Below are 288,358 nucleotides of genomic sequence, written 5' to 3'. Positions count from 1 at the left end.
CTGGCCAATGTCTTCTATCTATGTCAAGTCGCTTTTAGTTTTCCCTCTGGATGACTATATTCTCCCTCCTCAAATATTTCAAAGGGGCATCTAATCTTTTGCCTAAAACTCAGCCTCACTTTAGTGATTGACCTCCTCCAACTTGGTATTGAAGAACCCTGGGAAAGCATGGGATCCTTCATACAGGAACATTCTCATTTAAGTTATTCCTGCTGCTCCTCTGCAAGAAACATTTCAGAGATGCATGAACATGTATGAAAGTGGATGCCAAAATGAAATTAGGTATGGGTTAGTTCCTTTGTTTATACTAGGTGGGGCTTTGCTTTTGTTTAGAAATGCTTATGAGCCAAGTGAAGCTAACTTCTGCCCCCCTCTCTTTTTTTTCTCATCTTGGGGGTATAGCCTGGATGTGAGAGATGGGGCTGGAATGGGTACAGCTCCAGTGCTGAGACTGTTTCACTTTTAGAGCAGGGTAAAAGCACCCTGCATTCTCCTCAGAGCAGGCTTTGTGCATTGATTTTTAAGCAATGTGAGAGGATGCCTCAGTTGACCCTGTGAAGTGGCCTGGGAAAGAATGCAAGATGTGGACAGTGCCTGCTGGCACCAGCCCAGACACAGAGGGACAATATAGTTCAATATGTTTAGGGAATGTTCCTCAAATTATCTTGTTAAAAATCTGTCACTCTCCCTTCTGGGCTGACAGTTGATAAAGCATTTAATGAATATGCATTTTGATAGGCAGACAGCCTCGTCTTCACTCGCTGGATCTATCCTTCATCAGATCAAGTCTGGACAAAGGACCCTTGTCTTCATTCTGTGTCTGTTTGGCCAGAGAAGTGATCTGAATTAATGTTCCAGCTGACCCATCTGTAGAGGCCACGAGGCCCCAGCTCTGCAGAGGGGAAGGAAGGCCACTGTCTGTTTGCATTTAGAGCCGCCTGATATATATCACTGGGCTGCAGGGCTGGCTGTAGGCAACTCTCTTAAGTAGATAGCTTATTATCATCAACACATTACCAAATACCTACTTGACATTCTGAGGCAGAACTCCAGATATACCCCCAACCTGCCCCTCTCTCATGCCCCCTTGTCAGTATGGAACAGAGCCACTCTTCCCCTGGCTCAGGAGGAGCCATTGTCCTTTCCTCCATTGTTTCTCTCACACGCACATCCGGCCCACCTATTGGCTGTAGTCTGTTGACTGTACTCTCAGGATTTATCCAGAATTTAACTACTCTTCCTATCATCTGAGCTGGCATTTCTGCCTGGATTATTTTCAAGGCAACCTCAATCGTCTTCTTACTTCCACCCTTGCCCCCATTTCAAACTATTCTCAAAGCAGCAGACATATCTCTAAAAATACAGGTTAGGGCAGATATTCCTCCCTAGAATCCTCCAGCTAACTCATAAGCTCATCTCTTACCGTTCTCCCTAATATCCACTCTGCTTCACCTCTAGTCCTTCCTTCCTGCTCCTGGAATCTGCTGCACATGCCTAGGTGCTGTAATCTCAGAACATCTGCGTTGTTTAGCTTTTCCAGAAGACTGTTCTTCTCCCAGGTATCAGCACTTCCTTCCATTCTTCTTTCTGTTAACTTCTCATTGATTCCTTTCCTGACCCTTTAATCAAAACTTTACCTCTCTCTGTATTTCCTTGATTCCTGCTTATTTCTTCCTCATAGCACTCATCATTATCTGGCAAACTATCTTTCACTTGTTTCCTTTGTTTGTTGTGGGTTCTTCCAGTAGAGTGCATAGCTGATGAATGTAGGACATTTTATCTGTGTTATTCACTAAGATATCACTAGCATCTAGAACAGTGTGTAGCACATACATGTGTTCCAATGTCCATAAGTAAGGGTCAGCCATCTGTTCTTGTAAATAAAGTTTTGCTGGGCTATAGTCACATCCATCATTTTATATATTACCTCTGGCTCCTTTTGAGCTATGGTGTCAGAGATGCTTTGGTCAATAAGTCTAAAATGTTTAACTATTTGACCTTTTAAGAAAACATTTGCCAAACCTCATTTTCAAGGATTTTACAATGGAGTTGTAGAAATAAGACTAGCAACTTTTCGAAGTTCTCTATGGGCCACTTATGTTTCCACCCTTCTTTTGAGCAGAGGTACTGACTGGTTTTTTAGATGTATCTTTGAATGAAATTTGTATAGCAAACAGCTTTGGAAGATACAGAATCTTTCTTCAGTGGAAAGGGCTTCCTAACTATTATAAAAGATGTGCTTACTGACTATTATTAAAGTCTCTAGTTCCTTAAGTTCAGGGTTTCTTTTCCATAATGTAACCTAATGTATGTACAGGTGTCACGCAGTCTCCTGCATCATCCGATAGGAACTGGTGTTCAGGGAACCAGCACGAGAAAAGCTGATGTCCCAGCTGTTGCTTTTGCTGTGAGCAATAAAATACTTTGTCTTTGATCATGCATTTTACATCTTCTGCCAACATCCATGAACTCTTCAGGGCTAACTGGATAGTTTGTAAGGAGGATAAAATCTTTAACCTTTCCCAGTCCTTAGCAGTACCTAACAAAACATACCAAGGTTGCAAAGTCGTACATCCTCGAATCTCAGGCCTGACTAGAAGTCTTCAAAAAAAGGTTGCATAGGAGAGAAAGGAAAGTAGAAAACATAATGAGTTAAAAGAAAATGGGGAACTTGTTCCCAGAGGGTGTGGGAAGAAAGAGGCTAAAGAAAGAGGCTAAAGTGTATGCATAAGGGAACAGCCCAGATGAGAAAGATGGCAAGCTATTCTACTCTCTAAGGCAGGTTTGAAAGCAAAAGGATATGTAGACTGGGTGTTGATGGGAAAGTATGACTTAAGGAGAGAATGTTTCAGATAAGGGAGTAAAGAAGATGGTGATAAGGAGATTTCCAGATTCTTGGGAGGTTTGGATGATGTGAAAGGACTATGGAGTTTACCTTATAGACTGTAGAGACTAATTGGAGACTTGCAAATAGAAGATAAAGGAAAATGGCATTTTAGAAAGACTAATCAGGCTAATGTACAGAATGCTTTAAGATAGGGAGAGTCTAAAATGGAGAGATTAGGTAGGGGATATTGAAAAAATTAAAGGAAACTAACCAAACATGTGGACAGTTTATGGTTATGCCTGACAGGATGCCTTAGGAGGTCATGGAGGATACTGGAACCCTGGAGCACCTGTGTCCCTTCACAGTGTACCCCATAATCACCTAGCCTTGGGGATTTTAAAATATTTATTTCAAAAGCTTGGATAGCTTCAGTATCTAGGTTAGTATCTAGGTTGTGACAAAATCAGGACGCGTGCAAAGTACCTTACAATACCTTAGATTCCTGAAAGGTACCAAAAAGTACAGTAAAATTAACACTTCCATTGTAGGAAATGTATGACACAAATAATATAAAACTGAAAGGTGAAAGAAAGGTGAAAGCCTGGTGTGCTGCAGTCCACGGGGTTGCAGAGTTGGCCATGACTTAGTGACTGAACACCACCACCAATGGTATTCCATTAACTATTTCTAACCAGTTAGTCATAAAGTATAAAATATAAACAAAACACCCTGTGAATCCACAATCTACTTTAAGAAATACATTATGGATACAGTTGAAGCCCTTTGTGTACCCGCACCAGGCACATTCCTCTTCTCATCTGTGTTCTCCATGCCCTGCTCAGTAACCATGGTAATGGTTTTGGTATTTATGAATTCCATGCCTTTAAAACATACTTTGCTAAAGTATTTTACTAAACAATCATGGTGTTATTCTCATGATTTTAAATGTTTGTCAAAAGGATGCCCTGGTGTGATGTTGCTATTTTATCGAACATTTTGTTATGAAAACCATCCATGTTGATATGTGTAATTTTATTTATTTTCACTATTGTCTACTATTCTATCATGAGAAAACCACAATCAGTCAGTTCTCTGGTTAATGGCCATGTGCATGTTTTTCAAATGTTGTTAATCCCATCAATGCTATCTTGTAAATTTTTTTGTGTGTGTATGAGAATTTTTACACTTAAGAATGGAATTTCTGGGTCATTAGATATGCTATTAGGAAAGGTATTGAAATAGCCTGTGTTAGAAGCCTCTGGATCAGAGTAGAATCAGGTAATGGAAGGGAATAAAGCATTAGAAGGGGTTTTGAATTGCATTTAACTCATACAAGATGTCGGGGAGGCAAAGAAGTAGGCTTTAGGAATGACACTGGGGTTGTCTGGCAAGGATGGTCAGGATAATAACACCACCTCAGACAGATATGGGAATATATGGAAAAGTGCTTACTTGTGGGGTTATGTTTAAGGTGTGTCTAGTGAGGCAGTGATGGGAATTATAATTCATACAATGTAGAATTCTGGCAGATAAGTTAATATGTTAAATCTTGGGAGAGAAAAATAGTATCAAAGATGTAATTTATGCAATATTTTTAGAATTTTATAGTTAAAATCATGTAAGAAGAAGGTACCTACCTAGAGGAGGTGAATAGAACAGGAAAAGTACCAACAGAGTGGTGCCAGTCAAGGACTATACCGGGTTATATTACTGGTCATGGTGACTCACGTCTGCTTCTCTGTATGAGGATCCTCACCCGCTGCCCTGAGAACTTTTGTACTTCCTGTTGGGGGAGTGCACCTCCTAGGCTCGTTGACTTTGGGTCTAGCCGTGTGATGTGCTTTGGCTAAGGCGTGTGCACAATGTGAAGGGTGCCATGTCTGAGCAAAAGCATGGGAACCGCTCTTTCAGATTCAGTCCCCATACAGAAGACACAGGGGCTGAGCTCCAGGCTGCAGCAGATCTGTAGCCAACCTGTGGTCCCTAAGGGACATGAAAAAGAAATCATTGCTTATTGTTGTAAGCTCCTGGGAGTGGGAAGATCATTATTTCATCAAAGCTGACTGATTCAAGTTATTGGTGCAGAAGGAAACTTGCAAGGAGTTAGTGACTGAGTGTTTGTGGGAAAAAATTTACTTTGATTTTGGTCTGATTTCTTAAAAATTCTAGTGGTAAAACCAAGAGAGAGAGAGATGTATAAACATCTAATATTCATATCCAATATTCTCTCCCCCAAACAGAATCCTTAAAGTTAGCCATGACCTTAAGAGTTACACTGGCTAGTAAAATGTCTGCAAAGGTGACTTCTCTCACTGTTGGGCAGAAGATTTGAAGGAGCTTGTGTGCGATTCTCTATCCTTTTCTTGCCCTCTTATACTTGCCATGGAAGCTCCACCCACTACAATGCTGTACACTGTACAATTACAGAATGCTGGAATATCCTTTACTAGGGACGTTGAGTTGTCCACATAGAAGGTCTTTTTTAGAGAGTCACCCTGCCCTGTAGTGCACTTATTATGAGAAATAAACAGATCTTATTTGCTTCCTCTGAGATGCCTGATGCTGTTTGCTATTGCAGCAGAGCCTGGCACACCCTGGCTAAATGACATGGTATACTGAAGCAGCAACAGCATCAAATAAAGGTCTTTTTAGACTAGATGAAGCTAAAATTGTTTGAGGATAAGGGTGAAAACACCTAAAGAAAGGGAGGAGATGGCAGAAGAGGTAACCCAATGAAGGAAGGCGGCAGAAGAGGGACACGGGATCACAAAGGGGGTTAGTAGGAGATGATAAAGGCTGTCTCTTTCTAAGGATTATGTGTGGAACTGCACAGCATAGACCAGTCTGTTTATTTTGGTAGGAGTTCTTCTTTAAGAGCTGGGACAAGAGAGTGGAAATTTCAGAAAAAGCACTTTTAAACTTGCAAATAACAAGATTCTTGTTTAAGATGAAGAATTTATTACTTATGGAATGCATCACAGGAAAGGTGGCACTGGCCCCAAAAACAACTGGTTCCCTTCCTGGCTTGTGATGCTGGCAGGACTGTTTATTCATTTCTGTGTCACCTTTCAGCTTTATTGTATTAGCTTCATCTTTTCCTATTATAGACACATTTTCTCCATAAGGCAAGGAACATGGCCATTTGCGGCCCTGAATTCACTTCCCAGAAATTCTGCTACCAGAGAGGAGAGATATAATTTCTGCTCCTTCAAGCCAGAAACATCCTGGAGCAGAACTTTGCATGGGTCATCTGTCTATTGCAGGCCAATCCCAGTGGCCAGACAGTTGGGTGATATTTCTTGACTCAGGTTAGTTCACATGCACACTCCTGTAGTCAAGGACACAGAACCTATTGCCCCAAGAGGTGGAACAGGTTCTGGACAGAGAAATATAAGGACTGCTGCAGGAATATAAGAGTAATCAGTGTTCAGAATCCTGTACCTTTGGGGATACAACTCAATTGTGCAATGAGTTCATGTTATCAGTTGCACAGTGCCAAGTTTTAAATTTTGAAATATTTGTTTCACCTGTCATATAATCATAAGCATAGACTTAAGGAAACTGCAAAAGCTTATTTGAAAATAACAAGATAAATAATAGGAATGATAGGAAAAAAAATGGCCAATGAAGTTCTTGATAGCAGAGCTAGAGTAAGGTGTTATTATATGCATAATGTCAAAAACTTTGGGAAGGGCTTGTTCCAGAGTTTTTTCCCAGAGAGAATCCTTCTGAAGCCTTTCTAGAGTCATCCCATTGAGGAAGATACTGTAGCCACTTGCAATAACACACATTCCCTGGGGAGGAGAGACTGAATGTGGCATTTGTTGACTATCTACTATCCATATTGTTGATGTTATTGCTATCACTGATGAGAGATGAGGGAGGAGTATGCTCATTTAATAGGATGAATCTGATAACATTAGGAACATTAAAGTTAGGAACATTTCCTAACTCATCCAAGTTGAAATAACTAGAGATAAGCTTTACCAATATTAAAAATCAGACCTATATGAATATAAAGTTCTGACTAGCATGTTTCCAGTTATTAAAACTTTATCATGAATTAGTTTGTTAGATATTTAAAACAGATTATGTAGACTTCTTTTGGAATGACTCAGTAAAGTAAATAAATACCAATCTTTCCCAAAGTCATTTGGCTTCCTCTGGACTTTGGAGCAGCTGAGACAAAACATAAAAGGGGAGCTTTAAGTGGTAAATGGTGCCAGGGAAAGGCAATACTGGGGAAGTGTGTATAGATATAATTGGGCTTTGCTATGCTAATGATTGTGGCAACTCTGAGCTAAGAGGTGTCCAGGTGGGCTACTGATGTCTGCTGGGTTATTGTGGAGGAACAGTGGGGCTTTGAGAGACCCTGGGGTTACATAAAAAAAGTGAACCTCTGTGAGGCCAATTAAGAAAGGAGGACCTTGCTAACTGGTCTCATGGAAGGCACTTTTAGAGAAAGGACCAGTAGGAGAGAGATCTTGATGGAGAGGGGTAGGGAAACTCAAAAACTGGAGGCTGAGCTTAGTAGTGCTATGTGGATGTTGCATCGCAGAACAAAGGAACAGCTATTCAAAAGTTTCTCTAGGTAGATTCTGAGAGGCATTGCTGAGAGAAGGAATTTAGGAACCTGTAAATAATTTTGATCATTGGAAGAAAGCAGAGGTCTGGGAGCTGAGAGAGGAAGATCATTGCTCTCCCTGATTCTAAAGGTAGCTAAAGGAAACAGCTGGACTTTGAGTACAAAAGGCCTTAGAAAAGTGTAGTGTCTTGGAGTGGAGACCTTTCCTGGAAGAAAATTTTATGGAATAGAGAGGCCAGTTCATGTCCAAGTAAAGACCAAGGTGAATTGGAAACACAGAACTCTGCCCGGGGTACATATTCTTGATACAGTTAATACAGAGATTCTAACTCAGGGCCATATACACAGTTTATGCACCTGAACTGATTATACTGGAAAGGAAAGAAGTGTTGTCATCAGAGGAGAATCTGCACACCATGATTTAATGTTTTCCTTAACCAAAATGCTGGTAGAACCAGGCTGAGGGAGACTTCTGGGGACTTGGTTATACAGCAATGAAAAATTGGGTTGGGGAAAGGTGGAGAGATTTGTCTAGATCTAAGGCATTTGCTTGGAGTGGAGGCTTACACTGAAGGCTTACAGTGCAGGACACTGGTCAGTCCAGTGCAATAGGTGGTCAGTGTGTTGCATGGACAGAAGGGGAGATGGAACAAGAGAAGGAAATGTAACAGGAAGCTCAAAGAGCATCGTTTTCTTTGTAGTTGGACTTGGTAAGACGTTCCATAGCATTAGCACAAATCAGGCAGCTGTTAACAGCTTGTTGGCCATGGCAATAATTCTTCAGGTATTATGGTTTTCTGCTGTGCTCAGTCACTTCAGCTGTGTCCAACTCTTTGTAGCTCCATGGACCATAGACCACCAACCAGGTTCCTCTGTTCATGGGATTTTCCTGGCAAGAATACTGGAGTAGGCTGCCATGCCCTCCTCCAAGGGATCTTCCTGACCCAGAGATCAACCTTGCATCTCATGTGTCTCCTGCTTTGCAGGCAGATTCTTTACTGCTGAGCCACTGGGGAAGCCCTTGATATGCCTTATGTGAGACTGATTAAAGTAAAGGAAGGAATATTAAAATGAGGAGAGAGAAAGGCATGAGGGAGGAATATAAAAGGAGAGACCAGAGATAGCACTGCCTAGGGTCAGACTATCTTCTCTGAGCAAAGAAGCTTATACAAAATTTATGATGGGCTAAGGTCTAGGACAATGAATGCTTTGAAACTCTAATCTATTTAAATGATGATAAATGTCACAGCTGTTCTCCTGTATAGAGTGATTTGGCCAATAGAAGAGAAAGATTTCAAACTGTCTTTTACAAAGAAAGAATAAAAATCACTTAAAACTGGTCAAACTGTCCCATAAGTCTCTTGAGCTGCAGAAAGCTATATACCTTTAAAAAGAATCTACAAGTAAATGATCATATAAGAATAAACTAATGTTTGATCTCATCCTGGGTTTGGTTATGACCATGGCAGATTATTCTCACGATGTCAACCACAAAAGTTGTTTTCTTGTTTTTTCAAAAACCTATCATTGAACTGGTCATTTGTTAGTTTAGTAAAATGGCTTGGAACTGAGCAGTCACAGCTTTTTCTGTTCCATAGTGTGCTGAAATTCACAACTCCCCTTTATAAAGGAATCCGTTGCTTCAAAATTCAGACCTTTCAGAGTCAAGGTTTGTGCCTGGGATCTGGCTACATATTTATCTTATCTCCAATTTCAGTATTGTATTTCTGCCTCTTCGAACTTCTTTAAATGAACTTGTTGTTGGTACTGTTGTATTAATTAGGCAAGAAGACCATTATATTGAGGTGACTCTAATTCCTTAGTTCAGTTCAGTTCTGTTCAGCTGCTCAGTCATGTCTGACTCTTTGTGATTCCATGAATCACAGCATACCAGGCCTTCCTGTCCATCACCAACTGCCAGAGTCTACCCAAACTCATGTCCATTGAATTGGTGATGCCATCCAAATATCTCATTCTCTGTCGTCCCCTTCTCCTCCTGCCCTCAATCTTTCCCAGCATCAGGGTCTTTTCCAATGAGTCAGCTCTTCACATCAGGTGGCCAAAGTACTGGAGTTTCAGCTTCAACATCAGTCCTACCAATGAACACCCAGGACTGATCTCCTTTAGGATGGACTGGTTGGATCTCCTTGCAGTCCAGGGGACTCTGAAGAGTCTTCTCCAACACCACAGTTCAAAAGCATCAATTCTTCTGCACTCAGCTTTCTTTGCAGTCCAACTCTCACATCCATACATGACTACTGGAAAAACCATAACCTTGACTAGATGGACCTTTGTTGACAAAGTAATGTCTCTGCTTTTTAATATGCTATCTAGGTTGTTCATAACTTTCCTTCCAAGGAGTAAGCATCTTTTAATTTCATGGCTGCAATCAACATCTGCAGTGACTTTGGAACCCAAAAAAATAAAGTCAGTCACTGTTCACACTGTTTCCCCATCTATTTCCCATGCCTTGGTAGCCTGTATAAACAAATGAAAATATAAGCCCGAGATGCCTTAAGGTTTAAGAAATCAAAACCTAAGAACAGCCAGTCACAAACATCCAACTAGGCTTTCCCAAACCAGGCACCCACTGTAGCCAGTCAAATCATTTCTTTTTTGCTTCTGTGTCTATCTATAGAAGATATTCCTGAAACTCCTGCTGGTAGAGTGCTCTTAATCTCTTCAGGTTTGTTGTTGCCCAATTCGAGTCAATGTTTGCTCAAAATAACTCTCAAAATTGTTAATATGCTTCAGTTTATTTTATAACAGTATTGAGGGAAAACAAAGGAGGATATGTAACAGAGATCTCAGGAAATATCTGTAATTATCTAAGTATTGTTCCCAAGCAGATGAGGCTAGAAGATTCAGTTCTTCAGATAACACATGCCTCATTCCAAGTGGTGACAATAGATGTATTGTTACATTAAAAAAAAAGCAAGGAACAAAATGGCATGTATTTTAGTACTGGCATGTCTGTGAAAAAAAAATATATATGCACATATATTTATAAATAAACAGAGTATCTCTGGAAACATATTCAAGAACTGATAAGAGCTGTTGCTATTAGCGATGACAATTGGCGTGTGGGGGATGAAGATGTGGTAAGGGGAGATCTACTAACCACCATAAACACTTTTGTAATCTTTCAAGATTATGCCATGTACATGTGCAGCTTATTAAAATGGCAACCAACTAACCAATGACAGCTGAACAAAATGGTGCAATTGACCTTGCTAAGTTGGAATTTCTACAGTTGGATAACTTTATAGAACTTACTATCGAAACTTTTGAAGTTTGAATGCTTTTTCCCTGCTGTTTGGTGAAATGGGTGACCTGTCATCTGATTAGTTGCTGTTTTGCTATCTCCCATATCTAAGGGCCATTGGGGATGGGTGCAGACTGAATTTCTTGTGGTAATACCCAAAGTCAGTAGATTCTGTCCACACCACAGAATCCCTATTAGCACATATATGTGAATATGGTCTAGGATTGATGCTTAATGTACAGTGGAAGAAAATTTAACTTTTCCTCTATCACCAGGATTTGGGAAAATACTAGGGAAAGGAAGGGTACAGCATATTAAAAATGTGATATAGGAGTACAGATCTGGAGGAAAAAAATATAGTTACAGGACTGTATTTTTCAGATATTTTTTGGTTACAAGTAGCAAAAATTCCACTTGAAGTAGTCTGGGCAGAAGAGAGAATTTTTTAGAAGGCTAGTGAGGATATCTACATGATTCGTGAGGGATGGAGTACAGCAGAACCTGAAGCACCGCTGGAAATGCTGATAAGAATGTCCCCCAACTCCTCTCTTGGCATCTTGCTGCACATTGGCTTTGTTCTCTCACACCTGCTTTGTGTATGTGGTAGGGCACATGATGGGTGACAGAAAGCTGTTTTATAGTTTCCCTACCAGAGAAAGTGCCTACTCTTCTTCCCCAAGTTCTGGTGTGAAATATCCCAGGAAAGAACTCTGATTGGCCAGGGTCAGATGTCCATCCTTGAGTTGATCAACTATGATTTGTGGTATAGATTTCCTTAGATTAGTAACTTCTACTGGAACATATGCTTTGATGTGGGGGTAAGACCTCAAAATTGTTCTTGTTCAGTTGCTCAGTCGTGTTTGACTCTTTGCGACCTCAAGGACTGCAGCATGCCATGCTCCCCTCTCCTTCATTATCTCCTGGAGCTTGCTCAACTCATTTCCATTGAGTCAGTGATGCCATCCACCCCTCTTGTCCTCTGTTGTCCTTCAATCCTACCTTCAATCTTTCCAACGTCAGCGTCTTTTCCAAGGAGTCAGTTCTTTGCATCAGGTGACCAAAGTTTTGGAGCTTCAGCCTCACTATCAGTCCTTCCAACGAGTATTCAGGACTGATTTCCTTTAAGATTGATGGGTCTGATCTCCTTGCAGTCCAAGGGACTCTCAAGAGTCTTTTCCTACACCACAGTTCAAAAGCATCAACTCTTTTGAAATAAATAAGTGCTATTTCTGGAAGAAGGTATCTAAACAACAGATAAACAATATAAAGGGATTGCAGGCAGCAGGCAGCCACTGGGGTATACTTTCAGGAGCACTCCCCTACTGCCTCACTGTTCCTTGGACTCCCTCCAATAGTTCATCTTTAAATCAAAACACTTCTAGAGAAAGGTCACTTGTTTAAATTCACTTCAAGTTAAAAATGACTGATATGCCCTCACTTTCCTGAGGTAACAGCCTTTTGTTTGGGGAGTGAGGAAGAATTATCATGGAGAATTCCTGAGGGGAGTAGGAGTTAGGGATTCTATTCTTTTGAATCTTTTTCAGATTCTTTCTTTTCTTCTTCAACATTCAGTTTTTCCCTTTTAGGCTGTTAACGTTACTCAGTTATCAGTTCCACCAGCAGGGTCACAGAGGTACATCTCTTATGTTCACATTGTACTGTATAGATTTCTAGTGTTTTATAAAGTCATTGTGAATGATGGCACCTGGAGTTGTGCAATATGACAGTCTATATTTTTTCTCAACTGGGAAAACTTGTTTCTTTTCTAAAGCTTTTCCTGCATTCTTACCATGTATAATACATACAGAAGCCTAAAAATTACATTAAATGACATATAATCCATTTTTCATGCTTTGGTTAGGAAACTAGAAACTAGGGGCCAAATCCACCCTGCCTCCTGTTTTATAAATAAAGTTTTATTGGAACACAGCCACATTCAAATTTTCACATATTGTGTCTGGCAGCTTTCATGCTATAGTGGCAGAGTTGAGTGATTATGACAGAGGCCATATGGTCCATAATGCATAAAATATTTGCTACCTGGCATCTTACAGGAAAAGTTGCTGTCCAGTTGCTCTGGACTGGAATATAGACTAGAAATTATGATTTTTCACTAATCTGGTAAACACAACCCTCCATATTTGTTAGTCACTTTATTACAAATAAAATTCTTTACAAGTAAGCAAAGGATCCCCTGGAAAATGGAATGGTAACCCACTTCAGTATTCTTGCCTGGAGAATTTCATGGTCTGAGGAGCCTGGTCAGCTATAGTCCATGGGATCACAGAGTCAGACACCACTGAGTGACTAACACTTTCACTTTCAAACAAAAGATGGTAATTGTTCAATTAGGATCACAAAAAATTAGAACTAGAAAAAGTGTTTGCAGATCATGGAGTCTAATTCTTATGTTTAAAGGGGGGAAACTGAGGCTCAGAGAAACAAAATAACTTGCTCAAAGTCACTTATTAAGATTGAAGGCTTCTATTCCGCCATTTGAAGCAGCCCCACATTCCCCTCTGTCTGGACTACTCTGTTTCTTTTTACAACTGTGCTTTCTCCATTTTCAAGTTTTTAACCTGCATGAGTCCTTCAGTTAGTAGTATTTTTGTGTTCACCTTGATTTTAAGCACTTCATCATTGTTACTGCACCACAGTATCCATAATATGTTCACATTAATTATTCTCAACTTACCTACTCTTTCTGTCCTTTTCTTAATCACTCCATATGCACTTTCCCTATGTGATAGGTTCTTTATGAATGGCAGTTTCAGACTGGCTGCTGGGTATTTCCTATACTTTTTCATTATCGAGCCATCCCCTACCAGATGTTCTCACATTCCTCTTTTATCTTGGAAAGTCACCTTGGTTGATGTTGATACCAGAAAGCCTGGGGTTTTGATGTACAGAGTTCAGAATGTAGTGATTAAGAAACATCACCTAGGATTATGTCTCTTCTGTACCATTAGCCTTGATGAAGGCATTGTCTGTCTCCTCCCTCAACTTGCCCTGCAGACATTCAGCCCCAAAATATAGGCTGGGTTTGTCTCAGGCACCGTGCCATATAGGATATCAGAGACTCCATAAAATTCGGAGATGGAAGGATTACTGGTGGATTGTGGCAGGGCAGTGCTTCCTATTCCAGGAAAAGGTTTAATAGGAGGAATGGGATATTTATTCAACAGCAAGCAAAAGACTTTGTGGATCTATGTTAGGTCATAGAATAAAGTAATACAAAATAACAATAGATTAGAAGTCAGAAGACCTGGTTTTAAGCCCTGGTTTAGACTTAATTTCATGTGTGATGTTAGATGACCTGGTTAGCCTCTGTGGATCTCAGTTTCCTCACCTTTAAAATGAGAAGGCTGAACAAACATAAATCAAATGTACCTTCTAGCTAGTAACTATATTTTCTGAGCCCCAAATTAGGACATACACTCTGACAAGTTCAATTATACTTATGAGGGCAATGAGACAGGAGATTTGAAATATAGTTTATCCTAGAAAATCTGGAACATATGGCTGCCATACTTCTAATTATAAAATTCTTTGAGATTTAAGGCCCTCATTGGTTTTGTATACTTAAGAGCTTTATAAAATTTATGGATTGTTAATGATCATGGTCAAAAATTCTATTAATTTTTAAGCCTCATAGTTTCTCAGCGTTTACATTATCACTATATTCCTCATGCTCCAAAGCATTCTTTTGTGCTCTATCCACTTATTCAAAAATATTTGAAGGGTTCCTCTGTTGGTCTAGAATTGCTGAACATGGCTGTCCAAGTTGTGCCTCCATCAGGTGTCCAGAGAGTGGACGAGGGGGGCCTGAAACAGCCCATGATCTGCTCACCAAGCACCAGCTACATCCAGCTGGAGGAAGTAGCATCAAGGGACCGTATGCTAGTGGGTTCCCTGTGTTACGCAGTGGACACAAAGGACTATGTGATAGTTTTAAAAGTGGTAGTCAAGTGAGAAAGATGATACTAAGAATAATGATAGAAACTACAAGTACTATCAGAGAGGGACAAATTACTTCAAGAACACAGATGAAGGAAGGAGAGAAAGAACACAGAAGGAAAGGGCAATGGGGAATGTGAAGAGTCAGAGAAGAAATCTCAAGTGAAGTCGCTGTTGTCATCTTCTTGGCCTCTGGCTTCATCTGAGGAGGAGAGCCACAATAGATGTGTCATGTTCAGGGATATTTTTTGGATCAGATTTTCTGGGTCACCAAGGAGATGGGGTCTTAATAAGCTCCATTTCTGTTTTCCCACAAGGTTATGAGGTAAGTCAGGGCCCATGGCATTCCTGCTTGAGAAAAGAGAGCTCTCACTCTTCCCTTTCTCTCAGACTCTTAGAAAGGCATTTAGAAACTAGAGTAGAGTGATCTCCCACCAAAAATGTCAGTTTCTCAGTTTAAGTAAAATAATTAAATTCAAGGCACTGTTGCTCAGGTTAGCCCACCTAGGTCTTCTCCTTGATGCTGGAGACCAAAGCCAAGTTAAAAGTTGTTCTGTCTCTTGCCTTAGCTTACATGGTAGCAACCTCTTAGGAACCTCTCAAGGTTATAGGTGACTAGTCATGGACAGAGCTCTATAATTCAAAAAGCTATCCTCAATCTCTATTACTAACTGAGATTGGATTTTAAAGGATCTTCCTTTAAAGAGTTTTCCTGTCAAACAAATCATGGGAAGGTATTACACACAAAGGGAACAGTACCTGCAATGGCTTGAATTAGTGAATGATATTTACATATTTGGGAAACTGGAGCAAAAGATGGACTGAATAGCTAGGCTGGGAATATAAAGGGCCATGGTGCCCAAATAAAATATATAGATTTTATCCTGTGGGCAATGTTCAGAGTCAATAGAAGTTAGCAAGTCACAGAATGATATAATTAGGTCTCTTTTGTAGTGTGAAGGGCAGATTGGAATAAAGAAGAGATTGTAGCCTAGAAATCAGTTAGAGGTAACAGGGCTCTTGCACTGGACAGCAGAGTGGGAATAGAGAGAAAGAACCTGATTTAAGAGACAGAACCCTTTAGATGTGGCCATGGGGAAGAGGGAGAGTTATGAGTGCTAGGATGCTGCAGACTGATACTGAGAATATGCAGCAGATGGAGTGAATTTGGTTGGTGAGTGTAGGGGTTGGGAATTATAGATGGTGCTTAATATAAGGACTTAGAAATACTTCTGTTTGAGGTTGATTTGATTATCTGACATGGAGAAGGGTAAGGTTTGATGGACAATTGCTATTTGAAGTGAAAACAAGAAGCAATACCACTCTGCCATTGGCTTGACCATCCCCATCTACTCTAATGAAAACTGCGGAAGTATGTGTTTGTGGTACAGAATTATCTTAAGTGGACAGGGGCAGGGACTAGCACTGCAGAGGATGTGTTATGATAAGACTGACTAAACTTTGTTCCTAGACACCATTGGGCTTTCCAGGTGACACTAGTGGTAAAGAACCCACTCGCCAATATAGGAGACATAAGAGATCAGGTTCGATCCCTGGGTTGGGAAGATCCCCTGGAGGAGGGCATGGCAACCCACTCCAGTATTCTTGCCTAGAAAATTCCTTGGATAGAGGAGCCTGGCAATCTACAGTCCAAAGGATCGCAGAGTCAGACATGACTGAAGTGACTTAGCACACACAGACTTCGTTCCTAGAGACCGATAGGACGTGCAAACAGTTTACTCATATACAAACTTGGTGACAGAACTTGACTCAAAGCAGGGAAATAAGTGTTAGACTAACATATTTTAAAAATATGATAATCATACCTGCCATTTATTGTTCCAGGCATTGACTCACATTAATTTTGTTGAAACCTCACAATAACATAGTGAAGGAAATATTTTCATTCTTGCAGAGCAGCAACTGAGACTCAGAGATATTAAGTAACTGACCCCAGGAATATTGCTAAGTGGCAGAGTAATTACAAACCAGGTCCCTCTTGCTCTCTCCAGGATTAGAAACCTTCTGTTTAGCCTACTTAGGAGTGAAGACAATTAGCGGCACTATTTGCCTGTAAATAATACATTTGCTAAGCACAACTGATTCTTATCTATTTGTTAATGAATTGCTGGATTCTGTAAAACCTTTGTGGCTTCTACATTTTTACTCCTTACTTTGTCCCACTTAGTTTTGCTTTTTACAGCCTCTGGAATGTATTGAGGAGGTTTCAATTCTGCTGGAATCAATTTACCCTCTGTGAATCATTGGCAACTTTTCCTGCTCACTTCAAATCCTATTGTTGTTCAGTTGCTCAGTTGTATCGAATTCTTTGCAACAGCATGGACTGCAACACGCCAGGCTCCCCTTGCTTCACCATCTCCTAGAGCTTGCTCAAACTCATGTCCATTGAGTCAGTGGTGCCATCCAACCATCTCATCCTCTGTTATCTTTTTTAGCCATTAAAATATGTAAACAGTACCCTACTTTCTAGGGTATGCTTTCTATGCATTGCTTCATCTCATAGGTTTATAGTAGGTGTTCAATAAATATTTACTGAATGAATGTACATTTTTTCACCTCCTGACCTTATATAATTTTGCTCCAAAGATGTATTCAAATGGCCTCTCATGTTCTATGCTTTCTTCTCACTATTGCTTCTGTATTCACCAATATCACAAAATCAATGTGAATAAAACCAAATCTGTTACCTTCTCTCCTGTCTTCTCTTTCTAGCTATAGAACATCATCATTATTTTAAGTAAGTTTCATTTCTAACTCCTCTTTCCTTCTTTGGCAGATTCTACCATAGATTCATTGCTTGAATCAAATCCCTCTTTTCATTGCCATCATACTCATTAAAATAAATATTATTGATTTATTGCAACAGCCTCCTAAGTGGTTTCCCTTCATCTAATATTTCCCCTCTTCCATAGACCTGGCATAAATGTGATTCTATCTTCCTCTGCTCAAAAATCTTGCATGTTCCACTTCCACATGTGGTGTTCACAGCCCTCCACACCATGGTCCTTGCCGTCTCAGCCCCACTTCTTCAATCTCTCTCACAACCTACCCAACAGCAACTTTGAGCCCCTCATTTCCCCCTTTACGTCCCAGTTACTTTTCTATCTGAGCACTGAGTTCAGTGCTGATCCTGAGTGCAGGGAGTCATGTGTGGGCATCCATAACTCTGCTTCCTTTGCTTGGGTTCACAGGAGAGTCTGCTAATTAGTTAGCACATCACTTCTCAGCAGAGATAGAATCCTTAACCAGGGAATCCTGTGGTGTCTTACAGTGAGCTGAAGGGACACAAAGACAAACCCTTCTGTAATTTTGACCTCTCCGCCAGGTCATCTTTCAAGACCCAGATTCAATGGCCTCTCTGCCCTGACACCTTCCCCATCTTTAGGCTTAAGTTGATCACTTTGCTCTAGCAACTGGTCATTGTCCACTACCTTAAGGGCCTTGTTTGTTGGTTTTTGACTTCTCATGGTAATCATTTAAGTATAGACTGATCTTCTGCTAGAGTCTAAGTGCCTTGAGGGTGAAGACCATGTGGGCTTCACTTCTGAGTTTTCTGAAGCTCTAACCACTGTGTAGGGGTTAATGTCTGTCAGATGAATCAGCTTCTCACACACTTTGACTTTATTAAGGTCATGTACAAGCACCCTGTATTTTCTGTACTATATTTAAAATACTCGAGGGCAGGGATCAAGCCTTGTTCATCTCTGAATCACTCATAGCCCTGAGAACTCAGTAAATTGTTATTGGTAGTTCTGTGAATAGCTTTCTTCACTCTTTGTCAACAATCATATTGTGTCCACTTAATATCCTTCAACTGGAAGATTTTTTGTAAAACATTCTGTTTTTCAGGCTTATTATTTCTGATTGACCTTCTCTCTAAATTAGGGCAAACTATCAAGGATTTACTGAATTTCAAAACCTTGAAAGTAGCAACTCAGCAGAAGGTCGGCAGAGAGGAAGGCGGCAGATTTTGGAGAGAATGCAGAAAGGGTGACTGTCTCTCAGAAGGCAGGGGAGGATACAGTAGATGGACACATCCTGAATGGAAGAGGCAGACAAGGAGAGAGAGGGGAGAGGCAAGGAAGTTGGAAGGAAAGGGGAAGTCTGGCAAGAAGGAAACAGAGCTGGAATCCGATAACATTGTTATTGTTCAGTCGCTCAGTTTTTGTTCAGTCGCTCAGTCCTGTATGACTCTTTGCAACCCCCTGGACTACAACACACCAGGTTACCTTGTCCTTTACCATAGATAATGTTTGCCACCATTAAAAACAAATTAGGCTGCTGAAAATAAGAGAATGTCTCATGTTTTAAAAAACAGAACAAAACTATGATTTCTTTTTTCTTTAAGTATGAGAACTGTGAGATGGGGGTACAAGGCAATTTTATTATTTTAACCTCTGACAATGTGAACTGGAAAAGGAAGAGATTTTTAAAGACAAATGAGAATCCAAAGGTCATACAAATAGAGGGGAAAGAAAGTGTGAATTGCGGGAGAGGGCATGAGGAGTGAAAGAATATACTGAGAAATGGCAGGAGGGGGCAAAGCAAGGTAACTGCAGGCAAGGAGCCGGATAAATTAGCATGTTTGTTTGAATATAGGGACTTCTTTGTGAAGATGAGAGCTCACATCTGCCTTTGATCAGCCTCATGGCAGCCAAGGATCAGATCAGAAAGCAAATGAGATGATAAAGTAGCTGAAAGCCCAGTAAGTTTAATATCTAGGAGGGAGCAAGGGAGGGAGAGAACAAGGGGAGGAGGGAAACTCTCCCCTTCTCCCTCCAGTTTGGGCAAAAAAGCCTGCCTGGACTTTCTTGTCAAGGTGAGCAGGGCCTGGCAGTGGTCCCAACGCCCTCTGTGGCCTTCAGAAGGACAACAGGGCGATGACACCAGAGGGAGAGAGCCTCGGGGAGACTCCTGGGCCCCACGTCCTGCTGGCAGGCCTGGCTTTGCTGACACAGCCCAGGAGCTGATGGGAGAGAATTTGCTTAGCTCCAGGGACTTTCTGAATTGGCATTTCTTTTACCCTGAAACAGGCCAGAACAAAAGATGAAATCGTTATTTCCAAGGGATTTTTTTTTCTTTTCATACCCCTTCTCCCCCTTTAGGAGCACTTTAATTGCTGAATTGTCAGAAAGGCTGCTTAATATGTAAAACTGACCATATTCTGCTGCTGAGTTTATTTGTGAATTTCTAGATTGTTTGTAACGAGAGCCCTGTAATCATAAAGCAACTGTTTGGAAGACTTCTTAACTGTCTTTCAGGCATTGGAGAGTGGCAAAAAGACCCATAAACTCTAGGATACACATGTTATAAAAATTGCTGACACTTTTAGAACCCCTCATACAGGCCATACACTGGCTTACATTATTTTATTTAACTCTGAGGTAGCATCCTTATCATTCTCATTTTACAGATGAGGAAACTGAGGCTCTGAGATGTTTGTTACATAACCTGCTTAAGGGATTAGGGCTAGGAAGGGGCAGAGGTAGGTGGGAGCGTAGACTTCTGAGTCTTCTGTATCTCTTGAGTGTGATTCTACAGATGGATTGTTACTTATATAATCCTGAGTTGGCCAAAAATTACATTTGGATTTTTTGTAAGATGGCATGACCCGCATGAACTTTTTGGCCAATCCAATATATTTACTATATGTGTGTGTGTATGCATGTGTTTTAATTACTAGAAGAAAGATATTTCTAATGTAGGTGGCAGTGTAAATAACATAAATCTGACAGAATGCATAGCTCGAATCATTCCTCCTTCCAAAGAAGATGCTTGTTATTCGAGTAGTCCCTTTCCATTTAGTTATGTGCCTAACCTGGAAGCCGGGCTCCCATTTCATCTCATTTTTAAGCTGGCTGGGCAAAGAAAGTCAGGAGAACTCAGAGTGCAAAGAACTTCTCAATGCTGTCCAGTCCTGTTTCAAAGAGTTTTGCTGTGGGGAGGGCGAAGGCTGGGAGGGGTATCTTTCCACACCTTTGGCAGGTTGCAGGAGGAAGGCTTGTGCACCTGTAACCCCCTGAGGGAGAGGAGGGTGAGGAAGGAATCTACAAACAATGACTCTAGTTAAGAGACCAAAGATAAGAAAATAGGGGAAAAAGAAAAGTGGTTTAGTGCTCACAGTCTCAGTGTAAGGGTCATAGAATGTTCATCTGTAGCTAAGTGCTGCACTTTTAAGATCTGAAAGAAAGTCACAATAGGCAAGAGGACTTCCCTATTGGCTCAGGTGGTAAAGAATCTGCCTGCAGTGCAGGAGACCAGGGTTCGATCCCTGAGTCAGGAAGATCCCTTGGAGGAGGGCATGGCAACCCACTCCAATATTCTTGCCTGGAGAATTCCACGGAAGGACGAGTCTGACAGGCTACAGTCCATGGGGTCACAAAGAGTTGGACAAGACAGAGCAACTAACACACACAATAGGCAAGAGGATGAGAGCCAGGTCTGCAGGGTGAGGCAGCACTTGAGCAAGCCATGCCTGAGGGCTCCAGGACTGCTCAGGACATTTTTTTTTTCCCCTTCATTTATTTTTATTAGTTGGAGGCTAATTACTTTACAATATTATTGTAGTGGTTTTTGTCATACATTGACATGAATCAGCCATGGATTTACATGTATTCCCCATCCCGATCCCCCCTCCCACCTCCCTCTCCACCCGACTCCTCTGGGTCTTCCCAGTGCACCAGGCCTGAACACTTGTCTCATGCATCCAGCATGGGCTGGTGATCTGTTTCACCCTAGGTAATATACATGTTTCGATGCTGTTCTCTAGAAACATCCCACCCTCGCCTTCTCTCACAGAGTCCAAAATTCTGTTCTGTACATCTGTGTCTCTTTTTATGTTTTGCATATAGGGTTATTGTTACCATCTTTCTAAATTCCATATATACGCATGGAAGAAACCTAGATGTCCATCAGCAGACGAATGGATAAGGAAGCTGTGGTCCATATACACCATGGAATATTGCTCAGCCATTAAAAAGAATTCATTTGAATCAGTGCTCAGGACATTTTGATGTGAGAGCCTGTCTCTAGAAGAGAAGCAGTGAACTGACAGTAGGTAAGTCCCCCTATAACCATGGAGCTTTATCATGGCAGAAAAGAGTCTGGTTGATCTCACTTGTAGTCACTATGCCATTCAAGAACCAGAAATAAAAAGGAAAAAACCCAATCAGAGCAGTATAGCATCCTCCGTGATACATGACATATGCTATAAGAATTGTGAGAGGTAAGCAAAATAAAATGAGGCATTGAAACTGGGAGGAGTGTTGGGCATAGAGAGCTCTCTGGAATTGAAGTCAGAAAGGGCATTTAATGGGACTAGGGGAAAGAAGTCTTGTTAAAAGGGAAATCTAAAGAGGCAGTGCCTATAGAAGGAGGAAGGACCAGGTTGCTATCTTAGGGACAGCATCACTCCAAGTAGAAGTCATAATAAATGAGACTGTCAAGGAAAGAGACTCTAGCCCACCTTTCTTGTAAGCTCTAGGATGGTCAAAAACTCAGCAGTGCAGTTACATACATAGTCATGAAGTAGCAACTGAGTCCTGGATTTTGGAGGAAAATAAAAAATATAGGATGGTAGAGTTAAGGAGTTGGGGGGAGGGTAAGATTTGAGTGTCCAAATGGCCATGTAGGCTCAGTGACTAAGTTACTAGGCTTGAAAATTCTTTTGTAAGATGGATTTACACTTGGGGATTTCTACATTTCCCGTTGCCTTTTTGTGATAAAGGGAAGATTTTGCGCTTAAAGAAAAAAAGTAGCAAGACATGATAAAATTGAACTTAATACATCAGGCCTTTAAAATTCTATCACTAAAGAAAAATATTTTTAAAATTAAAATAATAAGCATAAGGCAAATATATTCTCCTGGTGTCAGTGATGATATTTCATTAGATATAGTCTAGGATACAATCTAGGATAGTCTAGTGGTTAGAAGTGTGAATTATGAAATTACAAAACCTGGGCCCACTTCAGATCTGCCATCTAGTTAGCCAATGATTGGCAAGTTATTTTAAACCTACATATCTCATCTGTAACATGAGGATAATAGTTGTGTACTTCCTTGTGTTACTGTGATGATTTTATAATTCATTTAAAAGAGTCTACCAGCACCACTTTGGTCCATAATAAGAGCTTTAAAAGTAGAGATAAAAAAGACTTTTGTCATTAAGATTCTGATTTGGTACTGGCTTACTATACAGCTCTCATAAATTATTCCCTTGACTCCACATTTAGAAATTTAGTGGAAGTACCTGGGGGAACATTTTATAAAATTTGTCATATAATAATACATGTAAATTTGTGTCCAGATTCACAACTTCTCAAACAGAAATTTTTCCCAAAACACATTTCTAAATAAAAGAAAATATGTAAACACATGTAAATTTTGTAATTCAAAGAGCAACCATAGGGAAATGCACAAAACATGTATATTTTGTAATTCAGAGATCAACCATAGGGAAATCTGAACCCACTAGAAATTGAATACTAATGAAGACCAAACCCTCTACCCAACTTTTAAAGCCATGTTACCTAGTTAAAAAACTATATGCCTGAAATAACCTTATATACTTTTCAGAATAACCTTGAAAACATGAAATCTTGAACTGAATCTTTTTTTTAAATAACTGGACTCAAAGTTAGCTGTTGGCATTTTTTCCACTCTGCTTTCTAGATCAACATGCCAGCTGATCGACTGATCCCTGACTTTCTCTTGTTTCTGATCCTTCTGCCATTATTTAAATCTGGCTCGAGCTCCTCTCCGGCTCTGAATCCTTACTCTCAGCGGCAAACTGCCCTGTCAGTACTTGGTCAGTTGTATTATTTGTGACTGCTTTGGGAATTTTAGGGATAAAGTTTTTAATCCTAGTAGCATCACATGTTTGTTCTTTCAGAGAGATTTATTTTCTGCTAGAGTTTGTGGGTTTCCTGCTGATGTCAGGTTGAGCTTTCATGCATATTCAGCATTTTTGCTCTATTCAAGTTGGTGGTGAGAGTCCTCCTCCATATTTGTACTTTTCATCATGATGGCCATTGTGATTGGGATCACTGGCATCAGCATAGCATCCACTGGGTTTCATGGTCATTGGTCATTCATTCAGAGTCAGGCTTGTGAGGGAGATCCAAACACAGAGGCAGTGGTTCTTGCCTTAAAAGACTCGATAGTATTTATGAGATAACTCAAGACAGTTCACGTTTATTCTGGGGCTGAGTAGGGAAGGCCTGTGTTATGAGGTAAGACTTAGGCTCCAGGCTTCTTCTTAGTGTGACTGACATGAGAAGGATAATAGTCTTCGCTATGTAAAAGCCAGATGACTGAGGCCAAGCTAAGGGATTATGCTTTCTTGCCCTCTGGCTGAGAAACATGCACCCAGTCCTTTAGTTTTAAGCATAATGTATTTCTGAGAATATGTTTGAAGGTCTAATGAGCTGGAGTTGAACAAAAAACTTGTGTATTTCATGGTTGAGTTTGGTTCTCAGAATTACAAGATATAAAATTGGTAATTCCACCTTGTCTTCCAGGCATGGTTTTCATGGAAATATTTTCAGTGTTTTATACATTAAAAAGAAAAAAGAAGCATATCTCATAATTTCTGTATTTGTGTCAGTATTATTAATTTTATGAGAATAAAGTCTTGTCACCAATATTTACATTTTTATATTTCCACTCATTTTTCTAAACTGCCTGTCAAATGTTTGAAATTGCTTTTTAAGTTACCTCTTATTAGGAAGCATGCTATATAGGACAGATCCAAAGTGGAGCTTCTGTGGCAGATGGGAGAGTGATGGAGCCGGGTTGGAACTCTGAAACTAGGATGCTTTTTCTGTTCTTCACCTCATCGTCCTCTGTGGTAGTTCAAAGGAGTTCCTTGGCCTATGTGAAATGCAGTATGATTAACTGCAGTTTTTTTCAAACTCTGATGTGTAGATATAGGTGTGACATTGCCAAAACAGGATTTTGGGTGGAAATCATTTTCATTTGATTCTTTAAAATGCTCATTCCTTATCTGATTAAAGGAAATCCAAATAAACATGTGAAGAACTGACTCCTTAGAAAAGACCCTCATTCTGGGAAAGATTGAAGCCAGGAGGAAAAGGGGACGACAGAGGATGAGATGGTTGTATGAATCACCTACTAGATAGATATGAGTTTGAGCAAGCTCCGGGAATTGGGGAAGGACAGGCAGCCTGGCATCCTACAGTCAATGGGGTCACAAAGAGTCAAACATGACTGAGCAACTGAACTGAACTGAACTAAACTTAAATAAATATATAAAAGTGGATTAAAGGTGTCAACATAAATAAAAAGAAGTATCTCTAGCCAACATAATTTCATTTTCCCCCATTAAAAAGTGGCATGAAAACAGAAATACACATGTCAATAGGCACAGATCACCTCTATCTACGTATCAGTTTTGGATAAAATAGGCTATGAGAATAACAGAAATGCCACTCTTAGGCACAGTTAGTTGTCTTTTCTCTGATTTCAGTTGTTCTTTATTTCTATTTTTGTTCTTTTCTTGAGTCTATTTTTTAAAACACAGCTGTGGTTCTCTTCTTCTTGTGAGTTCTTGGACTTTGCTCATACTGCATCATATTAAAACAGGAAGTGTAAAAAGTTACTGTTTAGATCTATTGCAGTATAGGCTCAAATGACTCAAAGAATTTCTCTCACCATTCATCTTGGAGAAGGATGAAATGAGTGAACACTTCATCTTCGTGTTCCTTTCATCTACATGACTCTGTTTTTTTTCAGGCTTGATTAGATACAGAAGCACCAGAAAACAAGCAGAAAACAAGAATTGTTAGGAACTTCTTCACTAATATGTTTTCTGCCTCGATGGATATTTCTTTTTTTGGGTTTTATCTTTATTTTTAATTTGTTTTTAAATTTAGAGGGAATTCAGACAACATAAAATTAACCATTAAATGGGCTTCCCTGGTGGCTCAGTGGTAAAGAATCCACCTTCAATGCATAAGATGTTGGAGATGGAGTTTCAATCTCTCAGTCAGGAAGATCTCCTGGAGAAGGAAATGGCAACCCAATCCAGTATTCTTGCCTGGAAAATCCCATGGCCAGAGAAGCCTCTTGTAGCTCAGTTGGTAAAGAATCTGCCTGTAATGCAGGAGACCTGGATTCGATTCCTGGGTTGGGAAGATCCCCTGGAGAAGGAAATGGCAACCTACTCTAGTGTTCTTGCCTGGAGAATCCCATGGACAAAGGAGCCTGGCGGACTACAGTCCCCTGGGTTGCAAGAGTTGGACACAACTCAGCAACTAAACCACCACCAAGACATCTATTAGTGATATATCCTTTCTCAAATTAAGAGAACTTCTGTTACATTTTGGGCTTCCCTGATAGTTCAGTTGGTAAAGAATCCGCCTGCAATGCAGAAGACCCTGGTTTGATTCCTGGATCAGAAAGATTCACTGGAGAAGGGATAGGCTACCCACTCCAGTATTCTTTTTTTTTTTTTTTTTTTAATGTCAGGTAGAGACTTTATTTTGTTTTATTTTATTTTATTTTTTTATTAGTTGGAGGCTAATTACATCACAACATTTCAGTGGGTTTTGTCATACATTGACATGAATCAGCCATCCACTCCAGTATTCTTGGGCTTCTCTTGTGGCTTAGCTGGTAAAGAATCCACTCGTAAGGTGGGAGACCTGGGTTTGATCCCTGGGTTGGGAAGATCCCCTGGAGAAGGGAAAGGCTACCCACTCCAGTATTATGGTCTGGAGAATTCCGTGGACTGTATAGTTCATGAGGTTGCAAAGAGTTGGACACAACTGAGCAACTTTCACTTTCACACTTCAGAGGAGCCTGGCAGTCTACAGTCCATGGAATCTCAATGAATCAGACATGACTGAGCCTGCACACAGAGATAACCATTTTAAAACGGATGATTCAGTGGTGTTTAGTACATTCACAATGTTGTGGAACCACTGCTTCCATCTAGAATTCCTGTGTCCATTAAGCAGTTGCTCCCTAGCCCCTGGCAACCAACAATGTGCTTTCTGTTTGTATGGGTTTTCCATTTTTGGATGTTTCATATAGATGAAATAATATAATACAATATTTGGTCTTTGGTGACTGGCTTCTTTCTTTAGCATGTTTTTGAAGTTCATCCACGTTGTAGCGTTTATCAGTTCTTTGTTCTTTGTTATGGCTGAATGGTATCCTGTCTCAGGTGATACCACTGTTTGTTATCCATTCATCTGTTGATGGACATTTGAGGTGTTTCTTTTTGCTTGTGTGAATAGCACTGCTGTATATGGGTATACATGTATTTGCCTAAGTATCAACTTTCCATTCTTTTGAGTATATACCTATGGATAGAATGCTGAGTCATGGTAAATCTATATTCAACTTTTTAGGGAACTCGACTCCCAAGCTGTTTTCCACAGTGGCTAAACAACTTTACCTTCCCACTAGCAATGTCCAAGGGTTCTAATTTCTCCACATTCTCATCAACATTATTATTATTTTCTTTCTTTTAAAATTATAGCCATCCTTGTGAGTGTGGAGTGGTATTCATTTTTTGTATATCATCTCATTTTCTTTTGTCTTTCCTCAAAATGTTTTATATTGTTTTTAAATACAAATTTGTTTCCTCAAAATATGTGTCAATTAATGTTACACTCATACCTGTGAGTGGCCAGGCTACAGAACAGAGCTGATTAGAAAAAGATCACACAGAGTCCAGCTAAACATGAGTGATGTGAATGACCTGGTAAGTATAGGCAGGTAAGGACCCAAAGCAAAAAATGTGCTTGGTTGAGACCATGGTTGGCAGAATTCTGAGATGTCCTCTAAGATTCCCCCTCAGTCTTGCATGTGCCCTATATGTTCCTCTCTCCTTTAGCATAGGTCTCTAATGTGATAGAATAGTCAGTCCTGTGATTATATTACCTTATATAAGACTGTATAGAAATTTTCTATATAGTTTTTCTAGTAGAGGTAGAGCTAGAAATATATTTCTACTAGAGATCCTCCTGCTCTGTTTAAGGAAGTAAGCTGTTGTGTTATGAGGGGGTCATGTGGCTGGGATCTGGAGGTGACCTCTGGGAGCTGGGAGCATCCCCTGTCAGCCAGCCAGTAAGAACATGCAAACAACAATCCTGTACCCCAAGAAGCTGAATTTTGCCAATAACCCGAATGAGGTTGAAAGAGAATCCAGAGCTTCAGGCGAGAGCTGAGCCTGACTGAAACTTTTGATTTAAAACTTGTGAGATAACGCTATATGCAAAACAGAAAAAGAGACACAGAAGTACAGAACAGACTTTTGAACTCTGGGGGAGAACGTGAGGGTGGGATGTTTTGAAAGAACAGCATGTATATTATCTATGGTGAAACAGACCACCAGCCCAGGTGGGATGCATGAGTCAAGTGCTCGGGCCTGGTGCACTGAGAGGACCCTGAAGAGTCGGGTGGAGAGGGAGGTGGGAGGGGGGATCGGGATGGGGAATACGTGTAACTATATGGCTGATTCATGTCAATGTATGACAAAACCCACTGAAATGTTGTGAAGTGATTGGCCTCCAACTAATAAAATAATATTAAAAACAAAAAACAAAAAACAAAAAACTTGTGAGACTCTGAGCAGAGAATTCATTTGAGCCCACCTTCTTATCTATAGAACCAGGACAGTTAACAAATAGATATTGTTTTAAGATGTTAAGTTTGTGGTAATTTGTTACATGGCAATAGAAAAATTAATACAAGGGAATATTTAAAATGTGTAATAATTGCTTAAAAATCAGGGTATCTCAGACACTAGCCAGTCATAGCAAATTCTGGCCATAGCACTGATGAAGCTTCCTGGACTGCATGTCACCAGAGTGGAGGGCTTTGGCCAGGCTTTCAATTCACACGCTGTGTTCACTTTGTTTCTGACGTCTGGCCTGGCTGTAGCCCTCTATGCATGAGAAAGTGCTATCTCTTTTCTAGCAAAGTGAGGCAGGACACCTGGAGGTTTGAGAGGGGATCATGAAGTCCCTCAGGGCTGGTGACTGAAGTGAAAACAGCTCTCATCTCTGTCTATGGAAGGCCAGGAAGGCGAAGGGACAGCTGTATTTTCACCAAATTTTGCAACATCTACAAACAGAGTGGAAAAATGATTAGACTATTTTGCATTTTTAAACCATGTCCTAGTTTTAGGGTAATGCAACACAAATGTAGGAGAACTGCCTCATGGTAAAGAATAACAGAAACATATTTTGTAGATGTAGCTAACTTCTCCACTTTTTCTTTGAGTCATGCTGTTTTCCACGTTGGGTTCTTTATCTTTTTTTTCTATCCATTTCTTTCACTTTTATTATTATGATGTATTTGGATAGTTTCCTTGTAAAAATATTTTCATCTTGCTCATATTTAACGTGGGAAGCTCTGTTTATAATTTGCATTTGTTCTAACATAATGTCCATCAATTCTAATAGATCATCTTTGGTGATAAAGAAATTGTCTTTAGGCCTCAAGATGTGAAAATAATGCAAGTTGTCTATGAGGAAAAACATCAAGGAAGGAATAAAGGGGGGAAATAAAGAAGAATATCAGTTTGTGGGGGTGGGGAGCGTGGTTTGTACATTTTAAACCATTCAAGGTTTTGTTCGGAGAAGACAGTGGCGACCCACTCCGGTACTCTTGCCTGGAAACTCCCATGGACAGAGGAACCTGGTAGGCTGCAGTCCATGGGGTTGCTGAGAGTCGGACATGACTGAGTGACTTCACTTTCACTTTTCACTTTCACGCATTGGAGAAGGAAATGGCAACCCACTCCAGTGTTCTTGCCTGGAGAATCCCAGGGACCGGGGAGCCTGGTGGGCTGCTGTCTATGCGGTTGCAGAGTCAGACACGACGCGACTTAGCAGCAGCAGCATCGGCGGTAAGGTTTTGTTTGAGTATAAAAGGATTAGGTAGACAGATTAAATATGCAAGAACTCAGGGACTGTTTCATTTTTTAAAAAGTACTTGATGAAATGTAGCCAACTAAAATATAAATTTTTTAAAAAGCTCAGAATAGAAATGTTGTGGTAAAGATGTTGGTGTAAATACTGAGTTTGCATTAACAGAACAAAGAGGAAGCTGGTAATATATTTCAGAACAGAAGGCAAATGATATGTAACTTGATATATTAAAATAACATAATAAAAATCTGGAGAAGGGGCAGTGGTGGTGGGTGGGAATGCTAATTTTCTCATTTTTCAGAACAAGCAATCAATCAATATTGACTAAATTTGACACATCTAGTTCAGACAAACCATAATGACTCCAACTTCTTAATGTTTCTCCTGTTATTTCTTTCTGAAATTTGGTTTATCTTTTTGGAAAAATATATCTTATCTTAAATATTAGATATTTATGCAAACTTCTCATTCCTTCAGTTTTATCTTTTTATTTATTTTCATTTTTAAAATAAAAACTAAAAATAGCATATTTTAGTGTGATACCATTTTTATGGAATTATTTCTGCCTTTATTGACCTAATTCTCCATCTCTCACTCATCTTTCCATCTACTCATCTATCTGTATCTGGAATGATGCTTACCTAGTATTAAAGATGATTAGGCTGCTCTAGATATGAGGAAATGCAAGAATTTGGGCTCATAAAATCTTCTCCTGAAAATAACCATTTGAAGCCCAATTCTGCCAGTTCTTTCCAGAGCACTGAGTGCCTCCACCCTGAAATCCTTGCAGGGGATGTTGAAGGCCAATGGCTGCAGTGGCTAATGACTAAAAACTTTATCCTCTTACAGGCAGATGGCAAGCACCAATTTTTAGTTGGCAAAACCAAACTGAGTCCCTCATTCTTTTACCCAAATTCAAAAAATTCTACTAATTTCCCTACCCCATATCACAGTTCAGTTCAGTTCAGTTGCTCAGTCATATCCAATTCTTTGTAACTCAATGAACTGCAGCATGCCAGGTCTCCCTGTCCGTCATCAACTCCCGGAGTTCACCCAAACTCACCTACACTGAGTCGGTGATGCCATCCAACCTTCTCATCCTCTGTCATCCCCTTCTCCTCATGCCCTCAATCTTTCCCAGCATCAGGGTCTTTTCAAATGAGTCAGCACTTCCCATCAGATGGCCGAAGTACTGGAGTTTCAGCTTCAACATCAGTCCTTCCAATGAATATTCACGGCTGATTTCCTTTAGGATTGACTGGTTTAATCTGCTTGCAGTCCAAGGAACTCTCAAGAGTCTTCTCCAACACCATAGTTCAAAAGCATCAATTCTTTGGTGCTCAGCTTTCTCTATAGGCTAACTCTCACATCCATGCACGACTACTGGAAGAAACATAGCCTTGACTAGATGGAACTTTGTAGGCAAATTAATGTCTCTGTTTTTTAATATGCTATCTACATTGTTCATAACTTTCCTTCCAAGGAGTAACCGTCTTTTAATTTCATGGCTGCAGTCACCATTCAGTGATTTTGGAGCTCCCCCAAAATAAAATCAACAACTGTTTCCACTGCTTCCCCATCTATTTGCCATGAAGTGATGGGACCAGATACCATGATCTTAGTTTTCTGAATGTTGAGCTTTAAGCCAACTTTTTCACTCTCCTCTTTCACTATCATCAAGAGGCTTTTTAGTTCCTGTTCACTCTCTGCCATAAGGGTGGTGTCATCTGCATATCTGAGGATACTGATATTTCTCCCGGCAATCTTGATTCCAGCTTGTACTTCTTCCAGCCCAGCGTTTCTCATGATGTACTCTGCATATAAGTTTAATAAGCAGGGTGACAATATACAGCGTTGACATACTCCTTTTCCTATTTGAAACCAGTCTGTTGTTCCATGGCCAGTTCAAACTGTTGCTTCCTGACCTGCATACAGGTTTCTCAAGAGGCAGGTCAGGTGATCTCGTATTCCCATCTCCTTCAGAATTTTCCAGTTTATTGTGATCCACACAGTTAAAGGCTTTGGCATTGTATCTTCAATGCCTAGAACAGTGTCTAGCATATGGCAAATATTCAATAAATATCTGTTGGATTAATTAATTAATTAATGTTACAGTCATAGTAAAAGCTGCTTTTCAGTTGGTGAGGGTAGTACCACCAAACTTCTTCCCATCTATTTGCACTAGGGCTTTTATGGGACAGAGTGGGAAAGGCATAGCTGGGGAAGGGGATGGCTCCCACTTCCAGGCAGGAGTTACACCTCCTCACATACATGTGTTGGATAAACAGTAGGAGAGAGTAATGAAAAGATGAAAAAGGAGAGTAAGAGTAGCAGAAAATCAGTAAGAGAAACCACAGCTGGGTGCTTTCAAGAAAGAGTATATAGAATAAGGAGGGTGTGCAAGGTGATTTCTATTTCTATTCAGGCAGCACTCTCTTCTTGCCCGTTGACAGATGCTGAACCGTACAGATCACCTCAATTAAACTGGAGGTTCCATGATCTCCCTTGGAAGTGGCTACCCATAAATTACATTAAACCCCAATTCTCTAGAGCATGATGGAGCCTGAGCCTTGATGAAAATGCATTGCCTGACTATATCTTGCCCAAGACAAGGGAGAAGTGAGCCAACACTGGCAGGGCTTGATTTCCTCATAAGAGAAGGGAAAAAATGGTGGAGGAAAGACCCTAAATCTCTCCTGTTTGCTGCGTAGTTATGAGAGTGATAAGCAGGCTTTCAGAAGTTTTACTCTGTGGATGACTCATGGGAATACAGGCTCTGATTGAGGCCAGGGAGAAGAATATCCAGGGAAGAAATAAATACATAGGCATGATTTTAAGGGAAATAGGTATTGAAAACTATCTGCTGGAAGTGTTAGAATCTATTTTCATTTCATTTTTTCCTTCCATGTGTCACAAAACCTCTATATTTCGATAATAAGAGATAGTTTCAAGTTAAGACTTTAGGAAAGTAAGAAATCATCCAAAGTCTGAATTCTTATATATTTATTAAAAGCTATGTAAAAGTTTCCAAAATTATCATTGGAGTTGACTACAAGTTAACATGAGTAGGAAACGAACTATTGTGTTTTCTTCAAAATATCTGTCTGTTCACATATTTCTGGTCTGTCAATGTCAGTCTGCTTCCTTGTAGTCAAATCTATCCCACGCTCATCTCCTACATGATGCATGGTCCCTCCTCAACACCCTTATCACAGGTCAGAGTTGGACCAGTCTGCTGGAATTTAATCATATGCAGGTATAGAGGAAAATCATGTTTTCTGGAGAGAGACAGATCTCTACAGTGCACAGCTGTGTGACTTTTGAGCAAGTCTTCCCCTTTCAATATTAGTTCCTTATCTACAAAATGTGGATAATAATATTGCTTACCTTACAGTAATTTTGGGGAGGTAGTGGCAGTATGGGTGATGCGGTTTAAATGGTAAAATGTGCTTAGAATCATAATTTATGGAATCAGTACTGTTCTGAATATCTAAGATAAAACAGCATCAACAGAATAACTGAGTAGGGTCCTTAGTCCAGAGTAAGTATTTAATGTTCTTTATCGTGAGGAAAGGTATCATCACCAGTCTAGTTTTACAGACCATAATCTGGTCTTTGATGTTTCCTTTTCTTTCTCCCTCACCCTTTTAGCTTGACCAAAGTCAAGCTCTGCTGCCTTTCCCTCCTCAGTGTCTGCAGTCTGTTGTTTCCCTCCGTCCCACCAGCACGTCCATCCTTCTGGTCCCATGGCTGCCATCTTACTGGTACTCCATAGCACATGTTCCCAGGATTCTGACATCCAATCCGGCTCTCCTTCTGTCCTGTCTCCATGCTGAAGCAGCACACATCCTTTAATGCTCAATCTGAACACACTGTTTTGGTGAAAACTGTCCAGTCACCTCACCCCCAGTCATCTCACCTCTCCCATTGCTCTTAGAATAACAGGCACGTTGCTTCACACAGTCTAGTAGGCCCCATGTGAATTTCTGACTAGCCCCATCTACTTCCTGCTGCGTGCTGGGTACCTGTTTCTTTCTCTTTATAAGCCTGTCTTGCTTCCCCTGCCTTAGGGTGTCTGCATGGTGGTCCACTGCTTAGAACATCCATTCTTTCCATTTCCCCAAGTAATTCCTATTCTTGGCACAAATGACTCTTCTCCTGGAAAGACTTCTCTGCCCTGCCAGACTAAGTCCTGGCCCCCTTTTTACAGGATCACACTGTTCTTTCATTACATCTTAGACAGTTTGTAGTCATACATTTAAATGTGTGGTTATTGATTGATGTCTTATTCTTCCACTCATCTGTAAGCTCCATGAAGGTAATATATCTCCTTGTCAGTTCAGTTCAGTTGCTCACACGATGTTGTAGCTCAATCCAATGTGAATTCACTTGTTTAAAAAATAAATGTGTTCTTGTTCTGCCATTTTTAAGATAAGGTTTCTGTTAATGAGGCATTCTATTTTCCATTAATAAAAGTTTATGGTTCTCAAAAAAAAAAAAGTTCAGTTGCTCAGTCATGTCCGACTTTTTGCACCTCATGAACCACAGCACACCAAGCTTCCCTGTCCATCACCAACTGCCGGAGTCCACTCAAACTCATGTGCATTGAGTCAGTGATGCCATCCAACCATCTTATCCTCTGTCGTCCCCTTCTCCTCCTGCCCTCAATCTTTCCCTGCATCAGGGTCTTTTCAAATGAGTCAGCTCTTCGCATCAGGTGGCCAAAGGATTGGAGTTTCAGCTTCAACATCAGTCCTTCCAATGAACACGCAGGCCTGATCTTTAGGATGGACTGGTTCAATCTCCTTGCAATTCAAGTGACACTCAAGAGTCTTCTCCAACACTACAGTTCAAAAGCATCAATTCTTCAGTGCTCAGTTTTCTTTGTAATCCAACTCCCACATCCATCCATGACTACTAAAAAACCATAGCCCTGACTAGATGGACCATTTTTGGCAAACTAATGTCTCTGCTTTTTAATAATCCAAGGAGTAAGCATATTTTAATTTCATGGCTGCAATCACCATCTGCAGTGATTTTGGAGCTCCCCAAAATAAAGTCAGCCACTGTTTCCACTGTTTCCCCATCTATTTGCCATGAAGTGATGGGACTAGATGCCATGATCTTAGTTTTCTTTTTTCTTTTTTTTTTTAAATTTTATTTTATTAGTTGGAGGCCAATTACTTCACAACATTTCAGTGGGTTTTGTCATACATTGACACGAATCAGCCATAGAGTTACACGTATTCCCCATCCCGATCCCCCCTCCCACCTCCCTCTCCACCCGACTCCTCTGGGTCCTCCCAGTGCACCAGGCCTGAGCACTCGTCTCATGCATCTCACCTGGGCTAGTGATCTGTTTCACCATAGATAATATACATGCTGTTCTTTTGAAACATCCCACCCTCACCTTCTCCCACAGAGTTCAAAAGTCTGTTCTGTACTTCTGTGTCTTTTTTTCTGTTTTGCATATAGGGTTATCATTACCATCTTTCTAAATTCCATATATATGTGTTAGTATGCTGTAATGTTCTTTATCTTTCTGGCCTACTTCACTCTGTATAATGGGCTCCAGTTTCATCCATCTCATTAGAACTGATTCAAATGCATTCTTTTTAACGGCTGAGTAATATTCCATGGTGTATATGTACCACAGCTTCCTTATCCATTCATCTGCTGATGGGCATCTAGGCTGCTTCCATGTCCTGGCTATTATAAACAGTGCTGCGATGAACATTGGGGTGCACGTGTCTCTTTCAGATCTGGTTTCCTCAGTGTCTATGCCCAGAAGTGGGATTGCTGGGTCATATGGCAGTTCTATTTCCAGTTTTTTAAGAAATCTCTACACTGTTTTCCATAGTGGTTGTACTAGTTTGCATTCCCACCAACAGTGTAAGAGGGTTCCCTTTTCTCCACACCCTCTCCAGCATTTATTGCTTGTAGACTTTTGGATAGCAGCCATCCTGACTGGCGTGTAATGGTACCTCATTGTGGTTTTGATTTGCATTTCTCTAATAATGAGTGATGTTGAGCATCTTTTCATGTGTTTGTTAGCCATCTGTGTGTCTTCTTTGGAAAAATGTCTGTTTAGTTCTTTGGCCCATTTTTTGATTGGGTCATTTATTTTTCTGGAATTGAGCTTCAGGAGTTGCTTGTATATTTTTGAGATTAATCCTTTGTCTGTTTCTTCATTTGCTATTATTTTCTCCCAATCTGAGGGCTGTCTTTTCACCTTACTTATAGTTTCCTTTGTAGTGCAGAAGCTTTTAAGTTTCATTAGGTCCCATTTGTTTAGTTTTGCTTTTATTTCCAATATTCTGGGGGGTGGGTCATGGAGGACCCTGCTGAGATTTATGTTGTAGAGTGTTTTTCCTATGTTCTCCTCTAGGAGTTTTATAGTTTCTGGTCTTACATTTAGATCTTTAATCCATTTTGAGTTTATTTTTGTGTATGGTGTTAGAAAGTGTTCTAGTTTCATTCTTTTACAAGTGGTTGACCAGTTTTCCCAGCACCACTTGTTAAAGAGGTTGTCTTTTTTCCATTGTATATCCTTGCCTCCTTTGTCAAAGATAAGCTGTCCATAGGTTCGTGGATTTATCTCTGGGCTTTCTATTCTGTTCCATTGATCTATATTTCTGTCTTTGTGCCAGTACCATACTGTCTTGATGACTGTGGCTTTGTAGTAGAGTCTGAAGTCAGGCAGGTTGATTCCTCCAGTTCCATTCTTCTTTCTCAAGATTACTTTGGTTATTCGAGGTTTTTTGAATTTCCATACAAATTGTGAAATTATTTGTTCTAGTTCTGTGAAAAATACCTTTGGTAGCTTGATAGGGATTGCATTGAATCTATAGATTGCTTTGGGTAGAATAGCCATTTTGACAATATTGATTCTTCCAATCCATGAACACGGTTTATGTTTCTCCATCTGTTTGTGTCCTCTTTGATTTCTTTCATCAGTGTTTTATAGTTTTCTATGTACAGGTCTTTTGTTTCTTTAGGTAGATATACTCCTAAGTATTTTATTCTTTTTGTTGCAATGGTGAATGGTATTGTTTCCTTAATTTCTCTTTCTGTTTTTTCATTGTTAGTATATAGGAATGCAAGGGATTTCTGTGTGTTAATTTTATATCCTGCAACTTTACTATATTCATTGATTAGCTCTAGTAATTTTCTGGAAGAGTCTTTAGGGTTTTCTATGTAGAGGATCATGTCATCTGCAAATAGCGAGAGTTTCACTTCTTCTTTTCCTATCTGGATTCCTTTCACCTCTTTTTCTGCTCTGATTGCAGTGGCCAAAACTTCCAAGACTATGTTGAATAGTAGTGGTGAGAGTGGGCATCCTGTCTTGTTCCTGATTTCAGGGGAAATGCTTTCAATTTTTCACCATTGAGGGTGATGCTTGCTGTGGGTTTGTCATATATAGCTTTTATTATGTTGAGGTATGTTCCCTCTATTCCTGCTTTCTGGAGAGTTTAAATCATAAATGAGTGCTGAATTTTGTCAAAGGCTTTCTCTGCATCTATTGAGATAATCATATGGTTTTTATCTTTCAATTTGTTAATGTGGTGTATTACATTGATTGACTTGCAGATATTAAAGAATCCTTGCATTCCTGGGATAAAGCCCACTTGGTCATGGTGTATGATTTTTTTTAATATGTTGTTGGATTCTGTTTGCTAGAATTTTGTTAAGGATTTTTGCATCTATGTTCATCAGTGATATTGGCCTGTAGTTTTCTTTTTTTGTGGCATCTTTGTCTGGTTTTGGAATTAGGGTGATGGTGGCCTCATAGAATGAGCTTGGAAGTTTACCTTCTTCTGCAATTTTCTGGAAGAGTTTGAGTAAGATAGGTGTTAGCTCTTCTCTAAATTTTTGGTAGAATTCAGCTGTGAAGCCATCTGGTCCTGGGCTTTTGTTTGCTGGAAGATTTTTGATTACAGTTTTGATTTCCTTGCTTGTGATGGTTCTGTTAAGATCTTCTATTTCTTCCTGGTTCAGTTTTGGAAAGTTATACTTTTCTAAGAATTTGTCCATTTCATCCAAGTTGTCCATTTTATTGGCATAGAGCTGCTGGTAGTCGTCTCTTTTGATCCTTTGTATTTCAGTGTTGTCTGTTGTGATCGCACCCTTTTCATTTCTTATTTTGTTAATTTGGTTCTTCTCTCTTTGTTTCTTAATGAGTCTTGCTAATGGTTTGTCAATTTTGTTTATTTTTTCAAAAAAACAGCTTTTAGCTTTGTTGATTTTTGCTATGGTCTCTTTAGTTTCTTTTGCATTTATTTCTGTCCCAATTTTTAAGATTTCTTTCCTTCTGCTAACCCTGGGGTTCTTCATTTCTTCCTTCTCTAACTGCTTTAGGTGTAGAGTTAGGTTATTTATTTGGCTTTTTTCTTGTTTCTTGATGTAAGCCGGTAATGCTATGAACCTTCCCCTTAGCACTGCTTTTACAGTGTCCCATAGGTTTTGGGTTGTTGTGTTTTCATTTTCATTCATTTCTATACATATTTTGATTTCTTTTTTTATTTCTTCTATGATTTGTTGGTTATTCAGAAGCGTGTTATTTAGTCTCCATATGTTTGAATTTTTAACAATTTTTTTTCCTGTACTTGAGATCTAATCTTATAGCACTGTGGTCAGAAAAGATGACTTGAATAATTTCAATTTTTCTGAATTTTCCCAGACCAGATTTATGGCCCAGGATGTGATCTATTCTGGAGAAGGTTCCGTGTGCGCTTGAGAAAAAGGTGAAATTGATTGTTTTGGGGTGAAATGTCCTATAGATATCAATTAGGTCTAGCTGGTCCATTGTATCATTTAAGGTTTGTGTTTCCTTGTTGATTTTCTGTTTAGTTGATCTATCCATAGTTGTGAGTGGGGTATTAAAGTCTCCCACTATTATTGTGTTACTATTAATTTCCTCTTTCATACTCGTTAGCGTTTGCCGTACATATTGCGGTGCTCCTATTTTGGGTGCATATATATTTATAATTGTTATATCTTCTTCTTGGATTGATCCTTTGATCATTATGTAGTGTCCTTCTTTGTCTCTTTTCACATCCTTTATTTGAAAGTCTATTTTATCTGATATGAGTATTGTGACTCCTGCTTTCTTTTGGTCTCCATTTGCGTGAAATACTTTTTTCCAGCCCTTCACTTTTAGTCTGTATGTGTCTCTGGTTTTGAGGTGGGTCTCTTGTAGACAGCATATTATAGGGGTCTTGTTTTTGTATCCATTCAGCCAATCTTTGTCTTTTGGTTGGGGCATTCAACCCATTTACATTTAAGGTAATTATTGATAGGTGTGGTCCCGTTGCCATTTACTTTGTTGTTTTGGGTTCACGTTTATACAACCTTTCTGCATTTCCTGTCTAGAGAAGATCCTTTAGCATTTGTTGAAGAGCTGGTTTGGTGGTGCTGAATACTCACAGCTTTTGCTTGTCTGTAAAGCTTTTGAATTCTCCTTCATATCTGAATGAGATCCTTGCTGGGTACAGTAATCTAGGTTGTAGGTTATTCTCTTTCATTACTTTCAGTATGTCCTGCCATTCCCTTCTGGCCTGGAGGGTTTCTATTGATAGATCAGCTGTTATCCTTATGGGAATCCCTTTGTGTGTTATTTGTTGTTTCTCCCTTGCTACTTTTAGTATTTGTTCTTTGTGTTTGATCTTTGTTAATTTGATTAATATGTGTCTTGGAGTGTTTCGCCTTGGGTTTATCCTGTTTGGGACTCTCTGGGTTTCTTGGACTTGGGTGGCTATTTCCTTCCCCATTTTAGGGAAGTTTTCAGCTATTATCTCCTCGAGTATTTTCTCATGGCCTTTCTTTTTGTCTTCTTCTTCTGGAACTCCTATGATTCGAATGTTGGTGCGTTTCACATTGTCCCAGAGGTCCCTGAGGTTGTCCTCATTTCTTTTGATCCTTTTTTCTTTTTTCCTCTCTGCTTCATTTATTTCCACCATTCTATCTTCTACCTCACTTATCCTATCTTCTGTCTCCATTATTTTACTCTTGTTTCCCTCCAGAGTGTTTTTTATCTCATTTATTGCATTATTCATTTTTAATTAACTCTCTTTTATTTCTTCTAGGTCTTTATTAAACATTTCTTGCATCTTTTCAATCTTTGTCTCCAGGCTATTTATCTGTAACTCCATTTTGTTTTCAAGATTTTGGATCATTTTTATTATCATTATTCTAAATTCTTTTTCAGATAGATTCCCTATCTCCTCCTCTTTTGTTTGACTTGGTGGGCACTTGTCATGTTCCTTTACCTGTTGGGTATTTCTCTGCCTTTTCATCTTGTTTAGATTGCTGTGTCTGGAATGGGCTTTCTGTATTCTGGAGGTCTGTGGTTCCTTTTTATTGTGGAGTTTTTACCCGGTGGGTGGGGTTGGACGGTTGGCTTGTCAAGGTTTCCTGGTTAGGGAAGCTTGTGTCAGTGTTCTGGAGTGTGGAACTTGATTTCTTCTCTTTGAAGAGCAATGGAGTGCCCAGTAATGAGTCTTGAGATGGGTCTATGTGTTAGGTGTGACTTTGGGCAGTCTGTATGTTGACTTTCAGGGCTATGTTCCTGCGTTGCTGGGGAATTTGCATGGTATGTCTTGCTCTAAAACTTGTTGGCTCTTGGGTGGTGGTTGGTTTCAGTGTAGGTATGGAGGCTTTTGGGCGGTCTCTTATTACTTAAAGTTCCATGTAGTCAGGAGTTTTCTGGTGTTCTCAGGTTTTGGGCTTAAATCTCCTGCCTCTGGATTTCAGTTTTATTCTTCCTGTAGTCTCAGGACTTCTCCAACTATACAGCACTGATAATAAAACTTCTAGGTTAATGGCGAAAAGATTCTCCCCCGTTAGGGGCTCCCAGAGATGTTCACAGAGTTACATGAAGAAGAGGACAGGGAGGAGGGACATAGAGATGAGCAGGAGGAGAAAAAGGGGGACTCAAGAGGAGAGAGACTGATCTACGCAGTTGTCTGTTCCTAGAGTGTTCTCCGTAGCCCAGCCACCCACAGAGATTCACAGAATTGGATTGGGAAGAGAAGGGGAAAGGAGGAAATAGAGGTGTTCTGAGGTAGAAAACAGAGAGTCAAGATTGGGGGAGAATAATCAACACACTCCTGAATAAAAATGGAAACTGAATATTGGATTCTTAAATGTTCACAGTTTATATCATATACTGAAGAACAAAAATTAAAAATCTAGAGTAGAGGTTAGACTCTTAAAAATACTATATTAAAAACAAAAACAAAAACACCCCCCCAAAAATTTTAGAAATATATATGAGGTTCGGTTTAAAAATAGGGCTTCTCTTCTTTTTTTTCCTTTCCTCTTTGTAAGGTTATAGTGTATTGAAAATGAATAATTAAGGAGTAGTAGAGGAGTACTAGAGGACTTTAAAAGAAATAACAAGAGAAAAAGAAAAATAGAAAATAGAAGAGAAGAAGGGAAAATAAAAAAGAAAAAAAGACAAAAAAAAAAAAAAAGAAGAGAAAAAAAAGAGGGAAAAAAAATTTCCCTAACTAAAAAAATCGTCAGAATTTATGAAAATGAAAGTTAAGGAGTAATGGGGGAGTAATAGGGAATTTTAAAGGAAAATAAAAGAGAAAAAAATATAAAAAAGAAAAAATAAAATAAAATAATTTTTTTTTTTCTTACTTAAAAAAAAAAAAGTAAAAATATATCTAGGAATTTCTCTGGAGCTATTGCGGTCAGTATGGGTTCGGCTCCGTTTCAGATAGCTCCTCGTTCCAGGTTACACTTCTCGATATCTACAGGCCCCTTGCGGTGTGGGCAGTGTTTCCTACAGGGATTTTAATCTGTTGCACCAGTTCCTTCTGAAGCGGTTCCCTTTGTTTAATTGGCTTCTGTTTGCCGGTCTCTTCAGGGCCTCATTTCTGCCCTGACATAGACGGGCGGAGGTGGACTCTTATTCAGGTAGCTAGTTCCGTCGCGCTGCCGGGAGGGGCTGGCGCTGCAGGGCGTGGCCGGCTCTGCTCAGGTTCCGGCTGCTGTTTATGGCGTGCACCCGGCACTGCGCGCGGTTCCAGCTCTCGGGTGTTCCGCCAAAGGTCGGAACAGAAAGCTGCGCCTGCTCTTTGTGCCCTCCCCGTCAGAGCGGTCCAGGCAGCCAGGGGCTTGACGCTTGATGGGCGCCCTCTCCCCAGGTGCGGCGCGCCCACTCCCTTCCGCGGTCCCAGTCTCAGTTTCCGCCGGCGCCGGTTGGTGCGTGCGCCTTCTGCCCTCCAGAATCTCGGTCCCTTTGTTCTGCGAACGGCAGGCAGCGTATTCTGGCCGGTTAATTTTCTCTCTCTTTTGCTCTCCCACAGTTCAAGCTGGGAACTCACAAAAGCTCCCTCCGATTGTCCTCAGGGCACTCAGGTCCAGACCCTACCCCAAGTAATGCCGCCCGCTCCTCTCCGTTCCGCCCCCACTTGCTGGTGGCGGATGTGGGTGTCTGGGGTACTTCTCTGCTGGGAGTTGCTTTTAGGCTCGTAATCTGTGGGTTTTATTTATTGTTTCTCTCCCAGTCAGGTTGCCCTCTGAGATTCAAACACTTCCCCCAGGCCCGCCAGTGCGAGGGTTCCCCGGTGTCTGGGAACGTCCTCTATTAAGACCCTTCCCGGAACGGATCTCCGTCCTTAGCTCTTTTGTCTCACTTTTTATCTTTTATATTTTGTCCTACCTCCTTTCGAAGACAATGGGCTGCTTTTATGGGCGCCTGGTGACCTCAGCTAGCGATCAGAAGTTGTTTTGTGAAGTTTGCTCTGCGTTCAGTTACTCTTTTGATGAATTTGTAGGAGAGAAAGTGGTCTCCCCGTCCTACTCCTCCGCCATCTTGGCTCCTCCTCCGATCTTAGTTTTCTGAATGTTGAGCTTTAAGCCAACTTTTTCACTCTCCTCTTTTTCACTTTCATCAAGAGACTCTTTAATTCTTCTTCACTTTCTGCCATAAGGGTGGTGTCATCTGCATATCTGAGATTATTGATATTTTTCCCAACAATTTTGATTCCAGCTTGTGCTTTCACCAGCCCAGCGTTTCTCATGATGTTCTCTGCATATAAGTTAAATAAGCAGGGTGACAATATACAGCCTTGACATACTTCTTTTCCTATTTGGAACCAGTCTGTTGTTCCATGGCCAGTTCTAACTGTTGCTTCCTGACCTGCAAGCAGGTTTCTCAGGAGGCAGGTCAGGTAGTCTGGTATTTCAATCTTCTTCAGAATTTTCCACAGTTTATTGTGATCCACACAGTCGAAGGCTTTGGCATAGTCAATAAAGCAGAAATATACATTTTTCTGGAACTCTCTTGCTTTTTCAATGATCCAACGGATGTTGGCAATTTGATCTCTGGTTCCTCTGACTTTTCTAAAACCAGCTTGAACATCTGGAAGTTCACAATTAACATATTGTTGAAGCCTGGCTTGGAAAATTTTGAGCATTACTTTGCTAGCGTGTGAGATGAGTGCAATTGTGTGGTAGTTTGAGCATTCCTTGGCATTGCCTTTCTTAGGGATGGGAATGAAAACTGACCTTTGCCAGTCCTGTGGCCACTGCTGAGTTTTCCAAGTTTGCTGTCATATTGAGTGTAGCACTTTCACAGCATCATCTTTTAGGATTTGAAATAGCTCAACTGAAATTCCATCACCTCCACTAGCTTTGTTTGTATTGATGCTTCCTAAGGCCCACTTGACTTCATATTCCGGATGTCTGGCTCTAGATGCGTGTGAGTGATCATACCATCATGATTATCTGGATCATGAAGATTTTTTTGTACAGTTCTTCTGTGTATTCTTGCCACGTCTTTTTTAATATCTTCTGCTTCTGTTAGGTCCATACCATTTCTGTCCTTTATCGAACCCATCTTGGCATGAAATGTTCCCTTGGTATCTCTAATTTTCTTGAAGTGATCTCTAGTCTTTCTCATTCTATTGTTTTCCTCTTTTTTTTTTTTTTTTGCATTGATCACTGAGGAAGGCTTTCTTATCTCTCCTTGTTATTCTTTGAAACTCTGCAGTCAAATGGGTATATCATTCCTTTTCTCCTTTCTTTTCACTTCTCTTCTTTTCACAGCTTTTTGTAGGCCTCCTCCGACAGTCATTTTGCTTTTTTGCATTTCTTTTTCTTGGGGATGGTCTTGATCCCTGTTTCCTGTACAGTGTCACGAACCTCCATCCATAGTTCATCAGGCACTCTGTCTATCAGATTCAGTCCCTGTTTCTTACTTCCACTGTATAGTCATAAGGGATTTGATTTAGGTAATACCTGAATGGTCTAGTGGTTTTCCCCACTTTCTTCAATTTAAGTCTGAATTTGGCAATAAGGGGTTCATGATCTGAGTCACAGTCAGCTCCCAGTCTTGTTTTTGCTGACTGTATAGAGATTCTCCATCTTTGACTGAAAAGAATATAATCAATCTGATTTCGATGTTGACCATCTGGTGATGTCCATGTGTAGAGTCTTCTCTTGTGTTCTTGGAAGAGGGTGTTTGCTATTACCAATGCGTTCTCTTGGGACTGGTCATATATCTCCTTATAGTTGCTGTTAAAATCTCAACTCTTGAAGTGGGTCTGGTCAATGATAAATGCTTAATAAATAGTTGCTCAATAAAAGAATGTATGCATGAGCTGGTATCTGCAGAGTCTATTTTGTTATTATTTTTGTATGTCATATGTAATCATATAAGTGTATATAAACATAATCATATTCATTTTAATTTTTACTATGATAGGGTGAATTACCGAGTGTCACTGTTAGTATCAGTGCAATTGAAAAGACTTGATTTTTAAACCTTCTCTGTGTTTCATTTATTTGGAGCTGTTTAGGGATTATTTCAGAGAAGGCAATGGCACCCCACTCCAATACTCTTGCCTGGAAAATCTCATGGACGGAGGAGCCTGGCAGGCTGCAGTCCATGGAGTCACTAAGAGTCGGACTCAACTGAGTGACTTCACTTTCATTTTTCACTTTCATGCATTGGAGAAGGAAATGGCAACCCACTTCAGTGTTCTTGCCTGGAGAATCCCAGGGACAGAGGAACCTGGTGGTCTGCCATCTGTGGGGTCGCACAGAGTCGGACATGACTGAAGCGACTTAGCAGCAGCAGCAGCAGGGATTATTTGGCAGCTCTTCTTTCTCTTCTGCTCATAAATGCTGCTTGAGATCTCAATGCTACTCTTTTATCTTCCTAAGATACTTTGTCTATTTCCTTTCTTCTGGTCTAAATGATTACATGACATGAATGACATTATATAACATGGTGATTAAAAACTCAGGATGTGGAACTAAGAAACTTGGGTTTGGATACTGCTTTTTTCAGTCATTATCTGTATAGACTATTACAAATTATTTTAACTCATCAAGCCTCAGTGTCCTTTTCTAAAGTGTAGGTAGTAAAAGCTACCTTCTAGTATCATTGGGAAGATGTCACTAGTTACAACATGTAAAATAACTCTTAATCTGTAACATAATAATATCACTCAAAATGATAGCCACAGGATAATACTAGGGGGTATTTTTATTACTATAACTATTATTTTATTTTCTAGTTCTTAATTTCATGCCTCCGTCCACTTCTACCAGTGCTTGCTAACCTCCTTCAGGCAACTCAGTGTGGAATTACATGCAAATTCTCTCAGCCTAATTAATCGGAAAAGTTCTTCATGGAGCCTTCTCTGATAGTCCAGTGGTTAAGACTCTGCACTGTAATTGTAGGGGACATTGGTTTGATCTCTGGTCAGGGAACTGAGATCCTGCATGCCATGTTGTGTGGTTAAAAAAAAAAGCATTATTCATTTTGTCCCCATTAAACTTTCACCTTTTCCCAGTTTTCTTCTTCACTGTTATTTGAAACTTGGGAGCAAATTTTAATTTTTATCTCTTCCATGTTCCACGTGTTTAGGAAACTGGCTGTATTGGACAGAATTTCTTGAATTTGTGTTTGAGAAGTTGTTTTGCACTGACATTTCATACTCCAGAAACCCAAAGAAGAATGTCCTGTGTCTAAGGGTTAGGGTGACAGGAATACTTCCAGATATGCTGTCCACCAGACATCTTCATAAATACTTTCATAATGGTCAGATGAATATCTCATTTATGGATAAGCAGTATATTTTATAGAACTGTTTCTAAATGGAAGTATTTCAAAAAAGCAGGAATCTTTTACCTGTTTCTTTTTACTTATTTCTTTGGCCAGGACTTGACTAGCCTCCTGGAAAGTCCTCCTGCCTGGATCTCTAAGCCTTTTCATGAATTCCTCCGAGAGTAATTTAAAACTGCATAATGTTAGTCCTTACACATCTTGCTCAAAATTTTAAAGTGGCACACCATTTATCACCATTCATAGATGCCACTCCTGACCATGTTCATAACCATGCATACAATACTTCATCTCTGTGCCTCTAGAGAAGCAGGTGTGCTAGATTCTTGGCTCAGAGTGCCATTTCCATCCTCTTAACTGGACCATGTCAAATCCTGGACTTTTATCTTCCCACTCATGCCTACTCCTTTGTTAAAGAATGTCCTCAAACCATCCTCAAAAAATTATCAAGACCCTTCTCCCAAAATAAATGTGGCCATTTTAAAAACAAGCAAATAAAAAAATAGACATGCTATGGCAACCCTAATTAATAATAATAACAAAAATAAAACATAAACTAGACATGAAAAAGGATATTTAAGAAAGACCAAAAAATATTAACTTTATATTAACTTTAATATAATACTGTATGTAATACAGTGTGTTTTGGTTCACTCAGGCTACGGTGACAGAATGTCATAGACTGGGTGGCTTATAAAAACAAAAATTTTTTTCTTACAGTTTTGGAGGCTGGAAGTCCAAGATTAGGGTGCCAACATGGGTGGGTTCTGCTGAAAACCACTTTCTAGGCTGCAGACTGCCAGCTTCTCATTGTGGCTTCACATGGTGGAAGGGTTAGGGATCCCTCTGGAGTCAATTTTATACAGACATTAGTTCAATGTATGAGTGCCCTACTCTCATGATCAAATCATATACCAAAGGCCCCATCTCCTAATACTATCACCTTGGGCATTACATTTTCAACATGTGAATTTGGGAGGTACATATTCAGCCCATAGCAAAATGCTAATAAATATAAAAATATAAATGAAATAAAAAGTTTTCCCCCAAAATATTACCACAATTGCCTAGGAGAGAGCCTGGACCCATTAAAATTTAGGAAATTTGAGAAATTTTCATGAAAATGCATTTTTTAAATTATAGCTTTCAATGTTTATATAAATAGTATTTTTTAAGACTTAGATAATATAATTTTCAAATAAGATATAAAATTACTCATTTCATGTAATAAAATGATCAGATTTGAATAGCAAACCCTGGCAGTAATAGCAGAAAGCAAAGAAAAAAAAACCACCTACGCCACATAGTTACCTATATTTTTACTGTAAAATAAAACCTAATTTATACAGAGAAAGAAAGTGTTAGTTGCTCAGTTGTGTCTGACTCTTTTTGATCCAAAGAACTGTAGTCCACTGGGCTCCCTGTCTATGGAAATAACCTATGAATAAATTGAATCTAACTATGTCTTAAATACAATCCATAAATACAATGTAAGGCTTATATTTAGAATGTAGTGGTGACTTAATAGGAAGAGATCAGTTAATTAGATCAAGATCGGAACAAAGAGGAAAAATGATTATCTCAGGAGCTATTGAGTAGGCTTCTGATTACATTCAACACCCATTCCATCACAACTCAACATTTAAACAAGATCCAACTTTATACTTGAGTGCAAAACAGTAGAAATAGTCCGATTTTAATCAAGAACAGGATAAAGTTGCCTGCTCTAAAAGTTCCTTCCAGTAAAGCAAGGTGGAAAACCAGGAACAAGAGGCCAAACTATTGACACAGAAATGATAATTTGTATTTTTTCATAGTATTTTATTTTGAGGAAAAATGTCAACTTAAAATTATGATGGTTAAAAAGAGTTTTATAAAGTGACCAGACACAAGATAACTTTATGAAATCCAGTAGCTCCCTTATAAACCAGGAACAATTCATTAGAAAGTATTAGAGAAAAATAATTCTGTTTACTATATAAATTAAGAAAAATACAATGCCTGGGGATGAGCATAATAAAATGAGTAGAGGCTTAAGAAAGAAATTATGAGGTATATCACTTTTTAAAGAAGTGAATCATTCTCAATACATTGATTTAGAGCAAGCTGGAAAGATATAGTTGACTGTCATTATTCATGGTAGTTAGGTTCTCCAGAGTTTCTCTGAACATTGAATTAGAGAATTCTGAATTTGCTCCTCCCTTCATGTCTGCAAATAATCATAAATTTTCCTGAAAATTGATTTGGGGTTACAAATAAGTTTTAGTGAGTAGTTGAATTTGCAAATATGGAATCTGTGGGTAATGAAGATTAACTCTACATATTAATGTTTCTTTTTCATAGCTAGTCTTTAGAAGTAATTTTAAAATTCATCTGGAACACCAACTGGTAGGAATACAGCTGAGAAAAATTGAAAAGTGAAAAGGGGATTTGTCTTACTGGACCTTAAAATTGATTATACAGCTAAAGGAATTTTAAATTATTTGATGTAAATATCTACAGACTGATCAAGAATTTGTAATCCTGGAATTAACTCTAGTATATTCAAATACTTGATATGTGACAAATAATACATCATAAAATAAGGAAGAAGAAAGCGAAAGAGGAGAGTGAAAAAGTTGGCTTAAAGCTCAGCATTCAGAAAACTAAGATCATGTCATCCGGTCCCATCACTTCATGGCAAATAGATGGGGAAACAGTGGCTGACTTTATTTTTCTGGACTCCAAAATCACTGCAGATGGTGATTGCAGCCATGAAATTAAAAGACACTGACTCCTTAGAAGGAAAGTTATGACCAACCTAGACAGCATATTAAAAAGCAGAGACATTACTTTGTCAACAAAGGTCCATCTAGTCAAGGCTATGGTTTTTCCAGTTGTTGTGTATGGATATGAGAGTTGGACTATAAAGAAAGGTGAGCACCAAAGAATTGATGCTTTTGAACTGTGGTGTTGGAGAAGATTCTTGAGAGTCCCTTGGACTGCAAGGAGATCCAACCAGTCCATCCTAAAGGAGATCAGTCCTGGGTATTCATTGGTAGGACTGATGTTGAAGCTGAAACTCCAGTACTTTGGCCACCTGATGTGAAGAGCTGACTCATTTGAAAAGACCCTGATGCTGGGAAAGATTGAGGGCAGGAGGAGAAGTGGACGACAGAGGATAAGATGGTTGGATGGTATCACCGACTCAATGGACATGAGTTTGGGTGGACTCCGGGAGTTGGTGATGGACAGGGAAGCCTGGTGTGCTGCAGTTCATGGGGTCTCAAAGAGTCAGACATGACTGAGCGACTGAACTGAACTGATATATGATTCAGGAATTGTTACTTAAGTTTAATTTATGTTTATGTGGAAAACAAATATAATTTTTGTTCTCTCATTTACATCAAATACATTTCAGAAGAGATAAAACATTAAATATAGCACATCTAGTAACTATAAAAACATTAGAAAACATAGGTGACTGCTTAATAGATATTCAGGCAAAAACCTTTTTCTCAACATAAAACCATGGAAGAAAAACACAAGATCAGTAGATAAATTAAGGTTTGTTTAAAAGATAGACTATCCAGTCATTCAAAAGACTTTCAAAGAATATTTGGTGACAAAAGAGCATTCCCTCTTTACTGATAGTTAAGTGGATGAGGCTGATTGCAAAATCACAAGTATAATATCATCCTGAATTCTCTGAAGACTCTCTCAAGTTTTTTCTCTGTTGTGTTCTGACACCTGTTGCTTCCTCCAAGACACCATAAACTGAAGGCAATTGATTTGTTTATTGTCTGTTTCTGCCAGTAAAAGATAAACTGAGGCATATAAAAGATGTGAAGGGTTTATTTGAGCAGAAATCAATTTGAATTGAGGAGCATCCAATCTAGTAGATAGAAAGGGGCTCTTAAGGCACAGGGAGGGAGAACAGGCAAAAAAGTGAGTTGGTGATTGCAAAGAGAATTTTCTTTAGGAGAAGGCAAGGATCTTTCTGATAGAAAGCCTAACTAGTACTGATCAGGTTATTCTTGACTGGTTTTAAGTATCTGTTTCTGGGAGAGCTGAAACTGTAATTAAGTCTCAGTTTGGTGATAAGGGTTTAAGTGACTCCATATTGGGCCTGTTGTCTTGTGTCTTACACTGCCAATAGGATGTAAATTCCAGGAGGGTATTCACCAGATTTATTTTGTTCCCTATATGTCTTCATATTGAGCAAACTGGTCCTCATTGCATAAAAGATGCTCATAATAATTATTTAGTGAATGAATGAATGAATGATTTTGTCAAAACAGAATCATAAAAAAGGTTGAAGTAATTGAAATAATGACTAAAGTGCTTTCTTAGATTTATATAAAATTGTGCAATTTTCTCTAGCAAGTTCGAATTACATCTGTTAATACAAGGAGAAAAAGATCATTAAACACACATGCATAATTATCTCTTTTTAACATGTCTCTTCCCCAGCCCCAGGTGGTTTAAAATTCTCTGTATTTCTGTGCATGTTGCTGTCTTTCTTATTGCCCTTCCTATTTTAGGCTACACTAGAGAAAAGTTAGACCAACCATATATACTATTTATTTTAGTTGCTGAACCTACCTTCTTTGGTTAAATAAGGGGCACTTCTGACTGATTACATTTGTTTTAACTGAACAAAGTTAAACAACTGTTGGAAGCACCAGCCCACCAATGCCATCTACATCCTCATCTTTGTGTTTCATCGTTCTCCACACCTGCAAACTACCAATCGGCAAAAGCATAGATCATCAGCAGGCTGTGACTGCTCATGTCTGCCACTTCCTCTTTTTAAAGGAACTAATCAGACCAAGAAAACATATCTATGGATGCTTTTCCCTCTATTTGAGAAAAGAGAAAGGGGAAATTAGCATTAGCTATATTCCATTGTAAGTGATGAACAGAGTCCTGGTTTGGAAGGGTCTGTGTGTGTGGCAGGGGGAGCCACTTTTTCACTCACAAATGAAAACATCCATAATGAGGCCATTTAGTCAATACATATTTTCCTCTTTAGTACATAAGGGTAACCTGAATAAAAGGTTTGAATTACAAAGCAGCCTAATCCTGCACATTCTCTGAGCAGTGACTGCTATTTGTGTCAAGAAAATAAAGAGGCTGAGAAAATGAGCGTGAAAGACTGGGAGGGAGAGAGAATACAGACAAGAGTTATCCTCCTCACATGAAATGGGGAAACTCATTAGAAATTAGATTTTTTTCTTTATTATTGAAATGTTAGTGTTTTATATCTCTGGTGTGACCATTATTCACAGGAAAAAAAAAAAAACCCACACATTTCTAAGGTTTTAATATGACTTATTGCCTCTTCCTAAATGCAGAGAACAGGCTCCAGTCACCATCACACCTGTAACCCCTTCCTCCCTCCGGCCTCCTCCTCACTCTAGCCACTTGGTGTTGCTAATGGGTAGTAATGGTGCAGCTGGAAATGCATTTATGTTCCATTTTCCCCCAGTATTATTAAAACTGCTCCATCACCGCCTGTAATGGGGGTGTCCGTATTTTCTCTCGCCTGTATCTCTGACATGACATAACGCTTGCCCTCACCAGCATGCTATAAAACAGTGGTAATTGAAACATAACTCACCCTAAATTACAGTCACTGTGCACGCAGGGCCCCACCGAGCTTCCCAAGGCTCATTACAAGTATAAGCTAAATATTTCTTTAAAGGGAGCTGGGGGAGACCCAGAAAGGAGGGAAGGGTGTTGTGGGGGTTGGGGTGGGGGGAATGGAGGAGCCTCTTAAAAGCAAATGAGGCTGAGGCAGGTTTCTAAAAGGGGAGATTTACCCCCCACAATTTTAGGTGAACCCCCTGTTTGGCAGGATCAGTAGCAACCTGTCATCCTTATTAGATGAATGGTTATTTCCTGGACTACTTGAAATTGTATGTTTCCATTCATTTCCTCGGAGACATTAGTCCACCTAATTATATTTCCTGGCACAGAGACTCCTGGGCTAGCAGTATTTACTCTTGGAAGAAGCCATGAAAAAATGGTGTAATGGCTGACTTCCTAAGACTGAAAGGCCCCTTGTGAAAGACAGTGTATTCTCTGTAATTCCTTAGTTATCAAAGCCTGACCCCCCAGCCATTGTCCTGAGATTGTCTGGAGCGGGGAAGTCAAAGTTGAAACGCTCCTCACTTGAGTGGGCCACCTTATTATAAGCACAGACTTCCCTAATATCATTAGAAAACCAGGAATAATTGTGTTAAATGCAAAATTCATGGCTTTAGGGTTGGATGGCTGCCGTGTGACTGAGTTCATTTTCTCTTTCTCATTTGGGATAGCCTCTGTAAATCATACCTTCTCCTCTGTTCTCCTTGAATTTGCCTCTCCATCACTACTTTTAGGAGACTGTTTGAGTCCACTCATTTGCGTTGTTGTCCTACCAATGAAGGCCTAAATGCTCACATGGAGTACCACACTCTTTTCCAACCCCTGGGAAATGGCTTCTCCCTGTGGGTCCTAGCCCCAGTGCCCCGCCTTGAGGGAATGAGCAAAGCAGGCAGGTGAGGGGCAGAGAACAGGGAGAGTTGCCCATCAAGACCTGTGCTTCTGGAGGTTGGTCAACAGATTCTACTTTCTGCACTTTCATACTGGTTTATAAACACATCCTGGGTGAATTGTCTTAAGGAACAAAGCCAGGGTATTCCTCTTCCCTCCTCCCACTACTACCCAGACACAAAACACTGTGGGCAGATCAGTTGAAAGTTGTGTCTGACTCTTTGAGACCCCATGGGCCTGCAGCACACCTGGCTCCCTGTCTACCATCTCCTGGAGTTTGCTCAAACTCATGTCCATTGAGTCAGTGATGCCATCCAACCATCACATCCTCCCCTTTCTTCTCCTGCCCTCAATCTTTCCCAACATCAGAGTCTTTACCATTGAGTTGACTCTTCATATCAGGTGGCCAAAGTATTGGAGCTTCAGCTTCAGCATCAGTCCTTCCAATGAATATTCAGGGTTGATTTCCTTTAGGATTGACTGGTTTGATTTTACAGTCCAAGGGACTCTCAAGAGTCTTCTCTAGCACCACAGTTCAAAAGCATCAGTTCTTGGGCACTCAGTGTTCTTTATGGTCCAGCTCTCACATCCGTACACGATTACTGGAAAAACCATGGCAGAGCAGACATAGAAATAATGTAATAACCCCTCTTACCTAAGGGTTCAAAGTGAAAGTGTTAGTCACTCAGTCGTGTCCCACTCTTTGTGACCCCATGGACTGCCTGTCAGGCTCCTCTCTTCATGGAATTCTCCAGGCCAGAATACTGGGGTGGGTTGCCATGCCCTTTTCCAGGAGATCTTCCCAACCCAGGGATGGAACCCAGGTCTCCTGCACTGTAGGCAGGTTCTTTACCTTTTGAGCTATCCAGGAAGATGTCTTCCAGGGTTAAGGAGTCAAACTGGCCCTTAAAAAACCTGGTCTCAGTGTTTACATCGGCCTCCTGTTACCATCCTTAGTTTTCATGTCTCTCTCTTGCTTAAAGTGACAGGAAAGTATAGCCTTCATTCAAAACTCAGGATTACCTTTCAGCTTCCCAATTTTAGGAACTAAGAAGAGTCATAGAATCCTCATGACACTTCAGTTCAGTTCAGTTAGGGACTGTCTATTTCCATTCCTCACATTTTACTGATGGACAGTCTTTGGTCTAAAGAACCTATTGGAAGATACAGTTAATTAATGTTATAGGTGTGAGTAGAAAGCAGATTCCTGTTTCTCAGTTCTGTGTCCTTTCCATGATATAGCAAAATGCCTTTAATTCTACACCCTGTTCTTACAAAGTCAATTTTTAGGTAACTATCAAATTGAAAATGATCTATCATCACATCCATAGTGAAATGATAATGACTGATAATAACTTAATTGGCTGCCATATTTTAAGAATTTACCACTCTACCAGTACCTAAACATAATATAGAAGATTGAATTTCCTAAGATTGTATGTAAAATATACTTGAAGTGAAAGAACTTTGGAGCAGCCATAATTGAAATTATATCACGTTATTCAATCACCTACTTCCCTTAGATTTCAGTACTGGTTTTATTTGTGTACGTTGGCCAATAGGTATGCATCTGTGTCATAGGATTTACGGAATTTTTGTGGGAAGGGACCTGAGGGCTCATCTGGTCCAGATCCTTTTTTTTTTCTTTTCATGGTTGCATTATCCAAGGATACTTAGTTCATTATTGCAGAGCCAGAACTTGTACACATGAGGGCTGACTCTTCACACAATGCTTGAGTTATCTGAGTCTAGGAATAAAGTGATTTGTAAACAAGGACATGTATCAAAATCACCTGAATAACGTGGAAACTTTTGAAAAGTATATATACTTACATACTTTCTCTCCCTCAGTCCTACTTTTGATACTATAGGCTTTAGAGGAGAGATCTAGCAAATATAATTATTTTCTGAAGATGGTGATATAGTTTACATATGGTTAAGTGTCTAAACCTTGTGTTAAAGCAGTAGTTCTTTATGCACACACGTGTGTGTGTGTGCTCAGTCGTGCCCCACTCTTTGTGACCCCATGAACTATAGCCTACCAGGCCCTCTGTCCGTGGAACTTTCTAGGCAAGAATATTGGAGTGGGTTGCCATTTTCCACTTCAGGGGATCCTCCTGAACTAGGGATCAAACCCATGTCTCCTACATGGCAGGTGGATTCTTTACTGCTGCACCACTTGGGAAGCCTCATATACACATGCAAGTATATATAAATATACACTTACACACCCCTATAGAACCACTGCTAAAATTAAGATAAAATCTAGATTTCCAGATCCCTGAGAACTCATTTTTGATTCTTCTCAGTAAACCACCCAACTTCAACCTTTTCCATCATAGTTTATTTTACATGTGTTTGGACTTCATATAAATGTACTCATAATGAGTACTCTTTTGTGTCTGGATGCCTTTACTCAACAACATATATGTAACATTCATTCACATATAATATATCAGTAGTCTGTTCTTTTACATTTCTGTGTAGTATTCCATTAAATGAATATATCATATCCACTCTACTATTTATGTACACTTGGGTTATTCATGGTTTTTAGTTATTATGAGTAAAGGTTCTGTGAGCATTATTGTATGTGTTTTTGGTGAACAAAGAACTTATATCTGATGGATATATCTCCAAAGGTGTCATTGTAAGTGCTACATCATGTTTAACTTTCAAAAATAATGAAAAAGAGTCTTTCAAAGTTATTCCAGCACTTAATACTCCCACAAGCAATATAAGAGAGTCCTTGCTTTTTATAGTATCACCAACCCCCTTGGTATTTGTTAGATTTTTCAATTTAGATATTCAAATAGGTGTGTGGTGGCTTTATTTTTCTTTTCTGTGATGATTAAAGATAAGAACCTTTCAAATGCTTATTATCTATATCTAGCTTTTTTTCCCCCTGGATATATGTATTAGAGATGTCTTTTTCCAATTTGTAGCATACCTTTTCATTCTCTTCATAGTGCCTTTGATAAGCAGAAGATCTTAATTTTAATGAAGTCTAACTTGTTACTCTTTTCCTCTTGGTCAGTAAATTTTGAATTTTATTTGTGAAATCTGCCTATCCAATGGTCATGATTATTTCTTCTGTATTTTCTTTTAGAAACTCAATTATTTTTAACTTTCATGATCCATCTCAAAATATTTTTTTTGTGTTATGATAGCATCTGTAACTGTTAAAATTTTCTATTTCATTTTCATGACCAGTACTGATTGAGAATCATTGGAAGTAAAATGATTTAGAATTAGGTTTGGGTTCAGATCCCATTTGTATGACTTATATTTGAGGAATATTTTCTGACTCCCTTTCTCATATTAAAAACATGAACAGTAATATCCATATTTCAGGGTTTTTAGAGATATTAAATATTATAATTATTTAGAGAGCAATATGGAGGAAAATCTCATCAATTTATTTAAATTCTTTGCAAGCATGGAACATGTTAGTTTCATTTACCATGAAATGTAACTATTTCAATTATTTAGATTTTGGTTTGTTTGCTTTGTCTCCATTAACCAACATGCACCGACAGGTCATTCATAGTAAGATTTAGGTAAGGTTTCCAGAAGTAAGGTGGCTATTAGTTTATAGAATTCAAATCAAGAAAATAGAAATTCATGACAACACAAAGGGTGATGAAAAAAATCCATAGCATTTTGCTTGAAAACATATCTATCATTTTAAAATTCAAATCAGAAGAACTCAAAGTAAAGAGAAATATATTCTGGCCCCAACAGGTTATAAGTCCTACTTATTCTCTTTTGGGAAACGTCACATAAATTGCCCATATTGGATTTGTGCTCAGTAATTGTAGGCACTTTACTCTGCCTCCAGAGGAGCATCACAGCCTTGTGTTGTGAGATAACACACACACTCTTCTCCTGCTAAGGCATTTACATGTCTCCATATTCTGCATCAAACTTAATTTTGCTCACAGGGTTGAGGCAGAACAGTGGATTTGTGTGAGTACTTTTGCCTTATCTAGTTATCTGTATTTCTCATCTTTAGGTCAAATTTGATTTGAAAGAATACACTCCACTGATGATATACTGTGTGTAGAGGAGGTCTATGTATTTTTCAAACAAGAGCTGTCTATATCCTACCTTTCCCAAGTCCCCCCCAGTAACTGCTAATTCTGGTTGGTTAGAGTTTAAGGCCGTTGATTGGGTTCCTCTGACCTTGAGACAAAGATGAGCTTTCTTAGTTTATTTGGGAGGTGATCCATGGAAGAAATATGGGAGGGGAAAAGAGACAGGGAAAAGGGAAATGCTGAGAAAGCATATACTTTGTTACTGGGGTGTTATGGCTGCGTCGTGCCCCCCACCCTCAAATTGCTATGTTGAAGCCCTAACTGTCAGTACCTCAGGAGTGTTACTGTAATTGAAGACAGCATGTTTGAAAGGTAGTTAAGATAAAATGAGATCCTATGCATGGACTCTAATCTGTTGTTTACTGTCTTAATAAGCAGAGGACACTGGGAGGCTGATGGGTACATGTGTTGTGCACGTGTGACCCACAGAGGAAAGACCCAAGAGGACACAGTGAGAAGGTGGTCATCTCCAAGCCAAGGAGAGAGACCTCAGAGGAAACCAGGCCTGCAGACACCTTGATCTTGGACTTCTCAGCCTCTAGAATGGTGAGCAAGAAAATTTCTGTTGTTTAAGCCGCCCAGGCTTTGGTATTCCATCATGGCAGTCCTGGCACTCTAAATATATGGGGACAACAGCTCAGTCCTGATCAATTCCTGGGAGAGTGTAGAACTTGCCTCGGAATTGTCCCACCAAAGGTTGGAAAGGCTAGACCACTTACCCACAAACTCTCTTCCTTGACCCAGGCGGGTTGCTACTGGTAACGTTAAGCTCCCCTATGCTTCTGAGTGGCAACTGCTTGTGGCTGATGGCTTGTACCTGATATGAGTCACTGGCTCTGTACCTGGGCCTCACTAGGGCTGGCCTGAAGTCAGGAAGGCCCAGGAGGTGTGGTGTATCCTGAGCATCTGGACCACTCCTAGTACTTCTCTGTGGTGGTGTAGCCCATTAGTTAACGTGGAGAGCTAAGCTACTGTGTGCAAAGCTTGGCCTCTCAGAGAAGCCTGGGAAGCTTACCTTTTTCCTTCCATTTATTTTTGTCATTTGCATTCCTGTTTTCCTTACTTCAGGGTGGGTTATCTGGGAAGTGGACACCAAAATGTCATTTAGAATGCCAGAATTTTATTTAAAAAGTGCTCTTGAGATTAACACTTACAGGAAAAGAAAGGAACCTCTCCCGAGCAGAGGAAATATTGAGTTGTAATCTGTCACAACAAAAGCCCTTGTCAATCTCGTAGGAAACTCTGAGACTGAGAGGCCTTCAGAGTTGCCTTGAGTTGAGATGAGAGGGTATAACTTTGTATTCTCATGTTGTTGTTTAGTCACTAAGTCATGTCTGACTCTTTGTGACCCCATGCACTGCAGCATGCCAGGCTTCCCTGTCCTTCATCATCTCCCTGTTTGCTCAAACTCGTGTCCATTAGGTCATGATGGTCATGATGCCATCCAACCATCTCATCCTCTGTTGCCCACTTCTCCTGCCCTCAATCTTTCCCAGCATCAGGGTCTTCCCCAATGACTCCACTTTTTGCCCAATACTTTTGTGGCCAAACTATTGGTGTTCTCCTAAGAACCAGGCATTCGTGGCAGGCTTCACCGGCATGATCATTTACAAACAGCACTCATCAGCTGCAGAGGACTGGGCCTCTGCAGTGGGCATTGCCCTAAGCGATGCCCTCTGGTAGCACCCTCTGGTTGTGGGAAGAATGGGTGCTTCAGTCTCTAAAGGGCTTCTGGGCAGCACAGCACGTGTCATCTACACACACTGACTACATAGGTAGAGAGAACTGGAGTCTATTCTGTTGATCAGTCCTGTAGAGTCTATTCCCTCTACTCCTGTCTGTCTTTCTTCATGCAATAAATCAAAGTCTGCTTTGATAAAAAAAAATCCAGATTAATATTGAGAATGATGTTAGACATTGAGGCCTTATGCTCCTTATGCAGCTGGTAAGACAGCAACACTATGATTTCTTCTTGGCTGCTCCCTTATTAAATTTATGAGGGTGTTAGTATGGGTATTCAGATCAACAGAATAGAATTAGATCATTTCAGGGTCTTGGATATAATAATCAAAATACTTCCAAAGCTCACTACTAAATTGATATTTATTTATTCCATAATTTCTGACTCATCCTTATCCAGCCTAAAGCAGAGGCAGTAGATGGACTCTAATCATCCAGGTTGATATGTGAAATAAGCATATTAAAATCAACCTCAGGTGTCTACCCTGTCTCTCTATTTTATTCAGACCAACTTGCCATCCTGATATCCAGCCTCTCTCTTAATTGAGAAGCCATCTTTTGGGGTAACTTGGCTTTAATGACTCATTCTGGACATGCTTCTCTTGCTTATTTAACCTCAGCAGTCTGCCTTAGCCACAGTCTGGCATTTGCCTTCCAGGCTTGTAAATAAAGGCCTTAAATAAATGAATGTCTAATTCCAGCTTTCAACCAGAAGGATGTTTGTGAACTAGCTCACTTCTTGCCTTGCTGATGTTCTGATTGAATGCAGGAGGATATTTACATTGTCAAGCCAAGTTTTCCTAGTTTGGGCCCAGAAGATCTAATCTCTACATTAAGGAACACTGCAGGATCCTCCATCCAAGATTCATGGCATTATTCATTTTTTTAACTGATTAAGATATTTGCCTGGTCTTACTTGAGTGGGGCCACAAAGAGAGATCTCTAGGTCCAAATGCAGAGAAAACTGTCTCAAAACCCAAATTTACTCACTTTACAATTTGGGGACAATTCTTTTTTTTTTTTTTTTGTAGTAGAAATGCCCTGCTTTTAGAATGCTGCTCTCCCATGAGTCTTCTGAGGCTGCCTGTCCCCACCACGCTGTCCTCCACATTGCTTATACCCCAGTCCACTAGGTCCTCTGCAAAGAACTGGCTTTGAGGCAAGTCAATTCCCAGAAATATATGTAGGTCCCACCAAAGGAGGCAAGATTGCTGAGCAATGAATCAGAGAGATAGTAAGGGGACGAGGGGCTTGATAATGAGAAAGCAGAGAACATGCTTTGGTACAAAGACAATAAACTTTGATTACATCGTGTGAAACTATCCCAGGCAATAGCAAGAAGAAGCTGCTGCCTCAGTAGTTTCTGAAATAGATAGATCAAATTTAGCAGACAACAGGGAGAGAGAAGCATATTGAAGGAAGCAAAGATGAAGACCATCTAATGAGGATGTCATCGAAACTCCACAGTGTGGATATTTGGAATGCACATGATGTTTTGTTTTCCCTCCGGTGTAAGACTTAGCTCAATGGCATGACAGGCTACATTGTCTAAAGCCGAACCATCTGTGTCACAGAAGTAGGAAAAGCTAGTTTAACCCTGGGGTCAAGGTAGGCCAACCTTTCCTGGATATTTGAGAGCTGATGAGACAGAAGCAACAGGATTGGATGACTTGGAAACAGATCATTCTCTCATGGGCTTTATAATATCACAGACACCATGCTGTTTATTTTGGAAGAAAAATTAAAAGTGTAACATTTGAGGCACACAACAAGGGACAGAGAAGCATAAATAATTACTAATACTATACTGTCGTCATGACAGAGGGTCACTGAATACTTCCTTCAAGCTGAGAACCTTCAAGAGTACCTCTCATGATAATCTGAGAAAACAGATTACTCAGTCTTGGCTCCTGAACTGCTCCAGTCTATAGAGAGGATTCAACAAGCAAAATGTGTACGTACTCAGTCATGTCCAACTCTTGGCAATCCTATGGACCGAAGCCTGCCAGGTTCCTTTGTTCATGGGATTTTCCAGGCAAGAATACTGGAGTGGGTTGTCATTTCCTTCTCCAGGAGATCTTCCTGACCCAGTAATCAAACCAGCGTCTCCTGCGTCTCCTATATGGGTGGATGGATTCTTTACCACTAAGCCTTCTGGGAAGCCCAAACAAGCAAAGTAGACAGACTTATGAGTGAAAAAATGTAGAGATGAGATAAGCAGAGGAACGGGGTCTATCATATACACTAATGCTCAGCCACAGAATAAAATCTCTCATCAAGAAGGGCATTTTAGCATGATCTAGTCAAACTCTCTCATTTTACTGATGAGGAGAAAGGTGAATTTCTAAGGATCAAATAGCCAGTTACCTGCAGAGATAAAATTAGAGTAAAAAGGGGCTAAACATAGGTCTGTGCATTGTTATACCAGATCCAGTAGACAGTAAAGAATTTGGATGAGTGAATGCAAGGCAAAAAAATAGAGCAATAATAAAAAGATAACTAATAGGAAAGTGCTCCCATTTCTCATAGAAGTACAGTTTAGCTAGAGGAAAAGTAAATCCACATTAAAAGATATCTGTTTATAAATGAAGTAGGAAATACAATTTAATGTCAATTAAAATACTTTGTTAGGGTGAACTCATTTTAAAATCTTTACTCTTGAAAGGAAAACTAAAGCCTTTAAGTCTAAACTGTAAGAAGTAATAAAGCAGCTATTGACCTAAAGAATGCAAATGAGTGTGGAAAAAATTGTGAACATTTGCACATCACCAAGTCAAAGCATTATTTATCTGCAACTACTGTAATTAGCAAATATGTATTAGCAAAGCAGCTATTTTTGAAAAACAATCGAATACATTGAGTAAATACTTCAAGGTTGAAAAGGACAACATTAAATTCTGCTCAGACATAAAATCTCTGAATTAAACATTATGTACCAACCTCCATGTGTCTTATACAGCATAAAGAAGAAGAAAACTTTGAGACATAGAAAAATGAAAGAAAAAAACTAGTACTTTCTGGATAAAAATATATGTGTGTAGTATAGTATATATGCCTCTATAATGTGGCATCTGCCTAGGTGTCTGGTCCCATCTTCTTCCATGTCTTCCCTTTGCCCTGAAGTACAGCCATACCAAATAACTTATAGTTCCCTGGAAGTGTCTGGTTCCATGTTTTCTCCCATTCCCAGTTTTTGCTCAAGTTCCTGAAATACCTTCCCCTTTTTATCTCCTTTCCTTCCATTGGTCATCCCATTGCCCAGCATTGACTACCCTGAATGATTCAGTTCCTACTTCCTCTGTTTTGTCCCCCTGCTCTGTTCCATGGTTTCAACTAATTGCTGTTTCTTTTTGCTCCACGGTACTCAGAGCTCATAAACTACTCCTGTTCCATGTTTAATGCTGATTTATAAATTGCCTGGTAACTTCTTGGTCTCATCTACTGTTGTCAACACTCAAACACAGGGGCTGCTTCCTCTTCTTGGTATCATTAGGTTTGGAGCACTCAATTTCATTTGATACATGTTTGTTGATTAAGCAGACATTCTCATCTTTGTGCTCAAACGGGGGAGTTGTGATGGTTCTGATCTTATGCTGGGAGTGAATGAAAATAGTCCACAGTCCTAGGTAACCTGACGTCAGAGTAGAGACTCTTAGTATACAGGTCTATTTATTTCTCTGATCAAAGCAGTCTCTGTCACAGTTAGATTTAATAGCAAAGTGATGCAAATAGAGATAATAGAGACACCAGCATTCTCATCAGGTGGTGGAAGTGGAATGTATCCTTAAAACATAAACATAAACAAAACATAAAGCTGAGAGAAAAGCAGAAGTGCACTTACTTATTCAGAAGCAGCAGATACATGTTTGCTTGACTGGGGCCACAAGTCACATCTAAAGGTGAGCAGCAAAAATCTGGGGGCAAAGCCCATCCGAATCTATCAAAGGAGGATCTGGAACCCCTACCTAAAGCAATAAAACCAGAAAAGGAGGAAAGTACAGTACCATAACTGTCCAACCAGAAGCTTACACAATAGTGCTCCATAGAGAAGGAGCAAGGCTCAGTCTTTCCATGTAAAACCTGAATCATTTGTCATAAACTCAAAATCATCATAGGATTTGAAATGTCCTTAATGACTTTATTGTATATGGACACTAATAAGCAAAAATGTGTCCTACTGACAAACTTCAGCATTTGGATTATTACCCCAGGTATTTGTTAACTAGCTGGGTATCTTGCTTTGTATATTTGACATTTTCCAATGTTTAGTGTTTTTATCAGTGATTTGAATAAATTATTTAGACTACATCATTGCTTAAAATTTTCCATTTGAGAAAATTAAATATGTATCAAAATAACTAATTTTAAAAATAATTTATTTATCTAGGAATCATTAATTGAGCACCAGTCATGTGCTGGGAACTATTCTAGGCCAGTTGGGAATGTATTAGAAAATGAAACAGACCAAATCCTTGTAAAACTTACATTCCAGTTTATTGTGTTTGTATGTGTATTGGCATGAGTATGTGTGTGTCTGTGTGTGTCTGTGTGTGTATCAGGAAGTGGGTATCAAATAACAAACAGAATAACACGTATATGATATGTGTGCTGTAATATAAAAGAAAAATAGGGTAGAGTTCCAGGTTAGGGGTTCAGATTGCATCATTAAATAGAGTGGTTGGGGTAACTTTTATTTATGGATGACATTTGAACAAAAGCCTGAAGAAAATAGGAGTGATAGTCAAGAGAGGGTTTGGAGACAAGATAGCCTAGGTAGAGGATATGGCAGGCATATCCCTTGTGACCTTGAGGAATACCAAGGAGATCAGTACAACTGGAACAGAGTCAGGGAAGACTTTTTAAGAGATGAGGTTGAAGAGAAAATAGATCAATCACTCTGTAGATAATTGTTAGGACTTTGGTTTTTCTTCTGAGTGAGATGGAAAGGCAGTGGAATGACATGACTTAGGTTTTAGCAAGGTCACTCTGGCTGTTATATTGAGAACAGACTGCAGAGAAACATGGATGAGAACAAGGAAATCTATTAGGGCGCTAATATTAGTTTTCTGTTCCTGCCATAACAAGTTACCACAAACATGGTGACTTAAAACAGCATAAATACATGATCTTACAGTCCGATAGGTCGGAAATCTGAAATGGGTCTCACTGGACTGGGGTTAAGGAGTCAGTAGGACCCAGTATCCAGAGGCTCCAGGGGAGAATTTGTTCCCTTAGCGTTTACAGCTTGTAGGAGCTGCCTGCACGTTTTGACTGTGGCCTCCTTCCAGAAACTGTGTCACTCTGACCTCTGCTTTCTTGGTTGTATGTCCTGTGACACTGTTGCTATGACTTGCTAAGTACCTCTGTTCTTACCTCAGGCCCCAGACAGCACAGGGTAATCTCTCCCTCTCAAGGTCTTATCATCTCTGCAAAGGCCCTTTAGCCTTAGATGGTAAGTCGTCAGTTTCTGGGAATCAGGATGTGATGTCTTCTTGGGGACGGGGGAGGGCAGCATTATTTTCTTCATCACAAGGCTGTTACAACCACCCAGGCAGAAGACAATGGTGACTTGGATGAGGATGTTACAGTGAGGATAGTGGGGAATGACTGCCTTTTGGATATCATTTTAAAATTAAAGTCAAACAGTATTTCCTAATGGATTAGCTTTGGGGTGTGAGGAAAGAGATAGAGGTGAGTCCAGAATGACTCCAGGTATCTAAAGCTTGATACTCCTGTACCACATATGTCTTCTTTACCTTTTTGATTCCAAGGTTTAACTCGCACAGTGCCCTGCACATAGTAAATGCTTGATGGATATTCACTATCTTTAAAGTTTCCTATTTTAGGAAATGATCATGATGGAGGAAAACTAGAAAATAAGGGGGAAAATTCAACAACAACAAAAAACAAACAAAAGCACCCACACAATACCCATCCCCAAACCTGCAAAATTACTTTAATATGTTTTACTATTTGCTTCAAAATATTATATAAGCAGATTTTTTTCTTTTTACAATTTTGTGGTAGCACTAAACCTGCCATTCCGTGTCCTTAGATAATATTTTAACAACATTTTGCCATGTTTATAGTCTTCATTGACAAGAATTTTGATAACTTTTATATTGTTTCTTCAGTGGCTGTTTTATAATTTAAATAATCATCACCTCATTGTTGGACATTCAGGTAGTTTTAGCATTTGACAAATTATAAAGAGGACAGAGGGCATCATAGATGCATTGGGACAAGATACTGCTTCAACTTTTTTTTTTTCAACTCTTCAATTAATATCTGCAAGGCATATTAATATATCTTGAAATGATGCTATATTAGGCAGTGCTGTAAACACGGATAATGACTTAGAAACTACTTATCTGGAACTTGAAAAGGTTACAAATATGGACTCAAATCAAAATGAGATTAAACTGGGAAAATGTAAACTAGTACATCTGGGAAGAAATTGAGTCAGATTCACAGCCCTCCTGAGAAATCTGGTGAGTGGAAGGTAATGCTAGAAGATACAGAGCATGTGGATAACTAAATAGAAATAAAGTTATAATAAAATATTGGGATTTAAAAAAGGTCAATGTGATTTGAACTGCCTAAAAATGTTTTTTGAAAAAGCAAAGAAGAAAATGAAATGGGAAGCAGTAATCAACTCTATTAAATTTTGGGGGATAGCTTTAGTCTATGAACATAAACAATCAAGCCAACTAGTTAGATAATGGGGACATTTATTTGGGAAGAAGAGGCTTTAATAAACAAGTAGGTTTAGGTAATGACCTGAAGTACTCCACAGACATTATTGCCAAGGAAGCTGTGGTTCTCTGCACCATGTCCTATTTTGCAGTTGTTTGTTTGAACCCTGAAGCTGTGCCTCTCCCCTCCTTTCCCATTCTCATTGCTAGTTGTCATTGTCCTTATCTTGGCTCTCCTGCTTTCTTGCCTGGATTATCACCACTTAGTTACTTTACCAGCCTTTGCTGATGTTATTGCTTTAGATTAGAAATATCTTGTTACCATCTCCTCCTTAAAAACCTTGCACATTCTTCAACCTTAGTTCAGATGCCCTCTCCTGGCTAGTCATTTTGGATTGCTCACCCCGCCCCCAACAAAATTAGATTTAATTGCTTCTCATTTGTAGCTTTACTGCTTGTATTTATTATGTCAGTTAATTAATTGCATCGCTATTTCTTGAATAAATTTGAAGTTTCTTCAGAATAGGAAGCAATTTCTGTTCATTTTTATTTCTCTCCTCTATTTTCTATAACTACTAGACATAGAAATTTGTATACAGAAGGAGCTTAATGTTTACTGAATTGAATTGAATGTCAAAAGCTACATCATTATTTCTAGAAATAAGGTTCAGCTTCACTAACATGTGACTTGAGAATGAGCTGGTCTGTAGGGCAGGTCATAAGACCAACAGGCTAGGGACTCCCACCTGGGACAGGGGAGAAGAAACTAATTTTTATGATGAGTGATTGTTATTTTCTAAGACCATAAAGTAGTTCTTTTACATGTAATAACCCACTATATCCTCACTGCTCCCTTGTGTTGTAGAGAATATCCATCCCATCTTGCAGATAACACTAGGTAAGAATAATAGCTAGAAAGAAAGGGGGGGGGGGGAAAGTAACTAGAAGGTGACGGGCAGGATTTGTATCTTAATCTGCCTGATTCCAATGCTCATGTTTTAATTTTAGCTTATATACTTACTTTTGTTTTCCTCGCTACTGTACATCACCTCTCTTATATCATTACTTTTAAACATAGATACTACAGAGTATGTAATGTAGCTAGTTCAGGTCATCTGGCATCACAGTATTTATGAACTATTGATATGAAGCTTTCCTCTGGTATCTTACATTTCTCCTAGTGCTGAATTTCCACCAGTTTGCTTTATAATGTGCCTTTGCCTGGGGGAGGATGGGAAAGGAGGGGAGGAACTGAAGTCTCATCAAATAGTAACAAAGTAAAAACTTGCATTGCTTTCATTAGCAGTATCTCTCCAAGTTTGCCTGCTAGATACAGCTCCCAGTGAAACTAAAAGATTGAACTGAGCTACATTGACTGGTAAATTTAAAAATATGTAAAAAACATCTATGTGAATAGGAATTCTTACCATTCTAGTCCTCTTAAGGGAAGTGTGCAGTTATAGATAACAGGGAATGTCTACAATGCCAAATGTGATGAAGTCTATAGAAATAAAAAGTCCAATTAAGGATAACAACAAGATTTATGACAAGAATTTCCCACTCTTCTAAGAAAATCATCATCCAGGTAAGATTTTTTAGATGCAGTAATATCACTGAGACTCAATTCTGCTGGGATAAGCCTCTAGAAAATCTTTATGTTTTAATGATTTTTGGCATTTTCCTGAAGAATCTCATCCAACAATGAGTAGGATGGATTCTTTCACAGCTTCACACATCGACACCAGAGAAGGACAATAGACTCTCTTTACTTAGTTAAATGCTAGTAAAACGAGAACTCAGTTATCCAGTTTATCCATTATCCAAGTATAAATGAGCACTTATTACAGGCCATGTTTTATTCCAAGAAGTCAGGGATACAGTGTTAAACAAGAGTAGATACAGTTTTCCAGTCTATATTATATTGTTAAATCTGTGTGTTGGGGCCTCATAGTGGATGTGAAATTCATTAGATGAACTTTAACCTTTTTTTAGAAAAAAATGAAATAGACTGGATGAGCAGCATTAGAGATCAATATAAATAAAATGATAACTATTGCCTTGCAAATCTCTTATTTCAATTTTTATAAGTATACATATTTATTTGTGTTTCTTTCTGTGAGTTGCATGAAAACCTACAAAAGTCATTCTTTTCCAGGTGAAATTGACAGCTTAAAATGTTAATTAATTAGTTGGCACTTATGTTGCACTTTCAATGAGATAAAAACACTCCTAGGTCTGTTTTATGGGAAAAAAAAGTGTAATTCTCAACACAATTCTATGAGGTAGGTTCTTTGATTATTCTAAATGTAAAGTTGAGGAAACTTACAAGAGAAGTTTAACTCCCAAGGTCCCATAGCTCAATAGTGGGAGAAACGGGATCTCAGTTCAGGCAATCTGACTTGAGAATCAAAATTTTAATTACTTAATTGCATCCACATGCTTATGATATGAAATATGTGGATGCAGTGTTAAGAGGCAAAGCCTATCTCAAAAGAAATATTTTTTGCATTGCAGGTAGAGTGGATGATTAGATGATCTGACCTATTCTGGATTCCTGTATGTGTAGACTGGGGTTGTTGGGTGATGAGGTTGGATGTGGACTGGTGTGCTGCATGGTAGTAGGGCAAGGTAGGAGTATCCCCGCTTGAAGCTAAGCCTTGGCACCTATGGGAAATAAAGAAGATAGAGTATGCATAGAACTTATGGGGAGCTCTTGGATTCAGTAGTAAAGACTCACATACAGGGATGAATTAATAGAGAGAAAATAGTCCAGTTATAATACAATGTCATTAGAGAGTAGTTGTGAGTGGAGCTTGGTATCTTTTGATTCAGGTTGACCCTCCTGCCCTGCACTTTGACCTAAAAGTGGTTCTAATCACTGTATTGCCAATTACTATGTAACTTCATGCAACATACCTAATCTCTGTGCCTTAGTATTGTATTGTTTCTGTCATTGTAGTCATCATCATCATGGTTAGATCTCTGTCTGAAAGCTCTCTTTCATACAGCTTTCAGTCCTAAATAAAGGACCTAATAAATCTCTTTCAGTCCAAATAAAGATGGTGAAATGACTTTATTAAAAATTCTGTGAGGCGTTGGGAGCATGTGTTCTCAAGCTTTAACATGCACAAGGATCATCTGGGAAGCACAAGAAAATGCCAAGTCGTTGATAGTGTTCTCATAGACTTCGGAGTCAGTTGGTGTAGCACGAGGCAGAAGTATAGTCCATTTGAGAAAGATAAACTAGCATAGTATAATGGAAAATAATTTTTTTCCAGTAGTAATGTGCAGATGTGAGAGTTGGACCATAAAGAAGGCTGAGTGCCAAAGAATTGATGCTTTCAAATTGTGGTGCTGGAGAAGACTCTTGAGAGGCCCTTTGACTGCAAGAAGATAAAACCAGTCAATCCTAAAGGAAATCAACCTTGAATACTCATTGGAAAGACTGATGCTGAAGCTGAAGCTCCAATTCCTTGGCCCCCTGTTGCAAAGAACTGACTCATTGGAAAAGACCCTGATGCTGGGAAAGACTGAGGTCAGGAGGAGAAGGGGATGACAGAGAGAATGAGATGGTTGGATAGCAGTCATATAATATGATTTGTAGGCAAGATATATTTATTATTACAGGAGAAAAAATTTTAAAAAATACCTAAGAACAGGTAAAAGAAGAGGAAAATGCATATGTAAGGGCAAATCTTATATAACACTGTCATCATTTTAGGTTCTCCACTTAAGTATCTCACACTGCGTTCAAGGTGATTTTCACTTCTTAAAACTTGGTCAATAATGCCCATATCAAACAGGCTATCTTCTGCCTTGTACTTTGAATGGTCACAGTTACCTCAGAATATCCTCAGATATCCACACTGCAAAGCATTCTGAATAATATCTCAGGTAGGTCCTTTGTGGTCTTATAGGTTAGTTGGGGGAGGGAGGTGAGGATAGGATGTGGGGAAAACATCAGAAAACATGAAGGATGAGTGCTTCAGAACAAAAAAAATACACCAGTCAATGGAAATCTAAAAATGTAAAATATTTACCATTCACTGGCTTCCATCCTTTGTAACCATAATATAATTGAAAGCATTCATCTTTTATCTAATGACGCCTTTGATTAGAGCAGATCATTGCTTGCTGGCATGACCTGAGATAGGCCAACACTATACTGTGTTGCTTTTCACTCCTGTGTAGCATTATAACAGGATATCTTGAATTCAGCACTGTTGAGATTTTGGGTCAAATACTGCTTTTTTATGGGGACTGCATTGTAGGATGTTTACCAGTATTCCTGGCCACTACTCATTACCTGTAATTAGCAACTTTCCCCCAATTGTGGCCATGAAAAATGTCTCCAGACATTGTCAAAGGGTCCTCTGGGGGAAGAATTGTCCCCAGTGAAGAACCGCTGTGTTACGGGGTCAATTGTGATCCAGCTCTACCCCTACCCCCTTTCACATTGTGCCAAGCCTATCACCACTGAGAAGCCTGCTCCCTTGCAAATATTTCCATAATGCCTTGCAGCTGAGGTTTAGGGCTCTCATTGCTATGCTATTTGGCATTACTAGTTTATCTTTGGTGACTGGCAAATTTCCTAAGCAATTCAAAAGTAACTATTTCAGTGTGACTGCAAACATTGCCTCCAGATCTGAGTCATTGACTGTCCTACCAAGGCCAGAGTTTTCCTGATAGTTTCTCATTTCTTATGTATGCACTTACCTGGTTTAGGAGCAGCTTGATGGTCCATGAAACCCTGAAGTCTAAAATCAGCCAGATGAAGAAGCTGCTTCTCCTGAGGAGACATCTCTTCTTACCAGCAACCAGTGTTGTTGTTCTCCAGGTCAAGGCCCCCTCATTTTTCCTAAAGTGTACCTTTGTTCTGACTGGCCCTCTGCTTTTCAGAAGTCTTAATGTTGCTAAATCTGAAATACATGAGTTCCTTCTTCATCTTACAGATTGTAATGGCTTGCATTAGCTGATTGTAATGGCCTGCTTCCCTGGTGGTTCAGGTGGTTAAGAGTCTGCCTGAAATGCAGGAGACCCGGTTTGATCCCTGAGTTGGGAATATCCTCTGGAGAAGGGAATGGGTACCCACTCCAGTATTCTTGCCTAAAGAATTCCATGGACAGAAGTCTGGTGGGCTACAGTCCATGCGGTTGCAAAGAATGGGACCCAACTGAGCGACTAACTTTTTCTTTCTTTTTCTTCTTTGTATTAACTGAAGAACTTTTGTGATTGCTTATAGGTGTTACTAGACTTTCTTGATTTGATTTCTGCTAAGTTAATGAAGCTTCAGAATGAAACAATAATTGACTTATCTGTGGGTTCTAGCAACAGTTTTTTTTTTTTTAATAGATGTAATCTGTAGCTTGCCTCAAAAGAAATATACGTGGCTAAGGCTGTGCTTAGGAGGAGATTAATTACTCATGAGGTGTGCATGTGTATGTATGTGTGTGTGTAGTGCACTCAGCTGTGTCTGACTTTAGAGTCCCTTGGACTGTAGCCTCCAGGCTCCTCAGTTCATGGTATTTTCCAGGCAAAAATACTGGAGTGGTTTGCCATTTTCTACTCCAGGGGATAGACCCAGGTATCAAATATGTCTCCTGCATCACCTGCATTGCAGACAGATTCTTTAACGCTGAGCTACCGGGAAAGCCCACTCATGAGGATTAATTATGACAAAGATTCTCTCCATGATCAAATTTTAAAAAGGACCCTTTGAGTCCTTTTTCAGTTAGGCTACATCCTTAGGCCTTGTCTTTTGGAGCTTAGTTATAAGAGTCCTGCTGAGTAATTTAAAGAGAATCCCTCACCTTCAATATCTGAGTAAATTCCCTCATTTTGTTCACCCTCCAGGTGATACCTGATCACCCTGGCCTACCTTCAACAAGAATCCTTTTAGATTATCTATATTTCCTCTTAGTAATTTTCCATCCTCTGATCTTTCTTGCCTTCTCCCAACCTCTTCTTGGCTATAAATCTCCACTTGTTCTTGCTGTACTTGGAATTGAGCCCAGTTCTACACAGAGGTCTCTTCCCTCCTTTTACAATAATTTCTGAGGAAAAAAACATCTGTTTTTACTGCTTTAAGTACTATCCCACTCTGGTTTTCTCTAATACCTGTTCAAGTCCCCAAAACATGCTACAGTTGTCAGTTAGAGTCCTATATTTGTGTCTAATAATGCCTTGAGGAGTTCTTTCACTCAAGCCTTCATAAAGAGTACAAAAGTGTTGATGGAGAAGAGTGAGTTTCCACAGTCTGAGCTAAAAGTGTGAAAATATGTCATGCTTACTGATGTTCATGGATGAAAGAGGGAAGGAAAGTCCACCAAAAGATTCTGTATGATTTAGACCCCAAGTAGCTTCAAGGGGAGAAGCTTCCTCTGGGGTGAGTCAAGAAATTTGAGGCTGGCCAACCCTGTGTGAAGCTAACGAGCCCTCACAGATGGGTGAGAAAGGGAAGTTGGAGGAGATTGTTTTCAGTCCCACCCAGTCTCCCTTGAGAACTGCATCAGGTGATATAAAAAACATATTACTCTGATCTCTGTGAGATGCTAAGATATCAAGGTAGAACTGCTTCATGCCTAATAAATAAGTTAGAACAAAAGGAATTGGTTGAAGCTGTGTGTGACACAGCTTATGGAGGGCAGTTATTAGAGAGAAGCAACCCAAATAGGTCCATGGCCTTGAAAGAGATGGTGGAAATGAGGGGACCTGCAACTCAAGCATCATCAGCTTCGTGGCACATTGTTGTTGTTTTACAGTTGCACAGTCATTTTGGACTCTTCAATCCCATGGACTGTAGTACACCAGGCTTCCCTGTCCTTCACCATCTCCTGGAGCTTGCTCAAATTCACATCCATTGAGTTGGTGATGACATTACCCATTTCATCCTTTGTCATCCCCTTCTCTTCCTGCCTTCAATCTTTACCAGCATCAGGGCCTTTTCTAATGAGTTGGCTGTCCTCATCAGATGGCCAAAGTATTGGAGCTTCAACTTCAGCATCAGTCCTTCCAGTGATTCAGGATTGATTTCCTTTAGGACCGACTAGTTTGATATCCTTGCAAGGGACTCTCAAGAGTCTTCTCCAACACCACAATTCAAAGGCATCAATTCTTTGGTGCTCAGCATTCTTGATGGTCTAACTCTCACATCCATACATGATAACTGGAAAAACCACAGCTTTGAAATTTGAGTATACAGATCTTTATTGGCAAAGTAATGTCTCTGCTTTTTAATACACTGTCTGGGTTTGTCATAGCTTTTCTTCCAAGAAGCAAACGTCTTTTATTTTCATGGCCGGAGTCACTATCTGCAGTGATTTTGGAGCCCAAGAAAGGAAAGTCTGTCACTGTTTCCCCATCTGTTTGCCTTGAAGTGATAGGACCAGATGCCATGATCTTCGTTTTTTGAATGTTGAATTTTAAGCCTACTTTTGCACTCTCCTCTTTCACCTTCATCAAGAGGCTATTTGGTTCCTCCCACTTTTGGCCATAAGTGTGGTGTCATATGCATAACTGAAGTTTTTTCTCTTTCTCCCTGCAATCTTGACTCCCTCTTGGGCCTCATCCAGGCTGGCATTTCACATGATGTACTCTGCATAGAAGTTAAATAAGCCGGGTGACATTATATAGCCTTGACATAATTTTGAACCAGTCTGTTGTTTTATGTTGTTTCTAACTGTTGCTTCTTGACCTGCATACAGGTTTCTAAGGAGGCAGGTAAGGTCTAGTATTTCCATCTTTTAAGATTTTCCATAGTTTGTTGAGATCTACACAAAAGCTGTGATATAGTCAATGAAGCAGAAGTAGATGTTTATCTGGAATTCTCTTGCTTTTCCGATGATCCTGCAGATGTTGGCAATTTGCTCTCTGGTTTCTCTGCCTTTTCTAAATCCAGCTTGAACATCTGGAAGTTCTTGGTTCATGTACTGTGAAGGCTTGCTTTTGAGCATTACTTTGCTAGCATGTGAGAGGAATGCAATTATGTGGTAGTGTAAGCATTCTTTGGCGTTGGTTTTCTTTGGGATTGGAATGAAAAGTGACCTTTTCCAGTCCTGTGGCCTCTGCTGAGTTTTCCAAATTTGCTGGCATATTGAGGGCAGCCTTTTCACAGAATCATCTTTTAGGATTTGAAATAGCTCAGCTGGAATTCCATCACCTCCACTAGGTTTATTCATAGTGATACTTCCTGAGACCCACTTGATTTCCCACTCCAGGATGTCTGGGAAGGCCTTATAGCTCAGTTGGTAAAGAATCTGCCTGCAATGCAGAAGACCCCAGTTCAATTCTTGGTTCAGAAAGATCTGCTGGAGAAGGGATAGGCTACCCACCCCAATATTCTTGGGTTTCCCTTGTGGCTCAGCTGGTAAAGAATCCACCTGTGATATGGGAGACCTGGGTTTGATCCCTGGGTTGGGAAGATCCCCTGGAGAAGGGAAAAGCTACCCACTCCAGAATTTTGGCCTGGAGAATTCCATGGACAGTATTGTCCATAGATTTTCAAAGAGTTGGACATGACTGAGCAACTTTCACTTTCAGCTGGGATTCCATTACCTCCACTAGCTTTATTCATAGTGATGCTTCCTAAGGCCCACTTGACTTCTCACTCCAGGATGTCTGGCTCTAGCTGAGTGATCACACCATTGTGTTTATCTGAAGGGTACTGACTTTTCCCTCCTTCCTCAAGTTGACTGATGAAGGATCTGAAATCAGGTATAATGCAGAGTGGAGAGTCTCACTAGCATGGTGATCAGTGCCAGGAATAGGAGCTGGCTCATCCTGAGTAGAATAGGCGGGTAGAGTGGCCTGGGTTCCACACTACCTTCTCCAGTGTTCCAGGTTCCTCCTGCCTTTCACTGGAAGCAACAGAATAGAAGGATCACATGTGGGATCCAGGAAGGCTGCAATTATGGGTGAGATACCCTAGTAACTGCCTGGGATTTCCAGAGTCAAGAGGAATAAAATGGGGCTCACCATCCAAAACTTCAGTTGATAAGCCTGAGCCAGTGTAACTCAATTCTGTTACTTGTTCTATGTTCCATTTGTAGGTAGTGTGGCCCAGGAGAACATGGGTTATGTGAATAGGGCTGAAACATCATCAGTATATACAGAAAGATTTAAACTCTTCACTATGAAGTTAGATGAAGAAAATTTTATGCCAAACATGATAGATACCAACCTGCATTCAATCAGCTCCAAGTTAACTGAAATTCTCCATTCATTTTGTGAAACACATGGAATAGTGCCTGTGGCAAGCTTGATACTGACAGCTGGTGCATCCTGTCTAGTACGTGCAGAGTCTTAAGCACACTTTTGCCACCCATCAATTTGTGTTCCAGTCAGAATCAATTGTGTTTATTCCTAAACTTGTTAGTTGTTTTGCTTTCATTAACTTGAAGTAATTAAATTAAATAACACTTAAACAGATGAAGTAAAAGTGTAAAAAGAAAGAGACTGTTGTTCATTCTATAAAAGCTAAGTTAAATGCTTAGCTAAGACTTGATAAAGGAGATGAAAGAAAAGATAGAAAAGAGGTGTAAATTCTGGGAGGATTTTGCATTCAGGTTGCTTTACAAGTAGTAAACTTAATTAAGTTCTTGTTTCACTTCAAAGCACTGAAATGGAAAAAATAGACAATGCCTATGGCTGTGGTTAATGAAAGAATTGTGACCCATAATGTCATCAGTTCTGGTCCAATGTAAAAATATTACATTTATATGTGACTTTATATGTTTAAAATGAAAAGAAAGTTATAAAATATATAGGCATCATTAGTTTAATGCTTGCTTAAAATTTTTTTTTTTCAAATATCTGACCAGTAATTATTCCAATCACAAAATAACATAAAGAAAAATTCTGGCATTAATTCCCAATTCCTTCTTGTTAGGACTTGATACAATCAGTTAGCTGTTGTGTTGCCAAGGGAATCCATCCTTTTTGGGATAGTTTGAATTTCTTCTCTTGGCCTCAAGCTTGGCTAAGCCTCTTCTGCTCCATTATTATTCTCCATGGAAATGACCACTTCTTTGTATCAATCACTTTCCTATAAACTGTCAGAATGTCTATTATGGCCTGAGTTTGCATATGAAATAGCAGTGTTCTTGCTAATGATTTCTAATGAACTTTTGCTTTCTGTTAATATGCTCTGCAAAATAACTGTCACACATTCATTCATTTCCAGCAGTAATTTTTGTCCCTGTTTGCTGGTCCCTCAAGCTGCCTCTCTCTGGGTACTTTTGCCTTCTGGCTCTGTGTGGTGCTCACCGCCTCTTTCGTCTGTCTCTACTTTAACAGGGAGAAGGAAGATTGAAGCTTTTGAGGGAAGAAAAGTTAAGCTAAAAATAAGCTTGCTTTTCAAAATGGATTCCTCCCTTGTTAGTATGATACATGATTAACAAAGTGAAACAGAAAAAAGGGTAATTTTGGAAAATCTGTTTTGTACCCTGAAAAACTGGAGATTCAGGAAATATTTGTCTTTTCTTTGGAAGTGATGTCCTGGGTATGATATGGTATCCATATAGCCATACTTGAGAACCATGGAGAAGAATCTTTCAGAAATATTCAAGGACTATTGGAAAGAAATTGTAGAAAAATACAAAAACAAAGAGGAATCTGCTTTAGAGAAAGTAGGCAGAGAAATACATGAAGCAATGAGAGAAGAAACAGGATGACTGACATAGAGATCTACTTTGGACCGCCAGGCAGAATATTCATTTATTGACCAGAGGGACATAACCATGACAGACTGATTAAAGGAGAATTCCACAGGTGCCACCTTGAGAGTTGTATGTAGAGAAAAAAAGAAAGGCTAATTAATTGGATCTCTACTATTAGGGTGGAATCTACAAATGTCATTGATTGTAGGTAGAAGATATTATGGTAAGATATTTTACTTGGAATTGAGCTCAGACAAAAACACATTTTATCCTTAGTCATCTCTACAGGAGGTAAGATATAAATGTGGACTTTTATTAGGATTTTGTGGACTTCTTTCACTCCTCTAACTTATGGAAGATTCTAATTACTGAGAAAAATTTCTTAGTATAGCTATTTTTTAAAGGATTTATTTTTAAAAGAAGCTTTAGGTTTGTAACAAAGTTGAAAAGAAGGTTCAGAGATTTTTCATAAGTCCCTCTCCCCACAGATGCACAAAATGCCCCATTATTACCATCACTTTCCAGAGTGGACATATTTTGTCAAGGATGAACGTACATTGACACACCAAAATCACCTGTTGTCTACTGTTTTACCTTAGGTTTTACTCTTGGTGTTGTACATCCCATGGGTTTGGACAAATGTATATGACATATGCTCAGTTGCTCAGTTGTGTTCTGTTGTGACCCTGTGGACTGTTGCCCGCCAGTCTCCTCTGTCCATGGGATTCTCCAGACAAGAATACTGGAGTGTGTTGCCGTTCCCTTCTCCAGGGGATCTTCCTGACCCAGGGAGTGAACCCAGGTCTCCTGCATTGCCGGTGGATTCTTTACTCTCTGAGTTATGAAGGAAGCCCCATGATAACATATATGCTTCACTGTATTATACAGAGTATTTTCTCTCTCCTTAAAATCCTCTGTGCGCTCCTGTTCATCTCCCACTCCTCACCCTGACAATCACTGATCTTTTCACTTTCTCCAGTTTTGCCTTTTCCAGGATCTCATACAAATGGCAACATAAATATGTAGCCTTTCTAGACTGACTTAGTTCACTTAGTAACATGCATTTAACTCTCCTCCACTTATTTTTATAAGCTCATTTCTTTTAATATTCCAATGTCTAGGTGTACCACAGTTTATCCGTTTATCCATTTTACTTACTAAGGGACATATCAACTGATTCCAAGTGTTGGCAGTTATCATAAAAGCTGCTATAAACATATGTGTGCTGGTTTTTGTGTGTCCATAAGGATTTAACTCCCTTGGGTAAACACCAAAGTGTGATTGCTTGATCATATGGTAAAAATATGTTCAGTTTTTAAAGAAATCTACACGTGTCCTCCAAGGTGGCTGTACCATTTTGCATTCCCACCAGCAATTTATGAGAGTTCCTATTGCTCCACATCCTTGCCAACATTTAGTGTTGTCAGTGTTCCAGATTATGGTCGTGCTAGTAAGTGGATAGTGGTGTTTCATCATTGCTTTCATTTGCGTTTCTCTGATGGTATATGAGGTGGATCACCTTTTCATATGCTTGTTTGCCATGTGAGTGTTTTTTCTGGTCAGGTGTCTGAAGGTCTTTGGCTCATGTTCTGATTGGATTGTTTGTTTTCTTACTGTGTTGAAGTTCTTTGTATATTCTGATCTCTTCCTCTTCAAATTCTGTATATATATTTTTCCTGATAGTCATACATAAGTACTGAATAAAAGGAACTGCTGTCGACAGTTCTTTAACAATGTGGTTGTGAGGTGTGGGGGAGGGGAATTGTCCTACAGTCCTGTAATAAGGCCTTGGTCATATAACAGGCGAGTTCTTCTGGCCAGAGAACTTCACAGGTCTTTGTAAATTTTTTTTCTTCCCCAGTAGGTGGGACAGGAGTTGGCTATTTCCCTTCCCCAGCAGGTAAGGCACTGTTAACTAGTTCATCTTGAAGGCAGGCCTTGTTAAGAACAGATGATTCCTTTTTCCCTTTTCCTGCAAATCAGGGTGGGATTTTTCTCTGACATTTACTGAGGGAACCTGGTAGTGCTCCCGGGGGTAAACCTCACAGTACTGTGTCCTTCCCTCACTCCATGAGTGGGTCCCTTGGAGTTTTTAAGTCTCAGAGTCGTCAGCACTGAGCGTGCAGCCGTTTGTCCATGGCAGTCAAGGCTCTCCTCCCTGGCACTGGTTCCTGGGGTGGATTCAGCTAGTGAGTCTCTGCTCTGGTAAGCCGTGCCTCCCCGTATTCACCTGTCTGTCTCTCTAATTCAGGGGATAGCAGTTTGCCCTGGGTCCTTCTCTTCCTTAAGGATCCAAAAATACTTGTTAATTTTTCATTCAGTTTTTATCTTTTGTCAGAACAGAATGACAACTTCCAAGCTTCTTATATGTGAAACCAGAAACCAGAAGCCTTAGTGTTCTTTTTAGTTAACATTAGGTTTGCTAAACCAGTGCCATTATCCACACTGACCTTGAGTCTAGCCAACATCACTAGGGACTCTAGGTTCAGCAGGATTGTTCTTTTTTTATTGTCATTCATGCAAAAAGGTAAGCTGAGGCATATTAAAACATTTATGAGTTTATTTAAACAAAAATTGATGTCAATCCAGCAACATCCAGTCTAGCAGATAGAAAGGAGCTGTGAGGACCTGTACAAGAGGAACTTCTATAGGCATAAGGTAGGAGGAACAAGGAAGTTGTATTAGGCAAAAAGCAGATTGGTTATTGGACAGTTCCTTTTCTTTAGAAGATGGCAGGAGTCTGTCATGAAGATGGCCTAACTAGGGCTGATCAGGTGATTCCTATTTGACTGGTTCAAGCTTATATTTCTGGAGAGTTGAAGCTGTGAGTTAAGTTTTGATTTGGTGACATGTGGCTTAGTATCTGGAGAAGGCACTGGCACCCCACTCCAGTACTCTGATGGAGGAGCCTGGTAGGCTGCAGTCCATGGGGTTGCTAAGAGTCGGACATGACTGACTGACTTCACTTTCACTTTCATGCATTGGAGAAGGAAATGGCAACCCACTCCAGTGTTCTTGCCTGGAGATTCCCAGGGATGGGGAAGCCTGGTGGGCTGCCGTCTACGGGGTCGCACAGAGTCAGACACGACTGAAGTGACTTAGCAGCAGCAGCAGCAGGCTTAGTATCAGCAACTCAATTTTGAGTCTATTATCTTGTTTTCAACAATCCCCCCTGCCCTGCCCCGCTTTTCGTTGTTGTTGTTTTTCAGTCACTAAGTCATGTTCGATTTTTCGAGACCCCATGGACATGCCAGGCTCCTCTGTCCTCCACTATCTCTCAGGCTTTGCTCAAATTCATGTCCATTGAGTCGATGATGTTACAGCAACACCCCGACTCTTACTCAGATTCTAATAGAGAGATGTGATCTACTCTCACAAATGCTACTTCTAGCTACTACTTTGGACCTCTCACAGAGTTTTGTTAAATCTCTGAGCAGTATTCATAGGTCATGACATATTTTGCCAAATCTGTTTGTGATATTTACAGGTCATGATGAGAGACTGATACTCTTTTTTTCTTTGGTTATTCAATTTTAAATATTTTAATTGACATATAGTTGATTTAAGTGTATTAGATTCAGGTGTACAATATAATGATTTGATAAGTTATAGATTATACTCCATTTAAAGTTATTATGAAATAATATATACATTTCTTTGTACTGTACAATGCATCCTTGTTCTGTATTTAATTTATATATAGTCATTTGTGTCTCTTAATCCCATATCCCTATCTCCCTCCTCCCCCTTTTCCCATTGGTGACATGATCTGTTCTTTATATCTGTGAGTTTGTTTCTCTTCTGTTATGTACATTTGCTTGTTTTGTTTTATGCATTTCACACATAAATGATAACTTTGAATTGTCTTTCTCTGTATGACATTTTCCACTAAGCATCATACTTGCTAGGTCCATCCACATTATTGCAAATGGCAGAGTTTCATTCTTTTTTTTTTTTTTTTTTTTACAGCTGAGTGATATTCCATTGTATATGTGTATACCACTTCTTTTTTCCATTCATCTGTTGATGGACTCTTGGACTGCTTTCATATCTTGGCTGTTATAAATAATGCGACTTTGAATATTGGGGAGCATGTATCATTTTGATAGCTGTTCTTTTTTTTTTTTTTTTCCTGGATGTATATCCAGGAGTGTCATTGCCTGATCATATGGTAATTCTATTTTTATTTTTTTTTGAGGTAATAACTCCATACTGATTTCCATAGGGGCTGTACCAATTTACAGTCCTACTGGTGTAATAGGATTCTCTTTTCTCTACATCCTTGCCAAAATTTGCTATTTGTAGATATTTAATGATGGCCATTTTCAGAGGTATCAGGTGATAAATCATTATGGTTTTGATTTGCATTTCTGATAATCAGTGATGTTGAACATTTTTTCATGTACCTACTGGGCATTTCTGTATCTTCTTTGAAAAAAATTTCTTTTCAGGTTTTCTTCCCATCTTTTCATTGAGTTCTTTTTTTGATATGGAGTTATATGAGCTTTTTATAAAGTTTGGATATTAACTTCTTATTGATCATATTGTTGTTAAGTTCAGTCGCTCAGTCGTGTTTGACTCTTTGCGATCCCACAGACTGCAGCACACCAAGCCTCCCTGTCCAAAACCAACTCCCAGAGTTTACTCAAACTCATGTCCACTGAGTCACTGATGCCATCCAACCATCTCATCCTCTGTAGCCCCTTTCTCCTCTTACCCTCAATCTCTCCCAGCATCAGGGTCTTGCAAATATTTCCTCCCATTTGGTAGGTCGTCCTTTTGTTTGGTTGATAGTTTCTTTTGCTGTGAAAGTGCTTTTAAATTTTAAGTATGGCCTCTTTATTTTTGCTTTCTTTTTTTTTTTTTGTCTTAATGAGATAGATAAAAACATATTGCTACAATTTCTGCCTATGTTGTGCCAATGTTCTCTTCTAGGTTTCTTATGATTTCTAGTCTTAAATTTAGTTCTTTAATTCATTTTGCGTTTACTTTGTATGTGGTGTAATGACATGTTCTAATTTCATTGTTTTACATGTCACTGTCCAGTTTTCTGTGCACCACTTATTAAAAAGTCTGTCTTTTCTGCATTGCATATTTTTGCCTCCTTTGTTGTAGATAAATTGACCATAAGGATGTGGTTTTATTTCTGGGTCCTCTATTCTGTTCCATTTATATGTATGTATATTTTTGTGTTGTATGGTTTTGATTACTTTAGCTTTTAACTTAGTCTGAAGTCATGGAGTGTGAGACCTCTAGCTTTGTTCTTTTATTTCAGGTTTGCTTTGACAGTTTGGGATCTTTTGCTGTTTGTGTGAATTTTAGGATTATTTATTATAATTCTGTGAAAAAAATGTCATGGGTATTTTGATAGGGATTGCCTTAAATCTGTAGATTGCTTTGAGTAGTATGGCCATTTTAATATTATTAAGTCTTTAATTCTTCTACTACAAGAACACGGGATATCTTTCAATTTCTTTATATAGTTTTCAAATTTTTCATCAGTGTTTTAGACTTTTCAGAATATAGGTCTTCTGTATCCTTAGTTAAATTTATTCTCAGGTATTTTATTCTTTTTGATATAACTGTAGCCAGGATTATTTCCTTAATTTCTCTTTCTGAAAGTTCATTATTCATGTATAGAAAAACAACAGATATCTGTATGTTAATCTTATACTGTGCAACTTTAGTGAATTCATTTATTAGTTCTAGTACCTTTTTTGTAGAGACATTAGGGTATCCTATATGTATCATGTATCAGCAAATAGTGACAGTTTTACTTCTTCCTGTTCAGTTTGTACCTTTTATTTCTTTTTCTTGTCCTATGGCTAGGACATCTGATACTATGTTAAACAGAAATGGTGAGAGGGACATCATTGACTTGTATCTGACTGTAGGAGAAAACTTCCAGCTTTTCCTTGTTGAGTATGATGTTACTTGCAGGTTTGTCATAACTGGGAGAGTTTTTATCATGATTGGGTGTTGAATTTTGTCAAATGCTTTTATCTTTCTATTGAGATAATAATGTGTAAAATCATTTTTATACTTTTGCTAATGTGGTTTATCACACTCACTGATTTACAAATATCAAACCATAACTGCATCCCTAGAATAAATCACACTTGATCATGGTGAATGTATGGTCCCTTATATATTTTTAAATTTGATTGGCTAATTTTTGTTGAGGATTTTGGCCTCTATATTCATCAGAGATTGACCTGTAATTGTTTTTTTTTTTTGGATTGTGTTTGTCTAATTTGGTATCAGGATATTGGTGGGCTCACAGGATGATTTTTGGGAGTGTTTCATTCTCCTCAATTTTTTGGAATAGTTTGATAAATATAAGTATTATACAATGTTTTTTATCTACTTGTTTTTTTAGATGGTATAGATTTCTGTTCTTATGAGGCTCAAATCTTTTGCAGTAGTAAGGTAGGGAATAAATGGATCATTAATAAATCCTTCATATGAACATTGTTGATTAAAAAAAATGCACAACTTAAAAGTTGAGAGTTAGGTTTTATTTGAGACCCAACTGAGGACTATAGTCCAGGAAATAGCCTCTCAGATCGCTCTGAGGAACTATTCCAAAGAAATAAAGAAGCCAGGATGTATAGGCGTTTTTCCTAAGGGGGGAAATAAAAGTAGTCAAACATCAAAAGGATAGTGCAAATCACAAAAAAACAGACATCTTAAGTTAATAATTTTCATGCTTTTCCATGTATAGGAAGATGCAAGAGTCTGGGTTCATTGAAATTATTATTTTGATATGCATCTTAGCTATTCATGGCAGGGTGGTATCCTCTTTTTCTCCATCCTGAATTCCTCTTGGGGTGCCCCATGAGGGGCAGTTGCAACAGCTGATGGTTTGATGGGCAATATTTGTTGCTTACTGAAATGGCAAGTGACGTTATTTTGTCCACAGTCCCTTCATAAGCAAACAACTGAGTAAGCCTGTCCTTCCTTAAACACATGGTTGTTTTTCCACGTCTAGTAGAATAAGGTCCCAATCCTTTAGATTGATATCTAGAAGCGGGAGTTGAAGTTTCCTTCATTTCCTTAGGAATTTGCTCACACCAGGCTGGCTTACTCCCTCCAAAGGTCAACTTTATTTTTCAAGTAGTTTTGCTCATGCCACCAGTCCTTTTCTGGCTGTTTGGCCTCCTCCACTCCATCATTAAAGCATATTCACTTTCTGTGTCCACCTCAAGAGCCTAACTACCAGGCCCTTCAGTTCTTTGCCCTTTGAACTCAGAGCCTACTCATCTGCACTGTAATTCAACATAGCCCAGGTGGTATCTAACACTTTCCGGTCCTTTAATGTTTATGTGTCATATCCTCAACAGTGATGTAAGTTCCTTGGTATCAGGGAGAGTATCTTGTCTGTCTTTGTGTTCCTAGCCTCTGATGGTTTCTGGAGCACAGTAGGGCCTGCATTTGCATTTATTGCCACCTTTGATTGATCAGAGTGCATAAACTGGTGAAAGAAACTCCTAAGGAATTGGAATAGCTTTGGAAAAAAAAGAGGAATGGCAGGAGGGCTAGAATTCCTTTAGTTTTAACTTCAAGGTTTACTGCTAGCTATAGATAAGCTGCTATTACAGATAAGCCTCTTCAGTCCCAGAATTCTCCTTCTGTGCTGCTCCACTGATGATAACACTGGGAGGGGAGGGGGAAGAGTGAGGGAAAATAGTGAAAGGGGAACTGGGACTTAGCATCTGCCTCCTTCCAGAAGAAGCTTGGCAGAGACTCCTGTAATCCAGCACTGAGTTAAAAGGTGAGCCCCTCTGAAATGCTTCCCTGACCCCACCATCAGATACGCATCACTATGGGGGTTCACTCTGGGGACTATTGTTTTCATAGTTTCTCATTACTGGAACCACTCACACACACACTTTCCTGTTTCCGTTTCTGTTTAGACTTTCCAACTTCCGTGCCACTCCACACCGCCCCAGCTCTTTTGCTAAATTCCACAAATGAGATCCACTTAGTTCTGCTGGTGGTATAATTTTATTTGAAAAGCAACATGGCTTAGTTTATCTGATAAGGTCTTAAGGAATTATATAATGCAATTTTACAGTAGAGTATTTTGTTGTGCTAAAGGAGGTCAAGTTTGTACAGATTTGGACATTACCTTGTGAAACGGGGCTGTGCAGAGTACAAAACCAAATTATTCAAGCCACAAGTCCCCCCGCCCTTTCTTTCTCTTATAATTATATACTGTCTACACAGCCCAAATTTATCAGTTATTAGCTGCTTCCTGGGATTGGGCTGATTTAATATAATATCTACTCCAGTTGGGTCCTTGGCCTGAACAAGACTTCTGGGCACCCTGGAGTTAAGCTACCAAGGGCTTAATTGCTTCAGCTATCTCTGCTTGTTTGTAATTTGGATTTTGTTTGCTCCTGATCCCTTGGGAGTGCTCTATGCTGTTCAGTTAATTGAAAGTGGCTAAAGCTGAATGAGGCAGCAGCTTTACAGGTGGCATCTTTGGGATCATTTTGAGAAGACGATTGAAATTCTCTTGCTTAGTATAATAATTATCTCTGATTGAGGCAGGATTTCAGTCTTGAGACTAATAGGAGATTCCAAAGTTTCCCATTGGCTTTAGGGATTAGCAATTCCCAAAGCAATTAGCTTTTCCTACAGGGTGTTGCTATGAAACAGTGCAGCAGAAAATGTTAAAAAATGGAGTTGGAATGGCATGGGAGGTATGAGGGCATTACATGGCCCGGGGGAGGGAAAGGGTGGAAAAGCAGATATGAAGTAGTTGGAGTGAAAGTTAAAGACTATATAAGATATCTCAATATGGAGAAGAACTAAAATTGTTTTTAGGGGAAATTAAAACACAATTCAGAATTTAAAAAATTAAAATGGTAACAATATAGAAGAAAATAACAGAGGTAAAAATGATACAAGTGTTTTAAAAGAATAATAAAGGGAATATTAGAACTTCTATGGCGAGAGAAAAAAGGGGAAAACTTAAAAAGTGAAAAAAGCAAGATGGTGAATAATTAATAGGACATTGATTGCATCTTTATTTATTTTGATCACTCTATTCAAGTGTGTATGGCTATTATGTGTGTGTTCCTTCTTACCTCCCTGGAAAGTTTTGAGGTTGTACTTCTTATTCTAATATTCTGATATTTGCCTTTTCCAGCCTACAAACTCTGGACCATATGCACATTATTGGGTACCTTAGAGGTAAAAAATACAGAAAGTCACATAGTCCTTATTGTTTATTGGTTGTTATTGTAATTCAGTGAAGCTACTGGGTTCTACAGCAAAGTGAGTTTTTTAAAGTGGTGAAGAAATGAGAAGGTAGGTCTTAGACCCTGTTCTATGTCAAGCACCCTGCTGGTTTCTTTTAAATAACGCTTAGTACTAAGACTTGTTGAGAACCCCTTGTGTGATAGGCATCACACTAATGGCTGTGCCTAGATAAAATCTTGACAACCTTGCCATTACCCCATGCTGTGGGTCCTAGTATGTACATTTATGTCCCTCTTAAAAAAAATAACATTTCAGTGGGTTTTGTCATACATTGACATGAATCAGCCATATAGTTACACGTATTCCCCATTACTTCTATTTAATTAATGCTGTTGTTGAGATTCATTATATCCTCATTTGTTTATTTTACCTATCATGTCATACGAATTATAAATAAAATATTATTATTCTCATAAAAAAAAAAAAAAAAATAACATGATTAGACCAATATGTGTGAAAATTAATATGTGTTTAGAAAATGAAAAAACCACAAACCCTGCAGATTTTAAAAAGCTGACAAATATCACAAGTATCTCACATACACAAAATAGCACAAAATCTTAATTAATTAACTGCCTCCCACACCTCTGTAGTAGTTTTAGTTTGGTACAATCAATAAGTATGAAAATGTAAAATTAATCTGAAATCAAGGAATACACAAATATAAATCAAAGGCATTTAAAAATTGTGCCTCCATTATGTATTGAACTACATAATTGTGTAATCAAGTTACTCTTAAACTGAATTCATTGACTTACTGATCAACAGGTATGAGGGTTTTGGTCATTGGAACACTTGTTTCTTCGGGCTATTTTGTAGCCTCACTGGCAATTTTTGTTCACTGATTTGTCTGGGCATGCCAGACAACATCAGGGCATGTTGCATCAGATGTGCTAAGATACAGCCCGACACCTTGAGATGCATGAACAGATAGCTTCACATTCTGGTGTCCTAGCTTCTGGAAGAACAGGTGTGTGCCCTATAAGCAAACTAATTCTGGTAATTCAATCTTATGCACAATTTTCCTTTAAAAAATTGTGATACGCTGGTAATGGTGTTTGCTGTCTTACTGAGTATATGCCTGACAGGTGGCATTGTTTTGACTAGACTCCATGAAAATTGAATGCGCAGCTTATAATTGTATACCACTGGTGACTAGAAGAAATTTCCACAGGCTGCCTCCTGGCTACACACATTTCAAACCTTTTTCCCCCATTATCCTGATACTTTATGTACTGAGAGCTGTAGGGACTGTTCATACTATAAACAGGACCTCCGATACTCACTGCTTGCGCCACCACACTGAGTGGGTTCATACATCGAGAGGTACAAGTATTTTGGAATCTGTTCCTATACCAGAACTTATTGTGAACCACATAGTTTGTATCCTATCAAACCCAAATGAAATAGATTCTCCATTGAAATTCTCTTTTGTAGAGGTTCCAAAATGCTCATAGTCACTCCGGCGCCATCTGCCACAAAAGTCAGACTTTAGTTTTTAAAACATCTTACTTTTCCAAATTTTATTTAAACGTAACCACGTGAACATATTTGTGGAACCTCTTATAGGGCTTGGTAGGAACCCCATGTAAATAAAGGTCCCTGAATTCTAAAGTTGCGTTAATGTCATGGCAAATCTATCCCTGGTGTTAAATGATTTATTTAAATAATTCAGGAATGGTTTCAATAGAAATTTTGTGACTCAGTTTTTCAATTATATTTCAGCAATCAAATATTATCTTTACGTGTCTTTTTTCCCTATGAAATGTTACTTAAATCTTTTACGATACATAGTTTTAACCATATTATGTTATTATTCCACATATGCTCCTAGAAGACAGTCCCTATTATAAATCTTTCTATCCTCTAATATACCTAACTCAGCGTTCTGTTTAGTCAATAGATACATAGTGAACTGCTTAGAAACAAATTAAACAGACAGAAAGTTGACTATATGCCTTTCTCCCATTGCTGTTACTTAAATGTGTAACTGTGGATATAAGAAAATTAAGCACCAAATAGAACCAGGTGAGATGGTCTGAGTATTTAAAATTTCATAGTACAAATGACAGTTAATCTCATGACACTGCTTAGAGTTTCTACCATAGGATTGGTTGAAGATAGACATAACTGCTGTTTTTTGAACTTTGTGGGAACTGTAGTAAAAACTAATACATATTGAATGATTATTTTGTGGCTGACACAGCCCTCAGGGCTTTTATAGGCATTAGGTCATTTAGCCATCAAAAGAACCTTGTCAGGTAGATACTATTATTATATCCATTTTCATTCCAAGGCAACTTAGGCTCTGAGGTTACATAGTAATTTGGAGAGTCTCTGCTCTGAAACACTAAACTATCGTTTCACAACAAGAACATTTCATGTGAAAATCAAAAAACCAATGGAATTCCCTTGGCTTAGAATCTCTTCTGCTGGTCACCTGGTTGAAGTATTCTCACTGCCTCAGAGGCCCCCAAATATAATCATAACTTAGTAATCATTCCATAATGTATTTCAAATCCTCACACTGATACTTTAAATATATGCAATTATATTTGTCAATTATTCCTTTATAAAGTTGGGGCAAAATAAGTAGGAAATTCAGGTTTATCTCCACTCCAACCAAAGCTCCAACAAAGTCATGGTTTAGGAATAAGAAAAGTGGAAACACATAAACAGTAAGTATAGAAGAAAACATAGAGATATATTTCAGATGCTAGGAAGTAGATGGGCATGGAAAACAAAAGCACAAAAAAACAATATAAGTGCTATTCTAGACTCCCAGACAAATTTTGGAATAAGGGCACCAAATACATTTAAAATGAGAGAGCAGGTGTGATGAAAACAGGAGAAGCACATGAAAATCAACATAAGAATCAGCTGAACAGATCCTTTGCCCTATATGGTACCTGACAATGATGATAATGAAGATCAGCTCTTCCAATGAGGTAATAGTTCTGTTGGTAAAGAATCCACCTGCAATGCAGGAGACCCCGGTTCAATTCCTGGGTTGGGAAGATACTCGGGAGATGGAATAGGCTACCCACTCCAGCATTCTTGGGCTTCTCTGGTGGCTCAGCTGGTAAAGAATCCCCCGCAATGTGGGAGACCTGGGTTGGGAAGATCCCCTGGAGAAGGGGAAGGCTACCCACTCCAGTATTCTGACCTGGAGAATTCCATGGACTATATAGTCCATGGGGTTGCAAAAGTTGGACACAACTGAGTAACTTTCACCAAAAAAAAAAAAAAAAAAAAAGGATAAAATGCAAAATTCATCTTAGAGGCATCATTGCTACCTCATTCCATGAGTTAAATATCTTTTCACATGTTTAAGTGACACTTTGTATCCTTCATCTATGAATTGTTTTCTTGTCTTTTCCCCATTTTCCATCAGATTTGCTTTTTTGGCCCCCAATTTTGTAGAGTTCCTTATATATTCCTTATAGAGTTCCAATATCCATTTATGATAGATGTTGCAAAGCTTTTCTTTCCGACATTATCACTTGTCTTTGATTTTGCTTATGGTCTTTTGTCATTAAAATACATTAAAATTTTTTATGTTCAAGGTTGCCTTTTAAAAATTGCCTCTGGATTTTGAATCCTAAATTATGAAGTCTTTACCTTGCTATTGCTGTTCACTTGCTAAGTTGTCTCTGACTCTTTGCAACCCCATGGATTACAGCGCATCAGGCTTTCCTGTCCTTCACTATCTTCTGGAGTTTGCTCAAATTCATGTCCATTGAGTCGGTGATGCTAACCATCTCATCCTCTGCTGCACTCTTCCCATTTTACCTTCAGTCTTTCCCAGCATCAAGGTATTTACCAATGAGTTGGCTCTTCACATCAGGTTGCCAAAATATTGGAGCTTCAACTTCATTATCCTTCCAATGAATATTTAGGGTTGATTCCCTTTAGGATTGACTGGTTGGATTTCCTTGCTGTCCAAGGAACTCTCAAGAGTCTTCTTCAGCACCACAATTTGAAAGCATCAGTTCTTTGACACTGAACCTTCTTTATTTATGGTCCAACTCTGACATGCACATGTGATTACTGGAAAAACCGTAGCTTTGATTATATGGATCTTTTCCGGTAAAGTGATGTCTCTGCTTTTTAATATGCTATCTAGTTTTATCATAGCTTTACTTCCAAGGAGCAGGTATCTTTTAATTTCATTGTTGCAGCCTCTGTCAGCAGTGATTTTGGAACCCAAGATTTTGAATCCTAATTATGAAGTCCTTGCCTACACAGACGTTAAGTGGAATTCAGCTGTGATGTCTTTTAGTATGCTGCTGCTGCTGCTAAGTCGCTTCAGTTGTGTACAACTCTGTGTGACCCCATAGACGGCAGCCCACCAGGCTCCTCTGTCCCTGGGATTCTCCAGGCAAGCATACTGGAGTGGGTTGCCATTTCCTTCTTCAATGCATGAAAGTGAAAAGTGAAAGTGAAGTTGCTCAGTCGTGTCCAACTCTTAGCAACCCCAGGGACTGTAGCCTACCAGGCTCCTCCATCCATGGGATTTTCCAGACTAGAGTACTGGAGTGGGGTGCCATTGCCTTCTCCGCTTTTAGTATGAGCATAGTTTAATTTATTTCATGTAGGTCCTGGTCCAGTTGGCGTTTATTCTAATGCATGGTATGTCGTATAGGTATCATTTTGTCTTCTTTCAAGTAGTTTGCCATTTGTTCCAGAGCAATTTATTAAGTAACCTACTTTTGTTCCAGTGGTTTTAGATGCTATTTCTATGATATCCTAGGTTTTTATATGTACTTGAGTTATTTCTGAACTTTCTATACTGTTCCATGTGTATTTATTCAAGCATCAGAAACACATTGTTTTGACTGTACAGATTTTATACTATTTCTTTTAATATCTGATAGGGTAGGTCAGCTCTTGTAGCTTTCTTTTTTATTTTTTTCTATTCTTGCCTGTTTATTATAACTTGTAAACTTTATTACCAATGTAGATATGACAAAACTTGATTAGTGCAGTAAATATAAAGCAATATAAATATAAAGAATGTCCACTCATAATACATTAGTTTTATCTTCCCTATGGAGAAAGAGACATAGAACCCCAAAGGCAAGTAATTAGAAACTAATTATTTTTAGGCATGTGAAAAATTAGGGGATGGCCCAGTATGTTCCCCTAGTTTCTACTTTGCCTACCAAGTTACACCTTTTCCCTGCCATTTAAGAATCTTTTCTTTTTTTTTTATAGAAAAGATAATAATATGTTACTGTTAAGACAAAAATCATGAAATCTACAAAGAAAAAAAGACAATAAAAACATTTTTGCATCAGAGGATGGAGCACAATTCCAGCTGATTTGATTGCTGTTACCTGTCATTTATTTCATCATCATCATTTTCCTCTCTCTGTTGATGTTCCAGTAAAAACTTACTTCTGTGGGCAAGATCGTGACTAAACTTAAAGTCACTATGACTTTAACTAATTTACTTCTGAGCTCAGAAGTAACTGAGCTCGAAGTCAAACACTCAATTGTAATGATCACTATTTGCCTCCTAGTTCCTTACCTGCTAGGGTTTGGAAAACATATAAACCAGTAATTGGGGGATATTATGGCCTCACTTTTCCTGCTTATTCAGACTGAAATTTATGTGGAATGCATTCCACTTTAAGGAAAAATATTTAATTTATTCTCTCTCATTTTATATATGTAAAATAATCTAACATTGTTGTAGCTTTCTTCTGGGTTGTACAAACCCCAAGCTGGGAATTCTAAGGAAAGTCAAGTTGACAATGATGAAAAAAATGATCTGAAAAAAAAATTTAAAAATGCTATTTTCCTCCATTTTCATTCTTCTTTCTTACATTTTTAGATGTTTCAAATCAATGGGCATGGCTGACAAGATTGGGTAGGAAAAGAGAGAGCTCTTTGAAACTAACCTAAGAGACATTGCTCTTTTCTTTTTCAAATCAAAAAACACCACAGCATTTATTTGTTAGGTTATGTGAAAGGAAATGGAGATATTTTTACTAAGTTCCAGCTCCAAGTATTAATACATATTGATGACAGGCCCATCCATTGTTATCAATGTCAGAACCTATTTCTGTATTTTCAGTGTGATTTTAATTTCAGAAAGAATAGGATATTAATAATAAGCTTCCATGAAAAATTTAAGAGGCAAAGGCTATGAACTTGAAACAAATGGAAAACCTGAAATAACCCTCCAAAATTCTACAGTTCCCTTTCATTTTTCTGACAATTTATTTATTAAATATTCACACCAGATTTTTTCTTTCCATCTTAAATTATGAATGAAAAACAAGAACCAGTGAGAACCAGTGGCATTGAGTTGCAAATTCAGCTTTATTTTTTTTACCTTTCAAAAATATTCTTTTTTCCTCATTATTTGGTCCTCTTCTATTTACTCTTTTAATAAACAATATGGTTTTTATATAATAGTTTTATTAAAATATTCTTCACAAGCTATAACATTTACCATTTTAAAATGTAGTTTGATGGTTTAAGCATATTCACAGAGTTCTAGAGTCATTACCCCTAACTAAATATTCTAAAACTGTTTTAGAATATTTTCATCACTCCAGAAAGAAACCCTGCATCCATTAGCAGTCACTCCCTAATTCTCCTTCCCTCTCTTCTGTGGAAACAAATAATTTACTCTCTGTCACTATAAATTTACCTGTTCTGTACTCTTCATATAAATGTATTTTTACAGTATGCAGTCTTCATGATTGACTTCTTTGATTTCATATGATGCTTTCAAAGTTCGTCTGTGCTGTAGCAGGAGTCAGTACTTCATTCCTCTTTATTGCCAAATCATATTCCATTGTATAGGTAAATCACATTTTGTTTATTCAATATTCAGTTAATGGACATTTGGGCTGAATATATTATCAATCATGATTTTATGAACATCAGTGCATAATGTTTCTGTCGATGTATATTTTTATTTCTCTTAGGTATGAACCTAGGAATATAATTGCTGGATCACATGGTAACTCTATGTTTAACTTTTTGTGGAACTGTTTTCCACATCAGTTGCACCATTTTACATTCCTACTAGCCTCATAAAGTGTTTAATTTCTTCACATTCTCATCAACGATTGTTATTGTCCATATTTTTTATTTAGCTACCTTAGTGTATGTGGGATCTTTGTTTTTCATTTGCATTTCTGTAAACACTAATGTTGGACATCTCATGTACTAATTGGCTGTTTATATATCTTATTTGGAGGAAATGTTTATTCAATACTTGACCCTGTCTGTCAGCTCTATTGTCTCCTTATCATTGAGTTGTAATACCTCTTACTACATTTTTTAAATACCAATCACTTAACATATATGATTTACAAATATTTTTCCCATTCTCTGTACTATTTTTTCTTTCTTTATGGTATCCTTTGAGAAAAAACTTTTTAGATCATGAAGATACCCAGTTTGTTCTTTATTTTTTCCTTTTGTTGTTTGTGCTTTTGATACTTTAAGAAACTGTTGTCCAACCCATGGTCACAAGGTTTTTTTAAAATTTTTCCCTAAGATTTTTAGTTTTTGTTCTTTACATTTGTGTCTATTATCTATTTTAAGTTAATTTTTGTATATCTTGTGTGATAGCAGTCCAGCATTATTCTTTTGCATGTGTATATCAAGATGTTTCATCACCATTTGTTGAGAATAGTATTGATTTTATGTTATTGTCTTTGTTCCAGTGTTGAAGATCAGTTCAGTTCAGTCACTCAGTCGTGTCTGACTCTTTGCGACCCCATGAACTGCAGCACGCCAGGCCTCCCTGTCCATCACCAACTCCCGGAGTCCACCCAAACCCACGTCCATCGAGTTGCTGGTGCCACACAGCTATCTCATCCTCCATCGTCCCCTTCTCTTCCCGCCCCCAATCTTTCTCAGCATCAGGATCTTTTCCAATGAGTCAGCTCTTCGCATCAGGTGGCCAAAGTATTGGAGTTACATGTTAAAGATCAGTCAACTGTAAATGTAAGAGTTTATTCCTGAACTCCAATTTTTTTCCCTGCATATTTTTTTTCATCTGCATATCTGGGTTTATATGAGTTCCACTTAGTCTTAATTATTTTAGCTTTGTACTAAGAGTTGAAATGAGAACTATGAGTCCTTTAACCTTGTTCTTTTCAAAATTATTTTTGCATATTCTAGATCACTTGCATTTTCATGTGAATTTTAGGAAAAGTTTATTAATTTCCACAAAAAAAGCAGCTTAGATTGTTGACAGGGCCTACATAGAATTTGTAGATAAATTTGAAGTACACATTTTCATCCTTATATTTTAAATCTTCTCATTCATGAATATAGGCTATTGTTTCATTTATTTAGATCTTTAATTTCATTCAAGAGATTTATTCCTAAGTATTTTTTAAAATTTTCTTTTAAAATTTATTTTTTGGTTGTGCTGGGTCTTCATTGCCACATGCGGACTTTCTCTAGCTGCGATGAGCAGGAGCTTCTCTTCATTGCAGAGCATGGACTTGTCACGGTGGTGACTTCTCTTGGTGCAAAGCACAGGCTCTAGGTGTATGGGCTTCAGTGGTGCGTGGGCTCAGTTGTTGGGGCGCACAAACTTAGTTGCTCCGAGGCATGTGGGATCTTCCTGGACCAGGGATCAAACCTGTGTCCCCTGCATTGGCAGGCAGATTCTCATCCACTGGGCCACAAGAGAAATCCGTTAAGTATTTCGTTATGTTTGTTCTTATAAATGCAGTTGTTTTTAGTTTCATTTTTGTATTGTTCAGTGCTAACTCCAGTGATTGCTGATACCACCTACTCAGAGTTGGGCCAGATTTTACAGGTTAAGGCACAGTCCTGTGAGACTTCTCTCAAGACATGGGCCACAGTTTGGTGGCCCCCAGCCACCCTCACTTTTGAGCAGCTAGGTATAAACTGCAGGATTTCTACTTTTGCCTCAGGTTTGCTAATTTGCTAGAATGACTCAGAATTCAGAGAAGAGCTATTCTTCTTATAACTCTCATAGTCAAAGGATGAAAATCAGAACCCAGCAAACGAAGGGATGCATAGAGCAAGGTTCAGGAGAGTCCCATATGCAAAGCTTCATTGTGCTCTTAACATGTAGTCACGACATATGAACTTTCCAGAACGTCAATGTGTGACAATAATGCAGAGTATTGCTACCAGGAAGCTTACCTAAGATTGGTGTCAGAGTTTTTTTTTTTTTTTTTTTTTTGGGGGGTGTGTGTGTGGGGCAAACAGCTGGGTTCATTACCTGGATATCATTGAATCATTTATCGTGGTTGAAGTAAATGACTAATCTCTTGCTGTTTCCTGAGGCTGGGTTAATCACATGACTCAAAGCCTCAACCCTCTAATTGGATGGTTAGTCTTTATGTCACAGCCAGTCCTCATCTTGAGCCATGTTGTTGGCTAAACTATTTAGGAGCCCACTTTGAGTCACTTCATGAGCATTAACTATCAGGGAGCAGGATAGTCTCCTATCACTCGGGGAAAGGATTTAGAGTTTACCTCTCAGAAACTGGGGATAAAGCCAGACATATTCTTTTAAGCACAGGACTAGTGTATGGAAATAGAACTGATTTTTGTATATTCATCTTAAATTGTTCAACCATATTGAATGTATTTATTCATTGTAATGAATTGTGTGTGTGTGCGGGGGGTTCCTTAGGATCTTTTTTTTGTATACAAGATCATACCATTTTTAAAGACAGGATTTTGATTCTTTTGTTTTAATCTGGATATAGTTTATTTCTTCTTCTTGCCTAATTGCTTCTGTTTGAGATTATACTAAAGAGTATAATATACTAAATATACTAAATATACTAAAGAGTATAATCTCAACTAGAAGAGATGAAAATGGATATCTTTGTTTTGTTCTTGGTCATAGGACGAAGTTTTCATTTTTTTCACCATAGCATCGTTGTCAGCAGTGGGTTTTTCATAGACTCTCTTATCAGGTTAAATAAGTTTCCTTATACTCTTCTTTTTTTCAGTGCTTTTAATCATGAAAGGATATTGGGTTTTGTCAAATGGTTTTTTCTGAATGCATTGATATCGTGATGTCCTTTATTAATTTGAAGTATTAAATTCACTGATTTTAGGATATTAAACCAACTGTCCATTTTTAGGATAAATAACACTTTGTCATAGTGTTTAATCCTTTAATTTTTCTTATCATTTATAATTTAATTTGACACTTGAAGCTTGATGAGTTTTTTTGCTTGTTTCACTATTCATTACCTTTATGTGTGCATAAAAAAGAAAAAAATAAGGGAAATAAATCAGGTATTCTCCAACCCTTTTCACATTTAAACTCTTCCTCTATATATCCTTTTCACTCAGAATCACTAATGTTTGTGTTTTCCCATTCATTAAATCCTGTATCCAGCTAAAGTATTAATGGTGCAGAATTTCCAAAATGAACTTGTAATAGAAGTCATTGGCATTGGGCTCTTAAGCTATTTTTGTAGGTAGGTATAGTTAATCTACTTTCGAGTCTTGCTATTGGAACACTGCTAAACATTTCTAGTGATGAATCTCCTCTGACTTATCCTTACAACCATGATTTCTGAGGGTAAAACTTATTGTCCACTATGGTGTACAAAATTTTCTTCAGATACCTAGCCTGTAAATTTGTTCCTGGTACTTAAAAGAAATCTTAACTATTTTAAAGCATATAGTACAGTAATGTTAACAATATGCATTTTGTTGTGAAATAGATTTCTGAAGCTTTTTCATCTCGCAAAACTGAATATCTATATCCATTGAACAATAATTCTCCTTTTCTTCCTCTTCCCAGACCCTCACAATCACATTCTACTTCCTGTTTCCAAGAGTCTAACTTAGATACCTCATATGAGTGGATTCATAGTATTTGTCTGTTGGTGACTGGTATTTTACTGGTGTTCTCCCTATTCATCCATGTTGCAGCATGTACCAGCACAGGATATACTTGTAATATGTACATGCTACAGTTTTTTTAAATCCATATATTTGTTGAGGGGCATTTGTGTTGGTTTCACCTCTTAGCTTTTGTAAATAATGTTGCAGTGGACATGGGTGACTAAACTTCTCTTTAAGATCCAGTTTTCAGTTTTTTTGGATATATACCCAAAAGTGGAATCATAGTTTAATTCTATTTAACTTTATGAGCAACTCTATAAAATTTTCCCTGATATCTTCACCATTTTACAATCCCACAAACAGCACGCAAGTGGTCTAATTGTTCCAATTCCTCCACATCCTTGTCAAAGCTTACATTTTTAGAGCAGGGGGATAGTACCTGTGCTAACAACTGTAAAGTGATATTTCACTGTGGTTTTGATTTGTGTTTTCTTGACGATTGATGATGATGTGCATCTTTTCATATGTTTGTTGGTTATTTGTGTATCTCCTTTGAAGAATTATCTATTCAAGTCCTTTACCCATTTTTGCCTTCTTTGTTAAGTTTGTTCCTAAATATTTTATTTTATTTGATATTATTATAAATTTCTTTTTTGGATTATTAATTGTTAATTTATAGAAACAAAACTGATTTTGAGGTGTTCACTTTGTATCCTACAACTTTACTGAATTTGTTCATTAGTTCTAGCAGTATTTTTGTGGAATCTTCTTGGTTTCTATATGTAAGATCATGTCATCTGCAAGTAATTTTACTTATTCCTTTCCTATTTGGAAACCTTTTATTTCTTTTTCTTACTTGAGTACTCTGGCTAGGACTTAGAGTATTGTGTTGAATAGAAATGGCAAGAGTACCTATCTTTGCCTTGTACTTAATAGTAGAGGGAAACTTTCAGTTTTTCACAACTGAGTATGACATTAGCTGTGATCTTTTCATACATTGCCTTTATTATCTTGAGGTATAATTTGCTTCTCTTCCTAGTTTATTGAATGTTTTTAATCACAAAAGCATTATTGGAATTTGTGAAATGCTTTCTCTACATCAGTTGAGGAGATCATGGAGTTTTTGTCCTTTATTCTCTTAATGTGGTATATTGCATTGACTGATTTTAAGGGAACCATCCTTATATTCCAGAAATAAATCCTACTTTGTCATGATGTCTAATCACTTTACTGTGTTGTTGAATTGGCTTGATAGTATTTTCTTGATGGATTTTGTATCAATATTCATCAAGGATATTGATTTATAGTTTTCTCATTGTATTAGGTTGGCCAAAAAGTTTGTTCTGATTTTTCTGTAAAATGTTATAGAAAAACCTGACCAAACTTTTTGGCCAACCGGACATTTTTTTTTTTTTTACTTTCGTATCAGGGTAAGGCTGGTTTTATAGAATGAGTTTGGAAGTACTCCCTCCTTTTCATTTTTTTGGGACAAATTTGAGAAGAATTGGTGTTAACTCTTCTTTAAATATTTAGTATATTTTCCAGTGAAGTCATCTGATCCTGGGACTTTCTTTTGTTAAGAGTTTTTTTTTTTTTCTTTTCCCTTCTTTTTTTAAGATTACTGATTTAGTCTCATTAATAGTAATCTCTGTTCAGATTTTAAAATTTGTTTATGATTCAGTTTGGTAGGTTGTATGTTTCTCTATTATATTATCGAACTTGTTAGCATTTAATTTTTCACAGCAGGCAGTTGTGATTAGTTTATATATTTCTGTTTAAATGTTAGATTTTGTTTGCTAGTATTTTATTGAGAAACTTACATCTCTATTAATAATGATACTGTTCTATCATTTCTTTTCTTGTAATTTCTTTGTCTGGTTTTGCTATAAATTTAATGCTTACCTCCTAAAATAAGTGAGAAGTGTCCCTTTATCTTCTGTTTTTTTTTTAAGAGTTTGTGAAAAATTGATTTTAACTAAAAGTATGTTTGGTGGTTTTCACCTTAAAGCCATCTAAAGTAGGCTTTCCTTGGTGGGATTTTTAAAGTTACTAAATGTATCTCACAAAATGCATCTCTTTACTTATTATATATCTAATCAGATTTTCCATTTCCTCTTAAGTCAGTTTTAGTAGGTTTTATCTTTTTAGAAGAATTTTAATGTCATTTAACTTATTGCTGCATAGTTGTTTATGCCCTTATTCTTTTTATTTCTATAGTGTCTGTAGCTATGTATTTTTTCATTCCTACTTTTAGTAATTCAAGTCTTTTCTTTTTTCTTGGATTCTAGACATAGGCATATCACTTTTGTTGATCTTTTCAAGAATGAACCTCTATTTTTATTGATTTTTCTATTTTTTATTCTCTGTTTCACTGATGTCTGCTTTAATCATAACTATTTCATTCTTTCCATTTTCTTTGGGTTTGGTTTGCACCTTTTCCCCTAGTTTCTTACGATGTGAGATGAAGTTATTAATTTGGGATCTTTTTCTTTTTTAGAGATACTTGTAGCCATCAGTTTCCTTTAAAGAACAACTTTTGTAGCATCCCATAAAATTTTATATGCCATATTTTTATGCTCTTTCCCCCTCCCCTCTTCTCATTTTCTTTTCATTCTCATCCTGACTTCAGATCTTCTCTAGGCAAGTATTGGATGATTTTTGATGAACTAATATTTTAATCCCTAAAACTGCTATGGTGTTCATGTGACAAGACACTTGGACTATGATGAGACAGGCACCTAAAATTATCCATGAACTAAGGCAAATAATATCTTGTTTGGGGCTTTGCATTTTTTAAGTTTCCACATATTGCAGGCACATAACACACACATTTATTTAAAACAATCACTTTGGCAGACTCAGCTCTTCCACAATACAGTCTATTCACTGAACATCTGTTCTTATAACTAACAGTGTCCAGTCTCTGGGAAAACACTTCTATTTCTCTTGCCTTTAAAATGAAAGACAGCTACATGTACATGCTGTGAAAGTTTGTGGGTTGTGCTATTGCTTCTGTTTGGGAGAGAAAATATGAATTTGTTGTTTAGTTTTCCTCTCAGATACCACATACTACAGATTTTTGTTTCTCAGGGGTGCTGACATCTGTATTTGTGCTTTTCTTGATATGGTCTATATCTCTGGAAGTGCTATGAAACTCATGTAGAATTTTCAATATGGCACATGGAATCTTAAGTATTCTTTTCCATGTTGAATATTGAACAATTTAAATTGCTATAGGCTTAATATATGTGATGACTTTTGGTGGTACCATGTAGTGGCCCCTTGGGCACAGACTATGAGAAGGGAAATAAGGCTTGTGTCATCGGATGTGTTGTTTTTAAAGTAATCAACCCTGGTGCTGACTCTTATGTGTCTGTCAGTTTTTAGCAAATTTATGTTTTGGTCATCAAGTTTAATGTTCCAATATGTATTGTGCCAATATGTATTGGGCACCTGCAATGTAACAATTACAATGTTAGTCAGTGAGGACATGAAGAAGAATAAGTCATTGCTGATGTTCTCAAGGAGCTTTTGACCAAAGACGTAAAAAACTAATGATTTTTGTTTGGTCACACAGTCGTTTCCGATTCTTTGTGACCCCATGGACTGCGGCTTGCCATGTCTCCATGTCACTCACTATCTCCCAGAGTTTGCCCAAGTTTATGTCCATTGGATTGGTGATACCATCGAGCCATCTCATCCTCTGATGACACCTTCTCCTGCCCTCAATCTTTCCCAGCATCAAGGACTTTTCCAATGGGCTGACTCTTCACATCAGGTGACCAAACCCAGGAACCTCAGCTTCAGCATCAGTGAAGTATTCCACTTCACTGTGGAATTCATTCCACTTCACTTCAGTGAGTTTTCAGGGTTGATCCCTCTCAAGAATGACTATGATACTAATAAAAATAATAACTCAGCTTTGATTATTGGGGACTGCCCTGGTACTCTAGTGGCCAAGACTGCATGCTTACAATGCAGGGGGGGTAGGTTTGATCCCTGGTCAGGGAACTGTATCCCATATGCCTCAGCTAAAAATTCCGCTTGCCACAACTTAGACCTAATGCAGCCAAATAAATAAGGGAATAGGAATAAAGTATTTAGGACTTTCCTGGTGGTCCAGTGTTTGAGACTTCAAGCTTCCAATTCTGGGGGCTCAGATTCAATATTTGAGCACTTGAGAAGAGACATGAATGGAAACCTGAGGTTTAAAGAAGGTACATAAACTTTCCTAGATTTGAATAAAAGTTAAAATAGCACTAGAACTAAACACCTATGATTTTTATATGAAGAAGAGTCCCAGAAGGTGTTATCAAATTGATTTAGAAAAAGGAAGAAAGAAGAGGCAAATTTACATAACTTGGAACATAAAGCTTCAGTCTGTTCTTTCCACCTTCTAATCACTTTTCATAGGCACTCACTCTTTTTTTCTTGAAAATTTAATTATGACACATAATCACACACAGTAGCATCAATACATTGTCTTTCATGAACAATATGGGCCAGGATTATGATCAATAGTAGGGTCAATTAGCTTCTTAGGCTCAGAGCCTCCAGACACATGATTTCTAGGTCATCTTAGTTTACACCAAGGTACTTAGAGCTAGACTGCTTATATCCTGGTTCTGCCTCTACCTTTGTAAATAATCTTGTGACAGTTAAAGAGCCACTCTTCCTCATTGTCTTCATCTATAAAATAGGAATAATACCCCATAGGAGAGTTTTGAGGATTCAGTGAAATGATATTATGTTGCCAAAACGTTCATTTGGGTTTTTCCATGACATCAGTATATGTGAAGTGTTTACATATGTCTTGCACAGAGTAACCTCCAATAAATGTTAGCTTTCACTAAGATCATTAAGGCTTTTTACTAAGATTATTAAGAGTTTCATAAAGTAAAAATAGGAAATTCACATTATATGGTAGGAAAAAGAGAATTCTATTCAATTAAAAGGCATGGCTGACATAGAAGAGGTGGTGTTGTGGGCCAGAGGTATGAGAGTGAGGGAGAAAGGACGTGTACTGTGCTTTTCTTTCAGTGGATGTGGCAGCTCTGTTGAAAGAGATAAAGTCTGGATAGTAAGCAAAGTTTTCTCTTAGATCCAGATATCTTTTGCACTGTCATTCTTTTAGATGTTTGTATGATTTTCACCTTTTATGATTTTCATAGGAGTTTTTAGGGAGAGAAGCCATCTCAGCCACCTTGATCTGTTATCAAGATTTTGAACCAGATGTCACAAAATAGTTGTTGTTGGGTCTTGGTTTTGTTTTTTAACTCAAACCTCATTGAAAACTATAGTATAGCACAAAGGATTTCATAAGAGTTGACTAAGCCTCTTCACCACCCACCCCATCTATTCAAACTCATTAGATAATGTAATATTCAAAGAAAGTAAAGATGACATTTACTGATGACATCAAATGACAAAGATAATTTTAAAATAATAAGGCTACCTTATGATCTAAAGTTGCATCTATGAAAACTATAAATGTTTGCCTGGCAGTAGTAGAAGCCCTGGGATCAAAAGGATCAGAGAAGGAGACAATGTTTGTGTAAAGCTTGACCAGCAAACTTCACACAGCAGAGTAACAAAAATGTAAAAGAAACATACCTTGCACCTCCTATGAGACAGAAACTGAAATTGGACAATCAAATTAGATAGAATGATTTCAAGTGTCCACTTGAAATAGATGACAAATCAGGATGAAATCTTAATTAGAAACAAACTTATGTGAATGAGTTCTACTTCCTAAAATATGCTATCTTAAAATTCATGAAGAAAATCTCTATATTAGCTTGGTTCTTTGCAGGGAACAAAAAATTGTGCCTTATTTATCTGTAAGGAAAATAAGAAGCAGCCCCCAAATTTAGATACAGTGATCTTAGGGGGAAAGGAAAGTGAGCAAGAAAAAAGACATTCATCATGAGTTGGAATTTAGAGATTGAAAAATTAACAAAATAAGATGCTAAGTATATCACAAAAGGGAAACAAATTGATAGCACATAAATCACAGTAAGCATGGGAGTCAGGTTTTCACAAAAGAGCCTTGAAATGAGGAAAATTATCTTTTCTGAAAGGGGAAAATAAGAGATGAGCATGAGACGAGGGTAGCTCACAATTGTGGCAGGTCAAGGAAGGTTAAACATTATGCAAATCAGAAAAATAATTTAAGGAAAACCTGCAAGATTCTCTAATGCCAATAATAATTTCTGTAAGCACACCAAAGGCAGAGAACCAGAGAGAAAAAATTTGGCAATGGTTGTGTAAGGCTATACTTGGGAATGAAAGAGAGAGAGCAAGGAGTAGAAATGAATTTTTTGTTTGGGGGTTTTCTGAGGAAGACATTAAAGGAATCTCTGATCCCAAATTTTCTCTTAACAAAGACAGATCAAATATACTAGATCAAACATCAAGAAATGCTAGGTATATTCTGTACATAATTGAAAAGCTAGACGAAGACAAATAACCTGGATGAAAAATATCCATCCTAGGTTTTCTCCTCAGTAAAATGCATTTGCTCCACCTACTCGTAGACCCATTGTCTAACATGGCAGCTATTTGCAAGTGTCTGCCCTGGACCTGGTTCCAGGTGAGAAGAACATGACGGCAGCTGGTCATCTGCGGAGCCATCCCAGTAGAGACCCTGCTTACATCCCAGGAGAGACTGCTGTGTGCTCTGTTCCTATCTCTGTAGCATCCATGCTGCAAGTCGCATGTTCTCTTCCCATGTGCACAGTCCCTGAGCTTTCAGACCTTAAAATCCTCTCTTACTCTGCTCTGTATAAATGTACGTACTCGAGACCTGCTGAATATCTGGCTCCTGACTTTGTTTGCCCAAGTCCTAGCACTTGGTAAGGGTTGTTTCTCCTTCTCTGTTGTGTGGTCATAGCATCTCTCACATCCCCTGGACCCTCTACTGCTAATGACCTGTCAAGAGAGTTTTAAAGGAACTCAGGGTGAAACTGTGGAGTCATTGGCATAAATATGCAAGATGCCATGGGCCACTTGCCCATATGGGCCACTGCTGTTTTATTGCCAAGAAAACTCCCCACCATGAGTGAAAAGAGTTCCCTGGAGACCAGAGAGTTGCAGACCAATGAATCCCATTTTCTGTTGGGCACATGGGTGGGATTTGTAACAAAGGATTCTTCTACTGATTGCTGCAACCTGTACTTTTGAGACTTTATCAAAGATGACTTAAAATGGCAAAGTAGATCAAACAGGTGCACCCTGGGAATCGAAGAATGTACACGTTGGACATAATTTGAAAATAACCTTCTGCAAGAACAAAACTTTTATTATTATTATTTTTTTGGCCATGCTATGTTGCTTATAGGATCTTAGTGTCCTGACCAGGGATTGAACCAGTGCCCTCTGCAGTGAAAGTGCAGAGTCCTAGCCACTGGACAGCCAGGAAACTCCCCAAAATGCACTTTAATTTTTGTGTTTTTTTATGATACACTCATGTACATGGACCTTGCATTCTATCCCGCAATAATTTTCTGTTTGGAGATAAACCGTGTTTTGGATTCTGGTTCCTGAAAAAAAAAAAAAAAAAAAAAAAAAGATGGAGCCTGAGCTGTAAGTTACTTCTCTAAAATCAACTGTAAAGAGGTTAGAGGGCAGCTCATCTGAGAAATGAACACACACAAAAATAAGAAACCTTGAAATTGGGTGTCTCAGTAGCTGAGAGTAGAGGTCAGTCAGACACAGCAGTGGAAGGTCACTAAGAGTGGTTTTTAAATTCTGCTCTTGTTTGTTCCTCTGCAGTGGGTTAGGCAATCACTGCTGATTTCATCATCTCAGCAACAGCTCAGACCACCTGGTGCTGGAAGGCAGTATCTATCTAGCCATAGAAAGGACTGCTGGGGTAAGTAGCTGATGCCCAGTGACTGGTGGCTCTGGCGGCTCTGAGGCATTTTTTTCTCCATCCCATTCTCTTCCAAACTCCCAGGGCAAATGTATGACTACTAAAGAGGCTGCTGCTGCTAAATTGCTTCAGTTGTGTCCAATTCTGTGTGACCCCATAGACAGCAGCCCACCGGGCTCCCCCATCCCTGGGATTCTCCAGGCAAGAATACTGGAGTGGGTTTCCATTTCCTTCTCCAATGCATGAAAGTGAAAAGTGAAAGTGAAGTTGCTCAGTCGCATCCGACTCCTAGCAACCCCATGGACCACAGCCTACCAGGCTCCTCCGTCCATGGGATTTTCCAGGCAAGAGTATTGGAGTGGGTTGCCATTACCTTCTCTACTAAAGAGGCTAGCCGTTCCCAAAATTGCTTTATTCTAGTGCTTAAAAAATGGATCCTTAATTGGTACAATGTAACAACAAATGAAAGTAGGAAATGCTGCCTGCAATGGAATGTTCCCCAGGGTTCATCCTTTCACTTTTTCTGCAACTCACCAAGGAGGACACAAGCTCCTAGGGATTAGGGATTGGCCCTTCTTCCGTACACATTACCTGATAGGGCAGCTGACATACTCAGGGGAACATGAGTCCACTGACCAAAATAACCAGGCAGTTGAGAAGTTGAACTCAAAGAAAGACAATAGACCATACAATATGGGAATTACTGGAACTGATGAATTAAACAATAAGCAAAACATGCTCAGTAAGCTATGAGAGGCTATGGAGCAGAAAAATTCATACTAAGAATCAAGTAGAAATACTAGGTTTGAACAAACCAGTTACAAAAATTAAGAATACAAAAGCTGGGATGAACAATAAGATAGGTACAAATGAAAATGGATCAGTGAGTGAGAAATCTCTTCATATTGAAGAAATCTCTTTGTGGGTGACAGGCCTGAGTAAAGACATAGAAAAATTAATAGAAAAGTTAGAGTGAGAGTGGAATTAGTAGAAAAGAATAAGTCCCAGGAAGAGATAAGAGAAATGTTTAAAAATTCCAACTAGGTATCTGGAAAAATTTTTCCTCCAAATTTCCTAGTAAAGAAGGAAAATTCTCTTTATTCTTTACTCTGAGGCAGGTACACTGCATTAATCCACAGGTTTATATACTGCCTTTAGTACAGAAATATCAGGGGAAAGATATATTAATTCCATAGTATGTGTGTCTGTGTATGCCTTGGTGGGAGAGAGGAAGTGATGTGCTAGGGGCCACGATGTGTAAAGAAACTAACAAGGAGAAATCAGAAAAGATGGTGTATGTTGACTTAAAATTTTTGCTAAAAATTTATTTGAAATGAATGTACACATGTGCACACATCCACATGTACACATACCCAGAAGTTGCCATTCTTGTGGTGATTGTGTTCCTCATGCTTGAGAGATTCATATAGGAGAAGAAATGAGGAAGTTGAATCACCAAAATAGAAGAAAAATCTGGTCATTTCTTTGGCTCCAGAGTTGTTAGAGTTCCTGTAGGTATTTGGAATGATTGGACATCATGAAAACTTTTAATAAATTTCTTAGGAGTTTTCAATAAATCCTCCAATTTTCTGATACACTGAGGACTTTGCAATACTCAGATTCCTAACAGATGTGCTAAGTTGAGCAGATCGGTGGTGTCATGTAGCTTGGTTTCTTTGTCATGTTAGATTCATCTTGACCAGGACATGCATCCAAGTTAACAATACATTTTTCTTTATTTTTAATATTTATGATCTTCTAGATAATCCAGGTGCTTATGGTTGTTTGAGGAAAGAAAGTGTGTCCAACATTCAGTTGTGTCCAACTCCTTGCGACTCCATGGACTCTGCAGTCCATGGAATTCTCTAGGCCAGAATACTGGGGTGGGTAGCCTTTCCCTTCTCCAGGGGATCCTCCCAATCCAGGGATCGAATCCAGGTCTTCCACATTGCAGGTGGATTCTTTACCAGCTGAGCTATCAGGGAAGCCCTAATAGCTTGTTTGAGGAAGGAGATGAGTATCACAGAGAGCCAGACATGAGGAAAGTTCAAAACAAAGTATAATTTTTAATCCTCGGAAATGTAAAGCTAAAATGGACTAATGTTTTATTAAAGTCTGTTTATTAGAGCTAATAAATTCAAATGGTTCATATGGATTTGTCCACTAGATTTCACTGCTTAATTTACAGGGTTCCTCTGAAGTATCAAAAGAGGTAAATTTATACATTATTCATGCAATGGGTTCAATTTTATGTGTCAACTTGGCCAGGCTGTGGTGCCCATTATTTGGTCAGACACTAGTCTTGATGGTGCCATGAAGCTTGGTTTACCATCTGTTGAATGAAGCACCCACAGTCATGTGGCTGCACCTTATCATCCCTTGAAGGTCTTAAGAGCAAAGTCAGAGGTTTTCCTGAGAAGAAGAAATTCTGCCAGGAGACTCACATGGGACTCTGCCTGAATTTTCAGCCTTGTGGCCTGCCCTACGATTTTCAGACTTGTTAGCCTCTACAGTTGTGTGAGCCAGTTCCTTAAAATAAATCTTTCTCTGTGTATCAAATTGGTTCTATTTTTTTGGAGAACACCGATTCATGTATAATAGCTCACAAATTCAGGGAATTCTCTGGATAAAGAGGCACTAGACAACTCAGTTTATTTAAATGTAAGTAATAGGCAAAATAGAGTTAGATTTATTCAAATGATATCACATTTAACTTCTAGATATCTCCTTCTATGGTGGTGGATTAGTCACTAAGTTGTGTCCGAGCCTTGTGAATCCATGGATTGTAGCCTGTCAGGCTCCTCTGTCCATGGGAATTCCAAGACAAGAATACTGGAGTGGGTTACCATTTCTTTTTCCAGGGAATCTTCCCAACCCAGGGATCAAACCTGGGTGTCCTGGATTGCAGGCGGTCTCCTACATTGCAGATGAATTCTTTACTAACTGAGCCAGCAGGGAAGCCCTGAATGTAATCAGTTTCACTCCTTGCATAGTCAATCCTGTCCAAGCAGCCCTTCTCTCAAATGGACAAAGAAAATAGCCTCATAAGTAGTTTACTGGCTTCTAGTCTGCATCATCATATCTCTTCCCTCTTACCGCATGATCAAGAACAATGTGAAATGCTATCCAATCCCAATCAAGTTTACCACCCACCCCTTTGAAGGATATGTGTGGTCTAGTTTGTCTTAATCTGGGCTCTTTTTATTTTGTTGGTGCACCTCTTGTTCTGACCACACAGGCCTCTTCCAGTCTTTCCTACTTGAAATATTTCATTCCACTGGAAAATGTTCACAGTGTTGTTCCCTGATGGCTCAGATGATCAAGAATCTGCCTGCAATGCAGGAAACCCGGGTTCCACCCCTAGGTTGGAAAGATGACCTGGAGAAGGAAATGGCAACCCACCCCTGTATTCTTGCCTAGGAAATCTCATGGACAGAGGAGGCTGGTGGGCTACAGTCCATGGGGCTGCAAAGGGTTGGATGTGACTAACGATGAACACTTTCACTTTTACTTTTTCAAGCATAAAGTGGCTCTCCACGTCTGGGAGAACTTTGTGTCATTCTTCAGAGAAGCTCTCTTGGCACTATTTTAGGGGAGATATTCCTAACTTTGACCAGACCTAATCCCATTATTCATATGCTTTCACATCACCCTGTAGCTCTCCTTTGTAGCAGTTATCACAACTCAAGTTTTCTGTTTGACATCAATGTGGTAATACTATTAGTGTCTATTCTACTAGATTTTAAGCTTCATGAAGACAGGGATCATGACTGTTTTGTTTACCTTGTATTCTCGGGAAATAGGAGAAGGCACAACAAATAGCCACTCAATAAATATTTCATGAATAACTTGATTTATGGATTCACATGTCATCCGTTTACAATGATACAGACTAAAGATAGTGGGGTTACATCCTAAACACCTGAGTCTGGCAAAATATACTCTGATGTAATTTATAAGTTAATATTTAGATTAAAAGAAACAAGGAGAAATACATCTTTTTAAATTCCATTTTATGCAGTAAATCACAAATGTAAGTTTCAGGCATATAAGATGCCATGAATCTCAGTAAGTTTTCACTTGGTTTTTGCTGTGAAATGTTATGTGGTTTTAGATTTTGCTCAGCAGAATATATTCATATAACTGTTATAAACTTTTGTCTGGCAATCAGTAGAGAAAGGAAGAAGCAATGTAAATCAATTAGAGAGTTGCTGATTCACAAAATGTAAGAGTTTAATGGAAACTTTGGCCAGTACATTAGATGTTATTAAGTGCATGGAGTGGCATGCTTGGTGGATTAGCTGAGTTGGTTAGATTGAAAGATATGATGGGGAAAACTCAGAGTCAAGCAGAAGCAAATACATGCAAGAAGCTAGTTTTTCCTTTTGTTCTTAAAGCTCAGTAATTTTTAAGAAATGGTTAATAGCAATTATAAAATAATAGCATCCTATAGATAAGGTGTATGAAATGCCTGATAATAAGTCTGATTTATTTATCAGTATAGCTAGTTTAATAATATGGCATGAAGTTGTAAAATGCTTATAAAGGTCATTTAGCTCAAATCCCCACCTCTCTTTAATGAGGAGGTACCTACTAAACCAAAGGGATGATGGTGGTGGTCGTTTAATTGGTAAGTCATGTCTGACTCTTTGCGACCCCGTGGGCTGCAGCCCACCTGGCTTCTTTGTCTGTGGGATTTCCCAGGCAGCAATACTGGAGTGGGTTGCTATTTCCTTCTCTATGGGATCTTCTTGACCCAGGGATCAAGGGTCTCCTGCATTACAGGTGGTTTCCTGCATTGCAGGCAGATTCTTTACCGACTGAGCTACCAGGGAAGGGTTGATAATTGGGTTTATTTCCAGATGATCAGTGAATATATTGCTTCCATAAGGAAACTTCTAATTTCAGACAGCCCTGATGTGTAGAAAATCTTTTCTCTTTTTAACTTAAACCTACACCTTGGTAATTTCATCCTTGTGTCCCAGTTTTAGATCTACATAGAATAAATCAAATACCTTTCCCACGTATCTTCACCTCTTTCATTAAATGAGAAAGTTGCCATGCAGCTTGATTTTCCTTAGGCTAAACAGTCTTAGATCATTAACCATTATAAGCTTTCTTGATAAGTATCCTTTCTCCTTCTAAATAGTCTTTCACTTTTAAAAACTGTTTCCTTATATATATTAGTAAGAACTAAATACTCTGGCAAGAGCAAAACACAAAATGCAGTTGGGACTATCACTTCAGTGGATTTGGAGATATTACTCCTATTAGAATTTATGTTATCTATATATGTTTTTGCTTTGGCACAATTATAAACATGAGCTTGCATCCAATTGAAACCCCGGGCCTTTACCCATGACTTCCTGTTAGACTATTTCTTCTTTCTCTGTGATTTTTAAATTTTTAAGTTGTCATGTAAAATTGTTCATTTATCCATATAAAACAGAATCTCATCAATTGCAACTGATATTCTAAGATACTATGATATCTCTAAATCTCCATTTAAATTTATGTGATTTATTAATGACTCCTAGATTACTGCATGTAAAAATTGTCAGTTATGCCTTTTATATCTTAATCCAAAATTATGATAAAATGCTGATTCATACAGACTAAGAGTATTGAGTAAACTCGCCTCAGGTCTGTAGCTATCATTTATCCACATTCTACGTGTAACTGTTCAAGTTATTGGGAATCTATGTAACTGTACCATCTTCCAGTTCTTATTCTACAGGATTCCTCCTGTAGAGGAATCTAAGAGTTTACCAAAATCTATTGACATTTAATAATAAATATTCTTTTAAAAATTATTTTGAGTACAGAGAACCTTGTCTAATTACTACTTGATGGTCTCAGAAGAAGGTAATGACTTTGTAAGGACCTAGTCTTTCTGTTGTGGATCTGCTTTATTCTGGGATGCACTAATTCTGATGCAACTTGTCTCTATGTGGGAGTCTTGGGGATCTAGGATTATATACACAAACCTCATGTATACTTCATATATGGCAGATAAAGGGGGCACTCTCTCAGTTGCCAGAATTCTCATTTTTTTTTTTCTCTCTGATCTCTGTTCACTTTTGAACCAGTCCCTGTGCCTGAAAGACAAGATATTCTCTGATGTGATAAAGCCTATAAAAAATAAATTCTCCATAGTGAAGGTCAGAAGATTATTTGTTAATTGTATATGAAACTAAGTATATTTGTACTTCCTTATTATAGCCAATTATTGCAAGTTTCTTTTCCAGCAGTTCTCATAAATCATGATTCTTTTTGTCATCACTTGTCTCCTTCCTTTTCTCAATTTTCAAACAAATTTTATCATGAAAAATTTGAAACATATACCAAAGTAGGTGGAATAGAGTAATGAACCCCTATCTATTATCACCCATATTTAACAGTAATCAGTTATAACCCCAACCTAGTTTCATTCCCACCTCTTACTCCCTTAATATTATTTTGAAGCTGCCCTCAGACATCCTATTCCTTAATTTATACATATATTATTGTATATCTCTAAAACCAAAGGACTCCTTTTAAAAATAACCATAAAATTATCTTAAGTAAAAAATTCTCAGTAATTTCTTAATATTATTAAATTGCCATCAGTTTTCAAATTTTGTTAGAATTTTTATTTATTTATATGTATTATATATATATATATGATATTTCAGAATCCAAATAAAATTACAATGCTATGACTAGGTGATATCTTTTAAATCTTTTAATCTTTTGGCTTCCTTCTCTTCCATTCTTACTATTTTATTCTTATGTATATTATTTATTTATTACTTGTTTAATTTTTTAATTTCTGTGTTGAAGAACTTGGCTCATTTGTTCTAGAGGATTAGCTGCACTCTAAATTTTGCTGATAGCATGTCCTTGGTGGAATTTAACACTACTTATTTTGTATAAATTGGTAGTCTGACCTAGGGCTTGGTCAGATCGAGTGTCAAGGGTTGTCAACAGGACTGTTTTATTACTGAAGTCACATAATGCCTGGTTATTAGCAGTCCCTGATATTCGCTGTCTAGATCAATTATAGATCCATTTATTTATGGTGATATTTTACTTCACTCATTTCTTCTTTATTTAGTACCTAGAGTATTTCTATAAAAAGACACTTCCCTTTATCTTGATTTAGTTACCCTGTCTTCAAATGATATGGGAAAGTTAGCATGAATATCTGATTATTTCCTTTTATTATTCAAATAAAAGATTTCAAAGACTACATTGAACCATTAAATAATGACCAATTAATATAAGGTTTTCTTTTTTTACTATTATTTGAACTAATAGTTTGAAATACATTTAGTATGTTTTAATTCTACAGTTTTAGCTCTAATTCCTGCACAAATATTCCCATTTTTGATAGTGGGAGCCTTTCCAAATTGACTTCTGAGTTATTCTGACCCCAAAGTAAATAGTCTTTGATAGTTTATCTAATATGGCAAAATATTCTGGACTCACACAGAAACGAATCAGCCATTTAAGTCCTGTTTCCTTTAAATACAAAATGGTATATAGAGACTACAATGTTTACAATAGGAGTATGTATTGCTACTGGTTTAGACATTGTTTCTAAGTCTTTTCAGTGAACAAAGATAAGATTGCTTTTTAAAGATAGAATATATCATGAATTTATTTTGGTATTTCTATGAGTTTGAAAGTTAGAATAATAGGATTTTCAAAAAAATTATTGAAGCATGTTTGAGGTACAATATTATATAAATTACAGGTGTACAATAGTGATTCATAATTTTAAAAGTCTGGGAAAATTAGACAGCTACATGTAAAAGAAAGAAATCAGAGCATTCCCTAATACCACCCACAAGAATAACAGGTTATTAACTTGGCTTCTTCTTTCAATTATATTACTTTTATTACATGGGAGAAAATGCTATTCTCAGTGGTGGTGCTGGAAATGGTAAAATGTCCCATAATTTCTTATTTGCTTTATCTTCTAACACACAGATGTAAAAATCTACTACTGCACTGCTACAATTTTGATTAGTAAAAACATTTGAAAACCCTGTTTGTACATTTTTTTCTAAATATATTCTACTAGTCATGTAACATTGAAATATTGTGTTTTAAAATCTCTTGGAATGGGTCATTTAACTGAATACATATTTAGGTTTATTTTTGGCTTTCTTGTGGCTCAGCTGGTAAAGAATCTACTTGCAATGAAGGTGACCTGGGTTCGATCCCTGGGTTGGGAAGGTCCCCTGGAGAAGGGAGAGGCTACCCACTTCAGTATTCTGGCCTGGGGAATTCCATGGACAGTATTGTCCATAGGGTCTCAAAGAGTTGGGCATGACTGCCCAACTTTCACTTTTATTTTTAGTTGATATTGATTAATTTAATATTTTTAAAATTGGGATGATATTGCTATAGTTTCTAACTCAAATATTTAAAAGATATGTTCAAGGAATTCAAGCTTCTTTCCCTGTTCACTCCATTTTGTCTCTTCTCCTATAAGCTTACTGAAAAATTTATGATCTGTTCTTCCATTATTTATTTTTAAAATATTTCTTGAATATATAAAAATTTTAAGCTGGTTTTAACATGTTTTTTGTCATAATTTAAACTCTTTCTTAGTTCCTTTCACAAGATATCCCTGGCTTCTTTTGTACTGTCTCTACTCCAATCTTGAAATCAGTCATTTCTCCAAATATCCTTGGTTTCTTGGGGTAGAGAATGGCATTTATAAATCAAGATATGAGGGCTAGGTATGCTCACTCGTTAGTTTTGAGGTGTGACTGTCTCTAGCCTGTCTTGGTGAACAGAGCTGGGGTATATATATATACATATTTATATCTGTATTTATTTCCATAGTTACCTATCTATATTGAATTCCATAGATGTCCAATAGTACTTCCAATTTCAATCCAAATACCACAGGATTCACTTTAGTTTTCTCCCTTTAGATGTTTGCAATTATTTTCTCCGACAGTGAGAAACCAGCCTTTGCTTATTGTTAATAGGTTTACTCACTTTGTGTTTTGCTTGTCTATAACCAATACCACATTACTGCTGTTGCCTCTCCTGCCTCTATGACTGTCTTCTTTATCCCTCCTGTCTCTACGTGGGGCCATCTTGCTGTGAGGAAGCTGTTCTTATTCTGCCTGTGTTGGGATTCCCCATGCTAAGCCTCCTTGTACATCCTGCTGGCACACTCAGGTTCAGAAACTCCGGGCTGGTCACTCCTTTCCCCTCTCCTGTGGGTGTCATCGTCACGGTCCTCAGGCTGACGCTTGTGTCAGGTCACCGTTTCCCCTTTCTCACCACTGTGCCGCTGCCTACATTGCTCGGTTCCATCTAATGCCTTTTGGAGCGAGTTGTTCGGGTAGGGAAGGGAAGTGAAGAAATAAAACGAAAAAGAGGAGAAGGGGAAAGTGGAGAACTGCCATTAGGCTATTTTTAAAAGAAATGTTTCTTGTAGCGCTGTCATGCATATCCTCCATGTTGACATTCGACATGTGCCAATCTTATGTGGAATGTAACTTGAGGGTTTTCTGTACATTATTTTGTTAGATATGATACATTGAATTTTTGAGCTGTAAATATCGTTACCTATAGAAACATCAGCTGAGAAACATTATACAGAAAGTTATGTATGTTTTATAAAGTTTGAGTATTAAAAACCAAGTGGCATTCTACTAGGAAAATATTAACTAGGGAGATGGCCAAATTGCACAGCTAAAAAATAAAACTCCTTGACCAAATGGAATGTTATTTAAGATATATTATGATGGCCAATAATAGGCAGTCTATTTACTAATCACCTCATTAATAGATTTTAAGAGAAATCTCATGTTGTCTTAGATGATGAAAAGACACTGGATAAAATCTGTTCTTGACCAAAAAAAACAATTTTTAAAATAGAAATATATTTATCTCATACCAAACACCAGCATCATGATTATTGGTGAAATACTATAAAAATTTCTACTAACATCAGGGATAAAGAAGGATACCCATTAATTCCCAGATATTAAATGTTTTGCTCAGGAAATATGAATACAAACAGACAGTAAAAAGATGCAGAATATGTACAAATAGAAAGCATAAGAATATAATTATCTGCAGATGTTATAATTGTCTACTTGAAAATCTAAGATAATTAACCAAAAAGACTATAAATAAAAATAATTCAATAAGGTGTCATAATATAAAATTAATATACCAAAATCTGTTGCCATTCTATAGATAAACAAAGTCCGTAAGAAAAATAATGATGGTTAAAAAGATGCCATTTATAATAGCAACAACAAAAACAGTACAATTATAGTAATAAGTTTAACAAGGAATGTTCAAGAAGAAAATTTATAAACTTTATTGACAGTTGTAAAAGATATTTCAAACAAATGAGAAAGCTTTTTTACCTTCTGTTTGCATAGGGCTACTCACTCACAAAGTTCTTTTTCTCTTAAATTAATATAAATAAAATATTAGCCCCCCCAAACATCAGCAGGTCTTATTTTAAGACCTAACCAATGTGATTCTGAAACTCATGGAAAAATTAAGAAAAAGATATATCCAGGAAAAACTTGAAAAAGAGATGTCACAGGGGAAAATGTTGGTATGAATCACTAATATATGAATAGACTGATTAATGAAATAGAAAAATGAGTTCAGAAATAGATTCAAATATTCTGGAATTTTAGTATATGTTAGAGATGAATTGCATTCAACAGTGGAGAAAACAAGTTATTTTGTAAATGGTTTTAGGACAACTGAATAAATTTGCAGAAAAACATTATTTTGTTCTTATTCTGAAGAAAGTTCTCTTAGATCAAACACTAAAATAAAAAAAATGAAACATGAAAGTTACAGAAGACAATATAAAAGAGTTATATTTATTAGAGTAGAAGACTTTCTTAAATGCTACACAAAGTCCTAGAGACACTCATATCAGAGTGATAAACTAGATTTCATAAAAATTTAAGAAGCAAATTCAACAACAACAAAAACTTAAATTAAGTCAAATGACAATTGATCACCTGAGATATGTCCTATGAATATCAGGTGCAGAATGTGAATTTTTATAATGCTTAAATTATACCTAGAAATGAATAGAGAATGACTGACAATGAGGCTCCATAGAGGCTGCAAAGATTATGTACTGCATGAATCCAGAGAGGTCATTCATATGGAAGTGAATGTTACACATCTACTTAAGGAGCCTTAGTCAGCTGCACAGTGGAAGTAGGGTTAAAGAAAAGCACAAAATAATACACCAGGCATAACTGTCTTGAAACAATTTTAGGTTGTTCATTTAAAAACTGAAAATTGACTTTAAAATGGGTTACTGTTTTTTAAAAATTTATTTTCTCAGCAAAATTGTACAGAAAACAGTTGACTAACAGACATAGTTGGGACTTCTATTGCTGTCCAGTGTGTAACCCTTCACCTTCCAATGCAAGGAGTGTGGATTCCATCCTAACCAGGGAGATGGGATCTCATATGCCTTTTGGCCAAACAACCAGAAGATAAAATGGAAACAATATTGTAACAGTATTGTATTTTCAATAAAGATTTAAAAAATGGTCCACTTCGAAAAAAGAGAAATAGTTACTTTCATATATTATTTGAGGAATGCAAATTGGCTCAAGTTCTATGAATCAGTTTGACAAATATTTATTAAAAATGAGATGTGAATACTGAAAATTTTCCATTTAAATTAATTTTATTTATTGAAGTATAGTTGAGTATGAAAAGGCAAAAAGATAGGACACTGAAAGATAAACTCCCCAGGTCTGTAGGTGCCCAATATGCTGCAGGAGAAGAGTGGAGAAATAACTCCAGAGAGAATGAAGAGATGGAGCCAAAGCAAAAACAACACCTAGTTGTGGATATGACTGGTGGTGGAAGTAAAGTCTGATGCTGTAAACAGCAATATTACATAGGAACCTGGAATGTTAGATCCATGAATCAAGGCAAATTCACTTCAGTTCAGTTCAGTTGCTCAGTCGTGTCCTACTCTTTGCAACCCCATGAACCGCAGCATACCAGGCCTCCCTGTCCATCACCAACTCCTGGAGTTTACCCAAACTCATGTCTGTTGAGTTGGTGATGCCATCTAACTATCTCATCCTCTGTTGTGCCCTTCTCCTCCTGGCCTTGAGCTTTCCCAGCATCAGGGTCTTTTCCAATGAGTCAGCTCTTCGCATCAGGTGGCCAAAGTATCAGGGTTTCAGCTTCAACATTAGTCCTTCCAGTGAACACCCAGGGCTGATTTCCTTTAGGATGGCCTGGTTGGATCTCTTTGCAGTTCAAGGGACTCTCAAGAGTCTTCTCCAACACCACAGTTCAAAAGCATTAATTCTTTGGCACTCACCTTTCTTTATAGTCCAACTCTCACTTCCATACATGACTACTGGAAAAACCATAACCTTAACTAGATGGACCTTTGTTGACAAAGTAATGTCTCTACATTTTATTTATTTATTTATTTTTTCCATTTATTTTTATTAGTTGGAGGCTAATTTCTTTACAATATTGTAGTGGTTTTTGTCATACATTGACATGAATCAGTCATGGATCTACATGCATTCCCCATCCTGATCCCCCCTCCCACCTCCCTCTCTACCCAATCCCTCTGGGTCTTCCCAGTGCACCAGGCCTGAGCACTCATCTCATGCACCCAACTTGGACTGGTGATCTATTTCACCATAGATAATATACATGTTTTTATGCTGTTCTCTCAAAACATCCCACCCTCGCCTTTTCCCACAGAGTCCAAAAGTCTGTTCTGTACATCTGTGTCTCTTTTTCTGTTTTGCATATAGGGTTATCATTACCATCTTTCTAAATTCCATATATATGTGTTAGTATACTGTAATGGTCTTTATCTTTCTGGCTTACTTCACTCTGTATAATGGGCTCCAGTTGGAGAAACATACCGTGTTCATGGATTGGAAGAATCATTATTATCAAAATGGCTATACTACCCAAAACAATCTATAGATTCAATGCAATCCCTATCAAGCTACCAAGAGTATTTTTCACAGAACTAGAACAAATAATTTCACAACTTGTATGGAAATACAAAAAACCTTGAATAGCCAAAGTAATCTTGAGAAAGAAGAATGGAACTGGAGGAATCAACCTGCCTGACTTCAGACTCTACTACAAAGCCACAGTCATCAAGACAGTATGGTACTGGCACAAAGACAGAAATATTGATCAATGGAACAGAATAGAAAGCCCAGAGATAAATCCATGAACCTATGGACACTTTATCTTTGACAAAGGAAACAAGGATATACAATGGAAAAAAGACAACCTCTTTAACAAGTGGTGCTGGGAAAACTGGTCAACCACTTGTAAAAGAATGAAACTAGAATACTTTCTAACACCATACAAAAATAAACTCAAAATGGATTAAAGATCTAAATGTAAGACCAGAAACTATAAAACTCCTAGAGGAGAACACAGGCAAAACACTCTCTGATATAAATCATAAAGCAGGATCCTCTATGACCCACCTCCCAGCATATTGGAAATAAAAGCAAAAATAAACAAATGGGACCTAATGAAACTTAAAAGCTTTTGCACAACAAAGGAAACTATAAGCAAGGTGAAAAGATAGCCCTCAGATTGGGAGGAAATAATAGCAAATGAAGCAACAGACAAAGGATTAATCTCAAAAATGTCTCTACATTTTAATATGCTGTCTAGTTTGGCCATAAACTTTCCTTCCAAGGAGTAAGCGCCTTTTAATTTCATGGCTGCAGTAACCATCTGCAGTGATTTTAGAGCCCCCAGAAATAAAGCCAGCCACTGTTTCCACTGTTTCCCCATCTATTTGCCACAAAGTGATGGGACCAGGTGCCATTATCTTAGTTTTCTGAATCCTGACTTTAAGCCAACTTTTTCACTCTCTTCTTTCACTTTCATCAAGAAGCTCTTTAGTTCTTCTTCACTTTCTGCCATAAGGGTGGTGTCATCTGCCTATCTGAGGTTATTGCTATTTTTCCCAGCAATCTTGATTCTAGCTTGTGCTTCTTCCAGCCCAGCATTTCTCATGATGTACTCCGCATGTAAGTTAATTAAGCAGGATGACAATATACAGCCTTGGCGTACTCCCTTTTCTTATTTGGAACCAGTCTGTTGTTCCATGTCAAGTTCTAATTGTTGCTTCCCGACCTGCATACAGGTTTCTCAAGAGGCAGGTCAGGTGGTCTGGTATGCCCATCTCTTGAAGAATTTTCCGCAGTTTTTTGTGATTCAGACAGTCAAAGGCTTTGGCTTAGTCAAATTGAAAATAGTCAAACAGGAGATGTCAAGAGTGGATATCAACATTTTAGGAATCAATGAAATAAAATGGACTGAAATGGGTGAATTTAACTCAGATGATCATCGTATCTGCTACTGTGGGAAAGACCCTTAGAACAAATGGAGTAGCCATCATAGTCAACAAAAGAGTCTGAAATGCAGTACTTGGTTGCAGTCTCAAAAATTAAGAATGATCTCTGTTTATTTCCAAGGCAAACCATTCAATATCATGGTAATCCAAGTCTATGCCCCAATCAATAAAGCTGAAGAAGCTGAAGTTGAATGGTTCTATGAAGACCTACAAGACCTTCTAGAACTAACACCCAAAAAATATGTCCTATTCTTTATAGGGATCTGGAATGCAAAAGTAAGAAGTCAAGAAATACCTGGAGTAACAGGCAAATTTGGCCATGGAATACAGAATGAAGCAGGGCAAAGGCCAATAGAGTTTTGCCAAGAGAATGAACTGGTCACAGGAAACAACCTCTTCCAACAACACAAGAGAAGACTCTACATATGGAGATCACCAGATGGTCAATACAGAAATCAGATTGATTATATTCTTTGCAGCCAGAGATGGAGCAGCTCTCTACAGTCAGCAAAAACATGACTGGGAGCAAACCGTGGCTCAGATTATGAACTCCTTATCGCCAAATTCAGATTTAAATAGAAGAAAGTAGGGAAAAACACTAGACCATTCAGGTAAGACCTAAATCAAATCTCTAATGATTATACAGTGGAAATGAGAAATAGATTCAAGGGATTAGATTTGATAGAGCGCCTGAAGAACTATAGATGGACATTCATGACATTGTACAGGAGGCAGTTATCAAGACCATCCCCAGGAAAAAGAAATATAAAAAGGCAAAATTGTTGTCTGAGAAGGCCTTTCAAATACCTGTGAAAAGAAGAAAAGTGAAAGGCAAGGAAGAAAAGGAAAGACATACCTATTTGAATGCAGAGTTCCAAAGAATAGCAAGGAGAGATAAGAAAGGCTTCCTCAGTGATCAATGCAAAGAAATAGAGGAAACCAATAGAATGGGAAAGACTAGAGATCTCTTCAACAAAATTAGAGATACCAAGAGAACATTTCATGCAAAGATCGGCATAATAAATGACAAAAATTGTATGGACCTAACAGAAGCAGAAGATGTTAAGAAGAGGTGGCAAGAATACACAGATGAACTATACCAAAAGAAGATATGACCCAGATAACCATGATGGTATGATCACTCACCTAAAACCAGACATCCTGGAATTCAAAGTCAAGTGGGCCTTAGGAAGTATCACTACGAAGAAAGCTAGTGGAGGTGATGCAATTCCATTTGAGCTAGTTCAAATCCTAAAAGACGATGCTATGAAAGTGTTGCACTCAATATGCCAGTTAATTTGGAAAACTCAGCAGTGGCCACAGGATTGGAAATGGTCAGTTTTGATTCCAATCCCAAAGAAAAGCAATGCCACAGAATGCTCAAACTACTGCACAATTGTACTCATCTCACCCACTAGCAAAGTAATGCTCAAAATTATCCAAGCAGTCTTCAACAGTATGTGAAGCATGAACTTCCAGATGTTCAAGCTGGTTTTAGAAAAGGCAGAGGAACCAGAGATTATATTACCAACATCCGTTGGGTCATCGAAAAAGCAAAAGAGTTCCAGAAAAACATCTATTTCTGTTTATTGACTACACCAAAGCCTTTGATTGTGTGGATCAGCAAACTGTGGACAATTCTTCAAGAGATGGGAATACCAGACCACCTTACCTGCCTCCTGATAAATCTGTAGGCCAGTAAAGAAGCAATAGTCAGAACTGGACATGGAACAACAGACTGGTTTCAAATTAGCAAAGGCATCCATCAAGGCTGTATATTGTTACCCTGGTTATTCAATTTATATGCGGAGTACATAATGAGAAATGCTGGACTGTATGAAGCAAAAGCTGGAATCACGATTGCCAGGAGAAATATCAATAACCTCAGACAGGCAGATGACACCACTCTTATGGCAGAAAGTGAAGAAGAACTAAAGAGTCTCTTGACGAAAGTGAAAGAAGAGAGTGAAAAAGTTGGCTTAAAACTCAACATTCAAAAAATGAAGATCATGGCATCTGGTCCTATTACTTAATGGCAAATAGATGGGTAAACAATGGAAACAATGACAGACTTTATTTTTTTGGGCTCCAAAATCACTGCAGATGGTGACTGCAGCCATTTAATTAAAAGATGCTTGCTCCTTGGAAGAAAAGTTATGACTAACCTAGACAACATATTAAAAAGCAGAGACATTACTTTGTCAACAAAGATCTGTCTAGTCACAGCTATGGTTTTTCCTGTAGTCATGTATGGATTGAGATCTGGACTATAAAGAAAACTGAGTGCCAAAGAACTGATGCTTTTGAACTGTGCTGTTGGAGAAGACTCTTGAGAGTCACTTGGACTGCAAGGAGATCAACTAGTCCATCCTAAAAGAATTCAGTGCTGAATATTCATTGGAAGAATTGATGCTGAAGCTGAAACTCCCATATTTTGGCCACTTGATTTGAAGAGCTGACTCATTTGAAAGACCCTGATGCTGGGAAAGATTGGAGGTGGAAGGAGAAAGGGACAACAGAGAATGAGATGGTTGGGTGGCATCACCAACTCAGTGGACATGAGTTTAAGTAAGCTCTGGGAGTTGGTGATGGACAGGGAGGCCTGTAGTGCTGCAGTCCATGGGGTTGCAAAGAGTTGGACAGGACTGAGCAACTGCACTGAACTGATAGTTGACTTATATTAATTTCAGGTGTACAACATAGTGATTTGATATCTTTATAGATTACACAACTAACAAAGCTATTATAAAACATTGACTATTTTCCCTGTGTGTACGTTACATCCCTGTGACTTACGTATTTTATAACTATTCGTTTTTACCTCTTAAGCCCCTTCACCTATTTCACCCCTCCTCCCATCTCTCTCCCCTTTGGTAGTCACTAGTTTGTTTTCTGTTTCTGTAAATCTGTTTTTGTTTTGTTTACAGTTCATTTGTTTTCTTTAGATTCTACATATAAGTGAAAATATCTGTCTTTCTCTAATTTACTAAGTATAATACCCTCCAGGTTCATCCATGTTGTTGCAGATGGTAAGATTTCATTCTTTTTTATATCTGAGTAATAGTCTATTATATATATGTATATGCCACATCTTTTTCATGTGTTGATGACCACTTAGCTTGCCTCCATATCTTGGTTATTGAAAATAATTCCATTCCTAGGTATTCATTCAAAGAAAATAAAAACACTAATTTGAAAATATAGATGCACCCCAGTGCTCATAGCAACAATCTGTGTAAGTATCTTTTGATTCAGCAATCCTGTTTGTAAGAATTGATCCCACAAGTATATTTATATATGTCCAAAATGACATCCATTCAAAGATGCATTACATTATGGTCTGTAATAGCACAGAATGAGAACATCTTAAATATTTGTCGACAAGGATTGATAGAGAAATTAATGAGAATACTATGACTATTAGATGGAATATTATATGGCACAAAAGAGTGAATTGTCTCTGTAGGTATTAATATGAAATAATTTTGTATTTATCTCTTCGTGCATGTATCTGTCTTTGTAGCTATCAATCTATCTACCTACCTATCATCAATCTATTGCTTATCTATTATCTAATCCTATTTTTCTATTTTCTATATGTAAGTGACAAAAGATTTAGAATAGGAAAATCATCATTCTTATGTGTGTGTTTCTCTATTTGTATCTATGCATTGAGTATCTTCAACAGGCTATACTAAATCCTGGAAGCATCAACTGCCTCTAGGAAAGATGACTAACTGGTTGAGACATACATATCTATTTCAGGTATACATTTATATTCCCTTTGCTTTTTTACCCATGTGTGTATGATACATATTTAAACTAGTTAAATAAAAATATAAACACATTCTTGCTTGTGATTTCATTTATTTCAATTGCATACTTTAGATGTAAAGATGCAGAATGAGAATCTTCTGAGTGACAGAGGTAAAACATTCAGTAGATGTATTTATCAAGAATTATCAAATAAATGCAACAAAGTATTACAGAAAATCTATCTGAACCTTAAAGTAACACTGTATACACAATAGAGGATGTCATGTTAAATATTTTCAGCCCCTATTAGAAATTAGCATGTAGTGATTGTTGTTGTTCAGTTGCTCAGTTGTGTCTGACTCTTTGCAACCCCATGGACTGCAGCACACTAGGCTTCCCTGTCCTTCACCATCTCTTGGAGCTTGCTCAAACTCTTATCCATTGAGTCGGTGATGCCACTCAACCATCTCTTCCTCTGTTGTCCTCTTCTCCTCCTGCCTTCAATCTTTCCCAGCATCAGGGTCTTTACTAATGAAACCATGTAGTGATAGCTCTTTCTAAATAAAAAAGAGTAAAGTAACAATATTGATTGGAAATAAATTTAAACAAAAACAACCAAATGTGGTCTAAACCATACAAATGGCAAGAGTCCCAGGGAGAAGACTGAGATTATGCTATTAACCTTGTTTCCTCCTCTGTGCTTTCAGAACATCTGTTAGAGAACATACTTTTCTTTTTTTTTTATTATATTATAATTTGTTCTTACTGGAATTAGTTTTTGTGGATTGAAACTCTGCTCTGCCAGTTACTAGGTACATGAACTTTCAGAGTTTTCTCAACCTCCTTAAGCCTCAGTTGCTTCATGTATAAAATGGTGAAAATAATAGACCTTGCCTCTAGAGTAAATGTATGTAAAATTTAGATTTATATAAAATATAATAAGTATGATAATAAACTATCAATATGTTTGCTTCCTTGCTCTCTTTACTTCTTTTCCTATCTTTGAATGTTTCTTTTACTTATGTGTTGTTTCCTATATTCCTTCTTTCCTCCCTTCCTTCCTTCTTTTTTCCCTTTCTCTTCATGTATTTATTTACCTCTCTCCTACATTATCCAAATATATTTTGGAATAGTCCACAAATCACAGGGTACAGCCGTTGTAGCCTAGTTAGCTCATTGCCACCTCTTATGATAGGCTTTGTGTGGGTAGGATCAGCTCCGAAGCTCTTCTGTATTGTTCTGGGTTCCAGAGCCCTGTGCCTTCACTGCTTCACTCACTTGAGTCACCCTTCCTGACACACTGGGGCCCTCTGGCCACACTCTCCTGCCTTTTCACTCTAGCAGCAGCCAGTTCCCAGGCTACTTTGTCTCCCAGTGGTCATCAGTCTGACTGCAACCCAACTTTTCACTGATATTTCACAGCTGGATATTCCTGCCTTACCTTAGAGCAAATTCGCATAAAAGGGGTCATTAGAGGCTGAGAAGGAGCACACACTGTAGAGAACTTTTAATACTTAACACAAGTAAGACATTATTTAATTCTCCCATTTATATTCCAGAAAATAATTCCTTTATCGCAGTCATTCATGTCCAGCAACACTGTCACTACCTATCTTTTGACACAGTTCAAGCCCCAACTTAATTTGTCTTTTCTTATCCACAGTATGTCAAAGATGGCAAAACTTCCTCCCATTCTGCTAAAGGCTGGTTTTTCTGCATTTCCCAGGGCCAGTTACATAATTTGTGTCCACTTAGATCTCAGAATTCACTCACATGGTACTATGGCGAGCATGTCCAAACCACATGGTTCAGAAGTTAGGCATCTCTGCTATTGCTGGTGCTAAGTCGCTTCAGTTGTGTCTGACTCTGTACGACCCCATGGATGGCAGCCCACTAGTCTCCTCTGTCCCTGGGATTCTCCAGGCATGAATATAGGAGTGGGTTGCCATTTCCTTCTCCAATGCATGAATACATGCTAAGTCACTTCAGTTGTGTCCAACTCTGTGCAACCCTATGGACAGCAGCCCACCAGGCTCCTCTGTCCACAGGATTCTCTAGGCAAGAATAAGGACGCTGTTTTCTCTAGAAATTCCTGTTTGTGGAAAGTGCCTGATCTGTATGATTTCTGCAGAAAGCCTCAGAGGATGCAATCATGGGGGGCACAGCAAATGAAGAAGTGTTTCAGAGCAAGGACAAGCTGCTGAACCAGACCAGCCTGGGATGAAAGCAGACTCCTGCTTTCTGCAGGGAGGAGGGCCCTTTGACTGGAGGATGAACAAAGCCATGTAATGAGGAAATTACCAGTTCTCCAGTTCTGGTGATGGGACCCAGAGGATATTAAAAGCTGAAAATGTCTACATTTTTAGACAGAGTGTATTCAGCTGAACTTTTCTAAGTTAGGGAAACAGAAAACAGATAACATTTTGTGCATCATCTTTATCTCATTTATTTAAAACCAAGTAATACGGGACTAAAAATTAATTAGAAGAGTAAACTTACTGTGATGAAAGCCATGTAATAGATTTCTAGACCAAATATTAAAAATAAACTGAATTATATGGGCTAAATATTTTTTACTACAGAGAATAATGAGTTTTAAAGAAATGGTTCCTGTAAGAGTGGCAAGAATACTCAAAGATGTTGGAAGCAACACCTGGTGATCTTTTTAATTTCCTTCCTAAGAGTTGTTCCTCAGTGCATGAGCCTACTATCAGGTGAGTGGCTGTATTATCACTCAAATTAGTGTCTTTAAATTAATTAGCTGGAGTCAGTGTTTTACAGCCCCATTAGGATTCTAACTAGTTTATCTTTAAATAGTTGTATTTTTAATGTTTAGATAATGGATAAACAACACTAGTAAATAATTTAGTAATATACTCTGAGTCAAAGATGGGAAAAAAAATCACAGACTTCAAACAATTAAATCACATTTTTATTTACTTATTCTTATTTGCTATGTGTATGTCAGAGAATTCTCTGAGATAATTCTGTTAGAAATATGTCAACTCTTGCGTGGCCATCAGACCCTATTTAGATGGTTTCACTTGTCCTCAGTGCTATACTTTCTTCTTCATCTCCAAAAAGGCTGTTCTTTGAGAACTGTATTCTCTCAGCCCACACTTACCCTGCCAGTTCCTTGTCTGACTCACTACTGTCACACTCGTGATGTACTGACAGGCTACCTGCTGGCTCTCTCAAAAATGGGGAAGATTCTGTCCTGTTTAACACTTAAGTGATCCATGAGCATACTTTTCTTCTTTATGTATTGCAGTCATGGCCAGTGATACCGGCACCTGATTAGAAAGCATTCCTTTGGTACGCTAGTTAGGCATGCCCACTGTCATTCCCTTCTCTCATCAGTCTCAACAGTGGGCAGTTTCATATCATGTGACTTCTGCAATGAAACGTGCTGCCAATGCATCTTCCCTGCCACCTTATTCCGTAGACCTCACTAAATCACACGCCCAAGCATTAGTGTTCTTAAGTATATTTGTACCACTTCTCAAATTGCCCTTTTGAAAATCCATGTCCTTCTTTCACAGGAAACATCTGTTCCATCCTCCCCATCTTCTTCCTTTTTGTCTGTTTGTTTGACAGTGACATAGATAGAAGGTTGTGTAGCATAGCAGAATAAACGCTGGTTTGGGATGAAAAAGACTTGATCTCCGATTCTGAATTTTCTACTTTTTAGTAATTTAAGCCCCATGACCTTTGTTTTTCCTACCTGGAAATTGGAAAAAATGGTATCTATATCATGAGTTCATTTGGATAGCTTTGTGCATTAATACAGATGAGTCTGACTGGTGTATAATATAGTAGTGGCAATTATTGAGGCAAGGAAATTCATGGATTTTTAAAGGAAATTAGTATAAAGGAAAGGATCACAGACACAATTCAGGATGTGACTTCTTCTGCTCATAAGAGAGAGAATGAGGACCTATCTTAGTCTCTTTGGGGCTGTTACAAAACACCATAATTTGGGTGGCTTATAAATGACAGACAGATGTTTCTCACAGTTTTGGAGGCTAGGAAATCTAAGATGAAGGTGCCCACATATTTGGTGTCTGGCTGAGGCCCACTTCTTGGTTTATAGACTGTGTCTTTTCTCTGGGTGCTCAACTGGTGGAAGGGAAGAGGAATCTTTCTGGAATTTCTTTTATAAGGGCACAAATCCCATTCATGAGTACTCCATCTCCCCAATGAGCACACCTAATCACTCCCAGAGCCCTCACTTCTAAATACTATCACATTGGGGTTTAGGATTCAGCATATGAATTTTGGGGGTATACAACCATTTGGATGAAAGTAGGATCTTAACTTAAGTGTAATCAGTAAAAGAGAGTATATGATACACATGAGATATTTTATGGTGACAACTTAAAGGTACATGTTTAAGTGATCAAAAGAATGGTGATAACTTTCTTGCTTTTATCTAACACCAAGATAATATTAATCAGAGTAGAGAATAAGGAGAGCTGGCTATTAAAAATTACATATACATATATAATGTATATAATATAAAATAAAAAAATATATAAAATAAATATATTTAAATATTAGAAAAAAGAGATGAGACAGTGCTAAGTCGTGTCTGACTCTTGAGACCCTATGGACTGTAGCCTGCCAGGCTCCTCTGTCCTTGGGATTTTCCAAGCAAGAATATTGGATTAGGTTGTCATTTCCCAGGGGATCTTCCCGACCCAGGAATCGAACCCTGGTCTCCTGCATTGCTCAGTCAGTAAAGAATCTGCCTGCAATGCAGGAGTCCTGGGTTCAGTTCCTGGGTTGGGAAGATCCCCTGTAGAATGGAACAGTTACACATTTCAGTGTTCTTGCCTGGAGAAACCCATGAACAGAGGAGCCTGGCAGGCTATAGGCCATGGGGTCACAAAGAGTCGGACATGACTAGCAACTTTCACTTTCATTCGTATATAAATATATATATATATATAGCTGGTTTTGAATGTGTTAAGTTTGATTTGTCTGTAGGACATAGTGGATTCATGAAGCATCTGTTTAAGAACTGGATATATAGCTCTGAATCTCAGGAGAGGTTTCTGGGATGGAGAATCATGATTTGTCATTACTACCTAGTGGGAGGTGAAGCTACTGGAATTTGTGAGGCCACCAAGGGGACCACATGGAATGAGACGAGCAAGGTTCTAATTGCTTAACTCAAGAAGTTTTCAATTTTACATTTCAAGTCCCAGTTTCCAGGATTTTAAAAAATTACATTGCTCATTCAGTTTGTTTTTCTGTGATATGTGTGGAGTGTCCCCAGATACTAACATGTGTTAAATGGTATCTCATTAGGTGCAGCACTTGAGCAGTATTACTGGATACCTAATTCTTTAACAATTTACTGGGCTTTACTAATTCACTATAAATATTTCTTTGCCATTGACCAAAATAGAAACCATTACATTGATAACTGGAAAAGGAAATGTGAACCCACTCCAGTATTTTAACATCTTTGCAGGAAAAAAAAGTGTTTTTAAAATCAGGAAGCAGATTACAATTATAACATTGAAATGTGGAAAATATATGCACTTTGGAGTTGAATAGGTACAATGTACTTGTATAACAGTGCCAGAAAATTTAACTTATAACTTTATAAAGGACACCTCCATGAAATGAGAACTATGTATATTTTACTACACAGATAATTTAAGCAAATGTGAAAACTTTATGGCAAAAATTCATTATCAAATTTTAGTGTTTCTTAACTAAAATGATAAACCTAAACAGGAAAATTTAATAGAATAGTCGTTGATTCTGTAGACTTTTTTTATTCCCTTCCAATGTTCTAAACTATGATTATTCACTTTCCTTAGAGGAAAGTCTATAAAACTCCATCTTTGGACTGTTTGTATATGTCAGTTATAGTATGTGACTACCCAGAATATTTTCCCTGTATCTCTTACTGAGGGAGTTTTCCAGGTGTGAAGTAAGAGGGAATAGAGTTCACAAGACCACCTTTACTTCTGTCACTAACTGTAAGATTCTGGGGTGTTCCACAAACCACACTCGTTAGACTCATGAAACACTCCAAAAGCTGTTAAACTTACACTGATAGTTAGTTACAGGGAAAGCATATAGATCAAAATCAGCTGATGGGAGGGATGGATAAGGTAGAGACCAAACACAGAGCTGCCGGGCCCCCTCTTACTGTGCAGTCAGGACATAGCTGTTTTCTGGCATTATGGAGCATCACCAGCCAGAGAAGCTCACCTGAGTCTTGGTGTCTAGTGACCTTGTTAGAGCTCTGTCTTGTGGGGGTGGTTGACCATCCACATGGCTGACCTGTTTCCAGATCCTCAGTGAGTCAAGTTGTGTGACCCAAGGTACCCACCCCAAGTCACACTGTTGGTGTGGCTTCCATGCCCTACCCTGCATCATATTGTTCCTATCTTGTTGGCCCAGGGACCACAGACAAACATAGATATTCTTGTCAGGCATGACATTTTAAGGATTTAGAGATTATCTCCCAAATGCTGAAGGCAAAAGACAGACCTCTTTTCAGTCAAGGTTAAATTCTTCACTGCACACAGTTCTCCTGTTTTCTTTGGTGGCTCCTCCCCTTCTCTTTGTGAATGAGCTAGTATTTATGTGTCCTATACTTTGTCTGCAGGGGTGGGAAATGTCACCCACCTTGACCAGTCAGCAGTTTCCATGGGAATTTTGTTTTGGACATAGGGATGTAATCTACAGTGTGTTTCGTGATTGGCTTTCCTGGTGGCTCAGACAATAAAGAATCCACCTGTAATGCAGGCGACCCAGGTGTGATCCCAGGGTCGGGAAGATTCCCCCTGGAGAAGGAAATGGTTACTCACTCCAGTATAGTCCATGGGGTCACAGAGTTGGACACAACTGAGTGACTTCACACTTTTTTATGTGAATTAAGTCTTAGCGTAACAGAAGAAATCAGAGAAAACTGGAGAGAAGTAGAGAGACAGAAAACAAAAGAGGGATACAGACATGGAGATGAAAATAGGAGTGAAATCAGACACCCCCCCCGGCCCCCACCTTGAGACTTTGTGTCAATGTGAGTCTGCATCTTGGTTAGTTGTGTATAGTATATACCAAGCGTGCATGCTGCATCTCCAGCATCTTCCGGATCTCCTGCCTTGGCAGGTAGTTTCTTTACTGCTAGCACCACCTGAGAAGCCCAATATAGGGCATATATACAGCTAAATCTCCTTCTTTACCTCCAATATTTTGGAGTAGAGTTTTTCACCTGTAACAGAAAGGCCTCTGACTAATACAAAGGTCCAAAGTATAAACATCAGTTATTGTTGGGAAGTAGCTGAAACTAGAGAGCTCACTGATAATTTAAACACTTAGGTCTAGGTGGAGTAACAAACAGGCCATTCCTTTCTGTTAAGTTCTTATGACCTAATCCCCAGAGTATGAGTCCTTTTTCATAGTGAAACTCCCCGTCTCTGGCTTTACTTCTCAGCTTGGTCCTACATCCTTAGTAAGAGATACTACATGTGTGTTTACTGAGTTTCTAATAAGGCTTTAGAGGAAAGGCTGCATCAAAATTTCCAGAACGTCTGTATGCATCTAATTTGCCATTAGACCCTCCTGTATCAACCCTTTCATTAAACAGTAACTCATGAAAGAAGAAATTTGCTAAAACAGATTTTGGAAACAGAAGTGGAGCTTAAAATAACAATGTTTAATATAAAATGTGTTAAAAGTTAGCAGTGGTTCTGAAGTATATCCATGCCTCTCTGGTGTTTAGGTCTTGTAAAAAATAGATGTAACCTATGTTTCAAACTTTATTTACATATGTAGACCAGGAACACCTGTTTTAGGAGTAATGCCGTGGGCCTAGCTCTGACAGAACACCTTGGAGAATGTGCTCTTTATAACATATGGTGTCTTATCTCACACACGTAATATATAACACAGCCTTGTAAAATTAGTGCACGTAGGCATACACTCCTCATACAGAGCTCTGACATGTAAGCCCTCATGGTTTTGATTCAGAAATATGTAACAGTGGTCTTGGACAGTTGGTGATGAATATGTAGCTTTATGTACCCCTATTCACAAAACTAACCAAAGGAATGTCCAAATGTCCATTAGGAGTAGAATGAATTAACTGTATTATAGATATACAATAAATGTCATACTGCAATGAACATGATGAATTATAGATGCATATAACAAGAGTGAATCATAAGAGATAATATTGAATTAAAGAAGCCAAACATCATATAATAAATATTTTATTATTCTCCTTACATAAACTTCAAAAAACAGGTAAAATTAAACTACATTGTTTAGGAGTATGCAATTTGGTTAGCAAACTATATGATACATATGCAGAAATTAAATTCCATGAAGTTCAGTTGTATTGGTACTCTGAGGGAGGAGGGAATGGATTTTGTTTGAGAAGGAACATGCAGGGGGCATCTTGAATCCTGTTGATATTTAATTTTTTTTTTCTTGCCTTGGACAGAGGTTAAATAGGTGTCTAACTTTAGTTCAATCCAGTTCAGTTGCTCAGTCGTGCCTGACTCTTTGCGACTGCATGAATCACAGCACGCCAGGCCTCCCTGTCCATTACCAACTCCCGGAGTTTACTCAAACTCATGTCCATTGAGTCAGTGATGCCATCCAGCCATCTCATCCTCTGTCGTCACCTTCTCCTCCTGCCCCCAATCCCTCCCAGCATCAGGGTCTTTTCCAATGAGTCAACACTTCACATGAGGTGGCCAAAGTATTGGAGTTTCAGCCTCAGCATCAGTCCTTCCAATGAACACCCAGGACTGATCTCTTTTAGGATGGATTGGTTGGATCTCCTTGCAGTTCAAGGGACTCTCAAGAGTCTTCTCCAACACCACAGTTCAAAAGCATCAATTTTTCAGCGCTCAGTTTTCTTCACAGTCCAACTCTCACATCCATGCATGACCACTGGAAAAACCATGGCCTTGACTAGATGGACCTTTGTTGGCAAGGTAATGTCTCTGCTTTTTAATATGCTATCTAGGTTGGTCATAACTTTCCTTCCAAGGAGTAGGCGTCTTTTAATTTCATGGCTGCAACCACCATCTGCAGTGATTTTGGAGCCCCAAAAAATAGTCTGACACTGCTTCCACTGTTTTCCCATCTATTTCCCATGAAGTGATGGGACCAGATGCCACGATCTTAGTTACAGTTCATTAAATTGCACATTTATGCTTTATGTACTTTTCTGTACATTTGTAATATTCCAGATAAAAGAGGCTTTAAAAATGACGGTAAGATGGTCCCTGGTACCGAATAAGGAAAGAGACAAGAAGAGAAGTCTGTCACTCCTTGTCTCCATACAGGACTGACTGAGCCCTGGATTTTTCTTCCAGTGATGTGACCTTGGGGTGACTGAAATCTCAGAGGGGAAGAGAAGAGAGAGTGGTTCTTGCCAAGAAAGGAACAGAACCGAGGGTTGTTTTCTGGACACACTTTTTAATCTCCAGGGTGAGTATACTGGATGTCTGCCCAGTAACACTACCCCATAGCAGTGTGTGCTCACTATAGAGTCTGTTTATAAGGGCCCTGGACTTCCCTGGTGGCTCAGATGGTAAATAACCTGCCTGCAGTGAGGGAGACCTGGGTTTAATCCCTGGGTTGGGAAGATACCCTGGAGAAAGGAACGACTACCCACTCAAGTATTCTGGCCTGAAGAATCCCGGGGACAGAGGAGCCTGGCAGGCTACAGTTTGTGGGATCACAAAGAATCAGACACTGAATGAGCAACTTTCACTTTATATAAGAGCCCTGCTCCACCTACTCACCCTCCCACCAATTCTCTTGGCACAAAACCCAGACAGAAAGGGACTCACTTAAAGCCCTAAGCTAGCACCTTGACCTCTCCCTGAAGCTTCCTCCTGTCAGATGGGCCCCAGCCTTCCCTTTTGCATCAGAGAAGCTATGCCTACCTCCCTTGGCCTGGTGGGAGGTAGGCACAAATCCTCTCAGTTTGGATCACATGCTTGAGCCATTTTTCTTTTTCTCCACTCCACAGTACGGCTCCCCAGGGACAGAGGAAAAAGAAAGTAACTCCTGCTGTGGCTATTGGAAGTCATCAGCAAGCTCCCCACACTGGGCCCTTCTGTTCTAAAATGTGTCTGGCAAATCCCCTAGCAACAGAGTTAGTGACTCCCACTAGAATTCTCTGGGTATAGAACCAAGTTGACTGAAATGATAATGTGGACTTCTCTTGCTCAAAATTTATGACGGGAATTTGCTGTATGGCTCAGGAAACTCAAACAGGGGCTCTGTATCAACCTAGACAGTGTATCAACCTAGAGGGGTGGGATGGGGAGGGAGATGGGAGGGAGGTTCAAAAGGGAGGGATATATGTATACCTATGGCTGATTCATGTTGAGACTTGATAGAAAACAGCAAAATTCTGTAAAGCAATTGTCCTTCAATAAAAATTAATTAAAAGAAATTATGATCAAGAAAATCTAAGACTGTTTTGGAGTGAGGGAATCTGTGGTAGAAAATTCATTACTTTGTTATTTTTTTCCAGCTTGAGTACAGTTTTGGATACTTCATAAAATAATTCCACAATTATCTTTGGAAGGAACCCTTATATAGTAGAAATAACATTGATCCCTCTGAGGAGGTCAAGATGTGTGGATAGGAGTCCCTTCCTCTCTAAATAAAAGTATCTATTGTTAGGTAAGTGCAGGCAAGATAGAAGCAGCAAGAACACAAGTTAGGACATGAAAGGAAAGAAGCTGCTTAGAGTTCAAAGGAGGCAGAGATCGCATTAATTTAGAGAAAACAGTATAGACTTCAGAGAGGAGAGGGCATCTGGTGTGGACTTGTAGTATGAGTTGTTTATCCATCACCACAGAAGTGTCAGTGTAGAGGGAACAAGACAAGTAAGGGCAAAAAGGCAAGATATTCAGGGCTTAGTCTAGGGTGCCTGGGGTACTGGGCATGGACAAGGAAGCCTTGGGTCATTATAGTGAAAGCACTGGGACCAGATGATGAAATGCTGTGAATATACCACTGAAAAACTTGGTCTTAGGTTGGAGTGCAACGTAGGTTTACTGAAGTTTTATGATAGGAGATGGTGAATACCAAACATATATATTGTTAGAATATGTCTTATTTCTCCCCATGTGTACTTTTATGGGATGTAACAGTAGTGGTTTACCTCTCTTCTTTTTTTAAAGTTATATGTCTTGTTGTTATTCTCTTATATTTCTTTTTTTTTCCTAATTCTTTTTTAAGAAACAAGTAGATGTTGTCCTTTCCTGCTCTTGGTTGGTCACAAATAGAAAAACACCTACTATTTCTTCAGACTCTTGATTTAGGGAGCATATCCTCCAGGCTTATAGTTACTTTTGTGTTATGACACTAATATTGAAAACACATATTTCCTAGTTTTGTCTTCTAAGAGCAATAATATCCCAGTATCAATCAGCATACCCAGCATCCAGTTCTTGGATTATCAATACCATTCTCCAATAAAAGGAACTATTTTTTGAAAAGGAGCTTGATTGCAGAGTCAGGGCAGGGAAAATCCAAAGTAGATATGGAAAATTCAGTAGTTATAGAATTAATGAAATCCAGTTCATACAACTCAAGGAACTCTTGGCTATTCTAGAAGGTTTTAGATTTTTGCTTGTAATCATTTTTCTTCCTTAATGTACCTGGAATTCCAGTTCATATGATAAAATCTTTTATTTTGAAATAATTTAGACATGAATTAATTACAAAAACAGTACAGAGAGTTCTTATTCTTCACCCAGCTTTACCTCAGGTTGGCATCTTATATAACCATAGCACAATTATCAATACTGTTTTCTAAATTACATCCTTTATTTGAGTTTCACCAGTTTTTCAATGAATATCCCTTTTTATGTCTCAGAGTTCAACCTAGGATCCCTTTTGCACTTTATTTTCTTGGGCTCCAGAATCACTGCAGATGGTGACTGCAGCCGTGAAATTAAAAAACACTTGCTCTTTGGAAGAAAAGCCGTGACAAACCTAGACAGTGTATTAAAAAGCAGAGACATTACTTTTCTGACAAAGGTCTGTCTAGTCAAAGCTATGGTTTTTCCAGTAGTCATGTATGGGTGTGGAGTTGGACTATAAAGAAAGCTGAGCACTGATCCTCTTGAACTGTGGTGCTGGAGAAGACTCCCAAGAGTCTCTTGGTCTGTAAGGAGATCAAACCAGTCAATCATAAAGGAAATCAGTCCTGAATATTCATTGGAAGCACTGATGCTAAAGCTGAAGCTCCAATACTTTGGCCACCTGATGCAAAGAAATGACTCATTTGAAAAGACCCTAATGCTGGGAAAGATTGAAGGCAGGAGGAGAAGGGGAGACAGAGGATGAGAAGGTTGGATGGCATCACCAGTTAAATGGACACAAGTTTGAGCAAGCTCTGGGAGTTGGTGATGATTAGGGAAGCCTGGCGTGCTATAGTCTATGGGGTTGCAAAGAGTCAGATGCGACTAACTGACTGAACTGAACTGATTGCACTTAATCGTCATATCTCTTTGGTTCCTTAATACCTTAATACCTCAGTCTTTCCTTGACTTTGATGAACCTAAAAGTTTTGAAGTGTAGTGATCAGGTATAGAATGTTTCTCAGTTTGGATTTGCCTTTTTTTTTTTTTTTTTTTTTCATAGTTAGATGTAGGTTATGTGTATTTCACAAGCATTCCACAGAGGTGATGCAGCTTTCTTAATGCAGTATATCAGGGGTTAATAGAACTTATCACTGGTTATGTTAACCGTAATCACTTAGTTGGTGTCTTCCAGGACTTCTCCATTGCAAAATTACCAATTTTTCTTCACAATTTTTAAATATGTAGAGTAAATGCTTTGAGACTATGTGAACATCTTGTTCTTAAATTCTCATCAGTTTATCTTGTTCTAATAGTAATGTTTGATTTCCCTAATTCCATCTACATTTAGTAATTGGAATGCTTCTGCAAGGAAGCATTTGCAAACAAAGGTCTGTTTAGTCAAAGTTATGCTTTTTCCAGTAGTCATGTATGGATGTGAGAGTTGGACTATAAAGAAAGTTGAGTGCTGAAGAATTGATGCTTTTGAGCTGTGGTGTTCGAGAAGACTCTTGAGAGTCCCTTGGAATGCAAGGAGATCCAACCAGTCCGTCCTAAAGGATATCAGTCCTGGGTGTTCATTGGAACACCCAGTTTCAGCTAAAGGTGAAACTCCAACACTTCAGCCACCTGATGTGAAGAACTGACTCATTGGAAAAGACCCTGATGCTGGGAAAGATTGAAGGTGGGAGGAGTAGGGGACGACGGAGAATGAGATGGTTGGATGGCATCACTGACTCAATGGACATGAGTTTGGGTAAACTCTGGGAGTTGGCAATGGACAGGGAGGCCTGGCATGCTGCGGTTCATGGGGTCACAAAGAGTTGGACACAACTGAGTGACTGAACTGAACTGAACTGTAAGTAAGAATTGTTCCTCCTCCCCCCTTAATGTACCACATCAATGATTTATTTTTGTCATTATGGTGTCATGGATATTTATTATTTGATTGATTTTGATCCAATGCTATTGTTATTTATATTTTTGCTCAAAATTTTCCAGTTTTGGTCCTCGAGTGCTCTTACAGGTTGACTCTGGTGTCCTTTTCATATATTATCACTCTCTTCTCCATTTTTTGAGTACTTCCTTATCCTCTAGACCACTGGATATTCCAGGATTCTATTGGATTTTCCCCAGGTATGGAGTTAACTACTTTTCTAAAGAGCCTGATCCCTTTTATTGTAAGTAGTATTTATAAAACAAAATCTAGGTGTTGGGTGGACATATTGCTATTGAGGTATCATTGCTCTCAGAAAACAGAGCTAAGAAATATCTCTTTGTCTACCAAACTATGTACACATACTGCATATATATTTGTTAATGTGTCAATATATCTGAATAGATATTGCAAAATATACCCCTCCAGACTCCATGAGTTCACACTGATACCTCTAATTCCAGTCTAGCAACTCAGGATCCATTGTAGCAACCTGCCTTTGCTTACCTGTAACTTCTTCCTCCGACAGTGAGAAACCTGGCTATTCAATATCTATAATATATTTACCTATGCCTATTGTTTAACCTTGTATACATAGAAAATGACTTCAAAATTACTCATATGCATACAGCTGTGAAAAGCATTGCTACAGTGTTTGTGTACAGTCCTTTTTTTGTCTTTAATATTATAACATTCAGTCAGAACAATGATTTTCTAAGTCAGGTCGACTCATTTCTCCCCAGCCACTTCAATGTGGTTATGCCATTCATTCAAATTACAGTTCAGTGCATTTGCCACAGTCTGCATTCCATCTGCAGTTCTCCTCACAGTCTGGTTGATATTTTAAAATTTAAATGCAACAAAATTCACTCTTTGTGTTACACAGTTCTGTGGTTTCTGAGAAATGCAGAGAATACTAAAGAGAACAATTCCATCACCCCCAAATTTTCTTTTGCTGCCCCTTTTGAGTCAACTTATTCTTCATATAACCCCCAACAACAGTGATCTGAGTCTCAATAGTTTGGGCTTTTCTAAAATTTACACAAATAGGATCATATAGATTTGAGAGCCTGGTCACTTTTTATGAGCAAAATTCATTTAAGATTCATGAATCAGTTGTTCTTTTCATTGCCATTTAGTGTTCCTATGGAATTGTTTGCTTATTCACTCATTGAAGTGTTAATATATCAGACTTGTACCAGGATTTTGTGCTTAAAGATGAAGCGCTTATAAATGTTAATGTATGGGCTTTTGTATAAACATAATTTTCACAGAACTTTACAATGTAAGTTCATTTGATGAATAGGAGTAGGATTGCTGAATAGTAGGGCAAATATATGCATAATTTGTTAAAACAAATGAAAAAAAACCCTGTTTCCTAAAGTGGCTGTATAATTTTGTATGGCCCCTAACAATGAATGATAGAACCATTTATTTTCTATCCTGACTGGCACTTCTTTTGTTTTTAAATATGGCCATTTTTATAGGTGTGTAGTTAGTATCTCATTGGGATTTCAATTTGCATTTCCCTAGTCGCTAATGATGTTGAAACCTCTTTTTTATATGCTTATTTACCATCTGTATATCTTCTATATTTAAATAGAACAGAACTTTTGCCTATTCTTATGAAGAGGTTTTCTTACTGTTGAGTTTTGAGAGTTCTTTCTATATTATTAATATGCCTTTTATCAGATATACAGCTTTCAAATATGTTCTTTCAGTCTATAACTTGCCTTACTTTCTCTTAACAGTGCATTTAATTAAGAAAACAATTATAATATTTATGAAGTACAATTTATCAATTTTCCTTTTATGGGCTCTGTTTTGGGTGTCATATCTAATAATTTCACTAAATTAAAGTTCATGAAAATATTTTCCTCTTTGCTTCTAGAAGTTTTATGGTTGTACTTTTCTTTTTTCATTTAGGTCTATTTTGAGTTATTCTGTGTAAAGTGTTTTTGTGCATGTGGGTATATAATTGTTATAGTACCTTTGTTGAAAAGATTATTTTTCTTCAATGAATTGCTTTTGCACCTTGGTCAAAATTCAGTTAACTGTGTGTATCTATTTCTGGGCCCTCTGTTTGGTTCCATTGACCTTTCTGCTAATTATTTTTCCAAACCATATTTTCCACATATAGTTTTATGGTAAGTCTTGATATAAAATAGTATGATACATCCTACTTTGTTGTCTTTTGTCCAAAATGTTTTGACTATTCTATTTCCTTTGCATTTCGGTGTACATTTTAGGATCAGTTAGTTGGTATCTATTTTATCAAATTGGAAAGAATTGATAACTAATCAATATTTAGTTTGACAACCTAGGAACAAATTTATCTCTTCATTTAGTTAAGTTTCCTTTAATTTTTTTTCCTTAAGTGTTTTGTAAGTTTTCATCTATGTAAATTTGATAGAATAAAACTGAAGTATTTCAATTTTGGTGGTAATTTAAATGGCATTTTAAAATTTAAGATTCTGAGTATTCATTACTAGTATATAGAAATATAGTGGATTTTGGCATATTGACCTTGTATCCTGTACCCTTGATAAATTCATGTAGAGTTAATTTCATTCAGGGTTTATTGGTAAGTTCTTTGGGATTTCATTGGTGGATAGGTACAGTTTAATTTTTTCCTTTCCAATCCATATGCTTTTTGTTTTCCCCACTATATTATATTGGCTAGGATTTACATTTTGGATAGGAGTCTAAGAGAGGACATCTTTTCTTTATCCTCAGTCTTATGGGAAAAGCCCTAAGTTTTTCACCATTGCATATGATATCAGTGACAGGTTTTATGTAGACATCTTTTTATCATTCATCAATTATTGCACTTTCATCATGAATGAATATTGAATTTTGTCACATTCTATTTCTCCCTCTATTACAATGACCATGTGACTACTCTGCTTTAGTCAGTTAATAAAGTAGACTTGCTTGATTTTCAAATCTTAAAGTACAGAGAATTGATCATTTTACCTTTCTTAAATGTTTGGTAGAATTTGCTAGTAACACCATCTGGGTATGGAGTTTACTTTGTAGTTATCAAATTGTGAAATAAATTTCTTTAATAATACAGTGCTATTAAAGTTATTTTCTTCTTAAATGGGCTTTGTTTATCTTACAAGTTGGCCCATTTTAGCTACTTTGTCAAACTTATTGACGTAGGTTCACTATAATATTTCCTTATTATTCCAAGTAATAATAAGTGCTGAAGAATAATAATGAGTGCCGAAGAACTGACGATATTGAACTGTGGTATTGGAGAACACTCTTGAGAGTCCTTTGGACTTCAAGGAGATCAAACCAGTCAATCCTAAAGGAAATCAGCCCTGAATATTCATTGGAAACACTGATCCTGAAGCTGAAACTCCACACTTTGACTACCTGATGCAAAGAGCTGACTCACTGGAAAAGGCTCTGATGCTGGGCAAGATTGAAGGCAGGAGGAGAAGGGGATGACAGAGGATAAGATGGTTGGATGGCATCACTGATTTGATGGACATGAGTTTGAGCAAGCTCTGGGAATTGGTGATGGACAGGGAGGCCTGGAGTGCTGAAGCCCATGTGGTAGCAAAGAGTCGGACTCGACTGAGTGACTGAACTGAACTATTATTCCAAGTATTGCTTTGCCTGGATTGTAATGACCTTTCACTGACATACTCCCAATTCTTGCAGGTCATCTTTTTTGCTCCTCCATATCCCTCTGTCAGTGGCTGAAGTACCTTTTCCAGTTCTGAACCACAGAGGAGACTTCCCCAGAATGTTCTCAATGTTTTCTGTGAATATATGTTGCATATATATATATAATATAATATTATATATATATTATTTATATATATATTATATATAATATATATATTCAGATTTAAATTGAAGAAAGTAGGGAAATCCATTAGACCATTCAAGTATGACCTAAATCAAATCTTGAATGATTTTACAGTGGAAGTGAGAAATAGATTTAAGGGACTATATCTGATAGAGTGCCTGATGAACTATGGACCGAGGTTCATGAGATTGTACAGGAGACAAGGAGCAAGACCATCCCCAAGGAAAAGAAGTGCAAAAAAGCAAAACGGCTGTCTGAGGAGGCCTTACAAATAGCTGTGAAGAGAAGAGAAGCAAAAAGCAAAGGAGAAAAGGAAAGATACACTCATCTGAATGCAGAGTTCCAAAGAATAGCAAGGAGAGATAAGAAAGCTTTCCTCAGTGATCAGTGCAAGAAATAGAGGAAAACAATAGAATGCAAAAGACTAGAGATCTCTCCAAGAAAATTAGAGATGCCAAGGGAATATTTCATGCAAAGATGGTCTCAATAAAGGACAGAAATGGTAGGGACCTAACAGAAGCAGAAGATATTAATACGAGGTGGCAAGAATACACAGAAGAACTATACAAAAAACTTCATGACTCAGATAATCATGATGGTGTGATCACTCACCTAGAGCCAGACATCCTGGAATTTGAAGTCAAGTGGGCCTTAGAAAGCATCAATACAAACAAAGCTAGTGGAGGTGATGGAATTCCAATTGAGCTCTTTCAAATCCTAAAAGATGATGATGTGAAAGTGCTGCACTCAATATGCCATCAAATTTGGGAAACTCAGCAGTGGTCACAGAACTGAAAAAGTTCAGTTTTCATTTCAATCCTTAAGAATGGCAATGCCAAAGAATGCTCAAACTACCACACAATTGCACTCATCTCACACGCTAGTAAAGTAATGCTCAGAATTCTCCGAGCCATGCTTCAACAGTACGTGAACCATGAACCTCCAGATGTTCAAGCTGGATTTAGAAAAGGCAGAGGAACCAGAGATTAAATTGCCAACATCTGCTGGATCATCAAAAAAGCAAGAGAGTTCAAGAAAAACATCTATTTCTGCTTTATTGACTATTCCAAAGACTTGACTGTGTGGATCATAATAAACTGTGGGAAATTCTGAAGGAGATGGGAATACCAGACCATCTGACCTGCCTCTTGAGAAATCTGTATGCAGGTCAGGAAGCAACAGTTAGAACTGGACATGGAACAAGAAACTGGTTCCAAATAGGAAAAGGAGTATGTCAAGGCTGTATATTGCCACCCTGCTTATTTAACTTTTATGCAGAGTACATCATGAGAAATGCTGTGTTGGATGAAGCACAAGCTGGAATCAGGATTGCTGGGAGAAATATCAATAACTTCAGATATGCAGAAGACACCACCCTTATGGCAGAAAGTGAACTTAAGAGCCTCTTGATGAAAGTAAAAGAGGAGAGTGAAAAAGTTGGCTTAAAACTCAACATTCAGAAAACTAAGATCATGGCATCCTCTCCCATCACTTCATGGCAAATGGAGAAACAATGGAAAGTGTCAGACTTTATTTTTTGGGACTTCAAAATCACTGCGGATGGTGCCTGCAGCCATGAAATTAAAAGATGCTTACTCCTTGGGAGAAAAGTTATGAGCAACCTAGACAGCATATTAAAAAGCAGAGATGTTACCTTGCCAACAAAGGTCCATGAAGTCGAGGCTGTGGTTTTTCCAGTGGTCATGTATGAATGTGAGAGTTGGATTATAAAGAAAGCTGAGCACCAAACAATCGATGCTTTTGAACTGTGGTGTTGGAGAAGACTCTTGAGAGTCCCTTGGACTGCAAGGAGATCCAGCCAGTCCATCCTAAAGGAAATCAGTCCTGAATATTCATTGGAAGAACTGATGTTGAAACTGGAACTCCAATCCTTTGGCCACCTGATGTGAAGAGCGTCATGACTCATTTGAAAAGACCCTGATGCTGGGAAAGATAGAAAGCGGGAGAAGAAGGGGACAACAGAGGATTAGATAGTTGTATGTCATCACTGACTCAATGGACATGAGTTTGAGTAAACTCTGGGAGTTGGTGATGGACAGTGATGCCTGGCGTGCTGCAGTCCATGGGGTTACAAAGAGTTGTACATTACTGAGTGACTGAACTGAATGTTCCATATATTTCTATATAATTTGTTGGGTGACTACGTGTCAATATCTTAGAATTGGTATATGATAGTCTCTATTGTTAGTGTTTAGTGAATAAGTCATGTCCAATTCTTTCATGACCCTGTGGACTGTTGCCCACCAGGCTCCTCTGTCCATGGAATTTCCCTTGTAAGAATAGTTGAGTGTGTTGCCATTTCCTTCTCCAGGGGTCTTTCTGATCCAGAGATCAAATGTGTGTCTCCTGCACTGGTACATGTGTTCTTTACCCCAGAGTCACCCACACATTCTTTACGACCATGGTTTTTTTTCAGTCAGACAAAAAAAAATCTAGAAACTAAAGAATGAGTGATCTTGGTGTGAAATGAGAAATCTCTGTGATTCCTGTAGAACTATGGAATTCATATTTCATAATATTTAGTATGATTGTATTTTGCCATCTTGCTTTGAAATAACTTTTATATGTTTTCTAACACTGATGATATTTTTCAATTTTCTTGCTATTTTCAGTTGTTTGTTGTTCAGAATTCCTCAAAAGTACCTGTATTCTATTTTTTCTTTTATGTATGCCAGGTGTATATGTTTCATTTGGCTAGCTTTCATCTTTTATTTGTGTAAAATACATTGATATATTTTAATTTTTTTTAGAAAATAAGGTATTTGATCTGAATTAAATTTGTGTTAAATCATTCCTAGCAATATAGTTAAATGCAGCATAATGATAAGAATTTTTAATTTTAGTGTATGTATTTTCTTCCTATAACACCTGAGAATATATATAAGCAAAAGACCTTTCTGCAATAGAATGGGAATCAGTAGAGGATAGGATTCCATTTTCATAAGAAAAGGAAGAAGAATTATATCCATGTGTATTTTCACTCAATGTTTCCTAATCAGGAGATTGGCTGATTGATACCTGTCTTTAGACAAGGTCTTTAGACCTTCAGATAAGGTCTCAGTGGGCATATAATAGGATAGGGCCCTGATCATTTATTCCACATGTGAAATTAAAGTTTATTTTTCTGTTTTCTCATATGACAAAAGACAAAGAAAAATAAGAGCAAATGTAATAGTCTGGAATCAGAAGGGAGTTAGTACTTTGATTCATTTTAGGAGTAGGAACTTGAGAGATTCACAGAGGGTCTGAAAGATAGCCTTACATTTTTCTAAATTATATGTTCATATTTTTTCACATTGACATATGTAATAATATGTCAGTGGAGTTCTACAATGAGAGAAAACAGGTGGGAACAAGATAGTTGAGCAAAGACCTTCTTTACTCTTCAGGGTTATTTAAACAAGTAACATTTTTCCTGTGTATATAAATAAAGACAGTGACTTTAGTTGCATGAGACCACAAAAATTATACCACAACACTTCTTGGTATAATAATACTATTAAAATATAATAATATTTTAAAGTACTATAATAGCTAAATTGCTGTTAATTTCTATTTTGTGGCAAAATTTTCTTCACAACCTCAAAAGTTTGGTGCAGACTGTAGAATCAGAAATTTTCATGATTGATCTTCAGAACATACAACAACTAAATCAACACAAACTGCAACTTTATTTTTATATATAAACCAAATTGTACTTTTATGTACAAAAATTTTGTAAGACTCATTTTTAACATTTGGAAGACTATACTTGCCACAAGTTATTTTGAAGTGATAAAAGGGTTTTGTAAATGCTGTCAAATGAAATATGCATTTCCAAATGCTGCCAGGATGACCAAATGTATTTTTGTGTGTAAGATGTGTCTTGTAGTGACTTAAAATTGTTAATTGTCTTGGACATGATCTTAATGATACAAGTCAAATGGTAATTCTTCTTGAACTTGGCTTTTGTTAAAATTCAGCTGCTGTTACATTGCTTCAGTACAGAAAGCACCAGCCATTATAGCTTACCCACTCATCGTATTATACATTAAATGAGCACAAAAGCACTCTTGGTGGTATAATGCATGTCTAAAATGAGTTTTAAGATCATGAAAAATTTGGATATGTGCACCAGTCAGGCCTTGACGCAGTAAGAGAAAATGTTCAAGTATTTTAAGCATTTGTTGTTGTTTAGTCGCTCAGTTGTGTCTGACTCTTTGCGACCCTATGGGCTGTAGCCCATCAGGCTCCTCTGTCTATGGGTTTTCCCAGGCAAGAACACTGGAGTGGGCTGTCATTTTCTTCTCCAGCAGATCTTCCTGACCCAGGAATTAAACCCACTTCTCCTGCATTGGCAGGTGGGTACTTTACCACTGAGCCACCTGGGAAGCCCAAGCATAAAGCTTTTTAAGCACAAATGTATTTAATACAAGTAGTTACATATACATAAAAATTAAGTAAATATGAACTAGATCTACTGTGTCTACAGAAATGATTTCTAGAATGCTACATAACCTACTTGCCATAAGAGTGATTCCCTTTGAGACTGCAACTGAATTTTTTTTATTTTAAAAACCCTCACCTAAAGTTATGATCCCAGGATTTGGAAGCCACTGCTGCAACTTCCTCTCAACACTAACAAACCGGCTGGGTATAGAGAGATGATAGTAGAACTTTATTTGGTAGGTAAAACCAGCCAAAACTGTCAGGAAGATGGGTTAAATTTTATCTCTTCCCCCCACCCTTCAACAAAATAAGTTGAAGACCTAACCCCTAGGACATAAAACTGTGAGCTTAATTATAAATAGTCTTTACAAATATAGTGAAATTAAGATGAGGTCATTAGGGTGGACCCTAATCTAACAAAGCTATTGTCTTTATCAAAAAGAATATTTAGACACATACATACACAGATATACATAGAAGGAAGACAATGGTAGAAACACAGAGACAAAGTCATGTGAATATGGAGACAGAGATTGGAATAATGCTGCCACAACCAAGGGACACATAGAATGACAGGCACCACTTGATGCTAGGAAGAATCAAGAAAGGATTCTTCCCTATAGATTTCGGAAGGAGCTGGTCTCGCTGACACCTTGACTTTTGGACTGTGATACAATACATTTTTGATACTTGAACACGTTCAGTTTTTGGTACTGCTAAGGCAACCCTAGGAAACCAATTGCCTTTGCCCATCTTCTGCTTTCAGATATTGAAATGGCATTTGATTTATGGAACTTTATTTGCTCCACAATCTTCACTGCAAGGGTGTCTGTAAAATGGAATGTTTAGCATTCCACCCTTGGCAGTATATTCAGACATTCTAGACCAAGGCTAGAAAAGAAGCTGATTTAAGCCACACTGTCCACCTTGGCCCATTCCCCCCCTCCCCCCAAATTATTAGCAGATGAAGATATGAAGCAGTCAAACATTTTAATATTCCTAATTTTATCAAACATTTTTTCCATCACTTAATTTTGCTTGTTGTAACAGAGTTAGGATATCATTGACAGAAATGGTACAAGAAGGAATCAGGGACAAAAGTGTGGGAAACATAAATTTTGATTGTACTGTCCCAAACTCTTACTTTGTAAATATGAGCATTGAATTTACAATAAAAATTCAGACATATTTTAAGCCTGAATAGAGCTCATAGATGACTTATCTGTGAATTCAATCTAGGAAATGTGTTTCAGTAGAACTTGTGGCAAAGATAAATTTCTTTTTTAAAAAAATTTTATTATTTTTTTTCTACTTTCTCTTGGTTTTTTTATTTTATTTTTAATTTATTTTTATTAGTTGCAGGCTAATTACTTTACAATATTGTAGTCATTTTTGCCATACATTGACATGAATCAGCCATGGATTTACATGTGTTCCCTATCCTGATCCCCCCTCCTGCATCCTTCCACATCCCATCCCTCTGGGTCTTCCCAGTGCACCAGCCCTGAGCACTTGTCTCATGCATCCAACCTGGGCTGGTGATCTGTTTCACCCTTGATAGTATACTTGTTTCAATGCTATTCTCTGAGAACATCCCACCCTTGCCTTCTCCCACAGAAATTTCTTAATGAACAAAAAGAGAGAGAAATGTGGATTATCTAATTTCAGAAATATGAAATCTAGAGAATCCATGCTATTTATTTGCCACTTATGGAAACGGTGACAAGGAAGAAAGTCTGGCCAGATCTGCAGAAGCAAAATTAAAACAGCAGGCTCAAGAGGGCATTTAGTGAACCATGACTGTAACGAGAAACACCAGAGAGTGAACAGGTGAGAGACGCAATAAATAAATGGTAATATCCACATAGTCATTAAAAAGTGAGCAATGAATAAACAGATAAAGGTAAGACCCTTATGGAGTGGAAAATACAGGGGCCTGGGATGATAGGGGTTGGTGTGAGTTGGTGTGTGTGTAGGGGGTGTTAGGTGTCCTGGGGAATAGAGAGGTGCTGTGAGAGAAAGGAGTAAGACAGCCAGTGCTAGAGTTCTTTATGTATTCTCCTCTTCCAGTCCCTTAAGATGAACAAAGACTGTCTCCCAAACCTGCGATGACCCAGACCTCTGGTACAGAAGTTCTCTGGAGTAAATTCAATAGTTACAGAAGCCCTGACTTTATGAAGTGCTGATAAGAACTGGTGAGGACAAAGTAGTTAAGAGCAGTCGCTTTCCCATCCCTCCAGCTCCAAAATCTAAGGCCTATTAAATTACAATCTAGGAAATCTCTCCCCTGGTATTACTTGTGTTTAGGGAGAAAACATGAAGCCTTTATTGAGAAGTTGTTCTGTAGTGAGAGGCTGTAGTTCTGTAGTGAGAGAGTTGTGATTTTCTGGTGATTTGATTGTCTACCAGAAGACTCAACCATTCTCTGCACTACCACCTCTAGAGATTTGGAGATAAATATGCATTGTCAGAATTATTGATATTTATGAGGAGGGAAAGCTTAGGACTAAAATAACAAGACATTTAAGGACTTTTAAAAACAAAAACCAACACATTGGAATATGCAATTTGACAGAATTAGAAATATTAGAACAGATGCACCAAAAATTTAAAATCACACTAGTAAAGTTCAACAATAAGAAAGGGAACATTTTAACCACCTAGAAAAGAAAAAGAAAAGAAAATGGTAGAAACATTAATTATGAAAAATCATGATTGAAATAAATATTCTAATTAACACTTCATTCAACTTTTTGTATAACTTTCAAAGATCATTGTAAAAGTTCTATGGAAAAGAATCACCTGGTACTTCTGTGATGTGTGTGCAAGAGACACTTGTCATATCTAATACTCTCAAGTTGTAATTAGCATAGTGTGGTATTAGTGCAAGAATATGTAAACTGACCAATGAAAGAAAATACAAAGAAACAGAATCACAAATGTATGGAGTTTGACATATGACAGAGGTAGCAGATGAGATAAGTGTGGGAAAAAGAGAGTGGTCTTTAACTGGAAGTAGGAAAAGGGTTATACATGAAAAGAGAAAATTGTACACTGACTTCAATAATCAACTGCAATTGGACTAACCACTTAAACATAAAGCATGACTTTATAAAACAAATAGAAAAGATTTAATTAAAAAGAAACATGCATTGGCTATAAAATAAAAGATTAGTAAATTTGAATATATGAAATTTAAGTCAACTCCCTTCACTATTCTGCTTCTGCCCTACTTCTCTGGCCTCATTTTCTTCCTCTGTTTCTCACATTGCAGCATTCTCTGTTTTCATTATTTCATTATACTTCTCTGCAGAGGCTAGTTTCTACATTTTCCAACCCAGAAAATTCCCAGTGCACTCAGAAAACTAATGTGTGTTTAGATGCATAATCTACCTTTGATGTCAATAGTAAATATTTTTCTACTGCAACTATCACAGTATATTTCTAAAAATATAGAAAATTAGAGTATATTTCTAACAGCATAGGAAGCTAGTATATAGAATGCAATTTATAAGCATGGTCTTTTAAGAAGAAAGGAAGGCAAGCAATAAAAACACTGAAGTTCTATAGTAAAAACCAGTGAAGAAGAGCCATAATGTTATCTATGATACTACTAAACTGCATAGAATCTCATCAATAAATAATAGTAATAATAGTTAAGGATTATAAAGTGGGAATAATAAAAAGTGGTTATATATAATAATATAAAGTGGTCTTCACTTGGGAATGTGAAGACCATTCATTTGAGGATGATTTCTGAATTCAAACACCGAACTTCAAATTTCTAAAGTCAGTTTTCCCAGGAGTCATCCAACCATACATTTTTGTCAAACATTTTTTACCACATGGTCTGAAAAAAATCAATTATCTTCAGAAGCAAACTGTTAGCAAACTTTTCTAACAAGGACACAAAAAGATTTTATTAATAATGCAAGAAAAATGTGCCAAACTAACCCATGTTGATAAAATATCTTGAATCTTAGGTTTAAGTGCCACCTTATACATTCCAATATCATTGTGCTTTGTTTGGTTAGATTTAAAAAGCAAGAAAAAAATAATACGCAATACTATAAGGGCTTGAAATTGAAAACTTGTTTTCAAATATTGGAGATTTGGAACATCATTGGGTGTTTGGACCAGACATGTAATATCTAGGAGAAATCATTCCTGAGGATTCAAAAACAATGACATGAGGAATGTAGTAATCTCTTTATATATAAATATTTTTTAAAAATAAAGTTCCCAGCAATTGTTCTTAGGGGCATACAACAGATGAAGAAACATTCACTAAAGGAAATCTGCTCTACCTGGGTAGGAGGAATGAGAGACTACGGCGTTTGAGCCATGGTCTTCTCCCTTGCCTTTTATGCAAGCTCTGTTTTATGGGGACTCTCCTTGGGGTGCTCTACTCTCAGTGGGTGCAGTCAAGTGCACAGGGTTCTCATCCTCCCCAAACCCATGCTGCAGAAGTTCTGTTCTTCCTGAGTGTTGTTAGAAAACTGAGGTTCCTTAAATCACTCAGCATTTTTGTGTCTGAAGGGAAACCTTACTCCAGGAAGAGTAAGCTGAGTATACTGGGAACCTGATCATCACTGAACCAACTTATAGTTTCCACACCAGGAGAGACAATCTGAAAAGACAGGGGGCTACCACCTTCCCCAGTACCCATTGTAGAGCAGAGATGTCACTCTGAGATAAGGGAACTGCTTACTGTTCCTGTCCCCAGTTCTTGTGTAGTGGCAAAGAAGTGCTGCCTGGGAGAGAGGCAGCATATAGGATGAAGATGTGAGGAGGCTAACTTACTTGGATAAGAGCATGAAAAATTCCATGTCTGTGTTACTGTGCACAGTGGAAGCCTTAGTGAAGATTAGTCAGGAAGATTCTCCATAGCTCCACGTTACTAGCAGAGACTAGCAGAATAGCAGAGCAGTCAGCTAGAAGTTTGACAGAGAGAACAAAGAGAGAGACATCCACAAAGAACCTGCTAGATTTAGGGTCAACCCTGAGCACTGAGAATTCTGAGAGCATTCATTAATCTGTAAGCATTCAGGAACAATCAGACTAAAATGTGGGACAGACTTGACTGGAAAGGAAGAAGTAAATTGTACTTGCTGGTGATATAATCTTATATGAAGAAAATCCTAGGAAATATGCTAACATTTTTGGAACAACTAAATACATTCAGTAAGGTTTCAGGGCACAGGATGAATATATAAAAATTGGTTATATTTTTATAAACTAGTAATGAAAAATTTGAAAATGAAATTACAAATACAATTTCACTTACAATGGCACCCAAAACATAATACATAAAAGCACTCTCAGCACTGAATAAGAAAAAGATAAAGGACTCAATTTAAAAATGAGTAGAAATTTTGAACAGATACTTCTTTGAAAAAGATAAACGATTGGTTCATAAATGCATGTAAAGATATTAATTAATCATCATTAATTATACATCATTAATCTTTAGGGAAATGCAAATCTAAGCTGCAGTGAGATACTACATCACACTCACTAGGCTGCCTATTCTGAAAAAGATGATAACAAGTGTTGGTGAGAATATAGAGGGATTGGAAGTTTATACATTGCTGATAGAAATGTGCAATCATGTAGCCACTTTGGAAAATCCTCAAAATATTAAACATAGAGTTGTGTGTGCGCGTGTGTGTGTGTGTGTGTGTGTGTGTGTGTGTGTGTGTGTGTTAGTGATTCAACTGTGTTCAACTCTTTGCAACCCCATGGGCTGTAACTCTCCAGGCTTCTCTGTTCATGGAATTCTCCAGGTAAGAATTCTGGAGTGGGTCACTATTCCCTTCCCCAGGGGATCTTCCCAACCCAGGGATCAAACCCAGGTCTCATTGTGGGCAGATTCTTTACTGTCTCAGCCACCATGGAAGCCCAGAGTTATCATGTGCTGTGCTGTGCTTAGTCACTTAGTCTAGTTCAATTCTTTGCAACCCCATGACTGCAGCCTGCCAGCCAACAGGGAAGCCCAAGAATATTGGAGTGGGTAGCCTATCCATTCTCCGGGGGATCTTCCTGATTCAGGAATTGAACCAACGGTTACTACATTGAAGGTGGATTCTTTACTAGATGAGCTACCAGCAAAGCACCCTCTCCCCAGAGTTACCTTATGTCCTAGCAATTATACTAAGTATGTAACCATGAGGAATAAAAACATGCTCACACACAAACAAGTTCATAGCAATGTTATCTATCAGTTCAGTTCAATTCAGTCACTCAGTTGTGTCCAACTCTTTGTGACCCCCATGGACTGCAGCATGCTAGCCTTCCCTCTCCATCACCAACTCCCGGAGCTTGCTCATCTTCCATTGAGCCATGGAGCCATCCAACCATCTCATCTTCTGTCATCCCTTCTTCTGTCTTCAATCTTGACCAGCATCAGGGTCTTTCCCAATGAATCAGTTCTTTGCATCAGGTAGCCAAAATATTGGAATTTCAGCTTCAGTATCAGTCCTTCCAATGAATATTCAGGACTGATTTCCTTTAGGATGACTGGTTCAATCTCCTTGCAGTCCAAGGGACTCTCAGGAGTCTTCTCCAACACCACAGTTCAAAAGCATCAATTCTTCAGTGCTCAGATTTCTTTATAGTCCAACTCTCACATCCATACTTGACTACCGGAAAGAATATAGCTTTGACTAGATGGACTTTTGTCGGCAAAGTAATGTCTCAGCTTTTTAATATGCTGTCTAGGTTGGTCATAGCTTTTCTTTCAAGGAGCAAGTGTCTTTTAATTTCATGGCTGCAATCACCATCTGCAGTGATTTTGGAGCCCAAGAAAATAGTGTGTCCCTGTTTCCATTGTTATCTATAATAACTGTGAATTGGAAACAACATAAATGTAGGTCAACTGATGAACAGATAGAATGTGGTATAATGGAATATTGCTCAGCAATAAAAAGCAATGAAATCCTGATACATGTTACAACTTAAATGAATATTGAAAACATTATGCCAAGTAGAAGAAGTCATTCCAGAAAAATGGTTTATTGTATAATTCAATTTATATGAAATAATCAGAAAAAGCAAATCTGTAGACATAGAAAGTAAAATAGTGGTTTCCTGGATCTGAGATGGGGATTGGGGAATGATAGCTAATATGAATGGGATTTTTTTTCTTTTTTGAGAGATAATGAAAATAAAAATGTTAACATTGTCGTGATGATTGCCCAACTTTAAATGTTCATTGAGTTGTATACTTTAAATGGGTGAATCTTATGGCCTCTAAATAAAGATGCTAAAAGAAAGAAAGAAAAAGAAAAAGTCTGGGTTTTACTATGGTGATTGTGAGGTGTTTAGCTAACTGAGAAGTTAGGCAGAACACAATCCACACAGGATGACTCTCACTTCCAATACAAAGTATAACTTCTGGGGATCCCAAAACACCCTCAGGTTCAGTATTTCGCCAGACAGGGAGGATACACAGAATTCACTGACAGCTGTTATACTTGTGGTTACCGTCTACTACAGAAAAAGGATACAGGTTAAAATTTCTCAACGGAAGAAGCACAGGGGTGGAGTCTGGGAGAAGCACTTCAGTACTGGTTTACAAACATGGCCTATCACCAACCATGAAGTTTGTCTGAAGTAGGGAGTTTTACTGGGGCTCTTTTACATACCACAAACTGATTGATTTATTTACCATGTCCTGAGTGTAACTCCATCTTTAGTCACATTTTTATTCTATCTATACTGGCCCAAGGTCTCCAGGAAGACTCCTGTCAGAGACGATGTTTTAGAGGAACATCCTCTAAAGAGGATGTTCCTCGCAGAGGAAGAGGACTAATGCCAAACTTCTTTAGGGGCACATAAATTCAGTTCAGTTCAGTCATTCAGTCGTGTCCAACTCTTTGCGACCCCATGGACTGCAGCACAGCAGGCTTCCCTGATAAGATCATCAATTCTCGGAGCTTGCACAAACTCATGTCCATCGAGTCGGTGATATCATCCAACCATCTCAATTTCTGTCATCCCCTTCTCCTCCTGCCTTCAGTCTTTCCCAGCATCAGGGTCTTTTCCAATGAGTCAGTTCTTTATGGGACACATAAAGGGACCCTTTAATATACATGGGCCTATTTTGCATCACATTGGCAAGAATTAAATCCCTTGGAATCTCTGCTCTCCTGTCTCATCTGTCTCAGATTCCTTCCTTTCTGCACTCAGTGAATGAAATTGCTCCCTTCATAGAGATGTGCTCATAAAACAAAGATAAAGTGGAGCTTGAAATGGTGGGTAATCCTGGTGCTGCTCATAGCCACCACAGAGGGATCACATTAAGACTCCTGTGATTGTCCAGGTTTATTTGATTTATGTCTTGTTTGGAATTAGCTACCATTGCAGGAAAACAAGTATTAATTTTTTTCCCCCCATTTATTTATATTAGCTGGAGGCTAATTACTTTACAATATTGTAGTGGTTTTTACCACATTGACATGAATCAGCCATGGATTTACATGTGTTCCCCATCCTGAACCCCCCTCCCACCTCCTTCCCCATCCCATCTCTCTGGGTCATCCTAGTGCCCCAGCCCTGAGCACTTGTCTCATGCATCAAACCTGGACTGGTGATCTGTTTCACACTTGATAATATACATGTTTCAGTGCTATTCTCTCAGGTCATCCCACCCTCGACTTCTCCCACAGAGTCCAAAAGTCTGTTCTATACATCTGTGTCTCTTTTTCTGTCTTGCATATAGGGTTATCATTACCATCTTTCTAAATTCCTTATATATGCATTAGTATACCATATTGGTATTTTTCTTTCTGGCTTACTTCACACTGTATTATGGGCTCCAGTTTCATCCACCTCATTAGAACTGATTCAAATGAATTATTTTTAATGGCTGAGTAATATTCCGTTGTGTATATGTAACACAGTTTTCTTATCTGTTTGTCTGCTGATGGGCATCTAGGTTGCTTCCATGTCCTGGCTATTATAAACAGTGCTACAATGAACATTGGGGTACACGTGTCTCTTTCAGTTCTGGTTTCCTCAGTGTGTATGCCCAGGAGTGGGATTGCTGGGTCATATGACAGTTCTATTTCCAGTTTTTTAAGGAATTAGTGTTTTAGACTATGTATTATGAAAACATTCTGAAGAGTAATATTAACACATTTTTAAAGAATAAAAAATATATTAATAATTTATTTTAGAAGATATTATGTTTATTTAGGAAGATGCCAAATCCCACTTTTATACACTGATTTCTTCCTTTTTTTTGACTTGGACTTTATCATTTTCATATCACACTATTCTAACTCTCCAGTTCTGATCGCATGGAGACATTCCATTGTACTCAGAGCCCCTCTAACTCTGAGGTATACAGATGACAAAGAGAAAGCCTACAACATGCTGGAACAGAACTTTTATTCTTTACTCTGTGGTTACTGTCTTTCTTTTACTCCCTCTCCTCTGGCTGCAACCTTGTTTCTCATGAGTCATTGTGGACTCCAGCTTCATGGAAGCTATTTCTGATCCACCTGGTCCAGCACATTCCACTCCTCACCCCCACCTTTCCCACAGAGGTGCATGGGAGCTGGTAGGGGCAGGTGTCTTTATGGTTCCACTCCTCAGTTATTCATAATGCTGGAAAGAACTTGAGAGAGCTGTTTTATTCCCACAGAAATGAAGTGACTTGCTCTAGGTCACACTGTTCTGGAACTCAGAGACTTGGCCCTAAGACCAGTTGTTTTTGTGCAAAGGGAATGTCTCCAGTTTTCAAATCAAAGCATCAGATGATACAAACACTGCTGAGAGATGCCTCAGAGACTGGTAATAATTAGACAAATTCTCATATGACAAAAATATTCAGTGTGCATTTTTTTTCATTGTAAAGTTCTTCTGAAAACCAGTGATTTCTGTAAGTTCTTGACATTGTATTGTAGGAGACTGATTTGAGAAAATGAAATAATTTCATCTTACTACATTATCAACGTTTTCTTCTATCCTCGAAATTTTGCCTACTTCTTATAAAGTTATGGGATTGAGAATATATTTCTTAGCGTTTAGCAGCTTGTGGTTTAATTTACTATGTTTTAAGGCATTCTCCTAGTAAATTTGTAATGGTCTGAGTAAACTATACTTTAAAATTTAATATAGAAAACATGAACATTTTATGAACAAACCAATTATTATGCTTCTAAATTAACAAAATTGCTTTAGATATAGAAAGAGATGCTAAAAAACAAGCACTGCATTTGTTTCTATCTTCCTTGAAATATCTTTATTTTAACTATAATAACAAAACAAATGGAAAGAATTTTGGTCACTCCAAAATCTTTGTAAATTAAATCTCTACTTCTGTGGGATTCTAGTTCCCATCTCAGACATTTGAAAACAACTAAACACATGCTTTTTCCTATATACAAAAGAAATGGCATAATGAAGGAAACTAGTATTTAAACTCTTGAAGTATTTCCTACTGCTTTTAGGGTCAAGTCCACATTTAATAATACTTTCTAAAACCCAACATCATTTGGCCACTGCCTTCTGTTCTGTCCATCAACCTTTTCAAACTCCTTACTGCAGTCAAACTAGCATGACTTACCTTTCCAAACATAGTGGGCTTTGTCTCATAGGCAGGCCTTTATAGATGCAGTTTACTCAATCTGGAACACTCCTTCCTACTTATTAAATGGTTCAATTTAGACATTATTTCTTTCATGCCATAGGGCCTATTTAATAGTAAAAATATCATCAAATCTGTCAGAATGATGAACAAATGAATGAATGATGAGTGATAGCTTTTGGTGGTGAGAGTAAGCCATGTCCTGCTGTATCCTTTCAGTCCTTGCTTCATGAGTAGCAGAGGCAAGGGCTACAGAAGACAATGATGGGAGGATTGTGGGAAGAGGCAGTGAGGGATTGGAAGTTTTGTAGCAATGGATAAGGGATAAGGGGAAAAGATCAAAATTTCTGGAAGATGGCATACAGGCCAGGACATGCTGAACCTTTGCAATACCCTTAATGTTCTTACAGTTCTTATCACATTCAGTTCAGTTCAGTCAGTCGCTCAGTCACGTCCGACTTTGCGACCCCATGAATCGCAGCATGCCAGGTCTCCCTGTCCTTCACCAACTCCCAGAATCCACCCAAACCCATGTCCATCGAGCTGGTGATGCCATCCAACCATCTCATCCTCTGTCGTCCCCTTCTCCTCCTGCACTCAATCTTTCCCAGCGTCAGGGTCTTTTCCAATGAGTCAGCTCTTCTCATCAGGTGGCCAAAGTACTGGAGTTTCAGCTTCAACAACAGTCCTACCAATGAACACCCAGGACTGATCTCCTTTAGGATGGACTGGTTGGATCTCCTTGCAGTCCAAGGGACTCTCAAGAGTCTTCTCCAACACCACATATGACTATATACCAACAGGTCTGATATTTTTCTTCATACATTTTGCTTTCACTTCTCTTTATATCTTGGAGAACTTAAATACTTTGGGCAGCAATAGCCTAAGCATTACTTTGTCAGGCTCATTTCTGAACCCTTCTTCCTCTCCAACCCTTACTTCAGTGCACTGCTATCTGTATTTGAACATGGCTAAGCAGTGTGTTGGGCATCTGTTCACTCTCACAGATCACCTTGTTTTCATCAGTTCCTCTCCAGTCTCACTTCTGGAAGATCCCTTGATCTTCAGAAAGAGTCTCCCTTGTTTCTAGGCTCTCTCTGTTTGCCACAGTCACCAAAGGTGTAGGATGCATATCTGTTTCCACAAATGTAATTTAGTTTTCCTTACATAGGTTTCCATGATCCAGTCAGGTTCTTATATTGCTACTTGTTCTCTAGTGTGATTAGTTCCCTTGTTAAACCATATTTCTGTTAACTTGAAGTATTGCAGGCAGATTCCTTACCAGCTGAGCCATGAGGAAAGCCCAAGAATACTGGAGTGGGTAGCCTATTCCTTCTCCAGGGGATCTTTCTGATCCAGGAATTGAACTGCGGTCATTTTCTTGCCTGGGAAATCCCATGGACAGAGGAGCCTGGTAGGCTAGAGTCCATGGGGTTGCAAAGAGTTGGATACGACTGAGCGACTTCACTTTCTTTCACTTTCTTCTGCATTGCAGGTGGGTTCTTTACCAACTGAGCTATCAGGAAAACCCAGAACTTGAAGAATAGTCATTAGGGAATGTGAAGTAAAGCACAGGATGTTAGTTGGCTACAGTGCTTGGGTGAAGAGTGGTGGAGACTATTGAGAGCCAAGCAGAGTGTGAATGTTTGGGGGCACCAGCGTGTCTGGGTTCTTTTCATGGTATATAAAACATGTTTGCTCTGTGGACCCATGCCTTCTGGTCAGAGCTCTCTCATGTGCCACCTTTTCATGCAATCTGTTCTGCTTTTTCTAGTTTGAACTCTCTTTTCTGTGATCTCCTGAAAGACTAAAGACTATGCAACTTAGTTACAGTTTGCATTTTTGAATTCCTATTAATATGTATTTACCTAGACTCTTCAGCTGGACTGTGTATTTTTAAAATCATGCATCCTTTATGGTTGGGGTGATGTCTCAAATGTATTCTGTCCCTCTAGCAATATCTAATACAATTTTAGATAGAAATATAAAATGCCCAACTCTATAAAGTTGGAAAAAGACTTAAATGGGTTAAAATAAACATATGCGTATTAAACACCTATAATATGCTGAGTACTTCTTTGGAATGCAGCAAGAACTCTGCTCTTAAGGAACTGAAAATTGTTTGTGGTAAAAGATTTCAGCACATGAAAAAAAAAGAAAAGATTCAGCACACGGTTTAAAGGTACAAATAAGTGCTATGGCGATTTAGAGAATGAATTCCAAACTGGAAACAGATGCTATCCAGAGAGACTCACAGAGGAGGCCTTGAGAGGAATGAGAGGAGGCACACTTCATGCTAAGGATATACTTATATGCTGCTTTTTTTTTTTTTTTCCAATGAAGTATTTTCAATAGAAATTTAGTTTTAGTGAATAGTACAGGTCACTTAAAGGATTATATTTATAAATATGCCTAGCGATTACTGAGTTAAAAGAGATTTTTTCCATAAGATTTCACAGTATTTCTTATTTCAGTAAGTAATATTGAAATAAGTCTCTAAGATTAGCATAGAAAAATTGTTTTTACCGTTTGTTTGACTTTGAAACCATTAATTCCCAAAGTATCTCCTGAGACTAGTGTTCCCTAGAACACATTTTGGGAAATGCTGAGTTAATTGAAAGACTCTGAGACGTGAACATCTGTGGCATGCTCTGTGGATACTCTAGCACCTTGTTATAACCAATTTATGGTAAACATCTGTGTTGGTAGTAAGAAGTATTGATGCAGTTATAGGTCGGAACATAGGAAAAGGCCTGGTTTTAATCTTCCTTTCTAATTTATGAAGAGGCACTAAAGGGATTTGAGGATCAGAGTGAGATCTTCCAAAGAGGAAGATAATTCTGCTTTAAATGTGAAGAATGCATTGCAGAAGCCAAATATCTTTGACAGAAAAACCGATTAGGAGACTATTACAGCAGTGCAGGTGAAAGATAATGGGGATATGAACTAACACGGGGGCAAGTGGAGCGTGGAAAGGACAGACAGGAGGCATCATAAAAACAGAATAGTCATGAAATGTAGATTGTTCACCCTTGCAAAAACTATTAATTCACTGCATTCATAGATTGAGAAGAATTTTCAATCATCTTGACTACTTCAGCAAATTATTATGTAGAATTCAATACTTATTCCTGTTTTTAAAACAAAGAAAAAAAGCATCCTCATAGTAAATAGGGGATAGAAGCAAACATTCTTAACTTGATAAAGAGAATTTATAAAAAAACTTGTAGCAAGCAGACTATTTTATGGTTTTGCATTCAGTTCAGTTCAGTTCAGGCACTCAGTCGTGTCTGACTCTTTGCGACCTCATGGACTGCAGCATGCCAAGCTTCCCTGTCCATCACCAACTCCTGATGCTTGCTCAAACTCACGTCCATCGAATTGGTGATGCCATCCAACCATCTCATCCTCTCTTCCTTTCTTCTCCTGCCTTCAATCTTGCCCAGCATCAGGGTCTTTTCTAATGAGTCAGTTCTTCACATCAGGTGGCCAAAATATTTACATTAGAGCCATTTTCATTATAGTCAGGATTTATTGGAGGTCTTAGCCTTTAAATAAGATAAGAAAAGAATTAAAAGAAATAAGGAATAAGAAGATATATTTATTTCTGAGTGGTGTGATTTTGTATATAGAAAATCTCCCAAATATTTAGACAAGAGTGTTAAATATAATAAACATAATTTATACAGGATAGTTAATTGCAGCTTTCTAAATGCCGTTCCAAACTTTGTAGCATGACTTTATTGGATACAAAAGCCTAGAAATGCTAAGAATATATTTACCAGCCTCTCTTTCAGCTCCGTTTCCACATGTGATCTGACTTCCTCAAGCAGACACTCACAGGGGATATTTACAACTAAAAATGAGGCAGAGAACATGCATCTGTTGTTCTTGCTGGCAGCGACAGTTGGAAGAGCATTTGGTGTTCTGGGGTAGCAGTAGCGGTGTCCCAGTGTTTGGACCCTCCCTAGTTTGTAGGTACTAAGAAGCCTCCATCTTGGGGGCTGAGGAAGTATGGCTCTGGAATCAACAGCTGTGGATGAGCTTCTTGATGCCTCCTGGGTTGTGACTGGGCTTCTGCAGCCTTGGAGTCAGCACTGGACAGTGATTGTTTTCCTTCTCCAACCTTCGGTTTTTGGCAGATATATTTTTGTTCCCTGCAGGTCAGTTCTAAGATTCTATTCTAGGTGTCCCTCTGGAATCTTGGCTGAGAGTTTCCTAGTCTACCCCTTTCTACAATTTTGTAAGCATTTCATTCCCTGTATTAAATCCTTATCTTCAGGGGAGAGGACTAGAGTGATATCTGTTCTCTGTAAGACCCTGACTGATATAGTTCGGTTGCCTGATATAAGATTAATACAATCCAGTTGTTATTTCTGTTAAAAAAATTTTTTATAAATAACGTCAAAAATGCCCATTTACAATAGCAACAAAAAAGTTGCACGGCCTTTGCAAAGAAAATTACAATTGCCTACTTAAACACATTAAGGGAAAACATAAAATATGAAAAAAATACAGTACTCATGGGTAGGAAGATTCAATATTATCAAAATGTCAGTTCTCTTCAAATTAAAATAAAGATTTAATGAAACTTCTCCCCAAAACCACAACTTTTTTTTTGTATGTGTAAAATTTGACAATCTTATTAAAGAAAATTGAAATTACAGTAGAGAGCCAAAATAGCTTCAGTATGTTTATATTGATTTAATTACTGAATGACAGAGACAACCATATTGACTTTTTTGAAGTATAGTTGATGAATAATATTGCATTAGCTTCAGGTGTACAATAATGTAATTCAGTATTTTTACAGATACATAGATATTATAAATGGTGTTGCTATGCTGCTGTGAACATTGGAATACATGTATCTTTTTGAATTACTGTTTTCATTTTTTTTCTGGACATATATCCAGGAGTGAAATTGCTGTATCATATGGTAGTTCTATTTCTAGTTTTCTGAAGAACTCCCATACTGTTTTCCATAGTGGCTATTCCAATTTACATTCCCACTCACAGTATATAAGCTTTCCCATTTTCTCTAAATCTTCACTGACATTTGTTATTTTCAGCATTTTTGATGATAGCAATTTTGACAGATGTGAAGTGGTATCTTATTTTTAATTTATCTAATAATTAGCAATACTGAGTATCTTTTCACATGCTTTTTAGTCATTGTATGTCTTCTTTAGAAAAATGCCTATTCTAGTCTTCTGCCCATTTTTTTGGATTGGATTATTTGGTTTTTTTTTTTTGATATTGAGTTATATGAGCTCTTTATATATTTTAGATATTAACCTCTTTTAGATCATATAATTTGCAAATATTTCCCCCATTCCATAGTCTGTATTTTAATTTTGTTGATGGTTCCTTTTGTTGTGCAAAAGCTTTAAAGTTTGATTAGGTCCATTTCTATATTTTTGCTTTTATTTCTATTGCCTTAGAAGACAGATCCAAAAAATACTGCTGCAATTTATGGTAAAGAGTATTTTGCCTATGTTCTCTTCTAGAACTGTTAAGGTTTCAGTTCTTAAATTTAGATCTTTAAACCATTTTGAGTTTATTTTTGTGTATGGTGTGAAATATTTTATTCTCATTTTACATGTAGCTGTCTGGTTTTCCAAGGACCATTTATTGAAGAGACTCGCTTTTCTCCATTTTATCTTCTTGCCTACTTCATCATAGATTGATTGACCATAAGTGCAAGTGTTTATTTTAGGGCTCTCTGTTCTGTTTCTGACTCTTTGCGATCCTGACTATTGCAGTCCAGCAGGCTCCTCTGTGCATTGGATTTCCCAGGCAGAAATCCTGGAGGGGGTTGCCATTTTCTCCTCCAGGGGCTCTTTGCAACCTAGAGATTGAACCTGTGTCCCTGGCATCTCTTGTATTGGCAGGCAGATTCTTTACCACTGTGCCACTAAGGAAGCCCTTGCAATGACTTATTTAGTCTTTTCTCTACTATTGCTCCTGCCTTCTTACCACAAATACATTGCTCTTCTTAAAACATGTCTTTCATTATATGAAGGGCAATGGTTTTTAATATCTCCACATCACTTACAGAACTGAGGCTAAACTGCTTTATTTGTCATTAGTTTCTTTCATAGTCTCATTCCACCTTCTTTCTCAATCCTTATCCAGCTCCCCTACACGTTTTTTTTTTTTTTCTCCAGAATAATTTCCAGGTATGGTAACTCTGATAGTAACTCGACTTCTTTCCTTTGGAACTTTTTTATCCCATTCTTCCCTCCACTATTTCTATCATTCATCTATGTATCTAAGGCCCAAATATCACCCTTCTATGGTTCTAATTTTGAAAACTACTTATTTGAATCCTACTAAAACCAAGCAAGTATTGTTAATTTCTTATGTGTTCATGTCTCTAAACTTCATGTGCCTTGAAAGTAGGGACTAGATTAACTGTATCTGCCCCATGATCCTACATTCACTAGGGACAAAGTTTGACCTAAGTAATTTTCAAGGATATATCCGGTAAATGAAAATAATCATGGGGTTATTACTTGTGGACTCAGAAAAAGTTTTCAAACCACCAAAGGGTTTGGGCAACAAAGCTATTTTATAACAAAAAGTGATATTATATTGCGCACCTTTACCTAAAACAATCTTCTTGGAGAAGTGAACTTGATAATATTTCTAATCAAAATTAAAATTTATTTGAGATTCTGTTGTTTTGCAATGCTTCTGATGTGTTGGGTTGTCCAGAACTTATCCATACAGAACTCAGTCGACTACTCCCACTCTTGCTTTCTCCCTCCTGACCCACCTGAATTACTGGGAAGGCTGATGCAGCTTTAAATTACTATTTCTGTCAAAAACAAAAGAAGAGCTATCATCATATAATACATATTAATACCAGAGCAGATCAACTTGAGGCTCACCTGGGGCCTCAGATAACTAGTGGTTTCTGAATCATTTTCAGAGTGGACTGTTTTTGTATGTGTGTGAAATATACTGCTTTTTAGAGAGAAACATCCTTGAGGACTCTTTTATTTTTATGGTCACTTCTGTGTTTCACATTTGCCATATATTTTAAGGACACACCTGACTGGCCTGTGTTTTATCGTGCAGACAGTTGCCTGACTGGTGGGCACCATGCTGAAGCTCACCTCCTCTGCACAGCTTGATAATTTCTGGTCTGCTTTTCCTCCATCCTCCACTGTAGTCAGGGAACATTTTCTCTTACTCCTATCCATAACTAGTGATTCCCTATTTAGATCCATGCAGTTTACCCTTAAAAAAAAAGTAGCCTTGCCTCATATATATGGAAATCCATTGTGTTTATTACCAGTATCAGTTTGAATTCTCTTCTTAACCTGAATGTTGCTAAGTATCTCTACCAACCTACATTTTTATCCCATTACTGAGGACACTGATGAACTTTTAAAAAAAATTGGTCCCAGTATTCACCCTGGCAGAATACTGCTTGCTATGTCCCCTCCGGGTAACATTACTGTTATGGATGAAATTTATTCTGAATGACCCTCCAACTAGCAATTAGGCAGTCTGGGCCATAATTTCTCATTGAATTGATAATGGGGTAATGAAGGAAAGAATGTAAAGCCTTGCTAAAGTCAAAGGGGGCTCTATTGTCTCTCTTCCATCTACCTACCCTGTCATTTCTCCATAGAAGATTAATCTTGTAATTTCATAAACTGCTGACACAAGCTTTATGGCTTCATCACCAAGTAGTTGATATCCTCATTATGGCCTTTTTGTGGCTAGGAATAATTCTTCTTACAACCCATTTGAATTCAGATAAAATTGGGATTTCAGAAGGTTACTAGGAATATTCTTTCTTTATCATAATTCTTATGATATTTCTCCACAATCAAGGGGAATTCCTAACAATGATTTGGGGTCTTAAATTTGAATGATAAGCTTTCTGCCTACGAGAGAATAGAGCTCTGTTGTGGTCTGCAAGATTGTAGCATAGGTTTTGTTTTTGTTGTCTCATGATCATCCTCAAATGTGCCAGAGGAAGAGACAGCAAAGATGGAGGGTTTATACTTTGAATGTCTTCTAAGCACTATTTTATATACCATGAACACGAGTCATTCAGAAGGGGCAAAGGGCTGTTAATGGTAAATGTATGATAAGAAATGGTTATGGTGTCAGAAAATAACAACTGTTTTCTGATGCTAATCTTACTATGTGTTACCATGTAACTGAGATTGTCAATCTTACTAAGGTTTAATTGGGCCTAGTATTGGAATGAATTGCCCATGACACCCAGTCTATAAACTGGCATGTTTTTACTTCTCTGAACAGTTTGACTCATTAGACCATTGAAATGAGCGGAGATTTGTGTGTGTGTGTTTGTGTGTGTGTGTCTACTGCACACAACTCCAGAGCCATCCCAGGTTTGATGTGCCTTTGTCAAGTTACTATGATGCCCTTCAAAGCTCCGGTCTAGAGTAGAACTGCTTGAACATCTATTGCAGAACTTGTGGTTCCATGGGGGCTTTAAGAAGGAAGGGGTCACTTCTCCTTGAAGGGCGGGACATTGAATTTGGGTTTAGTTTGCATCTTACTGAATCCATTATGTTGTCTAATCTTTCTCATCATCAGTTCAGTTCAGTTCAGTCACTCAATCATGTCAGACTCTTTGCGACCCCATGAATCACAGCATGCCAGGACTCCCTGTCCATCACCAACTCCCGGAGTTTACTCAAACTCATGTCCATCGAGTTGGTGATGCCATCCAGCCATCTCATCCTCTGTCGTCCCCTTCTCCTCCTGCCCACAATCCCTCCTAGTATCAGGGTCTTTTCCAATGAGTCAATTCTTCGCATGAGGTGGCCAAAGTATTGGAGTTTCAGCTTTAGCATCAGTCCTTCCAATGAACACCCAGGATTGATCTCCTTTAGGATGGACTGGTTGGATCTCCTTGCCGTCCAAGGGACTCTGAAGAGTCTTCTCCAACACCACAGTTCAAAAGCATCAATTCTTCGGCACTCAGCTTTCTTCATAGTCCAACTCGCACATCCATACATGATCACTGGAAAAACCATAGCCTTGACTAGATGGACCTTTGTTGGCAAAGTAATGTCTCTGCTTTTTAATATGCTATCTAGGTTGGTCATAACTTTCTCATCATATTCTCACTTAAAAATATATTTTTTCTAACACAGATCTCATAATAGACTCTATGTTAATTTGATTTTTTTTTTATGTTTGCCTACTTTATTATGTTTACCATTGCTGTTCAGTTCAGTTCAGTTGCTCAGTTTTGTTTGACTCTTTGTGACTCCATGGACTACAGCACACCAATTTCCCTGTCCATCATCGACTCCTAGTGCTTCTCAAACTCATGTCCATTTGAGTCAATGATGCCATCCAACATCTCATCCTCTGTTGTCCCCTTGTCCTCCTATTACTTATCTGTTTTTCTAAATCATTAGTTTCCAACTTCATCTTTCCTTCTTTTAGCTATTTTGTTCATAGAATGTGGTTTTTTGGGGTATGACTTACTTGTGTTTGATATATAACATTTTTCTTTCTCTTTAATTGTTAATAAAGAAATTTAATGCTATGCAACTGCAACAAATAGTTTTGGCCATATGCCTTCTTAGTGAGGAGGCAGGTTAAGCTGCTGTAACAAACAGATCTGAAAAGATGGTGGCTCAAATAAGGTAGTAATGTATTTTTCTCCAATATACTAGTCCAGATAATTAAGCCAAGTGGCTCTGCCTCATGGCATAGTTCATGGGACCTAAGTTTCTTTTATTTACTTATTCTGCCATTTCTGCAATGTTGTCTTCATCTTTACCATTAGAACCAAGACAACACAACCCTCAGGTCTAGTCCACAAAATAGAAAGAGAGAAAAATCCCAGAATAATTAACTTTGTCTATAAGATGATGGCCTGGAAGTTGTGCTGTTTATTTCTCTAAATCTCATTGGTGAGACCATTGTTACATGATGAGTCTTAGTTACAAAGAAGGCTGGAAGATGTAGTCTTTAGCTTTGTGACAATCTAAGTCAATAAAAAGAGAGGTAAAATCAATATTAGATCTCACTCTTGTTTTAGGAAGCAATGATCTCATTTTTTCCTATTTCCTAAATAGTTTATGATTTTATTTTCCTCTTTGATTTAGTAGTAATTTTGAAGAATTTCAGAATTCTATTAATTTGTTTAAAACTATTAATTTCAACTAATTTCTAAGTTTCTATTAATTTATAAATATTAATTCTCTTGTGGTTAAAGATATAAATATGTTTGCTTTCTTCTTGTTAATAAGAGTTTAGGCCCTTTTCAGTTATTATAAATATTCAATGGATTCTTGAAAAAAAAGTCTAAAATCTATTTTTAGGGTTAAAAATCCAAGTATACTTCATAATAACTTTCTTAATATTTTCAACTTTGTCAACATTTGTTCAGTATTTTTTCCTTTGATCTAGAAAAAGATTGCTATATTAAGAGCTCCAACAATTATTGTATCTTGAACATTTTTACTTTATATATTTTATTCTATTTTCAACACACAAATTTATGACTTTTATTTTGAAGGTGATAACTTTTATTGATATAAAATAACTGATCTTTTCTAAATGTTTATTTGAATCTAATATTTCATACTACTAATGTTGACTTTTGTGCCTTGTTTTTATCGGTTTATTGAGTTTAGTAAGAAGAGAGTAGAAGTATTTTGGAGTGTGAGAGTAGATGTGTTCTGCATGAAGGATTCTTATTGGTGGGGGAAGGGGGAAAGAATGTGTGGAACATTTTGAATTAAAAAAAAAAAAAAAAAACGACCTAGGGACTCTCTGGTAAGGAAGGAATTGAGAACCCTTTTCCTTCCCCTAGGATTTAAGTTACTTAAATCTGTCAATGTAGTTAAGAGTAATCTGTCAAGATTCTGGTGACTGGGAATAGATGAGTTTACTGAGATAACATCACCATGTGGTTTAAATGGTCTGGATCAGTGGAATTCTCTGAGTACTAGATTGGTTGTTAAAGGTGAAACGGGCTTCTGGCTTCCTGAGCCAGTGGACATGGAACTTTCCCAGCCCAGCCACCTTCTGGCTATGCGTTTGCCCAGAGGAACCAGGCCTGCAGGTGAATCCATATAGGAAAGGGAGGATGGATGCCTGAATCTTTCCCTTTACCAATTTTCAAAATAATTACCTTCAGTGTCCATAAATTATTTTAGTATGATTATGAACTCAAATTATTTTTTCTTTGGTTATTCGAGGCTTTTTGAATGTGACTCCTGTGTCTCTTTACAATGACCCCATTAGTCTTAGATAATTTCTTGCTTTTCAGGTGCAACATGTCCAAGTTTTGTACATTTACATTTTCTGTGCCCAAACATGGATTCAGCTATTTTCTCTAGAAACCCTGAATCCTCTTAAGTATAAATGGATTTAGGGATAATAATATAAGCACTAAGAGTACTAATTGCTACTGAGTTGCTGTTTCTTTTAGTCCTTTTTAATGCACAAAAACAGAAAATATGTACTGTTTACAAAGGGAAAATAAATCAAGAGTTTATGCTCATATCTTCAATTCAAATGAAAAGATTATAGCTATTAATAACCCTAACCCTGTTTAAAGTATTACAATAGTTGTGTGTTTTTTCTCTTATCCTGAAAATCTTAGATCCTTATGGTGCTAACAATATTTCCTTACTCCTCATCTATGGATCATCTTTGTTTCAATCCATCTATATCTATCTGTAGTACTTTCTTTCTTAGTGTAGACACTATATTGAGGTCCTGTTTAGAGGCCAGGCATTTTACCCTTCTTGAGCAGCTGATTAAGTTCATACCCCAAACACTTCCCTTTTGTGGGGATCTTATACACTTATCCTTATCATCCTAGAGTTAACTATGAAAAAACAAGGGGTCCCGCTTCTGTCCAGGAACTTATTCAATTCAGCTAATCCTCTGGAAACCTGTGAAACCTAGCTAACCTCATCTTGCTTTTCACATGTAAGCTTCTTCCTCCAGATCCAGCTTATTGTTACCTTGTCCCTAGTGTAGCTCCTGTGTGGACCTGTGTGTTGACCTTTTCTTGTTTGGAGCAATAAATAACAAAGAGTTCTGCCTTTCATCTATTTAAGTATCATTTGTTTGTGTGTGTCCCACCAACAAAAAAAGTCTGTAAATCTTATCACACATGATGTCTCTCTCTGTTTCTAAATAAAACAGCATTGCTAGCAACAATCAGATGAGTGAATGCAGTTTAGGTGTCCTTGTGCATATTTTGTGTTTAGAACAGCTCCCCTCAGGAAAGTGCAGCCCAAATCTATTGTGTTTCAAAATCCTTCTCTTCCTTGAAATAATTTTCTGTGTGACTCTGCCAACAATTTGACGTACAGGTAGGCTCATTTGTTCCAGTTTGTTTTTTATTTTAGGTATTGCTTTGTTTTTGTAAATTTAATTTCATTTAAAATTATGCAAAATATGTACATAGCTACAGGGTTAAATGTACAAAACAAGATAGATGATGATAAGACTAACTTCCATAACTGCCCCCAAACTGTCTCCCATTCTGCCCTTTCTCTGTAGGCTACCATTTTTAATTTTCCTGTTTTCTTATCCCATTGTTTTTCTATGAAAAAGTGTATATGTTCTCTCTCTCCCTTTCTCTGTCTCTCTCTCTCTCACACACACACAAATGTATGCATATGCATATATCACTGAACATTATGTCACTGAGTGTATGTCATTGAATGTATGTACAAGTTTATTCATGTGCCTTTTGAAGGTAATCTTGACCGCTTCCAGTTTTTGAGATTATGAATTGACTTTTAGAAACATCTGTGTTGATGTTCCTGTGTGGACCTAAGTTTTTGATTTAGTTGGAAAAATCCTTAAGAGCATGATTGCTGAATCATACAGTAAGTTTATGAAACTGGTAAAGTAAATCTTAATATTGTATTTTATTGAACCCAATATATAAAAAATATTTTCACTTTAACATATAATCTACATACAAATTGCATGTAAGACATTTTACATTATTTTTTGTACAAAGTATGAAATGCAGTAAGCATTTTGCACCTTCAACAATCTATTTGGACTTTTTTTACACTTCAAGTACTCAATAGACACATGTGGCTAACAGCTACTGTTTTAGGATTAGCTGAGTTATAGGTCATTATTTGCTTTCCTATAGCTTCCATAACATGTTAGAAAAATAGAGATCTTTAAAAAATTTTATTGGTAATAAATTATAAAATTCATATTTCAATATGAATTTTAAGTGTAGCTCTCAAATTATTAAATTAAAAAACTAATCAATTTGTAAATGTCCCTATTCATTTTGAGAAGTTAGTTTTCTTTAATTGACCCCACTCTCATGGTCAAATTTTTATTAATTGAACCTAGACTTTTGATTCCAGTGTGTTTCTATGTAGTTTTCAGCCATATAAAGTATGCTTAAAATAGTAGTCTTGGTTTTTACATCTTTTTTTTTTTTAATCACATGATACCCCTCTGTGTTCTAATAAAATTACCTCAATGATTCTTTAGTGTATCTTAGTGAGGCTCCTATGTAAGATTTTGAGAATCAGGTACTTACTAGGAAAGATTAACCCCTAACTATCATTCTTGTCTCTTCTATTTTTGTTTTGTGCCATTCCTTTGATCCTTAATTAGGATCATGCATTTGGACCCAATGAACACAATTATTTTCTTCTTGTGACTGTTTCCCTACGCATGTTGTAGAGTGTCACTATAAGATACTCAGCAAATTTTTTCTTGGTTAGATCATCACTGTTTATTGCTAGAATACTTTTTAGTTTTAGATATTTCTTCTAAATGCATTTCAGAGAATTTCATTTTGTTAAGAATTTCACTTGTTTCATTTTGTACATAACTGTACAATGATTTAGGCCTATTACAAAATCATATTTCTTATACTTACAAGAATTGTTTTCTTCACAAAGGCATGTTGCCCAACATGCCATTTTCTTCCATGAATTTGAAACTTTGCTTTTATGTTAACAGAAAACCCTATTAATGTGATATTGGTTGATGTAGGATGGCAAGAGGACTGTTAGTCCCTAGATATCAAGATGCTCTGTTACTTTAATAAAAAAAAATTTAGATAATCTCAAGCAAGTTAATTGCAATTCTGTATTTTTTTCTTTCTCTGGTCCCCTGTGTTAAGAGTTAATAAGATTTTTACTGCATTATGTTAGCATTTCCCTGATACTAAAATTAAGCTTATAGAACTGTAATTTCTAGAGTAATTCTTTTTAGCATTTTTAAATGATGTTAGTTCTCTGATTTGAATAGAATTTTCTACTTGTTTTCCATGATGTCTCAAATTATTATCAATATCTATATACATAATTTTATGAATTTATGTCCATCTTTTAAAACTAATTCTATTTTTATAATTTTATCAAAAAGATAAATTAGGAAGTACTTTCTCAAGTATGTTTTTTTCAAGAGTATTGTTCTCACTATAGAAAGTCATTATAGATTTCCTTTAAGTTGTGCTCTTACCTCTTGCCAAACTGCTGGAATCAAGGTTATCTGTGTGTGTGTATATGGTGAAAGGGGAGAGTATATGTAAAAAAGGGAGAGAGTGAAAAGTGAGGGAACTGGTAACTAAAGGGGAGGGAAGGAATCAAAAGCCAGCAAAGAGTCTTATCTGAGCAACTAGGAAATGCATAACTATATTTATGCTTTAGATAATGAATCATCAGCAAGACAGAACTGCCAATAAGGAAAATTAAGTTTTCCCATCCTTATGAATAAGATTCTGAAAAGCCCACAGGTACCTATCCACTTTTGCCACCTTATTTATGATCGCTGTAAGCAATTAAAGTAGTACAGACATATAGCTGGCCTTGGAAAAGAGAAGAGGGCTATTTGTGTGCTACTCCTGAACTTGCATCTGACCAAAGCTCACAATGTGCTAAGGAAAATTAATGAAAAGAGAGCAATACTTAGATACAGCACACTTTTCTGAAAATGTCAAGGATTTTAGATATAACAGAAACACTAAAGGTAAAATATATTACACATCAACAAACAAGCCAAACAAAGCCAAAGTGAAGTCGTTCAGTCGTGTCTGACTCTTTGCGACCCCATGGATTAAGGTAGCCCACCAGGCTCCTCCATCCATGGGATTCTCCAGGCAAGAATACTAGAGTGGGTTGCCATTTCCTTCTCCAGGGGATCTTCCCGATCCAGGGATCGAACCCAGGTAAACAAAGCCAAGTTACCTACAAATTAGAAAAATCAATTTGATCTGAAATATCTCTCAAACATTAAACCCTCAAAATAAATTACATAGATTTGTGTAGCTAATTTGTTCTTTTCTGAAGGACAAGGAGAGAATGGTTCAGATGAAAAAGCGTGTGACAATAGGAAAACCATATGCCTGACTGAGAATTTTCTTAAGATATTTCAATGTCCACAATTAAAAACCTCAACAAAGTAAAGCTGTGAATAATCATTGATATCAGTTAAATATAGAATTCATCCTACTCCCAATTAATTTTATGTTTTATTAATGTATTACATGCATATTTTTGAATTGTCAATTAACGTAACGAAAAGCAGCAATATCCTGCTCCATTTTTGTAATCCATTTCTCAGAGACAGCCACTTCCTTCCTTATCTCAAGGCCATTTCTTTTGGTATTTTAAACACATTTCTGTATATCATGCTTATAATTTCATTTCATAAATTATGAAATTGAGGCATTATTGACTTTCATTGTTAGAGCTGAGGAATCAATTCTCTTTTTTCTTATACCATTTTCTATTATAGTTGTATCATAATTTTTGTTAAATAAAAATTTTAGTCTTTATTTGGTCAAATAAAGAATTTGTATTACTATGACTATGAAAATATAATTCCTCAATAAGCCATGTGGTACACCATAATTATTTTTTCTTTGACATATGAATGTTTTCTTGGATGCAATAATTATTTTATTATGTAAAATTTGGGGTTTTCCATTAAGATAATGTTATTTCCCCCTAAGTTTTGAATAGATCTGTCAAAAGTCTGACAACAGATTTTCCAAATATATACACGTATGAGATCTGCCTTTCCTATTTATTATTATTATCATCATCCTCATTATTTTAATCTTTGTGGCCTTCCTTTTTTAATTTCTTACTTTCTTTTGGAATTTGTACTGAGTTTTTGTCTTGCTTCAAACTGTCATCCTGAGAGTTTCTGTGTTATTGGTCTTTTCAGATCCATGTCCTTCTCTGCTAAGCTGCTAAGTTGCTTCAGTCGTGTCTGACTCTGTGTGACCCCATAGACAGCAGCCCACCAGGCTCCCCCTTCCCTGGAATTCTCCAGGCAAGAACACTGGAGTGGGTTGCCATTTCCTTCTCCAATGAATGAAAATGAAAAGTGAAAGTGAAATCACTCAGTTGTGTCTGACTCTCAGTGACCCCATGGACTGCAGCCTACCAGGCTCCTCCGTCCATGGGATTCTCCAGGTGAGAGTACTGGAGTGGGTTGCCATTGCCTTCTCAGAAGTCCTTCTCTATGCTTTACCAAAGTAAACCTCCTTAGAACTCCTAAACAATCTATGAAAGGTATATTTTTGAATGCTTACATATCTTAAATTGATATTATTCTATCATCATATCTTATATATTATTCAGTTGAATGGAGAATTTTATATTGAAAGTTATTTTTTTCTTAGAATCTTGAAAATATTGCTCCACTACTTGCTGGCACTAAGAGATACTATATAATTTCTGGTTCCTATTACCTTAAGATTTCTTTCTGTAATTTTAGAATGTTCTTTATATTTGCATTCTTAAATTTCACAAATGATGTGTCTTCATGAGGGTTGATTAATAATTTATGTGCCAGTGCACACCACAACATGTAATTAACATGGAAAGAGCTATAAAGAAATCATTCTAAAGGCAAGAGAAAAAAAAAAGTCATATGCAAGGGAATACTCATGAGGCTATCAGCTTATTTTTCTGCAGAAACTTTGTAGGCCAGAACAACTTCTGAACACTGGCAGAAAACACCAGACACCCAGAAAGGCAGCCCATTCTCTTCAAAAAGAGGACAAAATATAAAAGACAAAAAGGGACAAAAGAGTTAGGGATGGAGACCCGTCCTGGGGAGCGAGTCGTGAAGGAGAGGTTTCCCAACAGAAGGAAACCCTGTCACCGGTGGGTCTGTGGGGAGTTTTGGTATCTCAGAGGGCAACATAACCAGAAGTGAAAACACACACACACACACACACACACACACACACACACACACAGAGAGAGAGAATAGGTGCCTAACTGCAACTCCTAGTGGAGATCTAGCCCAGACACTCGCGTCTGCCACCAGCGAGCAGGGGCTTGATAGGGAGGCACAGGTTGCATGCTTAGGGTAAGGACCGGGCCTGAATGCCCTGAGGACAATCTGAGGGAGCTAATGTGGGATAGCAACCCAAACTGTGGGATAGCCAGAGAGAGAAAAAAAAAAAGAACTTTCCCATGAAAGGCTCTAACCTAACGTGCAGCCTGGCTCACTCACAGAACAAAGGAATGAGCAAATACCAAAGGAGAGCTAGAGGCAGAGAGGCAGGTGTGCCACAGCCAGAGCCAGAAGGCAAGGGGCAATCTTGGCCCCAGAGACCTGCATCCTCCACCAAACTGTGAGCAGGTTCCCAGTTGCTAATCACATCTTCCTGGGATACTGGATGGTTGACATTTGTCAAGAGGGTCACAGCCTGAGATCAGCTCTGCCAAAGAGGTACATGGCACAACTGAGATGGTGCTCGTGTGGCGCACCCAGGCAACTGAGTGGCCAGGACTGGGGAGGTGATTAAGATGCTCAGAACACCTGGGACAGTGTGTTCACCAAACACCTGGTCATTCGAGCTGCTTGGGCCTGGGAAGGGCACAAAACACATGCCCAATCGACTCTGTGCCCTTGCAGAGTACCCTAGAACCTGAACCTGAGCAGCTTAGACCTGGGAAGTGCACAAAATGCAGGGCCCACCTTAGACAGTACCCCTGCAGAGCAACCTAGAGCCTGAGCAGTGTACACCAGGAAAGCACATGCCACTATGAGCTGGAGCAAACCCAGTGTGGTCTATAAACTGCAAGCACTCTTCTCACATGCCAGTGATATTTTTTTGCAGTGCTCCTCCCTCCCCAACAACTGAAGAAGTGAGCCTAAACAAGTGACCACCTTCACCTCCTTGTGTCAGGGCAGAAATGAGACACTGAAGAGACTTGCGAACAGAAGACAAAATAAACAAAGAGGAAACTGCTCTAGAAGTGACAGGAGCAACACATTTAAACTCTGTAGTTAAGATTGACTAAGCATTGGAAGGGGCTTATAGACCTTGAGAAGAAATACAAGCTGGAACAAGGAACTATCTGTGTATGGTGTTAGAAAGTGTTCTAGTTTCATTCTTTTACAAGTGGTTGACTAGTTTCCCTAGCACCACTTGTTAAAGAGTTGTCATTTTTCCATTGTATATTCTTGCCTCCTTTGTTGAAGATAAGGTGTCCATAGGTTCATGGATTTATCTCTGGGCTTTCTATTCTGTTCCATTGATCTATATTTCTGTCTTTGTGCCAGTACCATATTGTCTTGATGACTATGGCATTGTAGTAGAGCCTGAAGTCAGGCAGGTTGATTCCTCCAGTTCCATTCTTCTTTCTCAAGATTGCTTTGGCTATTCGAGGTTATTTGTATTTCCATACAAAGTGTAAAATTATTTGCTCTAGTTCTGTGAAGAATACCATTGGTAGTTTGATAGGGATTGCATTGAATCTATAGATTACTTTGGATAGTATACTCATTTTCACAATATTGATTCTTCCAATCCATGAACACGGTATATTTCTCCATCTATTTCTGTCCTCTTTGATTTCTTTCATCAGTGTTTTATAGTTTTCTATGTATAGGTCTTTTGTTTCTTTAGGTAGATATACTCCTAAGTATTTTATTCTTTTTGTTGCAATGGTGAATGGTATTGTTTCCTTAATTTCTCTTTCTGTTTTCTCATTGTTAGTGTATAGGAATGCAAGGGATTTCTGTGTATTAATTTTATATCCTGCACAAGGAACTATCTGAAACTGAACTGACTCCACACTGCCCACAATAGCTCTACAGCTCTAGAGAAATTTCTAGATATATTTTTATTATTATCATTTTTTAATTCTTTAAAAAAAATTTTTAAGTTTTTTATTATTCTTTTAATTTCCATTTTTATAACCTATTACTGTTTTAAAAAAAGACCCTATTTTTAAAGCAAATTTCACATATATATATATATTTATAATTTTTTTGATTGAATTTGTTTTGTATTTTTAATATTGTATTTTTGAGAGTCTAACTTCTACTTAGATTTTTAATCTTAGCTTTTTGGTATTTGTTATCAATTTGTACCTTCAAGAATCTAGTCTTCAGTATCCATTTACATTAGGGGTGTGATTACTGGCTTGACTGCTCTATCTCCTTTTGACACTCCCTTTTCTCCCCCAGGCCACCTATAACTTCTCCTTCCCCTCTTTTCTCCATTTAACTCTGTGAATCTCTCTGGGTTTTCTGAGCTGTGGAGAACACTTAAGGAACTGATTACTGGCTAGATTGACCTCTCCCCTTTTGACTCCCTCTCTTCTCCTCCTAGTTATCTCTATCACCCTCCTCCCTCTTCTCTTCTCTATGTAACTCTGTGGACCTCTTTGTGTGTTACAGACTGTGGAGAGAACATAGGGATTTGATTACTGGCTAGATTGCTCTCTCCCCTTTTGACTACTCCTCTTCTCCTCCTGATCACCTCTATCTCCCTCCTCCCTCTTCTCTTCTCCATGTAACTCTGTGAACCTCTCTGGGTGTCCCTCACTGTGGAGAATCTTTTCAGCATTAACCTAGATGTTTTTTCATTGGTGTTGTATGGATAGAAAAGTCTTGAGGCTACTGTAAGAATAGACAGAAAACCAGAGGCAGGAGGCTTAAACCCAAAACTTGAGAACACCAGAAATCTCCTGATTCCTGGAAACATTAATTGACAAGAGCTCATCCAAAAGCCTCCATAACTACACTGAAACCAAGCTCCACCCAAAAGCCAACAAGTTCCAGAGCAACACATACCAGGCTAATTCTCCAGCAACTCAGGAATACAGCCCCAAACATTAAAATACAGGTTGCCCAAAGTCATGCCAAGCCCATAGATACATCCAAACTCACTTCTGGACACTTCATTGCACTCCAGAGAGAAGAGCTCCACAAGCTTCCCTAACCAGGAAACCTTGACAAGCCACTAGTTCAACCCCACCCACAGTGAGCAATCTTCACAATAAAGAGGAACCACAAACTTCCAGCATACAGAAAAGCCACCCCAAACACAGCAAGCTAAACAAAATGAAGAGACAGAAATATTCAGCAGGTAAAGGAACATGACAAATGTTCACCAAACCAAACAAAAAAGAAGGAGATAGAGAGTCTACCTGAAAAAGAATTCATAATATTGATAGTAAAAATTATCCAAAATCTTGAAAACAAAATGGAGTTATAGATAAATAGACTAGAGACAAGGAATGAAAAGATGCAAGAAATGTTTAATAAGGACCTAGAAGAAATAAAAAAGAGTCAGTCCATAATGAACAATGCAATAACTGAGATCAAGATCACTCTGGAGGGAACCAGTAGAATAACTGAGGCAGAAGATGGGATAAGTGAGGTGGGAGATAGAATGCTGGAAACAAATGAAGCAGAGAGAAAAAAGAGAAAAAAAATTAAAAGAAATGAGGACAGCCTCAGAGACCTCTGGGACAATATTAAACGCCTCAGCATCCAAATCATAGGAGTCTCAGAAGAAGATGACAAAAAGAAAGGTCATGAGAAAATACTTGAGGAGATAATAGTTGAAAACTTCCCTAAAATGGGGAAGGAAATAACCACCCAAGTCCAAGAAACCCAGAGAGTCCCAAACAAGATTAACCCAAGGTGAAACACCCCAAGGCACATATTTCAATAAAATTAATGAAAGTCAAACACAACGAGCAAATATCAAAAGCAGCAAGGGAAGAGCAACAAATAACTCACAAGGGGATCCCTATAAGGATAATAGCTGATCTTTCAATAGAAACTCTTCAGGCCAGAAAGGAATGGCAGGACATACTTAAAATGATGAAAGAGAAAAACCTACAATCCATATTGCTATACCCAGCTAGAATCTCATTCAACTATGCAGGAGAAATCAAAAGCTTTACAGACAACCAAAACCTGAGAGAATTCAGCACCACCAAACCAGCTCTTCAACAAATGCTAAAGCATCTTCTCTAGACAGGAAACACAGAAAAGATATATAATCTCGAACCCAAAACAACAAAGTAAGTGGCAACAGGATCATATTTATTAATAATTACCTTAAATGTAAATGGGTTGAATGCCCCAACCAGAAGACAAAGACTGGCTGAATGGATACTAAAACAAGAACCCTATATATACTGTCTACAAGAGACCCACCTCAAAACAAGGGACACATACAGACTGAAAGGTGAAAAAGATATTTCATGTAAATGAAGACAGAAAGAAAGCAAGAGTAGCAATATTCACATCAGATAAAATAGACTTTGAAATAATGGCTGTGAAAAGAGACAAAGAAGGACACTACATAATGATCAAAGGATCAATCCAAGAAGATATAATCATTATAAATATATATGCACCCAACATAGGACCACCGCAACATGTAAGGCAAATGCTAACAAATATGAAAGGGGAAATTAACAGTAACACAATAATAGTGGGAGACTAATACTCCACTCACACCTATGGATAGATCAACCAAACAGAAAATTGTCAAGGAAACACAAACTTTAAATGTTACAATGGATCAGTTAGACCTAATTGATATCTATAGGACATTTCACCTCAAAGTACTGAATTTCAACTTTTTCTCAAGTGCACATGGAACATTCTCCAGGATAGATCACATCCTGGGCCATAAATCTAGCCTTGATAAATTCAAAAAAATTGAAATAAGTTCAAGCATCTTTTCTGATCACAATGAGGTAAGATTAGATGTCAACTACAGTAAAAACAAAAAACTATTAAAAATACAAACATATGGAGGCTAAACAACACACTTCTGAATAGCCAACAAATCACAAAAGAAATCGAAAAAGAAATCAAAATATGCATAGAAACAAATGAAAACAAGATAACCCAAAACCTATGGGATTCAGTAAAATCAGTGCTGAGGGGAAGGTTCAGAGCAATACAAGATTACCTCAAGAAACAAGAAAAAATCAAATAAATAACCTAACTCTATACCTAAAGCAACTAGAAGAAGAAATGACGAACCCCAGGGTTATAGAAGGAAAGAAATTATAAAAATTAGGGCAGAAATAAATGGAAAAGAAACAAAGGAGACTAAAGGGAAAATCAGCAAAATTAAAAGCTGATTCTTTGAGAATATAAAATAGACAAACCATTAGCCAGACTCATCAAGAATAAAGGGAGAAGAATCATATCAACAAAATTAGAAATGAAAATGGAGAAATTACATCAGATAACACAGAAATATGAAGGTTCATAAGAGAGTGCTGTCAGCAACTACATGCCAATAAAATGGAAAACTTGGAAGAAATGGATGAACTATTAGAAAAGTATAACCTTCCAAAAGTGAACCAGGAAGAAATACAAATCTTAACAGACCATCAGAAGCATGGAAATTGAAGCTGTAATAAAAAATCTTCCAACAAGGAAAAACTCAGGACCAGATAGCTTCACAGGTGAATTCTACCAAAAATTTCTTCAGTCAATTCAGTCACTCAGTCATGTCCAACTCTTTGCGACCCCATGGACTGCAGCACACAAGGCCTCCCTATCCATCGCCAACTCCCAGAGTTTACGCAAACTCATGTCCATTGAGTTGGTGATGCCATCCAACCATCTCATCCTCTGTCGTCCCCTTATCCACTCGCCTTCAATTTTTCCCAGCACCAGGTTCTTCAGTTCTTTGTATTAGGTGGCTAAAATATTGGAGTTTCAGCTTCAGCATCAGTCCTTTCAATGAATATTCAGGAATGAATTCCTTTTGGATGGACTGGTTCAATCTCCTTGAAGTCCAAGAGAGTTTCAAGAGTTTTTTCCAGCACCACAGTTCAAAAGCATCCGTTCTTTGGCACTCAGTTTTCTTTACAGTCCAACTCTCACATCCATACATGACTATTGGAAAAACAATAGCTTGGACCAGACGGACCTTTGTTGACAAAGTAATGTCTCTGTTTTTTAATAGGCTGTCTAGGTTGGTCATAGATTTTTTCCAAGGAACAAGTGTCTTTTGATTTTACGGCTGTACTCAACATTTTCAGTAATTTTGGTGCCCCTCCCCCAAATAAAGTCTGTCACTGTTTCTACTGTTTCACCATCTGTTTGCTATGAAGTGATGGAACCAGATTCCATGATCATAGTTTTCTGAATGTTGAGTTTTAAGCCAACTTTCCCACTTTTCTACTTTCGTCAAGAGGCTCTTTAGCTTTTCTTTGCTTTCTGCCATAAGGGGGGTGTTATCTGCATGTCTGAGGTTATTGATATTTCTCCCAGCAATCTTGATTCCAGCTTATGCTTCATCCATCCCAGCCTTTTTCCTGATGTACTCTTCATAGAAGTTAAATAAGAACGGTGATGATATATAGACTTGACATACTCCTTTCCCTATTTGGAACCAGTCTGTTGTTCTGTATACAGTTTCAACTGTTGCTTTCTCATCTGCATACAGATTTCTCAGGAGGCAGGTCAGGTGGTCTGGTATTCCCATCTATTTAAAAATTTTTCAGAGTTGTAGAATAAGGCCTTCTGGTGGGTTTTCTGGTCTTAAATAGTATATCCACTTTAACATTCCCACTTCTCTAAGTCTTTTAATTCCTTTTGCTTCCCTCTGCATTGTAATTTATGCATTTCCACTTCATGTTGAGCCATCACTCTTCTCATGCTTCTAGCAGTCATCCTAGGCACATATTGGGGCTGTTTTCTGAAATCCTTGCCAGTGTGTCCTATCCCCTGAAAGAGTGCTCTCAACATGATCGGCTTTTCATTATCAACCCTTATGTTCTGCAGTCTTTGATCAAAATCCTTCAGAATTCAGTCTCATACATACTCTCCCAGCCTTTGCTAATGCATGTAGCTAAGGTCCTACAGGTCCTTTAGCACACACTTCTTCCTACCTTATCAAACCCAGCCCATCTCTAGTCAAGTTATGTCATGACTTAACCCAGATTTTTGGTCTACGGTCCAGGAGAAGATTTGGGGATTATCCTGAAGTGGGCTTATTTTTTATTTTGGGGGAGAGGCTTTGCACCATTTTTTGAGCAAAAAGGGATAGTCGTTAAGTAGGAGCAGTGAGCAACTTCTGTTGGCTCTGGGGGTTCAGTGAATCAAGGAGGTCAAGATTTTTGTGTGATTCAATTTAATGTTCCATATGTCACAGACCTGAAATTCCCAAACCAGAGTCCTGATGTTGATATAACATACTTGCTTAGGTTGCAGTAACCTCTGCGGGTTCTGCTACTCTTATGATTAAGAGTATGTTCTCATCTTTCTCTGATGTCCTGCTTTTTAAACTACTAAGGAGGCTCTTAGATTTTAGTTGTGATTAATCACTCTCAGCTTTTCATTGTCTTCAGTTGAGCTTAGCAACAGTCACTCATTTTTGCAGTCCTCATAGTTATTGTATCCCACATATTTCTTAAGTTCTTGATATGCCACTAATGCATTCACCTTTACCAGTATGCCATCCCAGTTTACCATGGGTAAGGGTATTAATAGCTGTACTGATAGCTTGTAGTGGGGCTCTCAGTTCTCCATCCTAAGAAGTTATTAGTTTCTCATTACCAGCAGGGTAGCAGGTGATCCAGGCTGCTTTCTTGGACCACTCCTGACATAAACTGTCACAGATGGAGCTTCCAAGGAAACATTTTCTGAGATGGAGATGAGCAGCAGGAGGGATGTTCTGGATAGTAACATTTGAGGAAGGGAGGGCCTTGACGTAGAATTAGATAAAAGGAGAAGTTGAATTGTATTCTCAGTAGCACACTCTGGAGGATGAATTCTCAATGAGATTCTTTGAAGCCGAGGTGATACTTCACTTTGTCCTGTGCTTGAGAAAAGGAGTCAGATGTTGTTTATATCCCATAACATTCAGTCCTGTAGATGTGGGCTGCCCGTAGGAATGGGATGTAACCTTGGGTGAGATGCCTCTCTTCAGTTAAGGCAATCCCCAAAAGTGGGGTGAGCACTAAGACCTTCCCCCAGGGAAGACCTTTTCTCCACTGAAAGTGAATCTAAGAAGAACTTCACAGTATTCACCAAATATAGACATGAAAAAGGACAAGAAATTTCAAAATAATAACAAACTAAAAACTAAACTGAAGGATGCATAGATGCAGATATCATGACCTATTTTAAAGCTATAGCAATTAAATTATTATAGCAATTGTGTAATAATAATAAATATATTGTTGAAATAGAATGAAGAGTCTAGAAACCACCCCATACATATATGAGTGCTTGACTTATGATGATAAAGTTGGCATTATAATGAGTGTGTAAAAGTATGTCTTTTCAAAATTGGTTTTGAGCCAATTAGATATCCATATGGAAAAAAATGAATCTTGACAGCCAAAATCAGACCATATAAAACATTCAATTCCAGATGGAATGTGAAAGAGCTGAATATAGAGGCTAAAAATTAAAGTGTTTAGAAAAAACATCACAGGAACACATGGAGGATATCGTCAAGCAACTGAGTGAGGCATAAAACACTAATCATAGAAAAATCATTTGATTAATTGTACTGTTAAAACTAAGATACTTTGTTATCAAGACACATCAAAAACCTTAAGAGATTATAAGACAAACTATAGAATGGAAGATATTTGCTATAAATACATATTTAAATCATATTTTAAAATATGTGAAGAACCTGCTTGAATCTAATAAAAAAATTGAAACATTCAAAAAATGGAAAAATGTCTTAAATAGGCACTTCACAAAAGCTGATATTCCCAAAGGCAAATTAATATATGAAAAGATGTTAACTTCTTTTCTCATCTAGGAATTATAAATTAAAATTTACAGTGATATATTTCAACACACTAACCCAAATGGCTAAAATTAAAAAGAAAATTAATAAAATAAGTGAATTTTAGGATGGACAATAGCTGGTATACTCACATTGCTTGTGTTAATTGACACAATCACTTTGCAGAAGTCTTTTGTAGTCTTTACTAAAGCTGAACAGACACATAAAGTATAGCTAGTAATTAAGTTCCTATAAATATTTATATCAGAAATGTTCACCACAGCTACTTCATAGCAGCAATATTGGTGTATGTGTGCGCTTAGCCATGTCCAATTCTTTGCGACCCCATGGACTGTAGCCTTCCAGGCTCCTCTGTCCATGGAATTCTCCAGGCGAGAATGCTGGAGTGGGTTGCCATTTACTTCTTCAGGGGATCTTCCTGACCCAGGGATAGAATCTGGGTCTCCTACATTGCAGGCGGATTCTTTACCATCTGAACTATAGGGAAGTCCCAGTGTAAATCACCATAAAAGGAACAGAATGAATAAATAAACTGAACGAATGAATAAACTGAATACATTCATACAATATAATTATCAACAACCAAGACAAGAAAGAATATGTATTATGATGAAAAAAGTTGTGTGTGTGTGTGTGTGTGTGTGTGTATATTTCAAAATCAGGGAAATTAGTATATGGTATTATATATTAAAATATTTCTTATATGTGGAAGTATTTAATTCTGGGGCTTTCCTACTGGATCAGATGGCAAAGAATCTGCCTGCAATGCAGAAGACCCAGGTTCAATCCCTGGGTCAGGAAGATCCTTTGGAGAAGGGAATCGCAACCCACTTCAGGATTCTTGCCTGGAGAATCCCATGAACAGAAGAGCCAGGTGGGCTTAAGTCCATGGATTTGCAAAGAGTTGGAGACAACTGAATGGTTGACACTTTCGCTTTCACATTGTAATTCTGTAGGGCTAGAAAGGGTTGGAGATACTCTCTATCTTATTCTGGTGCTGGTTACACAATTGTCAAGCTTCATTGAGCTGTACATGTACAGTTTCATGTATTCTGTTTTATGCCTCTTATGCTTCCCATAAAGTATTATTTACAAAAAAAACAGGAAGGATACTCCCGTAACATGAAACAACTCTTTAATATCGAAATAATATTGTGCTAGTAGAGGTCCCAATAACGTCAGGAATCCATAAAAATACCTCCTTTCACTACTAGTGTTTAATACTTTCTGGAAATCCTATATGTGCAATAAGTTAAGAGAAATTAATTAGCGATATAACTAATATGAGATAGTATCAAAATTATCACTCTTATGTAAGTGACATATTTGACAATCCGAGGAAAATAAGAGAATTCACTATAATTATTACATTTAATGATAGAGATAGAAAGGTTGCCTTGTTTTAAAAAATGTATATACATATACACCATTGCTGTTTAGTTGCATTGACATATTTGAAAATAAAATTTTATTTATGAATGTGTATAACAAAACAGAAACAGATTCATGGATATAGAAAACAAACTAGTGGCTACCAGTGGAGAGAGGGAAATGCAGAGGGGCACCTCAGAGATAAAGGATTACGAGATACAAACTACTGTTTAGAAAATAGACAGAAAACAAGGATGTCTTGTATAGCACAGGGAATTATAGTCATTATTTTGTAATAACTTTTAATGGAGTGTGTGTGTGTGCATGCTTAGTTGCTCAGTCGTGTCCACCTCTTTGCAACTCCACAGACTGTAGCCCACCAGGCTCATCTGTCCATGACATTTTCCAGGCAAGAGTACTGGAATGGGTTGCCATTTCTTCCTCCAGGGGATCTTCCTAACCCAGGGATTGAAACCATGTCTCCTGCGTCTCCTTCATTGGTAGGTGGATTCTTTATCACTGTATCATCTAGGAAGCCCTTTAATGGAGTATAAATTATAAATTGTAAAAATACTTAATTGCTATGTTGTACACCTAAAACTAATATAATATAAATCAACTATACTTCAATAAAAACTTAATAGTGAAACTAAAACAGTATTAATATATGAATATTATGATATGTTTGTTATTAATAGTGTTCCTTTTCACTATTAAGGTCTACTGGTGTGAATAACAAATTATATTATCCTGCTAATCAACAAGAATAAATTTAAAATATGTACAAACAAACCTAATAAGAAATGTAAGATAAGTGCCAAGAAAACTACTAAATATAATGACTATATGGAGGCAAATATCAAGACTCAATACTAAAAATATTACTTCTCTATATTGCACAATTTATAATATGATATAATTCCAGTCAAAATATCAATGGATGTTTTTGAACAGTTTTAAAGGTGTTTCTAAAGGTCATCTTGAAAAATTAATGATTATAACATCCTACAAATTCTGAAAATAAAAGAATAATGAGAAATGGTTTGTACTGGTTAATACTGAAATAGTATTAGAATGCCAAAGTCATTAAAATAGTTTGGTATGGGATAAGAACTGATTAATTGTACCAAGTATAAAGCATAAAGAGATCCAACCACATTTATATACAGAATGTGACACAGTTCACATTAAGAAACTTACTTACAGAAAGTAAGATGTATTTGGGGGAAATGTTGCATTCTAGATGATTAAGCAGTTAAAACATAAAAAAGGGACCAAACATAAGATGACTGAAGGAAAATGAAAGTGAGGGATTTAGGAAAAACATTGTGTGTATAAAGGAAAGATAGTAAATTCTATGGTCATATTAATATTTTGCAAAAATAACAATAAAAATTGATATATTAGTATCAATTGTTTTATTATTATTAAAATAAAAAATGAGAGCATGCATACAATGTCTAATGATATTACTATATAAAAGGTTTTAACATTTAGTAACAAAATACATGAACACACTAATGAAAATAGCGAAAATATTAGGTTTAATGAATATTTGTGTCTTCACCAAACTCATATTTTCAAACCCTCATTTCCAATGTGAAGATATTTGGAGATGAGGCCTTTGAGAGATAACTAGGTATAAAGAGTGGAGCCCTCATGAAGGGCTTAGAGTCTTATAGAAAGGTACACAAGAATGTTTACTTCCTCCCTCTGCCAAGTAAGGATGTAGTAAGAAGGCAACCTTCTGCAAACTAGAAAGAGAGTCTTCACCAATGACTCCATTATGCTGGCAATCTGATCCCAGACTTCCCAGTCTCTTGAACAGTGAGAAACAAATTTCTGTTTTTTAAGTCACCCAGTCAATGGTATTTGTTATGAAACTAAGACATATATAAGCAGATGATTAATAGTGACATTAATTATGACTCATTAATAATGACAAAACACCTTGTTAAATAGTTCTTTACCAAAATCATATATATATATATATAAAGAAAATGAGAGGCTCTAGTCAATCCATCCTTTGTAACTTAACCATTAATGACTTAATCCATAAATTTATGTAGTTGCTCTAGGACTTTTTTAGTTTAAGAAGGGATTTAAAAAATTTTTAGCAGATCAATTACAGCATTTGGTTTTTGTAATTACTGGTAGGGGATAGATTCTGTATTTTTGATGACTACAAAAGAGTAATAAACTCACAACTAATGATATTTAGCATGTATTTTGAATATTTTGTCCTTAAAAATGATCTTAATAACTATAATTTCATTTTATTCTCATGCATTTTATTGTTAACATATTTACAGATTGGTACTTCTTTTCCTACTACATGATAAAACTAAAGTGAAATAGAATATTATGTCTACCTCTTTATTTGTAAATGTTAGTTTGGTTTTAAAATGCAATATTTAAAAGAATATATAGATATATTAACATTAAGTTGTCATAGATGCAGGCAAAAACAATTATGTTTAATGGTAAGTAGAAAAATTTGTCAGAAAATATGAACAATCACGAACTTCATACCTTTTTAACAATATTGAATTGGAATGTATTAAGCAAAGAATTTCAAGAAGAGGTTGATACACTTTTAACAAATATCTCAGAATCTGATGAATCATTTAAAAATAAAATTACTGAAGATGTAGAAAAATTGAACAACACTGACAATACTGCAGTTGATGTTAATAAAGCAATGAAGAATTGAAAAAAAAAAAAAATAATGTTAATATGATGGATTTTAATAAAAACTTCACCCCCAAAATAGACAATAAGCATTATTTTTAAGCACATATAAAACTAACTACATATTAGATCATAAAGGTAGTTTTATTAAACAGAAAATAAATATCATCATGCAGACCAAATCTTTGTAAATGCATTATGGATATAAATGTTAATGTTTCTTGAAAAGATCTGATAAATTTGGAATCTGAATATATTTTTAAAAAAATATACTTCAATAAAAAAGACCTACCTTTACACAGTTTATGACTCAAATAGGAAATCCTAATGAAAATAGCAAGATATTTAAAAATAATAATCATTTTGGACTCTGTGGGAGAAGGCGAGGGCGGGATGTTTTGAGAGAACAGCATCGAAACATGTATATTATCTAGGGTGAAACAGATCACCAGCCCAGGCTGGATGCATGAGACAAGTGCTCAGGCCTGGTGCACTGGGAAGACCCAGAGGAATCGGGTGGAGAGGGAGGTGGGAGGGGGGATCGGGATGGGGAATACATGTAAATCCATGGCTGATTCATGTCAAGGTATGACAAAAACCACTGCAATATTGTAAAGTAATTAGCCTCCAACTAATAAAAATAAATGAAAAAAAAAAAAGAAAACTAATAAAAAAAAATGTACATGGAGAAAAGCATTGCAGGGTAAAATAATAATAATAATAATCATACTTGCAGGATGAAGCTTCAATTTAGAGGGCGTACGTTGCCTTAAGTCTAATTTTTTAAAAAGAATTATGTATAGAATGATAAATCTTAAAACTTCTGCTTTTATTCAAGAGAACAGAAACTGAATCTCTTACCTTAAAAAGTGAATAAAATATTGAAATGATGATTTTTTTAAACATTGAGCAGACAGCACAAGAGAGTAAGATCTGAGAAAAGAGCATCAAATGAGGAGAGCTGTATGATTTATTTCCAGTTTAATGACTGGAAAGAATTCCCAGAATGCAGAGCAGGAAGAGGGAAATGAAAGTAAGTCCACTGGTTGACAAGACAGAATTCAGATGTCAGGAGGCCAAGGTGCTGAAATTCATAGGGAAGGGTATTGGAGCAAAGAAAAATGTCCTGGGAAGGAGAGCTCCAGAGATTTGCTCAGCATTCCTCCAGAGTTTTTAGCTTAGTGCTGATTGGTGCAGGTACATGATGGAATTATCAAAGCTGGAGAAAATCTTATCAGAAAGGATCTTGGGGAACAATTCACCAGGGCCTAGAATAGTCAGTCAAAATTCTTTGTTACCCAGGCTATCTGGATTCATCTGACAAATCTTAAAAACAAGACTTGAAGGGATCAGACTATTTTCAGATAACTGCATATTAGAACAAAGCTTAGAAGTATTTAAAGAAAGTCTGACATCAAAAATTATCAGGCATAAACAGAAGCAGAAAAATATAATAGTGATGATAAGAAGTAATCAATAGACATAGAACCGGAAATTGCAAACATGGATTTAGCAGACAAGAATATTAAATACATGTTATAGATATATAGCATATGTCCCATGTGAAGAGGAAAGAATGAGTTTGTTAAAGAGAGGCATGGAAGGTAAAAAAATGGCCTAAATCAAGCTTCTAGAGATAAAAAATATATGTTAGATGAGTTTAATGGCAAAATAGACATTGTAGAAGAAAAAATCAGTTATCTTAAAGACTTGGCAATAGAAACTATCTAGAAGGACATACAGAGAGAAAACTTTTTTTTTAAAAAGAAGCAACTTGGCAGCAAACTGTTAGAAAACATCAAGCAGTCTGGTTTTTGTAATTGGAGTCTCAGAAGACAATAAACAAAACTGTAAAGTCACAGATCCAAGGAGCCCAGTGGACCACAATCAGAAGAAATCTGTGCCAAGGGCATATCACCACACAGTATCAAGAATAGCAGAGCTAGTATAGACTTGATCTATAGACACTGAGAGCGTAATATTATAAAAGTAACTAAAATGAAAAAGCAACACTCTAGTGATCTTTGTGGAACTTGACATGATATATATAGTTGGAGGTAAACATACCAGAAGCAAAGGGGAACTGGATTAATGAAGATAATTGAATGAGAATCAAGAACTTGCCCCCTTGATTTTGAGACAAAATATAAAACTGAAGAAACATGAAAAAGGTGTTTTCAGAGAAGGGAACAATCATATAGTTTTAAAGGCAAACATCAGACTGGGAAATGATACAATCAACTTAATTGATAAAAGACTAGTATTTCATTTAGATTAAAAAAAAAAACTCTGTAACAAGATGGGTAAAGGTCATGAGCTAGAAATTCACTGAATAGGAATCCAAATAGAAAATAAAATATAAAACAAATCACTTGTAATTGGGAAAATGAAAATTAAAAACAGCAATGATATATAATTTCAGATTTATCAGATATGACAAATCCTAGTATAAAAACTGATGGTAAGAGTATGTTAAATGAGAATATTCAGGCATTTATTTCTTCAAGTGAATTGCTTCAAGTGAATATTGGTACACAACATTTATGGGTCAATTTTCCAGTATCAAATGAAGCTGATGCTAAATTTATCCCCTGATACATATATCAGTTTTGTTCATTGTTGTATCTTCAGTACCTGTATCAATATCTAGTATATATTAGGTTGTATCCATACCATTTCTAAAGTATCCTTTTGCTGTATAACTAACCATCTCCAAAATTAGTGGTTTGAGATCACAGAATGTTGCTCATGATTCTGTGGACCAGCAGCTTGTGCTGTGCTGGTTCCTACCTGCTCTCTCATAATGTCATCTGAGCTCACTAACAGATGTAGGCCTTAATTGGGATGTGTGGGGCTACCCTCTGTAAGCTCTTCATCATCCTTGAGGAAAATATCCTGGTTTTTTTTTTCACAAGGTGTCAGAAGTGTTCACAGTAGCCAGAGAGGGAAACCTCACTGTGCAAGAAGACTTTCAGCTCAGTTTAGTTCAGTTGCTCAGTGGTGTCTGACTCTTTGCGATCCCACGGACTGCAGCATGCCAGGCCTCCCTGTCCATCACCAGCTCTGGAGTTTGCTCCAGGGTGATTAACTCCTGGAGGATTAAGTAGATTCTAATCCTCTCCTTTGATCACATTTTAAAATCTTCTTTGATCGTATTCACTATTGTGAAAGATGTAGATATGAGACTTTCTCTTACTTGCAAGCTAACATATTAGCCTGCTGTAGTTTTCTGGAAACTGGTAGAAGACACACATCTCTTGGTCCAGAGACCACAGCAAGGAGCCTGAGCATCATGTTCACATCTGGTTTTTTGCCCCTCAAGTCATATGTGAGTGGCACAGAGGTAGAGGCTTCACACATAGTGGATTTTAATCACAGTCAAGGGACCCTGAGCTTATAGAACCTAAATCTTTTATAACCAGCTACAAGCAAATCTGCCTTTTGCCCCAGAAGACACTGTCTTTATGATACAGGATGTTAAGCAAATCTGTCCTTAGCTGTGCAGGGAGGCATTGCTTTTATCTTTGGAGGCCTTTTGCTACACAAACATCCTTAAAAAGACAGGCTGAAATGAAAGACCAGTTAATGCTTTGCTTGTGAGATGTGAAGAAATGTGAGAGAGCCATAGAGAATTATCTCCAACAATGTATTATTGGCCCAAGAAGTCACATGGACAAGTCTAGAATCAACATTGGAGGACATAATACCAGGGCCTGGTTACAGGAGGTGTGGTTTACTGAGAGTCATTACTATAGCGATCTATCACCTTCTTCAACCCAACAGTTCACAGCCAGGTATGATATGTTCTCACACATGTTTACAAGGAGATGTGGCTATTACCAGATTTTTCTTTAAGGAGTAAATGTTAGATACTATTTCAAACTTAATCAAAAGGGGAATGGGTGTATAAACTGTTGTATGTTCATAACTATTAGATGACAAAATGGTGACAATATTAATAATAGCTAAACTTGATTGAGTTTAACATTGTTACCAAGACATTATTATAAATATTGTAAATACATAATGCCAGCTTACAAAAATTTTATGGTGTATCAAAGGCAGTCGTCTTGATCAAAATTGAAATCTACTGACATTGTCATCTGAAATATGCTCTATCAAAATTAATATTTAGAATAAAAATTCGAGTGAGAAAAGTAAATTGTGGATAGAGATGGAGACAGCATGAATCAACATATGTACAACTTGAGGTATAAAACAATGCTGTTCATTTTATTTTTCTTTCATTTCTTTGTGTGTGTTAGTTGCTTAGTCATGCCCAGTTCTTTGCGACCCTGTGGACTCTAGCTTGCCAGGCTCCTCTGTCCATGGAATTCTCCAGGCAAGAGCACTGGAGTGGGTTGCCAGTTCCTTCTGCACAAGATCTTCCCAACCCAGGGATCAAACCCAGGTCTCCCACATTGCAGGAAGATTCTTTACCATCTGAGACACCAAGGAAGGCCCCCTTTCATGTCTTTAGTCTTCTTTATTTTATATATATATATCTATCTCTGTCTATCTATCTATCTGGGAGTTCCAAAGTTATTTTGAACTCCATTTTGCTTCTCTTGCTAGATTCTATATCCTCCTTCCACTATTAAAAATATATATTATTTTTAAAGCTGGGTTTCTAAGGCTGTAGCTAAGCCAAGATTAGTGAAGAAGAATGCTTTTCCCAGCCTGTGGGAGGTTCTTCTGCAGAGTTCCTCTGGGCTCCTAGAAGAATAACACCTACCTCTACTACTATTCTTTTTTTGGCTATTAGATTCAATCACCTGAAATCTTTCAGCCTTTGAACTTTCAAATTCGACAAGTATACTCTTTCTTCTTTTCTATCAATGTTAGGAATTTTTCTTATTTTTTGTATATACTTCTTTATTCCTATTTGATAGGATTTTTCCAGGAAGAGATGTAAAATTTTGTGCTCAGTCCATCACCTGTGAGGAGCCCTCCATGTTGTATCATTACTTTTATCCACTTTTTCTTGTTGGAGGTGACTGCATGGGTAACTTTGCATTGTTTCCCTTGGCTTTTAATTTTACTTACTCATTTTAAGAGGGAAGATGAATATTCAAATTGACATATAATTTCCCAGCATATTTCAGAATTTATGTAATTCTACCCCAAGGTAGGGCATTGAGGGAATAGGAAAACATTTATTTCTTTCATAACTTAAACATTTATTTTTGATACATACAGAATAAATATTCTTTTCACCTATGTCTTTTGGCTAAACTTTTAGATTTTTCCTACCATCTGTGAAAACCACTGAACTTGTTCTCTGATATTCTTAGCAGCATTTTATAACAAATTCTTATAAAAACATTGTATTTAAACATACTGATGTCCTACATTTCTATTGAAATTCAACAAATATTTACTGAGAGACTTGGATATTCTTGCCATAGGTAACCCAGCAATGAATAAGTTGTGCTTACCTGCCTTTGAGGAATTCACAGTCTAGTGGGAGAGAAAGACCCATAAACATATTAACCAAGCCATGATGTGATATGTGCTAAGACAAATGTGTTTATAAAGTACTTTGGGCTCACAGATAAGGGAGTGATTAATTCTGCCTTCAAGGCTGAGGGGAAGCATAGAAATTTAATGACATCAGGTTGACACTTGATAGATAAGTAGGGGATTCTATAAGAGAAAAAGTGAGCAGGGATGTTCTGAGCACATACACATGGCTGAAGTATGAAAGGATATGGGTATTATTGGATACTGTTGGTGAAATAGGAGCCATGTTGAGAGACAAATTTAGAGAATAAAATAGAAGGATTGGAGACGGGGTTTGCTTTGGAGTCAGGCTAAGCCATTTGAACTTTAGTATGCAAACAATAGGGCTTTTCAAAGATTTAGGGTAGACTTGTGGCCAGTTTTGTTTTGTCTTAAGGAGTTTTTTTAATACATACATTCATTCTATTAGAATGTACGTTTTGTGAAAAAAGTGCTAGTTTGTTTTATTATTACATACCCAGTGGTCAAGGACAATCCCAGCATGTAGTAGGCAAGTACTTAGTAATATTTACTAGATAAATGAATGGCAGCTAATATGGAGGCAGATATTACAGATAAGAAGTCTGTACCATAATCCAGGGAAGCGATGATAAGGATCTTCATTAATATGCCTTGTTTCACCACAGTGGTCAACCCCCCTCAAATTAGGGTGGTGACCATTTAAGTTATCATCTGAATCAGGAAATTTTTAACAATAAAAAGGTGCATTTAAAGTTATTCTTGAGTTAACAGGTGAAAACTAGATAATAGGGTGGATGTATCTCAAGCCCGTACATTGTAAATACTCAGCAGTGGTATTGTAGGGAAGTCAGGGTCCCACTAGGGAAGAGGCAAAGGCTGGAAAAGACCAGACCCAATTAGATAAATGTGTATGTGTTTGGCCTGGTCTGCTTTGTAGTTGTTACCTACCCTTGGAGTTATTAAAGGTTTGTGAAATGGAGACTGTTGATGTCAATTGGGGCAAATAGGTAAGAGAATAACCAATGGTGAGGACAGAGTTTCCCCTGCAGGGAATCTTCTGATTGCAAGATCCATCCTGGGGCAAAATGTGAGCACTCAGGATGAGGGCCTGATATTGACATTGGTGGAAACCACTTCCACTTTCCTGTGGTCTTTGACAGTGGGTGTTAGGGCACCAAGATGCTTGAAGCTCTGCGTTAGGGTCAGGGGTTAGGGTAAGGGCATCTGCTTTGAGAAGCAGGTGAGGAGTTAAATCAGGGCTATGAACTTGTAAGAACCTTAAGGGTAGGCGTGGGTCTCTGCACCCAGAGCATACACACAACCAGTGGTAGATCAGAGTTATTCTTCATGATGTGTTTCTTTCATTACCTCCAAACCGTTTGTCAGATTTTCTGAAAAATGACACATTTTCTCTGCTTCCACTGCACAATTGTAGGGCAAAAGCTGGGAGAGAAGATCCTGGGGTTGCAGGAGTGCTGAACCAGCAGTAGCTGCTGATGAGAAGCCCCTCTGGAGAGGAAGGTGGTAACCGACAGCAGAGTGAGCAGAGGCCTGGGGTTGAGAGGAGCCGTGGAATGTGCTAGGCGGCTATGGTGGCGAGCTGCAGAGATGCCTGACTGTGGTTCATTCTCACATTCCCCAGAAACATTTTGAAAGGAAAACCTTGTAAAATGGAGGACTTTGCAAAGTCATGTAGTCTGAGGGTTCAACCATCAAAACTGAATATTTAATTTTATAGCTCCAGGCTGGTGAGTCTAAGACATCTGGGTTGAAAAAAAAATTCTTTTGAAGGCATCTGTCTAAGTCCCAGAAATGGAACAATTTTTTTTTTTTTCTTTTGCCTTATTTCTTCCTGTTGCCCAAATGGCCAACAATGTCCAAAAAGTACTTTTCTCACTTCATCTTCCCTGTTTTTTACTCCTTTACCCTTTTCCCATCACAATTCATCAGTCTTTTGTAATATCCCTGTTTTTTTTGCTTTGTTTTGTTTTTTCTTTTTCTTATTTGCATTTACTGATACTCATGGTGGCTCTGAACTGTTGTGAAGAAAGACAAAGTCCAGGCTGATCATTGAACATACTCTGCTCCTGCTTTTTATCTTCTTTCTGCCATGTCTTTTGTTGGTTCTGTGACTTTCCCAGTTTCTGTGTGGTTGTATTCTCACAGGACTTGTCTTGCTTTATACTTTTTCTCTTTCTTGGACCCCTGTAACATCTTACAGAGCTCAGGCTCCCCTCCTTACTCCAAGACCACATCAGCCACTTCTCAGCACACCTCAATAACTCACTCAGAAACGCATCCTTGGTTTCTCCGGCCATCCTTAACAAGGAGCCAAGATAAAGGGTTATTATTATTTTACCATTAAAGAAACTGAAGTCTAGAAAGGTCTTGACAAAAACCAGTCGGCCATAAATGACAGAATCACAAACATTAAATCAATTACAATGAAGTCTGTATATGTGTTAAAAATCACCAAGGCTGGGAGTTCTCAGTGGCATCTAATTTCAGGAGTGGATGCTTCTCAATCAACCAGAGAAAGAAGGTGAAATATGAGTCCACGGTGGCCACAGGACACCCAGGCAACTTCTGCTCTTCCAACTTTCTCGACAGCCTGGTCCCAGAGCACCACTGTAAGCGGCCATGAAGAGCCACCATGATGGAAAGTTCTACTGCTAATTCAACCCACTGCCAAGTTAGAATAAATAGTGTGGCTTCATAGATAGTTAGGACTGATGCTATTTAAAAGCAGGAAAACTGTGAAATATATAGTGAGGTTTGCACTTGTTTTAAACAGCATTAGCTTAATTTGTGAGAAATGTAAATAAGACCCTTTGGAAATGTCAGGTGCCCACATTAATGACTCTTGTGTTTGTATAAGACAGAACATAGAGAAACTTGGTGCTCATATTTTAGAATTTAAGAACCATAGTCATGGTCCTTTAACAACTGTGTGGCACTTTTACAAATGTCTCATTAACAATGTTTCCATATCATAAAGCCAGATGGGAGAGGTCATTTTTTATTTATCAGCCTCAAATAAAATGTTATGATCTCTGGGACTTGAAAAGGATTTTGGTGGCTTCCATTTTCTTCTTCACCCCCTCATCATGCTACTCCTCTCCCCAGCCAACTTTGTGTTATTGTTCTGAATTGCTCAGTTCTAATGGGTAAGCCAGGTAATTAACCCAGTCCTATTACTGATCCTGGTTCTATCAGCCATCCAGCTAATTTAAACCATTGATTTCCACATTTGTCTGTGCTTAATAATTATCTAGGTGTTCTTGTTTGAAATACAGATTCTTGGACCACACTCCAGACCTCCAAATTATAATTTCTAGGAGTGTGGCATGGAAACTGTATTTTATTAAGTTGTAATGATTCCTTTGTAGACTTGCATTTGGGAACTATTGAAATATGCAACTTCCTGGTCTGATCAGTGTCTAAACTGAAGGGTGTTCCTATTGATAACTCTATTTGTCAGCAAGTCAAAGAATGCCATAGGATCATGGCAAAAGCATGAGCCTCCTGCAGATGGTAGGGAAATTTCAGGCTCTTATGGGGGCCATGGGCTTCCTGAGTGGCTCAGTGGTGAAGAATCCATGTGCCAACGCAGGAGACTCAGGAGACTTGTACTGGATCCTTGGGTCAAGGAGATCCCCTGGAGGAGGAAGTAACAACCCATTCCAGTATTCTTGCTGAGGAAAATCCCATGGACAGATGAGCCTGGTGTGCTGCAGTTCATGGGGTTGCAAAGAGCTGGACACAACTGAACACGCCCACACACAGGGGTTATGAATGGAGATGCAGACATGGACAGTCACAGGTTTATTCTGGACTCCGCTGGGGAAGTCCATTTCTTTTGTGAGCTTCTTTCACTGACTCAGTGAACACCATAAAATGCGTTCAAGACTGGCAAATATTCTGTGCTGGTGAGAGCAATATATGATGTGTTGGGTATGCATTTGAGGTAAAGTTAGAAACTATAAGAGCACCATATTGAATGCCTTCTAAACCCCATGATTTTTCAAGTTTGAACAAATAATAGATATATTTGTACATGTATCTATCAAACATTATTCTTTATAGTGCAATAAAGGTGGAATTTTCAAGCAAGGAAGGGGCATCATGAGAATTTGTTTTAGGATGATTTCCAGTTAGCAATGAGCAGGATGGGATCAATAGGAATGGGAAAAATTGGAAGTGGGGAGTTCGGTTAGCAGCCGGTGTCATGGTAAAAAGGGCTTGAACTGAGCCAGTGGCTGTCAAAATACAGAATGAGGAGTAGATTTCAAAGTTGTTTCCTAGGTAGGACAGGCAGAACTTTTCTAACTGACTAGGTAGGGAGATTAATCAGAGAGAAGGGCGACAGAAATTCAGGATGACTTGGATGTTTTAATTTGTGTGACTAGGAAAACAATTATACTCTAAACAGAGGCAGAAAATATATTAAGAAGAATAAGCTTTTTCTTCCTGAACTTGAAACATATGTGGGGCATGGAGTTGAGCCTGTTGGGTGGAGAGTTCAGCAGGGTGATTGGGACTGGCATTCAAGAGGAGATAGAGGACTCAGATTGGCCAGTGATGAGGGGCTGGGGAGAGGGGGTGATAATTGGATCCTTGGGAGGGTGGCTAAAATGGCTTGGAGGGAATGCACAAAATGGGAGGAAAATCCAGGGATGGAATCAGAGGCACTTAGGAAAAGAGAGAAGCATTATCAAGGATTCATCAAAAGAAAAAAGATTCCTTTCCTGCTGGCATGGGGGCTGGATGGCTATTGTAATGCTTGACATGGGGGTTTGTATGTGGTGGTGGTCAAGATGGGTAGAAGAGAATCAGATAAGGATTCCTCTGGCACTAGCCTTTAGTGAGTAGAGATGCCACAACTACTACAGTGAGCAAGGTCAAAAGTAGAGTGAGACACAAAGGTCCAGTAAGCCAGACAGAGGAGGGGAACCAGTTGTGTAAACCTCAGTGCCAACAGCAGATGCTAAATGCCAGAGCAGAGTCAGACCCCAGGAGCCAGCAGGCTGAGCACCAACAGTGGACCTGGAATCACTGGGTTTGGAGACAACTCAGTAAACTGTATTCTGTGACACTTTAAATACAGACCAGCTGCAGCATGTGGTAAGGGCAAGCTACCCAAATGCAAGGGTCAAGGAATAGGTGAAAACAAAAAATTGGTGGCTGTTTCAAAACCTTCCTTGCATTAATTTCTGAAGCCTTGGTACTGTGCTTGGCACATAAAAGGTTCTCAGTAAACAGCCTGATGAAAGGATTAGTGAATGAATTGGAGTAGCAGGCAATTTCTGAGAGTGAAGTCCTAGGAATTCTAAAGGTAAGTGCCAGCTTCTCTTGAGGAAGCCTGGGCATGCCAACCTTTTTGGCTAAAATGTCAAGGGGAAGTGCATTCATCAGAGAAAGCCCCCAAGGTCACTCTGGCTCCACTGGATGGAATGGAACACCTCCTGTTCTGATGGCTCCCTGTGGAGCAGAACACGCCTGGCCTTAGGAGCCTCGTCCTTCCTTACAAGATTGGTGAGTTGATAAATAAAGAATAATGAACCCTATCAGAATCCATAATTATCTCACACGATTTTAGTTTTATAAACTTGTAGTGCCATAATTTTTTGTCTTTTCTTTGAACCATTGTTTTGAAAGACTGCAGTATGTTCTTTATTTTCTCTGCACCAGGACTGCCGTCACCCAGCGTATCACATCCACTATATCTTATTAATGGCTGCCAGCTCAACAATTTGATGCTCATTCCCATATATCAACCACTGATATAATCCATTGCCATACAGTATATTTCATTTGCATTTATCTTTTCCGTATGCAGCACTCTCTTTTATCACTCTTTCAGTGGCCCCTCTTCTCCCCTCCCCACCCCTGTTTATTCTCACTGGCACACATCTATACATCCTACTTGGCTGGGTTATTAATAATCCCCACAAAGACCTTTCTCTCTCTTTTACCTTTTCCCTCTCAGTAACTGACAGCTTCTTACAATTTGGCCTTTTAATGCAATAGAGTTGGGCCTGAATGAGGATGCTTCTTTGTTATTTTCACAGACATTAGCATAGCTGCCTGAGCTGGGACTCAGGCACTTTCTCCAGATATGATTTATGACATCAATCCAATTTATGGCCATTTAAAGGAATGCTGAACTGGCTGTAAATCAGCAAAAGCACATAAAATACTCATGAGAACTGCTGGAATCCATCTGCATCAGCCTCTATCACCTGTAACAGCAGCCAATCAGCAGCAAAAGGTTGGAGCTATCAGGTGGGCAGAGGGAGGCAATGGAGATGATAGGCTCACATCAAGGAGAAGCAACTCACCTGATAACAGTAAACAAAATGGGAATTTCAAGTGGATAAGAAAAGTCTACAGGGGCAGAGAGTAGGGGCAAAATAGGTACACGTTAGGATGTTGAAAAAGAAGGAAACAATGACATAGTTCATAATGGTTTACAATTTACAAGGTAACTTGATATATAGGACTTCCCTTGTGGTCCAGTGGTTCAGACTCTGCTTACAATGCATTGGGCACAGATTCAATTCCTGCCTGGGGAAATGAGGTTCTTGGGTCAGAAAGAGCCCCTGGAGAAGGAAATGGCAAACCACTCCAGTATCCTTGCCTGAAAAATTCCATGGACAGAGGAGCCTGGCGGGTTGCAGTCCATCGGGTCACAGTCAGGCACTACTGGGTGACTAACACTTGGTATATAGTTTCTCATCTAAGTCTATTGATGACTGGGTTTATTTTGCTTATTTTATCTTTGAGAAAGATCTAGTCTATAATTACCAAAGGGTCAAGTTAAGTCTGTAGTCTCTCTAGTTAAGCAACCCTCAAAAATGGCTTATTATTTTGTGTTGTTGTCAATTAATTAATTGAGGAAAGATATTATGATACTTTAAATACATCGCTGGACACTGAGTGGCATGTTTGCCACAGATGATTTATTCTTTCTTTTCATGTAGAGATGAATAAAGCCTTGAGAGCTTTTGGCTATTCTAAGGTGTCTTCCAGTGTATTGTTGAAAAGAAAAAAATCCCTCAGTTAAAGATATTTTCTCCCACTTCAGCCCTTTACCTCTTTGGTTGTACATTTCTCTATCCAGCAATTTTGTTTTTCATTGTACCTTATGCCCTGGTGGTACATGAGGGTAGATGGATAATATGTTGACCTATTAATTTTATTTCTTGCTCCCTATTCTTTCCTTAGTTCCCATTTTCCATCCAAATAGGTAACTGATATTATGTCCATTTTCTCAGAGAGTTTTGTGCAAGAAAGGATATCAGATGTAGACTGAAAAGATCTCCTAGCTTTTATTTCATGGTGCCCAAGGCTCATAAGGGGAGGACATTTTTGAATAGAGTCCTGTGTCTCAGAGAAGCACAAGGGAGAAATGGATCAAGCCCCTTCTAATCCCCTTTTCATCTAGAAAGAGATTTCTCTGTGCTTGGAAGAGAAAATGGGAATGTGGGTTTACAGAGCTCCAGAGATCTGGGCTCTGCTCCTTGACAGTATTTTTTGGAGATTACAAGACTCCAGGTGCTTTTATCACTTTAATTAAATATATTTCTGTTAATCATTTCTAAAATCCTGTGTATCTGTGCACATGAGCTTGCTTGTGTGTGCATCTTGATCCATTTTTTGCTTCTTGATAAACTAGTGTTCAGCTTTTTCTCCAAGCACATTGCATGTATTTTCTTATACCTGCTCTTTCAGGGGGTTGTATATGTCCTAATGATTTTTTACTATTCCCCTCACCTGCTTCCCTCACCCTCCATAAATTATATCCCTTGGACAAACTTTCCCCCAACGGTGCATAAGTTGAACCTTTCAGAGGAAAGATGCTATAAAACATGTAATCGATAAATAACCTTGTTCTCTTCATAGAGTAAAAGAGTCAATCAATCTTTACCCCTCCACATAAATGTGCATATCTTATCATAGCTCAAATCCCATTACAAACTATTCCACAGGGATTTCTTTTTGGTTGCAAGAGAGTTTCTGTACTAAGAGGATACCTTATATACCAGAATTCTCTGCCTTTGTCTCAAACTAGATGGGGGAGGTAAACGGGAAAGTCAAAATAGGCTCTACAAATTGTAGGTGATTAGTGTTTGTGTAAGACAAGACCTGTGTTCTGGCCTCGGATATAGACAGTAATCCTTCTCGGGCACAAGAGCCTTCCTCTTAAGAGTTAAACAGATTTAAAAAATGTAGATGAACCATGCCTGGGATTATGTAGTCATTACCTTTAATTAAATTTAATCACTATTATTTATGAAGGACATGGAGTTATTTGGTCCTGAATTGTAGAGACTGGTTGTTTATGTGTTATGAATTTGTTGCTAATTTGGCATCACACTACTGCTTCATTTTAGGTGTGTTTGTGTGACTTTTTCACCATACCATCCTATTCTTAAGTGAATTCCCCTTCAAAGTTGTAGGCTGAAGATACCCAAAGAAGATTTGTTGGGGAGCCACAAGTTAACAATCAAATGGAAAGTGCACATCTCAGTAAGAAAGATTCTCTAAGACAATGGCAGTGATTAAGGGTGAAGGGTCTAGGATAGGTTGTATGTGAATGGAGCTGCCTTGAGGTACAGTTTCTAATCTGGTGATATTTGCCTATGAATTCGATCACCTCAGTCCCTTGTAAACTGTTTGACCTTAGTCCAATTTAGTAACCTTTGCCTTAGGTTCTTTATACGTCTGCGCTCAGTCGCTCAGTTGTGTCCAACTCTGCACCCCCATGGACTTCAAGTTTCCTCTGTCCATGGGGATTCTCCAGACACGAATACTGGAGTGAGTTGCCATGCCCTCCTCCAGGCGACCTTCCCAACTAAGGGACCAAACCTAGGTCTCCCACATTGCAGGATACTTTTACCATCTGAGCCACCAGGGAAGTCGATATGTTAAATAGAGATAGCAATAGCACTTATTCAAGATTGATTGAGGTGTTTCATGTAAAGTGCTAGGAATAGTTTGTGGCACATAGTAAATGCTGAATTATGAGCTATTATTAGTGTTTTTTTACTATTGTCGTTTGACATTATGTTCTTTTTACCACTCCTTACTGAAGTCCACTTGACGAATTTTTATCCTGATTTATTTGGCCCCAGCTTTTTTATATTATTTCTAAATTGTTGTTAACACCATTTTCTTCTCTGACAACTTCCATAATCTACATATGTTGCAATTTAACGTTGCATATGCTCTCACTCTGTGCCTATACATTGAATCAATTCCATCCTAGCTCCATAAATCCTCATCACTGAACAGACCTATCAACAACATAGATTTCTATGCTTTGGCCATCTGGTTTTCCATACAGCCTTTCCATCCTATCTTTTTGATTATTTATCTACTGGAATTTATAACCAATATTTAAAAGAAAAAAAAAAGGATTTGAGGCAGTTAACATCAATATTAGAAAGCTAGCAACACTTTCAAAAGGAGCTAAATTAAAATGTTAAAGGTTTAGATTGTATGCAATTTTTTTTTTTTTTCCTGAGAGCAAGAGTTACTGAGTGCTATGGTAGGCTGCCGCCTATGCGGTCACACAGAGTTGGACACGACTGACGTGACTTAGCAGCAGCAGCAGCAGAGAGTGTTTCCAGATTGTTTCAACTAAGATAGCAGAGCTTTGTTTCAACTAAGATGCCAGAGCTTTCTGTGTGTGTTAGTCGCTCAGTCGCTCTGACTCTTCACGACCCCATGGATTGTAGACCACAAGTTTCCTCTGTCCATGTGATTCTCCAGGCAAGAATCCCGAAGTGTGTTGCCCTGCTCTTCTCCAGGGAATTTCCCTGACCCGGGATCGAAACCGGGTCTCCTGCATTGCAGACAGACTCTACTGTCTGAGTCACCTGGGAAACCCACCAGAGTTTTAGGCTCACATATTTATATCCAGGTGGTATGTGAGCATAGGGTAGAAACCTCAGAACCTGGAGTGAACGAGGACTCTTACTTATAGATCATATGATATCAAAACATCCTTTTAATTGCCAGGTGTTTTATTAAAACACAAACAACAGAATAGGATTGATCTAGAGCTTTGGAGGGGATGCCTAGATTCACCATGGATTAAAAAGGCAGATATTAGAAATATTAAAATGGCATTTTCTTTTAACTATAATTCTAATCCCAATTGTAGATTCATGAGTTAAGATCAGTTCTCCCCCATCTTCTCTAATGAAAGAAAAAAATGCATATACATACTTAAAAATGTCCCAGGCCCCATCCAAGACATTTTACATCAGAATCTTCAGAGTGCCTGGTGAAAAAAGGTGTTTAACAGGCACCCATGTGATTTTTATTTTTTACCAATGTTTGGAGAAAACTAAATTGGATGACAACTTGGCAATTGACCTACCTCCTTTTTCTCTCTCTGTGGATTCTCATAGAATTTTTCTTAGACTAGGAGAATCATCACGCCACGGCCAGTGGAAGATTATGAGTAAACATCGTCAAAGGCCAAGTAACAATGGGGAGCATTTGGCTTCTTTGAAGCACAGAATATTTGCAAGAAAACCTGTAGAATTTAAAGTCATAAGATATGGTTACCCACTAGCACTGATGTTTATTATCTATGCGATTTTGTTTAGGACATTGACCTTTTATACCTCAGGTTTTTCCACCTCCGAAATGGGAATAATCTTGTAATAGGTCTTTCATAAAATTGTGAGGTCAACTGAGACAAAGAGCAAAGTATTACATAAATGTCAGTTATTATTACTGTCATTCCTTTACTGGGGCTTCAGATATCCAGGGATGATTTTGCCTTTAATCCTCAATTATTTTATTTCTTTGTTGCCATTTCAATGGCATAGCTATAGGGTTTATCATATGTGCTGTACAGACTTTGTTCTCTCTTTTATTCTATTTTTTTTCTTTTTTTTTAATCAAAGGGGAATGCTTAGAGTTTCTTTACTCCATTTCAGCCTGTTCTCCAAAGCTGAAGGTTGATCTGATGCCAACTCAGCCATTTTTATCCCCCAGAGTAACAGGGGAAATGTGAAGTTGGTTGTTGGCACTGCTGCTTTCTATGACTTATTTTATTTTTTTAAGACAAAGTTATTCCACAACTTGACTAGTTGGAACTGAGATAAACAAGCTTTCCAAAGTCACAGAACCTAGAATAGAACTTGGATTTCTGAGTCATCAGAGGCAGTTTAAAATTTTCCTCCATCTGCTCTAAAAGCATAAAGAGCCTAGTGCTTCTTGTGTTTCAGTCATTAGTAGAATTAGGAAGGAATACCCATCCCATCTTAAAACAGCTGCCTCCTCTATGGGTGCCTCCACCCACTTGCTTGTCCCCTGGGATGCCTTGCTCCTCTAAAATTATGGAAATCACAGCACTCTATGATGTAGCCACAAAGAGACTGCAAATGTTCTCCTCTTCAGGAGGTCTAAAGACCTTGAGTGGATGGAAAGGAGAATAGTTTGCCATACAATCTAGTGCACACTATGGACTGTAATAGAACAAGGATGGGAGGACTAGGAGAAAGCATGCACTTGTATGTACCTGGACACATGTCTGAACCCTAATGTGCTTAAGAATTACCTCAGGGTCTTGTTAAAATGCAGATTCTAAGAGAGAATTTTGAAGTAGGGCCAGAAACCTATATTTCTGATAAGTCTCAGGAGATGTTCAAATTGCTGCTCTGCAGACCATATTTTATGAACAAAGAGCCGGTCCCAGACTTCAAGCCATGGCATGCACATTAAGTTTGAGAAGCATTGATCTAGAGTGATTTTCGAACTTGGGCTATACATTTGAATCACCTGGAGAACTTTACAAACTATGTATCTACACCTGGACATTCTGATTCAATTGTTTTGGAGTGCAACCTGGGCATCGAATTCCCTGGTGGCTCAGATATATAGCCAGAACTGAGAACTCCAGGCTTATGTCTAGCCTCTGGACAGAGTTTCTCAGTGTGTGGTTCCTGGGCCCACTGCAGTAACATCGCCTGGAAGTTGTTAGAAATGCAAATTCTCAAGCCCTCCCCAGGCCTCTGGGAATCAGAAACTCTGAGGGTGGAGTCCAGAAATCTTGTGATAATAAGCTGTTCAGGTGATTCAGATGCAGGAAAAACAAGGTTCCTTTAGAGGGTTTGTTAAAACAGATGGCTGGCTGTTTTTCCAAGTCCTCAATCTAGCAGATCTTCGCTAGGACAAGAGACCTTACTTTGAGGCACCAGGTCTAGATACAGGAGATCATGGAGAAAAGAAGAGCGGTCATAGCTTTAAAAGAGTCTTGGAATGAACTTAAACGCAAAAGAAGAGTGAGTGGGCTTAAAACATACAACTAGAAGGTAAGAGCCACTTTATGGTAAAAGCTAGAAATTCTTTCAGTTATTTTTAAATTGGTTCAACTCTGTGAGGTCACAATTCGTGCTTTTCTTGCTATCTGCTGAATAAATGAAAGGACAAGTTTAATGACTTAAATTCAGGAAAACAAATTATTTATATATAACCAGTCATAGTCATTAATTTCCTCAACATTTATTGAGTTCTCATTGTATCAGGCATTGTGGCAGATGCTGGAGAAAGTGGGATGCATAATCACAGTCCTTGTTCTTAGGGAACTTAAAATTCCTCTGACCTTTTTTCACTTGCACCTGCATTTACTTTTCCATCTTTTTTGACTTATTTTTTGAGTATTACTATGCATCAAGTGCCTTATGAGCTGCAGCATGAAGGTTAGAAAAAAAAGATTCGATCATATGTTGGGGAGGATTACAGTCCAATGTGGGATAGCAAACAAATAAGTACATAAATCAACATATAATTTAAAATTAGGATGAGTGTGCCGAAGGAAATGCATGGAATGTGATTATCGGCATAACAGAGGAGGATACAACTTCAACGGGAAGAGCCCCATGGAAAGAACAACCCGTTAACCCAAAGAGAAAGAGCATCGGTAAAGTAGTGGTTCAGAGTCTGGGTTTTGGAATCGACTGGCCTGATCTTGACTAGAAAACTTAATAGCTCTATAACCTGAATTTAATTCTCTGAACCTCGGTTTTCTCGTCTGTAAATTTAGGTTGGTGATAGCACTCATCTCACAGGGTTCTCATGAGGAGTAAATGAGATAAACTATGTAAAGTCTTTAGTCTGATGTCTGGCATGTTTTATGTACATATCATCTCCCCAGAAAATCTCCATGAAGTACATAGTATTTTTGGTCTTGGTAATGGGAGTTCAAGAGGTTAAGTAACTTGACTGTCAAGAGGCAGAAATAATGAGATACAAACGCAGTTCTATGTGGTGTAAAAGCCCATGGCCCCCAATCCCATTCCCTTTCTTTTCTATGTGACTCTTTTTCTATTAAGCTTCATATTTCATCTCAACTTCACTCTTTTCTTAAGCAATGCACACTGGGCTCCCCTGGTCGCTCACCTGGTAAAGAATCCGCCAGCCAATGGAGGAGATGTGGTTCAATCCCGGGCTGGGAAGATCCCCTGGAGAAGGAAATGGCACCCACTCCAGTGTTCTTACCTGGAAAACTCCATGGACAGAGAAGCCTGGTGGGCTATAGTCTATGGGGTCACAAAGAGTTGGACATTCTGAACAGGCACACACACAATGTAGATTTAAGACAAATGAAGGAGAAAGGTCCTGTCTGTCTTTCCTTCTCCCTAACCCCACCGTTGATTACTGGTCCCTGTCTGGCTTGGAGCAGGGAAGGGTGGGTTTTGTAGTATTACCTTTCCCACCTAAGTCTTAGGAGAACTTTTCTCTATATCACTTTAAAATCTATAGTTGCAAGCATTTTGCTAGTTAGGGTCAGTTTAACTTTTTGCATACATGTCTTTCCCCATATGGAGTAAAATGTAGAACTAAGGCATTTGTGAAACTGCAGAATAGAAAATGGATTTATCTAAATTGTCTGGCTGCTGCGAGACTTCAAGATTGGCAATTGGGAATGGGTGGTGCAGGAAGGAGAGTGGCAGTTAGTACTGAACTGATTGATTTATTATTTGACTTTTAATTTCTGTTGTGTAGAAAGAATATAGTACACCGAGATGTAGGCATAATTTAATATGCTTTTCATGCTCATTAAATAATGATACTTACTATTTTATCACTGTTATGCTGCAACATGTTTTCTGAGGAGCTCCACCATTTATAAAACACTGCATGCATATGAGAGTAGGTGGCATCTTTTTAGAAGTGGCACATCCTGGTTGCTATCCCTGCTGCAGTGATGTCAAGTGGAAAGACTGTGGAGACCCACACCACCATTTGCTGTGCCCATATTTTGGCTTGGAAAGGTTGACTCTACCATCTCTATTTCATCAGAAAATCAGTTTATGGTATTTGTGTATGTTCATGAATCTATTTTCAAACACTCACAGTACTGAATTAAGGAAGTAGCTCTTCACTCACTGTATTTACCTTTTCAGGCCTCAGTTCTACCTTTCTTGGCCTCAGCTGCCAAGTTGGTCTACTGTCTGCCAGTTCTAACATTATGGCTCTCAGGTTAAAGATTGCCAAAACGATTACCAGTCCTTCATTTCTACTGTGTTTTCCAGATATGGTTGTTGATGACTGATTTCTGAGCATTGATGTCAATGAAAAGTTATGACTTTAGCTGGGTAGAAATGATGCATTGGTGCATGACATTAATGTTCTCAATTTCTCTTTACTTACTGGACTATGAAATTCATGAGCAACTAAAGCACTTTGAAATTTTTAAGACTTTTTTTAAAAAGAGAAAGTTATATTACTCTTTTAAAATAAGTGTGAAAACAGCAACTTTGTGCTAATATTGGACTGACTAGGTTATTTCATTTAATCTGGTATTAATCCCATGAATTGGTCCCCGCATCCTTAGTTTATCTATAAAATGAAGATGCTGTGATACCAAGGTGACTCAGCCTAACACAGGGCCTCAAGACTGCCTGAGTTCAAAACCTGACTTCACCACTTAAAGTAGTTAGGCATTGTGGATGTGTTAATAAACATTATAGTCTGAGTTTTTCTCATATGTACTGGAGTGAATATAAGATACAACCTAACTCCATGGCTTTGTTCTGAGGATCCAATGAGATAATGAATGTAAAACTTATTATATACCAGACACTAGGCTATTAATAAGAAATCAGTAAATGTTGTATATTATCATTGGCCAGGATTGTGGAGCTAGTATGTAATGAAACTGAAATTTGAAATTGGTATTCTTTGTCTCAAAAGTTCACACTCTTACCAGTGTACTGAAGGGGATCAGAATATGCCTCTCCAAAACATGTCATTTTGGCATATGGATTATTTTGTACTGAAAGTCATTGAGAAACAGCAGATGCAGAGAAAGACTCTACTTGCCCCCTTTCTGTTAAAATTGGGGCATACATTCCCCTTTGTGGACATGACTCTCTTCCTTCCTATACCCTGAAGAGAAGAGGACTCTTATCACTGGTGATGACAGCAACTTAAATCCTCATAAACAAACCTATTAACATAACCCTGTCTTCCATTAGTTTCCCCTGTATATTAATTTCCCACAATTTAAAAATCATAGAAGTCCAACTCCCTTTCCTTTGTCTTATGGAGATAAATCCACAATTTATCACTATTTGTTAAAATGATACATAAGTTTTCAGGCCTAAATGCTTTGGGGGCATTTTCACTTAACGTTCTGTGAAGACCCTCCCCCATGCTATCTAAAACTATTAACATTTAGAAAGTTATATATGCTTTTAGTCATCTTAATATGTCTTTGTCACCTGAATTTTCAAGGCCCCAGTTGCTGAATGTAACAGGGCAGAGGAAAGGATTTTTCTCTTCCCTACGTCCATCCAGAGGAGTCATCAGCCTAAAATGATTTTGGAGCAATTACATATAGTACTTGTATGCATATGGTGATTTGAAAATGTTATCTTGAAGCTATTTTCTCTATCCAATTTTCTACCTAGCAGTCAACATAATCTTCTAAATAAATAAATCATAACACTGCTGCTGCTGCTAAGTCGCTTCAGTCGTGTCCGACTCTCCGACCCCATACACGGCAGCCCACCAGGCTCAACTGTCCCTGGGATTCTCTAGGCAAGAATACCGGAGTGGGCTGCCATTTCCTTCTCCAATGCATGAAAGTGAAGTCACACAGTCGTGTCCCACTCTTCGCAACCCCATGGACTGCAGTGTACCAGGCTCCTCTGTCCATGGGATTTTCCAGGCAAGAGTACTGGAGTGGGTTGCCATTGCCTTCTCTGAAATCATAACACATATTTTCCTAAACTACATTCAATGGCTTTCCATTGCCCCTAGGATAAGATCCAAATTCCTGATTCTGGTCTCTGCCCTGTGTCTAAAGAGACTTGAACTTTCTCATACACTCTGCTCAGCAATGCAGCCATCCCTTGAATTCCTTAAACTTGGGAATCTGTTCATGGTATCAGGGATTTTACACCTGAGATTTCCTGTGCCTGGAAGAAGATTTCTCCCATGTTTCTCTTGGTTCTTACTCATCTTTTAGGCCTCAGCTCACATATTCATATATTTCATCTCAGGAAAGACATTTCTGCTTATACCACCCCCTTAGCCTCCCCATCTTCAATAAATATTTATAGTTTATGGCACTTACTACAAGTACTAATTATGTTATTTATGTTTATTGGCTTAGTATCTGCCTCTCCCAATATGCTGGTAATCTTATAAGAGTACCTCTGATTTGTGCAACACTGTGCGCATTACAGAAAGAATCTTACTTGTTTGTAGGCATCCTTTCTCAGAAATTATTTTATTCCAATGAGTCTGAACCTCCTTGAAGGGTGTGTGTGTGTGAGTGTATGTGAGAAAGAGAGAGAAACTGGGAGAATTTCTATTATAGGTACTATAAGCATAAAGAAAATTTTATGGGTAATATACTTATTGCAAAGCATTATCAATTTTAACCTTTATTTTACATAGTTTTTAATTATAAAAAGGTTCATATACAGTGATTTTCTTTAGAGATATTGTATTGAATTTGATATTTATTATCCCCATGCACATTTTTATATTGCTATATCTTAAACATCATTGTTTAGCTCATTTATAAACTTCAAGCAAAGGATTTACCATGGTGTAGATATCACACATTGGGACTTCCAAGGGTGCAGTGGTAAAGAATCCACCTGCCAATTCAGGAGATCCAAGTTAATCCCTGGGTTGGGAAGATCTCCTGGAGGAAATGGCAACCCACTCCAATATTCTTGCCTGGAAAATCCTTTGGTCAGAGGAGCCTGGTGGGCTACAGTCCACAGGGTCGCAGAGAGTTGGACATGACTGAGCAATTGAACATACACATACATATATCATCTACAATTTCTTTACACTTTTTTGTTTTTATGCAAATTATGTTTTAGATGTTTAGCCATGTTGATATTGGTAGTTCTAGTTTATTCTCTTTCAATGATATATAGTGTAAAGTTTGAGAAATACACTGCATTTTTTTTTTTCCTGCTGATGGATATTTGGGTCATTCCCAGTGCTTCTCTATTGAGGGTGTAATAAATTTGTTTGTCATGTCTCCTTGTGAATATCTGCAAAGTTTCCCTAGGAAATATTCCCTAAAGTAAAAGTACAGAGTCAAACAACATGTTCATTTTCAAATATAGTAGATATTTTAAAAATGTTCTCCAAAATGTACCAGCTTACTCTCTGCCAACGAGAGTTGTTTTTTCTCAATAGTTGTACCAGTACTTAACATTGTCAATAGTTTGAAGATTTGCACATCTGATAGTTGTAGAATGGTATTTTATTGACTTAAAAGGATTTTCGTATTCTTGAAATATGGTAGGCTTTTAGCAAATAGTTTTGCTTTGTGGTATCACTGCTGAATATTTCATAATAAGACCAGAATTCAGTTTTTATAAATATCATGGAGATGATACAATCCCCATGGAAGGTATCATAAGTAATGCAACATCCAAAGTAGAGTTTCATTATAAGATTTGAGAAATATTAATACTCTCTCTCTTCTGTTATCTCTAATAAATGGGAGGATGCACCAGGGAATGATTCTAAAATGCTTATACTCTACTTTTTGTGGTATCTTATTTTTAGTTTATCTAGTTGTTGACTTTATAACTTCAAATTCTTGATTTAGTGACTTTAGATATATTCTATTATTTCCTGATATTAAAATGAAAGAATTAGAGCAATTGCACCCCTCATTCTTTTCCTATAAGTCAATTTTTATCATTTGTTATCATATTTACATGAATAACCTTACCATTGATCAGTGTTATGCCCATACATATTTCAGCTTCATCAGTTGATTTCTAAAATTTGAAACTTATCCACATAGTTCACAATATTATATTCGTGTATACATACCATTCCCTGTAAAACTAAGAAGTGTATTTAACTCAAAGAATGAATTAATTGCTCCCAGTGTCATTTAAACTCTGTAGCAGAGATATTTTCTCATCATCTCATTTTAGTGAATTCCTTTTTCAATGCTTTTAAGCTTTTTCCCTTTCTTCTAAGTTATATTTGAGCATATATCCTAGGTAATTCTCTTAGTTCCTTTTTGTTCACTTTGAGAGAGTACCTTCTTGAGTAATTTCTTTTATTCACAAAGAGTGTATGTTGTAAACTTTCAGAATTTTTATCTGTCTTCATTTTTCTCTTGTATTTGATTGTTATTTTTCTAAATATGAAGATTTGGTTTAGAATCTTTCCTCCCTGAGAAGGTTGAGGATAGCACTGTACTATTCTTTGCCCTCTAAGTCATTGAATATATAAAATGATCTCTAAAATTATGCAGTTTTAGATGTATTTTTATTTGTTCCTCATGTATTTGGCCCTTCAGTTGAATAGATTTTGTGCCTTTCTTCAATATGAGGAAATTATCTTTTATTCGTGTTTCTTTGTGTTGGCTCCCACATTGTCAATATTTCTACATGATTGATATTTCATTAGGTCATCATTTACTATCAAGCTTTTTTTTACCAAAATCTAAAGTAAGAGCTATATACATATACATGCTCTTCAGTATACAGGTGCACATTACTGTGTATTTATCTATACCATTCATATCTATCTCATCTATCCCATTTCTCTTTTCGGGATGGGGAATACGTGTAACTCAATGGCTGATTCGTGTCAATGTATGACAAAACCCACTGAAATGTTGTGAAGTAATTGGCCTCCAACCAATAAAATAAAAAAAAAAAAAAAAAAGATAAAAAAAACAAAAAACAAAAAACAAAAATACAACTCATAGAGCACTAATTTGATAGAATTACTCACTGAAGGGCTAATCCTGCAGACTGAAAAACAATATATTTTATCAGTGGTGCTATTTTGAACTGGTTTTCACATTGCTTAAGTATACTTTCATATTTTTCAGTTAATTTCTTTTTGCTAAGTGTCGTTTTAAAAACTCTCTTTGTGTCAATAAATCAATCTTAAGCTGGGTGCAGTTTATTAATTTTCTAATTAATTGAATTTTTACTTCTTTTTCATTAGTAATGTTTTAACTTGTAAGAACAGTTTCTTTCTGAATATGCTTTCATAGCAGCATATTCTTGTTTTATTCAGAGGCTACAATTGCCTTTGTTTTCCTTCTTTTAAATTGAGATATAGTTCACATAATACAAAATTCACCATTTTAAAGTGTACAATTCAGAGTTTTTTCTGGTATATTCACTATGTTGCGTCATTATCGCATTATGTAATTCTAGAACATTTCCGTTACCCAAAAAGAAACCCTCTACTTATTAGCATCAGTCCTAATACCTATTTCCTTCAGCTCCTGAAAATTAGTCATCTACTTTTGGTCTCTACTTGGGTTTACTTAATTTAAGCATTTCATATAAACAGAATATGTGGCCTTTTTTTGTCAGATTTTGTGTAATTTCTTCCACTTACAATAATATATTCAAAGTTTATCCAGATTGTATCTTGTAACAGCCCTACTTTCCTTTTTAGAGCTGAAAAATACTCCATTGCATGGATATACCACATTTTCTTGATCCATTCATTAGTTGGTAGACATTTGGGTTTATAATTTTGAGCTGTTGTGAATAAAGGTACTATGAGCATGTGTACAAATTTTTGTGTGAACATACATTTTCATTTCTCTTGCCTATATGTTTAGGGGTGGAATTGCTGCTTCATGTAATTAACTTTAGCTCTTTTAGCTTTTTGATGAACTGCCGAACTATTTTCTACAGTGGCATTACCATTTCACATCCCCACCAGCAAAGTATGAGTGATCCAGTTTCTCTGCATCCTCCTCACCACATGATGTTCTGGTTTGTTTATTTTAATTCCAGCCATCTTAGTGGGTCTCATCTGGTGTTTCATTGTGGTTTGGATTTGCATTTCCCTAATGACTAATGATGTTGAACATCTTTTTCCTGTGTTCAGTAGTCTTTTTTTGTATCTTCTTTGGAGAAATGTCCATTTACATCTTTTGCCCATTTTCAATTATTTATCTTTTTGCCATTGAGTTGTAAGGTTCTTTATATTCTGGATACTAGACACTTATCTAATATATGCTTGACATTTTGTGGGTTGTCTTTTCAGTCTCGTCATAGTGTCCTTAGATGTAGAAGTTTTAAATTTTGTTAAAGTTCCGTTTATCTATTTTAACCTTGGATACTTTCTTTGATGTCATATCTAAGAAACTGATCTAATCGAAGGTCATATCAATTTACACCTATTTGCCTCTAAGAGTTATATAGTTCTTAAATTTAAGCCTTTGATTTATTTGAGTTAATTTTGTTATATGACATCAGGTATAGACTCAGAGTCATTATTTGCTTGTGGACATCTAGTTTTTCTAGCTTCTATTTATTACAAGGATTATTCTTTCTCCATTCAATTTTCTTGGTATCCTTTTGAACATGAATTGACCATGAATATATGAGTTTGTTTCTGGGCTCTCAATTTTATTCCATTAATCTATAAGTATATTCTAGGCCATTACTATACTCTCTTGGTTACTATAGCTTTGTAGCAAATTTTTAACTTGGGAAGTCCTCCAACCTGTTCCTTTCCTTTCAAGATATTTCATTCCCACCAACAATGTAGGAGAGTTCCTCTCTCTCCACACCCTCTCCAGCATTTATTTTTTGTGAGTTTTTGATGATGGCCATTTTGACAACAGACAACATTGTTAATGAGTTATACTTCCATATAAAACAAAAAGTTAAAAAAATAAAATAAGGGGGAAAATATTGTTTTCATTATTCCTAATTTCCCTAAGAACTTGAGAATTATTTTGTTCATTCACTGTCGCTTCTTGAATTTCTCTGAAGGATGAGACCAATTTAAAATATTGTTTTATAATACATTTTTGTTACTAAGTTATTTTTCTATTTCATATGGTTCTGCTCATCAATGCTCTTTTCTCAACTGTTCGATTTTCTGTTCAAAGTAAGTGCTTGTGTATATATATAATATATCTGTTATATATATATATCTATATATCTATATATATATCTATATATCTGTTGAAGTAGTGAATGAATAAATCACTAACTTTATAAGAATGAATTACTGAATTGGTTTTCTTTGTTCTGAGCTAGATCAAAATTCACCACTCCAGATTTATTCCTCACTGAAATGCCAGTAGTGACTCTAATCAATGTACAGTCTACACAACTCATGATTTATGTACTCAATTTCAGGCATAAGTATTATGAGTGCTCTTAAGTCATTTCATTCTGGTTATTCTTTCGGTTAGAGATCAAGTCTTTTATGTATCTGATTCTCTCCATTTCTTTATCTCTCAACTTCTCCTTCCCCCCTCTACTTTTCATTGCCACAGTGGTGCTCACTAATTTATACTCATTAATGCTGACGTTGACTAGCTGGACAGAAAGTACAGGCATTGGGTATACAATGGCTTTGTTACATTTTTACAGTTTGACCTGTGTTCACACAGTTGTATGGTAATCTTTCCCTTGTTATGTGACTTAGCTAATAGAAATCTCATCATAATATAAGAACTTATAACTGATAAAATAAGCTCATATAAGAAGACTCTTCTTGAGAGAAAAGTCAGTAGAGGCATTATAATCTAAGTATAGTTTAATAAATGGAAAGGCATTTGTGTGTGTGTTCATTCTGGAACAGTCTTCCCCTACTAGGGGGAGTCCTATGAGAATTCTGGCTCTTATTATGGAATCCACAGGTGGAGAGACACCCAAGATGCAGATCACCCTAAGATTCACCCTAAACTTGGCCAATTAGATGTGCTTCCAAAACTTTGAATCTTGAACTGAGAGATAGGTTAAGATACGCCCAGAGGTTAAGGGTGGAGGCGGCCGTGGAATCATGAGTGGTATGTCCCAGCTTGCTATGGTAGGATCTTGGCTGCTTTTTACTTCCCCTTACTCCCTGTTCTTTTTCTGAACTTGGCTCTCATGATTTTGTGAGTTACCTAATATCCTTCAAATAAATTATCTTCTAATCTAACCAATATAGTTTGGTTTCTGTGGCTTGCCACAGCTGCCAATACAAAAAAAATCAATATAGTTCTCTAAGTCAAATTAAGGATATTAAATATCTTAAATTATGAATGATGTGTAAGTGCTCTTAATTTCCATTTGTGATCCCCTGTATCATGCATACATTTCTGGATTACATCCTCTAGATTTGATTCATATTTATTTAATTCACATATATCTTTAATATGTTAAGACCTTGTTCCTTCATCTGGTTCTCCAACCAGATAGTCACTAGTCACCTGATTGTGTGACTTGGGATTCTTGACTCTTATGTCCTTCTTCTTAGTAAGCATCTACTTATCATAGTTCTTACGCATTCTTCAGTTCTCTCCCTCCTTACCCACCAGAGTATCACTCTGAGACACAGATTTGCTTTCTTCATTTTCCCTGTGATATTCCTCCAATACAGTTTCTTCTGCCACCTATCTATTTCCTTTTTCTATACTCATTCCCCAGTTTTCTATTTTCACAATTCTCCTTGACAGACTCAACTCAAAACTTATACCATTTGTAAATTCTAGGATGCACAGCAATTCCCATTGTAATTGTTGTTACAATTACAATTGTTATAGTACTCCCCAGTATGGTGGGGTAAGACACTAGAATTGATTGGATGTGATGATTAGTTTCTAGTTCAGGCCCCAGAAGCCTCACCCTAGGAGTCACATACAACGTTACATATTTTGCAGAGGTGTTCAGTGCATTGCTTCTATCACAGAAACATCCTGGGAAGCTTCTTTAGTCCCGTAGAAGAGAGCCCTGCTCTTTTCCATGCGTGGCTGCTGCTGCTCCATATTCCAGGAATGGGAATGCATCCTGTGTTTGCAAATAGCCACAGCCAGCTGTGGTTGAGTGGCATCACCCCTCTTCAGGCAGGACATGAACTCTCTAGCTTACCCAGTCTCTCCCACCTCCTCCTGTCTCCCAAGGAAGCCAGAGGTCAGCTAGAATTTATCCCACAAGGTCAGCGTGGGTCATTTCCACCGTCTGCCTCCTCCACAAAGGCTTTGCATTTGTGAACTCTGGTCCTGACTGTCAGTACAAAAAAGCCTATTTATCATCTGAGTGGCTCAGATTTACTTAGCAACTTCTCTTTTGTCTGAAAACACAAGGCTGGTTACTGCTTTTCTATCCCCTGTGGGTAAGAATAGCCCAGATCTTAGGAACAAAAAAGCTTGACTTCTCTTTTGTAGGAAAAGAAAAATTCTTCCATGTATGTTTGTTTTTCCTTCTTATATTAAAAATCAGAGGACAGGGTAGTTTCTCAATAGGCTCTCCAGCTCTCTTAACTTCACAGGAAGTCTTCCTGTCATCTACACAAGCCACATTTCATTTGAGGGTAGCTCGTGCTCGTAGAGGGTTTACTGAACCACATATACTTCCTGGCTATGGTTTTCACTGGTCACTGAATGATTATGCTGTTGCTGCTAAGTCACGTCAGTCACATCTGACTCTGTGTGACCCCATAGACGGCAGCCCACCAGGCTCCCCTGTCCCTGGGATTCTCCAGGCAAGAACACTGGAGTGGATTGCCATTCCCTTCTCCAGTGCATGAAAGTGAAAATTGAAAGTGAAGTCTCTCAGTCATGTCTGACTCTTAGCGAGTCCATGGGACCACAGCCCACCAGGCTCCTCCGTCCATGGGATTTTCCAGGCAAGAGTACTGGAGTGGGGTGCCATTGCCTGCTTCACTGGATGATTATAAATAAGAGCAATTGTTCAGAGCACAGAAACTAGAATTTTAAGAAGAATTCGGCCAGCTGACTAGATGCCAGAGTGGACACTGTGTAACTACAAAGCCCTATGGGAGGGAAGGCAGCCCCTGGTTGGTGATCAGATGTAGCTGCTGTTGAGTTTGTTTTACTTCAGATAGGGAGAGTGGGGTGACAAGGAATTGAAGGGTTTCTCAAGATCCCCTTATGGTACATAGGTAGCCAATTTGGGCTTCCTGAGGAAAATCCTTTCCCCCTACTCTCTCCAGACTCTTGCCATTAACCCACTGTTTGGGGCCTGCTGGTTGCCGCTGGAAATAGCAATTTGTCTGTTTCCCTGGGGGTTTTGGCTGCAAGCGGCAAGGGTCCAGCGGCTGAGGTAGTGTTTTTGTTGTGTACCCAGAAGTATAACTAGGACCTGAGCTAATGAGAAGATTCTTGTGTTAGTTCCAAGGTGCACTTGTCAATTACAAAGAAGAGAGCAAGTCTAATTTCCTTTTGAGTCCTCAACTGCCCTTTTCTGGAAGCTAAGCAGTGTGGTGAATTATTCATTATTATAATGCTTCAGACCTTCACAGGCCCTTTCTTTGAAGGTCTTCACACAATTTCTGAGAAGTATCACAGCATTTGTATGCTTAAATTTTACAAGCTGAGTAGGGTCCTATACAGGTCCCTGGTAGTTCAGGTAGTAAAGCATCCACCTGCAACGCAGGAGAACCCAGTTTGATTCCCGGGTCTGAAAGATCCCCTGGAGAAGGGAAAGACTACCCCTTCTGGTATTCTTGGGCTTTTTTGGTGGCTCGGTTGGTCCAAGACAGAGAATACACCTCCAATGCGGGAGACCTGGGCTCGATCCCTGGTTTGGGAAGATCCCCTGGAGGAGGGCATGGCAGCCCACTCCAGTATTCTTACCTACAGAATCCCCATGGACAGAGGAGCCTGGTGGACTGCAGCTCATGAGGTCCCAAAGAGACACGACTGAGCTACTAGGCACAACACACAGCACAGAGTCCTGTATATCAGGAAACAGATGCATGGATCTGGGAAGTACCTCCAGTCAAATCAGTGGAGGGAAAAAATCTGGGCAATGCTCTTTCTGTGGCTGATTGTGATTCTGAAGTCCTCTCCTTTGCCCTTTGTGTTTCCTTCTAGAATAAACCTAGATGTCAGAGCGATCTTGAGAATTCTTTTGAAATTACCACAGAGTTTAAAGGCCAGATAACCACTCAGGAATCTCCAAGTTTTTATTATGACTAATTCCAGCCATGGTCCAATTGGATTAGTTATTTCCATAATATTTCTGTGTAATAGAAAATTCTAACATATCAATGTTTACTGAAGCAGATTTTATACTTACTTACAATTCTGTTGGTCAGCTGGAGCAACTCTGTCTCTTGTCCTTTTTCCTGCCTAGGTGCTATCACTGGAGGTGAAAAGCGTGAAATCTAGAGTCATGCACTGAACAGAAATACTGGAATACTGCTCCTTCTTGGCACTGGGGAGCCTCTATACCAGCCTGTGCTACCTAGCTTTCATATCTATCATTACGTGAAGAAAAACAAAGAAAAACAAACCTCTGCCTGTGGTTTAGCCCCTGTGGTTGGATTTGTCACCAAATGCATCACCTTGCTAAGAAAGTGCTGGAAGGCCATTAGAGATCACCTAATCAACTCCTTTTTTACTTTTCAGAACTGTTGTTTCCTTCACTGTAAAATAAAATGATCAGGCAGCTGGAGGTTTCCACAGTCCTTTCATTATTTTGATCCTAGGATTGAGACCATAGAACTATGGGTGAATTAACCTAAAAAAAACAAATCCAGTGAACAGGATTCACAGCACAGCTACCTTCTGCTCCAAAGCCTTGAATTCACAGCATGTTTCTGTCCCTGTGAATATGACCTTCAGCATGCTGGGCACTTCTAATTTCATAGGCCAGGATCAATTGACCTCCAACTGTGTTGACATTCCCTCTGCTCCATAAAAGTAACCAAACCTGGACTGCCGCACTATGGACAGGCTTGCCAAAAGACAGACTTGGGAATTTGAAGACTCCTATGTGTACTAATAACCATAAATGATAGTAGTTCAGGGTGGGAGGAAATCTCCCTCCATTTCTGGGATGCATGGTTTGGGGGGAGCAGCAGCTTGCAAACCAACTGGCCACACCCTCCTCAGATGCTCTTTGAAACCACAGGTGGGCTTGTCTTGCAAGGAGCACAACACAGGACAAGCATTCTGAGATCAAATGTATGGTGTGAGGGCTGGAAATTAATTGTTTGGCTGGAGCTTAAGAGACCCTGTGCAGCCATTTTATGTCATTATACTAAGGTCTAAAAGAGCCTCTGCATGGGATTTGAAAAAGAAAGCTATCATTTCTGCCTAGGGAACACTTTATGAGATACTTGTTTGTGTTTCCAGCTACCTTGAGGAGCTCAATGCCTTGACCTACACTCCACACACACATACATACACACACATGCATGCACACGATCATTCATCATACCAATTGCATTATTAATCTTTGAATATGTTCAATTGTTATTTTTTGTTTTGTTTTTAACAGAAGTGACTATTTTCCTTCTGGAGCATGAGTGGGTAGGAGAAACATATCTCTAACTTTCAAACTGCCTCACTCCAATCCTTTTTACAAATAGCAGTAGTTTTCTTACTGACATCAGTCAAATGGCCTTTCAATTGAAATTGTCCAAGTGACAAGATAAACAGGTACATTCATCCTAAAGCTTGAGGAGTACACTGGGGAATCAGTCTCTGAAAGAATTAGAAAGCAGCCATGAAAATCTTTAGATTGAGCTAAACATGCAAATAGGGAAGTTTACTCAATTTTAATTTGCTCACAAGAGAAGCTAAATAGTATAATGATCAGATTTAAATACTTATTGTTTCCTTCTTTTTTTAATCACCAGATTTTTTTTCCCTTCTTCTTGCCTTCCCTTTGATATTTGGTCATTTAAGCCAGTATTTTCTTTCTTTGTATACCATATCTTTTAAAGGAGCTTGAATTTGCTATCAGAGAGAACTCAATGGATTTAAGTTCTGGCAGTGGTCCTTATATTAAGATATTGATGGGGGAATAAGTAATTTAACATAATTAAATGGAATTCAGAGCATTTAAGAATATTATATCAATTTTAGGGGGGTACCTGGCTTTTCCAGTTTGAATCAAACTGCATGGTTACAGTTAGGATATATGTTGGAAATATGCAAGGTAATGAAAATAATTTTTTTTTATTTGGAAGAATAATAAAGACTCTGCTCTTTGAGGCCTACCTTTCTGAAAACTTTCTGGGGGTATTTTCAGATTTATTAAATAAAAATAAACTATAGTATGTCCAGTTAAATTTGAATTTCAGATGAACAGTGAAATGTACAGAACGTTTTTACCAATTATGACTTGCTATTATCTGAAATTCAAAGGTAACTGAGTGTTCTGTATTTGCTCTGGCAACCATGTGTCCCAAGATACCCAGTGGCTCTTTTTATTGGGTATTAAAGGTCTTCGGAGGCTTTGGGTCCTCCTTTCTCTATCAATATGGTCTGCTGTCACACTAAATAGATGAAATCCCCATTAGGAGCATTGTTATGGTCCTTCTTAGGCTAACAGAAAGTTAGGGTGTTAGTTCAATACTTCCATAATTAGTTCTTAAAGTGAACTTTACTCCATGAGCTTTTTTTCTCTCTTTTTTTTACATCTTTTACTATAGGACATATTGGAATATGTTCTCAGTACCTGATTCACTGCTGTTTTACAAAATTATTAAAAAGTCATCTTTTCCTGACAAATTCAACTTCTCTTCTAAGACTATACTCAGATTCCTTGATTCCATCTTAGTTCAGAATGAGTCCCTCCCCTGCCCCCCATGTGAGCACCTCTTTAGAAATTAAGGTTTAACATTTCTTTGTTGGAAAATCCTTGCCCCTCATCACAGACCAATTTTCCTAATGAAAATACCAGAAATACCATAGCACATGTGCTGGAAAAATTATTCTCGCTGAAGTGAAGTGAAGTGAAAGTCGCTCAGTCGTGTCCGACTCCTTGCGATCCCATGGACTAGTCGATGGAATTCTCCAGGCCAGAATACTGGAGTGGGTAGCCTTTCCCTTCTCCAGGGGATCTTCCCCACCCAGGAATCAAACCCAGGTCTCCCGCATTGTAAGTGGATTCTTTACCAACTGAGCTATCAGGGAAACCCCATTCTCGTTGAATACCACACTAAATACAATAAAATTTGCATCTAGATAAAAAGTTGGAAAAACTCGTAATCATATAATAAGTAAATTTTCAGTTCTTAGTGACTCTGAAGGCTCCCTAATCACAGGTAAATTTTAAAATACAGGGAACAACTGTTTTACCTGAAACATGTTGATTAATGGATTATTGTCCACCTGGAGGTAGATTTCTTGTGCTTTGACTCAGATCACTGTCTTATGTTTGTCTTGGTCAACGTTATTCCTACTGACTTTGATTTGGGTTTTATTTACCTAGAATTTAACTAGGGGATGCCAAAATATTGATTTCTTAAGAGATAGAATGGGTGGAAATATGAGTGTGTACTAATATGACTTAAGCTCATTTATGTTAATTGTATGAAGTAGGAGTTGCTAATAAGTTGGATTGTAGATAATTGGACATAAAATTATTAGGAACTATAAGGATGCTACATTCTAAGGACATTATTCATTCAGTAAAATTTATCTTTTTGAGCTGAATCTGCCATCAGCACTTTCAGGCGGTATAGAAAGGCGCTAGGGAGCTACGCATTAGAACAACTCATATAATATATTGGTTTTCACTCTACAGTAAGTAATATCTATATGTTTTCTTGCGCTTCTAGTCATTTGGTATATATGTGGGCTTAATAATCACTGTTATTGAATGTCTGCACCAAGTTGATACATTTTAATCAGAGAGCAAATTTTTGGTATTGGCAGGACTCTGGGACATGAAGGCAAATTTGTTATAAAGAAATGGTCATTATCATGGTATCAGACTAAACGAGACTGCCTTCCTACACTTAGCACACATTGGGCTAAAGAATGCTACAGATGTCAGGTTATTTTTGAAGCAGAAGGTGGAACAAGAAGAGCCTGAGAAGTAAAGAATAAATATGGATTATTTCTTGATAGCAATTATAGAAAAATATGTTTGTGCATGTGCACAAGCATGTATGTGTTCTTACTTAAAAGTAAGCATTAGCTGAATTTAAAAACAGATTAAATACATCCCAACCCACAGACTTTTAGTAAACACAGCAACAGATAGAGCCAATATGGCAGCAAAAAAGCTTCCATTAAAAGATGTCAGCAAACATAGAACAAAATGAATGAAAAATAAATTTATCAGTTATAACAATAAATGAAAATAAATGAATGCTGCTTTTAAAAACACTTTCAATTATAGTTAAAACCTAAATAAAACCATTTTCTGCTTAAAAGGGATGCAGTTAAAAGTATAAATCAAAATCAGACAAACTTGAAAAAAGAGATCTTAAAATTTAAACGAAGAAAAAGTATTCATTTGTTTACTAATAGCCTTGTATTACTTTTTAAACAACAAATACTCTAAAAGAAGTTTTCTCTAGATATCATACCTGAAACAGACAGTGAAGTGTGCACAAGCTGTCATTTTACTCTGATAAATGATACAATCCACAGTAAAGATATGAGTCATAAAGATTTATGTCCTAAATAGCATTATATCAAAATGTATAAATCAAAAACTACTAGAGAAAGAGAAGTTGGTAATTGCATATCTGTGTAAGTTCTTTATAGAATAAAAAGAAAAATAAAGGATGATGATCTTAATGTAATGAGGGTAATTTGATAGAAAAAAATAGATATCTAATTTTATCATCTCTAGACAGAAAACAAACTTTATAGCCTCCAGTGTATATTTAAATTAATTTCTGTGTTAAGCCACAGTAAGTAAAAATTTCAAAATGCATGAAGTGGGCCATGTTTTCTGCTTAAAAGAAGCAAACAAAGCAACAAACAAAAAATAAACTGTGCATATAATCTTGTCATTTGAAATTAAAACAAACATACTGACAAAATATTCCTGTGAATAATGTGTGAGTTTAAGAGGAAGTTAAATTGTAATTAATAATTGCTAATATTTGTTAAGGATTCATTATATGCTAGGCCCTGGCTAAAACTACTTTAGTTATGTGATGTATTATAAACTCACAACAATTTACTTAAAGTTGAAGTCCATTGGCCCCATGTACATCCTTGCCACAACTAATATTTGTTCTGATCACTATCATCTCCTTGACAGTATATATATATATGTGTGTTTGTTGGTTTGCTGTTCATTTCCCAGGAGAATGTAAGCTCCATGATGGTAGAGATTTACCTACTTTCTTTGTCACTGTGCTCCAGTCATCTAGATCAGCGTCAGTATGGCAGGTCCTTCATAAATATTTGCATGTTCTATAAGTAGTATTATTTTATTATTTTTCTGATGAGAAAATGAAGATATAGAAGCGCTAAGGAACTACCTATTTGTCACACAGCTGTTGAGAGATCAGAATTTGAATTCTTGGACTTGGCCTTGGCCTTGAATGCTAACTCTAGCTCTTAAGCAGTGTACTACATATATTTTGGAAACATAGTTACAATTTTTAAAAATGCATGCTAAGTTGCTTCAGTCATATCTGACTCTTTGTGACTGTAAGGACTGTATCCCACCAGGCTCCTCTGTCCCTGGGATTCTCCAGGCAAAAATACTGGAGTGGGTTGCCATTTCCTTCTCCAGGGGATCTTCCTGACCCAGGGGTCGAACCACTGTCTCCTGCACTGCAGGCAGATTGTTTATCATCTGAGTCACCAGGGAAGACCCGTTTAAAAAAAACAAAACAAAAAAAACCCCAGCAAATTAATCTAAAAGCTTTAGCAAAATTTAACTCATAGGAAAACCAAGTAAATGTTTTTATTATGAAGTAAAATGAAATGTAATATATGGCACGTTAATCTCATGAAGTCAGAATAAAAGATGCTATGGAAAAAGGAAAAATAAAATTTTAAAACAAAAAATAATGGATGTCAAGAAATTTTCTGTGAATAAAATAAAGGTAAATGTCAAATAGGAAATTAATTTGAACATACAAGATAAAGAGATGATATCATTAATTTATAAAAAGTCCTTATAATTCCAAAATACTATACTGCCTTGAGGAAAAGATATATTGATTTCACTCTACCAAATACAGCACTACCTATCTTTATAGAGGAAAATGACATTAAAGTAGTAAATTAACTTCCAAGACTTAGCCAAAATTAACTCACAGGTAAATCTATAGCCTGAATATATTCATTTCAAATTAAAAGGAAAAGGAAAATCAATAAACATTTTTTGCTGGGCAAAGGACATGATTTCAGGCATTTAACAAGAGAAATATAAATAGACTATGAAGATACAGGCTCCTCCACTGTATTTCATGCAATAATCACAAATCATTATGAAGTTTATGGATGATCCAAATGTGTTGAAGATGTGAGGAAACACACATGTTCAAGAACTTGATTATTAGAGCATATTTGTGATATCCTTTCTTTAGCATAGATTTTGTGAGTCTTAATGATATTCATACCCTTTGCAGTGATTCTACTGCTAAGATTTTAAGTAAAACAAACATAAATATAGAGACTTCCCTGACAGTCCAGTGGTTGGGACTCTGTGCTTCCAGTGTAGGGGACCTGAGTTCAATCTCAGGTCGGGGAGCTGAGATCCCACATGTCTGTGTGGCCAAATTTTTTTTTAAAAGTTTTAAAAAACATAAATGTAGTCCAAAATTTAAGCAGGAACATTCACTTCAGCATTATTTCAAATAGATAAGTTAGAACTCTCTAGGTATAGAACATTAAATTATGGAAAATGAACTTCCCACTAAATATTGAATTTGTTGTCATCCATTCAGTCATTTGAAAACCTGACTTGAGTGCTTACAATTGGCAGCCTCTATACTGGTTCTTACAAATCCTTCAGAAAACAGCATGTCTACCTCTCTGGGATTGCAGTCTATCTACAATCTGAGCAGGGGAATTGAGAATTGTCTGAGAATTGAGTTGTTTGCTTAGATACCTGGCATACTCAGAGATTGCTATTTCATTTCTCAACAGGGTAGCCAGGATGGTATTATTTCAATTCAAAATATGCCCACGTCCAAATTTTTTTACTGTGATGTCTGCACATTTCGTGACATGGCTCTTTATTTCTTCTTCAGCCTTGACTTGTGTAAACACTCCTCCTCACATGCTAAGCTCCAAGTGCACTGAACTCTTTCCTTTTCCTTGCCAAGTCCTCTGTCCTTTGGACCATCACATCTGAGGGTGCCTGCAGCTCTTTTCTTTCCTTGGCTTCCTCAAGCTGGATCCTATTCATCTTCAGTTGACTGTGAAATTCAATACTGTACAGAGTCTTCTGTGTACCCAATACCTATGGGAGGGCATCCTCTTACATGCTTCCACAGCAGCTCCTTCTGCCACCACAGAGCACTCAGAACACTGAAAAGTAATGCACTGTTTCCTAGTCCATGTTCTGTTTTAGACTGCGAATGCCTTGAGGGCAGGGACCATGTCTAGATCCTCCAGAGTTGGGCATTCGGTTCCATAACCACGTATATCATAGCAACCAATCTAGTACTCCTTAGATTCTGGTAACCTGAAATGAGTTTTAAAAATTGTTTCAAAGAATATTTGCCAACAACTGAAAAAATCTAATCGGAGCATATGAAATAAGTTATTTAAATATATCTCGAATTTTGTTATAGTAAATATATTCATGTGAATATAAATGTAATTATAAGCATAAATAAATACCCCTAATTTGAGCTCAATTATTTACCACTTAGGTGTCTTTCTGTCTCCATTTTTTGTTCCCTTATGGACACTTCCCACTTCTACCTGAGAACCCTTCTTAAACTCAAAGCTACTCATACAAGTTCCCTAGATAAGCTTTTTCCAAGGAACCCCGTTTTCTGTGTCCTTCCTAATGACTTGTTGCTGACCCTTCAACATAAACTCTCCTCCTTGCATTGCACCTACAGACTTGACCACATGATTCCTAAGTTGTTTTCCAAAACTTGTACCCCCAACCAGAATGTTCTTTGTATATTTGTTACGTAGCTAAAACCTACTCTTACAAGAACCTGCTTAGATTTCACACATATAACAAGCTTTTCTTGCCCCTCCTCTAGTCTTCTGTTACCCTGTAGAAATGCTTCCATCATAGCATAGACCAGTGCCCCATTGCCTGTTACTTAGTTATCTTGCCTCACTTGCTGGTCATGGAGCTCCCTTGAAACTGGGGTCTCTGCCTTTTAATACTTACCTCCAATTCTTAGCACAAGGCTAGTATATTAGTCACCTGTGTTCGATCCCTGGGTTGGGAAGATCCCTTGGAGAATGGCATGGCAACCCACTCAATATTCTTTCCTGGAAAATCCCCATGGACGGAGGAGCCTGGTCAGCAGCAGTCCATGGGATCGCAGATAGTAGGACCCAACTGATCGACTGAGCAACTCAGTACAGGACAGCACAGTATTTTTAAAGAGTGAATAGATGACTGGATCCTATATATGTCACAGACTTTTTATCTATGTCACAAGAAAAATATCTAAGTCAATTATTACAAATGCTTTCTGAGCAGAATACCATATAAGTTTTTAGCTTCGCATGGAATAAAAAATGCTTCCATATATATATATATATATACACACACACACACATGCTAAGTGCTGGCTCTATTAATCATTTTTTGGCTTAACCCTCCCACCAAACTTGCAAGGTGGTGTTATTATCTGTACCTATATCCCTATCTATATTTATATGTACATGTACCTAAATCTAAGAAAAGTTAAGCAAAGAGAGTTACATAACTTGGATAATATGATGCAGCTAGTGGAACAGAGACCAAGAATTAAAATTCTGGCTTGTCTGATCCTAAAAGTCAACACACACCACAATTTACTAATTATTTCTATTTTGTAAATAATAAATCTAACCTGATGAATAATTATTATGTGCCTGTCCTGTTATAGCAGCTTTACACATAGTATTTTATTGAATATTGATAATTACTCTATGAGTTAGGTATTATTGTGATTCTAGTTTTAGAGGTTAAAATAAAAATGAATAAAGAAGTTAAGTAACTTTCCTCATCATATTCAGCTATAAAGAGAAAGAACTGGCTTTCAATCCAAATAGTCTCACTCCAGAGTCAAAGATTTTAACAACTCAATTATATGATCTCTCAGATGAGGAAGCATATTCAGTTTCCAGATTTTCCAAAAAAAAAAAAAGATAACATAAATTCAATTTTGGATTCATGATTTACATATAGATAAACATTTCTGAGACCTAAATGCGAGGAAAATAATTTTTTGATTAATTGTAAGTAATCACGATTAATGAAGTGCTGCAACTCCAAAAGAAGTTTTAGTGACATTAAAAGGGGAACCAATATAATCCTATATGAAAAGCATTAATAGAATTAGAAAAATAATTAGAATGCCAAAAGACCCATTGTAAATGTTAAAGTTGGCATCAGTGAAATGGAAAAAGTTTCCTTAATTTTAAATATCATTACTGGCTGCAGTGCTCACCTGATATAATAGTGGTCTGTCAAGATTAAAAAATGAAAAAAAGAAAGACACTTTGTCTGAAACAATTCAACTTTTATCTAATTTGGTACAATAATACAGATTTGCAAGTTTTTAATTTTTATTTAAGTTATTCATAGACTGCTAAGTTCCATAGGTGATGATGGATGGTGTTTTTCTTTTCTAAACTGATGGTCACTTTTTAAAGTTCCATCTCAAAAGAATTTGGAGGCTCCCTTGCAGTGAAAAAAAAAAAATGTATATCAGAACACTCACAGAATTATCTGAACCTGTAGTCTTTCTTTATTGAATTCCTAGTATTGTGTTTACCACCATATAGGATTGGTAGGTAAAATAGGCAGAGAGACCCTTTAACATTTGAGGATTAAAGTGGAAGTATTAGTCAGTGGTTAGTGTCTGATTCTTTGCAACCCCATGGACTGTACCCCACCAGACTCCTCTATCCGTGGAATTCTCCAGGCAAGAATACTGGAGTGAGTAGCCATTCCCTTCTTCAGGGGATCTTCTTGACCCAGGGATCAAACCCAGGTCTCCAGCATTACAGGGCAGATTCTTTACTGAGCCATATTTTAAACCTCTTTCTGGACTGTTGAAATACCTGATTTAATGATCACTTCATATCTCTGTCCCTTTTCAAGGCAAAATGGTAGAGTTTCTCCTTCTGAATAACACCTTAACTCTTAAAATTAATGACTGAACAACCTTTGGCAGATCAGGCACAATGCTCTATTAAATGTATATATAGACATGGGTCAAACTTTACAAAGTTAGATACAAAATTTAATAGATGGAACTTAAGTCATGTAACATAATAAATTATAAACTCAGTAGGGATCAGTGGGCAGTCCCACCAGGTCATCAATGTGTCTGCTAGTTAATACAAGACTGAACACCAGATAATAGACCAGGGATGACAGAGGATGAGACGGTTGGATGGTACCACCTACTCAATGGACATGAATTTGAGCAAGTTCCTGGAGTTGGCAATGGACAGGGAAGCCTGGTGTGCTATAGTCCATGGGGTCACAAAGAGTCAGACATGACTCAGCAGCTGAACTGAACTATGTCAACACCTGCACTTGGAAACCATTTATAAAGTCAGGTTTAAAGAATTTACTTTTGAATACATTTCCAAACTTCCTACTCATGACTACCTACAAGGGGAAGTTTAGAATCACTCTCTTCCTTTTCCTCATATAGCCTTCAAACAGTTTTTGGTGGTTTATGTCCCCTTTGCTACAAACGCTGCACTAGTTCACCCAGCAGGTCTGCCTTGGACAGACCCAGAGCCTAGCCTGGTTAGGAATACCATCTTGTAATATGATTAGAGCCCAGATAGCAAAGTTCTGTTTACCTGAATGATCTTCTAGGCTCCATGTTCTCCAAGCTACACCCACTGCTTTGCTGCCACAACCCATCTAACACTGTGTGTGCCTCGTGGGATTCTGCTCTATGGCCCCAACCTCAACATTTAGAACCAGGTAGAGGGGTCCATAGCTTGACTCAAACCAGTTCATGATTGTGTAACTTTGAGAAAGTTACTTAAGAATTTTGTATTTCAATTTCTTTTATTATTAATATGCACTTTTAGCAATTAGGAGTTAGCATTCATTCCCTGCTTAATATGTTGCCAGGCATTCTTTGAAATTCTTCGTTATATGGACTCATGTGGTTCTTATGAGAATAATCTGAGGTAGGTCATTTTAATCTTTATTTTGCTAAAATTTACTCTGAGGTCAGGCTTTTTAAAATTCATTGTCTCTTGTAAATGAGGATTATAATACTGTTTTTACAGGATGACTGAATGGAATAATTCATTTCTATTTTCATACAAAATGCCTAAAACAATGCCTGGAACATAGTCCTCACTAAATATTAAATATTATTAATACACCTCAGTTTCTTAATTCATATTACAGTTTCTTTTCTTTTACTATAAACTTTCAGAGCATGAGGTCTCTCCCTGGGATAACCTCTCTAGTTCTTCCCAGCCACATTACTCTAGGATCTGGGCCTTCCTCTTGTCACCCTGTGGTCCTGCTTTAAAGTGATTGATGCCCTGGTACTTAGGTTTGTCTATAAGTTTCATGCCAAATATTACCACTTTCTACATATTCTTATTGCTGTGTCTTATAATAAAGATCAAAGTCTGTTGTTAGTAACCTACTTCAGACCCTCAGGAAGCTTGGACACTGAGCAAATGGTTAATCTCTTTGAGGTCAAACCTGAAAAGCTTAGTTCTCTGGCCCTAATCTTTCTCATTTCTTGTCAACTTCTCTTCTTGGAAATCTGCAATAATATCTCTCAATTCATTACAGCTGAGGCAGCACAGTTAAATGTTTTAGACACTGGAGACACAGGTTTGATCCCTGGGTTGGGAAGATCCCCTGGCAGGATCTTCTGGAGGAAATGGCAACCCATTCCAGTATTCTTGCCCGGAGAATCCCATGGACACAGGAGCCTGGCGGATTACAGTCCATAGGGTCTCAAAGAGTTGGACATGACTTAATATTTGAACAACAGCAGCAAGGCATGGGTGTATGTGTGTGTGTGTGTGTGTGTGTGTGTGTGTGTGTGTGTGTGTAGAGCATGTGTGCTAAATCACTTTGGTCATGTCTGACTCTGCAATCCCACCAGTCTCCTCTGTCCATGAGATTCTCCAAGTAAGAATACTGGAGTGGTTTGCCATTTCCTTCTCCAGGAGATCTTCCCTACCCAGTAAATATAGACAATATTATCCCTAAAGGATGGTCCTGACTATCTCCATTTTAAACACATTGATGAAAAGAACTTTATGTTTCCAGAGGACAAAATAGATAATGGCTAGGACTGTCAAGCCTGGATGTTTTTATGCATAGTGGTTTTCTTTTATACCTATCTGTCATAGAAACTTGATGCAAGAGCTTCTTATAATTGGCCTAAAATAGGAACAGAGATTTAATCACACTGATGTCTTAAGAGGACTTCTTAAGGAGGTGAGTCACTTAATTTTTCTGAACCTCAGTTTCCTCATTTATGAAGTGAGGATAATATGATGATCTAATATAATGAAGATAATTATTCAGTGATCAAGAACAGAATTATAGGCTTAAACACTGTGGAAAACAGAAGTCAGAGAGGTAGCACTCTTCTTTGTCACAGCATCATCCTTGCCTCATTTGAGAGTAAAGAGACAGATGCAGAAAATGGTCCCACTCCCCACAGAGGGGCCACAAGAATAAAGTTGAAAGGTAGAAAATAGATGGCAGCATGGCATGCCTGGCTTCCCTCAGAGTTTCTCACGAAACACTGAAAAATTTCCTTTGACTCATTTTCTGCTACTTTAATGTAAGCCTTTGTTATTTGGAGCCTTCACACCAGGCTTACTAGAGAGTCTTTTACTTTTCAAGTCTTTTATTTTATTATTTTAAATCTCTATAAGGAGTCTGCTTCAAACTTCTAACTATATTTCTCCCATCCCTACATTTAATCCTACTTTTTATTGTTGAGGTCATTTCTCATTGGTGAGCTAAACACAATTGACAGCTGCCTAAGGTTACTGAACACCTGGGCTGTGCTCATGTTTGTGCTGGGTGCTGTAGCATTCGAGAAGGAATGTGAGGAGCTAACCATTTATTGTGATGTGATTTTTTTTTGCATTTCACTAATGCATTTCATCATTCTGAGGCTCAAGGTCACAGCTAGTAGAGAGAAAAGCCAGGATTTGAATTCAAGACTTTGTGACTCCAAAGATCATAAGATAAGGATGTGCTTTGCATGTGTCTGACTCAGGAGAAAACAAGACTGACCAGAAGATGATGGGGGAAGAGGTCAGAAACTGGGCAGCAATGAAATAGCATTGCTTATTTCCAAGTCTTCACGTAATCTGGCAAAGGAGCTTAGACTTGGAAAAGACAGAGATCACCTGAGTGTTTTAGATCTGGGGCAGAGTTTATGAGAACTGGTGATTAAAGATGGCTATTGCAATGAAAAGCAGGAAGTGAAGAAGCAACATTAGAGTAGGGGACACTGCTGTTGTAATCTAGCACTGAAAGGGGAGGGTCTGGACCAGGAGGAAGAGGCATTTCATTCTCTATTTTGGAGACAAAGAATATGAAATTGGGCAGATGGGAAATAATAGCAACTTTTTGAATGCATATGGCATGGTCTTGATTTTCCCACACAAGTAGGATGAAAGTTTGCAATCTTTTGAGGTCCAGGACATGGAGAGGGTATCTTTTGAGAGTGAAAAAGAAAAGACATGGATTCATGGCAATTCAGAAAAAGGAAATGCATTTCATAATTCACAAGTGGCTAGTTGGAAAGTGGTATAGTGAAGGAGAGGACTTAGTCAAAGTTAACTACTAGATTTGAATGTGAGGAACATGATTGAGTGGAGACCCTGATGTACAGGGAAGTTGAAAGGAGATCTGTATTGACAGGATTTTGCCTAAGGAAGAAAGAATGCTGACTTTAGTTGTAGATCTGTTGCATTTGGTAGGTTAGTGAGACAGCTCAGAAGAAATTTTAAGTAGGTACTATAATGAGAAAGATTATGATTTTTGAGAGAAGTGATCTATTAAAAAGAACAGAAGATCAACATTGAGTATTGAGTATCTGGATGATCCTATTGAGAAGGAGGGAAAAAGGACCTAGTATCAGAGGCAGAAAGAAATGTATTAGAGGCGGGTGGTCCTAAGATGGTAGAGGAATAGGATGGGGAGACCACTTTCTCCCCCACAAATTCATCAAAAGATCATTTGAATGCTGAGCAAATTCAACAAAACAACTTCTGAATGCTGGCGGAGGACACCAGGCACCCAGAAAGGCAGTGCATTGTCTTCAAAAGGAAGTAGGACAAAATATAAAAGATAAAAAGAGAGACAAAAGAGTTAGGGACAGAGACCTGTCTCGGGGAGGGAGTCGTGAAAGAGGGGAAGTTTCCAAACACCAGGAAACCCTCTCACCGGCAAATCTGTGGAGAATTTTGGAATCTCAGAGGGCAACATAACTGGGAGGGGAAAATAAAGAAATAAATAAACCCACAGATTACACGCCTAACCACAACTCCCAGCGGAAAAGTAGCCCAGACACTCATGTCTGCCACCAAAAACCAGGGGCTGAACAGGGAGGTGCGGGCTGCATTGCTTAGGATAAAGCCTGGGGCCTGAATGCCCTGAGGACAATCTGAGGAGCTAACATGAGATAGCAACCCAAACTGTGAGATAGCCAGAGAGAGAGAGAGAGCAAGAAAACTTTACCCTGCAAAGCTCTAACCTAAGGCTCTGCCGGCCAGCTCACAGAACAAAGGACTGAGTGAATACCAGAGGAGAGCTAGCTGGCTGTGGACCAGCCCCTCCCCACACTGGAGGCCGAGAGGTAGGCGGGTGACAACCAGAGCCGGAAAGGGGCAATCTCAGCCCCAAACATGGCATCCTCTACCAAACTGCGAGCAGGCTCCCAGTTGCTAACCACATCTTCCTGGGATCCTGGGTGATTGACATCCACCAGGACTGTCACAGTCAGTGATCAGCTCCCCAGAAGAGATACACGGCACATCTGAGATGGTGCTTCCGCTGTGCACCCAGGAAACCAAGTGGCTGGGACCAGGGAGGTGATAAGACGCACCACACACCCAGAGAGAGTGCACTCACCAAGCACCTGGTCACCTGAGTCTGTGCCTTTGTGGAGTACCCGAGAACCTGAACTTAGACCTGGGACGTGCACGCAACCCAGGGCCAGCTTTAGACAGCTCCCCTGCAGAGCAAACTAGAGCCTGAGCAGTGTAGACTGGGAAAGCATACACACAGTGAGCAGGGGCAAACCCAGTGTGTCCCAGACACTGAGAGCCTATGCACTCCCCACACACGCCAGTGACATTTGTTTGCAATATTCCTCCCTCCCCACAGCACAACTGAACAAGTGAGCCTAAATAAGTGACCACCTTCGCTCCCTTGTGTCAGGGTGGAAATTAGACACTGAAGAGACTTGCAAACAGAGGAAGCCAAAATAAACAGAGGGAACCATTTTGGAAGTGGCAGGTGCAACAGCTTAAAACCTGTATGAGCACTGACTGCATTGGAAGAGGTCTATGGACCTTGAGAAGAAGTACAAATTGGGATGAGGAACTATCTGAAATTGAACTGACCCCATACTGCCCAAAACAGCTCCAGAGAAATTCCTAGATATATTTTACTATTTTCATTTTTTAAATTAAAAAGTTATTTTAAGTCCTTTCTTACTCCTTTAATTTTCATTTTTATAACCTGCTATTACCTTGCAAAAACCCCCTATTTTTAAAGCAAATTTCATATATATATTTTATGTTTTATGATTTTTTTAATATTGTATTTTTGAGAGTCTAACCTCTACTCTAGATATTTAATCTTTGCTTTTTGGTATTTGTTATCAATTTTGTACCTTTAAGAATCCAATCTTTAGTACCCATTTTTACTTAGAAGTGCGATTACTGACTTGATTGCCCTCTCCTCCTTTTGACTCTCCTTTTTCTCACCCAGGTCACCTCTATCTCCTCCCTTCCCCTTCTCTTCTCTACCCAAATCTGTGAATCTCTGTGGGTATTCTGGGATGTGGAGAACACTTAGGGAACTGATTACTGGCTAGATCTGTCTCTCTCCTTTTAACTCCCCCTCTTCTCCTCCTGGTCACCTCTATCTCCATCCTCCCTCTTTTATTCTCTATGTAAAACCATGAACCTCTCTGGGTGTTCCAGGCTATGGAGAGCACATAGGGATTTAATTACTGGTTAGATTTCTCTCTCCCCTTTTGATCCCCCCTCTTCTCCTGGTCACCTCTATATCCCTCCTCCCTCTTCTCTTCTCCATGTAACTGTGTGGACCTCTCTGGGTGTCTCTCACTGTGGAGAATCTTTCCTCCACTATCCTAGATAATCTACCATCAGTGCTGTATGGATGGAGAGGTCTTGAGGCTACTGTAAGAATAAGACTGAAAACCAGAGGCAGGAGGCTAAAATCCAAAACCTGAGAATACCAGAAAACTCCTGACTCCAGGGAACATTAATTGACAAGAATGCATCCAAAAGCCTCCTACACTGAAACCAAGCTCCACCCAAGAGTCAACAAGTTCCAGAGCAAGACATACCATGTTAATTCTCCAGCAACACAGGAACATGGCCCTGAACATTAATATACAGGCTGCCTAAAGTCATACCAAAACCATAGACACCTCAAAACTCATTACTGGACACTTCATTGAACTCCAGAGAGAAGAGATCCAGCTCCACCCACCAAAACACGGATGCGAGCTTCCCTAACCAGGAAACCTTGACAAGCCACTTACCAACCCCACCCACAGGGAGCAACCTCCACAATAAAGAGGAACCACAAACTTCCAGCATACAGAAAGGCCACCCCTAACAGGACTCTAAACAAGATGAAAAGGCAGAGAAATATTCAGCAGGTAAAGGAACATGATAAACACCCACCAAATGAAACAAAAGAGGAGGAGGATAGTCTACCTGAAAAAGAATTCATAATAATGATAGTAAAAATTATCCAAAATCTTGAAAACAAAATGGAGTTACAGATAAGTAGTCTGGAGACAAGGATAGAGAAGATGCAAGAAATGTTTAACAAGGACCTAGAATAAATAAAAAAGTGTCAATCTCTAATGAATAATGCAATAACTGAGATCAAAAACACTCTGGAGGGAACCAACAGTAGAGTAACTGAGGCAGAATATAGGATAAGTGAGGTGGAAGATAGAATTGTGGAAATAAATGATGCAGAGAGGAAAAAAGAAAAAAAGAATAAAAAGAAATGAGGACAAACTCAGAGACTTCTTGGACAATATCAAACACTCCAACATTGGAATCATAGGATCCCAGAAGAAGAGTGAAAAAGAAGGGTCATGAGAAAATACTTGAGGAGATAATAGTTGAAAACTTCCCTAAAATGGGGAAGGAAATAGCCACCCAAGTCCAGGAAACTCAGAGAGCCCCAAACAGGATAAACCCAAGGCAAAACACCCCAAGACACATATTAATCAAACTGACGAATATCAAACACAAAGAACAAATATTAAAAGCAACAAGGGAAAAACAACAAATAACACACAAGGGGATTCCCATAAGGATAACAGCTGATCTATCAATAGAAACTCTTCAGGTCAGAAGGGAATGGCAGGACATACTTAAAGTGATGAAAGAGAAAAACCTACAACCAGATTACTGTACCCAGCAAGAATCTCATTCAAACATGAAGGAGAAATCAAAAACTTTACAGACAACCAAAACCTGAGAGAATTCAGTACCACCAAACTAGCTCTTCCACAAATGGTAAAGGATATTCTCTAGACAGGAAACACAGAAAAGGTGTATAAACTTGAACCCAAAACAACAAAGTAAATGGCAATTGGAGCATACTTATCAATAATTATCTTAAATGTAAATGAGTTGAATGCCCCAACCAAAAGACTAAGACTGGCTGAATGGATACAAAAGCAAGACCCCTATAAATGCTGTATACAAAAATCCCACCTCAAAACAAGGGACACATATGTACTGAAAGTGAAGGGGTAGAAAAAGATATTTCATGCAAACGGAGACCAAAAGAAAGCATGAGTAGCAATACTCATATCAGATAAAATAGACTTTCAAATAAAGGCTGTGAAAAGAGATAAAGAAGGACACTACATAATGATCAAAGGATCAATCCAAGAAGAAGATATAATCATTATAAATATATATGTACCTAACATAGGACCACTGCAACATGTAAGGCAAATGCTAACTAGTATGAAAGGGGAAATTAACAGTAACACAATAATAGTGGGAGGCTTTAATACCTTACTCACACCTATGAAAAGATCAACTAAACAGAAAATTAGCAAGGAAACACAAGATTTAAATGATACAATGCACCAGTTTGACCTAATTGATATCTATAGGACATTTCATCCCAAAACAATGAATTTCACCTTTTTCTCAAGTGCACACAGAACATTCTCCATCATAAATCACATCCTGGGTCATAAATCTAGCCTTGGTAAATTCAAAAAAATAGAAATAAGTTCAAGCATCTTTTCTGATCACAATGAGGTAAGATTAGATGTCAACTACAGGGGAAAAAAAATTAAAAAATACATACATATGGAGGCTAAACAAAACGTTTCTGAATAACCAACAAATCACAGAAGAAATAAAAAAAGAAATCAAAGTATGCATAGAAATGAATGAAAATGAAAACACAACAACCCAAAACGTGTGGGACTCAGTAAAATCAGTGCTAAGGGGAAAGTTCATAGCAATACAAGCTTACCTCAAGAAACAAGATAACCTAACTTTACACCTAAAGCAACTAGAAAAGGGAGAAATGAAGAAATCCAGGGTTAGTAGAAGGAAAGATTCATAAATATTAGGGCAGAAATAAATGAAAAATAAAGGAGACCATAGCAAAAAAACCCCAAAAAACCACACAAACAAAAAACTAAAAGCTGGTTCTTTGAGAAGATAAATAAAATAGACAAACCATTAGCCAGACTCATCAAGAAAAAAGGGAGAGGAATCAAATCAACAAAATTAGAAATGAAAATAGAGAAATCACGACAGACAACACAGAAATACAAAGGATCATAAGAGACTACTATCAGCAACTATATGCTAATAAAACGGAAAACTTGGAAGAAAGGGATGAATCCCCAGAAAAGTAAAACTTTCCAAAACTGAACCAGGAAGAAATAGAAAGTCTTATCAGACCCCTCACAAGCATGGAAATTGAAACTGTAATCAGAAATCTTCCAACAAACAAAAGCCCAGGACCAGACAGCTTCACAGCTGAATTCTACCAAAAATTTAGAAGAGCTAACACCTATACTACTCAAACTCTTCCAGAAAATTGCAGAGGAAGGTAAACTTCCAAGCTCATCCTGTGAGGCCTCCATCACTCTAATACCAAAACCATAAAAAGAAGCCACAAAAAAAAAAAAAAAAAAAAGAAAGAAAGAAAAGAAAGAAAAGAAAACTACAGGCCAATGTCACTGATGAACATAGATGAAAAATCCTTAACAAAATTCTAGTAAACAGAATCCAACAGCATACTAAAAAGATCATACATCATGACCAAGTGGGCTTTATCCCAGGGATGCAAAGATTCTTCCATATCCACAAATCAATCAATGTGATATACCACATTAACAAATTGAAAGATAAAAACCATATGGTTATCTCAATAGATGCAGAGAAAGCCTTTAACAAAATTCAACATTGGTTTATGATAAAAAACCCTCCAGAAAGCAGGCAATGAAGGAATATACCTCAACAAAATAAAAGCCATATATGTTAAACCCACAGCAAAGATTATCCTTAATGGTGAAAAATTGAAAGCATTTCCCATTAAATCGGGAACAAGACAAGAGTGCCCACTCTCACCACTACTATTCAACATACTTTTGGAAGTTTTAGCCACAGCAATCAGAGAAGAAAAAGAAATAAAAGGAATCCAGACGGAAATGAAGAAGTAAAACTCTCACTGTTTGCTGATGATATGATCCCCTATGTATAAAACCCTGAAGACTCCACCAGAAAATTATCAGAGCTAATCAATGAATATATTAAAGTTGCAGGATATAAATTTAACACACAGAATCCCTTGCATTCCTATACACTAACAACGAGAAAACAGAAAGAGAAATTAAGGAAACAATACCATTCACCATTGCAATGAAAAGAATAAAATACTTATGAATAAATCTACCTAAAGAAACAAAAGATCTATATATACAGAAAGCTATAAAACACTGATGAAAGAAATCAAAGATGACACAAATAGATGGAGAAATATACCATGTCCATGGACTGGAAGAATCCATGTTGTGAAAATGAATATACTACACAAAGCAACCTATAGATTCAATGCAATCTCTATCAAGCTACCAATGGTATTTTTCAGAGAACTAGAACAAATAATTTCACAATTTGCATGGAAATACAAAAAACCTCGAATAGCCAAAGCAATCTTGAGAAAGAAGAATGGAATTGGAGGAATCAACCTGTCTCTCTTCAGGCTATACTACAAAGCTACAGTCACAAGACAGTATGGTACTGTTACAAAGACAAAAATATAGATCAATGGAACAAAATGGAAAGACCAGAGATAAATCCATGCACCTATGGACACCTTATCTTCAACAAAGGAGGCGCAAATATATAATGGAGAAAAGACAATCTCTTTAACAAGTGGTGCTGGGAAAACTGGTCAACCACTTGTAAAAGAATGAAACTAGAACACTTTCTAACACCATACACAAAAATAAACTTAAAATGGGTTAAAGATCTAAATGTAAGACCAGAAACTATAAAACTTCTAGAGGAGAACATGGGCAAAACACTCTCTGACATAAATCACAGCAAGATCCTCTATGACCCACCTCCTAGAGTAATGGAAATAAAAGCAAAATTAAACAAATGGGACCTAATGAAACTTAAAAGCTTTTGCACTACAAAGGAAACTATAAGCAAGGTGAAAAGACAGCCTTCAGAATGGGAGAAAATAATTGCAAATGAAGCAACTGACAAAGAATTAATCTCAAAAATATACAAGCAATTCCTGCAGCTCAATTCCAGAAAAATAAACAACCCAATCAAAAAATGGTCTAAAGAACTAGACAGACATTTCTCCAAAGAAGACATACAGATGGCTAACAAACACATGAAAAGATGCTCAATATCACTCATTATCAGAGAAATGCAAATCAAAACCACAATGAGGTACCATCTGACACTGATCAGAATAGCTGCTATCCAAAAGTCTACAAACAATAAAAGCTGGAGAGGGTGTGGAGAAAAGGCAACCCTCTTACATTGTTAGTGGGAATGCAAACTAGTACAGCCACTATGGAGAACAGTGTGGAGATTCCTTTAAAAATTGGAAATAGAAGTGCCACAGAACCCAGCAATCCCACTGCTGGGCATACACACTGAGGAAACTAGAACTGAAAGAGACACACGTACCCCAGTGTTCATCACAGTACTGTTTACAATAGCCAGGACATGGAAGAAACCTAGATGTCCATTGGCAGACGGATGGATAAGAATGCTGTGATACATATACACAATGGACTATTACCCAGCTATTAAAAAGAATGCATTTGAATCAGTTCTAATGAGGTGTATGAAACTGGAACCTATTATACAGAGTGAAGTAAGTCAGAAAGAAAAACACCAATGCTTACGCATATATATGGAATTTAAAAAGATGGTACAATGACCTTATGTGCAAAACAGCAAAAGAGACACAGATGTATAGAACAGTCTTTTGGACTCAGTGGGAGAAGTCGAGGGTGGGATGATTTGAGAGAATAGCATTGTAACGTGTATATCATATGTGAAACAGATCACCAGTCCAGGTTCAATGCATGAGACAGGGCTGGTGCACTGGGATGACCCTGAGGGATGGGATGGGGGAGGAGGTGGGAGGGGGGTTCAGGATGGGGAACTTATGTACACCCATGGCTGATTCATGTCAGTGTATGGCAAAAACCACTACAAAATTGTAAAGTAATTAGCCTCCAATTAAATAAATTAATTTTAAAAAATACATTAGAGAGAGAGAGAAACCAGAATAGCCAAGGAGGAAAGTTCAGGAAAGAAAACTTGAGCACAATTTTCTCTTAAATATTGAAATCTATTCTGCAGAAAGAAGGGTGCTTTATCTCTGATGTGGTCCCCACTGTTCTTTTTTTTTTTTTTTAATTTTATTTTATTAGTTGGAGGCCAATTACTTCACAACATTTCAGTGGGTTTTGTCATACATTGACACGAATCAGCCATTGAGTTACACGTATTCCCCATCCCGATCCCCTCTCCCACCTCCCTCTCCACCCGACTCCTCTGGGTCCTCCCAGTGCACCAGGCCCGAGCACTCGTCTCATGCATCCCACCTGGGCTAGTGATCTGATTCACCATAGATAATATACATGCTGTTCTTTTGAAACATCCCACCCTCACCTTCTCCCACGGAGTTCAAAAGTCTGTTCTGTACTTCTGTGTTTCTTTTTCTGTTTTGCATATAGGGTTATCGTTACCATCTTTCTAAATTCCGTATATATGTGTTAGTATGCTGTAATGTTCTTTATCTTTCTGGTTTACTTCACTCTGTATAATGGGCTCCAGTTTCATCCATTTATTTAGAACTGATTCAAATGAATTCTTTTTAACGGCTGAGTAATATTCCATGGTGTATATGTACCACAGCTTCCTTATCCATTCATCTGCGGATGGGCATCTAGGCTGCTTCCATGTCCTGGCTATTATAAACAGTGCTGCGATGAACATTGGGGTGCACGTGTCTCTTTCAGATCTGGTTTCCTTGGTGTGTATGCCCAGAAGTGGTATTGCTGGGTCATATGGCAGTTCTATTTCCAGTTTTTTAAGAAATCTCCACACTGTTTTCCATAGTGGCTCTACTAGTTTGCATTCCCACCAACAGTGTAAGAGGGTTCCCTTTTCTCCACACCCTCTTCAGCATTTATTGCTTGTAGACTTTTGGATAGCAGCCATCCTGAATGGTGTGTAATGGTATCTCATTGTGGTTTTGATTTGCATTTCTCTAATAATGAGTGATGTTGAGCATCTTTTCGTGTGTTTGTTAGCCATCTGTATGTCTTCTTTGGAGAAATGTCTGTTTAGTTCTTTGGCCCATTTTTTGATTGGGTCATTTATTTTTCTGGAATTGAGCTTCAGGAGTTGCTTGTATATTTTTGAGATTAATCCTTTGTCTGTTTCTTCATTTGCTATTATTTTCTCCCAATCTGAGAGCTGTCTTTTCACTTTACTTATAGTTTCCTTTGTAGTGCAAAAGCTTTTAAGTTTCATTAGGTCCCATTTGTTTAGTTTTGCTTTTATTTCCAGTATTCTGGAAGGTGGGTCATAGAGGATCCTGCTGAGACTTATGTCAGAGAGTGTTTTGCCTATGTTCTCCTCTAGGAGTTTTATATTTTCTGGTCTTACATTTAGATCTTTAATCCATTTTGAGTTTATTTTTGTGTATGGTGTTAGAAAGTCTTCTAGTTTCATTCTTTTACAAGTGGTTGACCAGTTTTCCCAGCACCACTTGTTAAAGAGGTTGTCTTTTTTCCATTGTATATCCTTGCCTCCTTTGTCAAAGATAAGGTGTCCATGGGTTCGTGGATTTATCTCTGGGCTTTCTATTCTGTTCCATTGATCTATATTTCTGTCTTTGTGCCAGTACCATACTGTCTTGATGACTGTGGCTTTGTAGTAGAGTCTGAAGTCAGGGAGGGTGATTCCTCCAGTTCCATTCTTCTTTCTCAAGATTACTTTGGCTATTCGTGGTTTTCTGTATTTCCATACAAATTGTGAAATTATTTGTTCTAGTTCTGTGAAAAATACCGTTGGTAGCTTGATAGGGATTGCATTGAATCTATAGATTGCTTTGGGTAGAATAGCCATTTTGACAATATTGATTCTTCCAATCCATGAACACGGCATGTTTCTCCATCTGTTTGTGTCCTCTTTGATTTCTTTCATCAGTGTTTTATAGTTTTCTATGTACAGGTCTTTTGTTTCTTTAGGTAGATATACTCCTAAGTATTTTATTCTTTTTGTTGCAATGGTGAATGGTATTGTTTCCTTAATTTCTCTTCCTGTTTTCCCATTGTTAGTGTATAGAAATGCAAGGGATTTCTGTGTATTAATTTTATATCCTGCAACTTTACTATATTCGTTGATTAGCTCTAGTAATTTTCTGGTAGAGTCTTTAGGGTTTGCTATGTAGAGGATCATGTCATCTGCAAACAGCGAGAGTTTCACTTCTTCTTTTCCTATCTGGATTCCTTTTACTTCTTTTTCTGCTCTGATTGCTGTGGCCAAAACATCCAAGACTATGTTGAATAGTAGTGGTGAGAGTGGGCACCCCTGTCTTGTTCCTAATTTCAGGGGAAATGCTTTCAATTTTTCACCATTGAGGGTGATGCTTGCTGTGGGTTTGTCATATATAGCTTTTATTATGTTGAGGTATGTTCCCTCTATTCCTGCTTTCTGGAGAGTTTTAATCATAAATGGGTGTTGAATTTTGCCAAAGGCTTTCTCTGCATCTATTGAGATAATCATATGGTTTTTATCTTTCAATTTGTTAATGTGGTGTATTACATTGATTGACTTGCGGATATTAAAGAATCCTTGCATTCCTGGGATAAAGCCCACTTGGTCATGGTGTATGATTTTTTAAATATGTTGTTGGATTCTGTTTGCTAGAATTTTGTTAAGGATTTTTGCATCTATGTTCATCAGTGATATTGGCCTGTAGTTTTCTTTTTTTGTGGCATCTTTGTCTGGTTTTGGAATTAGGGTGATGGTGGCCTCATAGAATGAGTTTGGAAGTTTACCTTCTTCTGCAATTTTCTGGAAGAGTTTGAGTAAGATAGGTGTTAGCTCTTCTCTAAATTTTTGGTAGAATTCAGCTGTGAAGCCATCTGGTCCTGGGCTTTTGTTTGCTGGAAGATTTTTTATTACAGTTTCGATTTCCTTGCTTGTGATGGTTCTGTTAAGATCTTCTATTTCTTCCTGGTTCAGTTTTGGAAAGTTATACTTTTCTAAGAATTTGTCCATTTCATCCAAGTTGTCCATTTTATTGGCATAGAGCTGCTGGTAGTAGTCTCTTATGATCCTTTGTATTTCAGTGTTGTCTGTTGTGATCTCGCCCTTTTCATTTCTTATTTTGTTAATTTGGTTCTTCTCTCTTTGTTTCTTAATGAGTCTTGCTAATGGTTTGTCAATTTTGTTTATTTTTTCAAAAAACCAGCTTTTAGCTTTGTTGATTTTTGCTATGGTCTCTTTAGTTTCTTTTGCATTTATTTCTGCCCTAATTTTTAAGATTTCTTTCCTTCTGCTGACCCTGGGGTTCTTCATTTCTTCCTTCTCTAACTGCTTTAGGTGTAGAGTTAGGTTATTTATTTGGCTTTTTTCTTGTTTCTTGATGTAAGCCTGTAATGCTATGAACATTCCCCTTAGCACTGCTTTTACAGTGTCCCATAGGTTTTGGGTTGTTGTGTTTTCATTTTCATTCATTTCTATACATATTTTGATTTCTTTTTTGATTTCTTCTATGATTTGTTGGTTATTCAGAAGCGTGTTATTTAGCCTCCATATGTTTGAATTTTTAACAATTTTTTTCCTGGAATTGAGATCTAATCTTACTGCACTGTGATCAGAAAAGATGACTGGAATGATTTCAATTTTTCTGAATTTTCCAAGACCAGATTTATGGCCCAGGATGTGATCTATTCTGGAGAAGGTTCCGTGTGCACTTGAGAAAAAGGTGAAATTGATTGTTTTGGGGTGAAATGTCCTATAGATATCCATTAGGTCTAGCTGATCCATTGTATCATTTAAGGTTTGTGTTTCCTTGTTGATTTTCTGTTTAGTTGATCTATCCATAGTCGTGAGTGGGGTATTAAAGTCTCCCACTATTATTGTGTTGCTATTAATTTCCTCTTTCATACTCATTAGCGTTTGCCGTACATATTGCGGTGCTCCTATGTTGGGTGCATATATGTTTATAATTGTTATATCTTCTTCTTGGATTGATCCTTTGATCATTATGTAGTGTCCTTCTGTGTCTCTTTTCACATCCTTTATTTGAAAGTCTATTTTATCTGATATGAGTATTGCGACTCCTGCTTTCTTTTGGTCTCCATTTGTGTGAAATATTTTTTTCCAGCCCTTCACTTTTAGTCTGTATGTGTCTCTGGTTTTGAGGTGGGTCTCTTGTAGGCAGCATATATAGGGGTCTTGTTTTTGTATCCATTCAGCCAATCTTTGTCTTTTGGTTGGGGCATTCAACCCATTTACATTTAAGGTAATTATTGATAGGTGTGGTCCCGTTGCCATTTACTTTGTTGTTTTGGGTTCACGTTTATACAACCTTTCTGCATTTCCTGTCTAGAGAAGATCCTTTAGCATTTGTTGAAGAGCTGGTTTGGTGGTGCTGAATTCTCTCAGCTTTTGCTTGTCTGTAAAGCTTTTGAATTCTCCTTCATATCTGAATGAGATCCTTGCTGGGTACAGTAATCTAGGTTGTAGATTATTCTCTTTCATTACTTTCATTAAGTCCTGCCATTCCCTTCTGGCCTGGAGGGTTTCTATTGATAGATCAGCTGTTATCCTTATGGGAATCCCTTTGTGTGTTATTTGTTATTTCTCCCTTGCTGCTTTTAGTATTTGTTCTTTGTGTTTGATCTTTGTTAATTTGATTAATATGTGTCTTGGAGTGTTTCGCCTTGGGTTTATCCTGTTTGGGACTCTCTGGGTTTCTTGGACTTGGGTGGCTATTTCCTTCCCCATTTTAGGGAAGTTTTCAGCTATTATCTCCTCGAGTATTTTCTCATGGCCTTTCTTTTTGTCTTCTTCTTCTGGGACTCCTATGATTCGAATGTTGGGGTGTTTCACATTGTCCCAGAGGTCCCTGAGGTTGTCCTCATTTCTTTTGATCCTTTTTTCTTTTTTCCTCTCTGCTTCATTTATTTCCACCATTCTATCTTCTACCTCACTTATCCTATCTTCTGTCTCCGTTATTCTACTCTTGGTTCCCTCCAAAGTGTTTTTGATCTCATTCATTGCATTATTCATTTTTAATTGACTCTCTTTTATTTCTTCTAGGTCTTTATTAAACATTTCTTGCACCTTTTCAATCTTTGTCTCCAGGCTATTTATCTGTAACTCCATTTTGTTTTCAAGATTTTGGATCATTTTTATTATCATTATTCTAAATTCTTTTTCAGATAGATTCCCTATCTCCTCCTCTTTTGTTTGACTTGGTGGGCACTTGTCATGTTCCTTTACCTATTGGGTATTTCTCTGCCTTTTCATCTTGTTTAGATTGCTGTGTCTGGAGTGGGTTTTCTGTATTCTGGAGGTCTGTGATTCCTTTTTATTGTGGAGTTTTTACCCGGTGGGTGGGGTTGGACGGTTGACTTGTCAAGGTTTCCTGGTTAGGGAAGCTTGTTTCAGTGTTCTGGAGCGTGGAACTTGATTTCTTCTCTTTGAAGAGCAATGGTGTGCCCAGTAATGAGTTTTGAGATGGGTCTATGTGTTAGGTGTGACTTTGGGCAGTCTGTATGTTGACTTTCAGGGCTATGTTCCTGTGTTGCTTGGGAATTTGTGTGATATGTCTTGCTCTAAAACTTGTTGGCTCCTGGGTGGTGGTTGGTTTCAGTGTAGGTATGAAGGCTTTTGGACGGTCTCTTATTACTTAAAGTTCCATGTAGTCAGGAGTTTTCTGGTGTTCTCAGGTTTTGGGCTTAAATCTCCTGCCTCTGGATTTCAGTTTTATTCTTCCTGTAGTCTCAGGACTTCTCCAACTATACAGCACTGATAATAAAACTTCTAGGTTAATGGCGAAAAGATTCTCCCCTGTTAGGGGCTCCCAGAGAGGTTCACAGAGTTACATGAAGAAGAGGACAGGGAAGAGGGAAATAGAGATGAGCAGGAGGAGAAAAAGGGGGACTCAAGAGGAGAGAGACAGATCTATGCAGTCGTCTGTTCCTAGAGTGTTCTCCGTAGCCCAGACACCAGCAAAGATTCACAGAATTGAATTGGGAAGAGAAGGGGAAAGGAGGAAATAGAGGTGTTCTGAGGTAGAAAACAGAGAGTCAAGATTGGGAGAGAATAATCACCACACTCCTGAATAAAAATGGAAACTGAATATTGGATTCTTAAATGTTTACAGTTTATATCATATACTGAAGAACAAAAATTAAAAATCTAGAGTATAGGTTAGACTCATAAAAATACTATATTAAAAACAAAAATAAAAACACTCCCCAAAAAATTTTAGAAATATATATGAGGTTCGGTTTAAAAATAAGGCTTCTCTTCTTTTTTTTTTTTTTCCTCTCCTCTTTGTAAGGTTATAGTGTATTAAAAATGAATAATTAAGGAGTAGTAGAGGAGTACTAGAGGACTTTAAAAGAAATAAGAGAAGAAGAAAAATAAAAAATAGAAGAGGAGAAGGGGAAAAAAAACAAAAAAAGAAGAAGAGAAAAAAAAGAGGAAAAAAAAATTTTCCCTAACTACAAAAATCGTAAGAATTTATGAAAATGAATGTTAAGGAGTAATGGGGGAGTAATAGGGAATTTTAAAGGAAAATAAAAGAGAAAAAATTAAAAAGAAAAAACAAAAAAAATTTTTTTTTTTCCCCTGCTTAAAAAAAAAAAAAGAAAGAAAGAAAGAAAAAAAAAGTAAAAATATATGTAGGAAGTTCTCTGGAGCTGTTGCGGTCAGTGTGGGTTCGGCTCAGTTTCAGATAGCTCCTCGTTCCAGCTTACACTTCTTGATATCTACAGGACCCTTGTGGTGTGGTCAGTGTTTCCTACAGGGATTTTAATCTGTTGCACCAGTTCCTTCTGAAGAGGTTTGGCTTCTGTTTGCCAGGCTCTTCAGGGCTTCATTTCCGCCGTTACCCAAGCGGGGGGAGGTGGACTCTTATTCAGGTAGCTAGTTCCGTCGCGCTGCAGGGAGGGGCTAGAGTTGCTCGGGCTCCGGAGCTGCTCAGGCTCCCAGCTGTTCTATATGGAGCGGCGCTGCGCGCAGTTCCAGCCCTCGGGTGTTCCGCCAAGGGTCGGAAGCGAGATCTGCGCCTGCTCCCTGTGCCCTCCCCTTCAGAGCGGTCCAGGCAGCCAGGGGCTTGACGCTTGACGGGCGCACTCTCCCCGGGTGCGCGCGCCCACTCCCTTCCGCGGTCCCAGTCTCAGATTCCGCCGGCGCCAGTCCGGTGCGTGCGCCTTCTGCCCGCCGCGTCCCCAGCCCCAGTCCCCGCCTGCGCCGGTCGGGTGCCTGTGCCCTTTGTCTCGCCGCGACCCTCCCGGCGGATGTCGACCATCCAGAATCTCGGTCCCTTTGCTCTGCGAACCGCAGGCAGCGTGTTCTGGCCGGTTAATTTTCTCTCTCTTGCTCTCCCACAGTTCAAGCTGGGAACTCACAAAAGCTCCCTCCGATTGTCCACAGGGCTCTCAGGTCCAGACCCTGCCCCAAATAATGCCGCTCGCTCCTCTCCGTTCCGCTCCCACTTGCTGGTGGCGGATGCGGGTGTCTGGGGTACTTTCCTGCTGGGAGTTGCTTTTAGGCTCGTAATCTGTGGGTTTTATTATTGTTTCTCTCCCAGTCAGGTTGCCCTCTGAGATTCAAACACTTCCCCCAGGCCCGCCAGGTCGAGGGTTCCCCAGTGTCTGGGAACGTCCTCTATTAAGACCCTTCCTGGGACGGATCTCCATCCTTAGCTCTTTTGTCTCACTTTTTATCTTTTATATTTTGTCCTACCTCCTTTCGAAGACAATGGACTGCTTTTCTGGGCGCCTGGTGACCTCTGCTAGCGATCAGAAGTTGTTTTGTGAAGTTTGCTCTGTGTACAGTTATTCTTTTGATGAATTTCTAGGAGAGAAAGTGGTCTCCCCGTCCTACTCCTCCGCCATCTTGGCTCCTCCCTCCCCACTGTTCTTGTGCTTACAATCCAGTTGGTGAAAAAGTCAGGCTGAGTGCCAAGGCATAGATTGCTGAGGGACCTTGGAAAGGATGTAAGAGAACTTAGGAACTAAGGAAGAGCAGGTGGGGAAGAATGGAGCAAGAAAAAATTTCACCAGGCCTCGAGGGGAAGATAGCATTTTTAACCATGTCAGATATGAGAGAGAGAATGATCACTATTAGTTCTGGCAAAAAGTGGCAAGAGTTGAGGGGTGGGAGTGGGGTTCTTTACAATACCTTAGTGAGGACAAGAGGCAGACTGCTCCAGGTTAATTATGAAGTTAGAGAAGAGGCCATTCAGGTCCCTCAGAGGCCCATTCACAGTAGGAAGGAATGAAATTAATGACAACTAGAAGATTGTGGGAGGGAGTGGACTGGGTGAAAGTGGTGGCTAGCCAGCTAAAGGGTAGGTGGGACTACATAGGAATGTGGTATGGTAGGTGGGCAGAGGGTTGAATTAGGAGGAGAGGGCATTTCATCCTCTGTTTTGAAGACACAGGATATGAAATTGGGCAGATGGGGAAAGCAGCAGTGTTTTGAATGCCCATAGCATGTTCTTGACTTTACCATGTAGGTGGGAGGACAAATTGGCATCTTTTGAGGTCCAGGGCATGGAGAGTGTCAGGGCATCTTTTAAGTTTCTATAGGGGGACTGTTGTTGAGAAGAGCTGCCTGAAGCATTATTGGAGGCTACTTAGAATACACATCTTACCAGGAAGTGGAAATTGAAGTGTCCTTCAATACCAGGCAGGTGTTTTTAGCTTGATATTTTCCCCTAGTATCATTCAGAACCTAGGGAGGAGTGGAAATGGTATCTGTTGGGGGTTGATTGAAGATTGGGTATCACAGTATCCAAATATAGCCAGAGATCATCACTGAGACCACTAGTGATGGAAAGGAGAGTGTTGCCACAGGTTGGGGCTGATCTGGTGAGCAGGACTGACCAAATGGAAGCACTGCAGTGGGACATGTCAACACAAGCAGCTGACTCATTGGGAAGGTGGGGAGTGGAAGAAAGGACAAGAAAAGAGGTTGTGGAAAAAAACAGACCCATTTGTTGAATATTTCAAAAACCCACTTCCCAGGTCTTAAAGATTGAACCCTCTGACTTTCCTCATGTTGGTATATGGGGAGAAGATTGTCACTTAAACAGTGTCAACTGATTAAACTTGAGGGAGGAGGCAATCTTTCCTCTCTGTTCTTTTCCTCCATTTTATTTTTATTATTTTTCTTATCAGTATTTAATTGCCACCTTTATTTCCTTTGAGAGCCAAGAAATCTGCTTTTCCAGTTGAGAGGTACAGGGCATGGAAAAGACAAAGAAAAGAAAAATACATTTCACTCCCCATGAGTCACTGTCTTTCTCCTCCTCCTCTCCCCGCTCCTTTTAATTATTCACCACCATCCCTTTTCTTTATTCACATATCCTCTCATCTCAATGTTCATGTCACTTTGTTATTCTTAAATCATAGCCACTGGCAGCGAGAGAGGCTTGTCTAAACCTAAAATATGGAGATTGCCAATTGATAATGCACATGTGTGAAACAGCTCGGCAGTGATTCCTCTGGTCTCTTCAGTGTCACTCCTGGGCAGTCCCCCCAAAGCCAGACAAGGACAGGAAAGTTCCCCATTAGCCTCTTGGACTCTCTTTCTCTCCCTCCCATGGATGAAAGACCTTTGAGCACAGACATTCATAAATTAAAGTGTGTCGTTAATTATTCTTAGACACCAGAAGCAGTACTTTCAAACAGAACATATATTAGTCTTCAAAAAAGCTGTTCTCTTCAGAGCACTTTAACACTCATTCACCAGTGGGTTTCTAAAGAAGAAATAAAAGAGATTTAGAAAATAATAAATAAAAACGTGTAGAAGGTTTTCTTCATGGTGTCAACCAAATGTCCTATATTTGCAGACTGTTCTCCAGGGTGGAGGGGGGAGGGTTATATTTATGTGATTAAATGCAGCTGAAGAGTAATGAAAAGCAGTACTTAGTCTGGGGTAAATCATATGGAATACAGAATGAGGTAATTTCTTCCTAAAGCACTAGTATCTTCTCTCTCTTTCATCTATCTTTGTGTAGTGCTAAGTCACTTCAGTCATGTCTGACTCTTTGTGACCCCATGGACTGTAGCCTGCCAGGCTCCTCTGTCAGTGGGACTTTTCAGGCAAGAATACTGGAGTGGGTTGCCATGCCCTTCTTCAGGGTATTTTCCTGACCAAGGGATTGAACCCATGTCTCCTGCATTGCACCTGGATTCTTTACTGATGTGTCACAAGGTAGGCAGGTGGGTATAGTAACTCAGTTGTGTCCAACTCTTTGTGCTCGACCTCATGTTCTATACAGTCCATGGAATTCTCCAGGCCAGAATACTGGAGTGGGTAGCCCCTCCCTTCTTCAGGGGATCTTCCCAATCCAGGGATCGAACCCAGGTCTCCCTCATTGCAGGTGGATTTTTTTACCAGCTGAACCACAAGAGAAGCCCATTGGGGGGGGGAAAAAAAAAGGAGTCACCAGGAGCCCATATAAAAGATGATGCTGTTAAAGAGCTACACTGTTTATACCAGCAAATTTGGAAAATTCAGCAGTGGTCACATAACTGGAAAATGTCACTTTTCATTCCAATCCCAAAGAAAGGCAATACCAAAGAACTACTACTGCACAATTACACTCATCTCACACACTAGCAAAATAATGCTCAAAATTCTCCAAATGAGGCTTCAGCAGTATGTGAACTGAGAACTACCAGATGTTCAAGCTGGATTTAGAAAAGGCAGAGGGACCAGAAAGCAAATTGCCAACATCTGCTGGATCATTGAAAAAGCAAGAAAGTTCCAAGAAAAGCATCTACTTCTGCTTTATAGATTATTCCAAAGTCTTTGACTGTGTGGATCACAACAAACTTTGGAAAATTCTTCAAGAGATGGGAATATCAAACCCCTTACCTGCCTCCTGACAAATGTGTATGCAGGTCAAGAAGCAACAGTTAGAACTGCACATGGAACAACAGACTGGTTCCAAATTGGGAAAGGAGTATGTCAAGGCTGGCTATTGTCACCCTGCTTATTTAACTTATATGCAGAGTATATCATGTGAAATGCCAGGCTGGGTGATGCACAAGCTGGAATCAAGATTGCTGGGAGAAATATCAATAACCTTGGATACACAGATGACACCACCCTAATGGCAGAAATTGAAGAAGAGCTAAAGAATCTCTTGATGACAGTGAAAGAGGAGAGGGAAAAACCTGGCTTAAAACTCAACATTCATAGATGAAGAATACAATGGAAACAATGACAGGCTTTATTTGTGTGTGTGTGGGGGGGTTGGGCTCCTAAATCACTGCAGATGGTGACTGCAGTCATGAAATTTAAAACCACTTGCTCTTTGGAAGAAAAGCTATGGCCAACCTAGACAGCATATTAAAAAGCAGAGACACTACCTTGCTGACAAAAGTACGTCTAGTCAAAGCTATGGTTTTTCCAGTAGTCATGTGTGGATGTGAGAGTTGGACCATAAAGAAACCTGAGTATTGAAGAATCGATGCTTTTGAACTGTGGTGTTGGAGAAGACTCTTGAGAGTCTCTTGGACTTCAAGGAGGTCAAATCTGTCAATCCTAAAGGAAATCAGTCCTGAATATTCATTGGAAGGACTGATACTAAAGCTCTAATCCTTTGGCCACCTGATGTGAAAAGCTGACTCATTGGAAAAGACCCTGATGCTAGGAAAAATTGAAGTCAGGAGGAGAAGGGGACAACAGAGGATGAGATGATTGGATGGCATTGATAGACATGAGTTTGAGAAAGCTCCTGGAGTTGGTGATGGACAGGGAAGCCTGGTGTGCTACAGTCCCTGTGGTTGCAAAGAGTGGGACACAACTGAGTGACTGAACTAAACTGATACATATCTGTGTATATAGTTATCAGGTTTATCTATCTTTCATCTTCTTGGTGACCTCCTTCTTTTATCCAGTCATTTATTCTCCATTTATTGAATACTAAACTACATTCTGAAGACATGAGGATGGATGAGACATGGTCTCTGCTCCCAAGGCTCACAGGTGGCAAAATAACCTCTAATTCTATTTTTTAAAAGCCACCATGGAGGATCAAGACTAGTGACCTCAGTGTAGCAATATAGTAGGTAACTTCCTCAGGTCTGCTGCTTCAGCCAGAGTCCACGGTGGGTGGCATTTGTTGTCTTGATCTATTCACTACAGTCTAGTCACTGTTCTCCGCAGTCTCCAGGCCTGATATCAACTGACCAGGCCACCACATAGGTCTGTCTCAAAGAGCAGGCTTGCATAGCTTAGCCTCACAGAGACAGACTATAAGAGGAAACACCAGCAAGAAATACAGCTGTCAGGGAAACAAATATTCCTGCTCTCCACTCAGCTTGTTCTTTCTCTGAAGGGCAGATACACGGAACATCAAAGCAAGGTCAGAAGAGTGAGGATTTTGCCTGTCGATGCTCTGATGCCTTAGGTGACGTTTTCATATTTTATATTCCAGAGAGTTTTCATTTTCCTTCAAGTTTTTTTAGAGGACCCCCATTTTCTTTGTTTTTCACACTGTTTAGAGCAGCTCTTCTTCATTTCAGTTCAGTCGCTCAGTCGTGCCCAACTCTTTGCAACCCCATGGACTGTAGCACACGAGGCCTCCCTGTCCATCACCAACTCCCAAGGTTTACTCAAACTCATGTCCGTCATGTCAGTGATGCCATCCAACCATCTTATCCTCTGCTGTCCCCTTCTCCTCCTGCCTTCAATCTTTTCCAGAATCAGGGTCTTTTCCAATGAGTCAGTTCTTCACATCAGGTGGTCAAAGTATTGGAGTTTCAGCTTCCGCATCAGTCCTTCCAGTGAACACCCAGGACTGATCTCCTTTAGGATGGACTGGTTGGATCTCCTTGCAGTCCAAGAGATTCTCAAGAGTCTCCTCCAACTTCACTAAAATGCAATTTTGTGGTACCATCCTAGACTTATTAGGTCAAAATATCTGGGTAATGGGTCTTGGGAGCAATTTTGAAAAATAATTTTGCCAGTTCATTCTTATACACACTAAAGTATGAGACCCATCAGTCCAAAAAAAGAAATGGTAGGAACTTCTTTTTCCAGGTCCTGTTCTAGAGCAGTCATGAGACAACCAGAGTCAGATACTGTGTAATGCAGAGAAATTAGAAAATTATCCAGTCAGTCTTGGATACTTGTTCCAGCAGTGTGTTCCCTTGATAGATATTGCCTTGACCCTCAGAGGAGAGTGCATCTGGCTGCCTATATCATTGTCACCAAGGCCAAAAATAAGGCAGAGTTCATAAAGAAATAGCAAAGGCAATGTAAGGAGGATGCCAAATCCTACTTTTGGTGGAACAAGCCTGGAGTCAGGTTTGGGACATAGTTGGATATCAAAATAATAATACAAGATGCAAATTTGTGTGGGGGAATGGCCCACCATGAAAACTATTAAGGGATATCAGATATTAAAGCTGGCAGGGGCTAACCAAAGCGGCAAGTGGAGGTGTTGAGAAATTGTCATGCTGGTGGAATATTATTATGGAAATATTATAATTCAGTTGTGCCACAGCTTCTTTTGAAGTGAGGCCCTTGGGTTTCCATTCCCAAGTATCAAATGCACCGCATTGCAAAAACCAAATATGACCTTCATGTCATCAGACTCACTCTGTTCTCTTGCGATTTTCCCTTTACTTTTCATAGACATCATTTCCGGTCTGGCTTTGGCTCTCGTTTTCAAAGCCAATTGTGTTTCTGGAGCCTGTTTCTGTAGACTTTACTACTGATTGACAGGCAACAGAGACTCAAACCTCCAACTTGTAGCATGTGACAAAGATAGCATTTCCAATTAGTTGCAATGCTTTCTAATAAGCGAGTAATTTCTGTGCAGTGCTTACTTCTCTTGACGGCTGAATGAGCAAAAGTAAACATATAAAGTGAAAATTTCATCACCACAATTCTTGCGGGTCAGGTTTCCCAGGGAAGGATGGGAAACAATTGAATCCTCTGTTCCTTTATTGTGCTATTTTTGAGTCTCAGAGGCATGCGTCCTGTCTATCATGTCTAAAAGCACTCAACCTCTGGAAAACCTTTTCTCCAATTATGGGTTTGCAGGAATGCTAACTTTTCTCTTCTGTAAAGAAAAGCACCATTGAGACCAAAGGGGAGTGACTGCCTTCTTGGTAATATTGAGAAAAATAGAGCAGTGACAGTATTAACTATATGTAAAGACGTACATCAGTATTTCCCACTTAAAGCATTCTCGTTGATATTAACAAAATGTGAAGGCATGGAACAGAGCTTAGAAATGAGCTCAACTGTCTTGGCAGTGATTTACTGTTCTAAGAAAAAGACGATAGTAGACATCCATTTGAAATTTTTTTGACATTGGGTATGCACGAGGAACATAGGTAACTGTTCTTTATTGTTAAAGGGCGGTACCTCTTTCCCTCCACACATAGAATAGAGTTAATTGACAAGCAGGGTGAGAGAAGGATCATTGCTTCCTTTGATTGTTTTCTCATCAAGGGAGAAGGACAGAGGCTTTGCTTCAGAGGGTTTCATGGTATAAGGGCCTTGGAAGTCTACACGGGGACTTGAAACAACTGCAGAGAACCTGAGTAACAGTCTTTCTCAGACTGTAGAGAAAAAAAATTTTTTTACATGTAAAATCAAGATACAGAAGACAAACAAATACCACTGACTTCACGCTGTAGGTTGGAGGGAAGGGAACTCAGAAAAGATTTTATCTAGCAGATATGATTCTGGGAATCTTCAATTATTTCTATGATCTGTCAATAAGGTAGGAGTCACCCCTGTGTCAGGGGACCAGATCTCCTTTTATGATAAACTCATGATAAACTGAGATCTATTCAGTGTATGACACTCATTGGGTGTCATAGAATAGAATATTCTATTTTATGTAAGAAATCACATGATATCATTCTTTTTTTTGTGTGCAACATTTTATTTTCTGATTATAATGTTTTGGAAAATATAATTTCATAGAACATGTGAAGAAGAAAATATGATTGCTCAGATTGCCATGCTAATATTTGGTAGGCTTTGATATATAAATTCCAGTTGAGCTATTTCAAATCCTAAAAAATGATGCTATGAAAGTGCTGCACCCAATATGTCAAGAAATTTGAAAAACTCAACAGTGGCCACAGGACTGGAAAAGGTCATTTTTCATCCCAACCCCCAAGAAAGGCAAGGCAAAAGAATGTTCAAACTATGACACAATTGCACTCATCTCACATGCTAGCAAAGTGATGCTCAAAATTTTCCAAGCCAGGCTTCAATAGTACGTGAACCATGCACTTCCAGATATTCAAGCTGGATTTAGAAAAGGCAGAGGAACCAGAGAGCAAATTGTGAACATCCATTGAATGATCCAAAAAGCAAGAGAGTTCCAGAAAAACATCTACTTCAGCTTTATTGACTATACCAAAGCCTTTGACTGTGTGGATCACAACAAACTGTGGAGAATTTTTCAAGGGATGGGAATACCAGACAACCTGACCTTCCTCTTGAGAAATCTGTATGCAGATCAGGAAGCAAGAGTTAAAACTGAACATGGAACAACAGACTGGTTCCAAATAGGGAAAGGAGTACATCAAGGCTGTATATTGTCACCCTGCTTATTTAACTTATATGCAGAGTATATCATGAGAAATGCTAGGCTGGATGAAGCACAAGCTGGGATCAAGATTGCTGGGAGAAATATCAATAACCTCAGATATGCAGATGACACTACCCTTGTGGCAGAAAGTGAAGAAGAACTAAATAGCCTCTAGATGAAAGTGAAAGAGGAGAGTGGAAAAAGTTGGCTTAAAACTCAACATTTAGAAAATAAAGATCATGGCATCTGGTCCCATCACTTTATGGCAAATAGATGGGGAAACAATGGAAACAGTGGCTGACTTTATTTTGGGGGGCTCCAAAATCACTGCAGATGATGACTGCAGCCATGAAACTAAAAGACGCTTTCTCCTTGGAAGAAAAGCTATGACCAACCTAAACAGCATATTAAAAAGCAGAGACATTACCAACAAAAGTCCATCTAGTCAAAGCTGTGGTTTTTCCAGTAGTCATGTATGGATGTAAGAGTTGGACTATAAAGAAAGCTGAGTGCCAAAGAATTGATGGTTTTGAACTGTGGTGTTGGAGAAGACTCTTGAGAGTCCCTTGGACTGCAAGGAGATTGAACCAGTCATCATAAATGAAATCAGTCCTGAATATTCATTGGAAAAATGATGCTGAAGCTGAAACTCCAATATTTTAGCCACCTGATGTGAAGAGCTGACTCACTAGAAAAGACCCTGATGCTGGGAAAGATTGAAGGCGTGAGGAGAAGGAGACTACAAGGATGAGATGGTTGGATGACATCACTGACTCGATGGACATGAGTTTGAGTAAACTCTGGGAGTTGGTGATGGACAGGGTGGCCTGGCATGCTGCAGTCCATGGGGTCACAAAGAGTAAGACACAAATGAACAACTGAACTGATATATAAATATAAATATACCACATAAAGCATGCACATATGGGTGTGTTTGTGCATATACTTATTTAGACATGTGTATTTAAATAAAGAGACATAAATATCTGCACATATGTGTATGTGCATATATGTAAAATATAGATTATTATACAGCAAATATAGTTTTGTCTTGGTTTTGGTTAAATTATATTTTATATATCTTCAATATCATTAGATACACTTTAAAGACAGAATTTTTTTTTACCCACATAATATTCTGATTTGGACACATTACAATATATTTTGCTGTTCCTTAAGGATATGTGTTTTTTAATCAAGTATCATGGTATCTGTTTCATAGAGCTTCTGTTTTGGGATTTTGCAACTGTATTTTATTTTTGGTGTGTGTGGGAAGCAGAATCACGCCTCCTTCCCAATGATGATATTGTTTAGTCGATAAATTGAGTCCAGCTCTTTTGTGACCCCATGGACTGTAGTCCACCACGCACCCCTGCCCATGAGATTTCCTAGGCAAGAATACTGGAGTGGGTTGCCATGTCCTCCTCTAAGGGATCTTCCCAACTCAGGAATTGAACCCACAACTCTTGCACTGGCAGGAGGACTTTTTTACTACTGATCCACCAGGGAAGCCCCACCCAAATAAATCCATGCCCTAATCCCTGGAATCCATGAATGTTTTCTGCTGTCTGGCAGAAGGGAATTTGTAAATTTAATTAATATTAAGAAACCTTAAAATAGGGAGATTATCCTGGATTATTCAGGTGGGCACAGTGTAACCAAATGAGCCTTTAATAACTAAGAACTTTGTCTGGAAGCAAAAAAGAAATTTGGTAGAAGGAGAAGCTAGAGGTAGCCTCAGATGGTAAAGAATCTGCCTGCAATGCAGGAGACCCAGGTTTGATCCCTGGGTTGGGAAGATCCCCTGAAGGAAGAAATGGCAACCCATTCCAGTACTCTTGCCTGGAGAATCCCATGGACAGAGGAGCCTGGCGGACTACAGTCCATGGGGGTTACAAAAGAGTTGGACAGGACTGAGCACTAGCACTTTCACCTTTACTTTCAAACAAGAGAAGGTTTGACTTGCTGTTGCTAGCTCTGCCAAGGAGGGACCTATGTACAAGGACCAGAGAGAGGCCTCTCCAAGCTAAGAGCAGCCCCAGCCGACAGCCAGTGGGGAATGATGGGCAGACGCCCCAGTCTCACAGCTGCAAGGAACTAGATTCTACCAGCAGCCAAGGAGACTCCCATAGGCTTCCCACAGCCTCCTGATAAGAGACTAGCCAGCAGCAATGTGATTTGGTTTTTGTGACACCTACAACAGAGAAACTAGCTGAGCCAACCCAGATTTCTGAGCACAGAACTGAGAAAATAAATCAGTATCATTTTTTAAGTTCTAAGATTGTGGTATTTATTTCAGCAGTAATAGCAAACTGATAGCGTGGCCTATAATACACTTCCTATTATTAATAATAAATTATTTTATTTTTACTTTTTGAGCTTTTCAGATTGGGTCATTATGATCTTTGAAACCAGCTCTCTGAGGTTTTCATAATGTAAATCTAAAACTGATGTACACAATGAATGGGATAAAAATACTATACTGTAGTTATTTCAGCCAGAGTTATACACCTTAAATTCCACCATGTAAGTGCACTAGAGGTAACTGACAAAGAATTGTATACTGTTACCCCAATTCTTGCAGAGTTGCTTTTGATTGATATTTTCTTTTTTTTTTTTTCTTTTTAAAATTTATTTATTTTAATTGGAGGCTAATTACTTTACAATATTGTAGTGGTTTTTGCCATACACTGACATGAATCGGCCATGGGTGTACATGTGTTCCGCATCCTGAACCTCCCTCCCCATCCCAACCCTCGGGGTCATCCCAGTGCACAAGCCCTGAGCACCCTGTCTCATGCATTGAATCTGGACAGGCAATCTGTTTCACATACGATAATATACATGTTTCAATGCTATTACCTCAGATCATCCCACCCTTGCTTTCTCCAACAGAGTCCAAAAGACTGTTCTATACATCTGAGTCTCTTTTGCTGAAAGATGATTGATATTTTCTGATGAACTATATAATTCTGAAGTAGTGATATTATTGTGCTTAAAAATAAATATAACATGAAATCAATTAGTCATGTGACTTTCAAAGTATACGTTAAAAGGGACTCTAGTTTATAATGATTTTTAAAAACTCTGTTTCCATCCCTGTTTCACTGGTACTTAGATGGGTTCTAGGAGAGTACATTGTCTAAGGTAAATACTCTTCCTACATCTTCTCTTCCTGGAAGCCGTATGAATTTTCATGCAAAATGATTGAAAATACATGAGTTACTCCTTTACACATTGCTTAACTAATGGAAACATCTTGTTCAGAAGACAATTTACCTTTGGCTAAACATTATATAAATAGAATCAGAACTTAGACCTTATCAGGAAGTAATTTCTTATCCTGGCTCCTCTAAGAACTCTTAATTTAGGTGTAATTCACTCATGAGCCTGTTCTTAAATAGCAGCCCTGACACCCCCCTAGAAAACTTGTAAAAAAAACATTTTTTTTAAAATGACTTTTTCCTAAGAAAGACTTCTGTTCTAATAGACATATTAAATTATAATTAATGCTATGCTACCATCAGACACATCTTTCTACAGACAATGCTTTGTTCTTTCCTGGGCCAACAAAGCTAAAATTAGGCAAAATCTTTTTCACTAACAAGACCAAAAATTCTGTCATTGAGAACTTTGCATTGATTATATACAAAAGAGGGTTTTCAAAGACTAGAGAAGGAAAGAACAAAAGGAGAGATCAAAAGAACTATGCTTCTGGTGAGGTTTTGGACAGTAAGGAGGCCAGCTTAAGTGAGAGAAGTTTGTAAAGAAGTCACAAATACCTTAGGATTGAGGACAGGATGTGACAAGCCAAAAAAAGAAAAAGAACAAAGGATGATATCTGCTCATTTTTGGTGGCTGCCATAGATGAATGACCTGTTTCAGTGTCAGTGGTTTCTGTTCAACAACAGATATTCTCTTCCACCTGCTCCTATTGTCCATACTTTCCCCCCCCCCAATATTTCACTCTTAATTCTTAATTAGCATATGATATTTATTAAATTACTGTTATGCATCAAACATCATCAGTTCCCTTGTGGTATGTCCACACTTTTTGTGAGCAGGCATGAGGTGTTTTCCAGCCTCTTGTCTCTCCCCACTGTGGTTGCTTCTCTTGCCATCTAATTGCAACAAACAACTTATTAGTATTGCCCAGTGTGACTGCCACCTTCCTGCCCTGAGACGCTCCCAGAACCATTTAGGCTCTGCTAAAACTCAGTGGGATTGGGTGAGGTCCAGAGGCCCACCAGCATTAAGAATTGATGGACTCTAGTCATCTTGATCACAACTCTGCATCTCTTGCTTCTCACATAAAAAGGAAGGTTCAAGTCTCTCTTGCACATGTGTTTCTTTGTTTATATTCTCTGATTCCTATATCTAACCAAATATTTCACTTCTTACTTTTCCCAAAAATCTTTTGCGTGTCAGAACCTGTTTCAGGATTAATTATTGTTGCTTTTGCTATTGTTAGTTGCTAAGTCATGTCCAACTTTTCGCGTCACTTTGGATTATATCCCACCGGGCTCCTCTGTCCGTGGGACTTCCCAGGCAAGAGTACCAGAATGGGTTGCCATTTCTTTCTCCAGGGGATCTTCCCAACACAGGGATCAAACCCAGGTCTCCTGTTTGGTAAGCAGATTCTTTACCACTGAGCCATCTAGGAAGCCCATTTCAGGATTAATGAACTCTGCTAAAGTTTTAAACTTTCTATTCTTTCCATAAACTGAAGGGCCTTACCTAAAAGCTGGAGTTCTGTAAATGTCACATTTTCTTCATTTACATTAAGAAGAAACTGTTCATTTTCTCATCCCATGTGCTTAAAGGTAAGGATGTGGAATAGGTGTCATATTCTCTCCTCAATTCACTGTAAGACAATTATACATTCAGCTCAACGTTAAAAAATAAGAGTAAAGATCTAATTATGTTATAGTCAGTCTCAGGCCTTTTGAATATTTTATGGTCTTCCTTCCTTCATCTTGTGATCCAGTAAGTCCTCATTTCCCTGCTTCATTTATTGAGACATTTCTTTTCTTGTTGCACGTGTTGTATTCTTCAAACAAAATCCCTCTCTCATCCTGAATAACTTCAAGGTCATAGCAGTAGGGGGCTTCCCTAGTAGCTTAGCTGTAAAGAATCCAATGCAGAAGACATGGGTTTGATTCCCGGATCAGGAAGATGCCCTGGAGAAGGAAATGGCAACCCATTCCAGTATTCTTGCCTGGGAAATCCCATGGACAGAAGGGCCAGGTGGGCTACAGTCCAAGGGGTCACAAGAGAGTCAGACATGAATTAGCGACTAAACCACCAGCACCACACAGCTGTAGACTCATTCATCAAAGGTGTCTCAGTTCTTTGATGTCCTCCTATCTCCTGACTTTGTCCCTTACATCTCTTCAATAGTATCAGATTGTGTCATCATTCAAGACCATCAGCCTTCCTTACTTAAGTCATTGAGTACAGTGGCCGCCTACCCTGTCAGTTTGCTTCCATGACCGCTGTCTTCCAATTTACTCTGCACACTAGACTAATCTTAAAAAAACAAAATAGAATCATGCAATTTCCTTGTTAAAAGCTCTTTGAAAGATTTTGGTTTTTAGTCTTGATGTATAAAGAGCTTGAAAGTCATCACTCTTGTCCTATAAGAAAAAAAAAAACAGGACAAATTGAAAATCAGTGATGTTCCTTGGCCTCCTCAGAAAACTGAGGACATAAATTGGCATCTTGGAATGTGTAGGGAAAGGCACATCCAGGAGATGCAGCCCTGAGTTTGCTTCCGTGGAGCAAACGCCGATGGACTCCATTTCATTAATTCCACTGTGATTGAATTATAAATTTGTTTATGGATAGATTCAATATTGAGGAAGACTGATGGAAGTATAAATAGTACAAATAAAAATATATGCTAGTAATTTCTATTTTGTCACATATCTCTTAATTTAAACTTAAGTCTTTGTCTATTCCCATGATATTCTCTGTCTTTACATGGCGTTTTCAGGCATTAGAAATTTCTCACATCTCAGTTGGCCCTTAGCTTCTTGGAAAGACACCTACCTTTGAAGCCCTTACTGTACTTTTTCTTGCTGTCAAAGTTAATTAAGAGCTATTGATGGCATGACTTCTTCGAGTTCTTGTTCAGCTTCACTAGATAGGCAATCCTTCTCCTAAACAAGAAAGATCTTCTTAGTTTCAGGGCAAGTCTGAAATAATGTCTTCTCCAGATTTGTTCTTTTCTTTCTCAGATGGAGAAAAAAAAAAAGTGATCCTATGTATCTTTCTCAGTTTGTTTATTTTTTTCCCTAACTCATGACCTTCCACCAGAAAAAGAAAAAGAAACTCATCTTTGTGACTAAGTTGCTGATTGGTTCAACTCCCTTTCTCCTTTAACATTACTTAATTAAGTGAAAATATTTTTTCTTATTTCTTTCAGTTTTGCAACCTGCTTAAACCAACTTGATTTTCCTTTGACTGTTACAAATACTCTGGCCATGGAAAGATAATTACAGCGATTGCCTCACAGTGGCTATTTTAGTAACCATGCCTGACATGTATTCCTGGCATACAATGACATGCAATAATTCACTGTGACAATACTTCCAAGAATTACTTATACCTCTTTAAAAAAAAAAATTGTTACTATACAGACTTGTGCAATGTTGAAATACTTTTATTGCCATCTCCCCAGTAAAAATGAATACAACCGTAAGCTTTCTCATATATTTCACAATTATGCCTCTTTTAAGACTTTTGCAAAGGCAACTACTCCCAGATCCACTGATGGTATTCATAGTGTTCTAACATATTTTATCATCTCTCTACTTATTTGGTTCTCCAATTAGCTTGAGGCTTCTTAGAGAAACCTTGCCTTTCTGTGATTCTTCAGCATTTAGCACGATTCCTTACACGGTGTTCCCAAATAAGTATTGTTGAATGATTGGATGTATGAGTGAATACATGGTTGTATGTGTACATTTATATCTTTTATATAAATATCTTTATATATTTTATCTACATTGATATAAATATATATGTGTATGTATACATATTACTATGTATAAATACATTTATACATGGATAAAGGAATAAGTGAAAGAATTAGTATATTAAGTATAGTTAGCATGCCAATACATATGCTTAGTTGAATGGAGACTTAGAAATCATTTTGGCTTTAGGAAAAGTGTTAGTTACTCAGTTGTATCCAACTCTTTGCGAACCCAGGGCTGGACTGTAGCCTGCCAGGAGACTCTATCCATAGAATTCTCCAGGCAAGAATACTGGAATGGGTTGCCATTGTCTTTAGGAAGAGACCAGTAAACAAACAAACTCCTGGATTCCGTAATGCCTGGAAGACACTACTTCGGCTGCTCAGTCGTGCCCCTTCATGGTTATTTTCTATGTCAGACTGTAAATTAACTCCTCTTCAACAATGACATGTTACCTCCATCAGTTTCCTGTCTAATTATGAGAGAGTTGGAAAAATATGAAAGAAGGTTTCTTAATTTAAAGAGAAAGGTAGATAAAATGTAGTTAGAAAAACTTGTTTCTCTGATTTTCCCTTTTAAAAACAGCTGCTGCTTCAATGTTTAGACCTCTCAAATGATTTCCTCATATATATATATTTAGTAAGGTCCAGAAGAAAGGGCTTGGTAGAGTAAGTGGATGCCACACATTAACATGTACTAAGAAAAATTAATAACATGAGGGCTGGAGGTTGCTGTCTGCAGCACGATTTGCTCCTTACTTTATATTATAAAAGTAAGGAGGGAAGATCATTGTCAAAGCCAAATTTTGCTGCAGCCCTATGATAAGCTCTCTAATTAGAATAAGCACAGTATCCAAGAACAAAGATTTTTTAAATTGGCTTGCAGTGAGTGCAGGTGATGAAGCAGCTGGCAGAGTTAATAACATACCTTCTATAATTGCAGAAGACCTAGCTCTAAACAGAGTGGGTAATGCCACATTGGAAAGAGATGAACTGAAAATTAAGTAGGGATGAGGGGGTAGAATGCATGAGGGGACACAGAGTGGCAAGAGGGTGCAGAGACTGTTTGAATGGATGTGTGGACAAGAAGTCATTTCTGATTGAGGATATGGGAAGAGGCGTTTTGGGGAGGGAGTGCAATGACAGGAAGGTAGAAAAGTGGCAAACTTTTTATATATTTGCAAAGAAATAACATGTTGAAGAGGAAAAAGAGTTCTGTTTTCTAAATACCCACGTGGATTTTGGCCTTGAAAAGTTGAATTGGAAGACATATGGTTGGAGGACTCTGAGAATGATTCTCAATGTTTATTTGAAAAATCAGAGGTAAATAGAGGACTAAATGTTCATACTGAATGAGATACGGAAGGGTTAGCTTGGGTTAATAGTTGATTACTGAAATACATTTCCACAGAGACAGCCTACCATTATCAAGGGGAAACCAGGAATTAGCTTTAATTTATAAAAATTCACTAGACAAAAATTTTGCTTGTACCTCTGCTCTGTTAGGAAAAGCTGTAGTGTTTCATTCATCTTGAATCTAAGTTTAATAATAATAGTCTACTTAAATGTTTTCCCAAATAATGCTTCAGTAGTCTTAATTTTGTAGCTTTAAGGGGTATATTTCTATTGCAGAATATTAAAAAATATATAAATAATTCTAATAGTATTTTAGGAATTGGTATGTACAAGTCAAATAAAATATATATTTCAAAAAGCAGAATCAAAATGCAAAGATCATGAAAAACAGACACACCAGCTGACATCAGTAAAGTGTCATGAAAAAAATCGGTCTAGCTCTAATATAATTTTGATTACAGAAGCATTTTATAGACTAAACACACTTCAAAAAAAGACAAATTGCATTAAGGTTATCAATAGGAAAGACTGTACAGGCAGCAAAGAAACCTTGGAAGCCAAACCACTTTCCATATTATAAGGCCAAGATAATAAAAGGAACCAAAAGTACCTGCTTAACATGGTCCCGGGATAAGAGAGCCCCAGAGATTTCTGGACTGGAAATTTCATAACTTTTTTTTTTTTTTTTGGAAGCGGCGGGGGGCGGGGTTGGGGTTGTTTAAATACCTAAATCCAAGTTTGAGATCTTAAGACTACCAACATCCTATACTCTCTGGATGCCTATTCAGAGTGGATGGTCACAGACACACATACCTGCATCCCTGGTACGCAGCTGCCTGCCCAGTTCCGTTACAGAGTCAGCCCTGTCCTTGCCTTGCAGAGAAAACTGCAGACTGTAAGCTGGCTTTCCCATTTTCCTGGTTGTGTCCATTTGTACTCATCCCTGTCCAAGCAGTCCTATTGCTGATTTATTCTGTCTGCACTCCTGATTTCTCAGAAAGGTAGGGCATGCCCATAATGGGAAGTCAAATAGGGCATCTTTTCTTTATGAAAAGAAAGCTTTGTACTGGAAGTGATTGTCTAAAGCTTCAAGTACTCTGCTGACTTGAAAACTGATTATATGCAAGAATTAGGGCTTCTGTGATATCTCAGTGGTCAATAATCCCCCTAAATGCAGGAGATGCGGGTTTGATCCCTGGTTCGGGAAGACACCCTGGAGAAGGGAATGGCAACCCACTCCAGTATTCCTGCCTGGAGACTTTCATGGACAGAGGAGCCTGGTGGGTTATAGTCCATGGGGTCACAAAGAATCAGATATGACTGAGCAACTAAACACATTAGCCAAATAATGAGTGGGATGCAAGTGGAAAAAGAAAACTATTTTTAAATGCACAAAAAGAAAAAAAGAGAGAAAGCAAAGATCAGAGAAAGCCCTTCTGGTTGACTAATGTGGCCTGTTCCTGGATTCCCCGTCATTGTGCTCTACTTTTCTGCCAGCTGCTCCTCCAGACTTCTGTGTCTCCTCTGGTTCTCTTTACTCATTCTAACAGCGCTGTCTTCCTGCTTAGGTTTCCCTGAGGTTCACTGCTACCTTTTCCATTTCTCAGTCCTGATTGCCAGGTGAGATGACCCCCCAGGGCCTGCAGTTGTATCTCCTCCAGCTGTTCCTATACCATCCTAGGAGACAAAACCTCTGAGTGTGCTCCTTTCCACCAGGTTCATTGGGAACCTGGTGTGATTTGCAACAGGAAAGTTTATACCTAATGGTGTGCTTAATTGTTAGTTGTTAGAATATCAGCATACTGTTTCAGTGATGATTTTTTGTCTCTAACATTTGCTCATTTCTGAAGTTTACCCAGACTCATACAGAAATGGAGCTAAGCACCATCAAGATGGCAGGCATGATAACATCAGTTATCTAACATTTTAATTTTGAATTTTTCTGGCCCATAGGCTGAGTTGCTGCTGTATTAAATAATTCTTCATATTTAGAGTTGTTTTAAGTGAATTTCAGTTAAGCGAGGTTTATATAGAAGAGTGTTGAATTTCTGTGACAAACGACAGATGGCAAAGCCAAATGCTGACAGCTATGGCAGCTATATATCTGAAACAGGAAACATTTTTCAAGAATCAGTATTGTCATCTCTTTTTCCAATTCTGTTTGAGTGCTAAGAGTGTGCTACAACTCAGATAAAAAAGAAAAATAAAGTACAATACTCACTAGGAAAAATAGTACATTACTCACCAGGATTTTCCTGTCTTTGTTTTTTGTTTGTTTGCTTCTTCTTTTTTTTTTTCTTTTTAATTAGACTTTCTCAATAACATGGGCACAAAGAAAAAAAGTAGTTTCCACTGTTTAACTTCGACAACTGTTAATAGCATCTGGGAGATGTACATACCATGTATATGAGGAGGAGGAGAGGATTATGGTTATACATCCCTTGGCTATGTTGTGTTCTTGCTCTAATATGCTCCAGGCCAAGGGTCTTTGTGGCATTGTACATCCTCAGTGGAGAGATGCTGCTATTTCAGGAGAGGGGAGAAGAGGATCAGACACAGACTAGCAGAGTGTCCTTGGTCCTTGGGAGACTGCTGTCTTGCAGAAATAACCCAGGTCTTTTGATACTCGGTGCTTTAGTCCCATTCCAACAGGAAATGTATGCATAACCTTAGGGAGGACACTTTATCTTCCTAAGCCCCAGTGTTGTCATCTGAAAAGGAAGATAAACATCTTGACTTTCTTATTTCTAGGGCTGTTGTCAGACTCAAGTAGGTAGCTTGAAGACAGTTTATAATGATCTATAGTGTCGCCTCTGAACTAATTTGGTATTATCACCATGGGTCTAAGTCACTCTAAAGATGACGTGGGGCTGAAGAGACCTGGAGTTCCTAACTGCAGGTTGGTTCTGACTTTCCATGGCTATCCAAGAAGTTGATGGGTTGGACAGCAGAGGCTGAGACACAGCTTCTCTTTGTCACATCCCATCCTTGTCACCTCTCAGCTGATAATGACTAAAGACTTTGTGACAAAGGCTGGAAAGGATATTGGACAATTAGTCTTTACATCACTCCCCTCCCAGGCTTCTTTCCAATGCCAAATGTAAGATTTTCTTTTGCTTTATCTCCCCTCCCCATCCCAAATTGAAGTGTTTTGTTGTTTTTAGTTGAGAAAAGAGCAGTTAATTCCCCAGCAGAAGGAACATTCTTGGAACTGGCTTCCTGAAAGCCATCCAGGCCAGTCTTTGAGAGTCTGATAAGGCCTCATCAATTGGACACCAACAGACTATTGTTTTGATGCTACCCTGTGTATTAGGATAAATACCAGTTAGCTGTTGGCACTGAAAATCTGTCCTCTGTGACTTGGGACAAATGGACTAACGTTACTTATTCAGCCCTCCAATGTGGTTAGCAGTCATAAGGTCGGGATGGCTTCAAAATCTGAGTGAATCTTTTTATCTACATTATTATAAACAGCTAGTCATCTCCTCTATCACCCTTGTCAATCCCCACAACTAATTGGTCATGAGTGCTTTAGAGTGTTCCTCTTGAACATCTTTTGAATGTGTCTTCTTTGCAGAAAAAAGAATTTTTCTTGCCTCACCTGGATCATAGTGATAACCTTCATGCTACTGACCCAGCAGCACTCTTCCTCCATCCAATTCATCCTTTCTCCATGCTGCTACCAGAATCATCTCCAAATACAAAACCACGACTTTGTCATCTCTTTGTTAGTGCTTCAGTGCTTCCCTAAAACTCTCAGGTCTAGGTCCAAATTCCTTAGCACAGAATACAAGGCCTTTCTACTCTGCTCTATAGGCCTGCATTTCTCTAGGTATCTGCTCTGAAGTAAACTAGGACATTCATTAAAAATGAATATTGCAGGGCTCTACCGTAAGTGCTGAAATAAGATTTTGAGGGAGAGATCTACCAAATCCACATTTTAAACAGTAGTCTAAGGAGATTTTTACATCTAGTAAAGTAAGAACCACTGCACTAGACCATGAATAAAATAACCCATCGGGGCCAAGGAAGCAACTGTGTCTATACTTTTTGTGTCTATTCCTCATATTTTCCTGGCACTACTGTAAGCTCAGTAAATGTTTGCTTAATAAAAAATAAAATGAGCCTAATTGAAAATTCACCAAGGGGGTATTTGTTGACTAGAAACAGGCATGAGGAAAGCTTACAGTGTGCTAGAAATTGATCTGTATTGATCTGGACTATGGCTTCACATATTAATATAAATGTGAAAATACACCTAAGATTAATGCATTTTTATGCACTAAACTAAATACATATCTCCATATGAATGAAAAAATGACTCAATCAATCAATGATTGGAACCCAACAATGGGTTTCTCCTCCTTTCTGTACCCAATAGGTTTTCTCTCCTGTCTTCTTTACCTTGGTTAATAATCAACTCCCCTAGCCACCAATGCTCAACTCCTTAACTAAGGAGTTATAATAATTTTTTAAAAATTATTTCTCTTCCTAATCATCAGGAAAACACTGTTTTTCCCCTTTATAGTATCTCAAAAGGATTTCTTTCTTGCCTTTCTCTATGATACTGCCCTATTCAGGCCCTAATTATTTACAGTTCAGCTCTAATTATGCCATCTCAACCCAATTTAAAGTCCAAATGGCTTCATGTTGGTCACAAAGTACTCGTTATATTTGACCTTCATTATCTGATCTTAACCTTTTTATACTGCTTGTTATTCTCCACTGGCCTCAACACCCAGTGCAACATACACTTAACTCAATCTTTTTAACTATTATTCCATGTCCTTGTGTATTTACTCATGCTCTCTTTACTGTCTGTAATGCCCTCATTTCATTTTTTATCTTCCAAAATCCTATACAATCCAGCTGAAATGTTGCCTCTTCCTTGGAGCTGCCTCTGATCTCCTTGGCTGGAAAGAATCAGTCACTCCTGCGTGTTCTTAATGTGTGAGAGCTTATTGATTGAGAGTAAGTGTGGGTCCTGCAAACCTACAAGCCCAGAGAATAAACATCAAGGTGGTAGGGAAGAGCGCCATGTAACTCTGTTAAGAGCTGTAGGTCTTTTGCACTGGTTGTGGAGATAAGGGTTTCAGGAACAATTAATATGCATTAGGCATAAAACAGAGCTGGCTCTCAACCTCCTGCCACCACGTTCTGGCTGAAAAGAAGAGAAACTGGCCCTTGCACATAGGCAAGATGGCTGCAGTTTCCATCCTATGGACAGGAGTCAAAATCACTAAGTAATTTCAGAGGGCAAGAAAAAGGAGGCTCTTCCATTCTGAAATTGAGTTCATTGGTGAGTCTATCAAAACAGGAGCTTTGTGTAAGTATGTGTGCAAATAGAATTATTATTAGGGCTTAATATTTGTAAATATTTTAATGCAAAAGTCACTTTCATATATATCTACTTTAACTCTAATAATACATATATGTAGGTAGTGTTATTTCTATATTCATTCTTTAAAAAATGAATAACATGTCATTTGGAGAGGTTAAGTAATGTAATATTTTATAGAAAGTGGTACACTAGAGACTTAAAGCCAAATTTCTTTAAATACTGTGCTTTGAAGTAAAAATAAATATTTTCTTAATATTGTAATTTTACTTAAAATTATAAGTAGATGTTAGAAGTAGATGATGTTAGATGTATATGGATATGTACATATCATATACATATGTCATATACATATATACATATAGATGTACTACATATTGGTCTTCTGTAAGCTAAACCTGTGTTGAGATCGACATTTTGAGCAAACTTCTTAGAGATTAAAACATAAGATTTTCACCACTCACATGTGCTTTTAAGAGTTAAAACTGTTGGAAGTCCCAGTTTCATGTAGATATCTTAAATTAAAGTGTATGTAAACAGTGGGACTCCATTAATGACCCTAGAATTTCTCGAAGCTTTACATATTAAAGGAAAAAAACAAACAAACAGTGGGGATGTCTTGATCTTATTTTCAAATCAGATTGTTCTTATTTCAGCACTGTTTTATTTTTCCTAAATGAGCTATGAGACCCTAATTTTGTGTTCCAGGAAAAAGTTTTATAACAATAATAACAGTTATAAAAACAGCTAATATTTAGCTTGTATTATGTGCCAGTCATTATACTTTGTCACTTAATTCTCATAACTATTCTATGCCATTAGCATTACCATTGTGTAAGTAAGACAAGGCAAAGAGAAATTAATTTTCTCACCATCACACAATAAGAAGGCTATATGATTGATTTTGGTCATAGTCTAAATTTCCTCGCAGGAGGGCCTAGAGGAGCCACTCCAAGTTCAAGGTCAGGAGTGGCAGCTGTGAGAAGATACCCCTCATTCAAGGTAAGGAGCAGTGGCTGTGCTTTGCTGGAGCAGCCATGAAGAGATACCCCACGTCCAAGGTAAGAGAAACCCAAGTAAGATGGTAGGTTTTGCGAGAGGACATCAGAGGACAGACACACTAAAACCATAATCACAGAAAACTAGCCAATCTGATCACAGGACCACAGTCTTGTCTAACTCCATGAAACTAAGCCATGCCGTGTGGGGCCACCCAAGATGGATGGGTCATGGTGGAGAGGTCTGACAGAATGTGGCCCACTGGAGAAGGGAATGGCAAACCACTTCAGTATTCTTGCCTTAAGAACCCCATGAACAGTATGAGAAAGCAAAATGATAGGATACTGAAAGAGGAACTCCCCAGGTCAGTAGGTACCCAATATGCTACTGGAGATCAGCGGAGAAATAACTCCAGAAAGAATGAAGGGATGGAGCCAAAGCAAAAGCAATACCCAGTTGTGGATGGGACTGGTGATAGAAGCAAGGTCCGATGCTATAAAGAGCAATATTGCATAGGAACCTGGAATGTTAGGTCCATGAATCAAGGCAAATTGGAAGTGGTCAAACAGGAGATGGCAAGAGTGAATGTCAACATTCTAGGAATCAGCGAACTAAAATGGACTGGAATGGGTGAATTTAACTCAGATGACCATTATATCTACTACTGTGGGCAAGAGTCCCTTAGAACAAATGGAGTAGCCATCATAGTCAACAAAAGAGTCCAAAATGCAGTACTTGGATGTAATCTCAAAAATGACAGAATGATCTCTGTTTGTTTCCAAGGCAAACCATTCAATATCATGGTAATCCAAGCCTATCCCCAACCAGTAATGCTGAAGAAGCTGAAGTTGAACAGTTCTATGAAGAGCTACAAGACCTTTTAGAACTAACACCCCAAAAAGATGTCCTTTTCATAATAGGGGACTGGACTGCAAAAGTAGGAAGTCAAGAAACACCTGGAGTAATAGGCAAATTTGGCCTTGGAGTACAGAATGAAGCAGGGCAAAGGCTAATAGAGTTTTGCCAAGAAAACGCACTGGTCATAGCAAACACCCTCTTCCAATAACACAAGAGAAGACTCTACACATGGGCATCACCAAATGGTCAACACCGAAATCAGATAGATTATATTCTTTGCAGTCAGAGATGGAGAAGCTCTGTACAGTCAGTAAAAACAAGACCGGAAGCTGACAGTGGCTCAGATCATGAACTCCTTATTGCCAAATTCAGACTTAAACTGAAGAAGGTAGGGATAACCACTAGACCATTCAGGTATGACCTAAATCAAATCCCTTATGAATATACAGTGGAAGTGAGAAATAGATTTAAGGGACTAGATCTGATAGAGAGCCTGATGAACTATGGATGGAGGTTTGTGACATTGTACAGGAGACAGGGATCAAGACCATCCCATGGAAAAGAAATGCAAAAAGGCAAAATGGTTGTCTGAGGAGGCCTTACAGATAGCTGTGAAACGAAGAGAAGCAAAAAGGAAAGACATTCTCATTTGAATGCAGAGTTCCAAAGAATAGCCAGGAGAGATAAGAAAGCCTTCGTCAGCGATCAATGCAAAGAAATAGAGGAAAACAACAGAATGGGAAAAACTAGAGATCTCTTCAAGAAAATTAGAGATACCAAGGGAACATTTCCTGCAAAAATGGGCTCAATAAAGGACAGAAATAATATGGACCTAACAGAAGCAGAAGATATTAAGAAGAGGTGGCAAGAATACACAGAAAAACTGTACCAAAAAGATCTTCATGACCCATATAATCACAATGGTGTGATCACTCACCTAAAGCCAGACATCCTGGACTGTGAAGTCAAGTGGGCCTTATAAAGCATCACTACAAAAAAGCTAGTGGATGTGCTGGAATTCCAGTTGAGCTATTTCAAATCCTGAAAGATGATGCTGTGAAAGTGCTGCACTCAATATGCCAGTAAATTTGGAAAACTCAGCAGTGGCCACAGGACTGGAAAAGGTCCGTTTTCATTCCAATCCCTAAGAAAGGCAATACCAAAGAATGCTCAAACTACCGCACAATTGCACTCATCTCACATACTTGTAAAGTAATGCTCAAAATTCTCCAAGCCAGGCTTCAGCAATACGTGAACTGAAAACTTCCAGATGTTCAAGCTGGTTTTAGAAAAGGCAGAGGAACCAGAGATCAAATTGCCAATATCCTCTGGATCATGGGAAAAGCAAGAGAGTTCCAGAAAAACATCTACTTCTGCTTTATCGAAGAAGCACTAAATAGCCTCTAGATGAAAGTGAAAGAGGAGAGTGGAAAAAGTTGGCTTAAAACTCAACACTCTGGGAGTTTGTGATGGATAGGGAGGCCTGGCGTGCTGCGATTCATGGGGTCACAAAGAGTCGGACATGACTGAGCAACTGAACTGAACTGAAATTTTCCCCTCTAGGTAAAGGAGATTTCAGGGTCATGATTACAAGGATTGAGAATAAGTGACTGGGGCAAATAAAACTGGGAAAGATGAAAAGTCAGTTTAAGAGTGTGATATCAAGATGGTTAATACCATGGTGAAACTGAACCACCTCAGAACCTTCTAATAGGAGAGAGCTAGTTAAGCAATTCTCAGAGTGGTCCACCATAGAATTGATGGGGGCAAACATTTACATTTACCCTTTGACCCCCATTGCTCTTCCTTGAGTGGTTACCTGTGTATCTTCTTTGTATATTTTTATTTATTTATTTAATTCGAGGCTAATTACTTTACAATATTGTAGTGGCTTTTGCTATATATGACATGAATCAGCCATGGGTGTACATGTGTCCCCCATCTCATCTCTCAGAGTAGTCCCAGTGCACTGGCTCTGAGCGCCCTGTCTCATGCATCAAACCTGGACTGGCAATCTATTTCACATATGTTAATATACATGTTTCAATGCTATTCTCTCAAATCATCCCACCCTCACCTTCTCCCACAGAGTCCAAATGTCTGTTCTTTATCACTGTGTCTCTTTTGCTGTCTCACATATTGAGTCATCATTAGCATATTCTAAATTCCATATATATGCATTAATATAGAGTATTGGTGTTTTCCTTTCTGACTTACTTCACTCCGTATAATAGGTTCTAGTTTCACCTACCTCATTAGAACTGATTCAAATGTGTTCTTTTTAATGGCTGAATAATATTCCATCGTGTCTATGTACCACAACTATCTTATCCATTCGTCCGATGATTGACATCTAGGTTGCTTCCGTGTCCTAACTATTGTAAACAGTGCTGTGATGAACATTTGGGTACATGTGTCTCTTTCAATTCTGGTTTCCTTGGTGTGTATGCCCAGCAGTGGGATTGCTGGCTCATATGGCAGTTCTATTTCCAGTTTTTCAAGGAATCTCCACACTGTTCTCCATAGTGGCTGTACTAGTTTGCATTCCCACCAACAGTGTAAGAGAGTTCCCATTTCCTCACACCCTCTCCAGCATTTATTGTTTGTAGACTTTTGGATAGCAGCCATTCTGACTAGTGTGAGATGGTACTTCATTGTGATTTTGATTTGCATTTCTCTGATAATGAGTGATGCTGAGCATCTTTTCAGCTGTTTGTGTATCTTTAATCCCTACCTGCAATACACACACACACACACACTCTCTCTCTCACTCATTCTCTCACTCACTCTATCTCTGTCTTCTGGACAATATAAGCATCATGCTATTGAGTTCCACCAAGATTCCTATAATCTAATGTTGGAAAAAGCCTAAGTCAAAAAGAAAGAAAGTGGAGGAACAGGTCAAATCCGTACAGAATTTGTTTATAAAGTTTGAGCTGGAATCAGAGATAAGGCTGAGAGGAGGTGGGGTGAGTCACAGGATACATTCAGTAAGTTCACATCTAAGAACTGTTTACTCTTTATGTTAAAACCTAAATCATGATTTCTAACTAGTGGCTAACTGCAATTTTCAAAAGAATTCAATTTAATTAATGTAATGTTATATTTCATTTGTGGCTAATAAATTTGGTTACTTTTTAAAAAAGATAATATTTAACCTGTAGTGGAACAAGCTACTTGCCATTATATTAATCCCAAAGCCATAATTGATTTATCTTTCTGTCCCTTGCCGTTCTTTCTAGGCTCGCCTATCCTCAGTTAACACTTTAACTAAGACTAGGTTTCTTGCCTGGTAGTGTGACACAGAGCTTCATCACTGGGGCGGGGGTGGGGGTGGGGGTGGGGGGTCTGAGTTTTATTGCACTGTGTCTACTGCAAATGTACATTCACCGTATTGTCTGACCTGGGAGTAGGTCCCTAAAAATGTCCCAATGAATTTCTTTAGTTTTAGACATATTCCTTCTGTTCCAATTATGGAAAAGCAAACTTTGCTCCCTGTGAGAATCAGGATCAATTTGTCATAACTATAGTAGGTCTTTTCTTGGTTTCTGGTCTCTGATACAAGGTGGTACTTATAGCACTTATTTAATGGAACACTTATTGTGTCCCCTTGTGGCTGTTTCCCCCCTGTAACCAGGACTTCCATCAGACCCAGGGCTTTAGGGATGAGAAGTGATTGTTCCTCTAGGAGCTCATAAGTGGTATGGATAGCAGTCTTTTGGTTTTCAGAACCAGGAATTTATTCTTATATTGGGAATGAGTCACCACATACACTTTCTCCTGGAGGAAAGTGTTGTCAAAACTTGCAGAGTATTGACTCTGAGATGATACCTTAGCTGAGTGTGTAATAGGCCATTCTAATGTTCTATTACTCTAACTACTTTCAGATAAGTGGGAAAGACTAGTTTGTACCATTGTTACACCCCATTAATCATCTGTCCTCCATTAACCCTCTAACTGGCATTACTCCCCTTGTATTAATGTTAACTCAGACCTTGTTTTCAATTGCTCTCAAAGTGTTTGTGGTAGACTCCTTTCCCTAATATGCAGTTACCCTGATGAATGACCATAAGTACTTTATGGGGGAGGATTCAGGGAATATGTATCATATACATGTCTTTATGGCATTCCAAGGTCCTTCTTCAAGGAGACCCAGTCTCCCCTTCAATCAATGTGCTCTGGCTTGGGTCTAGAAATTTGCTGGATGCTTTGCTGAGGATTGAGTGTCACAGACATAGATATAATGTGAGTATACTGTATTTTTTGAGAATATTCACTCTGCCATGGAATAAAAGATAATTAATGGACTGATGAAACCTATAAGTGACTACCATAGATAGTAAGTAGCTGGGAACTTATGATACATAGGTAAATCTCATAGGATATGTTAAATATAGGTAACAGTAAACCAAGGAGCCTGTGATGCATAAGCAAAATTTATGAAACATGATAAATACAGATTGTAAATGAGCAGTAACCTGTAAGACATTCCAAAGATAGGTAGAATAAATAGCCGAGATGATGGAACAAATACAAATACTACTTAGAGACAGAGATAGAAGGAGCAAGTCATGATTATGCCTCTCCTGGACTGAAAGCCCCATGTGTACTCTATGTAAGAAATGCAAATAAAACCCAGCTTCCTGCGATGGCCAGGTGTACTTGTCCCTGCATATTTTTGATAAAGCAAGCATGAGTCATTGGCCCAGGACACTGTCTCTGTATGAAACCCCTTGCTGTAACTTCAATTCTGGATCTTACAATCACACCATCAGCAAGAAAGCTGCTGTAGCTGAAAGAGAGAGAGAGGACAGATGAACATTATATAATTCAGAACTCAAAAAGTGTGGTCCTAAAAAAAAAAAAGAAGTGTAGTCCTTCTGTCCATGTGTGTGTGTGTGTGTGTGTGTGTGTGTGTGTGTGTGTGTGTGTGTGTGTGTGTGTGTGTGTGTGTGCGCGCGCTCACAGTCATTTCCAACTCTTAGTGACCCCATGGATCATAGCCAGCCAGGCTCTTCTGTCCATGGAATTTTCCAGGCAAGAATATTGGAATGGTTTGCCATTTTCCTACTCCACTCTGTCCATTTGTAACCTATTCTAATAATGTTAATTTGTCCCACTTCACTTCCCTTGCTTCTTACTATGCATTTTTAAATAATTTAATAAAACCATTTAAATTTGTTCTGTGAACACTTGTGTTTCATGGCCTTTAAGTGAGATAATTTAGTAGTGCATTTAGACACTACCATTGCAGGAAAGTAATTTTCCACATTGCAACAGGTCAAGACTACTAGAAACTTATCAGAGAATAGCAGCAACAGGGTATAGAGAACAGAGATAGTATACATCAAGATAAAATGTGCTGGGAACATTGGAATTTCAGCCCAGCCAAACTCATTAATATCTCCATAACAATTCTAGCATCTACTGAGATACTAGATGGATGTTTTAGGAATAAAAATTACACTTATGAGTAAGAACTACATTTGACATACCTTAGCAAACCCCAGGAACACTTTACTGATAAGAAGATAAAAAACACAATTTTAAGAGGGGGTAAAAGATTCAATCAGATGCTCACAAGTTAGATATACAAATGTCCAACAAGCACATGAAATATGTTCAACCTTCCAGAGCACTTATTATTAAAGAAAATGCAAATTAAAACCAAATCAGGATACCATATCAGAATAGTTAAAATTAAGACCATAAAAAATAAAAAGATCTCACTAAATTGGTGAGAATGAGAAGCAACTGGAACTCTCATACACTTTTGCTGGAAATATAAAATATACAATTACCTTGGAAGACAGAGTTTCTTATAAAAATCATATACCTATTCTTATATAATCCAGTAGAAACACTCCTAAGAATTTTACCCAAGAGAAATGAAAATACAACTCTGCATAAAGATCTGCTAGGAATGTGTTTAATAGCTTCTTCCTGTTAGCTCAGAATTAGAAGCAACCCAAATAAAAATATAAACAAATTGTGGTATGTTTGAAAAATGAGGTAATTAAAAGGCATGGGTTATTGTGACTTGTGGCAATATGTTTGAAACTCAGAGATACTATGCTGATTGAAAAAAGAGGAAAGCACACGAGAGTACACACTGGATGATTTTTTTTCATGTGAAGTTCTAGAATAGAGAATGACATCTGGCCCCATCACTTCATGAGAAATAGATGGGGAAAAATGGAAACAGTGACAGATTTTATTTTCTTAGACTCCAAAATGACTGCAGACTGTGACTGCAGTCGTGAAATTTAAAGATGCTTACTCTTTGGAAGAGGAGCTATGACAAAGCTAGACAGCATATTAAAAAGCAAAGACATCACTTTGCTGATGAAGGTCCATCTAGTCAAAGCTGCGGTTTTTCTAGAAGTCATGTACATATGTGAGACTTGGACCATACAGAAGGTTGAGCACCAAAGAGTTGATGCTTTTGAACTGTGGTGCTGAAGAAGACTCTTGAGATTCCCTTGGACAGCAAGGAGATCAAATGAGTCAATCCTAAAGGAAATCAACCTTGTATATTCATTGGAAAGAATGGTGCTGAAGCTGAAGTTCCAATACTTTGGCCACCTAATGTGAAGAACCAGCTCACTGGAAAAGACCCTGATACTGGGTAAGATTGAGGACAGGAGGATAAGTGGGTGATGACAGAGGATGAGATGGATGGCAACATCAACTCAATGAACATGAGTTTAAGCAAACTCCAGGAGATAGTGAAGGACAGGGAAGTCTGGTGTGCTGCAGTCCATGGGGTCGCAAAGAGTCAGACACAACTGAACAACTGAATAATAACAACAACAACAGGGAAAACTTGTCTAAAGAGATGTGGGGATGAAAATACTTTTTATATTAATTGGGTGGACTTGGGTATCTACATTTATCAAAACTCTTGGAACTACATACTTAAAATGTGTGCATTGATTTTATGTAAATTATAGCTACATGAATAACCTCAGATATGCAGATGGCACCATCCTTATGGCAGAAAGTGAAGAAGAACTAAAGAGCCTCTTGATGAAAGTGAAAGGAGAGTGAAAAAGTTGGCTTAAAGCTCAACATTCAGAAAACTAAGATCATGTCATCTGGTCCCATCACTTCATGGCAAATAGATGGGGAAACAGTGGAAATAGTGGCTGGCTTTATTTTTTGGGCTCCAAAATCACTGCAGATGGTGACTGCAGCCTTGAAATTAAAAGATGCTTACTCCTTGGATGGAAAGTTATGACCAACCTAGACAGCATATTAAAAAGCAGAGATATTACCTTGTCAACAAAGTCTAGTCAAGATTATGGTTTTTCCAGTAGTCATGTATGGATATGAGAGTTGGACTATAAAGAAAGCTGAGCATCAAAGAATTGATGCTTTTGAACTGTGGTGTTGGAGAAGACTCTTGAGAGTCCCTTGTACTGCAAGGAGATCCAACCAGTCCATCCTAGAGGAGATCAGTCCTGGGTGTTCATTGGAAGGACTGATGTTGACGCTGAAACTCCAGTATTTGGGCTACCTGATGCGAAGAGCTGAATTATTTGAAAAGATCATGATGCTGGCAGGGACTGGGGGCAGGAGGAGAAGGGGACGACAGGATGAGATGGTTGGATGGCAGCACCGACTCAATGGACATGAGTTTGGGTAAACTCTGGGAGTTGGTGATGGACAGAGAGGTCTGACATGCTGTGGTTCATGGGGTCACAAAGAGTCAGACATGATTGACTGAACTGAACTGAAAGTTGTTTAAAACTTCTACAGTAATCCCCTATCTGACATCAATTATTGTAGCCTATAGAAGTATCAGTACTATGGACTTCCCTGGTGGGTCAGACGGTAAAGCATCTGCCTACAATGCAGGAGACCCAGGTTCAATCCCTGGGTTGGGAAGATCTCCTGGAGAAGGAAATGGCAATCCACCCCAGTATTCCTTCCTGGAAAATCCCATGGACAGAGGAGCCTGGTAGGCTACAGTCCATGAGGTTGCAGAATCAGACACGACTGAGTGACTTCACTTTCACTTCCATAGTACTATCAGAGATTTGAGGAGCACTTCCAGTGGTGTAATTAGACTGACATTAGGTATTCAGGCCAGAATAATAAATTCTGTCATGGGAGGTGCGTCTATGAGAATAACTTCTCTTCCAGTCTTATGTTCTGCTCCTTGATCCAAAGGGAACTCTCATGATTCATTGTATGTATTAACCAAAAGGTGCAATTCTTTTAGTGAATAGTTTATTATCTTCCATAACAGGGATGCTGTTTACTTGTTTGGGTTTTGGTGAGCTCTGATTCTTGTTAATCATTTGTGAGAATGAGGAAAGGCATGCCTGATCTTTAGGAAGGCAAACATAACCTTGAGTGAGTTCTTTGCATGTTCTCCAGGCTAGGGGAGGCTACTCTCGTCTCTAAAGGGAGGAATAATTTCTTTTCTGGCCTAGAGAATATAGGAAATTTGGGGAGTTAAACCTTCTTAGGCTTGCCCATGCAAATACTCCCATACTGAGTATCAGGACCAAACCTCTCCTCTATCAGAACTCCTTTGGTACAGGAGTCATGTTGTTTCTGCACATCAGTCTCCTTTGAAGTTGTCTCAGTGCAAAAAAAAAAAACAACAAAAACAAAAAAACAAATCAAAACTGGAGTGTAATCTTCAACACAGGCTGCCCTGTGGCTGCAGGATAAGAGGATTTCTTCAAAACCTTCTATGGAGATCTTTATGGCTTTCATACCTCATCCTTAGTTGTCAGAGAAGAAAACAGCAACCCACTCTAGGGTTCTTGCCTGGGAAACCCCTGGAGAGAGGAGCCTGGCAGGCTGCAGTCCATGGGGTTGCAAAGAGTTGGAAGCAACTGAGCACGCACACATGCATGTTTAGTTGATAGTTGCCATACTAGACAAATCATTTGCTTTTCACTGTTTCTGATGCACTCAATATAACCTTATCTTGTAATTACCATTGCTACCTAATTCTGTCCAATAGCCCACATCACCCCATACTTTACTTTCACTTATTGTTCCAACATACCATAGGTGACAGTTTTTCTAATTTTGATGTTGCAGCAGGCCTGGTATTATTACCACTCCTCTGGCCACCAGTGACGGTGAATGATTCAGGCCCAGAATTTCTAGGGTTACTTCTAGTTCCAATTGTCTTAGTGTGGGCTCTACCCAAAGACTTATGAGCAGGTAGCTTATTTGGGATGTGATTTCAGGAAATAGAAGCAAGTAACTATACAGAGTTTAATAGGGAAAAACAAAAAGTCAGTGTAAGAGGTAATTATTGAACATTATTGAGTCGTGAAAAACTAAGAGTTCTGTCCTGCTGGGATCTTCTGAAGTCATATGAAATGCCTCACTGAACTTGAATCTAAGGACTGACAGTGAAGACTATTCATCCATCCACTCCCATCCCAGGTTGAGCGTTACCACAGAGCCTGTACCCTCTCATTACGCAGCTGTAAATGAGTTATGCCTCAAAAGTTCGCACTGCAGGCCCATTCTTGGGCATCGGAGAAAGCAGGGGACAGTTAGCAAGGATGCAGAGCATGTCATGGAGGTGAAATGCTGTGTCAAATGAGTCAACATCTACCTAGAAAAATATCTTAGAGCCATGTCTGGGATCAGAAGTGAAGCCATAAAGATATGAAGCAGGTCTAAGAAGTATGTGATAGAGGGTTTACACCTATGCTTGTTTGACTCAGTAGTGAACTGAGTGAAAAATTTGACCCCCCAGCAAATTCTTATGTCCCTGAAGCTCTTCTTTAGTTTGGATGAACTTGAACAAAATCTATAACAATTATTAAATATGTAATAGAGTTTTACAAGGTTTTACAGACAGGAATTCTGGATATTTTCCAAGAATCTTTCTGTAAGTGACTGTGTGGTGAAACTCAATAGAAAACAACTTTAAAAATAACTGATAATTAGCACACAGTAAGGGTCATACAAATATACTGACACAAAAACCCATGCTTTCTAAGGCTTTTATGAGCAGATGATTTTTTTCAAAACCTTTCACAGCCAGAGTTAATTTATAAGCATTATTCTCTTAGGTTTTGAGACATGGCCTATGGACCTAAAGAATAATGTGGCAGAACTAATGTTTGTGTTTTGGCAAGACTTTATTTATTTATTTTTTAGTAATGCTGAAAGTGAATCACCGCTTTCAAGCTCAGGGGGATGTAATTAATGAGTGCAGAGAAGATGGAAAAAAAAACCTCCCCTAGCATTGGAGTCAAATAATTTTGATGTAAAGAAACAAGCTTTTACATAACTGGAAAAGGCTTGAATTACACTCAGATCAAGGTCTCCAGATTCTCAATCCAATTTTCTTCCCATAGTCTCAAGGATTTAACATAAGCAAAAGTGAATTTAAGTCCTGACCCTTCCTTAACACATAACTTGAGCATTCACTTGTCTTCTTTAGCATCAGGATTTTCATTTGTAATATTATGATAATTAAGACAGCACTTTCTCTCTCATGAGACTGCTATATGGGTTAAAATATCTAATGTGTATGAAGCTGTATGCAAATTTATTGTGCTTGTAGTGGTTGCTGATCAGCTCTAGGTTAACCATTGGTTTGACGTCTGGAGCTTCTTGCCTTCCTGTTCATCATTTGCTCCTCCCTTCATGATTTTGTTGTCCAGCTAAATTCCAGTTTATCAGGGTTGTGCCCTCCCCTCCCACAACACCCATTATCCTGTGCTCTCTGGGCAGCTGTCCTTTATAGGAGGAACTGATGAACAAGCTCAGGCTAAGATGCAAATAAAAATGATTCTAAATTTTCAATGTTAATCTCTCTCCTGCAAGAAGTATTTAACTACAAAGAATTGAAGATCAGAACTGAAAGGACCATATATACATCAGATAACTCCCCTCTATTTATAAATGAGAAAAAATATAAGCCTAGAGTTGAAGAGATAGACTTACCTAAGGACACAGAACTAGTTGGTATAAAAGCCACTGCTTAAACTAATTCTCTGGATTCACTCTCTAGTGGAATTTTACATGAAGTAAAGGAAGATTCAGGGAGACTTGTCTTGGGTAGATGCTTTTAAAGTTGCCTTTCTCCAAAAAGCCAAATCACTGTCCCATTGCAAGAAAGAAAGACCTCAAAACACCCCAAACCCATAAGAATTTTCTCTAAACCTTTTAAGGCAGGATTTGTCAACCTTAGCTTTACTGGCATTTTAGACTGGATAGTGCTTTGTGGAGGAGAGCTGCCCTGTGCACAGTAGGGTGTTTAGCAGCACCTCTGGCCTCTACCCAATAGAAAGGAACAGTTCCTTCTTCAGTTTTGACAATGAAAATATTCCAGAGATAGCCAGATTCCCTTGGGAACCCACGGTTCAGGGTCAGTCTATCAGTCAAGCTATTTACATTAACAAAGACAGTAGTCAGACTTCAGAGAAATCCAGAATGGGCAACAGAAGAGGGAGATGATGATTACAGTTATGACTTCAGGACCAAACTATAGGGGTGGGGCTATAATTTGTTCTCCTAATTTTCCTTTTGTAGTAGTTCCAGAAATCGTCACCAACCAGAATCCTGAAGTACCCCTGACTCTGTAGGGTGCACATGCAATGATAAACGAGTGAATCTGAACGGTACAAGGGGGAAACCACAGTGGATGGATAGCTGCCCCATCCAGGTCCCTTTTATCGGCTGGTGGACTGATCCTTCACCTGCTGTGATTGACAGGTAACTATTTATATTTGCCAAAAGATTACTCTTGGCTCTGTAAGCCACCTTGCCCAATGGAGTGCACTGCCAGCCCATTCTTTGAAACAGACGTCGGCCAATAACTAAGTGACACAATCGCAAAAAGTCAGCCCCTGTTAACTCACGGTGAGACTATGCAGTGTGATTTCTGTGCCAGAACTTCTCCGTGGGGTCCAGTTGGAGCAATTCTCAACTGAGACTACTGTCTTTCACAGCTTTACCTACTCTTAGTTTTTTCACTTCTCTTTTCTAGAGTGTGTTTGTGTTTATGTGCGTGCTCAGTTTGGTCTGATTCTTTGCGACCTCAGTCCACCAGGCTCCTCTGTTCATGGGATTTCCCAGGCAAGAATACTGGAGTGGGTTTCCATTACCTTCTCCAGGGGATCTGCTGACCCAGGGATTGAATCTTCATCTCCTGCGTTGGCAGGTGAGTTCTTTACCAGCTGAGCCACCAGGGAAGCATTTTCCTTGAGAGCACCCTACAAAAAATCAGCTATATATAGATGAATACATATTAACATATAAAGAAATATTTTTCTGATGTTTGGGTTTCTTTGTAAGTTTGATAATTTATATTTATAAGGATTTTATCCATTTTACATACATTTTAACATATTTTGGTATAAAATTATTTAAATTATCTTTCTTGTACCTGAAGCATGTTTTTATGGTTTCCTTTTTTTCATTCTATTAGCCATTTGTGTCCTTTTTTTTATTTTCTAGGATTATATAAATTTTAAGTCATTTTGAAGAATAGATGTTGGACTTTGTTGCTTTTCTCTTTGATTTCTACTTGATGCATTTCAGTAATTTTCATCTTTTCAATTTTACTTAGGAAGTTTTTGATATTCTTTAACTTCTTGAAATGGAACTTAGTTCGATGCTTTTCCAGCTTTACTTGTTTTCTAATATATGATTTTCTTAGGCTAGTGTCTTATTTGGAGAAGGCAATGGCACCCCACTCCAATACTCTTGCCTGGAAAATCCCGTGGACAGAGGAGCCTGGTAGGCTGCAGTCCATGGGGTCGCTAAGAGTCGGACATGACTGAGCAACTTCACTTTCACTTTTCACTTTCATGCGTTGGAGAAGGAAATGGCAACCCACCCCAGTGTTCTTGCCTGGAGAATCCCAGAGATGGGGGAGCCTGGTGGGCTGCCGTCTATGGGGGTCGCACAGAGTCGGACACGACTGGAGCGACTTAGCAGCAGCAGCAGCAGCAGCAGCAGTGTCTTATTTTAGTGATTTTTAAAAAACTGAATATTCAGGAACTTCCCAGTTATATGTGTTTTCTTTATGTCTAATTTAATTCTATTGTGAAAAGAGAATATAATTTGTATGACTTTAGTCCTTTGACATTTATTGAGTTTTATTTATTTTTTTGAGATTTGTTGAGCCTAGTGTATAGCCCAATTTTGTTAAATGTTTTAGTGCATTTCAGCATAATGTATCTTATACAGTTGATCAGTGTATTAAGTCAAATTAGATTCAGTGGTTTAAATTAAATCAAATTAACTATTATTTTATCAGATGTTTATCTTTGCTAATATTTTGCTTATTCAATCAGTTATCTACAGTCATTATGTATTTGTGTATTTCTCTGTTTATTTATTTATTTTTATTTTTTATTTCTCTGTTTAGTTCTATGAGTCTTGGCATTGCATGTGGTTGAGACTTTATTAGGTGAATACACTTTTAAAGCTGTTAGATATTCTTACTGGGTGTACTTTTTTGCCTGTAAGAAATATGCTTTTTTTGTCTATTACTGCCTTCAGTTCTACTGTATAGAACATTTTAAAAGTTATGGCAGTTTTATCTTGATTCATATGTGAATATCACATAGTTAAACAAATTTAAAGGAGTGGCTTGGGATAAGGAAACATTCTTTTTTACAGAAGAATGTCAACTACTAAACACAATGAAAATATTAGGAATAGAAAAATCAGCTTCAAACAACTGGGTAAGGCAATAATCATCAATGGATGCTAAAATAATTGAGTGAAATGTTGTTGGGAGACAAGATATTTAAAGTTTCCAACAATCACAGTAACTTTAGTTATTGTGAAGCTGGGAGGTACTCTTAGAATGGAGAAGTCTAGTGGCTACCACCTTAACCAAATACTAGCCAAACTTATCACTAATAACAGGGTAGTCTGATCTACCCCATTATTAATATACAGGGTTAATCTAGCTTAATCTACTTCATGATTAATTGTGTGCCTATTAATGTGATGCACTAGATAAGGACACAGCATCACCTATGTAATGTTTCTTAAAAGGTTTTTAAACTAAATGTAATCATGAAGAAATCGAACTAAATCAAAATGTTGAGATGTTCTTCAAAAAAGCTGGGGAATTTTTCAAGCAAAGATTTTTCTGTGTCCCACACTTTTTAGTATTGGAAAAGAGAATGAGTGGACACAAATGTATTTAGATGGCAAAAAATGACTTAACTAAGGTGAAGGGTACATTATATTATTCTTGCAACTTTGGTTGATGTTAACTTTTTTATAAAAAATGAATTAATGGGGGCAAATAATTTGATTTTAGAAAACGTGTACGTATTAAGTCGCTCCAGTTGTGTCTGACTCTTTGTGACCCTTGGACTATAGCCTGCCAGACTCCTCTGTTCATGGGATTCTTCAGGCAAGGATGTTGGAGTGGGTTGCCATAATCTCCTCCAGGGAAGCTTACCAACCCAGGGATTGAACCCATGTCTTATATCTCCTGCACTGGCAGGTGGATTCTTTACCATTAGCACCACCTGGGAAGACTCTTAGAAAATGGAAGCATTCCAAGCAATTTGCTGATAATAGGATAAATGAGTTGTGGTCTGTTAGTCAATGATATACCTTACAGTAGTAAGTATACGTTATAGATATAGGCATCAACATAAATGAACCACAGGAGCATGAAAAAATGTCATAAAAAATACATATATAATGATCTATTATTATAAAACTCAAAACCAAGTAAGCTATATACCATATTTTTGCATGATAAGACTAAGAAAGAAAAGCAGGGTAATGCTGAGCAGACGGGATGTAATGCAATCATACAGGGATATATAGAAATCATCTAAGGGACAGGTAGCATTATATTTCTTAAACTGGTGGTTAGTGTATAGGTAGGTATTCACGCAGTTTTTCTTCTAAACTATGCTGTATATATGTTTTGTAGGGCTTCCCTTGTGGCTCAGCTGGTAAAGAATCTGCCTGCAATGAGAGTTACCTGGGTTTGATGCCTGGGTCAGGAATATCCCCCGGAGGAGGGATCGGCTACCCACTCCAGTACTCTTGCCTGTAAAATCCCATGGACAGAGGAGTCTGACTGGCTACAGTCCATGGGGTTGCAAAGAGTTGGACATGACTGAGTGACTTCACATTGAAAAAAAAATTATTTATTTGACTGTGTGGGGTCTTTAGTTGCAGCACAAGGGATCTTTAGTTGCAGTAAGTGGAATCTAGTTCCCTGACCTCCCCACTGCTCAGCACCCCTGACCTAGGCCTCTGCATTGGAAGCATGGAGTCTTAGCCACTGAACCACCAGGAAGTCCCAAGAGCCTTTTTTTTTTTTTTTTTTTTTTTTTTTTTTTTAAGAAAAGAAGTGTGCTCATGTTCTTTTTTCTTGTGCCCTAACTGTAAGGGTAGTTGTTTAGTAGGAAACTGGCTGGGATGGAGACTAGGAGCATGGAAGAAGGCTAAGTAGTCATCTTTCTTTCCATTAAACTCTTCGTTGTGAAATCCACTTGGATAAATATCCTTTATAAATGGCTATTTCTCCTGCTCATGCACTTGTAGTCATGTCTTCCCTGTCCTACCAAATCCAGTACTGATTTATTTAGCCAGATTTTCTATGTTTTGTACATAACCCTGAGGAAGAAATGAGACTTGATACACATCACCACTGCCCTTGAGTTTTACTTTAAAATGTCACTAAAGCTCCTTTTACTTAATATTGATTAACTTTTTCTCTGCTTAAATTATTTACTACAGAAAAGATGAGTTAATCTCAGCACTTTTCTTAATTCTGCATGAAGGAGATATTATAGAAAATTTCTTATTTGGTAATCTGTATTTAGACCAGAGAATTAAAAATAAAGCAGTTTTAATAAAGTTAAGTCATTTCTTATTAATGCATGTAGGTTTTATAAGCAATTTAAAAGATTCAGGGGTAGACTAACTTGTGGAATATGTTTGAATCTTTAATTTAAGCTCATCTCTATCATTAAAGGAAGTTTACCTCTGTTATTTGAGGGTGGACGTCAGTTTGCTTTCAAATTTCTGTCACGAACAGTGAAAATGGAAGACTAATTAACTCTTAGGCAGTTTAAATGCTACCCGATTCTACCAGATCTAAATGTAACAGTACTGTAGGAAGAGAGGTATTGATTCTTCAGAACACAAATTCCTACCCTGAACAGCAATTCTCAGCTCCAGAGTCAGCACTGCAGTTTCTAGGAAAGGGATTTCTGACATTTATTATTCCTGCATTCAGATATTCATAGAGATGGTTTCACCATATTTGCGATGGTAAGGCCTCCTTCAGTTTAATCAAAAATAGCTTATCTTGCACTTTTAAAAGCATATCAAATGTGAAGGAATAATCATTAAGCCTTTTATTTTTATGAGGTCTTCTGAGATTTGTGGGGAAAGGCAACATGCAGTACTTTGTAAATGTCAGATCTCTTTACAGAAATGCGAAGGAGGTATTGCAGGCTGTCATCTGTTCTTCATGCTGCCTACTGACCCTCGTTGGGAGCTACCAATTCCCAAAGATTCTGTGGCCGCTGAAATAAATAGCTCTTTCAGAAGGCACAAAGCGAAATGTTAGACAACATACAGTGGAACAGAATCCACTTTAATTATACTATGCATCATGTTTCATAAAGAAGTAGGGATCTGAAGGGTTAGACATTGAAGGGCAGTTCCAGCTGGCAGGCAGTGAAGCAGAATATTTCAAAACGACTGTGGAAATAACCTAAACAGCATAGCAATAAATAGTAAGTTTCAGGCATGTGAAGAAAGAGAAAGGATGCAGTTTTGGAGCATGGAAGAACAAATGGATGTGAATGTTAAAAATAAAAATTTGATTGTGCTGCTTTCAGGTACATTCGAGTAGCTTAGAGGATGGATCTCAAAACAGAATCATGACAGTTGTGGCTGCATCTACAACAGCAGCTTCCTTGTCTTTTGGATTGTCTCATGGGATGCAGAACACAGTCCTAGCCAAAAAGCTATCTACTGTGTTTCCTCAGATTTATTATTTTTAAGGCATATAGATTTTTATGATTTATTTATTTTATTTGGTGGTGGTGAGTTTTCATTACTACACATGGGCTTTCTCTGGTTGTGGAGAGCGGGGGCTACTCTCTAGTTGCAGTGCATGCAGTTCTCATTGCAGTGGCTTCTCTTGTTGTGGAGCACAGGCTCTAGGGTGTGTGGGCTTCAGTAGTTGCAGCGAGTCAGCTCTGCAGTTGTGGTGCATGGACTTCGTTATTCCATGGCATGTGGGATCTTCCTGGATCAGGGATCAAATTGGTGTTCCTGGTATTGTAAGGCAATAACCGCTGGAACACCAGGAAAGCCCCTCAAAATTATTATTAATAGTATATTATTTCACTAACCAAAGGTCCTGCTTTGCATGAAAATGTGTATGGTCATTTGAGATCTAGATCAAGCTACTCTTTTATGGCATAGTGAGCAAAGTAGTTTTAGTCTCACAAAGCCCAGGAAGTAGCTATGAGGCTTTCTGGATAAATTGACGTTAGGTAAGTTATCCAGTTTTGCCATTTCTAATTATTACATTCATCAGAAATTTTAACTGGTGAAACCAGATTGTAATCAGCAGCACAAAAGTTTGCATTATGCCAGTTTTGTGGGTCATGATGTCTTTTTGTTAATCATATTTCTTGGGTTTTGTACTAGCTAATTGAATTATTGCATCTAAAAACCTTTAATGTCATATTAACCTCAAGCCTTCTCCCTTTATTTAGAAGCTTTTCTTGGTTTGCTCAATTTGTTATTAACACATTTTTCAATTCTAGTAACTCTGAAGTAGTAGTTATTACTCAGTCCGTCTTCCTGCATTCAAAGTCCAATAGGTACTCTATCCTTTTTCATGAACTATCACCATTAGTTTTATTCTCCTTTGAGTTCTAAGATTTGTAAGGCTTAAAACCTCAGAAGTAGTTCAGATTAGCCTCTAGTCCAATGTATAAAATTCCTCAAAATGATCTCTTCTAATTGATTCTCTAATATCTGCATGAACATGGAACTCTCCGTCCTTTCCATTCTTAATATATACAACTTCTAGAATCCTCAATCTTATACTGAACCAAAAGAAATGACATGATGTGGTTGGATAATTACTTTTCTGGGAATCTGGAGATCCTGATCTGTCGTTTTTAAATGTGTGACCTTGGAAAAGGTACTGTGCATCTATGTGTGAGCCTTTACTGAAAGTTCATTTTATTTTAATTTTCTGTCAGTAGTTTTCAAATTTCTAACTCCATTTATTTATCTTACAGTGCAGTGATTTTCAAACTGTGGCTCCTAGACCAGTAGTAGGGCCAACATCACCTCAGAACTATTAATCGTTAGAGAAAAATTCATAGTCTACCTGCCACAGGTATTGAAATAGAAATTTGGGGATGGGGTCCAGTAGTCTGTGCCTTAGAAAGTCTTCTAGATAATTTTAATGTGGACTAAAGTTTGAGAACCCCTGCCTTTGTTGTTCAAAATGAATTCATAGGATTAAGATTTCCATAAAATATATATATATATATATATCAATACTACAGAATAATAAAAAGATTGCAAAAAAACTGAGCTACTATGAAATTAAGAAACTTTGTCCAAATAATCCTGAATGAAAAAGAAATACAAAATAGAAAAATCAGAAACTTTAAAATAAAAGAAAGTTTTACAAAATTATATAAATATTTAATGTTTTTGGATGTGATTGGAAGTGGCCATTTGAAATTTAATTCTCTGATTATTTGTGGCTAGTATGTAGAAAACAACTGTAAAATGAGTTTATTTTCTGCAATTTTGCCTAACTCAACTATTAGTATTAATAGCTGTCTTTAAAAGTCCTTACAGTTTCTACACACATGATTATGTCATCTGTGAATAAAAGCAGTTTTACTTCTTTCTTCTTCTACTTTATTCCTTGCATTTTTGTTTTCTTGCCTTATTTTACTGACAAGTACCTTCAGTGTGATATTGAATACAAATGGCAAAATTGGGCCCCAAATAAGTTAATGACTATGAAAGTGCTATGAAGAAAGAAATGGCAACCCATTCCAGTATTCTTGCCTAGAGAACTCCATGGACAAGCCTGGTGGGCTACAGTACATGGAGTCACAAAGAGTCAGACACGACCAAGTGGCTAACTTTACTTTTTTTTCTTATGAAAGTGCTATAATATTAGAATGTCAACATTGTTTATTATTTCCTGTATATGTCAGCCTAATTGGATAGCTGTCAATAAATATAGGAAAGTTTCTTAGAGCATAGCAGGTATGTATTCCTGAAGACAGTATATTTTGTAGTTATGAATTTTTGAGTTTCAGTTCGGCCTAAGTCACGTCTTAGTTTAATAGTTTTTAGGACTTAAACTTTTAAAGATGCAGTTACATGGAGAAAATTATTTTTACCTCATAACATGTTCTAGGCATGACTCAGATTCAAATTACAGAAATCCAACTTTGCTAGTTTCAGTTAAAAGCATAATAAAAGAAATTTATTTATTACTGAAAAAAAGTTGCAGTACATTTGCCTTTAGGTCAAGCAGGGTTTTCAGGCCTCACCTCCCACCCCCAGCCCACCTCCACCCCCATCTTCAGATTTGCACTGCAGGTTGTCTGCATTTGGTAGCTGGTAAGACTGCCAGGGGCTTCAGGCAAAAATATACCTTAAAAATAGAGAGGGTGCCTTTTTCCTGATAATTCTAGTAAAATCCCAAGAAGTGATGCGTGTAGCCAGGAGATGTCATATTCTGATTGTCCATGTCTAGGTTTTCTGTGCATTCATGGAACCAGAGGAGAAATTCAGTACCACTTGAATTACTAGTCTAAGAGAGGGAATGGGGTGGTTCACCAAGAGAAGATGCAGTTACTATTAAAAGGAAGGAGAAGGCATTCTGAGAAGCAAATAAACAAACAAAAAGCAACAAAAATAGATTGCTACTAAACAAATTTGTTCTATTGAAGCAGGGTATCACTAATTACTGGTCGTCCGTGGTGGCTCAGAGGTAAAGAATCTGCCTTCAATGAAGGAGACAGCAGTTCCATCCCTAGGTTGGGAAGATCCCCTGGAGAAGGAAATGGCAACCCGCTCCAGTAATCGTGCATGGGAAATCCCATGGAGAGAGGAGCCTGGTGAGCTATAATCCATGGGGTTGCAAAACAGGTGGACATTGCTTGGGGCCGAAAAATAAAAATCACTAACTACCACCACCACATGTTTCTGATTCTTAGAATCTACAGAAAGAATTTATGATACTTATTTTGTAATATCTATGTCTCTCATATATTCTATAGCATATGAGAGAAGGTAAGTTCTTTAACAAGATTACATATAACTCTTTGGAGGAGAATCTTAAGACCCAGAAAATTTTTTGCCTTTGTCGTTCACATCGTCATCCTATTCTAATGATCTCCCATCATTTGACTTTCTTCTTGATTCTCCTCTACCTCTACAGAATGTCTTTTTCCATCTTTCTGCAGTTTAATCTAGGAGGGC

Source organism: Muntiacus reevesi, chromosome 8 (assembly GCF_963930625.1).
Source record: "Muntiacus reevesi chromosome 8, mMunRee1.1, whole genome shotgun sequence".
NCBI lineage: Eukaryota > Metazoa > Chordata > Mammalia > Artiodactyla > Cervidae > Muntiacus > Muntiacus reevesi.
This window is presented reverse-complemented; position numbering follows the sequence as displayed.